This window comes from Lissotriton helveticus, chromosome 11 (assembly GCF_964261635.1).
Source record: "Lissotriton helveticus chromosome 11, aLisHel1.1, whole genome shotgun sequence".
Lineage (NCBI taxonomy): Eukaryota > Metazoa > Chordata > Amphibia > Caudata > Salamandridae > Lissotriton > Lissotriton helveticus.
In genome coordinates this window covers 1,107,222,940-1,107,489,827 of record NC_136072.1, presented here as the reverse complement: position 1 = coordinate 1,107,489,827, position 266,888 = coordinate 1,107,222,940, and the positions used below count along the sequence as shown (strand labels likewise).

The 266,888-nt window shown below is 46.2% G+C and overlaps 1 protein-coding gene across 1 annotated transcript; it reads right to left on the bottom strand.

Moving 5' to 3' along the window:
• Positions 1 to 66,414: 66,414 nt before the first annotated feature.
• LOC144792658 (glutathione S-transferase theta-1-like) lies at positions 66,415 to 222,903 on the bottom strand. The gene is made up of 5 exons (XM_078667804.1): positions 222,507 to 222,903; positions 161,812 to 161,899; positions 158,180 to 158,330; positions 138,191 to 138,367; positions 66,415 to 67,923 (listed from the first exon to the last, which is right to left on the bottom strand). The coding sequence occupies exons 1-5, from the start codon at positions 222,613 to 222,615 to the stop codon at positions 67,726 to 67,728; spliced, it is 723 nt and encodes a 240-aa protein (XP_078523930.1). The 5' UTR covers positions 222,616 to 222,903; the 3' UTR covers positions 66,415 to 67,725.
• Between the last annotated feature and the right edge of the window lie 43,985 nt (positions 222,904 to 266,888).

Genomic DNA, 266,888 nt, shown 5'->3' with positions numbered 1-266,888 from the left:
CTGGTAATCCCCGGTCCAACATAATTGGTGATCAGCGGTGGGATCAGAGCTTGTGCTTGCATCCACTTAATAGTAACGCAGTGTGTACCACAGGCTTACACCTGGAGTTTTCTCCTAGCGGACTCCCTAATTACCGTTTTGCTTTTCCAAATTCTTTCCTGGTGGTGGGTGGAGGAAGCCCTCACGTGATAACCTTTATTGAATCCTTCCAAGTGTCTGTTTGATACCCTGTTGGCAAAATGGAATTTGATTTGGAGGAGTTGGAGACCTATACTGCGGCCCAACTCCGAGACTTTTGCCAAGAAAAGGGGGTGTTTTTCAAGCGAGGTGCTAAAAAGGGGGAACTCCAAACGAGCTTGAGAGCGTGGGTGGCAGCTCACCCAGATGGGAGGGAGGAGGAGGAAGAGGGGGATCAGGACACTGTCATCGGAGTGGATGGACTGTACCAACCTGAAGAGGGGAACCTACTAACAGGTCCTAGGACACTTTCAAGGGAGGGCAGTAGTGTCTCTGTAAGGAGCTTGACCGAAGCCGAATTAGCTGACCGGAGAGAGAAAAGACAGTTGAAGTGGGAGCTAGCTAGGTTGGAAAAGGAGAGGGAGGAAAAGAGGATGGCTCATGAGTTGAGTCTCAGAGAGTTAGACCTCAAGGCCCTGCAAATAGGGAATCCCAGTACTCCTGTTGGTGGCAGCGAATCCAAAGACCTAACCAGGGAACCCAGACCCTATTTGCCCAAGGACATAGTTGCCAGCTACAGCACAGGGGATGACATTGCAAAGTGGCTGGCTGCCTATGAGGTCTCCTTAAAATCCCATGGGATATTGGAAAAACACTGGGGGGGTGGTTTGTATAAATACATGCCTCCTGCAGGAAGGTATACACTTTTGGCCCTAGAGCAGGGAGAGCAGACCCACTACCCCACCATGAAAGTGGCGCTGATAAAAAAGTTTGGGCTGACTCCAGAAAAATACCGACAGAAATTTAGGAAGAGCCTCAAACTGGGCACACAAAATTGGGTGGATTTTCTGGACTATGCAAAGAAGGCCCTGGAGGGGTGGGTGCAAGGCAGCGAGTTGGGGGACTACGAGGGATTGTATGATCTTATCCTCAAGGAGCACCTACTCGAGAAATGTTTTCCCGAGCTGCGACAACACCTGGTGGACTGCAAGCTGACCAGCCCCCGGAAGCTTGCTGAGGAGGCGGACATCTGGGCTAGTACCCGGGTGTCCTCAAAGGGGACTGGAGGGGATTCCCAAAGGACCGGACAGGGCGCTCCCCAGAAGAAAGAGGGGGAAGATAAAAGGAGGGAGTTCTCAAGAGGCCCCCAAAACAGTTTCCAGGGAAAGGGAATAGGATTCATTCCCAAGGCTAACCCGCCAAGAAACCCTCATCCTGACCATAGTCAGCAGCCAAGGGTTGTCCGCTGCTATGAGTGTGATGGGGTTGGGCACTATAAAGGTGATGTCAAGTGCCCAAAGAGACCACCCCCTACCACTGGAGGAAAAGCCCCGGGAGTAGCTAGTGTAGTGCTCGGGGAGGAGTTGCCCTTAGATAAGGGGGGGAGTGGGCGGGTGTCACCTTAGTGTCCCTGGGAGATCGGGAGATGGTTCCTAAGATTCAGGTGCCCTCAAATACTACTAAGTATGGGCAGTGGGTCACCATCAATGGCCAAAGAGGGTAATCTCTGATAGATACAGGAGCCAGTATGACTATGGTAAGAAGTCATCTGGTGCCTCCAGAGCAGGTGATTCCACATGTACTCCACCCCACCGCGATGGCTGACGGCAGAATGGGTCACTACCCGGTGGCCGAGGTTCCATTTGAGTGGGAAGGGGTTGCAGGTCTACTTCGAGTTGCCGTAAGCCCTGCCGTGCCAGTTGATTGTCTGTTGGGGAATGATATGGAGCACAATGCTTGGAAGGAGGTGGAATACCGGACTCATTCTGAGATGCTGGGTACACCTGACTGGGCCTGTGCCAGCACAAGGTCCGCGACTACCCGGAGGAGGAGTTCGCTTGGGCTGGAGCCAGGAACAACGGCCAGCTGCCGGAAAGGGAAAGATTCGGGGGACAGGAGAAGCCTGTCTCGGCATCCACGCCCAGTGAGACGGATAGGCCACCTGCGGTGGTGGACCAGGAGTCCGCAGAGGGGGATGTTGTCTCCCTGGAGAACCTACCTATCCCTGCCGAGTGGCATGTGGAAGGGGGGCCTACCAGGGAGGAGTTTTGTAAGGGCCAGAAGGAGTGCCCTGCCCTTGAGGGACTGAGGCGACAGGCCGCAGCCCAGGCAACAGGTAACACTACGGGGAACTACCATATTTACTGGGAGGATGGTCTCCTCTACAGTGAACCCAAGGCACCAGTGCACGGTTCGTCACGGGCCTTGGTTGTCCCTCAACGTTACCGAGCCTTTCTTTTGGAACTGGCTCATGAGATACCCTTGGCAGGACACTTGGGTCAGGACAAGACCTTTGCCTGGCTTGTCCCCCACTTTTATTGGCCTCAGATGAAGGTGGCGTCCGACACTTACCGCCGGACATGTGTGTCTTGCCAAGCCAGTGGGAAAACAGGGGTGAAGCTGAAAGCTCCCCTGGAACCACTTCCTGTCGTTAGCACCCCCTTTGAAAGGGTGGGCATCGACATTGTGGGGCCATTGGATCCACCAACTTCAGCTGGTCACAGGTTTATCCTGGTTCTGGCGGATCACGCCACACGGTACACAGAGGCAATTCCTCTGAGGTCCATTACTGCACCTGCAGTGGCAAGGGCCCTGATGGGGATCTTTACCCGTGTGGGTTTCCCCAAGGAAGTTGTGTCCGACAGGGGGACCAACTTCATGTCAGCTTATATGCGGGCTATGTGGAAGGAGTGTGGGGTTACCTACCGGTTCACCACTCCTTACCACCCACAGACCAATGGTCTAGTGGAAAGGTTCAACAAAACCTTGAAAGGCATGATCAGAAGTCTGCCAGAGAGCCTGCGGAGGAAATGGGACGTCCTCCTACCCTGTCTGTTGTTTTCCTACAGGGAAGTGCCACAGAAGGGAGTGGGCTTCAGCCCCTTCGAACTTCTGTATGGACACCCTGTGCATGGACCTCTCAGCCTGGTGAAAGACGGATGGGAAAAGACTCCCAGGAAGCTTCCCCAGGAGGTGGTGAGCTACATGCTGGCCTTCCGGAGCCAGATGGCTAAGTTGTGGAAGCAAGCTTCTGACAACTTGGAAGCCAGCCAAGCAGTGATGAAGGAGTGGTATGACCACAATGCTCACCCTGTGGAGTTGGAGCCTGGCCAGAAGGTGTGGGTGATGGAACCGTGAGAGCTGGACAGGCCCCTTTAAGGTGATCGAGAAGAAGGGTAAGGCCACTTACTTAGTGGATCTTAAGACCCCCCAGCAGCCCCTTCGGGTGCTCCATGCCAATCGCCTCAAGCCCCACCATGAGAGGCCCGAGGTCATCTTGATGATGGTGACTGATGGAGCAGAGGAAGAGGAAAGTGAGCCTCTCCCTGATCTATTTTCGTCTCAGGAAAAGGATGGGTCGGCGGAGGGAGTGATTCACTCCCCATCCCTCACTCCTGAACAGCGTAGGGACTGCCAACAGGTGTTGGAGCAGTACTCCTCACTGTTCTCCCTTGTCCCGGGAAGGACCCACCTGTGTACCCATGATGTGGACACAGGAGACAGCTGACCTGTGAAGTCTAAGATCTACCGGCTGTCAGACAAGGTGAAGGCCAGCATCCCCAGTGAAGTCACTAAGATGCTGGAGCTGGGAGTAATTGAACCTTCGAGTAGCCCCTGGTCCAGTCTTGTGGTTCTGGTACCAAAAGCTGCCCCACCGGGCACCACTACAGAACTACGGTTCTGTGTGGATTACCGGGGACTGAATTCAGTGACCAAAACTGATGCCCATCCGATCCCTAGGGCGGATGAACTCATTGACCGGCTGGGAGCTGCCCAATACTTGAGTACCTTTGACCTCACTTCAGGGTACTGGCAGATCTCCCTTACTGATGGAGCCAAGGAAAGGTCAGCCTTCTCCACGCCTGAGGGCCACTACCAGTTCTGTGTAATGCCCTTTGGGCTCAAGAACGCTCCTGCCACCTTTCAGCGGCTGGTGAACGAGGTCCTCTCCGGGATGGAGGCCTTCTCCGCTGCTTATCTGGATGACATTGCTGTCTTCAGCAGCAGCTGGGAGGACCATTTGTGTCATCTTCAAGCTGTTCTCCAAGCCCTGAAACAGGCTGGCTTGACAATCAAGGCCAGCAAGTGTCAGATCGGGCAGGGGTCGGTGGTGTACTTAGGCCACTTGGTGGGCAGGGGAACGGTGCAGCCCCTCCAGGCGAAGATTGAGGCTATCATGGCCTGGGAGCCCCCTAAGACCCAAACCGAGGTCCGAGCTTTCCTGGACCTCACAGGTTACTACCGTCGCTTTGTGAAAGGGTATGGCACAATTGTGGCACCCTTAACTGAACTCACTTCCAAGAAGCAACCCCGACGGGTAGTCTGGACAGAGGCTTGTCAGCAAGCCTTTGACACCTTAAAACAAGCAATGTGTGCGGCTCCAGTCCTGAGAGCTTCGGATTTTTCTAAGGAATTCATTGTCCAAACAGACGCATCAGAACATGGCATTGGGGCAGTGTTATTGCAACTCAATGAAAAGGGTCTGGATCAACCTGTTGTCTTCCTGTCCAGGAGACTGCTTCCCCGGGAACAGAGGTGGAGTGCAATTGAGCGGGAAGCCTTTGCAGTGGTATGGGCTCTGAAGAAGTTACGGCCATACCTGTTTGGCTCGCACTTCCTGGTTCAGACTGATCACCGACCCCTTCGTTGGCTGATGCAAATGAAGGGAGAAAATCCCAAGTTGTTGAGATGGTCTATCTCCCTACAGGTAAAGGACTTCCGGGTGGAACATCTGCCTGGAGCGGACCACGCCAATGCAGACGGTCTCTCTAGGTATTTCCGCCTTAGTGATGAGAACTCCCAAGGGGTTGGGTAGCTCTCTCCACTTTCAGCTGGGGGCGACGCATGTTAGACCTGACAGCCCTTTGGGTGGTCCCTCCTATTATTTATTTATTTTGTCCCTTTTTGCCTCCTAGTACTTTTCATTTTTTATTTGTTCACTGGACATTTTTGGTGTTGTCCTAGAGGTTAAGTGCTTCCTTGCCCCTATAATTGTTTGAGGCCTAGGTGTCCCTTATTAGGGTGAAACTTTAGTCACACAAAATGGTGGCTGGTAACTGCCACAACTGATTACCTCAGGAACTGGCACCATAGGAGCGTATGGGAAAAGCTCCAGAACCTTCCAGCTGGTTCTGGTAGCCTGAGGCCAGCCTATATAAGGGTCAGAACCAGGGTGGCCATTTTAGAAGTGACCAGAGGCTAGCTGGAGTTCAGGCTGAGGTATCAGGGGAATAGGGCGCTTAGGGTTGTTTTCTCCCAGGGGTGGCTTCCCTTCTGCTTACCCTGCCCCCTACTTCGAGACCTGACCCTGCCACGCTTCCACCTTGACTTTGTCCTGTTGTTTATAAAATATCAAGGAAGGAGAATTTAACCTATCCTCTTCACACTTGCGTGGTGTAACTGTGAGGCCCAAGCCACTTAATTCCATCTGCAACGCTGGCCTGCAGGAGTGTGGACTGACCAGCGGGCCGTCCAAGAATCCAAACCCCCAACATCTTCCTGGGTCCGTCCCAGTGATAGAGTCCCTGGGGAAAGATAACCCGGGAAGCCTGCCCCGTCTTACCGGCGGTGAGGTAAAACGCTGCCTGTTGTCCTGACGCCTGTGCAGAACTGCGGAGAGTCGGCTGGGACATAAGTGAGGGGGGTAACGTGACACGCAGCATCCTGGGAGCCCCACAGGAGGAGATAGTTGATAGAGGGTGAGGAGACTCTGTCCGGTGGAGAAGAGAGGGAACTGGATTGGTAGCGGGTTGGCTGCCGGTGACAGCCGAGGCTTCGCTGAAGTGAGGCGCTGACAGGAAGTGTTCTCTCCGCGGCACAGGCCCAGTGGAGATCGTGAAGGTTTGCTCTGAGGGGGCGGCGCCGAGCCTCAGACGCGCCTCTCCTGCGCAGCCTCATTACCCCGCGGCTGCTCTACGGTGAGGAGCAGGCGCATTGGAGGCTAGAGGAGAACTCTGCAGCGTGGATTGAAGGAAGCGTCTCTCTCCCAGCGCAGGCCCTGTCAGGTGAAACGACCTTGCTGGGGAAGGGAGGTGAGCGCGTCAATTGTAGCTTGCCGGCTGCCCCAGAACATTGAACCCGAGTCAAGTCACAGCAAGTAAGCTGGGATCTGGGGGGCTGGGGAAGGATAATAAAGCGGAGGTATCACCTCGGAAATCAGTGAAGGAACCCCACTGTGAAAACCAGAAGGAAACTTAAAACTAGACCAGGGGAGCCTGGATGGAAAAGACTGTCACCCTGGGGCAAGTGAGCTGTAATTCGCAGTGTAAATGCTGGCGCTTTCTCAAGTAGACCTGTGGTTAGAGGGAGCTTTGCAGGGAATGCGCACCAATGTGTACTGTTGCTGGAGTTTACTGTATATCTGCATCTGCTCAGGGGTGAAGCCAGCCCATAACTGCCAATGAAATCTCTATTCATAATGTATGGGGAGTGTCAAATGTTCCACAGGGCTTAAGATTGTTTGCTTCTGCTCTTCTGAACTGAAGTGGGTGTGTATCCACAGATAAGTGGTAATTTGAGTCAGAAAAGGGCTGATCAGAATTTAAAGCAATTGAAGGAATAACTGAATTCTTGTTAAAGGAGAATAAGGTTCTGAAACAGAATGTGATAATGAAATCTTAATAGTTCTGGAAGTTAAATGTGAATGTGCTAACCATCAATTGCAGAGATATATTATGAACAAAATCTAAACATTGCTAAGAAACCAGGAGAATCCACAAAGAGAATTTTATAAAAACAGCCCATATTTTCCTAAATTGGTATAGTGTCGTTATTTTTAGTGGTAGAGCGCCGGGTTACTGTGAGTGAGTGATGTAAGCACAACACAATACCCTTTGGGAATTAGCTGTTCATACTCTGTGCCCGGCTACCCTATGTGGACTGGTAACCCCAGGTCCAACACCTCATGACCAAGACTTGGAACAGCGTCACAAATCACCTTAGAACATCCCCCTAACTCGTGGACTTCCAAAGGAACCTCAAGACATGGCTTTTCCAGACGAAACAGGCATGATCTCCTCCTCCCCGCTCAGGTATGGCCTACTCAGCACCTGGGTTCCCTCACGGTTGATTAGTTGCACTTTACAAATTCACATAACATAACAACTGGCGTCGGCATGTCCACCAGGTCACAAGTTGGGAAGAAAACTGAGAAAGTCTGAACTATGTACCGGTGACTGTTTAGAAACTTTGGGGATGAGTCTGCAAGAGAGTCTGCTACCTAGAGAAGAGGAATTCATGCAGCATGCCAGGCCTGCTGGGAGAAGTATCCACTCAGGCAGCCTCTTAACTTTTGCCCTATTTTTCAAATTTCTGCAGGAGAAAAAAGTAAAGTCTGCCGGGAAGCCTAAACAAATCTTCCAGTGACAGTGAAAATGTATATCAGTGTTTATTGGTTCAATGTCAAAAATAATGAAGAACATCAAATGGCACTGACTGTATTCAGTTCCAGCATTCATTAGGAAAGGATGTGGCCTTACGGCTAGAGCTGTTGACCTCGAAGCTGGGGAACCGGGTTCGAGTCTCAGCAATGACACTCGACATCCTGTGATTCTGGGCAAATCACTTTATCTCCCCGTGCCTAACGAAAGTAATGTGTCCTTGTGTAAGAAACTGGTGCTCATGTAAAGCGCTCTGATACCTGATATCTTCGGGACTAGTTCGTGCTATATAAAACGCTAAAAAAAGAAAAACATTTTTTTTAAATTTTCATGGTAAGCTAAAAAAGATATAGGGGCATATTATCAACACAGGCGATAAAATTATCGCTTGCTTTATCGGCAGAAAACTGCCGCTAAAGCCGCTTTTGCGGCAGTTTTCTGCCGCAAAAGCGGCTTTAGCGGCAGTTTTCTGCCGATAAAGCAAGCGATAATTTTATCGCCTGTGTTGATAATATGCCCCATAGTGCCTCTGCTACAAACACAGACACACATAAACACACACACAAACCTCCCCTATCTCTCTTTGGTCATCTTGGTGCGTCCTAGTGTCAACGTCTCTGTAACTCTCACACTTTTCTTTTGACTTCCTCCCTATCTCATGGCTACAGGCTCTCCACTTCCACACATGTTTCTTCTTAGCTCTGTATAGTTTTTCCAGTAGACCTCTTATGTGCTAGCCACATACATTCAAGGAGCATAAGAACAGACCTTCACAAGTGACGAAATGAACCAGACATCAGCTCCTGTCAAAGAATGAATATGGTGGTGCCCACGGTTCAGCCCGGCCTGCAATTCAGCTGAGCTGCCATTGAAACTATTAAGTACCTCAGCAAGTGGCTGCAGTCCAACTCTAGCCTATGCGTTTGGCAGCCTCGATGGCCCTGCTTCTTGGATTCTGTGGTAAATAAATAAATAATACCCTATTTTTGAATGAATAAATGAATAACAGATAGCTCAATAAATAAGAGTTAAGATTCGAGGTAGTAGGAGTTTTGCAGGTTTAATACAGCAAATACAGGAATAGGATGGCAAGGCCCAGCAGCGCTGCTGCTGGTGTCAGGATCGGGACAAGGGAAAGGATGCCTTTTTTAATAACAGTGCATGAGCATATATACATAACGCAAACACATAGCATTACATTGCAATAGGCGTAGCAGTGGGTGGAGCAATAGGCGTGACGCGTAGCAGTCGCGAAAGATAAGGGTAAAAAGAGGTGTAACAGGGCGTATACATAGACATGTGATGCAAACGTAACAGAATATGTCATGAATGGGGCGGAAACCATGGAGGGGGCTACCTGAGGAGCCGGGACCTCTAACCTGATGGTGCGCGCAAACTGGCAATGACGTATCACTAGGAGAAGCTGGGGGCTATGAACTCTGTGCTAGGAGCAGAGACTGAAGTCTGGAGAGTCAGGGCGACATGTACCTAAACAGTATCTAGTATCTGATGTTTAGAGAACATGTTGATATAAACTAGAAGTCAGGAGGGGAAAGGCTAACTTGATTCTAAGACTGGACCATGCATTATTCTACATGTAGTGCGTGATGAAGAATATTAAATGACCATTAAATGCAGTATTTCTCTAACGTGGAGACGTGAAGGCTAGACAATGACGGAAACTATTGATGCAGTTCAGTAACTTAGGAATGCAGAGAAGGAGGACTGAACTGATAACTGGAATCATAACATATTCTTGGCAGACTCAGAGGCAGAGCCAGGGTGAGCCGGGCACTGCGAGGCAGGAAGTAAGTGAAGGGTCGAGGATACAGGTGGGGGCTGTATCGCTCCTCAACGAGGCTTCAGGAGACAGGAGCTGAATCTTGTGTCCAGGCCCTTTTGAGGCCTAGAAACTGGGACTTTATAATGGAATAACGTGCACACTGAGAAACGTGGCAACGTAGCTTTACATAGGCCTGATATTCGTAGTATTCACGAGAACTGGAAACCGGCATACTAGAGGTAGACACAACTGTAATTGCGTCATTAATCGAACATAGGGAATGCATATGCATATTTAATCATGCACACATAACATGTGATGGATGACACGTAGGGACACAGAACATGGCAAAATTTACTTTTCCACATTCCCTCCTTGTCACTACGTTTCCATCAGGAAACATCAATATTCATGATACCATCTATCATTTCATACAGTATCATTTGCTCGTCTCGAATTATCCTGGAACGGGATTTAGAACGGGGCTTGGGACTAGGAATACAAGAGGTAGCACAAATGCCGCAAATCGCAGGGCCACATTGTATACAGAGGCAGCAGCTGAATATGATCGCTACTGCAATACCTAGAAAGGACAAGACTTTCCATCCCCAGGCGGAAATTATATTCCAGAACCAACCGGACCATGTCCAGGTGCCTGGATCTTGGTGTAACAGATGGGCAATTTTATGGAGTCTGGTTATAGCTGAATAAACAGACGGCGCGTTATTTGGAATGAAAATGCAGCAACTAGATCCGATGACTCTACAGGCCCCGCCCCTATCGGCCAGTATGACGTCAAGGACGAGACGATTCTGTAAAACGACAAATCTCATAGCAGATTGTTCTTCAGTTAAGTTACCTAGAGCAGAGGCAGTCTCATTTACTACAGCTTCGAGGGTTCTGGTTAACCTACGGATTTAGCTTACTATTCTGGATAGGTCCTATAAAGAAAAAGAAACCTCTGTTGAAATCTGTATACTGTTCTAGAGCAGTTTCAGTATAATCGACAATGGGGGACTCCCTTCTATGTCTAATGTGTACTAGATGTGTGTTTCTATGATAATCAGGTGGGGCTAGGAAAACTGGTGGCAGTAGGAAGGCAATGTAACAGGTTCCCTCCCAATCGAGGGGCAGACGAACATATGCAGTTTGACCACAAATAAAATAAGAATGGCGTGAAGCTTTGAAAATAGATTTCCCACTGTCACTATACTTGACAATAGTAGTACAATCGCTATGTCCTACATGTACAGAACCATTATTTCGGACACATAATTCGCCTTTGACTGGTAGTACTGAAATAGCAGGTAAGTCTGGAGTAGTATCAGACTGAACATTCAGGACCATGAAATTCGAAGAATAGTTACCTAAATTATACACTTCATTTTCTAGATCTAAACCTGTTCTGTGGGGGAGACCTTGCTTGTCTGGGAAACATGTACTGTTAAGAAAAGACATATCTGTTGAGGATGACGTTAACGTGGACCATGCTCCACACGAACCATTATGTGAAAATGGATAAGGAAAAAGTGGCAGAACTCCCTTCGGTATCTGGAAAGGGGGGAGTCGACCACACACCCAACAATTAGTGGCATTGCTGGTCTGGTGTGAGTAATGTAACATGCGGATAAAGGAATTATTTTTCATAGCGAGGCGGTAAGAGAGTTCATGAGGAGGCAGATCACTAAACGTGTGCTCTACTGTAGCATTAGCAGACTTATTTACATGAAGAACCGGGAAATACAAGAAAAATGCATAACTGGTACAGGAAATCATAATGCTGAGAAATAATATGAAACATAGAAAAACGATACATCGAATTGAGTTTTGACTGACTCTCTCACTATGGGGGTCTATTTTATACATGTCAGAAACAGTCTAACCGTTTCACCTAGGGGAGGACTTAGACAATCAAACTGGCTGACTTATTTTACTAGACCGGAGTTTCAACTTATACTCCTGTTGCGGAGTTTTCTCTAACAGGGGAGGGTTTGTAGCAATGTCTTTTGCGGGACAGTCCTTGAGAACAATATTTTGGCAATCCTTCAAATCCTGGGAAATGTTCTTTGAGACCGGTTTCAGTCCATAAAACTTTTTTATATGTGAAAGGTGCACCCAGCCTTTGCGACCCTCCAACTTCACGGCCGTACGGGTGGCGAGGAGGACCTGTCGGGGCTCCTTCCAGCGAGGCTCCAGCGGACTTGATCTGTCAAAATTCCTCACCAACACCATGGATCCTGGAACGATTTCATGCGGTGCCACCTCGGTATTGTCTGGAAATGCGGCGGCAACCTGTGAACGACATGAGTTGAGGGCAGACATCAAGGAAGCTAGGTAATCTGTCAGCATATGACTTGAAACATCGGTAATACTTCGGGGTCTAGGAGTACCCCACATGTTAGGGGGGCGGCCGAAAACGACCTCATACGGGGACAGACCTGATCTGGAATGTGCGACCATGCGCATATAAAATAAAGCGACTGGCAGAGCTACTAGCCAGTCCACACCTTTTTCTTTACATACTTTGGCGATTCGGATTTTCAGAGTCTGGTTATGTCTCTCTACGAGACCTGCTGCTTCAGGATGGCGTACACAATGAAACTTCCACTGGTACCCCAACAAAAGGGAAACATGCTTCATTAACTCAGATGAGAATGGCTGGCCGTTGTCAGAATATACGACTCTAGGGAGTCCATAACGGGGGAAGAACTCACGAACCAACTGCTTGGCAGTGGTCGCGGCTGTGTAATCTGGGACTGGATATGCTTCTGTCCACCTGGACAAAGCGCATACAACTACAAGGACATACTTGAAACCTCGACATCGTTCCATCTGAATATAATCCATCTGGAGGACTTCAAAAGGGTGGTCAGGGGGCTGGAATCCACCTTGTTCCACCGGGACACTTTTACCTGGATTGAACTGACAACATATCATACAGGTACGGACTTTCTGCTTGGCTGCGGCTCGTAAATGCTTGTTGAACCAGATGTTCTGGATACTGTCTAACATAGCTTTTTCTCCTAAATGTGCTGGACTATGTGCGGTATTGATAATGACTTGAACCATAGAATCGGGGAGAAACCATGTGGCTCTACCCTTCGTTAACCATCCTTGATCTGTCTGGACCCCTCCTTGTTCGGACCATTTCTTGATTTCTTCAGGAGTAGCATGTAACTGTATGTCTATGACATCTTGTGTAGGGTCCTTAACTGTCATGCATGTAGTCGGATCTGGAGTGTGTGTCATGTTAACTGGAATGTCTAGAGTCTGTGCTGTAAGCTTGGCTGTGCGATCTGCTAGATCGTTACCATGAGAAATGGTGTCAGTAACTTTCGTATGTGCTTTGCACTTCATGATAGCGATAGATGTCGGTAAATGTATGGCATCTAACAGAGCTTGAATAAGGAGACCATGCTGAATCTTGGTTCCATGAGAAGTCATGAAACCTCTCTCCTGCCAGAGCACTCCGAAGTCGTGTACAACTCCAAATGCGTAACGTGAATCTGTGTAAACATTAACTTTCAAGTTCTTGGCGTGTATGCAGGCTTGTGTCAGAGCAACTAGCTCTGCTGCTTGAGCAGACAGGGTGTCAATACGGTGTGTTTCAATAACTTCAGTGTCAGTAGTCACTGCATACGCGGCGACTAGTTCTCCTGTACTTGTTCTCATACATGAACCATCCACATAAAGTGTCAGGTCGGGGTCTGGTAACGGAATATCTGTCAGATCTTGTCTTGGCTTGGTCATAATGTTAACTACTTCCACACAGTCATGTGCGGCAGAATTCGGAGTAACTGATGGTAACAATGTAGCAGGGTTCAGGATGTTGCAGCGTCTGATTTCTATGTGTGGCTGGAACAGTGTCAATTCATAACCTGTTAAACGTGCAATTGTCAAGTGCTGAGTTTGTGTTCGGTTTAAAAGAACTTCCACGGAATGTGGAACTTGTACTGTCAAGGAGTGTCCTAAGACTATGGAATCACTTTGTCTGATAGCTAGGGCTGTGGCTGCAACTGACTTGAGGCACGCAGGCAGAGCCTGGGCTACAGGATCTAATGTGCTCGAAAAATAAGCACAGGGCTTGTATTGTCCTGCTTGATCTTGTGTGAGAACAGATAATGCTGTACCTTCGCGTTCAGTGACGAAAAGTGTAAAAGGCTTACTGTAGTTCGGTGTCGCTAGAACTGGAGCTTGGCATAGGGCTTTCTTTAACTCATTGAAACTAAGTGTATGTTCAGATGTCCAAGGGAGGACAGTCGATACGGCTGCCTCCTGTGTCGTTAACTGTATCAGTGGCTTGGCTAGAAATGCATACTGAGGAATCCATTGTCTGCAGTAAGAAGTAAGGCCGATAAAAGCACGTACCTCCTTCTGGGTTTTGGGCTGAGGAAGACTCGCTATTAACTGGATACGGTCTGGTGTCAACTGCCTACCCCTCTTGGACAGTAAGTGTCCTAAGTAGACCACTTGCTGGACACAGAATTGAAGCTTAGAAGGGGACACCTTGTGCCCCATCTCGGCTAGGAAATACAAGACTGTAAGGGATGCTCGCTCGCAAGCACGTTCAGAACGGGCTGTGATCAGTAGATCATCGACATACTGGAGCAGGGCAGTGTCAGTTGGCATGTGAATGTTGTCTAGTTGTCTTTTAAGTGCTTGACTGTAAATGCTAGGGCTTTCTGTGAAACCTTGAGGAGCGCGTGTGAACATATAGCTCCTTCCATTTAAACAAAATCCGAAAAGGAACTGGCTGTCTGGATGAATAGGGACACTAAAAAACGCGTTCTTGAGGTCGATTACAGTAAAGAACGTGGCTTCGGAATCAATGGCTGTCAATAGGGAAGAGATATCTGGAACGACTGGGTACTGAGGAATAATACATTTATTAAGCTCTCGTAGGTCAATCACTAATCGATATACTGGGGGTGCATTTGGATCAGTACGTTTCATGACTGGAATGATCGGGGAATTGCATACGTTGGAGTCAGTTTCTACAACCACTCCTTGAGCCATGAGCTCGTCAATAATTTTGGATAAGGCTGCTACAGCCTCAGGTGGCAATCTGTACTGTCTGATTCGTGGTAACACTACACCTGGCTTGAGAGTCACACGATAGGGTGTGATTTGCATATAACCAACATCAGTTGGACCTTGCGCCCATAGATGCTGCGGGACATTAGACAATCTGGGATCAAAATCTCGTAATACATAGTGACCCTTAAAGTCACGTAGGAATAATCGTATTCCCTCTGGGGAACAGCATATAACTGCACCTAACTCTTTCAGTGTTTTAATGCCTAATAGGTTTTCTGGACATGATTTAGTAAGTAACAGATCAGTAGTGCGGGACAATGGACCTACTTCTAGAGTAACTGGCTTTGATATTTCATTTACAATGGGTTTTCCTGAAAATCCAAGGGAGACATTTCTTGAGCCTGAGAGCGGAGCCCCTGGAACTTCGGCGTGACTAATTGTGGTCCTACTTGCCCCTGTATCAATCAAAAACTTTCTGTCTTTCCCTAATACTTGACTGTGAACATAGGGACCTTCTTGATCTACAGGTATCTCAATGAGAGGCAAGCCTACCTCCCTCTCTAGGCTGTTTCATGAATACTGTTGGTACTCTGGATACTCAGACTGTGCATACTGGTACATCTGCTGTGTAACGTGCTGTGTTGCAGCGATAGGCTGCGGTGCTGTAACTGTCTGTGGTGCATTCTGTGGCTGAGGAGTCTGTGAAACTTGTTCTTGTCTAGGCGGACGTGGTCTTTCTTTAGTCTTACCAGTAGCTATGTTGTGTTTCAGAACTGCACATTCGTTTATAAAATGACCTGGCTGTTTACAATAATTGCAGTTCCCTTTAACGGGAGCTGCAGGATGACTGGCTTGATTCGGACCCCTCTTCTGACTATCTTGAGGAACAGATTGTGCAACTAGTACTTTCATTTTCGTGTCTTTCATACGTTTTCTTTCATGTTCTTGCTCTTCCCTGATTCTATTCTGGTGGTATTGGAGCATCTGCAACATCTGGGACGGGGTATTAGCTTGCCAGGTACTTTCGACTTTCAGAACTCGATTTTTAATTTGTGGACTTGAATTCTCGACTAATTTAGTAACAAAAAGGTGAGGGTATGACTCACTACTTGTCTTGAGGCCACTGTTGATGCTAAAACATTTCTCAAATCTGGAATAAAAATCACTAATATCTTCGTCTTGTTTCTGTTTACAGGCTGAGATTGCATCCCAGTCTTCTTTTCTAGTTGTCAATAATCTAGGTAAAACTTGTATTAATAATTCTGGTAATTCTTTACATTTCGCTCCAAGACCGGTACCTGGTACTCGTGCCTTGTCTTCAGCTTCTAGAACTGCCCAATCGATCTTTTTCTCTCCCACCTCCCATTCCTTTTCCTTGAGCTTTTCATACACCCCTGCGGGCAGCAGAACCTTTAACATTTTAATTATATCTGGATACTGGTATTCTCCCATACGGAGCATGTCTTTTAATTCTCGGTGGAACCCTGCTGGATCTTTGTCATGACAGGGAATTAATTTCTTCATCTCTAGGAGTTCCATCTTTGTAATCGGAGTGTAAACAAACACTCGTTCTAGTTCGCCACCCGTTGCTCTAACTGGGTGGACTTCTCGTAACGGATTCTGTCTCTCTATGTAAAATGGTTTACTTTCTGGGGGTGAGACATGAACAAAATGCGGGTTCAGAAACGTTCTATATTTGTGACGCTGTTCTAGAATGACACTAATTAAGTCGGTACCTAAACCTTTCCATCTATACTGGAGTAACTCGTTCAGGATATCATGTAACGGGCCTGGATCAGAGTGCTGACCCTCATACAATGTAATGAGGTGCTGAATCATATACATACCCGCCAGTCGTTGCTCGGCTGGGGGCATTTTCAGAAACATTTGTGCCACTATTTCATCTGGAAAAGTGGTAGAATCAGTAATCCATCGGACTGCTGATCGGGCTAGTTCTTGTTCATGCATGGTACTTAACTCACTGTAACCGATTCGTGATTTCAGAATGTGATCGGTAGCTTGAAACACTTGTTCTAGAGAACCTTGTTCTGGTGCTGGATGATGGAAAATAGACTTGTGTTCTAGGCGTAAATGGCGATCTGGAAATCTAGATTTTCCTACATACGCTATTCTGTCAGGATTCTCGTCGTCTAACTCTTCAGGATCAGAGTTACTTTCTTTCTCGCTTACTTGTGCTGCTTTACGCTGTTCGTGTAACTTTATTATTTCTTTACGGATTTTCTTGTACATACTCTCCATAGCACCGACGGTCTTGTGCTTACCCTCGGCTATATTATCACTCCACTTTGTCAGGGTTCTCATTTCGGCTTGATCTTTGGACGGGTAATCTTGTTCTCTTATTAGACAATTGATCAGAAACTTTAATATCATGAGCTGGGTCTCAGCTTTCCTTTGAGACATGGCCTCGCCAATGCTTTCTGGATCATCCCCTGTACGGATGAAGCGATATATTCTGTCTAGATCTTCTTTCATATTCGGTAAGGTGACTAGATACTCGGCCACCTTTCTTACGCGGAATGAATATAAAACCATATTATCCTCGCCTGGGACTGGATCATAGCCGCATTCGGCAAGGGATTTTCTTATTTCTGCTACAGTCTGATGTCTGGGCGTACGCTGTGATGCTTGTATATGTAATTCGGCTGTCGTTAAACGCTTGTGTGGCGGCGGGGTTTGAGGAGTATCTCCCCCTGCGGCCCCTAAACTAGAGTCGTCTACTGAGGCTCTTCGTCCTGGCAGAGTGGGAAATGGAAATGTAGGCTGGACTTGTATGGCGGGCTGGACCGGGGGTACCGTAACAGGTACTCCGGTGTCTGGAGGAGCGGGAAGTGCCCGATTTACAGGGACTGGCGGAGCGCGAACAGGATTTGCATATTCTGGGACTGTGTCGTCCAAATAGGACGAAATAAAAATATCAGCTGCGGTCTGTTTGTGACGTAGCTTGGTCGGAACTAATGGTGGTGGGAAATTACTGGATGCCTCTGGGGTCGCTTTTGGCAAGCCCTCGGCAAGGAGAGGATACATACCCCTAATAAGGGCATGCCTCTGTCTGTCTGACTGTTCGGCTTTGACTTGTTCACCTATCTCGATTAGTTCTTTTTCTTGTGCTCGTTCTAAGGATTCTCTACTTAATTCTGACTTTCTGATTTCTTTTTCAGTTCTTTTATGAGCTTCTTTGCGCCATAACTCGATGGCATCTTTCTGTGACTGTCTGGCTTTCTTTTTCCATAATGCCTCTTCTACTCGCATGATGCACTCGGCATCCCATGTACCCGATACGGGCCATCTATACTTTTCTTCTAACTGTTTGGTATACTCTACCCATAAGTCTAGATACAATATGGCGCTTATGCCATGCTTCTGATACATAAAATGACCTGGACTGTCCCTAGGCGGAACTGGAACTGCTGCTTCCAGCAGACCCTTTCTAGTTTTTAACTGACGTAACTTAGAAAACAAGGACATGACTGGACTGTAATCTAGACACTATACAATACACAATGAACACGATACTTATTCCCCATTCATACCACGACATTAAAATACATGAAGAACATTCAAAAATAACAGTTCGAACAGAATACTACCTGGAATACGGAACACAGACTACATGAATTTCCTCGAAAACAGAACTGACTAGAACAGGAACTAGATGCACTGCTGAAACAGTACGAAACTTACCGGTCTCATACAGAGACACGTCAGGACCCGCATCCACCGAAGTGGACACTTCGTTTGTGGGTCTGTGTACCACCAACCCACGGACCAGAGTCAATTAAATTGACCCTGTCTAGATACTACCCCAGTAACGGTACTCACCGGGCAGCAAGAACGGAAGGCCTCAGACTGGACGGGACTGCTTGGACGCCGGACGGACGAACTTCGGACTTCTGTTACAGGTGGGCCTCCGGATACCTCGGACCTTGGACTCTCGGCTTGGGCTCTGGTCGGGACTCGCCGCGTTCCTCCACCGTCTCGTCTGGATGCTGGACCGCCTCCTCCGTCTCCTCCGTGGGCCTGAGGGATACTTGAAGCAGAAATATCTGCCGGTGCGCAGAAGAGTTCCGTCACGACTGCAGAGGGTCAGGGGGTCGGCGTGGCTTCACCGACGCGTGGGGAAAGGGCAAGTCCCTATTCGGGCGCCATTATGTGGTAAATAAATAAATAATACCCTATTTTTGAATGAATAAATGAATAACAGATAGCTCAATAAATAAGAGTCAAGATTCGAGGTAGTAGGAGTTTTGCAGGTTTAATACAGCAAATACAGGAATAGGATGGCAAGGCCCAGCAGCGCTGCTGCTGGTGTCAGGATCGGGACAAGGGAAAGGATGCCTTTTTTAATAACAGTGCATGAGCATATATACATAACGCAAACACATAGCATTACATTGCAATAGGCGTAGCAGTGGGTGGAGCAATAGGCGTGACGCGTAGCAGTCGCGAAAGATAAGGGTAAAAAGAGGTGTAACAGGGCGTATACATAGACATGTGATGCAAACGTAACAGAATATGTCATGAATGGGGCGGAAACCATGGAGGGGGCTACCTGAGGAGCCGGGACCTCTAACCTGATGGTGCGCGCAAACTGGCAATGACGTATCACTAGGAGAAGCTGGGGGCTATGAACTCTGTGCTAGGAGCAGAGACTGAAGTCTGGAGAGTCAGGGCGACATGTACCTAAACAGTATCTAGTATCTGATGTTTAGAGAACATGTTGATATAAACTAGAAGTCAGGAGGGGAAAGGCTAACTTGATTCTAAGACTGGACCATGCATTATTCTACATGTAGTGCGTGATGAAGAATATTAAATGACCATTAAATGCAGTATTTCTCTAACGTGGAGACGTGAAGGCTAGACAATGACGGAAACTATTGATGCAGTTCAGTAACTTAGGAATGCAGAGAAGGAGGACTGAACTGATAACTGGAATCATAACATATTCTTGGCAGACTCAGAGGCAGAGCCAGGGTGAGCCGGGCACTGCGAGGCAGGAAGTAAGTGAAGGGTCGAGGATACAGGTGGGGGCTGTATCGCTCCTCAGCGAGGCTTCAGGAGACAGGAGCTGAATCTTGTGTCCAGGCCCTTTTGAGGCCTAGAAACTGGGACTTTATAATGGAATAACGTGCACACTGAGAAACGTGGCAATGTAGCTTTACATAGGCCTGATATTCGTAGTATTCACGAGAACTGGAAACCGGCATACTAGAGGTAGACACAACTGTAATTGCGTCATTAATCGAACATAGGGAATGCATATGCATATTTAATCATGCACACATAACATGTGATGGATGACACGTAGGGACACAGAACATGGCAAAATTTACTTTTCCACAATTCAGTCACTGTCCCATAGATGCCCGTATTCCAGATTCTTTCAAAATACATATCTCTCAAAATACAAAACCCTCTTATACTTTTCAGGTTCCCCCTAAATGGACAGTCGAGTAACTGAACCCTCATTAGTCCCTAAAAAGAAACCTATGGGCCCAATTCCCAAACTGCAATTTGTAGCACTACAGTAGTACTACTTACTTACTACAAGATACAATGCACAAACCTACAAGTGGAAATCTCATATATTTTCTGTGGGGAGATCTATGGACATGTACGTTCTCTATTAAGTAGTACAAGTGGGAGGGACTGGAGGAGTGGTGGGAAAATGGGTAATATCTATTACTAAATGGGAGAGGTTAAGGGTCAGATAAGTAGGGATTTACAGAGAGCTTTGGAATTGTTAGGATGGTACATGACCATGAAAACAGCACCTACTTTGGGTAAAACGAAGCTATTCACAAACTACACTTATGAAGTTACTGCTGCCCTAAAGCGGACAAAACAGAAGTGAATGTACGTTATGTAGCGGTCTAGTTGATCGCTTGAGGGAATGAGACACCCGGAAGCACCAAGCAAAAAGATTACCTCTGATTAGACCTATATTACTTTATCACAGAAATCTATCAAAAATATTGTAGAGAAGGACCACCACACTTTGTATCACTCTCTGGCCAGGCGTGGCCAGAGAGCATAAATAAAGGGGCCGAGGTCGCTCGTGACTTCCAGCCCGGACGACCACCAGCCTGTGTCTGTGGCTCATTGTATGCCTATGTCATTATCTAGGCCTGGCTGCCCCATATTGCAGCCTGTAATACTGGTGCCCCCCAGAACTCCACACTGGCGACCAGGATGGGATGCTTCTAGTCCCGTATATCCCCACCAGAGAAAAGTGGCGCCAACAAGAAAGGATTCGCCAGTGGAGGGCAGCCCCAGCAGTGGCACCGAGGGTGAGAAGCGCACAGTGCCGCCGGCACAGACGAGGCTTCACGTCCAGAAAGCGCTGCCCGCGCGGACCGACAGCGACCCAGCGCTGCCTGAGGCTCCGGTAATCCCTGCTGCTAATGCGCGCATGCGCAGACTTGAGAGCAGCTGCTAGCAACGGCCGCAGAAGCCGGCAAGAGGACACGTGTGGCCCGGCTGAGCTCGGAGGGGCGTCAGAAGCTCAATCACCAGCGGCAAAGTAAAGTTTGTGACCAGCCCCTCTCGTCAGAATAAACAAGCATTGGCAAATACAACGCCTGCTTGTGAAAAAAAAAATCCGCAAACAGATGGTGATTAGGGCAACTCACCAGGCGCTACTAAGTACACGACAGCAAGAAAGTAACCTTCAAAGCACAATACAAACAATCAAACACTGCCAGAGGAAACTCAAAAGCACATTGAGGGGAGAAATACATAAGTCAACACGTGTGCTGCAAGAGAGTGAGAGGGTGCAATGTCTAACCCAGTAGAGCAAGCAGCTCCACAGCAAGTGTTCCCACCTGCGCCACCACATCCAGTGCACACCCAGATCAACGCACTACCACAGTTCAGTGAGCTAATTGACCCTGCTACCGCGTCACCGAGGTGGAAAGTGGGGGTCTGTCGCCATGACAATTACTTCGTGGCGACGAGGGAAACTGTTGGAGCCGTCAAAAGATCACTGCTTCTCCATTTTGCTGGAGACAAAATATGCAAGTTATTTGAACACCTCCCGAATACTGGCGCGCCCACCGACTATGACGCCGCGGTCAGAGCCTTAAACTCCCATTTTGACCCTCCGCGCAATACTCACTACGAACGGTTCAAACTCAGACAGGCCAGGCCGAGAGAGGGAGAGACAATGGATGCTTTTCATGCCCGTCTCAGAGAGTTAGCGAGTACCTGTACTGAGGATGATCAGACCAAAGAGGTAACGGCACAACTCATTCAAGGCTGCCGCAACAAAACACTGCGGACACTCATTCTTCGACAACCTCGAATCTCGTTGGAAGAAATTCTAATCCTCGCCCGCTCACATGAGTTATCAGATGCCCGAGCGACGGCCATGGAAACAGCACTCAATCACCAAGCGGGGCAACCAAGTAGCATCAAAACGGAGAGAGCTGACGCAATCCGCACACCATCTCGCGGTGGGCGTGGGAGATGGCCCACCAAGACAACGCGACAAACACAGTGCGGATACTGCGGAAGGGACGAACACCCTGCAGACAGCTGCCCAGCAAGGGGGAAGACGTGCTCCAAGTGTGGCATCCCTAACCATTTCGCGAGCGTGTGTCGAGGTGGCTCACGTGGCCGAGGAAACCCAGGAAGAACGATGCCGACAGGGGCTGTCAGACACCTGTCGCTGGAAGAGCCGGAACACACAATGTCGCGTTCAGCAAGAACCTCCACACGCCATTACCAGCGCCTAGATGACTCATCCACGGAAGAAGTTGAAGAGTGCTACTTCGTGTCGTTCGCAAGTGACCTCAAGAAGAGACGACCACCACCACCCAAGTGCAACATTGAGATCGATGGGTCCCCGGTAACCGGCCTGATTGACACCGGAGCAACCGTCAATGTCATGGGGTCACAGTATTACAAACAACTGAAACCAAGACCGCCACTTACTCCGTCCAAAATCAAGATTCTAACATACGGGAGCCAAAAGCCACTTCCCCTGAAAGGCAAAATGACAGTACAAGTAAAGTCGGAGACGCAAGAAGTGACAACAACGTTCCATGTTGTTGATAGAGAGGCATACATACTGGTTGGGAGTCATATCGCCGAGGATCTCAATTTAATTGCATTTGCCAATGACGTCAAACTTCTCCAGATTGATGGCATTCTAGATTTGTTCCCATAACTATTCAAAGGATTAGGAAACATAAGGAGACCGCCGGTAAAGCTACATATAGATAAGGCAGTGCAACCTGTCGCGCTAAGACACTGACGAATCCCATTTCACCTCCGGCTACTAGTAGAGTAAGAACTCCTGAAGCTAGAACTGCAAGGGGTGATCGAAAAAGTAACAGGTCCAACTCCGTGGGTGTCACCCATGGTAATCGCTGAAAAGCCGAAGCAACCAGGGAAGATCCAGATTTGCATTGATATGAGGATGCCCAATCAAGCCATAAAAAGAGAGAGACATTTAACACCAATGGTTGACGACATCCTAGCCGACCTCAATGGCTCACAGTGGTTTTCCAAGTTGGACTTCAACGCTGGTTATCACCAGCTCCAGCTAGCGGACGAAAGCAGGTACATCACTACATTTTCGACTCATCTTGGGCTTCGGCGATACAGAAGACTGAATTTTGGGATATCTTCCGCGGACGAGATTTTTCAAAATGCTGTGAGGGAGATCCTATCAGGCCACCAAGGCGTCCTTAACGTAAGTGATGACATCCTGATCCACTCCAAAACTCTTGAAGATCACCACTGACGGCTCCGAGCCGCACTCCAGCAACTAGCAGAATATGGCATGACTCTTCACAAAGAAAAATGTCAGTTCTTCCGCAAGACGATTGATTTCTTTGGCTACGTGTTCAGTTCGGAGGGGGGTTAAAGTGGATCCCCGAAAATCCCAGGCAATTCGCCTTGCTCCTGCTCCAACCAGTGCATCTGAAGTAAGAAGTTTTCTAGGTATGGCAACATACTGTGGGCGATTCATCCCAACCCTAGCAACAATAGCAGAACCCCTGCGAAACCTCACGAAGAAGAATACCCCCTGGAAGTTGACTCAAGAGGAAGACAAAGCTTTCAAACAGGTCAAGTCAGCCTTGTTAGACAGCACCACCATGGCCTACTTTGACACCACTTGCCCCACCGAAGTACTGGTAGATGCCAGCCCGGTAGGCCTAGGAGCTCTACTCACCCAAGAGACTGAACCAGGGACGTGGGTCCCACTCACTTTTGCAAGTAAAGCACTCACGGCTACAGAGTCCCGGCACTCACAAATAGAGCGAGAGGCATTGGCGATCAAATGGGCATGCAACCATTTTCATGTATATGTGAGGGGACACCCCTTTCTAGTAATAACAGACCACCAAGTGTTTGTCAACATGGTCGCCCATGGTCGTGTCCGCGAGCTCTATCCTTGGAAGAAATCGAGTCGCACATGAACGAAGACACAATACTCCAATGAGTAGCTGATGCTCTGAAGAACGAATCATAGGAGGGATTCCTCAAGAACATCCAAGGGTGGAATGAGCCCGACAGGAATCGCCTAGGAACTTTCTGGTAAATTTGAAACAAACTCAGTGCTGCGAACAACGGAGTGATACTGAGAGGGTCACGCATCGTTATACCACGTAGCCTGGAGGAACGAGCAACAGCCCTCGCTCATGAAGGTCATCAGGGCATCAGGCGAATGAAATCAAGGATGAGAGAAAAGGTGTGGTTCCCTGATTTAGAGGACAGGGTAGATACATTTGTGCGGAACTGCATGGCGTGTCAACTCACAAGCAACGCTGAGGTCCCAGCGCCCGTGATCACAGAATATCCAGCTCCATCGCCCTGGTCGTGGGTGAGCCTTGACTTCGGCAGCTTCCCTGACGGGAGAGTCACAGCTGTTCTCATCGACAGTTACACCAAATATCCAATTGTCGAGGTCCTGCCGTCCACGGCATTTGCCAACCTGCAACCAGCATTGGAGAAGTCGTTTGCTCTTTTTGGTTTGCCCCACGTCATCAAAACGGACAAAGGGCCCCCGTACCACGGCAGCGAATTCAAAGACTTCTTAGCAAGGGTGGGGATGAAGCATCATCGGATCACCCCCCAGTGGCCACAAGCCAACGGAGAAGTCGAGCGATTTATGCGTACCATAAGCAAAATACAACGCATAGCAATGGCTGACAATATAGACCCAGAAGTGGCTCTACAACAGTTCCTAAGAGAATACCGCAGCTCGCAACATTGCACCATAAAACGGTCTCCCTGGTAGTTCATGTTGACAGGACCCCGCCAAGACATGCTACCCATGGCTGACAACTGGTGGTCAGAACCCTATGACCCAGCGGTTACCCAAGCAAGAAGACAGAAAACTAACGACAAAGCAAGTCATCGACGAAGGGCAAAGAGTTGTGTAGTGACGCTTGGGTGTTCCGTGTTGATACGGAATCGGTGGAGTGGAGGAAAATTTCGTACCCCTTATGAGCCAGGAGTGTGGACCGTAAAGTCAACCAAACAGAAGTGAATGTACGTTATATAGCAGTCTATTTTTTTTTTTTTTTAATTTTCAAAAACCTTTATTGAATTTTGTGCTCATATACACAGCAGTGTGCCTACAACCATATCAGGCCGGCAGCGATACACATTCAACCATAAGGATGCAGAGTTGTCAAGATAAAGCATATCATAGTTGCGAGGACGTACAGAACATCACAATAGTATAAAGTTAGCATTTCCGCGGCAGGGCCGACATCAGGCCAGTATCCGAGCAAGTGGTGGCTATGGAGAGGATATTGTGGAGCAATATGAAACAGAGATGTAGTCAGTGCAGAGCAGTTCGCCGCATAGCGCAGTCACACCCCCCTACACCTGTGGCGACATGAGTAATATGTGTAGCGGCCATCCAAGATACATAGGAGAATCGTACCTCAGCTCAGTATGCTCTTATGCTGCAGCCCTGTGGACCAGTCTTAGAGACAGAGTCCTACAGTGTTACGGGATACATGCCTGGTGACAGTCTTCCCTGCCATAAAACTCCATAGCACTAAGGACAACCATAATCCCATTCTCTCTATTCTTCCCAGATGCAAAGCACATGTGCCTACTCTGATCTTTCTGTGGAGGGCGCGTTCCCAACCCCGGCAGTCCTAGTATCATCTGTCTCCTGTATTGCAAGTAGGAGAAGATATGCCTGTAGTGGACCCCATATGTCAGCTGGCCTAGATGCTACAGGCTGTAGTTCGGAGAATATCCCATATTGCTCCTGACAGTATATCATGTCTTGTAACCAGTCTTTGAATTTGGGGGCTCGACCCCTACCCCATCTACAGGCCAGTCGTCTTTTCGCCAGTAGCATTGCTACATTAGCGTACTTCCGAACAGACCTCGCTATCTGTGCCGTGTATCCCAGCAGGAATATCAGTGGATCAAGTTCCAGTGTAGCCTCAATCATAAGTGAAACTGCCTCGCAAACTCGTGACCAGTACTCCTTCCCTTGTGGACATTCCCACGCTAAATGGAGGAAGCCTGCCCCCCCTTGACCACATCGCTCGCATCTATCCGATTCAGCCTGTTTGAACCTGACCTTCCTAACAGGCGTGTAGTATAACCTATGTAGGAATTTGTAATGTATGATTTTAAAGCGACAGCTGGACATCACTGTGCCCGATAGGTCACAGCAATACTCCCACTGATCCTCCGTAACCTCCCTGCCGAGGTCCTGCGACCAGTGTGTCTTGGCCGTCCCCACCACAGCTGGCAGTTCCCTCCGGAGGCATTTATATATGTTGGAGACTAGGTGTGCACCATCTGCACTATTCAGTACAGTCGTGAGCGGGGCAACACTGGGGGGTTCTTGTGGGTAGTCAGGCAGCAAGGCCTTCAAGCCTTCTCTCAGCCGCATAAAATAGAACACTTCCAAGGGAGTAGGCGTGTGTTCCCCAAAGAACTGTTCTCGGGAACGAAATATACCATCATGGAATAGATCACCCCATGTGTGGATATACAACCGTCTACACATGTTACGGAAGCCCGATTCCTGAAAAAGCGCCATTTGCCGGTGATACAACAATGGCAGTCGGGCCGTATATAACAGCGAGATTTGCAATCGTTTCCCTATCCTTTGCCACGCATCCATAGTGCACGTCACTGTATTAGCCTGCATTTCCAATACCGATATAGGGGCATGTACCACCCCCTCCAGTGGTAGCAGGTGGGCAATCCAGTCTTCCGCCGCTATCTGTGGCATGAAGGCAATAGGTTTCATCCAATAATACAGGTAGTGCGCCTGTGCGCTAAGATAATAAACCTCAAAATCGGGGATGTCAAACCCCCCCACACAGTAAGGTTGTGTCATGACCGCCCATTTGAGACGCGCCTGTCTGCCACCCCATACCAGTCGTATAAGTTCAGAACGCAATGTTTTGAAGAAGAAAGCACCCGGGTAATATGGGACGTTGAGAAATAAATACAGAAAACGAGGCAAGACCACCATTTTTATGAGAGAAATCCTAGCTGCCATGGATAAAGGTAATTTGATCCATCGAGTCACCGAATCAGCCAGCTTGGTAATGGCTGTGCCATAGTTTAACCGCACCGTGTCACCCCTATCTCCCGAAACTTGTATTCCCAGGTAGCGCAGATCCGAAGAACACCATTCTAAGGGATAGTCCAGCGGAAACTCTGTGACAGCAGACGTCAGCGGGAATAACTGGGACTTACCCCAGTTGATAGAGACCCCTGACAGGCCCCCAAAGGACACAAACTCCCGCAGTAACGCGTTCAGAGTAACCTGGGGCTCTTTGACATAAAGCGTGACATCGTCAGCGTACAGCGAGATAGAAAGTTGTCGCTGAAAGCAGTTAAAGGCGCTGTCTTTATGTAACTGTCGAATGCGACAGGCTAGCGGCTCTATCGCTATGGCGAAGAGCAAGGGGGAGAGTGGACACCCCTGGCGAGTACCCCTCGTTATTGCAAAGGCGTCCGTCAAGAGCCCATTCGCCAATACTCTTGCCTTCGGGGCCATATAGAGTAATTGTACCCAGCTTACAAAAATTGGGGGGAAGCCCATCTTCCGCAGTACCGTAAATAGATACCCCCACTCCACCGAGTCAAACGCTTTGGACGCATCAAGGAATATGGCAGCGAGAGGTACATCAGGGATAACGGTTTGGATTAAGGAGAATACCGTTCGGAGGTTATTTGATGTAGATCGCGTGGGAACAAATCCTGATTGATCAGGCAATATGAGCGCATTCATAAGCAAGGAGAGTCGCGTGGCTAGGACCTTGGCAAGGATCTTGGCATCACAATTCAACAGTGACAAAGGACGATATGAATCACACTGTGTGGCATCCTTACCCGGCTTAAGCAGAGACGTGATGGCAACCTCCCTCATAGATCCCGGCAGCACGCCCACCTCCAAGGCATCCTCAAACACCTCTCTCAGCACCGGTGCCATGATATCCACATAGCATTTGTAAAATTCCGCGGGAAGCCCATCTAGGCCAGGCGCTTTCCCATTACCTAGGGACATTATGGCATCGCGGATCTCATCTAGTTCAAGGGGGGCCCCTAAAAACTGTCTGTGGCAATCGCTTAGCCAGCATAAAGCGATATCTCCCAAAAAAACGTCCAAGTCGAAGCCTTCAGTGGCGTGCGACGTATAAAGCTTCTTATAATGAGTTTGGAGAGTGGTCAGTATGCCATCCGAGTCTTTGCACACCCCACCGTCAGCTGTCAGTAATTCCAAGATAGTATTGGTGCCACGCGCCATGCGAACTGTCATTGCTAGTGCCCTACCCGGCCTTCCACCCTCATTATACGCTCTAGCCTTCCAGTATTTACCTCGGAAGTGAACCTCTCTTTGTGCTTCTGCCTCGTATTCGGAGAGCTTAGACCTAAATTCCTGCTGTGCAGTCCCGACATCACCCTGTACCATGCTCCTTTCCAGCGTCCGTAATTCCTCTTCTAACCTGCTGAGAGTGCGCTGTATGTCCCTCAAAACTCCTGAGCTCTTAGCGATGCACCACCCTCTCACTGTAACCTTAAAGGCTTCCCAAACAGTTTCTACACTATCCACTGTATCTTTGTTACGGGGGAAGAAGTTCTCTATATCCTCCCTAAGTTCCTCCCGAAAAACCGCATCCACAAGTGTGTCAGGTTGTAATCGCCAGGGCGGTCGAGGTTTAGCATACCCAGGCATATCCACAGTTAGCAGGACCGGACAATGATCAGAATGCGTTCTGGGAAGGTGTTGTGCATCTAATATATGTGGTGCCAGATGTCGTGATATAAACAAATAATCAATTCTAGCCCATGTACCAGTGTAGGAAGTGTAGTGTGTACCATCTCGTAGGTCAGGATGAAAATGTCTCCACCCATCAACAAGCCCCTCGTCATCCACTATACCCCTGATGACGTCTCGTGCTCTGGGATGGTACGCTGTATGACCATCCGCTCTGTCCATTCCTGGGACTAAGGCAACATTGAAATCCCCGCCCCAGATGATGTGACGCGATCCAGCATCCAGCACAATACCCCATAACATGGTAAAAAAATCCGGAGTATCCACATTTGGTGCATAACAATTGGCAATGGTAATTGTATCCCTACCCAATCTCCCCCACAACACCACATAACGGCCCTCCTTATCGATTCGCTGACCTTGCAGTGTAAATGGGATGGCGCGATGTATAAGGATAGCTGTACCCCTAGCATATGAGGAGTAGTTCGAAAAAGCACGAACACCTGCCCATCGACTACCGAAAGTGGATGCAGTTTGCGGGGGAACATGAGTTTCCTGTAACATCACCACTTGCACCTTATGTCTATCCCAATATGCCATCAACTGCCTGCATTTACGGGCATCCTTTAGACCTCGTACATTCCATGACAGGAAGGTGCATTTGTTAACATCCCCTGCGCCCCTCGACAACATCCTTAACAGTCTGTAGGATCTTCCCATGCCTGAGCAATGCTTGCAACATGTTACAGCCACACAGCCCTTCGTCTGACAATCTGTTATAGCGCTCAACCCGTATGCAGGCTTCCCTTGAAATGAAATGAAATGAAATGAAATGAAATGAAAAATTACATTTCTATAGCGCATAACTACCCGGAGGCCTCGCAGCGCTTAAGACAACTTCATTTATAAGTATCCGGCACAGCCCCATTCCATACAGTTCGAATGGTTCCTCTACTCGTTTGTGTATATCGCACTCAACCAACTCATTCAACCCCCAGTCGTACTCCTACATCCTCCCATCCTCCCACTGAAGCACCCCCAACTTGCCAGTTCCTCCACCCTCCCCATCCCACCCCAATGCCCTCAACAAACTAGGGTGGAAACACACCCCATCCCAATGTAAACTGTGTGGGTAATTCCCGCCAGGTAGCATTCCAGGTGGCAACACAATAGCCCCTCCACTCCACCAGCACCACTCGATGGAGCGTGAACCGGCTGGTGGGAGAGAGGGGGGTACCCAGCGATCAGAATCTATGTCGGTCTTCCCAGAGCCAAATCCCATCCCATCTCAACATGAATATCAGGTGGGGGGCATCACATACAATAGTAGTTGCAGTCTTATTCATGGGCAGGTACTCACATACAGGACTCAGTTCTGCAATAGAGTCTCAATGTTCAGATGGTCACTGCTCCTCGTCATCCCTTCCCTCTTGTCGCTCATCAGGATGATCGGCTTCATCTCCCCCTGATCGTGCCGCACGTTTATACTGCTTTATGAAATCTTCCACCTGTTGTGGTTTGGTGAAGAATTTCTGGCGTCCTTGATACGTGATCCGCAGGCGAGCCGGATAGAGTAGCGCATAATCCACTTGTAAATTGCGTAGTTTGGCCTTTACATCCAAGAACTTGCGACGTTCCTCCTGCACCATTGGCGTGAAATCCGGATAAATGGTGAAGTTGTTGCCGTCGAATGAGAGTGTCTTGGAGTTCCGGGCAGCCCGCAAGGCTGCATCCCTATCCCTATAGTTTAGGAGGCGAGCAATGATAGGTCTCGGATTCATGCCTGGTTTGGGTATCGGTCCCAGGGATCTGTGCGCCCTCTCCACGATGAATTGGGGCGAGAAGGCTTCCGGGTCAACCGCTGCCAGCAGGAGTTTCTCCACATAGTCCTCCATTTTCCCCACATTTGTGGACTCTGGAACACCAACTATGCGTATGTTGTTACGCCGACTTCTCGCCTCCAACTCCTCGTTCTTGGCCGCTATTATGCGCAGCAAATTGTCCATCCTCGTGAGTTGCGTCGTATGTTGCGTTGAGGTATCTTCCACATCCGAGACCCGTTGTTCCGCTTCCTTCAGCCTCCCCTCATGGACATCCAGTTTGTGGACAACAGCATCCATCCGAGACGACATCCTATCGACCTTGTCAGCGATGGTCGCAAACCCTTGGCGCATTTCTCGGAGAATTTCCTGGAGATCCGGGGAGGTAGACGCCTGACCATTTGAGGTGCCGCCAGCATCCAAATGTTGTTGTCGTTCTAGGCCAGCTCAAGTTGTCTTTTTGGCAGAGTCAAACGTAATTTTTGGCTGTCGTGCATCCGTCTTCCCCATCGTTGCCACCAGTAAGAGCAGGGAGTCGCAGCCTGCAGCACCTTTGGTGACAGCACTCTACCTGCCGTCTCAGCCACGCAAGCTCGTTGAGCCGCAACGTCTCCACTGACAAGGAGCGGACTTCGGGGACAGAAAAACAGTGCGTTCCACGTGTGTGTGACTGTGTCAACTCTTAGTATCGCACCCAGGCTGCATGGAACCCCATGAGTACAGATCTGGCACAGCCCCAGGCCTCAGCACATCAATCGTATGTGTGTCCGATAGTGCACCGGTGTGGCACGTCTGAAGAGGAGAGGAGAGCTCTGTGCCCGACGCAGGCCGATCTGCAGCACCCGCAACGCCTGAGATAAATCCGATCAGTCCCAACAATTCTCACACGGGTACAATCCCGCACGCCAACACCAGGGGTTAAGCCCGCAGCCGGTAGCCCAGCACCACATAACCATGAGTCAAGTACTGCGCATACCTCAGTCAGTATAGCAAGGGACAGCAGTAGACAATGCTGTTCGGTGTGTTCCCAAAACACTCGAGTACACGGCCCAGGCTATAATGCCTCACGTGGCTGGGAGTCCAACTTGTGCACCAGCTAGCACCAGAAGCAGTGCCATGCGGCGGGGAGTCAGTGCAGACTATGCCTCGGCCCGTGTCCTGTTCCACTTCCCAGCGACAAGTATATTGCAATTGGATCACTCAGCAGCGACTCCAGTTCTTTGCACCCAGTAGGCGTTGTGATCAAGCGTCCCCCAAGGAGCTCCCCAGCCAGTTGCACAGCACAACGCAGGCCTCCCGCGTGGTCAGGTCAGGGGGGGGGGGAGTAATGCATGCCAATTTCCGCACCACCATCCGATCCAGCCAAGCCCTGTGGTCGCCTCCCAAGCCTCACCGCAAAAGCCTGCAGTCTCACGTCCGGTCCGGTAACGGCCGTGTCGGCTGGCGGGCCTCTCCCAGGGTGCCGCCGATACCAGGCGCGTTGCTCGATAACTGTCCAAAATCCGCCAGAGCCTCCAGCACAGCAGTCAGTCATGCGCCTGTTATCGCAGGGATGGCACTCTCGGCGCACGCCTCCGTCGGGTGTAAAGGAGAGAAAGCAGTCCCATCAACCGCCACCTCCAGGCCGAGCAGTCTTTCGCGCCACTGGAGGCCAACCGCCGCAGCTAGATCCCCCGTCTCGCGTAGTTTGGCGGGCCGCCCAGCCGCGTCGCTCCTACCGCAGTCAGCGCCGCCGAAAGTATAAGAGCTCCTCAAACCCGCCTGCAGCTATCAACAAGCTTCAAACTTGGACCGGAGCTGTCGGGGGATCCCCCGAGCCGATGAGAGTCGATGCAGCCCCGTTGGAAGCCGATTTAAGGATATTTTAAGGATAAATATCGCTAGGCTGTGGGAGCCTTACATGAAGGCGTCCATTCACTAGTGCGCCACCTAGCGCCTCCACGTTATATAGCAGTCTAGTTGTTCGCTTGAGGGAATGAGACACCTGGAAGCACCACCACACTTTGTATCACTCTCTGGCCAGGCGTGGCCAGAGAGCATAAATAAAGGGGCCGAGGTCTGATGAAGCAAGGTGAAGAACAACATTTTGTTCTAACTTGTGAAGTTAATCTCCCATAATAATAATTGAATTAATAAGCATGTGGTGAAATTACTAATCAACTTAGTTTAAGAATACATTCATCAGTACACGCGGGATAAACTAATGTGCTTTATGTTGCAAACGCAAAGAGAAAAATAATAAACTAACCTTGTCTATTGTCTTTGTCAGTATTAAATGCGGCTTATTACCGAATGGCATGTGCTTATTTTGTGTGCTTATGTTATGTCTTTTCTGTGACAAAAGCTCAAGGAGTTCGTGCGGTTCTTAAAGGAGAAGTAATTATGATGCTGCTTGAATGTGCTTTTGCTAGGTAACATAATTAACAGGATTAATTAGTAAAGGGGGTGGGTAACAGAATGGGTCTCAATTCTTTAATTAATTGATGTCTTGTGTTTGTTTAATAATAGTTTCCAAAGTGAGGCCTAAAGGTGGTTCAGAAAATATGGCTGACAGAGCTGCAGACGCAAAACTTGTCCAGAGTGAAGTCTTCGCACATGCGTAGCTGTGGAGATTTTTACTGCATTGTCATCGTTAATTGAAAAAGCAGTTCTTTGGTTGAATTGAACGTGCTCACGGAGAAAAGGCTCAAGGACAGGAACTTAAAGTGTCTGCCAAGGCTAGGAAGTAAATGTTCAAAACTCTGGGAAAAGTAACTTTCTTGAGGAAGCCGAAAGATGTGGAAGTGAAAAGACAATAGGGCTTTTGTGAAGTCTGGACTTGGTCAAGAATCGGTGATGACCTAATGTTTTATCATGGACTGACACAGGACAGCTAATGAAAAGCTTGGATTCACTCAAAAGAATGTAAAATGTAGAAAGTTTAGCTAGAAAGAAAGGTATAAAACCTGACACTATGAGCAGGGAAAAAACTCTTGCTTTCGGATTCCTGAATGACGTGACATGCTGTTGGACTTTTGGCGCACGTAAGGACAGCAGACTTTAAATGATTTTTCCTTTCTGGGTGAAATGAGAGAAATAGTCAGGGAAATAGATTTAGGGAATGGAAACCGTTATTCTGCTAATATTTCATGTTTCTGAGCTCGCTTAAAAAATGTCAGTTTATTAAATCACTTCCTATTAAAATGCTGCTTTCTTATTGCTTATTAAATAAAGATTCTTAAACATAAATGCCTTTATCCTTATGAAAAATAAAGTTAATAAAATTAGATTTGAAAAGACAAGCTGGTCTTGTTTATTCATAGTCTAGTTTCCATCAGTTGATCCAATCGCCTAAGTGGCCTGATTATAAATGATAAATGTTTAAAACCATGGTGAGAATAGATATACTGCAGTTGTATATAATAATGTAAATAATATGTGAATAGTTTTGATTAGTCAGACCACATGATTCAGTTGCTCAAAAATTGTCTCGTTGGTATTATGTGCCTTTGTATGTGTTTCATGATTAATGGTGAGTATTGAGGTAAAAGGTAGCGTTTTTGAGACAGTTTTTCAAACAGAGCGCTGGATCAATTACTTGGTAGCAGAGTTACGGTTTCTATGGTAACTAGTATGTTACATGGTAATACATAGGATTGATGTCTAAAACATGTTAAGTTTGTTCAGTTGTTTAATGTAGTCAAAAGGTTTTTTCCAGCTGTGTGAAAATTCCTGGTTTGCCGGAATGAGAAATGTGACAGGTGAAGTCACACAGTGCATTTGTTCTGTTTCAAAATAGTGGTATCGCCGTATATCCCAAGTGATGTGGACGTACAGCACAAGTTTAGGGATTTTAGGTGTGTAAGGTAGAATGCATAGTGAGGATTGTCTATGAAATCGTAGCTTTCGAGTATAGGGACTTCTGTCCTGTTCTAAAACTCACTGTGAAAAGAGTAGCAGAATTTATCCAAGCTTGAGTGAAGGGTAAGGAAGCGTCGTCTATCCTACTGGCGAGTGAGGATTTTATTAGTGGGTTAAAGTCCTACTAAAGATTTATATATGCATGGTTAGGGATTTTTCTGTATGAATGTGCGTAAATGAATTTGTAATATTCGATCGAGTTAAACTCTGAATTGTCTCTAAGGAGGTGTAAAATATCTCTGTGTGTGCATTTAGAGAGAAATGAGTTTGATAATACCTGACGAAGGGTAAAGTAGCCTTACTTTATCAACGAATTTAAATATTCTGTGAAAATAGCGTTGTCTATTTCACGTGAAAAGAATACTTGAATGTTTGAGAAAGCTATCACTTTATTTTAGTGAAACAGACAAATGGTTTGTTTTTTTGTGGAGTTATTAACTGAATTCAATTGAAAGATTTGTTAATATGGCGCTGTGAAAAATATTTTGTAAAGGAGGTGTTAGTTTAAGGAGCGGAGTGAGGGACAGAGAAGCTGCAGCGACAGCATACGTCACAAGTGTTGCGCTGTGATTGGCTAACATACGTCACAGTATTCGCGCACCGATTGGTTCATGTGACTAAAGGCAAGCTTACAGTTGATTGGCTCATCCTAAAAAACAGTAATTCTATTGGTTGAGCAAAATAGTGACATAGCTTAACCTGATTGGTTTGTTGGTGGGTTTCGCGCACGGATTGGTTGGTGTTGCGGAATAACAAGGAAGTTGTTACGATCTTTACCGAAGTAAGGGAAATTGTTTAAAAACATGGATTATTATTATAGAAAGGAGAAAAAGAAACTTTCATGGTTTCAGAAATTGAAAAACAAAATTAAACCTGACAAGAAAATTTTAACGCGGGGTTGAAGATTACTTCATAAGTACAAAACACCTGCAGCCTATATGTTGGGTGAATATGGCTATCATACTTGTCTTTGGATGGGGGCGTGGCTAAGGCGTCGATGGCAGAGGTCGCCTGAGCGCTCGGCTCCGCGATCGAGCCACATTAATCCTGCCTAAGAAGCTCCAAGGGCTCCCCGATCCTCCACCGGGTGACAGAGTGGGGGCACTGAGCGGAGAGCCGTGAGAGGAGGGCTGCGGCGACGCGGGAGGGGAGAGAGCGGAGCCTGCTCGAGCGATCGCGGAGTGAGCGGTGCTGAATCCATCATGGCGCCCGCTCCGGCCCGGAGGTGGTAGAGTGCCCGGCGGCCCCTCGAAGGTCGAAGATCCGGAGGAGACCTGATCTCCGCTCCCCGTCCCTGGCGGTGCACAGCAGGAACCGGCTGCCTGGATTGCCGGCGGCCCCGTTCGCTTTCAGGACATCACCGATCGAGGTGGCTGACCGGCGGGACCCCCAGGGCACTGCGGACGGAGGAGCTAGGAGAGAGCTACTATGGCCCTGTCGAACCTGGGACAGCTCCGGCCCCGCTGCCCGAGACCCTGTGCCCGCTAAAGAACTGACAACCGGGCCTAGATTGGAGAACTGTGGAGGAGAGCGTGGAGGGTTCGAGCTGGTCGCCGAGTGGACGTGGGCCGGCGGGGCTGGGGAAGGAGGCCTGCGGCCTAAGATGGCGGCGGAGGTAGCTTGAGGAGGCGGTGGTGCCTGACGGCGCATGGAGACCTGAGAGAGGCCCGTCTCCCCTTCCCGGCTGCGTCTTACCTCGGTGGGGGCGGGGCTCTGCCCCCTGCCTGGCCGGCCGTGGCGGAGCCCGATTAGTGCACGGATACGGAGAGCCCTGCGCCACGTGGCCATAGCGGCGGCTTCATTCTTGGCGCTCCTGCAGAGGCCGGTTGCTGGTAGGTCAGCTATCCTGGACACTGAGACCCGAACAGGACACCCACTGATTCTACGACCTGAGCCAGGGAAAGGCCATACCGCTCCTCACTGTTGCGTTGAGCGCTGGTTGGAGGTTCGCGCCGGTGTCGGTTCTGGGACGGGAGCCGGCGGGGTGCTGGCGGGGTGCTGGGCGGCGCCCCTCATCGAGGTACTTGTCCGTCTCGCAGCTGGTGTCCGGGGCCGCCATGGGTAAACCGAGGGGCGCTAAGGGGAATGCGCAGGCCACCTCCGACACGGAACTATCGGTCAGGGGTGACCAGCTTGACCCGGAGATACCAACAGACCCGCACCTACAGCGACAATTGGACAAGATCTTGGCAGCCATAACGGATACGAGGTCAGCACTCCAACAAGACATTGCCCAGGTGGGGATGGGCCTGGGCTTACTCAGGGCTGACCATGGCAAGCTCTCGGACAGGGTCAAGGAAGTGGAGGTCTCGGTTGGAACCCTAGAACCGGCGCAAAAGACATTGGCTGTCGTCATGAAGGATGCCCTGACTCGGATAGACGCTCTGGAGAGGAGGGCAGAGGACGCAGAAGGGCGCAACAGAAGGAACAACATCCGCGTAGTGGGCCTACTGGAAAAAGTTGAAGATGGCGACATGGTGACTTATCTAGAAAACTGGCTCAAGACGGAAGTGGCGCCCAAGGGGCTCTCCTCCTTCTACACTCTGGAGCGGGCGCACAGAGTCCCGTCCAGACCGCCGCAGCAGGGCCGTCCTCCGCGCCCGGTAGTGGCGAGATTGTTGCACTTCCGTGACAGGGACCTGCTCCTCAATAACGCCAGAAGGAACGGGCCATATCAGGTGGACAACAGCAAGGTGAATATTTTTCCGGACTACACCAATGAGACTCAACGCCAGCGGGCCTCCTTCTTGGCAATTAAACGCGAACTGCGCAACGAGAGTATTCAATATTCATTGCTCTTCCCAGTGAGGCTCTGCATCATCCTTGATGGCAAGACTAAATTCTTTGACACCCCTGATGATGCGTGTAGCTGGCTGGAACTCTATAGGGCTGGCAAAGATGGACCTGACTCTTCTTTCCCGGCTGTCTCGGAGGTTGGACTACAGCGGAGGTCTAAGAGGATCCGCAATCGCCGAGGTGGATTTGGCCGTCCCTCGAATGTGGTGACTACGGCGGAACGGCGTGGTGTGTTGGAAATGCTATCCAGCATATCGGGTTCTCAGGGTGGACCAGTGACCGAAGAATCAGAGCCTGGAGGTGGTGGAAGACATACAGACATGGAGGACTCTGAGGCTGATAGTGTGACCCTCCCTGTGGTCACCCCAAATACGGCGGAAGAACTGCTTGATGGCCGAGGGTGAGCTTGGGTGAGTCATTCCCGGCGGGGATGGGAGCGCTGTGCTGTGTAGAGTAAAGACCCCTGCTGAGACTGTCGGACAATTGGCTGATCCATGGGTTGGGGACAAGCCCGGGGTTTGCACATGTACCTTGTGGCTCGATCGCTCCTAGGCGTCCTGAGTGTGAGAGGGCCCTCCTATCGGCGCTGCGAGGCCTCCGGGTGGTTGGCGCTATATAAATATAATTTTTCATTTCATTTCATTTCTATCGGTGCTTGACCCCTCCTTTGCCCCTAAGGCATACCTGCGGTGGCTACCGTCAGGATAGTTTTCTAGTTTTTGGACACGGTTTGGATGGGAACTGGGGGGAAATCTCTGGGTCCTGTTCTGGGGGGGGGGGGAGTCATGGTTGGGGGTTCAATTGTTCTGGTTAGGGGGAGGGACGCCATCGGTGCAGAGCGATTACTGCTTATTGCTTATTATCCTGTTTGAGCGAGCTGGGGAGGGACATACCGAAACGCAATGGGACAATGGTTAAACTGTCTAATCTGAAATGCATTACTTGGAACGTGCGCGGGCTGCACACTATGTCCAGGCGTCACAAAGTACACGCTTACCTGAAGCGTAGGGGTATTCAGATTGCGCTGTTACAGGAAACGCTCCTCACGAAGGCGGAGGGTTTGGCCCTACAGCGTAGATGGAGGGGACAGATCTATAACACCACATATTCGGCTTATGCTAGGGGCGCTCTAATTTGGGTGCGGGCTGGGGTTCCCCTGCAGGTGACGAAACACACGGTGGACCCTGAGGGAAGGTTTGTTGCTATTGCAGGTAAATTAGGGGGGAGAGAGCTGAACATCTGTAGCATTTATGCACCCAATGTGGACCAACTAGCCTTCTTCGCGGCGCTCTCGGGATCACTGGCCCATTACCTGGCGGGGGCGACTTCAATTCGGTGATGGATGTGGATCTCGATAGATCTCATCCCCCCCTAGTGAATTCACCTACGTGCCGAGTAGCTAAGGGTAGACTGGACTGGCAGACTAAATGGGGGCTGACGGATATATGGCGAGCCCAACACCCATACGCCCGGGACTATTCCCAATTCTCTGGAATGCATGAGCTGCACGTGCGGCTGGATGCACTGTTAGGGTCAGTGGATTTGGCTGTGAGATCCGAGTATTTGGCAAGGACTATCTCCGACCACAACCCTCTACTGGCTGACCTCAGGTGGTTCCCGGGTACCCCCTGCGTCCCAACATGGAGGTTGCGGCCTGAGCTGCTGGAGGACCAGGTGTTTCGGACTGAACTGGAGGACAGGATCACTACCTACTTCGCGGAAAATGACTACGACTGAAGCTAGGGCCACCAATTGGGACGCCTTCAAGGTGGTTATGAGGGGCTACTGCATAGCTAAAAAAGTGGGGATACGTCGAGTCCTCTTAGAGGACCTAGACAAAGCAGACCAGAATCTCTGAGAGTTGGAGCTGCGACGCCCGGGCAGACCGGAGCTCCAGGAGCGGGTAGCAGCCGCGAGGGAGGCGGTAGCAGTGGAGGTTGAAAGGTTGCGCAGTTTTTATTACAAAGCCTATCTCACTAGATCGCTCGTGGAGGGAGACAAATCGGGGGTGCTCTTGGCCTGGCTGTCTAACCCCACGAGACGCACCTCTCCCACGGTGGCCATGCGCGACGCAGTGGGAGTGGAGGTCTATACCCAGCCGGAAATCCTGGGATGCTTCACGACCTACTATGAGGATTTATATCAGAGTAGAGCGGACGGGGATACTGACCCCATTAACACCTTCCTACGGGACCTGCCTATCCCTACCCTAGAGCCCGAGCACGCCAAGGTGTTGGGAAGAGAGGTGGAGCTGGGGGAGATCCGCAGCGCCATCAAGCGCATGGCACGCAACGAAACTCCGGGTCTTGATGGACTCCCGGTAGAGTTTTACGCCACCTATGTGGACCTCTTAGCCCCGCGCCTGTTGCTGATCTACAAAGAGGCGAAGCACCTGGGATACCTCCCGGGCTCGATGCGCGAGGCCCTAGTGGTCCCCCTGCTCAAACCGGATAGGGAGGCTAGTGATCCGGCGTCCTATAGGCCGCTTTCGATGCTCACGGTAGATTATAAGATATTGAGCAGCATTCTAGCGTCGAGATTGTTGGAGCACATGGGCTTCTTGGTACATAGAGACCAAGCGGGGTTTATTCCCAAGCGTAACACCACAATGAACATCCGTCGCCTGCTTCGCCTGCTAGAGGATAGCCATGAGGAGGCTTCCCAACCCATGATTCTATCGATCGACCTGGAGAAGGCTTTTGAAAGCTTAGAATGGGAATACCTCTATAGAGTGCTTGGTTCGTTTGGATTGGGGGAAGGTTTCTTGCGCTGGACCGCGGTGCTTTATGCCTCGGCGGTGGCGAGAGTAAGATCGGGTCCGTTGATCTCCCGGCAATACTCGGTGGAGCGCGGCACGAGACAAGGTTGCTCGCTGTCTCCTCTACTATTTGCGCTGGCAGTGGAACCCCTGGCACTGTCGGTTCGCACCGGGGCCCACTACAGGGGATTGCGTACCTTATTGGGGCAACAGTTCATCTCCCTCTATGCTGATGACCTGCTGTTGTTCCTGGAAGATGCTGGGGAGGCACTGGCCGCCGCCGATGCAGTACTCACGTCTTTTGGTGCGTTATCGGGCCTTAAAGTGAACTGGTCGAAGACATGTTTGTTCCCGGTTCGTAGTGGGGAACCCCAACCTGATACAACTAGGGCGATTCGTTGGGCGCCCAGTTGCTTTCAATATCTGGGAGTCTATATTTACCACTCCCCCGCCGCTGTCCTGGAGGGCAACGTATCTCGTTGCGTCCGGGCATTAAAAGGTAGCATGTCATTCTGGGCTACTTTGCCGCTGTCGGTAGCGGGACGAATAGCGCTGCTCAAGATGGTGGCGCTTCCCCGACTCCTTTATTATTTCAGAATGTTACCGATATGGATTCCACCGGCTGAATTTAGGAACTTGAAATCGCTCATAGTTGCATTCCTCTGGGGATCAGGCCGCCGCAGGGTGGCGCTTCAGACCCTTTTGAGACCAAAGGCGGAGGGGGGGGTTGGCAGTTCCAGATTTCGAGACGTACTATCTGGCTGCCCAACTACAGACTTACACTCAGGAGGTGGCACGGAATTCCGGGGACCGGAGGAGGAGAGGGGCCTGGGTATTCCCCGGCACGTTCTCTCTTACATCGCGTTGCGGCAGAAGATAGCAGTGAGGGACCTCACGCAGGAGGAACGCACTATTAGATCGTGCTGGAATCGTGCTCAGTGCAAGCTGGGAATAGGCCACCCATACGCCCCCGAGATCCCACTCGGAATGCTCACTGCGCTCCCCCATGGTGGAGATTGGTCCCAATTGCATACCTGGGAGGAAGCGGATATACAGGTCATAGGAGACCTGTATGAGGATGGAGTACTCTTACCCTTCCAGACAATATTGGATCGCTTTGACATCTCCCGAGGCGACTTCCTACTGCACGCGGCGGTCACGAGAGCGCTGCAGACGCATTGGCGGACCGGTCTTGAGGAACCGCCGTTGTCCTTGACGTGCCAATATGTGATGATGGCAGCCGGAACGGTCAAAGCCGTAACGTGCTTATACAATAGGATGACCCAGGAGCAGTTAACTCCACTGGAGACACTTAGGATCAAATGGGAGACGGACATAGGGAGGATCATTCCGGGGACCACATGGGCTCAGCTAATGCGCCGGGCCTGGAAGAGCACGCGCAATACTCGGTTCCAATTGGTCCACTTTTATTTTCTGCACCGTGCATATCTCACCCCGGAAAAGATACAGAAGTACTTTGCCTCTGACACCGCGGCTTGCCCGAGGTGCCGGACAATCGGAGCGGACCTGGCCCACATGCTATGGTCTTGCTCTACCCTGTCCTCTTATTGCACGATGGTGGGGGACACCCTTAAAGAGGTAACGGGGCGAACCCTCCAGTTTGACATCGCAGTGGCACTTCTGCACTGGTTCCCGCACACCCCCAAGACACGGGTGACTAGCAAGTTTATCGACATGGGACTACTTTTGGCGAAACTGGAAATAACGCGGCGCTGGAAGGCACGAGTTGGTCCAACGGGCACTAAATGGCACACTGAATTCCTCAAATGGGCGGAGGGGGAGAGCCCTCTGCGCTACCAACTAGCGAGGCGGCAGCAAAATGAAAAAGCACTGGACTCTGCACAAGCGTGGGAAACATTAGTACAAGCCCTGCACGATCACAACTCCCCTAGCGACACGGACAGTGATGCTGCTGAACTACCTGCGTCCCTGTAATGCGATGGGTTTCTTACATACTCCTACACACTATGGATAGTTTCCTCCTACACGCTCACAGATGAACTGCTACTGCACTGATGGCGGGGGGGGGGGGTTGATGGGCGGACAACACATACAGATTACCCCACGAACGTTCGATCCTATGTCTATGTTGTTTAGCCTCCAAATCGTTGGGTGAGTTTTGCTGCACTAGGGGAGGGGGAGGAGGGGGGCTGTTTCTTGGTTTTTCTTTCCTTTTATCAGGTTTTCTTTATTTACAACGAAAGTAAAAGCAGAGCTGAGATGCAGCGTGAAGACTGTCTGTGTCGGGCTTCTTGCTGGGCCAGTGTACATACGTCGTTTACAATTTGCCGCCCGACCTCCGGGTTGTGCGCTGAATGGCCGTGTATCAGTACTGCAATAAAAATACATTTAAAAAAAATATATATATATATATACTTGTCTTTGGATTGAAAATTGGATGAAGTATACCGAAAATGATGGTGTATTAGCATGGCCGGAAGATGGATCATTTAACATGGCAGTTTTGACAAATTTAAGAGAAAAAATGATGAAACTCGTACCAAAGCTTAGACCTACTCAATTTGAAGCCTTAGTTGAATGGGAGGATGAAATGTTTGAATTACAACGAGAAAATAGAGGAATATCAAGAAGAACTGGATTAGGTCTTGTTAGAGAAACACATGAGGATAGAATGCGTCGATGGAGAAGTGCAGATATGTGTGATGGTTTGTACCCAGTGAGACTAATTGATGAGGTAACTGGACAAAAGAGTGCCCAAAAGAAAAAGAAAAATAGTGAAGAAAGTGATTCAGAGGATGCGGTATTAGAAGAAATGTATACTAGAAAACCGCCACCTTATCAACCAGTTTGTACATGGACTTCTCCAAGTGCCCCACCGAGAGAAATTATTGATGAGACATCTCCTAAAACAAATCCGAATAATAGAAAAACACCTGAAAGAGTAGAAACAAGATGTAGTTCACATATATCAGGAGAAAATAGAAATTATATTGAAACCCCAGTTCAAAGAAATGAAGCCCCAAGCAATGGAAAAAGAACAGAAAGGTATGAGGAATTACCAAATAACTCAGAATATTTTCGTTCAAAGGATGAATTAATACAGCAGCTAACTAAAAGCATGGAAGCAGTAACAGTACCTGTAACGATTGGACCTGTTCTTCCAGTATTTGATCAAAAAGAAGTTAGGAATTCAGCTTTAACTGTTCCATTAAATTCAGCAATACAGAAAGTAACTGAAAATTTGTATTCAGACTTGTCTGAAATACATCGAGAGAAAATAATGATGCCCGATTTAACTTTTAATCAAGGATCGTCATGTAAAACTCCATCTGGTGCAGAATCTGACTCTGGAACTCCGGAAAAGAGTCTGAGTAAAATAGATTTAACACAAACCCCAGAATGTAAATTACTTGATGTTGCAAAATTGAAAGCAGATACAGAGGAATTAATAATAGGAACGATCAGAACTGACAGTTTGAAGGCATATCAGGACGATTAATTATTATTTATTTGCAAAAGCATAACATGGAAAACGAAAAACAAATATGATCAATTAGAGGAAATAGCTTTTGAATTAGAAGTAGATTTAAGTAAGCAGAAGAATTTGCAGAAAACGTATAGGGTGGATTTCTCTGAAAAAGATATTGAAAATATGAATACCACAGGAAGAATAATTCATATAAAAGACTTAATTGTGATTTTGAGAAAATGGGGTGAATTAAGCAAATGGAGAATAAAATGGGCAAAGAAAAGAGATGAAGACAGAACAAGTTTAGCTTTTCCTGCTAGAGAAAAAGGAGAAGTAGTAAATGAGTTTCCAATGAGAGAAATATCGGGAGGAGGGTATATGCATGTCCCTTGGACAAGACAGGACATTTTACTGTTTACAAATGATTTTCCTCGATTAAGAGAAAAACCTGTCAAATGGTATCGACAGGTAGACAGATTTGTGAAAGTTTCAAAAGTTTTGTGGGTTGATCTTGATGGATTCTTTGAAATAGTTGTCCCATCAGATCTATGGACAGAATGTAAAATTACTATAAATTGGCCTTCAGAAGAATACCTTCGACATAAAGTAACAGGTGCTCCTTCACCAGAGGTGATGAAAAAGTACGATCAGGTAATTGTGTTTTTGAAAAACAAGATTCCCCCAAAAGAGATAGATTGGGTTAAAATAGATAGAACAACTCAAGAGCCAAAAGAATCAGTACATTAATTTTATGAAAGATTACTGCTGTTATTTAAACAATACAGTGGTTATGAACATTTAAGTGAAAAAGACATGAGCCATTTTATATACAGATTTGTATATGGCTTGAGACCTGAAATTAGTGAAATTATAAGAGCTAGAATAGTTGGTTGGCAATCGCACACAGTAGATGATATCTTGAGAAAATCAAAATACTGTAGTGATGAATTAGATGCGAAACAAAAGAAGTTAAAAGAAAAGGCTATGTGGGCACAGGTAAAAGAGGCTAAACAACAAATAGCAACTTTAGGAAATAAAAATGTTGATCAGAATCAAGGGAAATTTAAAGGTAATTATAATAAGCCAAAATTGATGGGAAATATAGAAGAGTTAAAACAGAAACTCCCATGTTTTAATTGCGGCGAAATTGGACACTGGAAGCGTGAATGCAAGAATCCGCCCAGAAATTATTTAAAAAATGCATCATTAAATCCACAGATGCAGAATGAGATAAATCAGCAGCAACAGCTACAGCAACAGGTAGTGATTCAGCAAAGTCAGATACCACAACCGCCACTTCCAAACTGTGTAAATGTGCATAGATACAGTGCAGAAACAGGATTCAACGGAGGTGAACAGGTAAACAGATCGCCAAGAGTGAATGTGTCGAATGTGTCTCAACAATATTGGTTGAAAGAAGATGGAGGGACTGAATCTGAGGAATACTTCTGACGGTGCCTGAGAGAGGAGGAAGAGTGTGTGCTTGGAGCCACTCTTGAGGTAGATCAATCTGGTCCATTTGTAAATGGTAAAGTGAATGATGTAGAAATTACTTTCCTAATGGATACAGGTGCTACCCGTTCTACTGTTAGATCAGTGGAAATAGAAACCCTTCCTCTCTCTGGAGATAAAATCCAAGTAGTAGGTGTAGCTAATCAGCAAATAAAAACAGATTTAACTGAACCAGTTGAAGTTGAAATTGGTAAATTTAAAGACGTGCATAGATTTGTAGTTTGTGACAGCAGTCCTGTAAATCTATTAGGAAGGGATATCCTCTGTAAGATGAATTGCGTAATATATTGCTCACCGGATGGTATAGAGCTTCAAACTCCAGAAGAAGATGGGCTTTACAAATTAACAATGTCAATGGTTGAGGCAGAAGAAAGTAAATTATTTCCTGTGTTTGATAAGAATAATCTACCTGAAGAATTGAAAGACACAGTGAATGTGAACATTTGGGATTTCACTGGAGATGAAATGGGTTTGATGAAAAATGTAGACCCAGTAAAAATATCAGTAAAACAAGGAGCAGATTATCCAAACATTCCACAGTATAAAATGAAAGCAGAAGTGATTGAAGGTGTTATACCTGTAATAGACAAATTCATAAAACAAGGTGTTCTAAAAGAAATTGAGAGTAGCCCATGTAATTCACCGATTATGGGAATTAAAAAGCCGAATGGAACTTTCAGGATTGTTCAAGACCTGAGAAAGGTTAATAAATTTGTTGTTCCATGTTGCCCAATTGTACCAAACCCAGCGGTAATTTTATATCAGATCCCGCATGATGCAGAATGGTATACGGTTATTGATTTGTGTAATGCATTCTTTACTGTTCCATTGCATCCAGAAAGCCAACAAATGTTTGCGTTCCGGTTCAAAGAGCGTATCCTAGCATGGTGTTGAATCCCTCAAGGGTACACTGAAAGTTCATCTATTTTTAATCAGTTGCTAAAGAAATCATTGTAAAATCTAGATTTACCTGGAAAATCTACGTTGGTGCAGTATATTGATGACCTTCTTGTGGCCGCAAAAACCCGAGCTGCTCTTTTTTGGCTGTGCCCCTGACCCTGGCTGGAAGACATGGTGGCCCCCGGACTTGTTTCCCCCTGAGAAACCATCCTCCCAAGTAAAAAATCTGGGAGTTATGTTTGACGACGATCTCTCTTTTCGTCCACACATCACGGGTTTAGCGGGGAAATGCTTCGGCATTCTCAAGATGGTGAGAAAATTTCTCCCATTGCTTTCCCTACAATACCGCAAGAATATTGTTCAAGCGCTTGTGGGATCGCGTCTAGATTATGCTAACGCACTTTTTGCAGGACTACCTAAATATCTGGTGTCCAGATTACAAACTGTTCAAAATTCAGCGGCCAGAGCAATTTTTGGCCTTCCGCGGAGAGTCAGTGCCTCTCTGTTGCGTGGCAGGTTGCATTGGCTATCAATGCCTTGCAGAATCAGGTTTAAAATCCTCACGCTGGCATTTAAAGCCCTCCACTCTACGGGCCCTGCTTACCTCAGGAAGCGTATTGCTTTTTACGCTCCCCGGAGGAAACTGAGATCTGCTGATTTGGCGAAAGTGGAGGTGCCAGTGATCAAACGAGTGCGGATGGGTGGCCGGTCTTTTCAGTTCATGGCAGCCCGCTGCTGGAATGAGCTCCCTCTTTCACTTCGCAAGGCTAATAACCTTCTGGCCTTCAGGAAGGAGCTGAAGACCGTCCTTTTCTCTGCATAACCTGTGCGCCTAGAGTGTATTCGCCTCTGGGTCTTCTTGGTTCTGTTCAGGCCTCTTTGCTAAAGCGCCGGGACACCCTTTTGGGGTAGCCGTGCGCTCAAGAAGTGCGGTTTTAACATAACATAACAAGAGATAATTGTGTAATAGATACCATTACTCTTTTAAATCATCTGGCAGATGAGGGACATAAAGTATCTCCTGCAAAATTACAGTTTTGCAAACAAGAAGTGAAATATCTTGGTAACAGAATTGCAAAGGGAGTCAGACAGGTGACAACTGAAAGAATAAAAATGATTCAAGCAATGCAACCTCCAAAAACACAGAGACAGGTTAGAATGTTTCTAGGAATGGTAGGTTATTGTTGTCAATGGATTAGTGGATTTTCAGTAATTGCAAAGCCACTGCAGAGACTGACAAAAGCAGACATAAAAGACCCGATTAGCCTAACAGAAACTGAATTAGAAGCTTTTGAACAGTTAAAGAAAAGTTTGTGTGAAGCTCCAGCATTAGGAATGCCTGATTATGAAAAAGAATTTGAGCTGTATTGCAGTGAAAGAGAAGGATGTGCATTATCAGTACTGATTCAAAGACATGGAAGACTGAGAAAGCCAATAGCATATTTCTCAGCTGTTCTGAACCCTGTTGCAAAAGCATTACCAGGTTGCTTAAAAGCAGTAGCTGCAACAAGTGTAAGTTTGGAACAAAGTGAAGGAATAATAATGGGATTTCCTGTAAAAGTATATGCACCACACTCAGTTGAAATTCTCCTTACCAGAAGCAGAACACAGTATTTGACAAATAACAGGCTAACAAAATATGAAAAGGTTATCCTTGGCTCAGACAATATTTCAATTGCGTGATGTGTGAATGTGAATCCTTCCACGTTATTACCTGATGGTACTGAAACAGAAGTCAGGGATGAGATTGATCATGAATGCCTGGATGTATTAGAATATTGCACAAAACCAAGGCAAGATATAAAAGATGTCCCATTAGCTGAATCAGATTATTTTTTATTTGTTGATGGTTCATGCTTAAGAACAGATGAAGGTGTTCTGAGTGCAGCATATTCAGTATGTACAGTTGCAGATGTAATAGAAGCTTCCTTTCTCAAAGGAATTAGTTCAGCTCAAGTAGCAGAATTCATTGCTTTGATTCGTGCATGTGAAAAGGGAAAAGAGTGAAAAATCACCATAGTGACTGATAGTCAATATGGTTATGGTGTAGTCCATGACTATGGCCAGCTCTGGTCTCAAAGAGGTTATTTAACTTCTGCGGGATCACCAATAAGAAATGCTCAGTTGATCAAAAGATTGATTGATGGAATTCGGTTACCAGAAAAAATTGCAGTGGTAAAATGCACAGCACATAAAAAAGGTGAGGATTACATAACAAAAGGAAATTCATATGCTGACTCAATAGCAAAATTCTGTGCAAAACATAATGTGTCCATTAATCGGGAAAAAGAAAATGAACATGTTTTGAACTCACTTATGCTAACATCGGTAGTTGAGACTTGGCAGGGAGTAAAACAATTGCAAGATGAGGCAAACGATGATGAGAAACACACATGGTTAAAAGCAGGATGCAGACAGAGAGAAGAAGATGAGGTTTGGGTTTACAAAGATGACAGACCAGTAATGCCAGATAGTATGATTTCTGACATGGCACGGATGTACCATGGTCCAGGACATATTGGGAGAGATTCAATGATTAGATTATTCAGACAAACATGGTACAATCCAAAATTCAGGATAATTGCAGAATCTTTTTGTCAGAGGTGTCTTATCTGCCAACAGATAAACCCAAACAGAAAAACAGTTGTGAGCATGGGAACCATAGGACGGGAGGGTGGTCCATTTACCAGGATACAGCTTGACTTCATTGACATGCCACCTCAAAACAAACTCAGATATGTCTTGGTGATAATCTGTCTGTTTTCAAGATGGGTAGAAGCATTCCCAACACGTCACAATGATTCAGTTACTGTGGCAAAATTGCTTGTGAGAGAAATCATACCAAGGTATGGATTTCCAGTGACGGTCGAGACAGATCGTGGCACACATTTTGAAAACAGATTGCTAAAATTGATTTGTGAAGCACTGGATATAAAGCAAAAATTACATTGTGCTTACAGACCAGAAGCATCAGGTGCTGTTGAGCAAGTGAATGGTACAATAAAAAACTGAATAGCAAACATGTGTTTAGAAACAGGAATGAAGTGGACAGATGTTCTTCCACTTGTTTTGATGTCTTTGAGAAGCATTCCAGATAGAAAAACAGGATTGAGCCCTCATGAGATTCTTATGGGTAGGGTCATGAGGCAAGCATTTGTTCCAGTCGATAAACTGTTGAGCATTAATGATAGCGTCATTATGGATTACTGCAAAAATCTATCTGATGTGGTGACTTCTGTGTTCCATCAGGTGGGAACTGAAGTAATTACAGAAGAGAAAGAACAAGCTCATGATCTTTTACCAGGAGACTGGGTAAGGACAAAAGTACACCTAAGAAGAAATTGCCTAGTACCAAGGTGGCAGAAGGCAAGACAGGTGATACTAATCACAACAAATGCAGTAAAGTGTAGGGGATTGAAGAGATGGATTCATGCTAGCCCCACCATACGTGTGCCAGCACCTGAAAATCCTGACGAAGGTGAAACAACAGCTTATTCAGATTCAGAAGAAATACCTGAAAGAAATCCAGATCCTGAAGATCGACAAGACAGTCGACATCTGGAAAATTCAAATGCGAATGAAGCATTGAATGAAGAAATTGTGATACAAGATTCTGGAGAAAATGAAAATGATGAAGATCTATCTGCTAGATCAAGTAGCAGAAAAGGAAACTGAACAAGGAGTGATTCAAAATCAAGATCAGGAGAGTATTGAAAAGCAGATTGGAAGCTCTGGAAGAAGGAATGAAAATTCTGAAACTGGTGAATTGGAAGTAATTGAAGAAGAAGAAGAAGAAATTCCAAGTACCAGCTATTAGGATGATGTTCCTAACAGAGTGAAACTGCCGAGTAAAGAAGTACCTGAATCTAAAGAAGAATCTGATGCAATAAAACTGATTAATAATGAATCAGCTTACAACACAGAAAGTAAAACAGATGAAAGTGGAGATGAATCAAAAGTGAAAAGATCAAGGAAAAGAGCTTGGAGAGTGGAGTATAATTTAGCAGAACAGAAAAGAAAAATAACAAGAAAAGGAGATAATTGGCCAAATGAAAATGAAGGCCTAAAATTTAAATTGGTGAATAAAACAAAAGAGCAGGTGAGTGAGATCTCGAGTCAAAAGGAAGAAGACTCAAATAAGATAAAACAATCAGGAAAGAAAATAGAAGTGCTAAACAGCGGAGCAAAAACAGTGATAAAGCCAAATCAGAAGTACAAGTCACCTGAGTGGACCTACATTATAATTCCACCAGTAGTAGAAGTAAACAGTAGTCAAGGAAATTTAGATGATGCAAGTGATAATGATTGATTTTGTTCATTAGGTGACACAAGGTTGAAGAAATTGTGTTAGGTGACACAAGGTTGAAGAAATTGTGTTAGCTGGAAAACAAATTGATGTATAACATAAGGTCGAAGAAAAGCTGTTAGAAAATAAAGGTATCTGTTAAAAAAAAGAGGGGAGAATATTTAGTAATTTTTCAATTTTTTATTTTTAAAGATGCCTTATAGTAATAATAATTCGAGATGCTCAATTTTCAAAAGATGTTGCAAATTGTCTTCGATATGTGTAATATTGATAATTTTAGTTTGGTTAATTTTAGCTGTCATTTTTCCTTTTGGAATAGATTGAGATGTATAAAACTAACATGACTAGTAAAGTTGTGGTTAATCATGATAAAGTTGATAAAACTGATAAAATAATTGTACATAAACCAGAGATTCATCAAGACAGATCTGTGGGAGATTTTTCTAGTAATACCTTTTCAAGACTTTATCTGAATATGTTAAGGTGATGGATGTAAAAGACTGCTACATTTGTGTGAAGTTACCTACTTCTGTGTCTGAAGGTGTTACGTATAATATGCTTCCTCTTACTTATGGCATTACATGTAGTGTAATAGCTAGTTTGTTTTATCAAACTGGACGTTTAGAATATTATTATTCAGATTTTGATGAGATTTTTGCAAATTTAAAAGTTGAAAATAGATTGAATAAAGTGAAATATGCTAAACAGATGAGGGAATTTTTCCTAGTAACGTGAACTTACTTATGAGTACGCTTTTAGAAATAATTTAACATGTAAATTGAGAACAGAAGAGAAAACATTCTTAAATATGGTGGAAGAGAGAAGGGCAATATACAAGCGAAATGAGATGCTGAAACAAACTAAGTCTAAATTTTTGCAGATGGAAGATGAAAAGCTCAATGGTAGAAATGAAAATGTTGCAATTCACATATATAAACCTGTTAGTGGAAAATTTTGTATAAGAAGAGATAATACTTTGTTTGATAATTACTTTGTAGGTGCAAGTCAATGTGAAGATACTTATCGTATTATAGGGGGTTGGGGATTTAAAGGAGGCAAAGATCCAACTTTTCCTGGAATTTATTTTGTTTGTGGGAATAAAGCTTATTACAATCTCCCAGACCACTGGTATGGGACATGTTATGTAGGTTTAGTTTTTCCAATTTTATTTCATGTAGATAGAAATGCAAAAGGTTCATTTGAAATTAGCAATCACTTGAATAGATTTAGAAGGGAAAGTGTTACAGAAATAATGGGAGACATATTTGGTGCATTAATACCTATGTTAGGAATAACCCTGAATGCAGGCAAAATCAGAAAAATGTCTACAATTGTTGATAGATTGTCAACAGATACTGCAAGTGGATTTCAATTAGTGAATACAGAGCTTATTGCTATGAGAACTATGGTGATGCAAAATCATCTTGCTCCAGACATTTTGCTGGCAAAAGAGGGTGGAGTCTGTGGAATTTTGCATGTTCAACATTGTTGTACTTACATACCTGACAAAAGTCAGAATATAGAAATGTATATAAAAAATATAACTGAATTACATAATGAGGTAGAACCTTTAGAAGACAAAGGTTTTTCAGAACGTTTAAGTAAAAGATTTGCAGCAATTAAACACTGGTTTCTAGAGATTGGTAGTTCAATTATAGGTAAAATAGTTTTTCCTTTCATAGTCATAGCTATAGTGATACTTTTGTTAAAAATTAGTTGCATGATACACAGGAGAAGAAAACATGTAATGGAAAAGAAAAGAATTTACAAACTGAGAAAAGAAAAAGAAATAGAATTAGAAGAATTTCGAAGAACTCAATATGAAAAATGCAGAAAAACAGATTAATCTAAAGTCTAGAAATACTAATATTAAGAAAGTCCAAAACATGTTCAAGGGTTGAAAATTTATACATTTTGGGTATTATTTGGGGATTTAGAAATCACCAGATGAGGGAGTTGATGAAGCAAGGTGAAGGACAAAATGTTGTTCTAAATTGTGAAGTTAATCTCCCATAATAATAATTTAATTAATAAGCATGTGGTGAAATTACTAATCAACTTAGTTTAAGAATACATTCTTCAGTACACGCGGGATAAACTAATGTGCTTTATGTTGCAAACGCAAAGAGAAAAATAATAAACTAAACTTGTCTATTGTCTTTGTCAGTATTAAATGCGTCTGCTTAACTAATGGCATGTGCTTATTTTGTGTGCTTATGTTATGTCTTTTCTGTGACAAAAGCTCAAGGAGTTTGTGCGGTTCTTAAAGGAGAAGTAATTATGATGCTGCTTGAATGTGCTTTTGCTAGGTAACATAATTAACTGGATTAATTAGTAAAGGGGGTGGGTAACAGAATGGGTCTCAATTCTTTAATTAATTGATGTCTTGTGTTTGTTTAATAATAGTTTCCAAAGTGAGGCCTAAAGGTGGTTCAGAAAATATGGCTGACAGAGCTGCAGACGCAAAACTTGTCCAGAGTGAAGTCTTCGCACATGCGTAGCTGTGGAGATTTTTACTGCATTGTCATCGTTAATTGAAAAAGCAGTTCTTTGGTTGAATTGAACGTGCTCACGGAGAAAAGGCTCAAGGACAGGAACTTAAAGTGTCTGCCAAGGCTAGGAAGTAAATGTTCAAAACTCGGGGAAAAGTAACTTTCTTGAGGAAGCCGAAAGATGTGGAAGTGAAAAGACAGTAGGGCTTATGTGAAGCCTGGACTTGGTCAAGAATCGGTGATGACCTAATGTTTTATCATGGACTGACACAGGACAGCCAATGAAAAGTTTGGATTCACTCAAAAGAATGTAAAATGTAGAAAGTTTAGCTAGAAGGAAAGGTATAAAACCTGACACTATGAGCAGGGAAAAAACTCTTGCTTTCCGATTCCTGAATAACGTGACATGCTGTTGGACTTTTGGCGCACGTAAGGACAGCAGACTTTAAATGATTTTTCCTTTCTAGGTGAAATGAGAGAAATAGTCAGGGAAATAGATTTAGGGAATGGAAACTGTTATTCTGCTAATATTTCAGGTTTCTGAGCTTGCTTAAAAAATGTCAGTTTATTAAATCACTTCCAATTAAAATGCTGCTTTCTTATTGCTTATTAAATAAAGATTCTTAACTATAAATGCCTTTATCCTTATGAAAAATAAAGTTAATAAAATTAGATTTGAAAAGACAAGCTGGTCTTGTTTATTCATGGTCTAGTTTCCATCAGTTGATCCAATCGCCTTAGTGGCCTGATTATAAATGATAAATGTTTAAAACCAAGGTGAGAATAGATAAACCGCAGTGTATATAATAATGTAAATAATATGTGAATAGTTTTGATTAATCAGACCATATGATTCAGTTGCTCAAAAATTGTCTCGTTGGTATTATGGGCCTTTGTATGTGTTTCATGATTAATGGTGAGTATGGAGGTAAAAGGTAGCGTTTTTGAGACAGTTTTTCAAACAGAGCGCTGGATCAGGTCGCTCGTGACTTCCGGCCCGGACGACCACCAGCCTGTGTCTGTGGCTCATTGTATGCCTGTGTCATTATCTAGGCCTAGCTGCCCCATAGTGCAGCCTGTAATACTGGTGCCCCCCAGAACTCCACACGTTATACCAGTCTTGGAATAACTCAAGCACCACACAAGCTCAGCCACAGGTACAGCAACACATCACCCCTAGAAAATAATTGGAGAGATTTAAAATAACAAGCCACAGGAAATAATTAAAATAGTTAAATTATTTCAACTTTTAAATTGTGTGTAGGTTTAAAGAGTTTGCAAAATTATTCATTATATAATTTAGTAATAATTAATGTATTAAAAATATAAATATATTTTCTAAATGTTAATTAACATGCAATTTACATTAATTAAAATAACTTTAATTTGGTAAGTAATGATTAAAAATAAAATTAGTAGGTAGGGTGTTCTGTTGTGTATTGGCCTATGGAAAACGTTGCTGTGTCACCATTTTCGTGTTGTTCTCAAAAAAGTGAAAGTTGAGTTTCAGTTGATCCATCACCTCCTCTGGCCTGAAGAACAATCAGTAAACAATTTTATTTTGAAAGATCATAGCAGGGAGCATTACACGATCAGGGATGATGCAGTCAGAATACTGGGGAAACGAGGGAGCAGACAGAGATTTTTGTTTTTTGCTGTTACACCTGAAAGATTTCTGTCACTTTGGAACACATTGTGATGCTCATATCTTTGCCAACAGAGCACTGCGGAGGAGTTGTTTTAAGTCTTGTGCGCTGGGTGAAAAGTTCAGTTCCGTTTTGCAGTGTTTTTTTCAGTCGATAAAGGCTCAGAGATGACTCATTGCATGGATTATTCCTTTGTGGCTACAAAAGGGGGGAGAGGCTGCAGAGTAGTAATTGTTAGTTTCAGTTTTTGATGGACAAGTTATGGGTGCAGCACAGACTTCGAAAGACTTGATTGTCCAAAGAAAAAGTGGAAACATAGGAATGATTCCAGAAACATTTGAAGGCCAACAATGGGTTCTAAGAAAGACTCAACCACGTGTGGAACGTGAGTTTTGCACATAGGGTGGTGTTGGCAGGTTGGACATTTTATAGATGGCTACATTTTGCAAAGTCAGGTGCAGTGTTTCTGTACCAGGACGCATTTGAAGGTGGTGGTGACAGACGATCGGAGGGAGTGGGCAGCTTTATTGACAAGCGGCAACACAGGAACAACAGAGGACAAGAATGAGTGGTGTCTGCAGATCATTTCACACACATGGTGCAGGTGGGTTTGGTTTGTACTACAGGCCCATACAAAAGTCCAAACCATTTTTCCACGCAGCTACTGAAGGGAGCCTTGTTGCTTTCCACGCCCTCGCTATGTCACTCTTTGCCAGTGTAAGAGAGGAAGGTCCTTTTTAGGTCGAGCCTGGGCAGGACATGCACTGCGTGGCATGTTGTATTCAGTTATGGACTTGAAGCTCCACCCACTCTCTGCCCATATTTTTAATTGGCTTGTGTCATTGTCCTTTGTAAACTGTGGCTTTTCATTGGTCAATAGGCTTAGTAGTCCCTCCTTAGTACCTCTTTTTCTAGCCTCCTATTACTGGTCCTCTTACGTGTTTTGTTACTCATTAGGCTTTAACTACAGCCTCCGAACATTCTTTCCTTAAATGTTTTTTCACCTGCCTGCGGTAGCAGGCAACACACGCTATCTCCTAACGCTTTTTGTTTTATAGCACGGCACGTCACAGTTTATTTGTGGATCTGATTGCGACCGCATGCTTTTTTTCAATGTATTCCTTTTTTTAGGTCAAACCTAGAGGCAGCATGCAGTTCTAGGAGTTTGTAGGTGACTGTCCTTCCATTGAGCATAGTCTAAACATTCCACTCCTTTGGTGGCTTCTTTGAATTTTTAATAGATTTATATAGCGCAAACTTGAATCGAACGCATTAAGTGCTTTATATGAGCTCACGTTGCATTACACAATGTCAAATGTATTCATTTTTTGGGCGATTGGGATATAAAGTCATTTGCCCAGAATCACGGGCTGTTGAGCGACACGAGACTCAAACTTGCTTTGTTAGTTCTAAAGTCAGCAGTTCTGGTCCTAGCGCCACGACAGGAGAATCCATAAGAGCTATCATTCGGACTGACAATGATATCACTGACTTGTGCATGTAGAAGAAGAACACACACTGAGCCAACACAATTCTCAGAGGCTCATATTTTTTTACAACAGCACGAGCCTAGAAATACACACTGAACTCTTAGACAGCAGTATTAACACTAATGGCACATAGACTGTACCCTCAGACTCAGTTATCAGACATATCACTCCATAATCTCTTCATTCTAAGACAGCAGAGCTATCGATCTTGAAGGGCACCTTGTTACACACCATGGACCCTCTATGGAGAACACGGCACCTGGACACTGAAAGACGAGCCAGCTCTCGTAGGTAGGAGCATAATGTCAGCCACCGATTGTTGGGCTTCTCATGTTTTCCAGCTGTGTGCAGGAACCAGTCCGGGTCAATAGGAAGTGAGCAAAGGCATCCTGAGTGCACGGCCCCAGCTGTAACACACGTGCCTGGCACAGAGTAACACTGCACCTGCTCCCGGTGGGCCGCCGTGTGGAGTCCGCCTCCACTACCCTGCCAACAGTTGCAAATGGATGGGGGTGCTGAATGCAGAGGAGTAGGCCTAAAACAAGATTAGTGGCTACTGGATCAATAGACTGCTTTTTTGTTGCTGTTGCAAAAACTACAAGTCCATAAATACAAACAACAGAAATTTAGGGAAAAAACAGGAAGGCTGAGACGTGCCACATGACAGAGAGACTGGAACTAGCAGTGGCGTAACTTGCTCAGTAAGATGATGAGGGGAGGGGAGAGATTAAGGGTGAGGGAGAGTTTCAGATTTTCCAACAATCAAGCTGGTATATAATGTTAAAATACATTATATGACAAGCAGGGCACATGACAGGGGCTAAAATGGCAGTGGAAAGGGAGAGAGAAAACACAACATTTAGCAAAATAACTAACATAGAGAGACAGATGGGCATATTATCAAGACAGCCTAAGGACTTCAGCTTTGAAGGGTTTTCCCCAGTGTTACGCAATGATGTTCAGGGTCTTCCTTTTGTGTTCAGGTCTGCTGTTTCTCCCCCTTGCTCTTGAGCATAGACAGCTGCTTGCTTTGCAGTGTCTGATCTTCAAATTGTCGATGTTGTCCCCAAGGTTGCAAGGTCTATCGTTTATTTCTGCAGTTAATAATGTTCTACTTTATTAAGTCACGTGGCGCTTTATAATCACGTACAATAAAACAAATAAATGAAATCTCCATTATTGCGCTTAGAGGCTGATCTCATGGACAGGCGCTGCGCTGGACCAGGTCCACGCACGGGTTTGGGCTGCTTCTATTACATTTTTTGAACCTGGAAATGTACACCTTCTGCAATTCAAACACATTTGCTATTTGGGCGCCTTGCATCCTCGCTTCTCAGTGCTCTGTTCAGTGCTTAATTTGAGCAGGTGCTTTCAGGTGCTCAGCACCTGCACTTCTTTCAAAGGGCCGGGGCTACAATTTCTGAACCTGCAGGTGGTGGTCTCAATATTAACTGTTCAAATAAAAAAATAAAAAAGAATAACATACATTGCATGGTGCCTGGCTGGTAAATGTTCATAGGCAGGCCGGCCGGCATACACCTGTCCAGGTAGGCATGATTGTGTATCACCACATTAGTGATGATGTCATCACGCTGATCACAAATCTAAGAAGTCATCGACAAACTATGGCTTGCATTCTATTCCCCTAGTCTGCTGCACCCTGCCACTGCCTAAGTCTCCCATTGGATAATTGTAGCTGGGGGCTGTCTCATGACGGAGTTGAGGCAAGGAAGCTGCAAGAGCACATTTGGAACTTGGAAGTGAGGGATCACGAGGAAGAATAAATTAAAGTAAGTGTGGACTTTCCACTTGTTGCGTAGCCAGAGTAGCATATCCGGCAGCCCTGCATTGCTGCTATCCTCAATGTGCTCTATGCGGCTATGGCCCAACACAACGTTTGTGCGCCATGGGGTCACCTGTAGAATCTGTGCACTGCACCGCAGCATGGTAATTGCTGAGCGTGCGTGAGTCCAGTAGGCACCACAGCCATACTTACCGGCATTGGCAGCATTACTGCTGGGGACAATGCCTGTGCTGTAGCAGGCAGAGTCACAGCAAGCTGAGCAGTGGATGTCGATGCCGTCGCCATCCCTGGACCTACTAATTGCAGGCAGCACTAGCAGTGACATGACCTGCTGTGCTCAAGACGCCTGTTCCGCAATAAACCCAGTCATACTACACTGATTAATATATGCAAAAAAGCATTTTCATTTTGTGTACATTTTGTTTTTGCACTCGGTGTAGGTAAGAAAGTAAAACACGTCATCTTCCGCTTCTTTAGGAATGACAACAGGAAAACGCAGAGTTCAAAATAGCAGGGACATGTACAGGCTGACGACAGGGGACACAGGCAGCAGCAGTGTTATAGATGAGAGAGGGAGCAGGAGTAAAGAGGAGAAAGAAACAACAGGAGAGGAGAGTGGTAAGACGGACCTAAGTAGAAGAAAAGGAGAGCAAATCAGATACAAAGAGAAAGCAGCCATGATGTGAAAAAGAGAGCATTAAGAAGAGAGAAGAGAGAATGAAAGGATGTGGAGGACAGGAGAGAGGAAAAAAAGCAGACAAATGATAAATTGGAGACACAGCTAATCACTGCTAGAGAGTGACAGTAACGAGCCAAGATCGAGGGGCGAGAGAGCAGACCATGGATAAAAGTGAAGCGAAAAAGGGCAGGGCTAAAATGAATAGAGGGCAATTCAGAAATACAGGGTGACAAAGATGATAAAAAACAATTAGAGAGGTGAGAGGATAGACTCTTAGAGCAAAGACTTAGGGGACAGACAACAGATCAAGGTTAGAAGATAGAGACTGAGGCAGTTAGAGTGTTGAAAGTGGTGCTCACCGTGACATGAGCGGTGGCCTCCTTGGCAACATTTTCAGCACCTGCACTTCTTTTTTTACAAATTAAGCACTGCCCGAGATCTTCGCACTATAAATGTTGGCGCTGTCGTGGGCGCCGGGGAGTCATGCACCCCACTCCATCCCATCTGATCCCACCTCCTGTCCGAGTGCCACGGCCGATGCATCCTCGCAGATTCTCGCACACCGGCGCCCGCCTTGAATCCTCCACCCAAATCACCTCTATGAGCTGCACCCCGAGTGGCTAGCAGCCAGAGGCAGCCGGCAAACAGAACGGCACATTTGTGTAGCAGGACACAATGGATAAAATAGTTGAGGCGCTATCTCACATCGCGTCTCCTGAGCAGGGGCGGTGCAGGAGCAGAGACCTCATCCTCCCTGAAAAGAGGCTGTTATTGAAAAGAGGGTGGGTGGTGTGGAGGGGTGGCGCTCCCTCAGGAGAGGTGGCTCATCAAAGATACCAGGTCCTGCTTTCACCTGAAGTGTTCATGCCAATAACACCTGATTTTGCAAGACAAAAAGAAATGCATTTTGCACATGCCAAGATCACACACTAAAGGAAAAGGAATCTGGGGGAGGGCACCAGAAAAGTGAGAAATGGCATTTGCGGTGTGGAAGAAGAGGTGCCAGCAGTGGGCAGCAAGGAAGACGTGCCCAAAGGATGACCGCAAAGACAAGGCACCCGTAGAAGGGCAGCAAAATGGGTACTGGTAGATGGTCAGCAGGGAAGAGGTGCCACAGTAGGGTTTGCAGCGAGGGGTGCCAGCAGAGCGGAAGTTGTACTAGGACAGTGGCAGCAGGGAACAGATGACAAAACGGAGTGCAGGAAGAGGTGCCCCGGCTCGGGGGGCGGGGGGGGTGGAGGGTGGTTGGCTGGGGACCAGGGCAGCGGGCAGATGAGGCGTCATTTGAGAGGCAGTAAACAGGAGGCACCAGCAGAGCAGCAACAGGGCCCCTCTTGCTCTCATTTATATCCCTATGGTGTGCCGCGCTTCGTTGCTTTGTAGCTAGGATACCACTTCATAAGCCCCATGAGTACGTGGGAGGATAGAAGAGGCTTTGAGGAGCGCACCTGGACGCGAAGGACGCTTGATGGGTGATGGGTGGATCTTGTTCTGGGACCCATTGATGTCAGGGGTTTGAATTTCTCTGGAGTTTTTAGGGGTCCTTTGCAAGACTGGGCCTTCTCGCAGAGTTTAATACCTATGTACCAAGCAGGATTTCGACCAAACCATTCAGTTATTGACAATATCTCAATTCTCCAGACTATATTAGACAAATACACCGTACGAAAATTACAACCAGTGTACGCTGCGTTCATTGACTATTCTACAGCTTTCGATCGCGTAGACAGATCTACACTGTGGAAAAAGTTAAGGAGACTGGGAATTTCGGAACATCTGCTGCAGATCATAATTAATCTACACACCAACACTTGGTCCCAGGTGCAAATGGGGAGTGAAAAAGGATTAACTAAATCGATCAGAACTGCTAATGGCCTCAAACAAGGGTGCCTTTTAGCACCAATACTATTTTCACTATATCTTAGTGATTTACCACACCATCTGCATCAATGCTCTAGTCTGCCTCCCAAGATTGCTTCACATAGTGTTCACGCTCTACTATACGCAGATGATATTGTAATGATGGACCTGACACCCTTTGGCTTGCAAAAGCTACTGGATACATTGAATGATTACTCAAAGGATAATTTTCTGATTCCAAATTTAACAAAAACCAAAGTGGTAGCTTTTACTGGTAGGAAACAAAGTGTAAAATACTGTTGGAAGCTAGGCGGGGTAAGAGTCGAAGAAGTTGATGAATATACTTACCTCGGCAGGATTTTCTCAAAGAACTTACAAAATATAAAACAGATAAACAATCTAAAGAGAAAATCAGAACTACATGCCGGGGCACTTTCCAGATTGTACTCTGCCACAGGAAATAGGCACTTTTTTTTATTGCTAAAAGTGTATAGAGCAAAAATTCCTCCGGTTTTATCTTATGCCACTGAGCATATACCAATAAAGCAATGGTCTTATATGGACCTAACCGAAGGTAAAATTCTGAAAAAAATCTTAAAGGTTTCAAAATCAACACCTGTTCAAGCCCTAAGACTGGAATTTTCATTAACAAGCTCTTATGCTACAGCTGTTGCCAATGTCATCAGATGGACTTATAATATCTTGCATGCAAAGGAAGGTTCATTGCGTTCCTTGCTAAAGACTGAGACATTTGAATTAGACGCATCAAAGCTTGCCTTTCACAGGAATATGTCAGCGGCATTTGAAATTGCTAAACTTACTAAAGACATTTTGCTTACTTGGTCAACCTCCCAATTGAAACTATTTCTAAAATGCTTTACACCTAGATTGAGCTTTGATCTTGATTTTGCATACTGTAGTAAGTTAGCTACATATAAACTCTATACTGAGACATTGGAATACAAGCAAGTACAGCCATATATAGGGTTTTCCCTTACGCATGGTGCAAGAAGGGCTATACCAATGTTGCGTCTAGGTATTTTACCTGTGTCAACCTTTACCTTTAGATGGTCACCAGCTGGCTCCCCGATATGTAAATTTTGTCAAGGAGGTGATCAGAACATTGAGCATATTTTATTTGTATGTCCTCATCCTAACATAGTTTCAGCACGGGCAAGATATCTTGACCCGATATATCGCAAATGTAGAATTAATACAGTAAAGAATTTGTTATTAGTGGGCAAACAACCACCCAGCGAATGGGTTTGCTATAATTTTTACAAATTTCTAAAGTCTTGTCTTACATTATACTAATCTTTGTTGATTTATCTTCATGTAAATTGTTTTTAAATTTGTGGTCCTCAGTAGAGTACCAAAACAAATAAAAATCTTTTGACTTTGACTAGGGGTCCTTTGCAAACTCTCTGGATATCGTGATCAGGGCATTCTCTCAAGTTTATAATCTCGGGGCTGGGACGGATAGGGTTGTTTGAGTGACAGGCCGGTCTGACGTGGTGAGAGAGGTACTGAGACAAGTTCTGTTTAAGAGTCGGAAGGTCGTGCATCTCCTTGGGATGAGTCTGTCCTCAGGGGTAGAGAGGCCTTTGTTAGAATGGGCGGTTCAAACCTCATCAGTGAAATCAACTATTTCTTCTGCATTTATGTGTATTAACTGAGACAGTCAGTGAATTCGGAGTTTATTCAATTGTTTGTAATCAAATGATGTGCCGCTTTGAGTGCTGTGCACTAGTTGAACAGCGCTGCCCACAGAGTTCACTCTCTCCAGCTGGCGTGGGGTCCTTGTCATTGTGGCTGCACTCTGAGAGGGAGCATAGGTAGGACACCACTACCCTGGACTGTCCTCGCCCCCTCATTGCTCTGCCAGTTCTCCTTTCTTGGAACTTCCCCGGATTCCATGGCTAGATTTCAGCGTGCCTCCCTCTCTCCAGGTTCAAGTTACAGACCTGTACACCAAGCACAGCTGCTCAGGGCTGTGGCCAGGTGAGGCTGTGTGTGAATACAGAACCCGCCTGTAGCACTGAATCACCAGCCATCTTGGGGTGTCACTCGCCCTGTGCGGGTAGAGCGTCGTAGACAAAACTAAACATTCATTCACACAATAGATCGTCTATACTAATCAAATGGCAAGGCAGCTTAGGGCAGAACACAAAACAGAAGGTCTCATCGTGTCAGTGGAGTATGAAAGCTGCTCGGCGCGTGGAAGGCGCAGTGTTCACGGGAGGGGAAAGCGGGGGGTGTGTGTAAAAAAACAAAGTACGATACGGCTGCTCCTCAGAGCACTCGAGGGAGGGGGAGGAACAGCAGAGAGTGGGGTGGAGGTAGAGTAGCGAGGGGAGGTAGGGAATCCCCTGTCCTCTCCGTGTACCCCTGCGCCTGTGAGCTCCGTGCCTGGCCGGAGTAGTAAACAGAGTAATAAAACACGCCTCCACTGATAAGAAAGTTCTTTACCACAGCCGTAAAGCAGGCATGGTGTCCGTAGGGGCTGCCTGAAAAGGGGACAGGGTGGCACCTGAAAACACTCCTTTCCATTGGGAAGCCAGCATTTAACACAAACACTGATGCTACCCAATGGAAATGAGGGGTGGGGCTTGGAGTCCCCTTTAGAATTTTTTTTAACAATATCTCTCGCAGAGGTGGGGCAGCTTCGCTGCCACACCCACACAAGACCTAAAAAGTACTGGTGAAATCCAACAGACACCTCACCAGTTCGATCTCCAACTCCGAATCAGAGTCCTGAACAGAAAAGGCCTTTTCCTCTTCTACGGCCTCCACCTCCATCTTTTCTTGTTCGGCCTCTTCGCCAAAGATATCGGGAATTTCTTCGATAGACTGTCGCTGCATTTCTCTGCATCGAGCGCGGCGGTCTCCGAGAGTCTTTTTCGAACAGAACGACCTACATGCGTCACAGTCTTCCTCTTTATGCTCCGGTGAGAGACAAAGGTTACAGACTTCATGAAGATTAGTGCGCGGGTATTCAGAACGGCACCTGGGACAATATTGGAATGGCGTCCGTTCCATCAGCGGAAGACTGAATGTAAGATTTTTGAGTGGAAAGCGGAGAAGATCTAGGCCCGAAGGCCGTGGTCAAAGTTTTTTAATGGATAATGATAGTTTTCCGAAGATGTTTGACATACAGAAGATTTTAATGTGATCAAAAACAATACCAACAAAGGTAGAGTAAATTGTGACCCGAAGGTATCCCGACTGATGGTTACGAATCAGAGCGCAGCAATGCAAGTCCGGCCCATGGTGGGGAAAAAATCTATCTAAGAATGGAATTGATGCCCATGCGCACGATCACCGAAAGGAGGAGTCACCTTACCTCGTGACTCGAAAAGACTTCTTTGAAGAAAAGCAACTTGCAAACATCCGGACTCTACACTGGATGGCAGGAGTAAGCAAAGAATGTTTATCTACAGCACACATACCTCGAACAGATATAGATTATTCTAATGCTTGTTACTGTGCTTTAGTGGAGTAATATGGTTGGAAGGCTTTCTCCAGGATGGAAAATCACATGTTTATAAAGATGCACACACCATGTCCAGCTACAATTATGAGAGCATTGTGTAGTGCAATTTTTCTTCTTTTCTGGAAGGAATGGTAACAAGTGTGCCTAGGTCGCGCGAATACATACATTAAAGCATGTACATCATTTTGATCAGCTGGTCTGACACTTACATTAGGTGCCAAAAAACAGCAAACGGCCTGACAAGTGACTGTTTCTATGTATGGGCATGGCTCCATAGGCAAAAAAAAACCATTTCCTGGACCACTGAAAACATTTTGCAGTATTCTTGCTTACCTCAGACTGGCAATGTAACCCATCCCAAACATAACCATACCTGACATGCATTGCCCTGAGAGAGCTTGTATAGTAATCAAGCTTGACCTCACCACAGGGGCGAGGGAAAGTTCTTATCCTAAGAATGTATTTATTAAAATAAAATTAAAATCTGAACAGTGCACTTAGAACATCATTTTAAATATTTAACCTAACATCATTAGAGTTGGAAGACTGTTTTAAGGAGAACTAATGAGATATTCCTACCAGGGTGTATGTTTTGCTATGAAGGTAAATCGTATGTGCCTAAAAATAAATTGTAGGCTCAGTTATGAAGCACATCTGTCGAATGATTGCATCTGCAGCACACACAATGCCTCCCGAATGTAATCTGCTACTACCCCATCACCACCGCCCGTCGCTGCTTGTTTGTCCTTGTTCCCTTTGTGTTCCTGCACTTTTTGCATGGCTCAGCGCGGGCCCCTTTCATAGATGCCACGTTTTTTATGGTGTGGCCATAGTCACATTAGGTTTCCCTCACAGGGTCCGCTTCATAGCCGCTGCATTTCCTCTGACGCCCCATTCTAACAATCACCAATGTTTTCAGCAAACTCATGCGTGACAAACCAAAATGTTCAACATTTATCATTACAATGTTTTCACTCTTCCCATTTCAAATTCACCTAAATTATTTCCTAAGAGACTAGATCCTTTTTGACTTCCTGCATCCACTCATCTATATTAATGCATTCTTTTGTCACAAAACATAGTTTCTCCTAATCATATTCTTCAATTTCTTCACTCACCTCCTCCTCATTGTGAAGGTGTGCAGATCTGCAAAATTGGTTAAAACGGAGCAAGGTGTTTCCAAGTGGAAGAAGGTGTCGTTTTCCAAATACAAGAGAATCGATTGACGATCATAAAGTTGAGATGCTATTTGAGTCGGGGACTAAGGTTGCACTAATTTCAAAGATGTCGGAGGATGCCCTCTAAAGCGGACTGCTAATGACAGTAGCTTGCTTTTGCTTGAATGAGAGGTCATTGCATAAATGAAGTCATTCGCATGGCCACTGGACCGGTACTGAATCAGAAGATATTTGGAGGTGAACAGATTACGAAACTTCCCTCAAGATGTTAGATCAGATGCAGAAGTACAGCCAGATGATTCACTAGAGTATAATTCACACTTCAGACTGTAGATGAGGTATAGAAAGCACTGGGCGCAGGTCCAACAGAATTTGTCCTCCAGTTATTCCCATTGACCGTGTGAAAGTACAAGTGGACCACAGGAAGGAAAGCTGTAGTTAAAAAGGTTTGGATATTCAAGCGCCACAGTCCACCGCTTCAACCATGCAGAATATCTGTCTAATCCCTATTGTCAGATTCCATATTACACATTTCATATGCCACACTCTGCAGAAGAAACTGCAGATCTAAGTCACAAAACCACACATGTTTTATGTGCAGGTAGTGTAAGAGTGTTTGGCTTATTAAGGATTACTTTTTATTGAATCAGCTTGTTGCTAGCCTGTAAGGCATGGCCAGTGTCTTTGGTATTAAAGTATAGATCTGATTAATTAATGCAGCCTTTTCAGTGATATTCCTTTGAATGTCTTGATTACGCCGTTTCGCCCAAAGCTACATGAAAATTAATAAAATGAGAGTTCATCTGTGCTGTGAATGCCCTTGTGAATGAGGTTAGAGAGTTGGTGTCCATGCAATGATCGTCATAGGGCCATCCAACACCCCAGCAATTTTGCCCGTACACACAAACATAGGACAGCTTCAAACGTTAAAATTGTTTTGACTAAACAACAGCACACAGTACACAAAGACACATTATGGTAAGTGTGGCTGAAATATATGAGTAGCCATCTCTCGAGGAGAGTATCCAGTTGCACAGACCGATACTGTAAACCCAGCAGCAACAGAGCCCCCTTTCAACTTAGAAACATGAAAAAAAAGAAAGATTCCAGGGCTGGCATATTTTAAATGGAACAAAGAGGTAAACTGAGAAGTTTTTAGTGAACTTGCAGATGGACATAGTATTCCCATCCTTATTCTGTACTCAGCGATAGAATGATAAGACATCAATTAGCTCTCTAGTACAGGCTTGTGGTATCATATGCTACACGGCCATATCGGTGGTGCGAGATCAATCTCAGAATGAATCTAGGGACATTGTATTGGCACCAAGAAAAGCACAAATCATACCCTTGAAACCAATGTATTATAGATACAAGAATCGAATGAACTTATTTCTAGTGTGCGGACATTTATACCTGTTAACATCCACCAAGAAGTTTGATTTCTTATTTTTTTTTTGTCCTCATCTCCACCATGGTTGAGAAGCACAGACAAATAAACTGCATATTTTGTCAAAGAGGACCCAAGATTAAAACATAATTCTTCAGTTTCCAGTCAAATAACCCAATAGTAGACATTATCATAACATTCTAAACACTCAGAGCAAAAACTACAGACATCTAAGAATACACAAAATAGCTATTCTGGGAAGACCAAAACTTTATGAATCAAAAAAATATCACCTAGGAAAAAACAACCGAGAGCAATAGGTATTTTAACAGTTTTTGGATTTTCATCACTTAATAGTATTCAATAACAACCAAATCAATTGCTACATAGTAGTTCACTCACCACTAAAACTAGTAATTGCAATTGAGTGATAAGGCACAAAAGCATACACATTTTGAATCTTTCTATTTCGTACATCTCTAATATGCACAGAGCGGGTTAAAGCGACTCATAAGTAGGGCTCCTGCTTTTAAGATATTTACTTTTTAACATTTCAGTCAGTATTTATCTATATTAATTGTTTGCTAGTGTACTTACCCTTATTTACTTTGGGTTTTGTGAAAAAATTAAGTTGTATATTTTCATTTATGTAACTGATTAATATGCTTTCATGCTAGAACACCCAATAGGTTTCAATGATGTCAACACCCACAGTTGATAAATCAATGCACGTATATGAAAACATGAACATTTTAGTATCAAAGTTTTACATATCTACTGTTGTTCAAGCCTCTTTACTAAAATTCCTCTCTTTGTTTAACTCCTTATCTGTCAATCCGGAAAGCTTTTGGCCAAGCAGTCACGACATTAGAATCAGACAAGAAGAGAATCCTATTATCCATATTTAAAAATAAATACAGGAAACTGAATGGTTTTCCGACTGTATTTAGCTGTAAAAATCAGTAGAAATGGTAAACTGGGAGCATTACTCATCAGATTGAAGTTGGTCAACCAATGGCACAGTGGAAAAAGCAACAAGTATTTATGGCAGCTACTTATGTTCATGTTTCCCTTCCTGGACCTACCCCATGCCAATTAAACAATCCTTGGTACTGTGATGTGTGCTGAACGCAATTAAACCACTTGAACCATAAGAATAGAATTAAAGAGGCTTGTAAAAAGGAAAGCTCAGGATGGAGTCCAGGAGTTGTGTCTCAAAGCATCAGAGAGGATGCTCACCCACAACCACTAGAATTTGGGTCTGGGACGGGAGGAGTTACCATTCTCTAAAAGATCTTTGTACCTCGTTAGAAGGACCAGCCTGGAGAAGATAAGGTCAATGGGCGTTACCTCTATCTGGACCAGCAAGCTAGTCTGTTCTATGCAGAACTCTACAATCAGCCTCCTTAATGTGTGTTGTTAAGGATGCATTTGAACAAGTGGGGATATATATTTTTTTATTTATAAATGCATAACAAAGAGAGAGTGTTTTGTGCAAGTCTCGTCTCTTTCGTGCTTTTCTGCAATGCTTCAATGAGCTCAAGTGAGGTTTGGGACTCCATCAGCATTGCCAGCCTTCTCTAGCCATGCTGCGCTGAATTAGACGATTCCTCCGTTATAAACAACAGTTCTTTACTTAAAGTGGAGGAGTACGGCCTTCAATGCTTCAGCTATTTGTGGGTTCAGGGGTTCCATCTTCATATTCCTAAAGCCCAGCAGGTTCTTGTGCGCCTCCTGGAAGAGGTCTGTGCCCAGGGTTGCTTCCACCCGCTCACGCCAGGCATCCAGTTTCGGGCGGTCTTTAAAGATGTCCTCACCGGCACCAATAACCTGCAATAACAACAAGTGGACATGAATTCTGCTTCCGACCTGCAGGTTAACTCAATGTTGCCAAATTACAAGAATATGCTGAAGGAGAACAACTTGCAATCAGATGGATTTAACTCTGGTTCTCATTCTTTTAGGTTGATAAAATGAGTACCATTGGGCTAACAATAATACGGATTATTTAACCACCCAAGGACAACAGGTTGCTCTGTGCACTCGGTCATGTTGAGTTGTTATAATTGTTACTAAAATAGCCATTACTGTATTCTATTACCATCACTGCTGATAAGATAGAGCAGTTTGGATCTGGAGATCAGCACCATGCTAGCCGTTAGAACTACCTCCCTCCACCACCTTCATTTCCCTTGGCTTCCAATAGAGTCATTTTTTTTTTATTAATTGAAAATTCTAGTTGACTAACTGTTTCAAGAAACCCTACACACTTTAGGAGGAAACTTTATCAGGATATATCATAAATTGCAAAAATTAATCACTTTTACGCATACAAATCCAGATATTTTTCAGATCTAGCAAAAATAAATAAATTACTTTGGAGCAAATAGGTCCAACCTGCAATAAAACAGCAGCAGATGCCGAAATATTATCCCAATGTCAACACCTCTGCCATACAAGCAACAAACTAGACCAGGGTTTTGAAGCAGTACCAAAGAGACAAAACATATGAAAGTGGTATCTCTTCCTGTGAGCCACAGGATACTGCATCATTGCCAGCCACTTATTGAGTCACAAAGAATTGGCGGCTCTGGAGGCCAGCAGCAATCAGAACGGAATAAGAGCCTTTTTAGAAATGGGGATTTCTAGTTGGGAAATGGTTTGCACCTTTGTCCAAGTAGAGACACTTCTTCCTAGTCAGGATAAGGGGGATACACTACTGAAATAACCCCTGCTCACCCCCTTGGTAGCTGGGCATGAGCCGTCAGGCTCATCTCAAAGCAGTGTGTAAAACATTTGCCCAGAACCAACAGTAACACAGTGAAAACGCTACAAAAGGACACCACACAAGTTTAGAAAAATATTCAATAGTTTATATATTCAAAACAAAAACAATAATAATCTGATATACAGTAATTAAAAATATGCACTTTGTAAGAATAACCATAAAAATGCAATTCTTGAAGGTGATAGCTCCTTCCGGTGCTACCACGGTGCTAAAAACAAAACAGAATCCAACAGTTTCGTCCGACTGAGTCGTTCATGGTGTCAGCAGACTTGTAAACTTTTTGTTGCGCCCAGTAACGTGCGTGTGGGCCGGTTGTGGTAAACGTCATGGTTGCAATGTGAAGCATAACGGTGTGGTGTGCGGTGCCCTCAAGGCACGGCGCAGGCAGCGGCTCGTCACGGTCGCCCAGCGGCGTCAGTGAGACCAGGGCTGCGGTGCGGAGTAAAGGTGGTGCTCGTTGCAGATCACGGTGCAGGCAACAGAGCCGGATGCGGGGAGCTGGCTTATGTCGGTCCGGACAGCAATGATGGACTGGGCGGTGAGTTGCAAAACTTACAAGTGGTACTGCAAAGTCACAGTGCAGTCATGGGTGTCAAAGTCAGCAGGCAGCAGTCGTCGTCGTCGTCTGTGAGTCCAGGGTCACGGTGCAAGATGCAGCTGGGCCCTCTGCGGTGCCTTCAAGACAGTGGCGGAGTAGGTTGCTTTCCTCCCTCTGTGGCAACTGAAACTACGGTTCCACACGTGGTACCCAGAGGTTGGTGAAGTCTTTGCAGTCCTTGAGACTCCAAAACAGGAGGTAAACTCCACTTCAAGCCCTTAGAGATACTCCACAACCACGTGAAAGTTCAGTCCAGTCCTTTCACTGTCCGAGGAAGAAGCAGCAACTGCAGGCCAACCCTGCAAAGGAACAACACAGCAAAGGGGCAGTACTTCTCCTGGCAGTCCTTCCAGCTCTTCTTGGCAGGTTCCTTGATTCAAAAGAGTTCTAACTGATGGGGCTATGGGTGGGGGAATTTAATTCCAATGGCAAGCTGAGAGCTTAAGAGAGAACATGTTTGTCTCAACCAAACCATAGCAGAGATAAAATCATTTTTGATGGGTCATTTATAGACTTGGGGGCTCAGAGACAGAACATCTCGATGAATATCCTATTTTATTGATATGAATTGCATTTTCTCTGTAAAGGCGAGGCACGTATTTTTAGAACGTGGGAAGTTTGCATGAGAGCCATCAGGTCTCCGAGCATCTTAATTAAACTGAATGCAAGGGTAGGTTTTCTCCTTAAATAACAATGGTAAAAAACTAGTTTTATCTTTCTATATAAATAAAAATGTAAATGGTCGTTTGTTCAAAATCTTAAATCTCCAAAAGTTCTTCACCGATTGATTTGAAATGTTGACACAATGTTGGATTCGATTAAGCGTGTGTTTATATATACACACAACATGGGATTTGAATACGCGTGTGTCCAATACGCGTGTGTTTTTAATCGAAAGGCCGAACAGACCCTATTGATTTGGTTGCTACGCAAAAACTACAAGGGACGCATAGAGACAATAGTCTACATATATTAGGATGGACAGTTGGTGTCAGGATGGCAGACCAAGAAGTGGGTGGAGGGAGGGGGGAGGAGTTCTTTCACTTTGCAACATATAGAAAGGACGCATAGACACAATAGTCTACGTAAATTAGGATAAACAGTTGGTGTCAGGATGGCAGACCGGAAAGTGGGTGGAGGGAGGGGTTGGTTCACTTTGCAACATTAGCACGTGTTTATATATACACAACGTTGGATTCGAATACACGGGTGTCCAATACTCACGTATTTTTAATCGAAAGGTCGAACAGACCCTATCGATTTTGTTGCTGCGCAACAACCAGAAGGGACGCATAGAGACAATAGTCTACATATATTAGGATGGACAGTTGGTGTCAGAATGGCAGATCGGGAAGTGGGGGGAGGAGTTGGTTCACTTTGTAACATTAAGAAAGGACGCATAGAGACAATAGTCTACATATATTAGGATGAACAGTTGGTGTCAGGATGGCAGACCGGGAAGTGGGTGGAGGGAAGGGGGAGGAGTTGGTTCACTTTGCAACATTAGCGCGTGTTTATATATATACGTGACAATAGTCACAAAAAACATATTGTGTGCCCACAAGCATTGTGAAATTAAACATATTAGAAACGTGCCCCTCCTCTTTTCTTTCTCTTCCATTTAACCAGACTGAGCCACAGCAACGCGTGGCAGGGTACAGCTAGTGAAAAATAAATGTAGATCAGTATTGATAGAATTAACAGAAATAAATATGGATAAAGACTTAACTGTTTAAAAAATTAAGTACCTTCGAAATGAGAGCTACCTATCGACTTGCTTCTGCAAGTTGGTCTCCATTTCCCATTTGCGTTTTTTCATGTAACAAAAAGGTGCCTCTACTGCGGAGCCCTCGCTCTGTGTTATCACACAGATCTGCCCACGTTCACACCTGTGCCTGGCTAGTAACAGAGATGAGGGTGTGCACTCCACCTGAATAAAGTTGTTCAAACGCTTAAAACATCCATTCTGTTGGATCTGGTGACCTCAGTTAAATTTAATCTTACCTATCCTCTTACCTCTATGAGTAGGTAACCTGCTAGTTTGAATCGACCAACCCCTATATCATGTTCCCACCAGAGAATGAGTGTAGTTTGTTGTTACAAAACAGGTTCCTAAATCCAAACAATGCAAGGATTGCCTCCATCAATAAGTGCTGGTTAAATAAGATTGTACTGCAAATGGAGTGTACCAACTATGGTGTCACACACATTAGCAGGGGCAACTGTTCTTCAAGGGCAAAAGGGGCATTGCCCTGCCATCCTCCGGGGAAGAGGCAAAAACAGGGAAATTAAACACAGAGCAGCTGAATCAGCGGTGTGCTGAATCTCCTGGGTGAACTCTCGTGTTCGTTGCAGATGTCCTACTGCACGAGCCCCAGCCAGGTGAGGTTTTCTTCGACTTCTAGGTGCAAGCTACAACAATGACATCACATGAGAGGGAGTGCTGAATTAGAAAGCCATGGATCCGGTTGCTTTTGGGGTGCATGAGCAGTGGCCCTGGGAGGAGTCACGAAACTCCATGCACTTCAAGGCTGGGGGTGGGGCACGCGATGACGACAAGGAGGGAATGGGTGGGGTTGATTATCACAGGGAGTAGGTGTGATGCAGGGGCTGCTCTCCTGCCAGTAACACGTGTTTAGTACTGCAATTGGTTTCACTTTGAAAAAAAAACATTATGGAGCTGAGCACACAGAACGCTCCTTATCTCAGCCATAGACGGCTGAGGAGAAGGAAGGAACCAACTTTGGAGAAAACTGCAGTAGTGGACTAACAGGTAAGTGTGCAGTTAAGCTCCTGCATCAACCCCACCCCCTATCCTGCTTTAGCAGCTACAGAGGGAGTGGAGTGCTTGATGGGCCTGTTCTGACTGCAGCTAGGCAGACAGATCCATAATGAACTTGGGAGGGTGAGTGGATGGAAGAGTGAAAGGAAGGACGGGTGGATGGATGGATGCATGGATGGATGGATAGGTGAAAGGGTGGATGGATGGAGGAGTGAAAGGATGGATGATGAGAAAGGATGGATGAGTGGAAGTGTAAAAGGATGGATGAGTGGATGAGTGAAAGGATGTATGTAAAGATGAATGAGTAAAAACAAGGATCGATGAGGGAAAGGCAGGGTAGAAGATGGTTGGATGAAAGGATAGATGAGTGAAAAGGTGAACTGATGGATGAATGGATGGATGAGTGAAAGCATGGATGGATGAGTGAAAGGATAAATGGAGGTATGTATGAGTGGATGGATGGATAGAACACAGATGGATAGCTGAGTGAAAGGGTGGCTACATGGATGAGCCAAAGGGAGGATGATGGATGGAGTGAAAGGATTACAGATGGACCGAAAGGGTGGATGGATAAGTGAAAAGATCGAAAGATGATTGAAAGGATGATTGAATGGATGGTTGGATGAAAGGGGTGGATAAGGTAAAGGATGGAGGATTGAGTGGATGGATTAGTTTAATGGATGGATGTCCCTGGACCAGTGGTGGCTCTCCTTTATGAGCTCCACAGCTACACTACATCCTCCTTGTTGTGTGCACAATGAAATTAGTTTTATTTATTTATTTCTTTACATTACTCTGGTCGGCCATGAGACGGAGTTTACTACTCCCCACCATGCCCCTACCCCGCCCCGTGGAACTCCCTCCACGGGCCGCTTCTGATTTTTATTGCATCAAAAGGTAATAATTATTCACTCTTGGTACAGTAAAAATTAAGTGCAGACCTGCTTCAGGTTCAGCAACAAACTGAGGCAGCTAGTGACAGTGTTTGATTGCTGACCAGGAGCCACTGGTGTTCATGGGCAAAAGGGGCGTTGCCCTGCCACCCTCATATAAGAAGCAAGACAGGGAAAATAAACAGAGCAGCTAAAAATAATTTACTGCTAAGAGGAAGTGTGCTGAATCTCCTGGGTGAACTCTAGTGAACTTTGCAGATGTCCTGCTGCACAGGGAGTGGTGAATTAGAATGCCATGGATTCTTTTGGGGCGCATGAACAGTGGCCCTAGGAGGAGTTACGCATCAGTGGATGGGGCAGGCCGATGAAGAGAAGGAGGGACTGAGTTGCAACAATTTGTTGATTATCACAGAGGAGCAGACTGTAGGTAGGGTACAGGGGCCGGATGTATGACGTTACAACGCATACTTTTACAACGCATACCGTTACAACGCATTTTTTACAACGCAAAAACTTTTACAACGCATACCATTACAACGCATGTTTTTACAACGCAAGTACTTTTACAACGCATGCCATTACAACGTAAGTATTGGTAAGTATATAATATTTTATATTAAAATAAATGTAATTAATATAATTTAATTTAATTTAATTTATTTAATATAATTTTTTTTACCTTGTACCCCTGTACCCCAAAAACCCAAATTAATTTAGAAATCTTAAAATACCCCTGTACCCTAAAAACCCAAAACTGTCCCTGAACCCTAAAAATACCCTTGTACCCCATAAACCCAAAACTGTCCCTGAACCCTAAAAATACCCCTGTACCCCATAAACCCCAAACTGTCCCTGAACCCTAAAAATACCCCTGTACCCAAAAACTGAAAACTGTCCCTGAAACCTAAAAATACCCGTGCACCCAAAAACTGAAAACTGACCCTGAACCCTAAAAATACCCCTTTATCCAAAAACTGAAAACTGACCCTGAACCCTAAAAATACCCCTTTACCCAAAAACTGAAAACTGACCCTAAACCCTAAAAATACCCCTTTACCCAAAAACTGAAAACTGACCCTAAACCCTAAAAATACCCCTTTACCCAAAAACTGAAAACTGACCCTGAACCCTAAAAATACCCCTTTACCCAAAAACTGAAAACTGACCCTAAACCCTAAAAATACCCCTTTACCCAAAAACTGAAAACTGACCCTAAACCCTAAAAATACCCCTTTACCCAAAAACTGAAAACTGACCCTGAACCCTAAAAATACCCTTTTACCCAAAAACTGAAAACTGACCCTAAACCCTAAAAATACCCCTTTACCCAAAAACTGAAAACTGACCCTAAACCCTAAAAATACCCCTTTACCCAAAAACTGAAAACTGACCCTAAACCCTAAAAATACCCCTTTACCCAAAAACTGAAAACTGACCCTAAACCCTAAAAATACCCCTTTACCCAAAAACTGAAAACTGACCCTGAACCCTAAAAATACCCCTTTACCCAAAAACTGACCCTAAACCCTAAAAATACCCCTTTACCCAAAAACTGAAAACTGACCCCAAACCCTAAAAATACCCCTTTACCCAAAAACTGAAAACTGACCCTGAACCCTAAAAATACCCTTTTACCCAAAAACTGAAAACTGACCCTAAACCCTAAAAATACCCCTTTACCCAAATACTGAAAACGTTAAAAAAAAAAACCATATAAAATATTAAATATAATTATATACTTACCAATACTTACGTTGTAATGGCATGCGTTGTAAAAGTACTTGCGTTGTAAAAACATGCGTTGTAATGGTATGCGTTGTAAAAGTTTTTGCGTTGTAAAAAATGCGTTGTAGTGGTAGTGCGTTCTAAAAGTTGCGTTGTAAAGGTTGTTTACCACAGGGGCCTGCTCTCCCAACAGTAACACGTGTTTAGTACAGCATTTGGTTTCATTTTGAAAAAAAGCATTATGGAGTTGAGCACACAGAGTACTCCTTCTCGCCAGCTGCTGACAACTGCACTAGTGGACTAAGAGGTAAGTGTGTCTCAAGGGCATCGTCACTCCCCACCCCGCCCATTTCCATCCCACCCTCCTCCCTGCTTTAGCAGCTACAGAGAGAATGGGGTTCTTGATGGGCCTCTTCTGTCTGCAGCTGGGCAGACAAAGGCTCATAATGAACCTGGGAGGGTGAAGGAGTGGAAGGATGGATGAATGGAAGATGGTTAGATGCATGAATGAATGACTGTGAAAGGATGGATGTAAGATTGGAAGGGTGAAAGGGAGAGATGATAGATGGATGGTTCGTGAAAGGGTGAATGGCTGAAGGAGGGAAAGGATGGAAGATGAGAGAAAGGGTGAATCAATGGATGAGGAGAAAAAAGATGGATCAAGGAAAGAATGGGTGAAAGGATGGATGATTGGAAGTGTGAAAGGGTGGATGAGTGGCTGAACAGATGAGTGAAAATATGCATGGATGAGGGAAATGATGTATAAGTGAAAGGATGCATTTAAAGATGGATGAGTAAAACATTAGATGGATGAGGGAAAGGCAAGGTAGATATATGTCTGTATTAAAGGATGGATAAGTGAAAGGTTGAATTGATGGATATATGGATGAGTGAGTAAAAGGAGGGATGGCTGAGTGAAAAAATAAATGGAGGAATGTATAAATGGATAGATGGATGGGACGAAGGGTGGATGGATGGTTGTAAGGATGGATGGCTTAATGAAAGGGTTGATAGATGGATGCGCCAAAGGGAGGGAGGGGGATGGATGGAGTGAAAGTATGATAGAAAGGATAAGGAAACAGATCGATAGATAACTGAAAAGATGGATGAATGGATGGATGCATGAATGGGGGTGGATAATTGAAAGGATGGAGAATTGAGTGGATGGATTGGTGCCCCTGGACCAGTGGTGGCTCTCCTTATGGGCTCCACAGCTACACTACACCCTTCCTGTTTTACAGTCCATTTTTAATGCATCAAGAGTGAATAATTATTCACAATAAATATAAAATGCAGATCCATTTCGGGTCCAGCAACAAACTGAGGCAGCTAGCAATATTGTCTGATTGCTGACAGATGCATGCATGAAGGTGCCCGCACCATTTCAACACTGTCAGCATGTCTGTGTGACTATATGTGTGAGTTAAAGAGTTAGTGAAGGAGTAGGAGTGAGTGAGAATGAGTGTCAGTAAAGATGAGTATGTGTGAGAATGAATATGAGTGAGGGAGGGAGAATGACAGTGAGTGTAACTGTGTGTGGGGCAGAGTAAGACCGAGTAATTCAGAATGAGTGGAACTGCGTGAGACAGAGTGGGTCAGAGTAGAATGAGTGATACTTTGCGAATTAGTGAGACAAAGTGAGACTGAGAGAGTCAAAGTGAGACAGTAAACTTAGTGGGTTATTAACAAGAGCCCTATGCAACCGGAGGATCACTTTTTAGGGCTCTGGCCTGCCGTACACTGCGCATGCAGTGTCGCGCAGTGAGATTCCTTTTCCCGGGGATTTGAAAATGGACCTGGAAATTTCACGCAGTTCGTGCGTGTTATTTCCAAGGTCCATTTTCATTGGCCTTCGCGTGCGTGCTGTTTTGCAACAGAACACGCAATAGGCCATGGGCGGTCGCGTAGCTCCGCCCATGGCCTATTGGTGTCTGTTACGCGCACCAGAGGCCATATGTTTTGAATTATCGTGGCTTGACAGCCGCGAGAATTCAAAACATATGCTCGCAGTGGCGCGCGCGCACACCACTCGCTGGCTTTCTTTTTAAATTTGCATTGTTTTGGAACCTTTGTTCGCCTACCTGCCCTCTCGAGTCAGCGACAGACTAACGGGGTGCCCCCTGTGGTGGGCAGTTCCACCCGACTGAAGCGCCTCGCAGAGGGACAAAAACGCTACAAAAACTTGAAAACGGATTTCCGAATGGAGAAGTGTCGGGGGTCGCTTTCCAACGGGACCTGTCATGGCTCGCTGGAGGAGAAGAAAGGGCAACTTAGACCCGTAGGCGCACACGTCGGCATCGTGCCCACCTCCGTTGGGAATGTCAAGTGGCCCGGGGTGTACCCCCCGCAGGGGCTGCGGGAGCCCACGGCTGAGCGCGCCACCTGGACCCGGCAGATGGACTTCACCATGTCCTGCGTGGGCTTCGCCGTGGGCCTGGGCAACGTCTGGCGCTTCCCGTACCTGTGCTACAAGAACGGCGGAGAACGGGCGTCTTGAGGCCTTTCTGTCATACTTGTGCCATTTGCAGCGCTTTCTGTCATACTTCTGCCATTTGTAGCGCTTTCTTCTCTTTCGTAGGCGCGTAGTGTCACAGCGCTGCAAATAACACCCTGTGTACGTGTTATCAACGCCGCAAAATGAAACGTGACCCTTCTGGAGTCACAGAGATCTCAGCAACAGGTAGTGAACCCACAGAGCTGTCCAACTCTCTTCAGTGACCTTATTAAGTGTTTCCCCTTTACTACACGCCTGTGCCATACGTACTGCGCGTCCTGCCTTCTGATTGGATGCTTGGTTCACCTACGTGCACAGAGCCCTGCTAACAATGGGGGGCCTGCCCCCTCCCCAGCAGCCGGAGACAGAGGGGCAGTGTTTCATGGAGTCGCCTCTCTCTCTCTGGTCACGGCTCCTCGGAGCTGTCTCGCGCCCTCTTCTCTTCTTCACACCCCTGCTTTAAACCCTGCACACCCCGCTGCCACCTGTGCATGGGGCACCCTGTACCCCTCTCTCACCCAGAGTCCAGGCGATGGCGTCACGTCCAGGCCCTGCTCTCAGTATTCTAGGGATGTGGGAGGGTCTCACGCCCTGCTTACACGCACGCCTTGGGTGGTTGAAGCCCTCTGAGCCCCTCCACACGTGCCCCCTTTCTTTTGCATTGTGCCACTGGAGGCAAAAGTTAATCATTATATAGTACTGGTGGACATAGCGCCTCGAACTCTGGGAGCGCAACGAAGCACTATCCTTTTTACCGATTCCTGGGCGTCCTTTTGGAAGTGTTTGCCTAGGACAGAGCTGGGGGCGGTAAGAGCTAGATGGGAAATGGGGTCTTCTGTCCATGCGGTTCGGAGTCCTGCTCCAAAGATTGTGGCGCGTGCTGGCAGCCAGAAAGAGACCTGATTTGGGACCAATCAGATCAGTAAATGAGGGAGGTGTGGCTCTAATGCATGCTGCTAGCTTTATCTACTTCAGAAGGATAAAAGGCAGAGCCCACTTACAGTTCTGTAGCAGACGTTTGTAAACCTGTTTTTCTCACTATAGTTCCCTTACTTCTTGGTTGGTTTACTCTGTAGATTAGTCTGTATCACAGTAGCGATGTGGCACCTGGGGGTTTTAGTGTGCTTTATAAAACAATATCATATCACGTCATTTTTGGGAATGACGTGGAAACCTGCAGGTTTAAAAAATATCCCTACACAGGATTAGTTCCTGGGGCAGCTGTGTGACTAACATTGGGGTCTCCGAGCAGCTGGTTACAGAGATGTTCCAGTGGCCGAAGTGAGGAGCTTTCCAGCTCTGTTTCTGCCCGAGCAGGCCTGGGTTAATTTGTACACAGATAGTTGGGATGTTATAACCTACATTCCTAAAGTGCACATTCGCCACGACGCGTATCTTGGCCTGAATAACACACATCTAGTTTTTTTATTGTCAAAATCTAAAAATGTAGGATTCCTCCTTCTCATTGTTCATTATAACTGTTGTTTCTCCCATAGCCATTCTAAGTGAAACCGAGCAGAGGGACAATAAATCACTTTAGATTGGTTTCCTCTAAATATCCTGCCGGAGCCGTTGGAGTTACCTTGGCGCAGATTTTGGACCAATATTTGAGAGGCGGCGTTAATTTATCCAAGTGTTGGTTGACCGATTTACAGGTTCAGCAGGTGTGCCGCATATTTTCAACAAATTACGAGTTTAATGCCATTGTACTTTCCTTTTCTCGGTGTTTTTCTCATGCCTGATGCACGCTCTTACGGGCAGTATATCACGCTTATTGCTGTTTTGCGTCGTGTTCTACATTATTTGTGCGGAACAGCGTGTAACCGTGTCTCTATGAAAAGTACAGTAATTTACAGCCTTCCTCACAGGTGCAGAGAGCACGGTTTGCAGAAGGGTTCTCACAGAGACTGCAGGAGACCTCCAATCCCGTGAAACAACAAATACACGTGGGCAGAAGACGATAGGTGAAGCCCCCGCAACCACTGCCTCGGTACTCAAATCATACAGCTTCATGAAGTCTGCCCATGCCCCAACAGTTAATGAGGTTTTCACCTATTTAATTTGAATATAATGTACTTGTGTATGGGAAAGTCACACAGTGAACACCTCTTCGGTGTGTTATTAATGCAATGCTGATGTGTTTCTATGCATTAATGGTGCTACTCGGTGTGTTATCAATGCAATGCAGATGTGTTTCTATGCATTAATGGTGCTACTCGGTGTGTTATCAATGCAATGCAGATGTGTTTCTATGCATTAATGGTGCTACTCGGTGTGTTATTAATGCAATGCAGATGTGTTTCTATGCATTAATGGTGCTACTATGGGGAGCTTCTAAAGGCTGTTTGGGCCTGCTAGAGAGAAGGTGCTGCTGCCGGGCGAGCCAGAACTCCTTTTAGAAACAATAGCCTTAACTGATTTTCTTTCCAGACGTATATCCTAATATGCCTCACTTGATTTTTTATTTCAAATTTCTGTATTCTCTGCTTTTGTTTTCCCTCCCCTCTCTTTCTCTCCTTTCTTTTTCCTCTCTTTCTCTCTTTCTTATTCCTCACAAAAAATGTTAAAAAAGCATTTTCTCTTCGTATATAATTTATATTCCCTTTTTGGGATTTCTTTGTTTTTAATATTCACCTTTATATTGCATTTTTCTATTTGCTTATCATTCCTTACTGATTGTGATTATGTACTAATGTTTTACTTGGCATATTTAATTAAATAAAGCTTTCTAAACTCAAGAAACAATAGCCTGACCTGCCGTTGTATGCCGGTTGAAGTCCTCTGCAATGATTCTAAATCTGCGTGTTTACAATTATTGCAGCCCAGCATGGTGAGCTGTATCTTCTATTATGGGGGCGCGCATTTTCTTTTTCTGCAGTTGCCTTCTGCTCTCTCCCTCCTGTTTACTCGTTCCTCATTGCATCTCCTGCCTCTATCACTAACTGTCTTGCTTTGCAACCATCTCCCATTCCACGGGCTCTATCTGCCTGGCTTTCTTCTCGTCGCCAGTCCCTCTGCTCCTGTTTGGCTCAGTTTGTTCATGTCCCCTCCCTCTGCCACGGCTCTGGCTCCTTCCTTTCTACCACTTTTCTGTGCACTTCATAATCACTTTTTCCCAAACCGTATGCCTTTTCCATGTTCATTTCATCCTTTGACCTTTTGTTTTTTAACCCCCTTTCTGGTTTTACCTCTTTCTTTCGCTCCTTTTTCACCATTTTTGTATTTTTATTTTCTCCTTGAGTGACTGCAGAGTGAGAGTGACTGCATGAGTGACTGCAGAGTGAGAGTGACTGCATGAGTGACTGCAGAGTGAGAGTGACTGCATGAGTGACTGCAGAGTGAGAGTGACTGCATGAGTGACTGCAGAGTGAGAGTGACTGCATGAGTGACAGAGTGATAGTGACTGTATGAGTGACTGAGAGTGAGAGTGACTGCATGAGTGACTGCAGAGTGAGAGTGACTGCAGAGTGAGAGTGACTGCAGAGTGAGAGTGACTGCAGAGTGAGAGTGACGGCATGAGTGACTGCAGAGTGAGAGTGACAGCAGAGTGAGAGTGACAGTAGAGTGAGAGTGACAGTAGAGTGAGAGTGACAGTAGAGTGAGTGTTCCAGAGAGAGCAGGGTATGCTTGTGCGCTTACACAGTGCACTGACACACAGGAGCTAAAACAAAGAACAGCTGAACACGTGTCTTGGGAGCTTCATGGAGGCAGCCGGCCCTCTGTGAGAGGAGCAGCAAGGAGGGGACCCCCCAACCAATCAAGCGCAACTGTTCACAACCTACTGTACGATTACAACACAGGCCAAAGGGCAGAGCTAGGACTTTTCGCATTACGTAGGGTGAGCAGTGTGAGAGTGTGTAGGGTAAGCAGTGTGTGAGCATGCAGGGTAAGCAGTGTGTGAGCATGCAGGGTAAGCAGTGTGTGAGCATGCAGGGTAAGCAGTGTGTGAGCATGCAGGGTAAGCAGTGTGTGAGCATGCAGGGAAGCAGTGTGTGAGCATGCAGGGTAAGCAGTGTGTGAGCATGCAGGGGAAGCAGTGTGTGAGTATGCAGGGTGAGCAGTGTGTGAGTGTGTAGGGTGAGAAGTGTGTAAGTGTGCAGGGTGAACATTGTGTGAGTGTGTAGGGTAAACCGTGTGTGAGTGTGTAGGGTGAACAGTGTGTGAGTGTGTAGGGTGAACAGTGTGTGAGTGTGCAGGGTGAACAGTGTGTGAGTGCGCAGGGTGAACAGTGTGTGGGTGCGTAGGGTGAGCAGTGTGTGTGCAGGGTGAGCAGTGTGTGTGTGCAGGGTGAACATTGTGTGAGTGTGCAGGGTGAGCAGTGTGTGAGTGCAGGGTGAGCAGTGTGTGAGTGTGCAGGATGAGCAGAGTGTGTAGGGTGAGCAGTGTGTGTGTGTGTGTGTGTAGGGGCAGTGTGTGAGTGTGCAGGGTACGAAAACCCGAACTAAGTCCACCACACACACACAACACCACAAACCACACACACACACACACACCACACTCTCACCACCACACACACAACCACACACACACACACACAATCACACACACACAACCACACACACACACAACCACACACCACCAGCCGCCAGTGCACGCTTTCACCAGGCACACACCACCAGCCATCAGTGTATACTTTCACCGGGCACAAACACCACCAGCCGTCAGTGCACGCTTTCACCGGGCACAAACACCACCAGCCGTCAGTGCAGGCTTCCACCAGGCACACACCACCAGACGTCAGAGCACGCTTTCACCAAACACACACACACACCACCAGCCATCAGTGCAGGCTTCCACCAGGCACACACAACACCAGCCGTCAGTGCACGCTTTCACCAGGCACACACCACCAGCCATCAGTGCAAGCTTTCACCAGGCACACACACCACCAGCCGTCTGTGCATGCTTTTACCAGGCACACACACCACCAGCCGTCAGTGCACGCTTCCACCAGGCACACACACCTCCAGCCGGCAGTGCACGCTTCCACCAGGCACACACACCACCAGCCATCAGTGCACAATTTCTATAGGCACACACACCACCAGCCATCAGTGCACACATCAATTGTTAACGCATCCACAATTAACTATTGTAGTAATTGCAGTATGGTGCACTTTACTTTTAAACATATTCATCTAAAGCGCAGCATGCCACCATTGCTACAATTCCAATCCAACCCATATAATTCCACTACACACCACTTGCATACACTCCATAACACATGGCTAAAAGACATTGCCATTTACAATGCCATACGCTCTAACTGAAATAAATCCAAGATCTATTGCATTTCCAATGCTTATTTAGATCTGCTGGTGGCGTAGGCCTCTCTATCACATCTATGAGGCAACGCAAAATAATACAGTGTTGGTTTGCATGGCCTCAGATATGGGGTAAGATCAACACAAAGGAACCTTTGAGTGTACAGTGAACAGTCAGTTCTGAGTGACTTTTAGGTGCTCCCGCGATTTGTACTTGAGGAAAATGAAACAGTTCAGGGAAAATGCTTCCCACAGACACATAGTTTGTCCAAGTTGCAAATAAAGTAGGGATATGAGCCAAGGTGTCCAGTTACGCCATCTGCAGCTCAGTCAAGGGGCAGAATGTATTTGTTCAGTGTCAATGGTCGAAGTATATTAAAACAAGCATTTGCAATGCAATCAGAGCCGCCTTTGGGACCTTAAGCAGTGGACTTAAGCTCACAATTAATAACCATCTCAGGGACTGGGATATTGAACTTACCCTACCTGTGTCATAAATGATTTTAGGAAAAAAACCTCTTCCTGTTTCTCTTTGAGATGCGTATTTTATATTATGCTGTTTTCATCCCCTCTTGTTAAACTATGTCAACTGTGAATCATTCGATAAATGCTATGTGTTGTAAAGTGCTCCGATACCCTCGGGTCTAGCCAGCGCTATATAAAACTAAAATAAATGCATGCCTTACTCTGTATTAAGGAGGAGTTCCATGAATTTTGATGCTGCCCCAAATTTACAAAGGCATGTAAACCTGGGGCAACACCAAAACCAACTCTCCAGTGCAGGCGTAACGAGGAGAAATGTTTTAATTTCTCCTAATTTTTTCCTCTTTCCATGTGTGATGCATTATTCAGCACACATAGAACAAGGACAAAGCCTCCATGGATTGTTTTTGTGCAGGAAGGTCTCCCTTCCTGCACAAAAATGAATGCTGCCAACAACGCAGAACAAGGGTGCCTGTGTTGGCGATAGGCACCAAATTGTGCGCCGGCGCTAGGCACCAAATTGTGCGCCGGCGCTGGCTGACAGGACACAAATGCACTCTATCTCGTAGATACGGTGCATTCCTGCCCTTTGGATTTAGCAGAGGGCAGCTCAGTGAAAAGACTTGCAGTGCTACCCAACGCCAAATTTTTCAATATGAGGCCGTTGGTTCAAAATCCAGTGAGCTTCTTCTTGAAGGGTTCTCTCACACTTTCTTGCACTAAGGATTACACCCACCACTTTTAAAGGTCACCAGCCGCCACTGCACATTAAACATCCACTGCCTGAAGGAAGAGCTATTTTCCAACCCAGTGAAGTCTTTGAAGTGCGGAACATGAACATTGCTTCCTCAGAGTATCACCGTCTGTCATTATGTTTAAAATGTTTGCATTTCGCAAATTGTCATCCGAATAAAGACTGCTCTTTGGCTTCTAAGCCCAATCTCATGCCATTCAATGGTCCTTCACTTACTTACAAACAAAGCAGCCAACATGCAGGTGGATCTATCAGACGGGTCAGGAAAAAACTAAAACCACTTCCATGAGCTGTCAAACAGAACTTCACATAAGGTGTAGCTGCCCTATTTCAGACCAATTGGGTAATCATATATGACATTACAAGACATGCAATTACAACGCATGCTTTTATAACGCAGTCTTTACATCGCAACTACCATTACAGTGCATGATTTTACGACGCATGCCATTACAACTAAGCCTGGGCGTCCGAATCGGCTACGCCCACGGAGTAGGTGTAGTGTTGCCTCATACGCATTTTGCGTAGACAGCGTAGCCGGCAACACTACGCCCACTCCGTGTGCGTAGCTGAGTCGGCCGCCACCCGCCTCCCTCCCGCCCTCCCCTACATACATTATTTAAGCAAACTACCCTTAATAAAAGAATTGTAAAGCACTTACCGTGTCCGGGGCTCGTCCGGGGCTCCCTCTTGGAATAGCGTCCCTGCATAGATACCAATGCGCATGCGCGGCCGCCCGCGCATGCGCATTGGCATCCATGACGACGCGATTCCAAGAGGGAGCCCCGGACGAGCCCCGGACACGGTAAGTGCTTTAAAATTGTTTTATTAAGGGTATTTTGCTTAAATAATGTATGTAGAGGAGAGCGGGAGGGAGGTGCGTAGTGGGGCTACGCCGAGTGCGGGAGTGGGCGTAGCTTCTCGCCCACTCCGCATAGCTCCGCGGAGCCCCACTACGCCCACTACGCCCAGGGTTAATTACAACACATTTTTTAATACTACCATTACAACGCATTCCATTACAATGCATAGCATTATAACCCATAATACTTTTAGGACAAACAGTAGGGTAAGTGTTGGATAGTGTAGGGGTAAAAATTACTTTTCCCACTCCAGTGAGTGCAACAGTAGGGTACGTGTTGGAAGTACAGGGGTAAAAATTATTAAGTGATGGATAGTGTAGGGGTAAGGAAAATACTACTTACCCAGTATGCATCTGTTCTTGGCATGTAGAGCTGTAGACTCATATGCTGTGCATAGATCATCATCTAGTGTTGGGTCCGGATCTTTGCACTTTGTTTTTCTTCGAAGAAGTCTTTCCAATCACAAGGTAGGGGAGTCCTCCTTTCGGTGATTCGGTCCATGGGCATCGACTGCATTGTTAGATTGTATTCCCGCAGAGGGTAATAATGGAGTTAGTAAGAGTAGTAAAAGGAGATGTCCATGAATGCATGTATCTAAGTAAGATATTACTGCAACAGGTATAGTTACCCAGGGAGGCGGGTGGGCGCATGTGACTCTACAGCTCTATATGCCAAGAACAAGAACAGAAGCATACTTGGTAAGTAGCATTTTCCGTTCGAGGCATATGAGCTGTAGATCATATGCTGTGCATAGACTACATAGCAGTTATCTCCCACAACGGTGGCTAACCTGTATCTGTTGCAGTGGTTTGAAATAGTGTACGTAAAACTGCCTGGCCCACTCTAGTTTGTTGTCTTGCTAACACATCTACACAATAGTGTTTTGTGAATGTGTGAGGTGTAGACCATGTTGCAGCTTTGCATATGTCATCTATGGGTATATTTCCTAAAAATGCCATAGAAGCACCCAGTTTGCGTGTAGAGTGTGCTCTAGGGGGAACTGTTAATGTTCGTTTTGCTTTTGAGTAGCATATTTGAATCCACTTGGCTAGCCATTGGGCGCAGGGTCAAGACTGATTTGCATATGGCTGGGTCCAAACTGAAATGGCGTGGTGAGCAAAATAACAATGGATTAAACCCAGATCTGTGACTGGGGGTGAATTTTTGACAATGTTCAACATCCCGTCCATCAACTTTTTGTGTTGCATATCCACCTTGCAATACCGATTTTGATATAGGATTGCCTTTATGTGGTGAAGCAAAAGCGACAAAAAGTTGATTTGTGTTACGGAAAGGTTTTGTCCTTTCTATGTAATAAAGCAACGCTCTTTTCACATCTAATGTGTGTAGGGCACGTTCTGCCACTGAATTTGGTTGAGGGAAGAACACGGGTAACTCAACAGATTGATTGATATGAAAAGCAGAAATGACTTTAAGAAGGAATTTAGGATTAGTCCAAAGAACCACTTTATTTTGGTGCATTTGTAAAAAGCGTTTTTCTATAGTTAATACCTGAAGCTCACCTACTCTTCTGAGTGATGTCCACGAGGAAAGCAGTTTTCCATGTGAGGAATTGCAGTTCACATTTGTGCAATGCCTCAAAGGGTGGACCCCTTAGTCTGGTGAGAACAATGTTGAGATTCCATACTGGCGCAGGTAGAGGTCTCAGTGAAATGACTCTTTTAAGTCCCTCCATAAAAGCTTTGATAACAGGCACTCTAAAAAGAGATAGATGTTGTCTATTCTGGATGTATGCAGCTATTGCAACCAGATGTAAGCGTATGGAAGTGTACGCTAAATTGGACCATTGTAGATGTAACAAAGAACATATAATGTTTTGTACAATAGCATCAAGTGGGTTGATGTGGTTATTACAGAATATTACAAACCGCTTCCACTTTGCTGCATAGCAGGCTCTTGTAGTAGCCTCTTTGATAATATTCATGCAGTCTGGCGGTAGATTAAGATTAACGGAAAGAAAAGTGAAAATCAGAATAGGAGAGCACAAAAGTATGATAAGAAACATGAACACCAACTCCAGATTAGCAGCTCATTGGGTAGAAAAGCATCACAACATTTCACAATTAAGATTCTTAGTGATTGAGAAAATTGAAATCAAACCAGGAAGGGATAATCAATAATTACTGTCCCAAAGAGAGGTATTGTTAATCAAAAAATTCCAAACCATGGAACCACTAGGGTTAAATGATAAATTGGATATGGGATGCTTTTTATAATTGACAAATGGTACATGAAATACGGATTCAAATTTATGCTTGATGATGAAAAAAATGTCTAATGATTACAATGTACAGCATCAGCAATATAAACAGCTTTGCAGTAGGAATACATATGTATAGTAATTTTACATGATTGTTTATTGGTGGACATCGGGCATGAACATAGCATTGGTACGCACCTAGTCAGTCTCCACGAGACACGCCAGGCACTTAATACTACCTGTTTAAAATCTCGATGTAAACGAGGCAGTGTAATATTACCACCTCCTATTTAATTAATGTATAGTGAGAAACTGAGCGTCATCTAAATCCTCAGCGGTAATCCGTTCAGCCTATCATAAGCACGTTCAGATCAAACTATCGCTATACTTTGACACCGTTTCAATATGGTGTCCATTACAAAGATCCAGACAGAGCCAGCAGACAAGAAATGCTTTACATGTAAGCACCTGGCTATAATCTTTCGAAAACTTGATTAGGAAATAATTATCAGTGTGATAATGTGTTTCCCTTACATAGCCACCATTTAATCCTGCGTTTTTCGTTCACTACCCCTATGCCTTGACACCACTCCAATATGGCGGTTAACATGCAGACTGATACAAAGTCAAGAGATAGGAAACACTTTAAATGTAAGCAACGTGTCCTAATCTCTCGAGATTTCGACACGCGAGAGTCCCTCAGCGAGCAACTAAGCTTGGATCGTGAGCTTCAAGACGGTAAGCTAACCCGCAATTAGAATTCAAGGTCTGTTAAGGTCTCTCACGTTCTTATATTCTATAGTAGTTCAACCCTGAATATAATTTCATGTTACCCTCGTAGGTAGAAAAGTGAACGGAAGTGGTTGCCACGGAGCACGTACTTTTCACCAAAAAAGACACTTGTAGAACACGCAACTAAAGGCGGTAAGGCATGAATTGCACAGAATCGTACTTTTGTGATTTCCAAGCGACCAGTTATCAACGTAGCTTTATACCAGGTCCATCACTTATTTTTTACAGTTCCCCAGTATATTTCCACATCAAAGTGAAGCATAACTTCAAAGAACCCAACAGTGAACGATAAGGTAATAATTAAAATTACATGAGAATTTGACATCTAGGTCGGTAGCGTCCATTATCGAGTTCAGTTGTGGACAGAGGGAACTCAGTGTTTTTTAAGAACTTTAAATCAGTTTTCTTTAAATTAAATTATCTCTGTAACTAAGTGCAATGATTTGATCTTTAGAATATGAAAGGCTTCCCCCGAGCATAAGGTAAACACCATCAGATGAGTATCCGCAAAACATAAAAACTCCACAGTTAAGAGAGACATACCAGTAGACATACCTACACCAGCAGCTACGGTGGTTGATTTGAAACTTAAAAGTGACCCTTGACTATATAAGTTAATATAAAGATGTAAAGATTCAAACAGACAATGATATAAATGTATTTCATTTACAGGAAGGCCCCCGAAGAAGGGACAGGGTCCCGAAATGCATTGGGCCAATTACGCCTCAATCGTCGATAATAACTGTTATGGGTTGTGTTAATGTGTGACAAGCATCACACCAAAGATGAACTGTATAGTAAATGATTAACATTTCGATGTGGTATTACGAAAATGAATAGATAAAACATGACATAATAATGTTTATATCACAGAAATAATATGGTGAATAAAACCAAGAGAAATAGATGAAAAAATCAAGTAAAAAGTGTGAATCTATTAAGATCAGTAGTTGAACAAATTTCAGCTGTGCATCAGGTCAGGGAGTAACAGTTGTTTACTGCCCGCTTTATCAAGGTTCTATGCACATAGGGGAAAGGCAGCCCCATGACACCCGATAGCACGCCATAGGTTGAATAAAGTTTTTTTTAAAAATAACTATAAAGATAAAACTTAGAAATATCAAGGTGTGCCGAGTGCCTACTTTATCTTAAAGGTAGATTAAGATAGCCAAACTCTAAGACTTCAGGAGCCAGATCGCCAGATTGAGTTGGCTGGGTTCCAGATGTCTCATGTCTCCATCGCTCTGTGTCAGAAGATTGGGTGTAAGAAGTAGTTTTTGGTGAGAAAATACGGAGAGTTCCAATAGAGTTGTGAACTAAGGCTGCTGAGCCCATGTGGGAGCAACTAGGATTAGTGTCAGGGACACTTGTTTGCGTTTCTGAACCACTAACGTAATGAGTGGAAGAGGCAGAAAAGCATAAGCAAATATCCCTGACCAATTCATCTATAGTGCATTGCCTTTGGACAATGGGTGTGGATACCTTGATGCGAAGTTTGGGCATTTCGCGTTTTGGTATGTGGCGAATAGGTCTATGTGAGGGACTCAAGTATGGAAGGAGGACCTGAGGGTGGAGTTCCCATTCGTGTATATGCTGTCTCTGCCTGCTGAGGAGATCTGCAATCTGGCTGTTGGCTCCTAGGAGATGTTCCGCTAGGAGATAAAGTTTGTGCTGAATGGCCCACCTCCAGATGTCTTGGGCCAAGCGGGACAGTTGGAGAGTGTGTGCCCCCCTGTTTATGTATGTAATACATGGCTGTCATGTTGTCTGTACAAGTTAGGACAGCTTTGCCCTCTAGGTGAGTTTGAAACACCTTCAATGCTAGGAATATTGCAAGCAGCTCTAGGTGACTGATGTGGAGCAACTTCTTTTGTTGGCTCCACAAGCTTTGCACTTTGTGTTGTTATAGATGAGCTACCCAGCTAGTGAGGAACACGTCCGCTGCCAGTACTATCTGTGGAACCGGGTCTATGAACGGTCATCCTTTTGATACATTTTGTGTGTTCTACCACTGCAGAGAGCGAGGAGTATGGCTTCTTACCAACACTAGATTGGTTAATAGACCTTGAGACTGGTTCCACTGACTGGCTAAGCATTCTTGAAGTGGACGCATGTGCAGTCTGGCATGTGGAACGATCATGATGACATAATTCCCAGTAGCTGTATGTAAGTTCGAGCTGGAATCAATTGGTTGGGTTGAAAGCGGAGAACTAAAGCCTGAATATTTCGAATTCTGGCTGAGCTGGGATAAGCAAGAGTTTTTTAGTATCTATTGTGGCTCCTAGGCAGTCCTTTGTATTGGTTGGTTGGAGATGTGATTTTGGAACATTGATTGTGAACCCTAGTTGATGCAGTAGCCGAATTGTCTTGACAGTGTGCTGCAGACATTGTTGTTACGTGTTGGCTTAGATGAGCCAATCGTCTAAGTATGGGAAGACATGGTTGCTTTGTCTCCTTAGTTGAGCAGCTACTACCACCAGACACTTTGTGAAGACTCTGGGGCAGTGGTGACAGCGAATGGGAGTACCCTGAACTCATAATGTTGACCCGCTACCACAAACCTGAGGAATTTGCGATGAGCAGGGTGAACTGGTATATGAAAGTCTGCGTCTTTTAGATCGAGTAGATAGAAAGTCACCTTTCTGTAGTATAGGAAATACCTGTTGAAGTGTCACCATGTGGAAATGGTCTGACTGAATCTCTGAGATCTACAATTGGTCTGAGAGAACAGTCTTTTTTGGGAATCAGGAAATAAAAGGAATATACGCCCGACCCGTGATGTTGGGGTGGCACAGGCTCTGTAGCCCCTTTTAGAAGTAGATTCTGAACCTCCTGTTTGAGGAGGTATAGATGGTCTCGTGATAATTTGTGGGGATTTAGTGGAATATTTGTAGGCATGTTGAAAAATTCCAGGCAGGAACAGGAACGGATAATTTGGAGTACCCAATTGTCTGTTATTGATTGCCAGATTGGTAGAAAATCTGACAGTCTTCCCGACTATGTTCGGTATAGGCTCACTGTACAGAATTTACAAAGAAGTATAGCTCTGTTTATCCTTCTCTCTCGTCTGCTTGTGCCTTTAAATTTGATTCAAAGGGAACGCCCAAGCATATCGATACTAGGCATTGGGCCAATGTTTTACAAACTCAGGTTACATTTCAGAGTTACGCGTAAAGGGTGTTATATAGTACAACTGCCTCTATTTGGAAACATGTGATTATCTGTCTTTCTACATGTAGCTAAACTGGACAACAACTTGACTATTAGAACAGAGGACACACAACTTTGTGCATGACTATAAAATGTACTTCTAACCTTGTGAAGATCATTTTTTTTTAAGACATGTAATTTATAAAAAATAGTGAATGCTTTCCTAAGATTTCTGTTAAATAAAATAGCATCAATGATGGTGCTTGCATTTACCAAAAGACTGTATGTAAACTGGCTGATACAATGTGTTTACATTGGAAGATTTGATAGACTGCTGACGATGCGTACATCATCATGTGACAATTAATTATTTGAACGTGATATTTTGCTGTGCTGGTAAAAAGGAAAGACCATACATTAGGTATTATTGACCTTGATAAATCACTGTTTAAAGCCTATAACACAAGTCATTGCATGTTGACATAATTACAATGCATGTCAATGTCTTATATCCAAATTAAAACTGCACTTAGCTTTCTCTGCTATTTCCACATCTTTACTAAGCAATAATAAACAGCGCACTGATGCCTGCCAGCACGTCCTCTTTCCTGTACTGCCTTCTCAAGTACTGCATAAATCTTTTTTTAAGAAACAGTTACTTATGTAGCTGTTTCAAATTGATTTTTTAAGCTATTTCTGGATTTTCATAACTGGATTTTACCCTCGTGTTTTTATATACTATTCTCATGGCACATTAGAAAGCCCGATCTTAATATCGGTTTTAAACTGCACTGGTTTTTGGCATTTGGCTTTCTTATTCTTTTTCACCAATTTCCATTCCTTTATATAATTTTTTTGATTAAAAAAATGTTTTCTTTGTTCGGCAGATTCAACACTTACACTTGTTCCTTTTTCAATTAGCAGTCTTGAGAAAGCCCTGGCCCTACTCGCCAAACAGGGCAAAACACGTGTCGGCTGTTATGTTCTTTTGTTTCTAAAAATTAACTGCACAATGAGTAACTGAAAAATGAGCAAAGATGGATGAAATTCAGTGATAACACAGTACCAGTCGATTTGAGTGAGCAGAGATCTTTTTATTGGTGTTATCTTCAACTATTAAGGAAAATATACCCATTGATGGAAATGAATTCAAACATTGGCAAAGGAGGAATATACGCTCGCAACCCTTGTTTACCTTTGTTCTCTAGAGGCTGGAGAGGTCCAGAGCCTTGAGCAAACTTTCCTCCAAGAGAGAAAACATTTTTTTGGTATTCATATCCAGTCTCAGGATTCCTGGACCGTATTGCTTCTTCCCCACTAACCCTGTGTTGGCAGGGCATGCTCAGACGTGAGTCCCTTGCTCACTTTGCCACTGGATTCAAGCAAGCCGGGCTGAAGAAGGCTGGAATGCCAGAAACCGGTCCTCGGTAGCTTGTTTCCGGTCCAGGAAAGGCATGGCTGGGCAGTTCGGGCTGGACTGTTCCCATGAGGCACAGGGTCAGACTGATTTGCATACGCCATGTCTGAACTGGGGTGGCAGAGTGGGCTAAAGAACGGTGATGGATTAAACCCAGATCAGTTGACTGGGGGTGAGTGCTTGTATTGTCAACGCTCCGTCCATCATTTCCTTTGGTTTTTCTTTAGACTGAAGGGCTCCCAAAGATTTGGCTACCCCAGTATCTTTCTTCATTTTCTCAAGTAAAGAATCTACAGCTGGGCCAAATAGATGTTCCATATCAAATGGAGAATTTTAAATGGAGGTTTGAACTTCAGGTTTAAAACCAGATACACAGAGCCATGTATGCCTTAAGAGGACACTGGTGTTTATTGCTCTAACAGCAGTGTCAGCAGCATCTAGAGAACATCTATTTTGATTGTTGAAAATAAGTTGCCCTTCATGAACCAGATCTTGTGCTTTTGATTTGTGTTCCAGGGGTAAATATTGGATCAGTCGTTTGGCTGCTTGAGAAGCTACCCTTTTCCCTGAAGCGTCATTAAGTTTTGTTTCCTTATCAGGAGGTGGAGCCTCTACCGTTGTCGGAGTTGGCTCTTTTCTTGCATTGGACACAACCAGGGAGTTTAGTGGCAATTGTCCCCTTATACTGGGTCTGATGGTGCTGGCTTGTACTTCTTGTCCATTCTAGGGGTAAGAATACGAGCCCTGACTGGGTCATTAAAAATGTCATCTACATGCCTGACCATCCCTTTAAGCATGGGTAGTATATGTGATGACTTCTGTCTGGTACTGAGGGTTTCAAAGAGGAAATCCTCTTCTAATGACTCCTTATGTAGCTGCACCCCATGATAGTTGGCAGCTCTACCCAGTAACTCAATGTAGCCTACACTATCATCTGGTGGAGAGGGTTTGGAAGGATACAGGTCGGGATCATTGCCGGTGGGCGAATTGGTGTTATAATCGTCCCATGGGTCTTATAATTGTTGATCATCCTCCCTATTTTGATCATTATCCCCATCATCCTGGTTGTCAGGTTATGTGGTGGTGAATGTTCAGGTGAGATTGATTGAAGCTGAGGGGAAGGTGGTGATGAAGGAAGAATAGGTGGAGGAAGAAGAGGAGGGGAAGGGTTAGTTCCAACAGATCTCTTTTTTAAAGGAATGTAATTCTTCTACATCAGCCCTTCTTTTCAGAATCACTTTAGTGGTGATATGGCCAGTCTGTGGATGGATATACAAAAGCTTTTGTTTCTGATCTGGTTTTTCAATTGGGGCATCGAAACTGGGCTTTGTAGTTGTTTTCTGCACTTCTGTGTGTTTTAGCGCCGACCTTTTTGGTGCCTGAGTAGAAACGGTTGATGCCTTCAGATCCGATGATTTTTTCCGGGCGGAATGGTGGGGGTTGGTGCCGGACTTGTGTTTTGACGCTGCAGGTTTGGGCTCCGTACTTGGTTTGGAGGGAATCTTTTTGGAGCCGGAATCTTTTTGGTAGACGTCGGTGCCTAGCCAGAGGGTGGGCAACAGGAGTGTGATCTCGGTGCCCACCGGGGCTCAAGGGCGTGGGTTGGAGCGGAGCCTTTTTTTTTATTGAAATTGTGTCTTGGGATGAGGGGGGAGCTTTACTAACGGTACGTTGACCATGTGGGATGTCCTCCGCTTGATCAGATTCGAAATCTGAGATGTCGACCGGATCCTGGTCCTACTCTGTTTCCGTGGCCTCCCTGGCCTCCTCATCCGACTGTTTACTGAAGATGTCCGGAATGGAGCTTGTGTGCTGGCTCTGCATGTTGAGACGCCGGGCCCGACAGTCGCAAAGTGTTTTCTTGGAGTGGAAAGCATGGCACGTGTCGCAGTTTTGTTCTGTGTTCGGAGGACAAACACAGGTTCCACACTTTGTGAGAGTCGGTGCGCAGGTATTTTGCGTGACACCAAGGGCAGAATTTAAAGGGAGTTCGTTCCATCGACTGCAGGTCGACCCGACGCGGCCTTCCACAAACTTTCCGTTCGAAAGATTACTTTAAGTAATTATGATACGCGATAGAAAGGGAGACGCAATCGAAAACAATACCGTCGAGGCCAAGTATCTTGTGCGCCGAGGAAAACCCAAAGGAACGGTGTCGAACCGGAGTGCAATGATATACATCCGAAGCCGAAGGCGGAAAAAAACAATCTAACAATGGAGTCGCTGCCCATGCGCACTATCACCACCTACCTCGTGACTGGAAAGACTTCTTCAAAGAAAAACAAAGTGCAAACATCCCAACCCAACACCAGATGGGGATCTTTGCACAGCATATGATCTAGAGCTCATATGCCTCGAACAAATTACTATTCCCATGAACCCCAAAACCCATACCTACCCTAATACTGAAAAATCTTTATTACTTACCTTATAATGCGTTGTAATGGCGGGCGTTGTAATGGCGGGCGTTGTAATGGCGGGCGTTGTAATGGCAGTTGCGTTGTAACAGTTGTGTTGTAAAGGTAGCTGGTTATAATGACTGCATTGTAATGGATGTAATGGACGTTGGTAAGCACTCTGGGTGGTGTGGCATGTCAGTTCCTTCATGAGTACCCCCAACTCTTAAGACAAAGCAAATGAGAAGCCAGGAAAAGTTCCTATGTTCCAGACAGTCCCTGGCCATAGTTCAGATATAGGCAACCCTCCCTAGCAGACATTGGTAAAGGGCTACTTAGCACACAAGGAATTAAATAAACCAGACAACACATGGTTTGGTGGAAAAACAGTTCGCTGCAGCTTTTTTTTAGAAATGAAATATGCCAACATGGTGGGTTAACTTATGGGCAATCCAATGGCAGGCAGCGATAAGCAACCTAAGCTGCCCTGCCCGCATGATGTGCCAAATGGCACTGTGGGCCAACCCCATTCAGTGCCACGATTCCATCTGGGGAGTTTTCCTCGCTTAAAGACTGTGTACCACAAGTCCAGGAGTAGAACTCACACCTTGTGAGGGCAGAGTGTCACCAGACAAGCCCTCGGTTGCCCAGGCTTGCACCCACCCAAGGTACTAATGGGGTGCTGTTGTCGGCTCCCAGAGTCCTTTAGTAAAGACTCCTGGGGTTTAGCATAGAACAGCCCTCTGTTGTGCTCCCGGAGATGGTACCCTTATGTACCAAACGGCCTCCAGATCATCCGGTACCTCCACCAGTGCCTCGTATGTGGCAGACATCACATCCAGGGATTCCCCACCATGACAGGCTCCATAGTCACTTGCAATCTGCAGTTTCCTGTGCTTCTTACAGGCTCAAGAGGGACAAGTCCACACCAACCTCAGACAGGTGTATTCTGTCCTTACTGAAGTACCCTGCATTGCTTTCTTTAATTGGGCCATGCCTTAAGGAAAAAAAAGCTCCTCTGCTCTGTGAACATGCACATGGCGCTATTTACCCTTACTTGAGAATGTTCAATGGCATCGCCAGAGTGGTCTCCATGCCATACCCTGCACAGGATTATCGCAGACCACCATAACTCACAGTGACCCATGAAGTTGCTGATTGCACCCATGGTAGACTTCATTGTCTTAATTAGCGTGCAGCGCCCCAGGGAGTTGAGTCGCTGTCACCGAGATGAATTACTATAATGTAGGATGGGGACCCACCCCTAGCTAATCTTTCCTGCAGCTGTGCCAATGCTTGCCGGGGAAACCCAGCCATAATATCAAAATTTCCGCCTCTAAGGAAAAGGCGAATGAGAAAAGCGAATGAGAAGCCAGGAAAAGTTCCTCCCTCCCAAACTGATCCTACCCCGATACTGGGAGGCTGAGCAAGAATTGGCCTCACCAGAGGCAAGTCCACCATGTCTGCAGGAAAACAATTAATATCAAGCTGTTTCTGAAGAATGGAACCACAGCTCACAAACTATCCAGGGCTATGAGGAACCAGACATGAAAATGAAATTACTCGCACACCGCAGCCATGCCAGCATGCGACTAATAATACCGAAATGTTATATGCACTGTGCAGGTAGGGAAAGACACACTGCTAGTAGAACAGTCAAAGTAGGTGCTGCTAGTCCCATATCTTCACGACCAAACAGCTACACCATGAACAGTGTAAGCATCCACTGAGCGCAGTAACGCTGCACGCAGGTGCTACAGTTGGAGTGCAAATGCACACTGCTACAACTACAGTAGGCATACGTTAAGCTGATTTATAAAGTGAGAAGCTACCTGAAGGCTTCCCAGTGCTGAGTGAGTCATAGCATACACTAGTGGGTTCTGAGGTGGTAAGTATCAAGGGCTAGTGGGGATAGATCCATTTTTTAAGCATTTTTCTGAAAAGTGTCTCTTGCAATTTGGTTCGGAGCTCAGAGAACATTGCTTTCCATAGCTTAGGGGTCAAATGCGAAAAGGATCTACCTCCTCATCTGCTCATTTGGTATACCTTTAGTAGTTGTACATTGGAGGAACTTTAGTTCCTGCTAGGGCTGTAACGTACCAGAGGGGCCCTTATCAAATAGGATCCTTTATGGTTGATTCCCCTAGGAGCCAGATAAAGTGCCTTCAACTTTATCCTCTGATCCACCGGACGCCAGTGCACTTTTTGCTGAGCTGTGTTTGGGTAGCTTGAGGATAGTCCTTGCTGCCGCGTTTTGCTCGAACTGGGGTCTATTAATGATGTATATGGGGAACCCCATAACCAGACACTTCCCATTGTCCAGGCAGGAAAGAATCAGTGCTTGGACCACTATTCTCCTAGACTGTGTGGGTGGGAAGTCTAAGATTATGATTGCTGCAGACTAGAGACCCGATTCTGACCTCCTGCTACTGAGCCAAACTCAAGCAGGGGAAGGCAGGACAATAGGTTTCAAGTCACAGGGATGTTTGATCACCTCCCAGACAGGACTTAAGTGTATTTGGCCAGGGTGGGGGAGCTTATCAGCAAAACTAGGCACTTTGAAGGGCACATTTGTTGCCCTCTTTGCATACTCCAGTTGGAAAAAGCTCAGGGAGCCGTTGGCTCCTTCTCGGATGCGAAACTGGACAAAGGACATAGGAGTATCCTCCCCCCTGGCCAAACCCTCCTCTGGGAGGGACCCCTGAATAGTTCCAACCCTTTCCTTGGGGTACTTGTTATGTTATGAGATTTTAGCACACATTTCTCCCGAAGGTCTGAAAGCGCGAGCCTATACCAAGAAACAGTGGAGGAGAAAGAGAAAAGAGAGCAGACAGGAGGAAGAGAACTCAGACCAGCCAGGTTTTAAGAGCCTTATGAAATTTTCTATGGTCGGTCTCCATACATAGATGCAGAGGGAGTAAGTTCCATAGGGTGGGGGCAAGATGCAAGAAAGATCTCCCGCCATTTCTGGAAGGTGTGAATCTTGAATGGGATAACATGATGTTTATTGGCTGCTCTGAGAGTTCTGGAGGGGTTGTACCGGATCAGTTTATTCGCAAGATAATGTGGACCATGTCCACAGATGGTTTTGTGGACCAGACAGTTAATCTTGAATGTTATGCTTTTTCTGATGGGAAGCCAGTGGAGGGCTCTCAGACTTGGTATTGAGGGAGATCAGGACGGTAGATTTAATACCAGTCTGGCAGCCGTGTTTTTGGAGGATCTGTAATTTGGTAAGGAGCTCTTCATTGATGCAGGCCATTAGGGTGTTTCCATAATCTAGTGGGCTGATAATTAATCCTTGAATCAGCGGCATTCGTGATGACAGTGGAACCCGTTGGGAGATCTTATGAAGGCTGCACATTAATCCGTAACAGATGCTGGCCACATGATTGACATGATCAGTCATGGAGAGGTGATTGTCAATCAGTATCCCAAAGTTACGAACTACCGACTTGGGTGATGGACATGTGCCGAGATTGGGAGACCACCAGTCACTTGACCACAAGGTTTGTGCTTTGCCAAAGAGGATGAGCTCAGTCTTGCTGGCATTAAGTTGCAAATGATTGGTTTGCATCCAGATGTGTATATTAGACATACACTTCCTGAATCAAAGTTTGGTTTCAGTCGGGTCTGGGCCTAGCGTGATTGGCAGCTGTGTATCATCAGCGTACGAAAGTGTATCGAAGCAGTATGATTTGATCACACTGGCTAGGGGCGCCACGTATAGGTTGAAGAGTGTGGCGCACAAGAGAGCCCTGGGGAACACCTTTGTCTATGGATTGGCTACTGGAGACAAAAGTACCCACATGCTCTTTCGAAGTTCGATCTGTCAGGTAACTCCTGAGCCAGTTCAAATCAGTGCCCCTGACACCCATCTCCCACAGATGATTCACAAGAGTGCTCTGGGAGATCGTATAAAAGGCGGTCGACAGATAGAGTAGAACCCGGATGGCTGATTGTCTAGCATCAAGGGAGAGGCTTATGTTGTCAACTACCTCCAACAAAGCGCTTTCTGTGCTGTGTGAGGCCCGAAACCCGGATTGAGAAGGGTCCAGTAGATTGTTACTCCACAGGAAGGTGGTAAGTTGTTTATTAATTAGCGACTCCAGGACCTTGCCAAAAAAAGGGAGATGGGCCGGTAGGTGTTTGGCTCCTTAGGGTCCACGGTAGGCATCTTTAATATGGGATTGACCATGGCCGCTTTCCACCTTTTTGGAACAGTTGAGTGTTGTATGGATAGGTTAAAAAGCTTGGTGAGGCTTTAAAGAAGGGCTGGCCCAATTATGGACAGGATATGAGGGGAGACTGGGTCAGCGGGGAGCCTAATTTAAACTTGCGGAGGGCAGTGCGGACTTCCTTTTAAGGGCTTACCTGTGGGGGGCTCTTGAGATTCGTTGTGGGACAAGATTCAGATCTGGAACCACTTCATCTTCAACTATCTGGGAACGTTGGACGTCGTTTTGGGAACCGAGACTGCAACTGGGAAGGCTGCTGCTGCTCCTAGTCTCGCCATCCTGCTAGTCTTCAGCGTCATCTTTGCCTGTGCTCCATACATGTTCTTTTACAGGCCTGTGGATATTCAAGAAGGAGTCACTCCCCTGCATCTGCATGCAACACAACAAATCAGCAACACAGGTGGGGGTTTTGCAACTCCCTTGTAACCCAAACTGTCTTCAAACCAAGTTTGAAGCCAGTATCCCTCATATGAACCGCTGGAGCAGTACCCCTGTGCACCGCATTGACTTGCTGCTGCCAAGGCTTGGTGACTCTTTCCTCTAGAGATCTTTGGAATCCATGAAGCTCCTGCATCCAGCATCACTTGCAACCAAGATCTCCATCCTCACTACATCCTCTGCACCTTGGGCCTGCATCATTGGTGAGCTGCTCAAGGTCCTCATGCGACTCCTTTGCCTCCGGGCTGTGGGTCCTCTTGAGGGTCTTCTTTGGCTCCTGTGGGCTCCCCTGTTTGCTCAGGGCCTACTCTGACTTACCTGCTTGTGGTGAGTCCTTTAGACCTTGTTGGCCCCGACACTGCACCTTTTTCGTCTTCCACATGTGTTGCCACTGCCAGCTTTTTGTTGCTCCCATCAGACACCGACCCCCTGGTTCTTGACATCAGAAGTGGGACAGCCCTTGAGCAGCTCCTGGTCTTCCACAGTGTTGCCTGGTCCGCATATCTACATTGCCAAGGTCACCGTCAACTCTCCTGCATCTTCCGACATTGGTGAGAGATCGACTTCTGTGCCTCCTGTTCACTCCTGAGTGGGATAGACTCTGTCCCCTCTGCTTGAAGGTACTTCTCTTACTGAATCCACCGTTGGGTTCCCCCGAACTCTTTCACCTTCTTCGCCTTTGGCATCTTCACTGAAGTCCTCCATTGTGGTATACATCAGATTCAGACGTCACTTAGCACCTATGCACCCGGCTTCCCAGGTGTAGGTATCCTGGTTCCTGGGGTATCCATAGATGGGGTGACTCTCCAACCTTCCATCTTCCACAAGGTTTCTTCAGGGTCCTCTGGGAAGGGTCCTTCCTAAAAACTGCAACCGCGACTTACCCATTGACTTCTATTGAGCATGTGGTTGTGTTCTCTGCACACAGTATCCGTGGGATTCCTGGGTACTAACCTTGGGTGGTCCTTGAGTCCCCAGCTCTTCTGTGTCTTCTGGGTCCAGTCTCGACTTACGTTGTGATTCGCATTCCACTTAATTATTATATGGTGTGGTCTCCCCCTGGAGACCATTGTGTATTTGTGCTACCTATGTGTTCTAATACTAAAGTATTGTGTGTATTGTGATTATATCTCCGGGGAGGTGATATTGCAATGTGTTAGTGAGTGTTTATAATAAATAAATATTTTATGACTACACTCTGTGGTTCTTCTTCACTTAACCACACTATATGACTAGTACTGGTAAAACAAGCTGCTTTACAGTCCTTCTGGACTAAGCCTGAAGGCTGCTCTCCAAAAGCTACCACTTAGAGAGCTTTCTAAGTTTGTCTACGACCACTAACATCACAATAAGGATTAGGGCAAGGTGCTTCATTTAAATAAGTGTGCACCAAATACTTAGCCAGCCTCCTACAGCAATGCTCGTATTTTAGGTTGTCTCTCCAAACATGGCACATTTGACTTTATTGTACAAAGTTCATTTCATGTGTGTACCTTTTTTACGAAGAAGTAAAAATGTTTTTGTTTTTTTAATCGCACTATGTTTGTTGCAATGTAGCTTAAGTAAAAACGTTCCTTTCTAGAAGTTGGTGCTGAATAGGAGTGCAAAAGCTCTGAAAATGGGATATAGAGAGCAAACTGCTTTTGTGAATGTTACCAGGGCTTTTTGTCGTTTTCCACTTGTTTTCACAACCCACTGAAAGCAGGTGTGAAAATAAAATGCAAATTCAGTGTGAGCAGAATCGCCGCTCCAGTTTTATTTCGGCGCTTCTTTTTAACACGAAGGAAACCTTTGAATTGGCAACACCTTCTACCTTCGCATCAAAGTGAATTGAATTTACAAGGAATGTTTGTTGTCTAAGTAGGAGCGGGCAGTGTAATGCACTAAAATATTTATAGTCATGACATTTCCGATTACTATTGTTGGGGTAAGATTAATATTATCGGAATACGTACGGAAGAAATAGTGGCATCTATTAGGGTATCTAAATGAATGTTTTGTACTTTGTCTTATGATGCTGTTTTCCGTAAAATATTCACTTTCCATCTTCCCTGTTTACATTTTCACCCTATGATGATGAAAAGTTTAGTCTTTTTGTCTCGGGAAGATCTTGTTTTATTGATTTTCGTAGCAAAACTTTGGAAATTGCGTTTCTTGAATGACATATACGAGGTACTGTTAGAGAGGAAAAAATCTATTTTTTTTGTGTCTTCCAGGATTCATTCTAAACAGATTCTAGGTTTCCGTTTAATCTGTGTTGGCCAGTCTGCGTATTTAGATAGTCACCAGTTCATCTGACCTCCTTAGAGTGTGCTGTCTTTTCTTTAATGCTGATTTTGCCTGACATCCTTGTATTATCAATATCTTTTGAAGTACAATGAAGACGGGGGAATATAATTATATTTGTTGTTGCATTTTATTCTCGCTGCAATTAATTTAAGATATTACTTTGGCAGACCACGATTACCACTTTACTATGATACTGCAAGTAGTAGGACATATATTTCCATAAAACATGTTTATTTGTTACAAACGATACCTCATTGTCATAAAATAGAATGGAGAGTGGGGGTAGTGGTGCATGCTCCATTTTTTTGTAACATTTATCAAGGAAACAGCTTCAAGATGGCTGCACACACAATGTTATAGTGCTAATGACTTGCATCAAGGAACTTGTCTTTGTCTGTGCAATAAAAAGCCTTGGATTTTTGCCACTGAATCCTGCCATTTTTTGACTAAGTAAATATATGTCCCAATTCTTGAGAGAGTGGGCAAGTGCTTACGAGACAGTGTATTGCTTGCAAACACCCTGGTCGAAACGAGTCATGTTCTCTGCAGATACAAAATAAAAGCAGGGAAGAGTACCCAACTCTGGAATGGACCGCACTTTTTTTTTTCCTTGTCTTGAATCCAATTAGGGGAATTCTTCAGAAAACTGTAGGCAGGGCACCTGGATACCCGCAGAGCACTACCCTGACCATTGAGCTGGGCGTCTGTTCACTCTCTGACCTATCGATGAAAGCTCAAGTTTTTACCAGCCCTTTCCTCAGACCAAAGACAGAAGTTATCTTTTTGAAAGACACCTTCTCTGTTGCCTTGTTTCATGCATCACTGCAAGTTTCCGTAAAGGAGTAAATTAACATTAGGCTTTCCTGTTTCTATTTTTGGTAAATTCTGGTGGGGTTTTTTCAGTGTTTTCAAAATCTTAAAAAACAGTTGTTATCAGTGGTTACACATTTTCACGCCACTAAAAACAACAGGAAAAGGGTTTTTCCGGTGTTTATGGAATGTTTTGCTTTCATTATTGCTTGCTTTCTGCACTGAAAGAACATGGTATATAGACAGTGTACTCATAGTGTATATGAGGTCCAAATAGATTTTTGCAAATTAATCTTATTGTAGTACACCATACAATACTTCTTCAGTGAGTCTTTGGGTCATGTGCGCTCGCTCTTTCCTTCTCATGTAAACTTCTGTGAAAAGGCCCTCTCAGCATTCTCAGCCCATTGGGCTGAGAACCATCAGCTAAGGGACACAGTTGGGATGACTCTTTCTTTGATGCCACATAAAGGACAAAATGATAAATATGAGCGTTTTAGTTCCTGTGCATTAGAAACCAGTGCACCAATATGGACTAAAAAGTCAATAGCATCCCTCATTAACTCTTAAGATTGTAAAGATGCTTTCAGCATACCATCTAACAAGTGGCAAGGATCTACTACAGGGAATCACTTCAGCTCGGGTATCAATATTGACAGGTCATCACACAACTTTTTTATATACGTAGCTGAATCACTGCAAATACAAACAATATCACTCCAATCTTTGTTGAACTTGGAAAGAACCTTTTTTGCAGAGCATTACAAGTGACACTGCGTTCCATGTTTTCCAAAAGTCTGGTGTCATGTTTTCACCACTATCCCAGATGCTTGGTGCCTGAGGTGTTGGCAATTCACCTACTATCAATACTGACCCACTAGAAACGATGGTCTGATGTATTAAGGGTTTTTACCCATTCTCTGTGGGTAAATGTGATAACACATATTAGGAAATATTTGTATGAAACCAGCCACTTTACCTATCGGTGAAAGAATCAAATGCAACCAAAATGTCAAATATGAGTTTGATATTTCCTGATTCTCTATAGTTTATAAAATAATTAAACTAGACCTAAAACATGAAACTAAACCCTGCATCTTTAGACCAAAGGCCACAAAACTGAAAAAGTAAAAGGAAGAAGAAACAATATTTTAGTGGCATCCCTAAAGAACAAAACTCAAGCAGAATAATGTTAGCCAGTCTTTCTTACTGCTACTTGTATAACAAAGTTACATTGTATTGACCCCTTCAGGAAGAAAAAAAATCACACTTTCGATCTCTTTTTCCTTTCTTTGAATGGCATTTAGTTTGTGGTTGTCCAGGTGTTTTTTCAGTGTTTATATGTTTTCACCGGTTTCAGTGGGGTTTTATCAGTTATTATAGGTTTAAACCTAAAACCCCACAGCCTAATTAACATTCACTGTATAACCAGCCTGCTCGTGGGACTCCTTATTACCATGTGCATCTCTCCACCAACTGAAGCTTGTCCAGTCCTGTATTTTTTCCGTTTGTTTTCTGGTACTTGTAGTCTTTAACCCTTTGGGCGCGGCTGGAAATTCCACGCGTGCTCAGATCAGACGGGTCCCCACCGCCCGACGCACACGCCCACCGTGACATCGATGGCCGGGGGGCATCCGACGCATGCAAGGAGTTAACATTTATAATACTGGACTGCGAGTACCAGAATGCAAAGAAAACGAGTCTGAATGTTGGCTAGTCTTAATGTTTTGAAATTGAACGAGACAACTGGTAAAAAAGTTTTTTTGTTTTTGTGTGGCCTTCTTTAATACATTTGTAGGTTAGGCCTGTGCAATCCTTTGTCTGGGTAATCTCATTGAGGGTGGAACACCTTTGTCCTGGTTCTAAGTCCATCTTCGCCCTGGTTTTCTGGTCTCGGCTAGCATAGGCTGCGCTTGCGCAGTCTCGCTGGCGAGATCTTATTTCTCAGAGTAGCGAGGCTTAAACCCGAACCTCTTCTTCATTGGCTGGCTCCCTAAACGGCAGCCAGCCATTGGAGAAGAGGTTTCTGTGATGTCATTTTTTGAAGCTAAGCCCCGTCCTTTACGGATTGAGGGGCGTGTTTTTTTCGTTTCTTTCTCTCAGTGACATTGTCAGTGAAAAACACGCCCCCAATCCAAAAAGGACGGGGCTTAGTGACTGACAAATGCGGAACGAAACGTTCTGGAGGGGAGAGAGGCGGGTGCCCACCCCACTGTTCTCCTCGTGGAACAGGAGCCTACCCCGTATACTGCCGCTTTTATTGCCTAAATTCTAGAGCGGGTACCCACCCCGCTTATTTGTGTACTTTAGCGGGTACCCACCCCGCATGTCCGTTTAGTGCTTATTTCACCCCGAGCGAAGAGCCGCGGCGAGGCTGCAGCGCTGGGTCACACGGTGATTGGTTTGGGACTCCCTCCCCATCATCCCAGGGCCGCGCTGGGATTGGTTCCAGCCGTCCGGGAGTCCCGTCGCGTCATCACCGTGCCCGCCAGCCATTGGTTCGGACCTAAGGGCTTCCCCCGAGGCCGGAGAAATGCACCGGAGGCCGGGGAGCGGAAGGCAGAAGCCGGCAGCCGAAGAAAGGAGCCTCTGTGCTGCCTATGGTGACCGGGTGAAGGAGGGCGGCGACACTGGCTCCCCCAGCGAAACGCTCCCAGGAGTGAGAGAGCCTCGCCGCCACCCTTGAGAAGGAGCAGGGAAGCCCAATGGAGACGCCGCCTCCCAGCAGCCGGTGAGTGCGGCCATCTCGGTGGGTCCCAATTCAGTGAGGAGCGGCCCCGGATGGCAGCGGTTTGCTCCCCTGCGAAGTGCGGCATTTCTGGGTACATCTTTCCAATCTGCGTCCTTTTCTATTGTTTTGTGGTATACTTTCTGCATGTGCGCCTTGGTCATATGCTGACCCGTGACCCGCCTGCAGTTGACTGCGCCTTGATTCAGTGGGCCCCGGGGTCGCGTTCCTGGCTCCTTGACCCTGGGCCTACTTTATTGCTTGGAGAGCCCCTAGTGGGTCTCGTTAACTTCGCCTCTGTCTCCCCCAAATCCCCTTTGGGATAGCGTCCTTGGTTTCGATGCCATTTTGTTGCCAATCGTTACCCAGTAAGCATCGGGGTCGCCGGTCTACCACTGACCCCTCTCCAGATTCCCTGGTGGTTCACCAAAAGCTGCCTGCCCCAAATTCACGTCTCACTTCTCCCAGGAGAGCGCCACTTGCACTACCCGCTCTTTCCCGTGCGCAGCCCCTCTCACCTGTGCAATGGTTGGGCCCAGTTCTTAACACCACTGCAGCCTCTGTTCGGAAGATCGCGCTCGCCTTACAGCCGCAGCAGGCCGGCCAGCACATCAAGGAAGTCCCGGGACAGGCATAGGAGTCTGCCTCAGCATCCCTCAATGCAACGCCTGGTAGGTGTGTGTGTGTGTGTGTGTGTGTGTCTCTGTCTCTGTGTGTGTGGTTCTGTCTGTGTTTGTGTGTGTGTGTGGTTCTGTCTGTGTGTGTGTGTGTGTGTGTGTGTGTGTGGCTCTGTCTGTGTGTGTGTGTGTGTGTGTGTGTCGCTCTGTCTGTGTGTGTGTGTCGCTCTGTCTGTGTGTGTCGCTCTGTCTGTGTGTGTGTGGCTCTGTCTCTGTGTGTGTGTGTGTGGCTCTGTGTGTGTGTGTGTGTGTGGCTCTGTCTGTGTGTGTGTGTGTGTGGCTCTGTCTGTGTGGCTCTGTCTGTGTGTGTATATGGCTCTGTCTCTGTGTGTGTGTGGCTCTGTCTGTGTGTGTGTGTGTGTCTCTGTCTGTGTGTGTGGCTCTGTGTGTTTGTGTGTGTGTGTGTGTGTGTGTGTGTGTGTGTGTGGCTGTGTGTGTGTGTGTGTGTGTGGCTGGGTGTGTGTGTGTGGCTGTGTGGCTGTGTGTGTGTGTGTGTGGCTCTGTGCGTGTGTGGCTCTGTGTGTGTGGCTCTGTGGGTGTGTGGCTCTGTGTCTGTGTGTATGTGGGTGCAAATGCAATAGGTCTCGCATTTGCGAGACATTAAGCTATTGGCATTGTAAATGACAATGCCATTTATTTGTATGTTTTAAAAACAAAATAATGTCATGAGCAATGCCAATAGCTCTTACTTTAACAAAGACGAGACCATTGCATTGTAAATGCTTGTTGGTTCTAAGAGTCTGATCACCCTAATCTTGGTTCACTTGAGCACCAGTTCACTCCAGAAAAGCATGTATATGTGTTCTTTCATTTACTGGGTACGAGGTGCTTCTGTGGCTGGCCCGCGTCATCCATGAAAAACACCAGGAAGTGGCCTTACATAGCACATCTCATAGCATAAAAGTGGACCCCAAGTAATTTACGTACCAATCTACAGGAGGGTCCACCTTCCAGCACTATGCATTTTATCTTTGCTGTCAAGTTGTCTAATTGCTTCATTAGCTTGCATTATAGTTTTCATTCGTTTCCTGTAACAAACTGTATGTACTTTTGCATTTCACGAGTTTTAGTATCACTGTTATTAAAGAACTACCCTGTATACAATGTGGTATCCACCCCTTTACCCACCTACTCTCTCCCCTCACTGTAAAATTGTTTAAACTAGTTATTCGGTGCTACTTTGTAATACATATAATAAATACTTGAAACATGTATATTAAATATTATACATAGGCATGTATATACATTTAAAAAAATGTTGCTTAAAATTCCTGAAGCAAAAAAAAAAGAAATCAGTCTTTGCTCATTAAAACGAAAACAACCACAATGCTTACGCTTGTGCCATCATTCTGTAACAAAATCATGTAAAGGACAACAAGGTGAGGTGGTGTACCAGTCTGGACCAGCCATCTGAGGCACAGGGAAAGCCCCTCGATGGGTGCAAGACAAATATGCTTTCAGAGCTGGACAGACTGAGCGCCACTAGTGCTTAATTTGTGTAAAAAACGAAAAAAAAAGGATAATGTTACTTACCCAGTAAGCATCTGTTCTTAGCATGTAGAGCTGTAGATTCACATGCTGTGCATACTCCTGCCATCTAGTGTTGGGTCCAGATGTTTGCAAGTTGCTTTTCTTGGAAGAAGTCTTTCCGGTAATGAGGTAAGGTGACGCCTCCTTTCACTTCCAGTGCAGCACCAATGCAGCACCATTGCAGCATCACTCAGCACCCCCAAAGCATAACTCAACACCACCTGGGCACCAGCACAGCACATTACTTCATCAGTGCACCATAAGCGCAGCACCACCTGAGCACCAGCTCATCAGTGCAGCACCATCTGAACAACCTCTCAGCACCAACGTAGCAACACCTCCGCACTAGTGCTGCAGCACCACTGCAGCATCACCTCACTTACCAGCGCAGCACCACCTCAGCACAAGTGAAGTAACACCACCTCCTTATCTTAGCACCACCACAGCACCACCTGAGCAGCAGCACAGCACCGCCAGTGCACCACCACCACAGCATCACTCAGCACCACCACAGCACCAGCAACTTGTAACTGTAAGAACAGTTTTGCACCCTGCAATTACTGTTCCCTTCAGTAGCTGGAACTCACTGGCTTGGCAGTTAGAGATATATTATTTGCTTTGTTTTATATATCGCAAACTCACCACAAAGGCAGTGCAGCATTTTATATGGGCACCACTTACTCTATTCAAGGTTGAATATGTGTTTTTTTTTTTAACACACTGTGTGATTCAGTGTTTTCAATGATGTTTTTTAATAGCCTCAAGAAGTTAAAAATATATAACCTCTAATACAGGGTGTGCTAGGTTGTAAGGCTTCATAATGTACATTCCTCTTTATTATTTGAAACTACATGTAGGTAGCTATTGGTAGAACTTGTAGGGTAAGCATTAGAGAGGTGTTTGGGCTATTTCTTTTTTTAGGTGTCGGCTAGACAGCATTTGCCCTTGTTCTTCGAAACAGGCTGTATCTACTTTATGGGCTTCAGCCCGCGCACAGGCTTCCCATTTACAGGCTCCATCATCGCTCTCATATTCTTCTCCCCATTTGTCCATGGCATGCATTTGTCATGCCTCTTCCTGGCCTTAGCCTTCCTGAGAGCAGGGACCAAGTACTAGTACCCATCCACACCTCCCATCAAGTGACCATTTCAGGAACTCCTTTTGTGTTTCTGAAAGAGCCGTCCTCAGAAGCCTTCTGTTTTCACTGGCTCATAGTAAGTAAACGGCTGTAAATTATGTTCTTATTTCATCACATTTGCTACATATTCAAAGACTGAGATCAGCTTGTTTCAGAGGCCACACCTTTTTACAGATAAATTCAGACAGAAAACAATGTGTTTTATGTCTGTATTTATTTTTTAAAGTGGATAAATATAGAAAAATGTGCTTCTTCTAAGTGATTCTCTGTGCTGTCTTTCACGAATTGTAGCCCAGCAGCTGAGCATATGGACAGCATGAGAAATTAAAAAACAGGATGAAATTTCTATAAATAATGGCAAATGTCAAGATACATTTTGTGGTATAATGTTAATATTTAGTGAATGTATTGTTGCGCAATATTTGGCAGCTTAAATAGCTAAATCACGACAGAAAGTGTGAGTGTTTGTCTATCATTAAATAAATATGGAAATGTACAGTTTTGCAACTTCATTTATACACAAACCATAAAATAAATATGATAAATACAGGTAAAATGGCCCAAAATTAAATTTGGATAGATACAGAAAGAAATGTAAAACAAGCATTGGCATAGCCAATAGGTCTCGCCTTTGGGGCCTTATAAGTGTTTAGCCAGAGCTATTTGGCTCGGCCAGTGCTTTTAAGCTATGTTGTAGAGCATTGTGGCTGCTGTGCCGCAAGTTGAAAAGTTATGATAAAAAAGTGTTATAAGCATTTCTGTTACCATATATTTATATAACTAAGAAGCCATTATGTACAACCGAATGACCAGATTAAAAAAGAATTAACATAAAAAATATCTTCTAGTTTTTTGTTCTTGCAGTGTTGGCAAATTCTTCCTGCCTGTTCTAATGCTTGTTTATTTATTGTTGATTTATTTATTATGGTTTTGTTTGTTTTGTTATGCGAGGGGGACATAAACAACGGGACGGTGGAGGTTGGGAAATAGTACCTGAATTACAACACAAGCAGCGGACAGAATTTAGAAGAGAATCAACAGATGCCAGATTCCAAGGGTAGACTGAGGTGGTTCTGAGTGGTACTGAGTTCTGGTTTGCTGATGTGGAGGTGATGCTGAATGATACTCAGGTGGTGCTGAATTATGGTGAGGTCGGTGGTGCTGGTGCAGAGATGATGCTCAGGTGATGCTGAGTGATACTGAGGTGATGCTGAGTGATACTGAGCTGATGCTGAGTGATACTGAGGTGGTGCTGAGTGATACTGGGGTGGTGCTGAGTTATGTGGAGGTAGTGGTGCTGCACTGGTGCTAAGGTGGTGCTGAGTAAAACTGAATAAATGCTGTGTTGATGCTGAAGTAGTGATGCGTTAGTGCTGAATTGATGCTGAGGTGCTGTTGCGCTTGTGGTGGTGCTGTGCTAATGCAGAGGTGGTGCTGTGCTGGTGCTGCGCTGATGTTGAGGTGGTGTGGAGGTGGTACTGGGCTGGTAGTGAGGTGGTTCTGCACTGGTGCCGTACTGATGCTGAGTTGGTGCTGAGTTGCAGGTGAGAGTTTTGTATATTTCGTGTCTTTGGGGGCAAAGAGTTGGGAAAGAGTGCTTGGGTTCTGAATGTGTACTGATCGACTTATATGAGATTATCCATGCAGGAGTATGCCTCGGCTGCTGGACATCTGTGTTTTTAAGGCAATCACGATATATCCGAGGAGAGATTCTATATTTGGTTCAGCAGCTTAAGTGTGTAATGCTTAGGGAGGAAGAAAAACAGTTAAATAAGCAGCAACAGACGGGAGGTGGTCTGCGGTGGGTAGGGCACAGGAGATAAAGTGAAATACAGGCCTGCTCGATATTTATTACTGCAGCTGAAAACAGCATTTGAAGTGTGCAAAGCTAAATTAAAGCTGGTAACGTAATCTTTCATTTGATTCTGATGCCCTCACTATAGTCTCCTGCTTTGACACTTGACTTGCTACTGCCCATGTAATATTTGTCAATAGAGGAAGGCGTGTGCACACTACAATGGGCCACCATATGTGATACCACTAATTTCGAAATGTATGCTTCGAGGATTTTTAAAACTTACTTCCTACAACTATGGTGGCCACTCTTGTTAGTTTAATTAGGTCCACTGGCACTAAGTCTACATTACCCAGAATGCATTACGTTGTGTTGAAATATGGACAGTGAGAAGAGACTGTGGGCCAGATGTAGGTAGCCCTTTACCGGTCGGTAACGGCCGAAAATCTGTATTTTTGGCCGTTACCGACCGGTATTGAGCATTCGGGATGTAGGAGACCGAAAATCATCCGATTCGGTAAATTTACCGAATCGGTAAAGTTACCGAATCGGTAAAATACCGAATCGGATAATTTAGCGAATCGGTAAAGTTACCGAATCGGTAAAATACCGAATCGGTAAATAAGAAGTGGTAAAATTGAAGATTGAGATGTAGGTAAGCTCTGAAATACCGAATTTGCTTGAAATTCGGTATTTAAGAGTCGGTATTTACCATGGATTAAAATCAGGTGGTAACCAGGTGCAGCCTATAAAAAAAGGACCCAAAATGCAATTCTGTTTGCACAATGGCGGCATTTTATGTCATTGCAAGACGGCTACGGCTACAGGAGGAAGGAGAGAGGGAATGGCAGAGAGAGGAGCAGGTCTATAGACAGAGGGTCACCTTGTTCATGCTCACAGAGGCAGAGATACTCCAGAGGTACAGGTTGGCCCCAGACACCATCTTGGACCTCATCAGGGACCTCCAACCACTGTTGGAGCACACCACCCCAAGGGCACACGTGCAGGTGCTGTGCAGCCTACACCTGCTTGCGTCTGGGAGCTACCAGAGCGTGGTTGCTGGGGTAGGTGGGGTGACCCAGAGCAGCCTGTCAAGGTTTTTCCACAAATTCCTTGATGCCATGTTACAGAGGATGGAGCATTACATATCTTTTCCTGCAACCCATGCTGAACTGGTCCAAACAAAATCTGACTTTTACCAAATGGCACGATTCCCCAATATAATTGGCTGCATAGATGGCACGCACATTCCATTTGTCCCCCTGCTGCCACTGAATATATATACAGGAATAGGAAGTCCACCCACACCATCAATGTACAGGTGATTTGCAATACAAAGTGCGCCATCACTGACCTTGTGGCAAAATTTCCTGGGAGTACCCACGACTCCTATATATTTCAAAACAGCGGCATCTATGCACGGCTGACTGCAGGGGAATTTGGTGACGGATACCTCCTAGGTAAGACACAGTGTGCGACCCCCATAACACCTATTGAAGTAAGAAGTACATGTATGCATATGAGTAATGTATTCCCATTTCCTTTTAGGAGACAGTGCATATGCCCTCCGCTCCTTCATACTCACCCCCTACCTCAACCCCTCAACACCCAGCCAAAGGAGATATAACCGGGCCCACAAGAGCACAAGGAATGTCGTTGAACGAACATTTGGTATCTGGAAAAGCAGGTTCAGATGCTTGCACAAAAGCGGAGGTGCAAGGCAGTATACCCCCATCACCTGCTGTAAGATCATTGCTGCCCGTGCTATGTTGCACAACCTTGCTGTGAAGAAGGGTACTGAGGTGGAGTTGTCAGACTATGAGGATCATGACGATGACATTGCTGTGCCAGAAACACAACCCGCTGGAGTGTCAACACCAAGTGATAGCAGATACAGACGTGAGGAGATCACACACAACTATTTCTGAGTAAGTAATGAGACACAGACAGGTTGTGTATGAGAACAACGTAATTTAATGTTGCCACAACGTTCAAGCACTGAAGTGCAACAAAATAAACATTATAAACGTGGGGACTGTATGTCCCGGGTTACTTAACCCATGACCGGCAATGTCACTTGCGCCCGCACTTCCCTGAGCCACTGGGATGTTGGTCGCTGCTTTCAGCATGCCCTGCAGCCTCAGCTGGGCGCCTGCTACTCCTACGTGGCTCCACTACAGCGCTTGCCATGCTGCTGCGGCTACTACTGTCCTCTGCCTCTGCCACATCCAGGGCAGGATTCTGTGCAGTGTGTGAAATCATCATAGCCTCTAGTGCACTAGTGATTCTGGCCATGCCCCTGGTTACCTCGGCCGTGTTCTGTGTCAGGCTCTCCTGCATATTAATGCCTCTACGGCATAGCTGGGATGTGGCAGTGGCCAGACGATTAATGGCCGTATTGTGGACCCGGGCCTCCCTGCGCCTTGTGTGTTCCAGGCTGTCTAGTTTGGAGCAGAGCTTGTCAATGGAGTTGCTCATCTGCTGCATTCCTGCTGCAATGTCCGCATTTGTCTTTGCAACCTCCTTATTAGACTCAACGATGTCTCTGATGCCCTTTCCCATGTCTCCTATTTGGTCATTCAGGACTCGGAATTGGTGATGGCAGGCTTGAATGTATTTTCCCTGCATCCGTTGTATGCGCACCATGCTCCCCTCCAGCCCACGGAACACAGTGCCATCTCCACGTCCACCTGCACTGCTGGGTCTGCGTTGCCTTCTGCGCAAGGTGACTGGCTCATTGGTGGACTGCAGTGCAGCAGGACTCATATCTACAGTGTCTGGAGCCTCACCCTCTGCTGCCTCCATTACTGCTAGTGGGGCCACGAGACGCCTCCTGGCTGGTGGGGTTGCGGGAGCGGACAGGAACAGTGATGGGGAGGTTTCTGGTGAGAACACCAATGGAGGGGATTGTGAAAGGTGTGGGGAGTGCGGCAACTCTGGGGTCTGTAGTGTGTCTTCTTCATGGGCGCTGCCAGTGGTGTCACCCTCCTCCTGCGAGGCTTGTACTTGGCTTGGCCCTGCTTCATCACTCGCCTCCCTCGCGGGTGCAGTCCCTTCTGTCTCTGTGGGTTGACTGCCTGATTTTGCCCCTAGGTATAAATAAGCGTCTATCAACTGGGTGATACTGTATCACAGTCACTACAATAAATGCTTTACACATTTCACTTTCATTTATCTGCATTACTTTCAGAGACTTGCTGATGTCTGCGCAGTTACACATGGTCTTACATTGGCTGACTACATTTCCCATAATGCATTGCTCCTGTATAGTGCTGGCAGTACTGGACTGGGGTTGGCTTGTGCACAAAGGGTAAAGGGAAGCAGGTTGGTATGGGGTGTCATGCTGCGCTTGCGTCTTACCTTTTTTTGTTGCTCTGGCTGAGCTGTCGACATCTCCAACTCCCAGGACGCTGTCTGCCTCGATGGTTGAGGCCACCAACTCCTCCAGGTCTGTCAGGGGGGGCGCAGGGTTCTTTCCTCCACCGGTGACACCAGCCTGCTTGTGTATTTCAGACATCTTCTTTTTGGTGAGGCTCCTGATGTCATAAAAGCGTTTTTTTCAGATCCTCAATATTCCTGCTTGTGACTCCCACTGCATTGACTTTTTCTGCAATCGCCAGCCACATTTTACGTTTTGCAGACTCAGGAACAGTGAGGGAGTGCCTCCCAAATAGTTGCCTGTGCACTCTCACAACCTCCTCCACCAGTACCTGCAGCTCCATGCTGCTGAACTTAATTTTTCTCTTTCGCTCTGCCTTCTGACTCTCACTGCTGCTTGCCATTTTTCTTGTGGTAAACTTTCAAAAATACTCTCCCTGCTGCTCTGTGTCTCTGCTCAGCTCTGACTGCCTCTCCAGAACCTTCTAATTAGTTGCAGCTGCCTGGTTAGCCACTTCCTGGTAGGGATGGGGAGGGTGGTAGCACCTGATTGGCTGTTTTCATAAGTTTCACTTTTGCTTGCTTTCCGATTCGGAATTTACCGATTCGGTATTTACCGATTCGGTATTTGCCGAATCGGTATTTCCAATGCATTCCTATGGGCCTTTTGGCCCATAGGAATGAATGGGAAATACCGATTCGGTAAATACCGATTCGGTAAATTCCGAAAGTCCGATACCGAATTTTACCGATTCGGTAAAAAATACCAATTTTTTCCCCACATCTCATTTACCGATTTTTGAATACCGAATCGGTAAAATTCGGTATTTAAGAATCAGTAAATGACATTTACCTACATCTGGCCCTGTGTGTCCAATGATGGTTTCCTAGTTTGCTATTCGGAGGTTCAGTCTCTTTTGCTGTTGGTACCTCTAGTCTAACATTACGCCTGCTGCTCTGAGTGAAGAGTGGTGGATACTTGCAAATAAGTAAAGTAGAACTTCTACCCTTAACTAGGAGTAACAGAGAAAGGGTAGCAGGTGAATGTGAAGTGGAAGTTGTGTGAATCTCTCATGGCAGTAAATGGGTTTCATTGAGAAAATAAAAACCATGACGACGCACACAAGGGAGAAGCAATTCAAGGGCGGAGGAATGAAGCATGAGAGAGAAAGCAACACGGAGCACAGGGGAGAAGCAGAAGACACAGAGCTTGCAGCACATGGAGAAGGCAGCAACAAAGAGCCTGGGTATATGGGTAGGAGTGGAAAGAAGCACAAAACGAATATAGTTGTCATAACATGCACTCACATGGACTGCCAAGCAGGAAGAAACAAGCAGCAGTGCGAAAGTGAAAGTAATGGCCAGCGGAAGAGATAAGAAAGGCAGATGGCGGGCAGATGGCGGCTGCATGCGTGCACGCTTGAGGCCAGGAAAAGCTTGTGGGTAGCACTTTCAAAACACCCTTACTAAAAGTCGAGCAAGCAGCGCATGCACTGCTCTAGGTTTGACCTAAAAAATGAAACACCATAAAACCAGGAGCCCAAATTACAACTTGATGGTTACTGTAACATACACCACCAGAATTCACCAGCACAAATTTCAAAACCACTCAGCATAATTACACTACACATAATACCACTCACCACAACATAATTGAAATCTACATAAAAACACTCGGCATAATCCGACCCGATATCCTGCCCACATGCAAAAGAATGGACACTAGAAAGGTGCAGGGTACCTGGGATACCTTCTACCTCCTATTGATGCCTTTTCAACGTGATCAAGACCTCCTCAGCTGTGGCGCCGCTCGCGGTTCTGGCAACGTGTAGATCACAGTGTAAACTGCTGGAAAGGAATTCAGCATCCGCAGCTAATTGACCCCCCCCCCCCCCCCGGCGCACATGAGGTAACTAGGCCACTCGGAAGAATCACTGATAAGGAGACGCACACCGCCCCACAAGTAAGGCTGGTGAATGACCTCCCACTGCACACACAATCAAACGCTTCAGGATATCACGGGAACGGCTTACTGGGGTAGTGAGGCCGGTCGGGAGACAAGTGGGACACACCTACGCGGGACCGCGACCTCAGCCATCTTACGCAGTGCCCTGACTCCCGAAAGAAGCGGATGGCTTGGCTTCTGATGGAGGGAAGCTGAGGAGCATTTGTTCCCTCTTTATATATCTGTATACGCAGAAGACAGACGCTGGTGGCGATATTCAGTAAGATAGGGTCTCAGTACAATCCGAGGGCTCCGTATGTTATTGCGGTGCAAACGCCTGAAAATGAAAGAATAAGTTGTGCAATACCCCCGAGTTCACCACAGTTAATATGCTCCAAATAGCAATAGGCATGAGGGCTGTTGTTCCTGCAACGTAAAGGGCCATCCTGTGCATCATTTAGTGCCAATCCATAGCACCTCATTCCTATTGAGGGAACTACCCTGCTGCAGCCCAGTGGAGACAACTGCTGTGTGGGGCTTGAAACAGTAAAGTAAAGAGCCCATAGGCATAAAGGACGACTTCTGGCTTGGCAAATGCTGCATGTATGTTCTCTACATACTGGAGGATTGTGCACACAGTTGCTCCCAGAATAAATGCCTGGATTAAGTGGATATGATGCACGCAAATACACTGGCTGGAGTGAACATAGTGGCGTGGCACCAGTGCACTAAATCCTTTCTGTTCTGAGCGCAATATCTAACCCCAAGACCGTGATAACCACAGATTTTTGGCCCCGCCAGTTCCGGTGAGACACGTTTGCGACAGCAGGTAAACACATCATACCTCACTGGCAGAGTCAACACTAGGGACAGGACACTGCTTTTTACTCTAAGGCAGGAAAAGTCTTGGTTTCATACACAACAAGAAACTAACAAACGACTCAACACACACACCTTTTGATCGGTCTGGACACAGCAGCACTACGCTGGGCCTATCATGGGAAAAACAGACGAAAAACTGTCAAAATTGCCCTTCGAAGCCAGAAAAACCACCATGCGTTCAAGTGCCGATGAACCAGACTACGCAGGTACAGAGCGTGCACAAGAACTAGCAACTTCCCAGGAGATGATGTTAAAAGTCCCCTGCTCGCAATGCAGCACCCCTCACCTCCATAGAGACCAAAATGGACTAAATGACAACTCGAAGGGATTACATCCTTCATAAACTAGACAAGCATGAATAGCAGATCGTGGAGGCAGAGAGGTGCATATCAGGCAATGAAAATACAACAACCCAAATGCAGAAACAAGTTGCCCAAATGAATAAGATCCTTAAAGTAATAGCTACAAAAATGAGGATTTAGAAGAACGCAGTAGGCATAACAATACACGCATCATTGGAATTCTAGAAAGTACAAATACTGGTCTAAAGTAAGAATTCATTGAACGCCTACTGCGCGAAACGTTTGGTGCTGAAGCCTGTTTGCTGCAAATGACAAATGAAAGAGACAATCCTTCACTGGGCCCTAGACCTAGCTCCGGGAAACAATCCCCAACAGATTATTGCACGCTTACTTAATTTTCGAGACTTTGATACGGCTTTAAAACTTGCCTGGGAAAAAAAAATCTGAACTTTGAGGAAAATTAATTTACAATATACCCTGACTTCACAGCTGCAGTGCAGGAAGCGAGACGCAAATTCTTTCAGTCAAGCAAAAACTGCATCAGGCACAAATTGACTATGCTTTTATGTATCCAGCACGCTTCGGAGTTACGCATCAGGGCAAACAATACTTCTTTATCAAGACACAACAAGTGGAAGACTTCCTTAAACATGTTAAGCGACAAACCTCTCCTCGCGCAACGCAGGAAACCCCATCCAGATCAAGGTCTCCGACATCATACTAAGCTTTAAGGTAAAAGCCCGAACCTTCGGCACCCTCATCGGGCTGCAGAGGCGGTGGAATACTCTTGCCACACCTATGAACAATTGGGACTGCCACTTCGCCTAAAGATTGCCTGCCAGACTGAGTGTTCCTGCATATACTATGCTGGGAAGACAATTGCTACGGGGCTGTACTCAGATAAGTGTATTGGGTGGTAGGGAGGTGGAGGGAGAAAAGGTAATGAAGGAAATGGGACAATAACACAAAATATACCGGGAAACCCTCTTCCCCCTCCCAGATTAGGGTTGGACACTCCATGAATAGGTGGGGAAGAGAGAACCTCGTGTGCCCCTTGTTGTACCCCCAAGGGCGTTCCGTCATATCATTTGGGTCTGGAGGGGCTAATACAACTAAAGCCTGCCAATAGAGAGAAAGAAAACAAATGACAAATGTCAAAGACAATGGTAAGTAATGGAAGGGAAACAACCTTAACAACGCAATTTTTCAACGCACTACCATTACAACGAAACCTTTACAACGCAACATCCATTACATCGCATGCCTTTACAACGCAACCATTACAACACATGACACTACAACGCATACCACTACAACGCATGTCATTACAACGCATACCATTACAACGCATAGCATTACAACGCATAGTACCCTTATACTTTCCAAAACTTACCCTACTGTTGCACCCCCTGGAGTTAGAATAGTAATTTTTACACCTACACTATCCAACACTTACCCTACTGTTGCAACCCCCTGGAGTTAGAATAGTAATGTTTATCCCTACACTATCCAATACTTACCATACATGCAATGTAATGTTATGCGTTGTAATGGTATGCATTGTAAAGGTAGTATGCGTTGTAATGGAATGCGTTGTAAAGGTAGTTTTTAAAAATTCGTTGTAATAGCATGCGTTGTAATGGAATGCGTTGTAATAGATGTTGCGTTGTAAAAAATGCGTTGTAAAGGTATGCATTGTAAAAGTATGCATTGTAACATCATACATCCGTAATGGAAGGAATACATTCCAAGTTCATCTTGCAGCATGTCCCCAAGAAGTCCTTCACAACCAGGCAGCTGTGCTATCCGGTAGAGACGTTGACCCAAAATGGACTAGCACTGGAGGGGAATGACTGTAGAATTTAAATGAGTTGTACAAAGATTTCGCCAAATGGTATTTCAAGGCCACGCAGCTGAATTAAATCAGTCTGACCAATTTCAAAATGACCCCACAAGTATGCCAGTGCATTTTGAGGCATGCATCCATATCCAAACACAAACTAGCCAATAGATCTGCATCTTACAAAAGCTGTCAAGGCAACTCTGAGTTCCTATTTATTGACAGGAACTCTGAGCATGGCCTTCACTTAGGCTTCATTAGGGTTTTGGAGTGGGAATGTTTTATTCCCTTCTTTTACAAGTTGGTTATACAATAATATCTTGAGGAATAAAAAATAGTTATTACCAAATTGGCACAAGACATTGTTTATTTACCATGGAAACCTATGTGTATAGTAGTGTCATAGATTCACATGCTGGGCTTGGACATGTGCAAGGTGTCCTTGTTCGAATAAGTCTTTCGAGTCCCAAGTTGTAGTACTTCTCTCTTAGTTAGCAGTGCTGGTAGAGATACACATGCTCTGCACAGACTGTAAAGCAGGCCCATCCTATAAGCGGTGGTTGGCGTGTGGATGAAGCAGATGTCTGGAATAAGATCCTTATGACTGTCTGGCCAACCATTGCCTGTTGACAGACAAAAAAAATCCACAAAACAGTGCTATAGATATGGGTGCGGAGTTGACCATATATAGCCACTTTGTGTATGTCGGCTAAGTAGGAGGCTCCCTAAGGCGGCCATGGTTGCAGATTTTGTTTGATGAGAGTGAGCCCTAGGGGTAACAGGGAGGGCCATCTAAGCTCTGTGATTGCAGGTCTGCATACACTTAAATATCCATCTTACAATCTCTGCATAAGATATGGGTTGTGAGGCTTTGGAAAGGCCACAAAAGTTTGTCTGCCTTGCAAAATTGTTTAATTCGGTTAATTTAGTACATGAGAGCAAGCTTTAAGTCTAGAGTGCTCTTTCGACTAAGGAGCCTGATTGGGGAGCCTGTTATGTACAAAATTAAGTTCCACACTGGCAGTGGCAGAACACCCGTAGTAAAGACTCTTGAGGACTTTCATGAACACCTTGATTACAGGGATGTGGAAGGAGGAGGAATGCTTCCTGATTTGCATGTATGCGGCCAGAGCCGCTGACTGAAGTCGTACTGAAGTGTAGGTTAGGCCCGACTTCTGGACAAGGAGCAGGGAGCTATTGATGTCTTGGACACCAGATCTTAGAGGGTCTATCTTTTGGCGATGCAGTAGTGAACAATCATTTCAACTTCAAAGCATAACATGCCCATGAGGTCGGTCTAACAGACACACACAGGATATACATGCATTCATGTTTGGAGGCCCAAAGTAACCAAATGTTAGGACCTCAGGTGCCAGATTGCTAGATTGAGGTGCTTGGGCTATGGTGCCTGACCTGTCCTTGGTTCCTGGAGACAAGTTCATGCCTGTTTGGTAGCTTTTCTCTGGGGCTAATCAACATCTCTAGTAGGGCTTAATGTCATGGCTGCCTGGCCCGGGTGGAATAGGGTGTGCAGCATCTTCCACACCACAAGTGGAAGAAGCGGGAGAGGCTGAAAAGCATATAGAAATATCCTCGATCGGTTGATTCATAAATAATGCTTTACCCATGAACGTCCATACCGGACCAGAAGGTAAGGTAGCCCTTACAAGCAGTGTCATCAGGGGAGAGGAAGACATTGAAGGCCTGTGGGTGGTCAGTACACTGACATTTGGAGAGGCATTGGAGGCAATACTGGAAGTGTGCCCTTTGCATCACTGTTCACACATTCTTGGTGACCTCGAGACAAGGGGTACAAAGCCACGAAGAAGGCCCGATGGTAAGCCGTCGAAGAAGGCCGATGTCTGCTGATGGTCGCTTTGAAAAAAACTAAACAATCACCAAGTAGGTTTCTTCCGGTGGTCTCGGAGTTAAAAGTTGAACGAATGAGCCCGAAGGAAAGAGATACAAGTGTCGAACACAGAGCCCTGTTCGAAACTGATGCTGGGAAAAAAATAACCAATCTAATATGGAGTTGATGCCCATGTGCATTGCGGAGATGTCACTACACCTTGTGACTCGAAAATCTTTTTCAAATACAAAAGACTTACAAATGTCCTTTCTAAGCATGAGCGTAAAATCCGTTCCGCTCACGGAATTTGCGGATTTTCGGTAAATTCGCAATCCGCGAACTTTCGCGAATTTGCCAAAAATCCGCAAATTCGCACGCGGCGGATTTTCTTGCTTGGTGATACAATATTGCGGCGCGCAGCGTTCACTTACCGTCATTCAGCGTTTGCCGAGTTGTTTTTCTCGATATTTTGCGAGTGCTGCGCCATTTTGGATCTTGTTGCGGGATCCCGCGGGAGTTTGGGACCGCGATTACATAATCGCGGCTTGCCACCTTGCACAGCACGCATCGCGAGAGTTCGCAATTGCGAACACGTAGGTGCGGCGGGCAGCAACAATCTCACACTCTGCACAGGAAATCCACCAGCAAACAGCATAAACCTTCAGAAAATGATGATTTTTATCAGAATCAATCCTCAGGTTGACATTTGCCTGCACTTTTTTTTTGCAAGGAGTCCATTTTGGGGGGGGGGGGAGGAAGGAAGTGCCCCACAGTCTCCAACTTCCTGTTCCTGTCCAGCAGGCTCCTCCCAGTGCTTTCTTCATGTGCTGGTCACTTTCATTCGGATCTTGACCTGGAAGGATTACTTTTTGTGGATGCTGCTGGATATTCGGATTTGAGGCCTTTTTGACTTTCTTTGGATCACTTTTGGATCAGAAATTTCACAAGTAAATTTGTTTGGGGCATTACAGTTGCTGCAACTACAATTTTGGAATTTTTGATTTTTGGGCTGTTGTTGGGGCCTTTTGACCAGGGGTAGTGAGTGGTGCATGGGCCTAGTCTTTCTGTGGGGTGTCTTGAATTTAAACATCATGGATGGCATGGGATTGAGCTGTTTTTTCTGTGTTTTTCGATTTTTGTGCTGTTGTTGGGGCCTTTTGACCAGGGGTAGTGAGTGGTGCATGGACTGAGTCTGTCTGTGGGGTCTCTTTAATGTAAACATCATGGATGGCATTGGATTGTGGCGATTTTTGTGTGTTTTTCGTTTTTTTGGGGTGTACTGTTGATGGGGACTGGCCATGTGGGTGGTGGCCATTTTGAGTGCTGGTACAGGCAGTCCCTGGCCATGTGTTTGGGGTGCAAGGGGCCATTTTGAAGACAGGCAGTGCTCTGAGGTCTGCACCCATTTTGCCTAGCTTTCATCCATTATGCCCAGGGGTAGTGAGTGGTGCATGGGCCTAGTCTTTCTGTGGGGTGTCTTCTTGAATTTAAACATCATTGAGGGCATGGATGGCCTGGGATTGTGCTGAATTTTGTGGGTTTTTTCGATTTTTTTTGGGCTGCTGTTGGGGCCTTTTGCCCAGGGGTAGTGAGTGGTGCATGGACTGAGTCTGTCTGTGGGGTCTCTTTAATGTAAACATCATGGATGGCATTGGATTGTGGTGATTTTTGTGTGTTTTTCATTTTTTTGGGGGGGTACTGTTGATGGGGACTGGCCATGTGGGTGGTGGCCATTTTGAGTGCCGGTACAGGCAGTCCCTGGCCATGTGTTTGGGGTGCAAGGGACCATTTTGAAGACAGGCAGTGTTCTGAGGCCTGCACCCATTTTGCCTAGCTTTCATCCATTATGCCCAGGGGTAGTGAGTGGTGCATGGGCCTAGTCTTTCTGTGGGGTGTCTTCTTGAATTTAAACATCATTGAGGGCATGGATGGCCTGGGATTGTGCTGAATTTTGTGGTTTGTTTCATTTTTTTTGGGCTGCTGTTGGGGCCTTTTGCCCAGGGGTAGTGAGTGGTGCATGGACTGAGTCCTTCTGTGGGGTCTCTTTAATGTAAACATCATTGATGGCATTAGATTGTGGTGATTTTTGTGTGTTTTTCGTTTTTTTGGGGGGTGTACTGTTAATGGGGACTGGCCATGTGGGTGGTGGCCATTTTGAGTGCTGGTACAGGCAGTCCCTGGCCATGTGTTTGGGGTGCAAGGGGCCATTTTGAAGACAGGCAGTGTTCTGAGGCCTGCACCCATTTTGCCTAGCTTCCATCCATTATGCCCAGGGGTAGTGAGTGGTGCATGGGCCTAGTCTTTCTGTGGGGTGTCTTCTTGAATTTAAACATCATTGAGGGCATGGATGGCCTGGGATTGTGCTGAATTTTGTGGGGTTTTTCGATTTTGTTGGGCTGCTGTTGGGACCTATTGCCCAGGGGTAGTGAGTGGTGCATGGACTGAGTCTGTCTGTGGGGTCTCTTTAATGTAAACATCATGGATGGCATTGGATTGTGGTGATTTTTGTGTGTTTTTCGCAGTGTTTTCAGGCCTGCACCCATTTTGCCTAGCTTTCATCCAGTATGCCCAGGGGTAGTGAGTGGTGCATGGGCCTAGTCTTTCTGTGGGGTGTCTTGAATTTAAACATCATGGAGGGCATGGATGGCATGGGATTGTGCTGATTTTTATGTGGTTTTCAAGTTTTTGGGGTGTATAACTGAACTGATGTTCCTCTGTCTTCCATTGCTTTTAGGTGCACAAGACTCAAGAGAACCACCAGTGCCAGGAAGAAGTCCTGCAGCGGTGTGTGTGTGCAGCATAACGTCACGCGACGTCACGTCTGGCCACAGACAACTGTGCAACTCGTGCAACTACGGCCTGCTGTTCTGACCTCTGAAGAAGATGGCCCCCAAAAAAGTTCCCCGTAGCTCCTCTAGCAAGAAAGTTGCCAGTAAGGAGCAGAAGAAGCATGTTACCAAGGAGACTGGTGTGCCGCCCGCCACATTTTTTGGGAATAAAAAAAAAAGTACACCTGCAGCAGCAGCGGGATCTGCTGGGGACCAAGCTGGGAGCAGCACCCCCGCTCCATTGGGCTCAGTGCCACCACCACCACGCCAACTTAAGTCCAAGCCCTTGAGTGCTGCAGAGGCAGCCAGTCTACTTGTTCAATCACCATCGACCAGTGATGTTGGCTCATCGCAAGAAAGTAGCAGCAATGTCCCTCAATCAACACAGGTTGTTGTAACTCATCTGACGAGTGTTGAACAACCACAGCCGCAACAACAACCACATGTGCAAGTACAAGCCCAAGTACATGTGAAAGGAGAGGCAGCGCAAGGAGATGCGCAAGCAGAGGTGCATGGAGGGGCACAACAAGTGCCCACAATAGTTGTTCCTCCCGAAGTAGGGGCACATCAGGAAATCGACAATCAAGCCGAGGTATCATTTGAGGAAGCCACTCCTCCTGATGATCATTCATTGTCTTCCACATCCCTAGCAAGGAAAAGATCAAGGGTGGTGTCTACATCTTCTTCAAGCCCACCTCCTTCTGATGATATGGATCTTACTTGGGAACCAGCACCACTGCCGTCTGAGAGTGAGGCTGAGGCACACCATGATCTGACAAAGGTAGCTAAGCGTAAAAGGAAGGTCGTCGAAACTCTCATAGTTATGGAGTGTGATGACGCTCAACAAGAAGTGGCGTATACTCCTGCTGCTGAAGACTCTCACCACGACGACGCAGTCATCATAGGCTTCACTCCAACCTCAGCGGGCATGCAGCAAACAGACATTTTGACCCTAGCCCGAAAAGCTGCTGAGCGTGATGATGTTGTCGACGAGGAGGCAATGGGAACACCACAATCATTGGAGTCAACTAGTACACCACCACCTACCGCTTCCATATTTCTTCCTCGCCAGAAGGGACCTCCATCCACCTCGACCACAATTAGTGGTGGTGAAAGTGCACAACGTAGTAAAGTTCAGCAATACACATCCTCCACTTCAACTGGCATTAGCAGCATGACCACCACCAGTATCGCCTCCTCCGGCCCCCACAGACATTTCAAGTCCGCAGTTTGGGACTTCTTTAGTGTTTGCCCAAAAAAGGAAAACATAGCCATTTGTAGCATTTGTAAGCTTGCAGTTAGTCATGGTAAGCTTGGTACCAACTATGGGACCGGAGGCCAGAGAGGTCATCTTGAGAGACAGCACGCTGTCCAATGGTTTGCGCACCTAAAGGAGATCAAGGAAGCCCGAATTGCAAGTCAAGAAAACGTTGATGTTTCATCTGATGATGACGAGGAGGAAGAAGCGTCACACACTTCACTTACACCCAGTACCCCTGTCAGCACACCCCCTGTGAGCCACACTAAGAGTGTGGGAGAGAGTGAGACACCAATGCGAAAAAGTTCATCAGCGAGCGTAACTGGGTCGAAGAAGTCATCATCATCATCCCGTAAAATGGTCCAGGCCAACATTAGAACCATGTTGTTTTCAGACGCGCCATATGAACGCAACCACCCACCGACGCGTCTGTATAACACTAAGCTGGCTAAAATGCTAGCTCTGGACCTTCTCCCTTTTTCTTTTGTAGAAGGGGTTGGTTTTCTAGAATTAGTGGCAGCGCTCTGCCCTAAATGGAAGGTTCCTAGCCGGTTCTATTTTGCCAGAGTTGCGGTTCCAGCACTACATGAAGATGTGCTGGAGGTGATTGGGGCAGCTTTGCAGAAGAGTGCTGTTCACACTATACATCTGACAACAGACATGTGGACCAGTGGCGCAGGCACTGATTACATGTGCATCACTGCACACTGGGTCTCTTTTTCAGGGGTTAAAGCAAAGCTAAACGCAGGTGTTGACCCGGACCAAGTTTTTAAAGCTGCTCGGAAACATGCGACACTAGCCATGTTTGGCTTGGATAAACGTCATACAGCAGAAAACATTTGGAATGAGTTTAACACAAAGGTCTTTCACTGGCTGTCTCCAAAAAAACACAAGATTGGTTATGTTTCCACGGATAATGACGCCAATGTAGTTAAGGCCATGGATCTAGGTCACTATTTCAGAGTGCCGTGTTTGGCGCACTGTATAAACCTGGTTGTTAAAAAATTCTTGAGTGAAGACAGTCCAGCGTGCGAGTTAGTGGCCACCTGCCGAAGAATGTGCAACCATTTCAGCCATTCTTTTAAGGCCCGGAAGCATCTGAGGAGCCTGCTACATGAACGTCGAATGCCAGTGAAAGCACTCATCCAGGAGGTGCCAACACGTTGGAACTCAACCTTCTACATGCTTGAGCGTCTGTATGAGCAGTTTACGGTACTCGATCAGTATTTCTTAACACTGGGTACAGCTCAGAAGGACCTGAGGCTAGATGCGGCGGAATGGAAGCTAGTTAAAAGCCTGACAGACATGCTTCGTCCTTTTGAGGTCTTCACGCGTGCAGTCAGCAGGGAGGACTGTAATTTGGGAAAAGCTATCCCATTGTTGCGCATGCTGGAGCACAAACTGAAGGCGGTGTCTTCTAAGTTTCAAAAAGATGAAGAAAAGCAAGAAGCTTTTGTTTTGGCGGAGAAATTATTAGAGCGCCTACTTGGCGATGAACGTCTTCAACTATCCACTCAGAACAGCATTACATTTGTGCTACTATTCTGGAACCATGCTACAAAAAGGCGCTGGCAGGCAGAGCATTATTTCCTTTTGGTGATGAAGATGTTACAAAGTACAAACGTTGGCTAGCCTTGTCAGCCATGAGGTTTGAAAGAGAACGGCAGAAAATTGAAGGAAAAGGCAGTACATCAGCATCAGCAGGCCATCCCCAGTCAAAAGAATCCACATCTGCACCTGTGGCTGTGGCAGAAGTGACCTCTCAGCCATTAAAGACACCGGCACCAGACACAACAGAAACATTGGGTGAAGAAGAGGATTGGCTAACTGAGCTTGGGTTTGGTTCTCAAAAGGTCCCAGCAAAAAGTAAGCAAAGTGGAGGAACCGCGGAGAACCTTCAGTCGATGGTGCAGGACTATCTGAATGACTCAACAGAGGTCTATGTTAATGCTGACCCATTGGAGTATTGGCATGGGAAAAAAGAATTGTGGCCAGAGATCACCAACCTGGCTATAAATTACTTGTCGTGCCCACTCGCAAGCGTGTCTTTTGAACGTGTTTTCAGTGCTGCTGGTGGCATTGTAACTTGCAAACGGACCCGCCTCTCGCCCAAAAATGTGGAGAGGTTAACAATGATCAAGATGAATCAGCACCTCATACCACCAGATTACAAAGTACGAGAATACACGCCGGAAGAAGACGAGGAGGACAGCAACTTAGATGAGGGAATTTCTTCTGTGTTAGGTGACACTGACCTACTCCTGCCTGAATTCGCAGAGTATGAGGACGAACTCTTATTCCCTGACACCGAGCCCTGAAAATGAGCCAATGAATCAATAACTTTCTTTTTCGTCCTTATTCACTTTTATTCCTGTGTGTCTGTCTTTCTTTGTTTAGCACAGTTAATTTAATTAAAACTTTAATCACCTAATCACAAAAACAAGCCCATCAGCAGAACTGTCTTCACTTATTTGCTTATTGATTTGAAGGTGCCGCAGTCTGCATTCCTCAGGTTCACAAGTTCACAAGAACATGCTCCTCTATCCTCCTCCTCCAGACTCCTATTTCCCTCAAAGCAGAGGGCTGGATTACGCCCAATGAAGAAAGACTCTGCACTTGTGGGGGTGTTCTACTTCTTTGCGGGTGAGTTGGCGGGTCTTGGGGCATTGCTGGGAAGGTCTAATACCGGATAAAACTGGTTTTGACCAAATCAGACTTGAAAACGTTTTTGACTTTTTGCTCACTGTCATGTTTTCAGGGGCCTGTTTGGGGGGCTTCCTGGTGTTTGTGGGTGGGTTTTGGGGTCTGGGAGCACTGCTGGCACAGTCTAGTTTTGATTGCATTTGCTTTTCAGGAAATCCATGGTGGAAAACGGGAGTTATGACCTAGCTGCACAGCGCGTTTGGACAGAAGGCCGAAAAATATTGTAAGTAATATGAGATTTTCCATTTTGGCTTTTTGGCTGTTTGGGGGTGTTGTTCTTTTTTCCGGGTGGGTTGGCGAGTCTTGGGGCATTGCTGGAAAGGTCTAATACCGGATAAAACTGGTTTGGACAAAATCCATGAGGAAAAGTTTTTTGCATTTTCTGACATTTCGCTCAATGTAGCGTTTTCGGGGGCCTGTTTGGGAGGCTTCCTGGTGTTTGTGGGTGGGTTTTGGGGTCTGGGAGAACTGCTGGCACAGTCTAATTTTGATTGCATTTGCTTTTCAGGAAATCCATGGTGGAAAACGGGAGTTATGACCTAGCTGCACAGCGCGTTTGGACAGAAGGCCGAAAAATATTGTAAGTAATATGAGATTTTCCATTTTGGCTTTTTGGCTGTTTGGGGGTGTTGTGCTTTTTTGCGGGTGGGTTGGCGGGTCTTGGGGCATTGCTGGGAAGGTCTAATACCGTATAAAACTGGTTTGGACAAAATCCATGAGGAAAAAGTTTTTGCATTTTCTGACATTTCGCTCAATGTAGCGTTTTCGGGTGCCTGTTTGGGGGGCTTCCTGGTGTTTGTGGGTGGGTTTCGGGGTCTGGGAGCACTGCTGGGTATGGATAGTTTTGATAGCAAGAGGTTTGAAGGAAATCCATGGAGGCAGAGGGGAGTTAGGGCCTAGCTGCAGAGCGCGCGCTGAGTGATTTTGGAAATTTCCCCAAAAGTGACAAAGTCCCCATTTTTGTACTTTTGCTTTTTGGCTGTTTGGGGGTCTTCTACTTGTTTTCGCCTGGGTTGACGGCTCTGGGTCCATTGCTGGGAAGCTCTAATACCGGATAAAAGTGGTTTGGACTAAATCGGAGGCGAAATATATTTTTATGTTTTTGCTGACTTGCTTGTTTTTGAGGTGCTCTTTGGGGGGGTTCCGGGTATTTGTGGGTGGGTTTTGGGGTCTGGGAGCACTGCTGGCACAGTCTAGTTTTGATTGTAATATGAGATTTTCCATTTTGGCTTTTTGGCTGTTTGGGGGTGTTGTGCCTTTTTGCGGGTGGGTTGGCGGGTCTTGGGGCATTGCTGGGAAGGTCTAATACCGGATAAAACTGGTTTGGACAAAATCCATGCGGAAAAGCCTTTAGGCACTTTTTGTAACTTAGGGTTGGTTAGGGTTAGCCCTAGCATCAGGATTGCATGTGTTTCGGGGTGTTCTAGATTTTTGCAACTGAGTTCTGGGGTCTTAGAGCACTCGTGGGAATGTGTAATTTTGGTTGCACGTGATTTGAAGAAAATCCATGGTGGGAAAGGGGGGATTTGGCTTAGTTAAAGAAAGCGTTTGCCACTATTCTTAACTTAGGGCTCGTTAGGGTTAGCAGTATTTGTATTGCATGTGTTTGGGTGGGGGGCTGTTTGTGGGGGGGTTTGCGAGTCTTGGAGCGATGCTGGGTATGGATACTTTTGCTTGCTTGCAAGTGCTTTGAATACAATCCACGGTGGGTAAGGGGGGATTTGGGCCTACTTTTACTTTCAAAGTACGTTTTGTCACCAGTTTTCTACTAGGCCTGGTTTTTGGAGATCTGATTGGGGGTCTTCTACATTTTTGCGACTGGCTTTAGTAAGGGTCTGGGTGGGAGCACTGCTGGGAAGGTCTAATTTTGTTCTAAAACACAGTTTACAGTACACCTAGCTTGAGGGGAAAGATCTGCTAAATTAATTTGCCCATACTTATTTATCCTTCAAAATGAGACTCAGACAGAGTACGCACTTTCAAAAATATTGTACTGTCTATTAGGAAACTCAAAGTGTGACTTTTTGCACTACACAGCTTACATACCTTATATTTATTTGTCAGTGGTGTTCTAATATCACTTCCTGTTTTTCCATCAATAATTACAGTCTGTGCAATGGGAAAAAAAGGATGAAGTCAGGCTTCACATTAGCGAGCCGCAATTCAGCATCCGCCAGGCAGGCAGTGGACAGGGTGTCTTCTGGTTACCAACATTGATGGACGGAGCGTCAGCTGGAATGGAGGAGTCCCGCTAATAAGAGGAATGGTTTGATGCATGCAACTTACCAAATTCAACAGGACAACTACAACAACATACAGATACAGTATCCGTTCTTTTCTAATTATCTTTAAAGTAATGTTATTGCTGTGAACTTCTATGAGTGTGACTCTGCATTTCTTGGATCTCCATTCTCTGCTTCTAAATTCATCCCTACAGCCATTCTATAGGTTTTACTTCTGCTATTTTTTAAACCTAATTTAATGTAAGAAGTGTTTCTCTGAGTGCAGAGATAGGCAAATGAAAACGCTGCAGCCCTGTACTGTCGAATTCTGTCATTCACGGTTGTCGAAAATAGTACTTACTTTTCAGTAACCATGCATGCAGTCGTGCATGCACTTCCTTTATGTCACTTAAAAGATTTATGGTTAGCTTTGTACCCAAAGATTTCTTTATCTTCAATTATTGTTTGTCCATGCTGTGCTTTTTTTTTCTTCTTTCAACAAAACTTACCCAAAAAAAAAAAAACATTCCCATCCATTTTCCAAACCCTAACCCTCTTCCCCCGGGCTGTGTGGTTTTGATTGATGTGTGACGAAATGACAGCAATAATTCCACACACTTGCTGGGGAGGATAAGGTCTTAGCAACAGGCTGGTGAAGGAATCCGAGGATATATATTCTATTCTTACTCAGCTTGACACTCAGTCACTATTGGCAAATGAAAGCAGATTTTCATGTGCGCCATCAACTTGATAGGTCATCAAGATTAGAACATCCTCCTCCTAGATGTGGCAAATGATTACGCTGCTGTGTCCTTCACCTTCGGTACTATTTCTTGTAGTAGTAGCCAATGTCAAATAAATTCAACGCACGTACTAGTTATACTTTCAATACTTTACCATTTGTTAGGCTACATTGTGGCACTGTTCTAGTGTACTGTCACCTGCTATATTCTCTATCGTACCGTTCTAATGCTACGGTAAGTACAAACAAGGTTTCATTTTCTTTTTTTTCCAGATACTGCAACTGCCACTGTGTAACACCACTAGTACCAACGCAATGATGACATTTCATCCGCCCAGGATTGCCAACCTTAATCGCCATTTGCCGTGCAGCCAGCACTGTGCCTAGCCCTATTTCAAAACACAAATTACAGGTAAGATAAGCGTTTGGGGGGAGGAAGTATAATGGAGTATTAGGAGAGACGAGAGACTGACGCTAGTACTAGTAAAGTCCTAGGACTATTGAATTCACTTACTCTGTGATAGGCACTTCGTTTTAAAAACATTTGGGCAATTAATTACACAACTTGAATCAAGATGCCACTTCAGTTTCACGAAAACAAAGTTACTGTTAAACCCCCACCCACCAGCCTCAAAAGCAGTAAAAAAAAACACGTATGCTAAGATAAAGTTTAAAGTATATTTATATCCCTGACAAAAATAATCTCCCACAAGACCCAACCCACCCCCACTCCCTAACCCCAACGAATGTCCTTGAAAAGTCCAAAAAAGTGAAAAAACCCAACTCCCAATTCCCACCCCCCAGAAGTCTTTAAAAAAGGGGCAAGGGACAGTCTCTCCTCCTACTGCTGGCTACTGCTGTTGACTTTCCGGGCCAGGTCGGAATGCTCCTTGCAGAGGGTCTCGAGCAGGGTTTTCGTGTTGAGCAGCTCCTGCTCGAGGTAGGAAACCCTCAGGGAAAGGCAGTGCATCCGTTTTTTGCAACTGCTGTGGGGGGCAGCTGATTTCTTTGCTGCTCGGCGGTGGCGGGTGGCTGCGGCAGCGGTACCCCGGCTCCGTACCGCTGGAGACCTGCGCTGACTGGGTGACCCAGGGAGCGCGGAGGAGGATGCAGCTGTGCCGGTAGATGTTGTTGTAGACTGCGTGTCCCCCTCTTCCTGGGCCACCAGCCGCTGATATTCAGCGACAGTGGCCTCCAGCCTCCGTTGCCGGGCCCGTGAAGCCAGCTCCTTCCGGGTCGGTTTGGAAGGAGCATCTATATGAAGAAAGAAAGACATAGTCTGTAACCAATGCTCTTTAAGATTAACACAAAATGATTCAGCAGAAAGTTGTGTCACAGTAGAACTAGCAACTTGCAAGTGCAGTACATAACTATTGTGGCCAGTATCTATCTAACCTCCCACTTCTTCACCCTTGCTCGAACATTAGTGGGAGTTTAAGGAATCAATTCTACGAGCACTATGGACTCACTCCATTAGAGTCGACTATGACAGTACACCAGTCTTATTCTTCTTTTTCTCTCTTGTTTAGCAAAATTGGTACGTTAACTTCTGCAAGCCGGCATAATGCCAGCGCAGTCAACTTCCACCCGAGAAAAACAGACGCCCGCCATGATGAGTGAGACAGATTTGCATTACTGTACCAGTCCCGTACATGCAGGTGGTGATGCTCTTACTTTTCTATTATGGGTGGCACTGAGAATACTCTGTTACAAGGGCTACTGCTTAATTAATTTAACTTTTACCCTACAGTGCCAATGAATACTAGAAAAGGAAAATGAAGAAGATAAATAATCTGATTAACTATCACTGCACATGGTATGTATTCGCTTACAAATGGGATGACTTTAGGTGCTTTTCTTTTTATTGAGTGAACCGTGATACACCCACACATGAATGACGGAGTTCTACTAAACTTATTCACAGAGGTAGTGACTAGTGAGTGGCCATCGTAATAGCCGGATATATGCTGTGCTTGCAATACAAACTACTGCTACTATTCATGGTAGTATTCGGACAAAATTACAACTTCTTTTCCTTGCCTTTCCTACACTGGGACGGACGTGCGGGTGCGGTGTTACATGCTCTTCAAAGTAACACTTAGTTCATCCAGTGACCGTCTACTCTCTCTAGATACACATATGCTATCTAAGAGTCAGATAGTACCATGATCCAGGCATCCATCCATTCAAACTATGGGGCAGATTAGGATTGCGGATTTCCCGCATCCTCCGGGCCGGCGGAATCCACCGCCGGCCCGGAGGATGTGGGAAATCCGCAGCGGACTGAAAAAGACCCCCTGCCAGATTAGGATGGCTGGGGGATCGTTTTTCAGTCCGCAGCTTTTCCGCTGCGGTCGCCTCCCGTCCGCGGCGGAAAAGCACTAACATGGCTGGCGGTGTCTATCAGACACCGCCAGCCATATTAGGATGTCTGGAGGAACATGCCTTTACACGGCGGCATTTCCGCCGTGCAAAGGCATACGGATTTTTGTTTGGGGGCCCGTATATAAGAGCTTACCACTGCCCGCCACTACCGCGGCAACCCGCACAGCAGTTTGGTCCGGCTGCGGCACTTCCACCGCCTCCTCCCCAGAGCTTTCCTCCTCCACCTCCACGCTGGGCCCAGCACCAGATGTTCCACCTACAAAGTACATTTAAGAATGTTACATGTCATAGACCTACACCACTCACTAGTATTTTGTCTAGGAATGAAGAAATGTGAATACAGAAACCAATATAATAATTTGTGACTGTCTACTCTAAAGTAAAAATGTCCCTTTTTCCAGGGAAGGGTGTTGTCTTGCTGCATTTTTTGCCACAACTGATTAATGCTTGCTTTTTAACACGCACCATTTTCCTCATAACAGACAGAAGCTTCACTTCTAAGAACAAATCATTAGGACGAAGGGACCAATGATTCAGCACCAAAAAGAAAAATGAAAATTCAAACCAGGTGAGGGCTCGGCTCGCCCACAATAAATGTGTGAAATAAAAAATGACTAAGCACTTTTCCATTTTTAATGAACCGTTTATGTTTTATGACAAGCTTGATTTTAATAAATATTTTTACTTTTAATAAAGCTTTAAAACTTAAATAGACTCTGTGGTTTTTGGTCATGAGTGAATGAGCAAAAGGTTTTGCAATTTGCAAGCATGAGTCCGTGCCTCGGACACGTCTGGACTTTGACTCCGTACTCTTGTCCTGCGTTGGATAATCATCATTGGGGATCAATCATCGATGAATTCGGGAGCTAAATGACTCTGCCACACTATCTAGTCAGTAAGGAGATTGGGGGTTCTTCAAAGTCTGATATCACTGAGATATGTGGAAAGAAAGTCTACCTGCGCCTATTATAATTGGTAAACAATGCACTATTTAGTGTTCATAGTTTGGTTTGTGCAGATTTGTCCCTGCAACAGTAGTAGAATGGATTGTCCTCCTATCCAAACCAAAAGTAAAGTAGTATCTTATTCTTTCTTGGTGGTCATTCACCTTTTTATTGTTGGTAATTGTCAAAGCATAAACATTTAGAAGACTTGAAAAGACATTATGGACAATCCCAGAGGACTGCACTCAGTGCATAGAGCTATTGCTGACTAGAATGGGAGTTTCGTTTTACACCTTTTGCCAAATGTGCAATCTTAGTTAGCTACACAGACAGACTAATAAGAATAATCCTGTAATACCACAGGGAGTCATAGTCGAGGCAGGATAAGAATTTAGATACAGTCTACAAGAAGATCAAAGACGATTTAGAAAAATTCGAATGAGGAACGGTAGGAAAAAATAGGTACTCTATATTAAAATTAAAACTTACCGGGGCCAGCAAAGGAGCCCTCGCCTGACCGATCCTGGCCTTGTTCAGCACCAGCAGCAGCCTCCTCCAATGCCCTCTTGCCCCTGGGGGGAGCTGATGTACAACATGAAAGAAAGAAAGACCAGAAAACATGGATGATATTTGTCAACCAAATCAAACATTTGAAAAGAACAATAACAAAATATTTTGGCAAAATAGCAAATGGACAAGTATTCCACAGGAAATATTGACCTATCTCATGTGGTCTACTACGATATTAGTATTGCTTGATTTGCGGACCGTCGACTTGGAAAGTTATTTAACTCACTAAACAAACTACTAAAAAGGTTCGCCTAGGACTGGCAGGCAGCAGTCCGCAGCACGCGAAGTGACAAAGTCCATCGTGATTGCAGATCAGTGACAACACTAAAAAGTTTCCTACTACATTAACCAGTCATTAAAATACTCAAACTATCAATCCACCACCACTATTTCTTCTTATTGCCAGGTGTACAAAGGAAGGACTGGACTTGAGTCTGTAGGGGCTGATTTAGAAGCCCCTTGCGGCTCTTTTGCTCCATTGTTGCGTGACTTTTGTGACGCAGCGGCAGAACAAAAGAGGCGCCATGGTGCGGCGTATATTAACAACGTGACGCATATGGGAGATGCATCACGTTGTAAAGCCCTGCGCCATCAGGGGGCGTTCTGGCGCAAGGGAACGCACCCTAAAAGTGGCTGAGGGAAATCTACAAGATTTCAATCAGTCACTTTGAGGACAATGATGCGTGACTCAAACCCCGCGCCTGCTTGAAGCAGACGTACGGCTTGACGCAGCATTGGGGAGATAGGGCACCCCAGAGCATTGCTGGAGCTGCGCCATCGTTGCGACGCAACTCCAGCAATGCGCCGCCTTTACGGCACAGATGCGTAACGCTTCGGTGACGTTTTGGGCCCATGGTGCGCCACATTGTAAATACGGCGCACCATGGGTGGTGGTGGCGTGGCGCACAATTACTGGCGCATCCCTGCGACTTTGCAGGGATGTGCCGGTAATGAAAAATCTGACCCTTAGTGTCTAGCATTACGCAGTTCTTTAAACTACACTCATACATAATTTCACAGGCCAATGGAAATGAACACAAAATCGAAAACAAATAAGCATAGTAGCAACGCTACAGAGAAGGAGAGCAGTGCACCTGAAATGCACAGAAGATTTTGAAATATAATTTACCTACAATGTAAGCAGCAGCATTATTGCTCTTGGTAAAAAACAAAAATTTGCAATATAATAACACACAGAGCAGGAGAAAACAGAGTAGTAAAGAAATAGCTACTACTACTCACCAAGCCCGGGGATCTCAAGGCCGAGCAGGTCCAGCAAATCGCGTTCCCGGTCCAGGAGATCCGTCCAACGGTGGGTGGCCTGGTTGTAGGTGCGCCGGACCCGAGAGTGTTGGTACATGGCCCGGCACACCTTCTCCCACCGCTTCCGGCGCTCCCGGATCCCGTACCCGCTAGCGATCTTGCCGCCTGCCATGATGGTCCTGGGGAGGCGGCGCTGAACATAAAAAACTAGTGCGGCCACCTCCTCCGCGCTGAAGATCTCCCGGGCTGTGACATTCTCCCCCCTCAAACGCCCGCACGGGAGACGGGCACGGGGTGCGGGACCCTTCCCCTTCTCAGGATGCTTCCCGGCTCCCTTTACCATGGTCTGGGCAGAAAGGAAGCTAAATAATAAAGAAGAAATAGAATAGGGAAGAAGAAAAGAAAAGAGTTTAAAAAAGTAGTTTAAAATTAACCAAAAGTAGCAGAAAACACAAAAATATAGCGCTAGAAAAATAGAGGGATAGATAATAAGTAAAATAGATTAAAAAAAACTTCAAACAAGCAAAGGATGGCAGAGATTCAGAGAGGATACAGAAAGCATGCCCAGAACCATAGCAATGAATGAGAAACAAGATGGCCGCGCCCGTTCACGACCGCGTGGGTACGTTCACGCGAGATTTTCCTCGCGATCACACGCGAAATTGTACTAGCGAGCCGCACACTTTGCGAGATTACACATAGCGCCCGGAAACGGAATTACGTCACGCAAACAAGATGGCCGCGCCCATGTACGACCGCTAGGGTAACTTCGCAAACGTTGCGCTACAAGTGGCTTGCGAACACGCAAAAAATCACGCGAACAAACACGCCGCAAAAAAACCAAATCGTGTATTCGCACGAATTCGCGGCTTCCGAAATCGATCTCGCACGAATTCACGCCCCGCGAATGGCGCGAAATTGCAGAAAAACGATTTTTGCAAAACTGAAAGCACTCAGCAGGTGCAAAAGTTCAATCTTAACATTAGTAACTATTCCCTCTAGTGCTTCCTGAGGGGCCCCTCCAGAGTTCAGTTGCCTATTTGCAACTATTCTATGACCCTGCTCTGACCCTCACAGCAGGCTCATAGAATAGCTACAAGTAGGCCACAAAGGTCCTGTGAAAAAAAATTGCACTGCAACAGAAAGCAAATTACAGATAAGGAAGCAGGTGCCAGACTGGAAGTTTAAATTCAGTGACACATTAATCAACCCCAAATTAATTCATGTCAGTTGAAGCAGGGCAGGTGTGCATGCTTTTTTTCACCCCCATAATCTACAGTGATAAACCAACCAGAGGGTGGCAGTGATGTACCAGAGGGTGGCATGGGTGTACCAGAGGGTGGCAGTGGTGAAACAGAGGGTGCTGTGAACCTGTGATGATGAACCAGACGTAGAAACAACATAGTCGCGGCCATTGCGAGCCCACAAGTAAGTTAGCAATTGCGAACTGGTACAAAACCCTCGCGAAAAGGCAGAAACCCTTGCGAACACAAAAAAAATCCGCAAATTCGCGAGAGTTCGCGGATTTTGCGGATTGCGAATACGCAAATACACACATTTGCGAACGCCAGATTCGCAAAATTCGCCCATGCTTAGTCCTTTCCCAACACTAGATGGCAGGAATATGCAGAATAGGTGCATCTACAGCAACACATTGAGGGCCGGCTCTAGGGTGGTACGACCAGTGTCACTGCACCGGGTGCTGACTGTTCAAGGGGGCGCAGTGCTTAGAAGTATTTTATGGTTTTAAAACCACCTGCTGCTGGATTGCTGGCCTCTGCAATTTTCATACAAAAATAAAGATGTCAAGCTAACTCCGGGATAAATGATCTTCCTGGAGAGAGAAGGAGTTTTGTTAAGAAGAAATTTTACCTCGTTTTATGGTAGCACAGACGATTAATGTGCCTGCTGCAAAGAATCTGTACCATGCAGATCACAAAGTGCATATAGTTTTAATAGGTCAGTGTTTTTGTCAGAGAGATCCTTTTTTACAAGCAGTGTAAATGTTAAAATCCTAACATGGAACAGCGAGCTAATAACGGTCATCAAAGAGCTGCATGCAGATGGCAAGGTATAGATCAGAGCATTATGATGTCCTCCGTCAATCATTATTCTAATATTTCAAAAAGGGTTTATTAGAGTAAAAAAAAAAAGTTTTCAATTCAGAGTTTGTGCTTCTCCAGACCAAGCACTCTTAAACTACACTGCCTACCAGTATGGATGACGTGCAACTCCTACACCTTCAAAACCTCTGCCTGATGTAACATTTCCTATCCACTGATTTGCACACCTGTGATTGTCTGTGTGTAGTGTTTGTGATGTAAAGTGCTCTGACGCCCTACACTGGTATAGGTGGCGCTATTAAATACATCTCAGAAAGAGTACTTATGGAGACTTGGTGGGGCACTGTTAAAGGGTAGTAGTGAGGGAGTCTGTGGGGAGCACACATGGGGGACGCCAACAAACCTTGCTGCACAGGGCGCCACCAGCACTAAAGCCGGCCCTGAACACATCCTATGAACATATAATTTTGAACGACAGGTGTTCTTTTTGCTGCAATCCCTTCTTTCTTAGAAGCTTATCATTCACAGAGATCAAACAATGTTGTTTTTCCATAAGGCCAGAATGCCAGTTATCTGGTGGGCCAGGTTTTCCTTTCAAAGTTCAACTTCATACCTCCACATCCCTCTCTTCCCTTCTTTATCCACTTGTCAGACTCTCACCTGCATGATCTCCACGATGGCCACGAGGTCAGCTAAGGAGATCTCGTTCCCAACAATGAAGGGCTTGTCCTGCAGGAACTTCTCCTCAAACTGATCCAGGATGTTGTGCAGTTCCTTCAAGGCAGCTTCCATCTTCTCAGGTTCCATTTCTTTACCCAGAATTAACGGTGCCAGGCACTGCAGAAAGAACAGAACTGTATTACCTAAATGATTTAACGAGCTGGAGAAGGGACCCCATTTTGTAGACTGGTGAAAATATTGAGTTACTGATTCCACCTCATATAACAGATAAGCAAATACAAAGAATGAGCAGGATGAGACCCATTTGTACAGAAGGAGAGGCATACCCCTGCAGAGGAATAGTGTGGGCTAGAATCTATCGCTGCTGAGTAAGAGATAGAGACAATGGCACATCGCTTGTAGGGAGGATGGTGCTGCTACCTACAACTGTTGGGCAGCAGAGTACAGCCCTCAGCTGCAGAGAACTGGGAGGAGTACCTGGTGAGGGGGGGTGGGGAGAGGGCTAATGAGAGTTCCATCTCTGTTCAAAGGCTTGAGGTGTGGTCGAAGAGGAGTGCTCCATTACTGTACAGGAAGTGAGGACATGGCCCACGGTTACTAAGGAAGGTGGGGCTGCATGTGAGCACAGAATGGAAGAGGAAGGCCATGGCCCTCTGCTACAGCTACCCATTGCCAAGTGAGGGCAACTATGAGCTTTTGTGCCTTATATTTTTTTACTCTGGTGTTCTAGTATTTTGCCTTTTGTTTTGATTCAGTTGTCCTATTTTTGGTGCCTCTCTGTTCTCTTTTCTCACTGCCCGTGCTCATGCCCGTTTTTTCTGCCACTGCGTCCCCTGCGGCCCCACCCCCCTGCCTGCCCATTTGTTCCCCTCTCCTGCCTCCCAGCTGCTCCTCCCTCCCACCTCCTCTCATATGGCAGCTGCTGTGCAGCGGACGCGCACAGCGGGTGCACCTAAGGCAAGCCCATCTGCACCCGTCCGCGCCTGGACCATGACCAGCGCCAGACCCCCTTGTCCCCGCGAACACCACACCGACCGCCGCCACTACACCGCCAGCACCCTCCACGCACTCAACAACAGACGACCGCACACCTGCTTCCTGGCCACCCCGAAGCACACCAAAGGACCCTTCTCCTGTCGGAGCTGCAGCTTCACAAGCCTCTGAGCCGCCAAACTGCCCACTGCAACAGAACGCAACCACCTCAGATGCATACTATTGAACACCTGCTCCACACTCAAACACGCCATCGAACTCTGGGACCTGCTCGACACATCCTCCCCGGACGTTACCTTCCTGACAGAGCCATGGATGAACGCCTCCTCGGCACCCGACATCGCCATAGCCATCCCGCATGGCTACAAAATCACTCGCAGGGACCGTACCAACGGAGTAGGAGGTGGAATCGCCATCGTCCACAAGAACACCCTCAGGCTCTCAACCAGCACAGACGACACCCTCAACACCGCCGAACACCTGCACTTCCAGATCCACACTGACCCCAACACCACCCTCAGAGGAACTCTCGTCTACAGACCCCCCGGACCCCAGCCTCAGTTCAGCGACTCCATCGCCGACTTCGTCAGCACGCACGCCCTTGTCTCCACAGACTACATCCTCCTCGGAGACCTGAACTTCCACCTCGAGAACAACGACACCAACTCCATCACCCTGATTGACAATCTCGCCAACCTCGGACTCAAGACAGCTCGTCACAACGCCCACCCACTCCGCTGGCCACACTCTTGACCCCATCTTCTCAGCTAGCTCCCACGTCACCTTCAACCACATCACGAAACTCCACTGGACCGACCCTCGCTGCATCCACTTCACCTTCCGGAAACCCACCACGCACCACCGCACTCAACAGATCCCCGCCGCAGCTGGAGCAAAGTCACCGAAGACCAGCTAAACACCACCCTCACCCGAAGCCCACCTGCCGACCCCACTGACTCCGACACCGCTGCCCGCAACCTCAGGCGATGGATCGACGACTGTGCCAACACTCTCGCCCCGATCAAGAAACCCTCCAAAAGATGCAGTAACATGAAAGCCAGCTGGTTCACCGCGGACCTCCAGGCCTCCAAGCAAACCTGACGAAAACTAGAGAAGAAATGGCACCGCAAACAGTCACCGGACAGTCACGCAGACCCCAAGGACGCCATCCGCAGACACCATCATCTCATCAGGTCCGCCAAAAGGGCCTCCTTCAAGAACCGCCTCGACAACAACGCGCACAACAACAACAAGCTCTTCAACATCGTGAAGGAACTCTCCAACTCCAGCTCTAACACCAACGACATCTCACCATCACAAGACCTGTGTGACTCCCTTGCTACCTTTTTACATCGCAAGATCGCAGACATCCACGACAGCTTCAACAACCGAGCCGCCCCGAGAGCCACTGACGCCTCAGACCCCACGGCCACCACCCGCATCGATCCCCTGCTCACCAGGACCAACATAAACGACGACGACACCTTCAAAATCATGAACACCATCCACTCCAGCTCTCCGTCAGACCCATGCCCACACCGCATCTTCAACAAAGCTAAAGCCACCATCGCACCCCATCTCCGCAAGGCCATCAACATCTCCCTCGAGACCGCGACCTTCCCGGAAAGCTGGAAGCATGTCGAGATCATGCCTTACTCAAGAAACCCAAGGCGGATCCGAAGAACCTCAAGAACTTCTGGCCCATCTCCCTGCTCCCGTTCCCGGCGAAGGTCATCGAAAAGACCGTCAACAGACAACTGACCCGCTACCTCGAGGAGTACAACATATTGCACCGATCCCAGTCCGGGTTCCGCAGCAACCGCAGTACTGAAACTGCCCTTGTCGCCGCCACCGATGACATCAGGGCCCATGCTGGACAACGGCGAAACCGCGGCCCTCATCCTCCTGGATCTATCAGCCGCCTTCTACACTGTCTGCCACCGCACCCTACGCACATGCCTCCACAACGCGGGGATCTGAGACAAGGCTCTGGAATGGACCACCTCCTTCCACTCCGGCAGAACCCAGAGCGTCCACCTCCCCCCTTTCCAGTCCCCAGCCTCCGAGATCATCTGCAGCGTACCCAGAGGATCATCCCTCAGCCAGACATTGTTCAACATCCTCATGGCACAGCTCACCCACTTCGCCCGAATGCACGACCCCAACATCATCTCTTACGCCGACGACACCCAGCTGATTCTCTCCCTCACCAAGGACCCCCTCACCGCCAAAACCAACTTTCACGAAGGAATGAAGGCCGTCCCCGAGTGGATGAAGAACAGCCGTCTGAAGCTGAATTTGGCCAAGACGGAGGTCCTCATCCTCTGCTCCACCTCTCAGCCAGGGACGACTCCTGGTAGCCAACCGCACTGGGAGCAGCATCGACACCCACCGACCACACACGCAACCTAGGATTCATCCTCAGCTCATCACTCTCCATGACCAAGCAAGTCAACGCCGTCTCATCCTCTTGCTTCAACACCCTCTGCATGATCTACAGGTGGATTCCCACCGGAACAAGAAGAACGATCACCCAGGCCCTCATCAGTAGCAGGCTGGACTACAGAAACGCCCTCCATGCAGGAGCCTCGGCCAAACTTCTGAAATGCCTTCAACGCAAACAGAATGCCTCTGCAAGCCTGATCCTCGACATCCCTCACCACAGCCACATCACACCCCACCTGAGAGACCTGCACTGGCTTCCCGTCAACAAGAGAATCACCTTCAAGCTCCTCACCCACGCTCACAAGGCACTCCACAACACCGGACACGCATACCTCAAAAGACGACTCACCTTCTACACCCCGAACCGCCAGCTCCGCTCCACCGAGATCGTTCTCCCACCTCGCCGCCAAGACCTGGAACACCCTCCCCACCCTCCTACAGCAGACCCACGACCTAATAACCTTCAGGAGGCTACTCAAGACCTGGCTATTCGAGCAGTAGCAGCACCCCCCCCCCGCCCCTGTTGAGGAAGAGATGGGATATTCCACTTCTGATAGAGGATAGAAGATTACAAACTGTATCTGCAATAGATGAGCGGCTACTGCCAATTAATGCTGGGTATGAGAGGCTAAAACCTAACCCAGCTAATGAAGCAAACACCCCTTCACCTTCAAATATCTCCAAAGGCTTTTAGGGAGAACATTTATCAAAACTGAAAGCAAGCTTTGGCCTGGTTAACGATGGCAGTCGAGGCAATGAGTAGCCAGAAAACTGAAAGAGAATAATAATATCCTGGTCGTAATCTTCCTCCTCCCTCCAGCCCTGAATACATTCCAGCTTTTCTCTAGTACAAGGGAGAGTAGGAAAAAGCTCTTTTGAGCCAAGTACCCACCCTCTCAGCTGCAACAAATGGACGTTCTTGCCTCAAAATGAAGCAAAAGAAAATTCTACATGCAAATATTTTTTATAAGTGAACTATTGGCACCCCCACCTCGCTACTGAACATGACCTCTAAGGTTTTGCCGAAGAGATTGAGCCAGGAATTCGGTGGCCACCGGCTGCTTTCACCTTCTCCCAGAGGCACTGTGGCTTAGGGATTCAGGAGTTCAGAGATCACCCTCTTCGCTGTTGGATTCAAAGGAAGTAAACCACTGAACTAATGCGGTTACCTGTGGCCCTTAGCATAAATTATTGGGAGGCACCCAAGGCCTTAAAAAGGATGCCAAATACAGGTTTAGCATTTCCTGTTACTTGCCCTATAGGCAGGTATGCTCATGTGTTTGCTGGTTTGAATTCTTGGCGATACCATTCATTAGCACCCTTATGATCCAAAGGCACACTGGGATTAAGTCCTATATGTAGCCACTTGCGCCCCTAGAGCATCTATCTCTGTACCATTAAAACAACTACCAGTTCTTCTCTAGAGGTTCCTCAACACAACCTAGTCCAGGTCTGGGAAGGGATTAAGCTCCAAAAGTCCATATGCACCCAAAAAAGTATGCTTTAACGAGCGTAATGAGACCAGATTCACAGCATTGCATTCAGCATAGGATTCAAAAGGCTGTAGCCTGCTCTCTAACTCTCCCACCGAGATGTCCATCCTGGGCATTAATTGGCCATGTGGATAACAAGAGGGCGTTTCTGCTTCCCAGCATGCACACCTTGTCATACCTCTGCATACAAATTGCGAGGCGCAATGCTCACTCTATTTATTGCATCTGCTTAATTGCTGCTTCCATATATGCCATGCTAGTCTTTTTATTATTAAAAGCAAAACATCAGATTCTAGAAGGCAGTGTTGGCTAAATACACAGAAGAAGTAGAATGCGCAGCCTGGCAGCTCTGTGTTTCTGCATGCTTTCTATGTGTCAGTGGGCCCCAGGCAGTGATAGGATGGCATGAAAGTGCTGTTTGAACACCCACATGTATAAGGAATGGCTACACTCCATTGAATAGGTGCCCCTGGCCAAGCACCCATCCATTTGCACATTCTATGAAGTACAGGGGACCCTGCAGCAGTTCTGTAAGAGTGAGATACCCACTCCACGCACAAGGGGAATATAGACATGGACGCAGAGAGATTCCTAGATACCCATGCCTCCATTCCATTGTTGACACCTTGCTTCATGTCAGTATTATTATTAATTAACATTTGATATAGCGCATGGCTACCCTTAGGCATTCCAAGGCTAATGAAAGCAAGCAGTCTAGCACAGTTTACTCTCAGGTCTAGAACAGCCACGTTTTTAGATGTTTCAGAAACGTTAGGTGATGGGTCATTGACCGGAGATCAATGGGCAGCATATTCCAAAGCTTTGCAGCATTGTAGGCAAACATTCGGCCTCCTGCACGTGCTCTCTTGATTTATGGCACCGTCGCCAGGAACATATTCGCCAAGCGCAGACTTCTCAAGGGGCGATGGAAAGCAATAAGTGCAAGATTGATTTTTGGGCCCCTGGCAAAGAGAGTTTTATGTGCTATACTGTAAGGGGGTGGGTCCGGGAGTGTGGTTCAGAGCACAGTACTTACCAAAGGACAAGAGAGCCAGTCCATAGCGCTGTTCCGATCCGGTATTACAACAATCCTACGTCACCCCAGCAGGCCACACCTACCCCTCATATCTTCCCACAGCAAGGCGTGAGGACGGACGGAGGTGGAGTTGACCCCGGAAACTGTACCCTACCACAAATGAAAAGAGCGCTAGCCCAGGAAGGGGTGTCTTGGACCGGAGGTGGAGTCGGGAGTCAAACGAAGGATCAAGCGGGAAGAAGAGACGAGGAGAAGAGCAACGTCGAGTTGGAGATAGCCCAGAACAAAGACGGGATTGAAACGGAGGACACTGAAGACTGCTATAGCGAGGAGTGGTGGTGTTCCCCGGAGGAGGCTGTAGAGTGGCTGCAACTCAGGAGAGGTATGGCGAGGCCGGTGAGTGTCGGAGCTCAGGGGAAAGCAAAGGCGGGAGCGTGGGAGGAGGGAGGAGACCAGAGGGAGACTGGAGGGAGAAAGGTTACGGGTTTATAATCACGGGCACCTATGATTTGTGAACAACGTTTCTACCGCACGTTTCCTCACTTACGGGTCCTTTTCCTTGCACCACTGTATATAAACGTTCCCACCCTTCGCCTAGGTTTCCTACCCGATTCTTCCCTTTTCTTCACTTCTTTGATTTAACGCACAGTATAGAAGACTCACGGAGTCGGTTTACCTTGAAATTGTGGCAGTGCTTGCGGTTAGACCAACCTTTCTTTGTTGTAAGAAAGCCTGAGCTAGTGTTACACTGGTGTGGTGACGGTTAGAATAACCCCTACGTTAAGCAAGGGACATGATTACTGATGGACCACCGTTTTTTCTCCCTTTTTGTGAGCCTTCGGGAGGAACCAACCACGACGAAAGGCACCAGGCAGACCCCCTTGAGTACCAGTTCAGAAGAGGAGGGAGAAGACTCCTCACGTACCAGCACCACAACCCAGGCAGAAGATCCCTCCACAGGGAAATGAGAGACTAACCCTATTGTGAGACCTAAGAGTGCCTATCCTGATAATAAATCTACCACCCGTGGAAAATATATTCCGCCTCCGCGTCTGTATATCCGACCCGCCCTCCCACATATACATAATGACAAACATTTTGCGTTCCTTGATTGGTAGCCAGTGAAGCTCTTTTAAGGCCTGCTTGGGGATGTTGCGCAGCAGCCTGGCTGCGCAGTTCTGTACCACTAGTAATTTCCTTTTTGTGGTCTTTGGAGTCCCCAAGTAAAGTGAATTTCCATAATCCGCATGGGATAACACTAGTGCCTGGACTATGATCCTGCGTGCTGATTCAGGAAGGAATGGAAAGATTTTTTGCATTTGCCCAACGGTGCCGTAACTAGACGCTGCTAATTGTACTGCTTGGTGGTCAAAGTTAAGCGACCTATCCAGCCAAACCCCCAAACTCTTGATCTTTTCTTTGGGCTTTGGCACCGGACCAAAACAGATTGGCCAACTCAGGCTTGCCAAAGCGCTCTGGCCGTTGCCCAGGACCATTAGCTCCGTTTTGTCTCCATTAAGCTTGAGACATGACTGGTCCATCACGTGGCCACTGTTCCTAAGCAGAATTCTAGATCAGCTGGCATCTTCTTTGGGTGGCTTAATGCCACCACTAATTGCATGTCATCTGCATAAGTTATAATATGGATTCCATATGGCAGGACTAGCTCTGCAAGGGGCCTCACATATACACAGTGCTTAATTTGTAAAATATTAAATCCAGGTGCTCAAATTGTTTGGGGAGGCCACACCCATTTCTCCCAAGCCCCACCCACGTGCTGCACTGGCTCCACCCACTTACTATATTGGCCCCACCCACATCCTCAAGTGGCACTGCTGAAAGCCAGGTGTAATACCACATCTGAATTCCAGCAAGGGACACTTCCTCAAGTAAGTTTTTGATAGGCGGTTCCGGCCACCACCCAAAAAAATTTGAAAAAAAGGAAAGCAAAAGGGGATTTAAAGCACAATTTTGGAATAAATTAGATAAAATAACTAATGCAACTTCTGCCACATAACAGTGGTTAGTGTTGACTTAACCAATAACAACTTAATTCTACCCAAACAAACCCTTTTTTAGTACAATTGGGATAGTCTAAGACTGGGAAAAAGCCTAACTTTCTAACCTGTACCACGCTGTTTGCATCTAGCACTTTGATGGCAGTTCACAGCTCACTGTACTAGATCATGATTGTAACGTATGAATTGCAGCACAGTAACCAAAGAATCTCTATGGCAAAAGCCACATCCCACTGAGCAGGTCACATAAAATACTGTTTTGTAATCTGCATAGTAAAGGTTCTTTGCAGCAGGTATATTAACCCTCTGCGCTACCTTAGATGAGTCAAGACTGTCACTCGACAAAACTCCATTCTCTCTCCGTCAGGTACATTATTCACCAGAGTTATCCTGGCTCTTTTATTGTTGCCTGAAAACTGTTGGGTATACAAAGAACTCTGCAGTGCTTTTACAACTTCTGTGAAGCTACAAAAGTGGCCCCCACTATTCCAGCTTTCCGGTATGGCTTGACCGGCCTTGATCAAGATCATGTATTAAGGACAGAGGGAAGTCTCTGCCAAAGGGCGGTGGCACAGTCTTTACATTAAGGACAAGTAGCTAACAATTTGTAGCAAAGAGTAATCTGCCACCATTTGGTGTTATGTAAAAGAAGCACAATGTGTGCATTAAGGACAGCTGACACCGTCTCTGCATTTGAGGAAGGTGGGTGGCCTCTGTGTTAAGGGCTAGAACATGCCTTTTTCCTAGGCCTCCTCTTATAACCCTCACTGTCCCAAGGTGTCTCACACGCCATCGTCCTCTTTAACCACAAGATTCTCGGACTCCTCACTTATCCACAGGCCCAGACTATTCTAATAACCTACACATCCATTCACTGACAATGCAGCCCCAAAGACCCCGTTATTCCGATATTGTTTACTTACAATTTTTTAACACCTTAGGAGCTTCGTAAATAAACCTCCCCAGTGCTGCGCTGTCCATTATCCAGTGCTGAACTGGACGTCCAGCGGTCGCACGCAGCACTGGGGAGGTAGTGCCCGTGACGACCGTTGGCCGACGGCAGCACTTAAAGGGTTAAACAGTAAGTGCCAGGTCTCTAAGTTTTACTTAGAATAGAATGGCCAGTGCTACTGAATGTCGGCGTGCAGAATGCCAACGCTACAAGGGTAGGACTGGCCTACAGGGCAGTTAGATAGTGACTGATGAGTGGGTTGGACAGGTCAGTGTGTGTGCCTTTTATTTTTGGCTGTTTCTGGGAGTGTTTATGGTCTACTGGGCTGGGGGTTTCCTGTTAATGTCCTTTGTATTGAAACAGACATTATCTGCAGCACACTCAAATCCATGCCAAATTACATAGCTTGAAAAGTACTTATAAAACTTTTTTTGTAAATTCAAAGGCTGAAGTTGAAGGCTACATACTCTTGAATCCACCTCATGCATGTTTAATTCACCCCCAAAACTCTCTCTGCCACTTTATTTCACTCTTGCACGTTCCTTCTCAGCCCTGCTTTTTTCCCTTTGTCACAGTTTTTCTGTCTTATTCGTTTTGATCTATCACTAAATATTTACATGCAGGCTAGTCCACCTCAGGGATCACACATTCAAGACGATAACATTTTAAAGAACACTATTAAATAACAAGCATTTACAATGCAATGGTCTCGGCATTATTAAAGTTAGAGCTATTGGCATTGCTCATGAAATTATTTTTCTTTTTTTTTTTCAAACATAAATAAATGGTATTGTCATTTACAATGGCAATAGGTGAGTATTAGAGAGTAGTAGAGAGTATTCGCGGACAGAGAGCCACACACACACACACACTGACAGAGTCGCGCACACACACAGAGCCACGCACACACACACACAGACAGAGCCACGCACACACACACACACAGACAGAGCCACGCACACACACACACACACAGACAGAGCCACGCACACACACACACACACAGACAGAGCCACGCACACACACACACAGACAGAGTCACGCACACACACTCTGCTGCAAGTGCATTAGCTGTTGGTGAAGTGTGAATAGTTTTACTACATTACGTGAACAATTAATTCTGGAGATCTTGCTGTACAGTTAGGTGTCCCAGCATAGCTTTAAAAGAAGCAACGCTTGAAGATGACATGTATACTGGCCCCCGTTTCACTATGGGAGCCTAAAAACTATAAAGAACAAACATGCTGCAAATGGCACACAGGGTGGTTATGTTAGTGAGGGGAGGATAAGGCAGCCTCCTTACTGCTGCACCAGAAGAGTGCCACTGAGCCCCTGTCAGCAGCAAATCTATCGCTTTAGCTGTGGAGAGCGATGGGGGAGTGGATTTTACCAGAGGCACAAATATTAACAAACCCCATCCTAGTGCTGCTAGGAGACAATGCATTCACATTCACCACCGCTGAACTTCGCAGTATCTATCTCCGCACACAACCTTCGGCTAGTTGGAGAGGGCGCCACGACTGCTCTTTCAAAGGTTGCATTTGCGCTCGCTCATGTTGACAAAGCACCCTCCCCCGACACTGCAGCTAGTGATGCTCTCCCCTCAGATGGAAACAGGGAAGGGAGAATGGTTGTTAGAGGAGACACACCAAAGAGCTGTGAGCATAGTACTGCTGGTCAAGATGGAGGTGCGATGGCAAAGTTGTGTGTGGGGGGAGGAGTGCACAAGGAGTGCATCGACCCTATTACTGGAATATCGGGTTTGTCGGGCAGTGCTTAAAGTCACGTGTGACTTTCTTGGACAGTGTTGCACCTAATTCACAGTGTTGGGGCAGCACATACTGCTGAGTATGGGGCGTTATGAGAGGATACAGATCTGCTGACAAAGTGATTTCCACATTAGAACCCCCGCGATTGGGAAAGCTCAAAATGACGAACATCGAGAGCACACACTAGTTTTGCTGATCTAGTGAAAAAAAACCTTAAGACAATAGTGAATGTCTGCAACTCGAAGCGGTATCAAGCACTCTACACGTTTATCAAAAAGGTTTTTTTAAACGGTCGTAAAGTACTTTAAAGTATATCATAATGTCCATAAAAAGCTAGGCACCTCCTGTTGCCTTGTGTTTTTCACGCACTCGATGTGTCTCTGACAGTGAGATGGGAACCTCAGGGGGTTGAACGGTGTGCCTCACACTACAGGGCATCGGGTAGAGGACACAAACCCAGGGTTACACAGTGGAGCTCGCACCCTGGGGAGTCCGACAGAATCTCGCACCCCAGGGTGCCGGATAGTGAAGCTCACCCCCAGGGGACAGTGGGTGTCACGTGCCGGGGCCCATGCCCTCCATCCACCCACCCAGACGCGTCAAGTACGGGGTACACTGCTGCTGGGGCAGGCTGCGAGCGGGCTCACCTGTGCCCCTCACACACACAGCTCGTGCATGCAATGTGTGTGGGGGTTCGTGTCCGCCTGTGGGGTGAGGCAGGCGAGTGGTCGTCTTGGAAAAGCGGCTCCTTTGAGTCTGGCCGGGTCGGTAGGAGCAGTCTTGGCTGAGGTGCGAGCTTGATTTATCGGTGATTTTAGGATTGGATTTTTGACTGCGAACTCCAGATACCGAGCTCAGAGCACCGACCTTCAGGAGTGGAGTGCGTGTTTGGGGGCGCTCATTTGTGCCCAGACATAAATAATCAGATGACGCTCACATTAAAGCACCTACTTCCACCACATTCCCCTGAGCGGGCCCCAGCACTCTAGCTCGCCACCTTGTCCCAGGCACCCTCCCCGGCTCCGATGTCCTCGGATTCCCAGATCACCCAGTGATGGCATCGCTGGCAGCAAAGATAGGAAGGGACGACAGAATGCAGTTTCACGAGTAGTCGTACTTTGCGTCCTTCTTCCATGTTTAGAGAGAGGGGCAGACATTGCTCTAGAGACGGGGACAGCAGCAGAGAGGGACCAACACGGGCTGTCAATCCCCATCCCTGCGCACAATACCCGAGCCTGCCCAGGACTCTGCCCGAGAGGCGAGGGTCCCTCGCGCGGCACTCACCGGAGATGGCCCGGATGGCCCAGTTCTGGTCCAGGTAATCCACAAACGCGTAGCCGAACTTGAGCAAGACATACCCGACCAGAGGCAGCTTCCTCTCCCCGAAGAACTGCTGGATCTCGTCGGCTGTCACCGAGGGGCTCATGTTCCCGGGGAAAACACGCACAAAGTCCTTCAGGAAGAAAAATAACACTAACAAGGCTACATACAAGCGGGGGTCTCCAGAGGGGACCAGGAGCGGCAACACTACGTCCATCCCGGCAACAGAGACGCGAGCAATGGCGAAAAACATTCATGTAAAAAAAAAAAAGTAAACGCCCACAATGGCCCACCTCTGAATGACGAAACAAAGGGGGCGGGCTTAAAAAAAAGACAGAAGCGCCCACGAATCTGCTCCAAGACTGATTGACATCATTCTCTTCCAATGGCTAGCCTCCATTTATGGAGCTAGCCAATGGAAGAGAGAGGCGGGTTCAACCCCAGTACTGAAAAACATAAGATCTCGGCCTGCGCGACACTGCTGCGCAGTGTACGCTAGGTCGAGCCCTAAAAATTAAAGTGGTGAAAGTTTACAGATTAACTGTTCCCAGGACAGAAGATATTCTTGAGCCTCAATTACTAAGACATCGGTGCGCCCAAGGTCAGCAGAGGTGTCAGGGGCATGGCTTTCAGGCATAAAACGGCCTTTCAATCACAGAGCAAGGAGTTCACCATTACTAGGAGTTCACCATCACGCTGTTGCTTCTGGTGCACGCTCTACATCTGCACACGTGTAAATGGCAATGAGTGTGCATTACTAGGAGTTCACCATTACTCCGTGGCTCACAGTGCGCACGCTACATCTGCTCATATAATGTAATGTAAGTAACTTCTACATTCTAGAATTCAGGCTCCGGGTGTTTTCATTCCTCGAGTAGAGGCAGCGGCGTGCAGACAGAAAGGAGGGAGTTCTGAGCACATCAGCAACAAAATGAGCACACGTCTCTTCAACCTGAAGAGAGAGGGTGAGCAGCTAGTGTCCGATCGCCGCAAGAGAAACATTTCAATTATGTCATGCCATCCTTCAAGGGCAAAAGTGATGTGCGAGGAGCAATTTAAAACAGAGGGAGTGCCAATTAAATAATACAGACAATGGGCAAAAGAATTTGGGGCCCTCTCCTGGGAAATTCCAATTGAATGTATGGTGAGTCCCAACCTACTGCACAATGATGCAACCTGCAAAGTAACGAACATTTGACATTCCTTCCATACTTGCGTCATAATTCACACACTACTAGCATCATATTACAAAATCACTCCTTACTCCGACTGCTGCCTTTCAGTTTTATTTCGTCTGAGGCCTGCTGAGCACCACGCTGCTTGCTTCTTGTGTCGTCAACTGAAAAGCGCTGCAGCTGCGCAGCATGCTAGGGCGGGCCTTAGTGAAAACATGATCCCATTGGTCTGACTCACTCAGGACACACACCTGACGATTCCCACGTTGGGACAGAGCAGGTTTATAATATATTTTGTAAGCGGTGCTTGATTGATTGGAGCGACCGAGCGAGTGACCTGTAACTTATGATGAGACAGGGACCCAAGCAGTTTCTGGCACTGTATGTGTGCTTCATAACGCAGGTGCAGAGTCTAGTTTGAAATGTTTTACATACACAATCACGTGTGAAATCGGCTGTTCACTGGGGAGACCCGTGTGAACTTAGTGAGCAGCCAATATCGCTTATAGACCCGGGCTTGAAAATTAAGTGCCGGTGCTTAGCACCGGAAAGCACTGGCACAAAGTATGCACTGCATATACATTGAATAGGGTGGACCTCAGTGAGGAGCCCTGTGACACTCCGCACGCAAGTGGAGCTCTTTTTGAGGTATGATTGCCCTCAAGTACCTGATATGACCTGTCTTTCAAAAAGGATTTGATCCAGGTGAGGACTTTTCCTGATACTTTGATCTTTCTTAGTCTCTCGACGAGGATGCTGTAGTTGACAGTGTCGAAAGCGGAGCTCAGGTCAAGCAGCAGGACTGCCACCGTACATCCCTGATCAAACATTTTTTGTGATTTCTCGACTACTGCCAAAAGGGCCGTTTGTGTTCCATGCTCTGGTCGGAAACCACATCTGGGTTGGGTGCAAACATCGAGTGATTTTCTAAATACTCCGATAGGGTCCTATTTACATGTTTCTCTAGGATTTTGCTAGCCATGGGAAGAAATGAGACCGGCCAATTGTTGCCCCATTCAACAGGGTTCCAGCTGTTTTTTTCTGTGTGTTTTTTTAAAAAGTGCTCGTATCACGGCATGCTTCCATAACCTGGGCACTTGGCCCGTTGGTAGAGAAGGACACAATGGGCTAGATGTACAAAGATATAAAAGTGGTTGCAATGTGCACACACCAACTTTTTGTCAGTCTTATGGTATTTTGCACACTGACCTACGTACTATGTAATAGAAAGATTCACAAAATACTGAATAACAATGGGTTACAATTCGATCTACGGCATGAATAATAATGAGGTAGGTCACAAACTGCGGCCCACAACAGTTTGCTGCCATCACAGGGATGGTGGCCAGCTGGGGTCAGCATACAACATTGGCTGTGATTCCTTTAAAATAAAGCAATTTCTTTTTAAATGCAGTCTGTTTTCCTTAAAAGAAAATGAGATGCTTTCAAACAAGAAAAAAAAGGAAAGGTTTAAAAAAAAAATTTTTGGGAAGCATAAGCATGGATCCTATCTACCACTGCCTATTTAAAAAAATGCTTGATCATTTATAAATTGTAGCGTTGGCGACCAGAAAATGCGTTTGGATATCTGGCCACAAGTTTCCGTTCCTTGGGCTTTTTTTCCAAATCAGTGTCATCACAGGCGTGCAGGCTACTTTTGTCAATGGAGGGCACTCGCGAATAGAACTTCCATCAACACCTAAGGCAGTGTTCTTCAATCTGTGGGGCGCGCCCCCCTGGGGGGGCGCGACACCATCCCAGGGGGGGCGCGCACTCCAGCAATCTGACCTTTGTTCCCTGCAAGTCTTCTTGGAGGACTCCGGTGTGTGGAAGGGGGAGGGAGGGGAGATCGATGAGGCACGAGGTGCCCGTACTTTTGTCTTGTTAACTGTCCCAGGAAGGGGTTAATTACAGAGCTGGTGGCTTCAGCTACAGTGGGAGGCTAGGAGTCTCCCTGTGACCCTTTAGCTGATTTGGGTTTTTAACAAAGTACAAGAGCAATACAGCAGATTTTAATTCTTTATCTGAGTCTGTACAAAGAAGTCATTTTCTGTTTTTTTATTTCTTCAGAAACTCGTTTCCTGGTGCACCGTCCTTTAAACTGCTCCGTAAAAAACAAAGTATGCAAGTGTATTGCCGTATATGAGTTCCTGGCACAGCCAAATGACGTATATTTCTGCTTTGTTTTTCATTACACCAATTTCAATTGAGTGCAGTGAATTGTATTTTTCATTTTAAGTTTTGTTTGCGGCATGCTACACAGACTATCAAAGAGTAGCCACAAAACGCACGCTTTTGCACCCGATTCTAGTAGTATCAATCATACTCTGGGATGCATGCTGGGACAGACACAGATACGTTTCGGGAATGATGGTCACTTGCTGTTATGAGAGATCTGGAAGGCTTTCTAAAATAAAACAGTTACCATTTCTTGCTGTCTAAACGTTTATGGTCTTTTTTGAAAGACAACTTTATGTCGAAGGCCTTAAACTTGGAGGGAAGGAGGGGATCCCTGAGGTAGCTGGGAAAAGGGTAGGGCAGCATCTCTCAAGCTGGGGGGCAGCGGACACTAGTTTGTAGCTTCAACAGTGTTTCACTTAAGTATTACAATCACAAGTCTAAAACATGTTCAAGCCATTTCAGTTTGTCGTCGTCTAAGTGCTTCAATACTTAAAATTTAGAAGTAAATTACTTAACAGAGCATGCAATTCTGTAGCTAGTCGAGTTGCTAGGTACGACCTCCCTGGCTTCCATATGTTGTCAGCAATCGGACAGCTCATTAAGAGCCTCGGACTACATTGCCCGCACCCTTAGCTGAGTGTGCTTGGTGCAGATCAGGATAGTGAGCTTTATTATAGTGAATGCACTATTTAGCCTGAAAGCTAGGGTGGTCGACCTCAAATCTGGGGATTCAGGTTCGAGCCTCGACAAGGACACCAACATCCTGTGATTCTGAGCAAATCACTTAATCTCCCTGTGCCTAATCAAAAAAAAATGAATGTGTCCTCATGTAATGCAACTGGTGCTCATGTAAAGCGCTCTGATACCCGATAACTTCGAGTCAAGTTTGCGCTATATAAACCCGTTGATGGTGGATGAAATGGGATGGAATGAAATTTGCTGCTCCCTTTTTATGCCTAAAGTCTGCATTATGGAATAATATGCATTTTTATGATGGTTTTTAACCATCGAAATAAATAAAGAACTGAACTGAACTGAACTATATAAACCCATGTAAAAAAAATAAAAATGCAAACTTGTGCCTGCACTGTGAACAAAATCTAATGATAAATCATTGGACAAAAGCATCAGGACTAACTGTCCCAGACTTCTCTCTCTCTGAAGAGGCGGTTTCCACAATCACCAGCACCTGTACCGCATTCCTGCTGCGCTATATAGAGCTTCCATGGATCCCACTGTGCGGGATGAAATTATCAGGCAAAAGCATTGTGACTAACTGTCGTTACAGAATTCTCTTGGGACTAAGGTGGCAGGCCATGCAATCACCAGCACCTGTACTGCATTCCTGCTGCGCTATATAGCACATATATGGAGCCCACTTCAAGGGATGAAATCTTTGGGCAAAAGCATCAGGCCTACCTGTCCCAGAATTTTCTCGGGGCCAAGGAGCAGTGGTGGCCGCCACAAAAAAAAAGTGGTTGGTGTGGTAGGGTGTGCAAGGGGGGAGAGAGTTTAATAATAATAATTAAAAAAAATGGGAAAGGTACCTGCAGCTGCTGTCCGCCTACTGCGCGGTGCCTGCCGCTTTGTAAATGCAAATGAAGGGGGGTACCACAGGTACCCCCCGTGTGCACCCCCCACCTCTCCTTCACTCTGGGGGCCCACAGGGGGCCCCCAGAGTGAAGACCGCATGCCTTTCCATGGCGGCATCACCGCCGCGGAAAGGCACCTACATACAACCATCATAATATGGCTGGCGGTGTCTGATAGACACCGCCACCATATTATTCCTTTTCCGCCCCGGCCGCAAGGCGACTGGGGCGGAAAAGCGGCGGACGGTCTTTCCGTCCGCCGAGGTCCCCACCGCCATACTAATATGGCGGGGGGGAACTAGTGTGGATGTCGGGCGGATTGCCTCCGCCAGGCCGGCGGTGGCTACCGCTAGCCTGGCGGAGGCAATCCGCCCGACATCGTAATGGGCCCCTAAGTCAGGGGCTGTTTTTTATTTTTTTGTGGTTGTTTGTTTTTTGAAGCTTGTACCGTCAGCCTTTGCTGACTTATACTGGACCCTTTAGTTCCTCCCTCGTAATTGATGATGCTTCGCAGAGAGCATCACTCAGTCCAGGGCTTCTCTCCAAGGTGGGACCTAGCCGAAACAGGATGTGCAAGGCCCTGCTAACAACACTCTGGTGGCTACTGTTGTTGGATAGGCCAGCAGAGAAACAAAAAAGATTTCTAGCCTTTGTGGCACGCCGTCTCCCACCCTACCGCATACCCGGCATGGGACAGGCAGGCAAACTGTAGAGGACGTTGTAATGTTTTCTTTGTCGTTGCAGGCGGAATTACAGGGCGATCTGGAAGCAGCTTGGGTACAGCAGGATACCTCTGCTACAGCACAACAAGGGTGCCAGAGCCAAATCCCAGGAGTCTCACGGGAGGGTCCTGGAACAATGACGTTGGCACCCTGTTAGTCCTTCGGGCGGTTGTGGGCCTGAACAACCGGGGGCTTGCCTTGCTACGCTCTGCCCTGAAAGGGGCGTGAGTAATAAGGGACCAATGTGTCACGTGATCCAGTAAGGGGATCACCCCTATAAGGGTAGCGCTGATTGGGTTTACCAGAGTATTTTGCTCATCAGGCGGGCAGGGCAGCATAGGTTGGTACAGCTGCCTGCCCTTGGATCGCCTGTAAGATAACCCACCGCATTTGTATACTTTTGTATGGAATACACCTGCAGCAATATTTTCTCCAAACAAAAGTTGTGTTGTGTGTTTATTTCATGCATGCCTATTCTGCTGTGGTGTGGGTGGGGCCTTGTGCTTATAATAGAACTATGTGCATTTCACCAGACTATTGGTTTTATATTTATAGGTCCACTGATGGGATTGCTGTTGTTCCTCTGTAGTTGCATGAAATCTGTGTCTCCCATACATTTTTATAAGCTGCCTTGGGCTGAACATTATATTTTAACTTACTCTTTAAACCAATATGTTCTTTTTTGGGTGCAGCCAATCAGGAGGGTCACAATTATAAATGTATTCATGAAAATGATGGAATGCACACCCACATGTTGTTAGCCAATCCTTTAGAATAATGCTGAATAGCCACATTTTGCGTGCGGACGTTTATGTTCTGCCCCAAATTACTTTGATGATAATTTCGGAACATGGAGCATAAATGCGTTTTCTTCGCTGTGCGACATGTAAATGGAGCGCATTTGCGCTCCGTGTTATTTCGAAATTATCATCAAAGTGCTTTGGGGCAGAGCACAAACATGTCAGCAGGCAAAATGTGGCTATTGAGCATTGTACTGAAGGATTGACTAACAACATGTGGGTGTACATTCCATCATATTCATGGACCTAGAGAGTGGCAAAATCAGACAATCTAAATCCCTGATGCATGCCCTCTTTCTCACACCTCTCCCTCCCATTGCATGCCTAGGTGCGGCAACCGAATACCTGACAGGAGCACCCCATTGGTTATTTTCCCACAAAATCAAAACAGTCCCCACCTAGCCCACACTGGAAACCCAACATTCATACACCCAAGCACATCCCCATACTGTAGGGTGCCAACTGTTCACTATTGTGCTTCTGTGCCTCACTAGATATATGAAGAGCTAATAGCGCTATATATACACACACACCATGAATATACAGTGGGACACTGTTCTCTCCAGCACAGCAACAAAATACAAACTCAAGTCACTTTTGAAATAAATAAAAAAGCACGAGTGCGTTGCTGGGAGGCAACTGACTGCAAGAAACTGAGCTGAAGCGCCCTTAGGTCAGACAAAAGCTGCTTGAAAGACTTCTGTATCGAGTTACTGAAATACAACGTCTATTGGAAACGATCCCAGGAAATGTACCCTCCTTCCCCCTGACCCATCTCCTCGCTACAGGACATCCTCCCTTCACTGGGCCCGAGTATACAAACAGCTCAGTGTTCCCCGGAGAGAGCATATCTACCAGAGCCTTGTTTGCTCTGATGTTTGCAAGTGGGGGCCCAACCGGCAATTATTTTTCCTCATCAGACTTTGGCCCAGAGTAAGAGACAGAAAAACACAAAAGGGGGAATAGGAAGAGAAAGACAGAAAAACAGTGTCAAAGAATGAAAGTAGGGACGAAAAAGAACCTGTAAATGTGAGCTTAAGGGGCAGGGAGTGTCCGGTGATGGATGAAAGAGGCAGGAGGTGAAATCACGATTCTGGAGCCTTGGTATTTGCACCCCCACATTCAACAGTGCCGGCCGCAGGCTTCTGAACAAAAGTTTGGGGCCCGGCTTTTATTCGTTTGTAATTGAAGCATTGGTGTCTCCTGAACCTTTACTCCATTATTCGCCTTGCTCTGGATCATTACAGACACAGATACATAGCCTGGACCTTTGTGAAATCACCTTATGCATTCTGGATGTGGTAGTCTGATTGTGTTTCCACTGAACAAGTTAACTAACACACCAGAAAGTAACGATTTGTAGGAGAAACGTTCAGGACCAAGACAGCATTAGCAATGACCAGGAGTCAGGTGGCCCCCGAGGCATCTCCCAAGCCCCTGAAATAGGGCACCATGACACCATTGCTACTTACCTTGTACATGAAGATCTTGGAGCCATGCGGCCGTACAGAGGTGTGCTGCCAGGACAGATACTCGTCCACACAAGCCCGTTTCTCCAGGTCAGCGGGGTACCAGTGGTCTGGGGTGTGGAACTTGCGAACCAGATAGAGGAGAATTGCAATGCTGCAGGGAGACGACACAAGAGGGTTAAGGCCACAATGAACAAGCTCTTGTGACTGTATATAATAGTGCAACGCAATGTGAAGACAGTGTGTGCACACTAATACCTACGTTAGGATAGGTAAATATTAATTTGTACTATTTAACTGGCCACACCAACAGCATTCAACTACAACTCCAGTCTGATGGCTTAGTGGACTAATGCATCCACTATAGAGGCCTGTGTTGACCTCATGGTCACAGGTTCAAATCCCAGTGGGTCCACTCAGGCTTTCATTCATCTGAGGTCGATAAAATTAGTACCATTGTGTTGCGTAACAACAAACATCTGTAATCCAGCGCCAAGATACCCTTGGGTGAATGTGTGCTCTACAAATATACACCATAAGTGGTCACATTCCTGTAACACAGGAATATACCAGTGTCCACAACTTGCAGCGCATCTTCACAAGCGAAACCATACTCCAGTCTGTGAATAAAAATCCAAAACCATTTTAAAAGATGCTCTAGGGCTGCCAAAAGTCCTACAAGGCGATACCAATGGGAAGACTTTGTACTGTGCAAATGACCATAACAGAAGACTAAACTGATGCGAACTGCAGACTTAGGTCTTGTACTAATGTAATTTTGTTAGTTGAGGTTAGGCTTAGAGGCTAATGTGTTTAGGGGTTTAGACTTCAGGAAGTTGTGTTAGCCTTAGGTTTCTGGGTGATCTTATTCAAGTTTGTGAGTAAGTGCTGAGCTTGATGGTTGTAGGGCACAGTTAACATTTTAATTATAGACTTGGAGGATTAGATTTACCCCTTGTTGGAATAACAATGTTTTAGCTGTGCTGTTCATGTATTGTAAGTCTTAAGTTAGCATTCGCAGCACCATTTTATGTTTAGCCGCCATTTTGAGCCATGATCTAAACTAATTTTTCTCTCTACCTCTGCTGAGAGCAGCTGTGGTAGTTTTCGTTTCTCCAATGTTGGGCCTTGCTGTATTGAATACACTTCTTATTAGTGCATGCCTTCCCCACTAGATAGAGGCCTGCTCCCACCTTTTGAGCGGTGGGCACAAGAACGACCTTGGCATTAAGATAGCGTGTGCCTGGTCTCAGAATCAAAACTTATCCTTCTGTACCTTCTTTGTCTAGCTGCCTCCAACTGGAAATTTCCAGTCAGAGGGTATCTTCATTGGTTCCGAATCTATATATATAAAAACGAATGTATGTCTGTCTGTCTGTTTGTCCTTTATGCATTACTACACCGTTCATCCGATCGCCATGAAACTTTGGGAAGTTGTTGAGTACACTCCCACGAAGGTTTCTTGTAATTTTTTTTTTTTAAATATCGGCCCCCAGGGCCCTCATAATCTTTCGAATACTGATGTACGCACCAGATGGAAAAACAACAAATCATGTATCCACAAGCACTCGAATAAATAAATAGAATTAAAACACCATTCATCCGATCGCCATGAAACTTTGGGAAGTTGTTGAGTACACTCCCGCAAAGGTTTCTGGCATAACATTTTTTTTAAATATGGCCCCCCCCAGGGCCCTCATAATCTTTTGAATACTGATGTACGCACAAGACGGAAAAACAAAAAATCGTGTATCCACAAGCACTTGAATAAATAAATAGAATTAAAACAGCATTCATCCAATCACCAAGAAACTTTGGGAAGTTGTTGAGTACACTCCCGCGAAGATTTCTGGCATAATTCTTTTGTAAATATCGGCCCACAGGGCCCTCATAATCTTTCGAATACTGATGTACGCACCAGACGGAAAAACAACAAATCGTGTATCCACAAGCACTCGAATAAATAAATAGAATTAAAACACCATTCATCCAATCGCCAGGAAACTTTGGAAAGTTGTTGAGTACACTCCCGCAAAGGTTTCTGACATAAATTATTTTTAAATATCGGCCCCCCAGGCCCTCATAATATTTCGAATACTGATGTACGCACAAGACGGAAAAACTAAAAATCGTGTATCCACAAGCACTCGAATAAATAAATAGAATTAAAACAGCATTCATCCGATCGTCAGGAAACTTTGGGAAGTTGTTGAGTAAACTCCCGCGAAGGTTTCTGGCATAACATTTTTTTTAATATCGGCCCCCCAAGGCCCTCATAATCTTTAGAATACTGATCTACGCATCAGACGGGAAAAAAAACAAGCACTCGAATAAATAAATAGAATTAAAACAACACTTTGAAATGTTTTCCATATTAAAATGAATAAGTTTCAATAAAAATGACACAATGTAAATTGAATTTTATCATAACGAGTTTCCTTGAATTTCCTTTCTTCGGAGATCGCAGAAACGCGCGACGGCTAAGCTAGTTGTACATAATGTATCACCATGTTTGCTGAAGTCAGTCCCGCTGCAGCAATCCCAGGAGGCTAGTCAGACTGGACTCCGCTTGAATGTACCTGAATAAATATACTTTGGCTTGTATTCTCTACTGTCTGACTGGCTCTTCATTTGTATGGAAGGGTGAGAGGTGGTCACGAGTGACTCGGGTGGCCCTAATCGGGTCACTTCCTTCAGCCTGAAATATTAGGCTTTGGACCTGGGCGTGGGCGTTGGTAAGTTTGGGAAGTGTAGATATACTTTGGCTACAGATTGGCCAAGAGCCTGTCGTTAGCCAAAGGATTGTTTGTGAATTTAGGGGTTGAAGTTAGAAATTGTATTTTTATTAGGTTTGGAATTACAATTTGCTGTAAAGTCGAGAGGCTTAGTTAAGCTTGGAGTTTGGTTTAACACTGATGTTTAAGGGTTGGGTTAATCCTAGCTGTTGGTTTGCCTTTTATGTTTATGCTTGGGTGTGGTGGAAGGGGTGGATCAGCAATTAGTCTTGGCAGCTTGGTTCCATGGTTGGGTTAGGTTTAGGCTCAAATATAAGGATACTGTTTAGTGGTTGAGCTGCTCTTAACCCCTTCCATGCTGATGACGAACCCCAGCCGTCACGCTCCACGGTGCTCGTGTGCTGATGACGGCTGGGGTTCGTCACGGCCCCGCCCTGTTCTTTTGTTTACCGCACGGCGGCGGAATCGGCCCAGCATGGAAGGGGTTAAACCAACTTCATTTGCAGCAAGGAATCAAGCTCAAATTAAACACAACCACATTTATACATACACATAACGTGGGCCAATTGAACGAAATCCAAGTCAGCGCCTCTTGTAGTGACCCCCTTGGCGCATAGGTAAACTAGAAAACTGTGCACAAAATGGAATTCAAATGGATTGACCTCCAGGTACCAGGACAATAGGTGAACGCACATAACAAGATGTGTGCACAGATACATCAGTAATGTTATTACTCTCAGTGGTAGGTGTAATTTATACCAAGTACTTTCTGATATATACATACATGTATACATATTTGTAAAAACCTATTTCACAATGCCTGGATCTATTTTCATAGACCTAGGGAGGCTGAAAGGCAGTGGAAACCTGTAATGTAGATGCAACACCTAAAACACTCACCTCTCTCCCATGGTGAAGTCTCCATCCTTCAGGGCTGGGACTTTGTGCAGCAGATTTACTCTCTTGAACTCTGGGCTGTGGTTGTCCCCTGGAAGATAAACCATTTATATATGACACAAGAGCTGTGCATTCAGGAGAAAGAAAATTGAGCTCATACTTCCACTGGGGACCCTGCAGCACTACCATACACACCCAGTATATATGAAGGTGCTGGGATTTCCTTCCACCCTAGCCACCTATTAAACTATGCTATTTCCCGGTGGTGCACTGTTTGTGTCTGCTTAATAAAGTGTTGTATTGTTCAAATAGGTCAGGGTCTGCTCAGGAGTTTGCATTTTTAGTTTAACATAAATGTGCTAGTGTCGTTTGAGAACAGGGTGGAGGTGCAAACCGTAGCCCGGTGACGACTAAAACAACCACCCCCCTTTTTACAGTGGAATAGCAAGCCTGTAATACAAGCATGAGATACCTACTCCTCGAGCAAGTCACATCACTCCTGTCTCTCGTCATAGTGGCTCTGATATGAGTTGCATCAATGAAAAGCCCTGTGTGGCTTGGAACACACTGAGCCGAAGTACTCCAACATGCCTCAAATAAGCTCATCATATCTGGGGGCGTCCTAATTGTGAGAACAAAGGGAATTAACCATTTAAGATACAACGCCTCAAGAAAGACGACTACTCTTCTCTGGCACTCTCTTGTCACATGCTTAAGTAATGGAACTCTTCACCTACATCCACTGACACCACCCTACTCCTGCAACCATTTAAGTGCTTCCTGAAATGTTACTGTTATGAAGTGAAGTCCATGACACAACACTTGAACAGGGGCTTATTAGAACAGGACATGCACCATCACCCTTCCTGTCAGCTGAGCAGCTGTCACAGTCTGCAGTGGAATCTTGGGGATGAAAGTTAGGAACAGGGAACATTCCAAGAGAGGGGAAAGAGGGGGGAGAGGAAGGGAAATACCATCAGGTGATTACGACAGTTACCTTCTCAAAGAACATCTCATGCGCCATTCTAATAACTTGATCCTCCACAGTTACTTGAGAATCGCAACTGAATCTGGTTCTAAAAAAATATTTGATTTGGCAGACCACTTATCCTGTTAGATTCTCTGTTCATTTTGGAAAAACTCCAGATCTGTTAATTCAATTTACTGAAGTGGTGCAAGGACTAACTTTAAAATTCCAATTTAAAGCTTTATTCGACATTTGTCATAAAAGCATACATCCTAGCCCTATACAAATAAATACTAGAGTTAAAAATAATTTTTAAAGTACATATTAAACATCTGACAGTCGAATATTTCAAGGCAATAAAATTCATAATTAATATATTTCCCTAAAAAGAGAAAATGTTAAAAAAAATTCATATAGAAAAAGGTATAAAACCTAACAATCAGCCTACGTTAAATGGCATTTGACAATAGAGCACGGGTGCGAATTAACCAGGCCCACGCAAGAAATTTTGCCACAGCAATCACGAATTTTGGGGAGCAGTCAGTTTCTAATATTCTCAATGCTGTCGATTGACTACGGGTTCCAATATTTAAACAAACTGGTTTTAACCATTTACGCCTTGGATTTGCATATAAGGGGCAACAAAATAGTAAATGGGAGATGTGCTCTGTTTGCTCTTTGCAGTGATAACAATGTTCATCCCAAGATGGGGACCAGTGTCTCTTGAAGGCATTTACTGGAAGTGTGCCAACTCGGAATTGGAAATATAGTTTCCGGTCATAAGGACGTTCGATTATATCCCAATAGAGTTCACACACTGGAAACATTTTCATATTCAAAAAACGAGATGACAAATTCGATGCACCGCTTGTACAATACATTGATGAATAGACCATCTCCCAATACAATACTTTTAATTTTGTTTTCGATGGAAAACTATTTACGTCTGTGTTACCCCATAAATGGTCCAGTTTTAATTTTGCAAGGAGGCCCCGCAGTTCTTTTAGCCATCCAATACAATGAAAACAGTCATACTCAACAACATCTAACAAAGCATTGGCATAATGATTTAGCTCTGGGGTCACCATCAGACGCCTCCAATACAGCAATGGTCGTAGCCGAGCTATATCCTCGATATTTTTCATACCGAGGTCCAATTTTAGTGGAATTGTAGGTGTACTTTGAGGGACCATTGCAAGTCCACGTAGAAATTTATTTTCCGCCCGCCCCATCTCTCCCAAATTTGAGAAGCCCAACAGTTCGGAACCATATAGACAAGCGCTCAATACTTTCAGTTTATATATTTCAAGGGCACATTTTATAGGTTTTGTCAACGACGTTCTATGTTTGAGGGCGACTACGCCTGCGAGCTGACTAAACTTTAATATTGCCGTGTTGATATGCGATTTCCATTTCATGTCACCCTGAAAAATAATTCCTAAATATGAAAAGGCATCGACTTTCTCAAGTGCTGTACCCTTATACATTATTGTACCTTTAAACGTGGACCGGTGGTTGAGGCACATAAATTTGGTCTTGGAGGTATTTAGTTCAAGTCCCCGACTATCACAAAATTCTCCAAAGGCGTCAACCACTTTTTGTAGTCCACTCGGTGTACGTGAAAGTAGAAGAGTGTCGTCCGAAAACATTAGGACGGGGGCACGTGAGCCTGCTATGGTTGGGGCGTCACTTGGGACTTTATTCAAATAATCAACTATACCATTTATGTAGATTGAAAATAAAGTTGGCGCCAGGACACACCCTTGCCTCACCCCTCGCTCCACCGGGAAGGACTCAGTCACTTCTCCATGCTTTCCCCATCTGATTTTAGCAAAATTGTTTTCATGAAGCCGCACGAGGAGGGTGAGGAGTTCTTGACTTAAGCCCAAATCAGCCAAGGTCTGCCATAGTTTTTCTCTCGGGACCAGGTCGAAAGCGGCTTTTAGATCCACAAATACCGCATACAATGTACCTTTTTTTAATGTGACATTTCTCCAGTAAATGGCTAGAAAGTAAAAAACCTGGTCAACACTACTAGTCAGGGGACGAAACCCTGCTTGATATGGAGATAATATATTTTATCGTTGATCCATTGTTGCAGTTTATTCTGGACCAGACGCCCCATGAGTTTTTGTGCGGTATCAATCAGACTAATAGGTCTGTAGTTTTTTGCCTGGGTTTTGTCACCTTTTTTAAATATAGGGATGATTTCCGCTCCCTTCCATGAAGCGGGCACTTCCCCTCCCATAGCCACAGCATTGGCCAGCCACATAAAATAGGTACACCAAGACTTCCGGTCAGAAAGAAACACATCTGCCGGAATTCCATCCATCCCCGGAGCTTTTCCCCCTGCTATACAATCCAGGGCCATACTGACATCTTTTTCATTAAATATTTTGTGATTAAAAAAGGACGTTGGGGGTGGGGGGACAAGGCTATACAATGGATTGCGGGCATACTGTGGTTGAAAAAAATCGATCCATAAATTTTTTGCAACATGATTTTTTGGTTGAGCCGCTAGACCTCCCCTGTCCCATTTCACTGTGGCCCAGAATAACTTAGAATCTTTGGCAGCGCAGGCCTGTTTGAGCTCTTGCCAACAATTCTCATCCCATCGTTTCCTTGCCTGTTTTTGGGTCAATCTATAGCTGTCCCTCGCCTTCCTAACAGCTACGGCATTCCCTTTTCTTAATTCAATACTTAACTTGTAACGTGCCTGTCTGCAACTCTTGTCATACCATCCCTGTCTTGGCTGTTCTTTTTTCACACTATTAACATTTACAATTTTGGTGAAGAAGGTTTGGAGTTTGCAAAAAAGGTTTTTGTGTGCCTCCATCATGTGGTTCTGAAAATTTGGATTCCCACAGTGGTGCTTGATGTTATTTATTTCCTCTATGACTACCTTTTTAATATCCTCTATTTTTGCTACATCATCTATCAACGTTTTCCATTTCAGGTAGCGCTGATTATTTGAGGACACTACATCCTGTGTCACCCGCTCACTTTTATTATGATGTTCCACTGGCTCAATGTAAGAGTAAAAGGTCAGACACGGGGGATTATGGTCGCTTTCTAATCTTATTTTTACAACCATATCTATCACTTTGCTCCAGGCCCTTACATCTACTAAAAAAATAATAAATTCTGCTAGATGCTCGGCCATTGTCAAATGTGTTGCTACCTTTTAAGTCCGAGGCCGTACGACGGTTTGCTGCTCTCAGGCCGCATGCTAGGCAGAAACTTTTTAACTGGATTGCCGCAGCACTCCATCTTTTAATTATGGGGACCTCTAACTGGAGTATTCCCCACTTCATATCCTCATCTTCTGACAAAATCTTGTCCTCCTGACCCATGGGTTCAAAGGTGCAATTAAAATCCCCACCCACAATAATGTGTTTTTGGGGAGTTAACAGTTGGACATCCTGTTCTAAGAGTGAAACTTCTTCCGACATTTTGCCAGCGGTGACCCCCCTAGCATAAACATTGTACAGAACAAGATCTTGGCCACTGTTCCAACTAATGTTAAGTGCCAGGGTATCATTTGATGCTAAAGATCTTCGAGTTATGATACAGTTCAGTGATTGTCGAATCCAAATTATTAAACCTCCGGAGGGTCGACCTATGCAATTTCTAATTGCTGGAATAAAAAAATTTAAATATCCCTGGCGGAAGACTGGGTTTATCGACCAAGTTTCTTGCAACATAATTATATCATATTGGTCAATAAAATCAAGCCATTCTGTTGTGTCTATCTTATTCGCTATGCCTGCTATGTTCCACGAGATGAGGGTCAGTGGGGGCTCTCCAAGGTGTACCCCTAAATTCTCCCGCTCCTCATCCTTTCTAGCTGGGTCAGTGTTTATTATTTCTGTGCCGACCCCTACTTCTTTGTTCTCTATCATTCCTAGGTTTTTATGGTAGAGGTCTTTGTCTACCTCTTCAGAAAGTGCAACGTGGGAATCCCTGATTCCTGTTGTCTGGGTGAATGACTTTACGCATACTAAGTTTTCTGGCCTTCCATTGATATGAGATGTCTGTGAGATAGATAGCAGATGTTTTTGCCTTACAAGTCAGTCGCATTCGTTTAAATTAGAAAGGGTGGAGAATCTATTTTCCAAGTTCAACCCCCAATTACAAGTTTGAACATCCCCCGCCCTTTTGCCACCCGCAACTGACCACTTGGTCCTTAGTACACTTGGCTTTGCCACTAGACCTCTTCTACTATAGAAGTAGTCCAGCGTAAGTGGTATTAGTTCTGCTGATCTCCTTTGGGGGGGGAATAGATTTAACAGAATCTCAGATAAAACTTCTGGCCCCTTGAGGTTCACTACCACACAATCCCCTGTGAATTTCTTGGGTTTATTCCCTATCCACTTTACTCGTCTAGCTGATACCAGGTCCTCTGCCAACTTTTCTTTGCCCCAAGGGGAAATATGCATATTGTTACCCAGCCATTGTAGTGCTTTGTTTAACAGTGTAGCTGGTAGCTCAATCTGGCCTACGTTCAGGGGTGGGACGTTAGCAAGAACTAGGATCAGAGGTGATGCTTCGACGATTAGTTCCACATGTCCTATTTCTTTATTGTGTTCTTGAACTGTGGTATTCCCTGTGTTATCTGGGGACCCAACAACTGCAGGGGTATCTAGTTGTATGTCAAGATTTGATCTGGTTGACTGTATGGGAGCAGGCCTATCTACTATTCCTCCAGGAACATTTACCATGAGCTGTTTTTCTTCGATTTTGTCTGATACCAGACTCGGTAATTCCCCCACATTCTCATTTGTTATTTTTAGTAGGGATTCTAATTTACCAACTTTGTCTGTAAGTTGGTCGATTTTAGACAACAATGGTTTTATTATCCGGCTTAATTTAGTATCCAGCATACCCATAAGCTTTTTTATAGTGGCCTCATCCCATGCTGTACTATCATTAGATTCTCCCCTTTTAGCTGCTGTAACACTTTTGGGCGGGGGTGTTGCCGGTCTTTTTCTATTTGACCGTAGTCCTTCTCGTTTAGGAGGAATCTTAACGTTCCCTCTCGCCACTCTTGGGGCGGGTACGGGTGCCAGCGGAGATAGACAATCCTCAATTAACTCTAAATCATTCTGAAAAACCTCTATGTCATCTCCAAGTGTTGAGTCAACAATAATGTCTGAATTTTGGACTATAGAGTCATTTTGCATCAAGTTAACAATGTTTTGCTGTGAAGGTGGTTCAATTTCACTTGTGACTTCTAAGTCCATCATATTAGTAGCTAAGTTCTCCCTTTGGGAAGATGTTGAAGAGGTACTAAGTCCCAAAGAAGACCTCCGCTCGTTGTTTATTTTTGCAACCACTTGCACTAAATAATTGTCCATGGTATTTGCAGGAACAATGGTATTTTTTTGTTTAGACATATGTTTAACAAAACACACAACAGAATAGGTATATAGTCCTAATACACTTTACCCTGGACTGTCAGTTTAGGCACCGTTGATAACCAAGTTAATATTAATGTAAGATTTACCAGGGGTTCTGGTCCAGTCCAGTCGTGGCCAGTCTTGGACTGTCTTAGACTGTCCCGCCCTTGTCCCGGGCTTCTCCCGGCGCCGACCGCGCGCGTACCGCGATACGCGGTGCAGGTGTTTCCTTTATCCCGCCTGTACTGGGCGTGACGGGGAGGCGGCTTCAAGCCCAGGTGGATTTTGGGTGTTGTTGTTCCGAGCCTCCTCACACACCACGCCACACCAGCTGCGAGCGTTTCCCGCGTAGCGGGAAACGCGAGAGGTGACTGTACAAGCAGGCGCAATGTCACAGAAAAGCAGAAGGTCAGATTATCCTCGTGGTTCTCCCCAAATCGAGATGCCAGAGATCCGGAGTACTGAAAGAACAGGCAGGTCTCCCGTGATACGTGGTGCAGGTGTTTCCTTTATCCCGCCTGTACTGGGCGTGACGGGGAGGCGGCTTCAAGCCCAGGTGGATTTTGGGTGTTGTTGTTCCGAGCCTCCTCACGCACCACGCCACACCAGCTGCGAGCGTTTCCCGCGTAGCGGGAAACGCGAGAGGTGACTGTACAAGCAGGCGCAATGTCACAGAAAAGCAGAAGGTCAGATTATCCTCGTGGTTCTCCCCAAATCGAGATGCCAGAGATCCGGAGTACTGAAAGAACAGGCAGGTCTCCCGCGATACGCGGTGCAGGTGTTTCCTTTATCCCGCCTGTACTGGGCGTGATGGGGAGGCGGCTTCAAGCCCAGGTGGATTTTGGGTGTTGTTGTTCCGAGCCTCATCACGCACCACGCCACACCAGCTGTGAGCGTTTCCCGCGTAGCGGGAAACGCGAGAGGTGACTGTACAAGCAGGCGCAATGTCACAGAAAAGCAGAAGGTCAGATTATCCTCGTGGTTCTCCCCAAATCGAGATGCCAGAGATCCGGAGTACTGAAAGAACAGGCAGGTCTCCCTTTAAAATATACTACTGGCTTGAACTAATGTTTAAACCCCCCCTCCGTAGAACTACTATAAAAACCGGTCCTAATAATTCTATATAGTTTTTAAACACAGTGTCTACATCAGGAATGCCTGTAAATTTTGTGAGGCGATCTTGACGTATTGTGGTGATTGTTTGCGCCAATACAATGCTTTTAAAAAGAGAAGCTCATACTTGTAAACATTTGTGAGGATTTTCCAGTGTTTTCCACTGTTTTTTGTGTTGTGTCTCCATAAGTGGGAACCTGCAGTCCCCGCGAAAGACTTGTGGTCAAATTTGCTCAACCCGCTCCGAACACCTGTAGCCCAACTCACCCTGCCAACTCCTCCAAGATGGTTGGTCTATGCTTCCGCCTCCAGGTGACTAGAGGTGCTGAGCTGGGGAGCGCGTTCTTAACATTTTTACTGCTTTACTGCACTAGAACCTTTCACAGCCACTCTGCAATGGAACCACATTTGAACACTTTCATATTAAAAAGTTGTTCTGAAATGTGCCAGACTAATGGCCTTGGTCTGAGATAAGTTCACAGGTACCTACTGTTCTCAAACAAGACATCCTTTGTCGGTCAAAGCCCGCACTCCTGACTACTCGCCACAGTGCGAGGGCCTGGAAGCCTCCTATGCAGCCGCGTGTAGATGCCTACATATGCCTCGGCCAAGAGGCTGGTAAAGGTTTGTCTTTTATCACAAAATTCAATGATAGGGCTGGTGTTCCTTGGCGTAGCTAGAGAATAAGAGAGGCACAATTTCTCAGAGTGTGGAGAGTGCCTGTGCTGGGGTAATGAGAGTGGACAATCAATGGGACTGTTTGTTGCCCTCACACATTCCCTAAAGGATGTCATGCTTCATCATTGGGCAGTTCTCCTCCTTGGGCGGTGCTGCAATGCCCAATAGGTCCCCCGAAGGGTCGCTTTAGCGAGATCTTCCTTGAGGCTGCCGTTTGCACTCATCGATACAGAAGAAAGGGATAGAAGCTAGGTGCACACAAACAAACTATAATGATATCAGGGTATAAGGACAGACTAGCAGGGGGATTTAAAACATTTGAGGAGATGGGTGCCTACTGTTAGACACTGGGAGGAGCCAGGTGCGAACTGTCAGAAAACCCTGCTGCCCACCTTTCCCGTTCCGAACTATACAGGTATCTACCATTAAGTCACATCACGTCTAGGGGTCACCTATCAATCATACCTCTTTTTACAGTCCTTTATACTTTATCTTTCTACTTCCCGTGGGTGTGTCAGTAAATAGCATTGCAGTGGTGCCCATACATCCCTGGGCCTGGAGGCTATCGGTAACAGTTCCGCATAGGTCTATAATCTTTCCTGGCACATTACTAGATCAGCGATCCAGTCCTTGAACTTGGGAGCACGCCCCCTGCCCCACTGGCACGCCACCCTTCTCTTGGCCATGAGGAGTGCCAGCGCTGCGAAATGACGGTGCTCGGGTCGGAGTGGTTTAACATGTCCCAGCAATGCCATCAGTGGTGTAGCCACTACAAGCGTTTCAATCATTTCGATCAATGCCTGAAATACCTGATCCCAGTATTAGTTAACCTCTGGGCATCCCCACGCCAAATGCAAAAAATCCGCCCCTGTTGCCCGGCACCTGTCACATCCATCATCCCCTCGTAACTTGAACCTGTACATCTTGGCCGGAGTATAGTGCAGTCTGTGTAAAAATGTATAATGAATTAGACAAAGTCTGCAGCTGGCTGAAACACGCTCGGTTTGTAAATAACCCCATTCCCACTGCTCGTCAATTAGAACCAGTCCCAGCTCCTCATCCCACCTCCTACACGAGGCCAACTGTGTCCCCTCCACCTGTGTATGGATCATGTGATATAACAACGATACCAGCCTTTTGGGCGTGTCTCTCTCCAGTATGAGCTGGGAACTCAGGGGTAATCTTCCTTATCCCATTCTTCAGTCTAAGATAGAAAAATACATTCAACGGTGTCCTCTGTGTCTCCTGGAACATGTGGTCAATACTACGAAATTGGCCTGTGTGATATAGGTCTCCCCAAGTATGAACCTGAGTCCTCTGTTGGAATTTTTTGGAAACCCCCTCCTCTAACAAAGGCATATCGGGTTGGTAAGCTAGGGGCAATAGGGGAGAGTATACCATGTGCATATCTGGCATACGCTGTGTGTCCATGCTGCTATAGTGCCCGTATGAGCACTGGCTGCCCTGTCTCCATTTGTAACTACTACATATAGTGCCCCTTCTACTGTTGTGGGATGTGCCAACCAATGTTCAGCTGCCACTTGTGGCATGTATGTCGGTTGCTTCACCCAGTACCATGCATAATGGGCCTGCATGCATGTAAAATATAGCTCAAAATTTGAAATACCAAACACTCCCTTCTCATAAGGTCTCGTCATCAACTCCCATTGCAACCTAGGTTTTCCCCTCCTCCTTCCCCCCCCCAACAGACTAGTCCTATCATCTCCGATTTAAGTGACTTAAAAAAAAAACACACCTGGATAAAAGGGGATATTCAAGAAAAGATATAACAACCTGGGCAGCACCACCATCTTAATCAACGACGCTCATCCTGCCATGGAGAGGGGCAGCACCACCCACCGTGTGACACAATCTGTTATTTTATTTATTTAATTGAATTTATAATGCGCAACAGCTACCCACAGTGGGTTTCCCGGCGCAAGGGAAAGACTAAAGAAGAAAAGGACAACACAACAGTACCATAGAACAAAAGCAGCAACTTATATATTTACTGATAAAGCATAGTTTTCAATATTTTCCGAAAACAGAATAGGTTGGTTTCGGATTTCAGGGCAATTGGAAGCGCATTCCAATATTTGGGACCAAGATGGGAATAGGCTCGACCCCCCATCCTTGTAAGTTTGAATCTTGGAACAACAAAGTCGCAATTTGCGGAAGATCTTAATGTGCGTCTAGGCTGGTAAGGTTGAACAAGACTCTGCAAGTATTTTGGGGCCGTGCCCTGTTTGATTTTAAAAAGGTAGCACAGGGCTTTAAATTTTATACGGCTAGAGACCCTAAGCCAGTGTAAATCTCGGAGAGCCTGGGAGGCCGATGATTTCCTCGGGATGTTAAGAAGAAGTCGGGCCGACGAATTTTGCACAACCTGAAGCTTATTAATGGTTGCTACGTCTGCACCGAGATAGAGGACATTTCCATAGTCCAGGCGAGAGGTTACTAACGCCTGGACTACGGTTCTCCTGGTGGCATGGGGCAGCATCCATAGAATTTTCTGGAGCCAATGCAAGGTGGCAAAGCAGATGGCGGCCACCTTAGTGGCCTGCTGCCTCATGGAGAGTTTATCATCTATGAGAAATCCGAGGTTTCGAACCACAGATGTTGGCTGGGGAACGGGTCCCATATCACTGGGCCAGTGTTGTGGGCCCCAAAGATCTTTATGCTTCCCCAGGATGACGACCTCGGTTTTGTCACCGTTTAGCTTAAGCAGATGCCTCTGCATCCACTCAGCCATACGAGACAATCCAGACTTCAGGGTCGACACACTGTTACTCTCACTGCTGGAAAGGGAGAAGGCCACTTGGGTGTCATCGGCGTATGAAAAAATAGTCAGCCCAGCATCCTCCGCGATGGTAGCCAGGGGTCTGACATAGATGTTGAACAATAGGGGGCTGAGTATGGACCCCTGCGGAACACCATACGCCGATAGACAAATGTCAGATGTGGCTTTAGTAGAAAAGACCTGGAAGGTGCGCTCACTTAAAAAGGAGGCAATCCAGGCTAGCGCAGGACCATCCACTCCCAGGGACTGGAGAGAGTTCAAAAGAATGGAATGGGACACGGTGTCGAATGCCGCGCTCAAATCCAAGAGGATGAGTGCTGATGTTTCCCCACGGTCGACACCGTGCCGCAAACTCTCCGTCACCCCCAGTAGGGCCGTCTCGGTGGAATAGTGCGCACGAAAGCCAGACTGGGAAGAGTGTAAAAATCCAGAACTTTCCACAAGATGGTTTAGCTGAGTATTAACATGTCTTTCCAACACTTTTGAGAGAACAGGCAGCAAGGATATGGGTCGAAAATTTGCAAGGTTGGACGTATCGGCTCCAGCCTTTTTTTGAAGAGGAACGACCATTGCGTGCTTCCAATCCTGAGGCATAAGGGACTCTGTTAGGGATGCATTTAAAAGTCTCCTAAGAACCCGTCGGGGTTCAGGATCCAAAAGCTTTAAAATTTTAGCAGGTACAAGATCACGAGGAGAACCCGATCTTATACTTATACTGTGTATTTTAGCCATGGCTGTGCCGTAATTCAACCTCATAAGTTCTTCCTTATTTCTGGGGATTCTTATCCCCAAGTACTTCAGTTCCTCTTCACACCACTCCAGGGGAAAATATAGGGGAAGGGCGTCGTAGCTGAGGTCAGTGGAAAAATACATGATTTCCCCCAGTTTATTTGTACGCCCGAGAGTTGCCCAAATACCATAAATTCTCGCAGTAATGGGTTACGGTTCTGCTGAGGGTCACGAACATACAGCGTGATGTCATCGCCATACAGCGATATCAACACCTGACGCAGATTACATCTGAGGGCCTTCTCATTATGGTGCTGCCTTAATTTAGCTGCAAGTGGTTCCGTCCCTATTGCAAAGAGCAATGGGACATGGGGCATCCCTGTCGCGTCCCCCTAGTAATATTGAAAGTCTGTGTTGTGTGTCCATTGATGAGGACCTTCGCCACCAGCATGCAATATAACAATTTAATCCATGACAGGAACAGAGGGGGGAAGCCCATTCGCTCCATGACTCCAAAGATATAGTCCCATTCGATGGAGTCGAATGCTTTGGCGGCATCTAAAAAAATAGCTGCCATCGGCAAGTCAGGCTAGACTTTATTCAGGACGGCAACCAGCGTCCTAAGGTTGTGGGAGGTAGCCCTGCCAGGCACAAAGCCCCATTGGTCAGGCAATATCAGGTTTTCCATTAAAAGACTCAGGCATGTGGCAATTAATTTGGCCAAGATTTTCGCATCGCAGTTTAGGAGTGATAACGGTCTATAGGAATCACACTGTATTGGATCCTTTCCTGGCTTCAGCAGGGACAATATGAGCGCCTTCCTCATGGAAGCCGGCAGGTAACCCACCTCCAATGCATCTTCGTAGACTTTCCTAAGAATAGTGGCCATCATGTCTATATATATCTTATAAAATTCTGCCGGAATGCCATCTGTGCCCGTGGCCTTCCCAGACTGTAAACTCATGATAGCATCTCGCACCTCATCAAGCTCAAACGGTGCACACAGGAAAGCCCTCTGCCCATCACTGAGCCAGCCCAATGTCACATCCCCCAAAAATGCATCCAAATCCAGTGCCTTTATTCTTGTAGTGGTGTAGAGCGTTTTATAATGCTTCACAAAGGCATTGAGTATATTAGGTGTCTCTTGGCATCTTCTGCGCTAAAATCTTACCAGGCCTATCTCCTTCACCATATTGTGGGGCAATCCAATGCTTCCCTCGGAATTGTACCTCCCTCCGAGCTTCTTCCATATAATCTGTGAGCTTCTCTCTGAATGCCGCTTGCGTGGCACTCCTAGGGCCCTCCGCGAGTTCCATCTCCAATGCTTTCAGTTCTGTCTCTAGTGACCACAGGGTATGTAGAATATCTCTAAGAACTCCGGCCCCCTTAGCTCTGCAAAATCCCCTGTGCGTTACCTTAAATGCCTCCCATACTGTTTCAACCCTGTCGACCGAGTCCTTATTGCGTTAAAAAAAAATCACTGATTTTCGTCCGTAGCTCCTCCTGGAAAACAGAGTCCAGGAGAATGGGGGCATGCAGCCTCCAGGGATTATGAGGCGTGCTAAAGTCGGGAGTGGATAGTCCTAATACTGCTGGTGCATGATCTGAGTAGGTCCTGGCCAGGTGGCCCACTGCGGCTATCGCAGGAGTTGTCCCTCTGGACACTAAAAAATAGTCTTGCCGGGCCCATGAATGCACCTGCACAGTAAAATGTGTGCCTTCTTTCCCGCTAGGAACCTTATGTCTCCAGGCATCTGTCAGCTGATAGGCATTAATATTCTCTTGTAACACTCCCTGCGCTTTAATGTAATGGTGGGGGGCGGGGTGCGATCTATCTAATCTAGGATTATAAATCACATTAAAATCTCCTCCCCATATGACGTGGGTGGAATCTATCTCAAAGATCTTTGCCCACAGAGTGTCGAAGTACCCAGGGTCATCTGTATTTGGACCATAGCAACATGCAAGTGTGATTGACGTTGTACCAAGCCGACCCCACGCAAGGCAATACATACCCTCCGGATCCTCCGCCGTGCCTTCCATCTGGAAGGGAACCTGTTTCTTTATCAACATCGCCGTTCCCAGCGCATATGTAGAGTAACAGGAGAAGATTCTATGTTCCGCCCACCGAGTGGAAAAGGTATGTTGTTTCTGACGTGCGAAATGAGTTTTTTGTAGCATAGCTATATGTACAATATGTCTGTCCAAGTATGACAGTATCTGTCTTCTCTTCCTAGGGTCGCCCAGCCCTCGAACATTCCATGTAATAATGTTTAATGCACCTATGGTCAGAGTAGCCATAACATCTGGCTTCTTTCTATTAAATAGGTGTAATCCACGCAACACTTTCCCAATCCTGCATTAGCATACAACTTTTTTTAAAGTGCTTTTTCCTGATGCCGCACTATACCTCTCCTGACTAACCATTCTCCCCTTTGGGAATCGATCCTCCACGTACCTCCCCTTACAACCTTAACAACCCAACCTCCCCCCCCCACCATCTCCCTCCCACTGAAGAAACCCAATTTTGCCAGAATCCAGGTCTCACCCCCTCCCCCATCCTGCAACCGCAACAAACACATTACGCCCCTCCCCAACAGTGTGTCATTGCTGTCTGTGGGGGAACACCCATGGGGGGACATGACTAGACAGATACGCAGTCTCTCCGCTCCACTTGAGCCCCCCGGCGTCTTACCTTACACCGCAGAGTGGGGTAGGAAGTGGAGCCTGGAACCTTAATAACAAATTAGCAAACAAGTCAATAGGAGAAATATCACCGCCCTTCATTTCTCTGCTCGCCAGCGCATCTCAAGCACATGTCAGCAGTTCAGGGGAATAGTCATTCTATGTCAGCATCGTCTTCCTTTTGGTCAGGACGCTGGGAGGCCCCCAACCCCGATTTGCACGCTTCACAGTCCGGAGAAAATCTTCTACTTGTGGATTCATGAAAAACTTTTGTTTCCCCTGATGTGTCACTCTACACTCTAAGTTTCGCCGGGTACAGTAGCGCGTAGTTAATTTGCGCTGCTCTCAGTTTCTTCTTGACTTTTACGAACTTGCGCCTCTCTTCCTGCACCATGGGAGTGAAATCCGGGTATATCGAGAAAGTGACGCCATCATGTGTCAATGTCTGCTTCTGTCGTGCCACGCGGAGAGCCACATCATGATCCCTGTAGTTTAATAACCAGGCTATGATTGGGGCGCGGGGGGTTACCTGGCGTCGGCTGTGGAACAATTGATCTGTGAGCCCGTTCTACTATAAACTGCGAGGAGAACGCCTCTTTCCCAATAGTTGTCAACAGTAAGTTTTCTATATAGTCCTCCATCCTACCAGTATTGGTCGATTCCGGCATGCCTATGACGCGTATGTTGTTACGCCTGCTGCGGGCTTCTAAATCCTCATTTTTTGCCGCTACGGTACGCAGGATCTTTTCCATTCTCGTCTGTTGGCTAGTATGGCTTGCAGCGACAGCATCTGCGTCAGAAATCCTACGCTCCGCCTCCTTGATGCGTTCTTCGTGCCTGTCAAGCTTTTGGGCTATAGCATCCATTCTGGAGGACATCCGGTCTACTTTGTCCACCACTGTTGCAAAGCCCTGCCTTATCTCTTGCAGGATATTATTCATATCCGATGCTTGTGACGTGGCTCCTCCATTGGTATTCGACCCAGACTCCAAGCCCTGATTGTCTTGCGCGGGCCTGTTCCCCTTCTTCATCGCATCAAAGTTCAGTTTTGGTTGTCTGGTATTAGTCTTCCCCATATCTGCCTCAGTGTGCTAACCCAGGCAGTCTCTTCAATTATTCTTCTGCAGTCGCACGATCTTCCTATACCAGCAGTAGGGCCAGTCTCCGGTGTGTGGGAGTGCTGTGATATCCTATCACCCCACCACGTGTAAGATCCACACGTGCACCTGCGTCCGCACTGCCTTCCTCACCTCTGGCGCAATGTAATAGTGGCTGTGCAATGGCCCCCGGCACTGCTGTACAGGTGGTCCCACTCCTCACAGTCAGTACTTCACTCAGTAGCTTTAAATTGGTAGAAGCCAGTGCAGATCAATCACCTCAGCACTTTCAGAGCACTCTCCCCTGCTGGCGTCACCACCCACACCAGGGTCCTCAGGTCACCTCCAGAGCCATTTCCCTTGCGGGGGCCTTTGCAGACCAGAAAGATGCAGGTACACGGTATAAGGAGCGGGGGTGGGGGACAGCCGACTTCCCCTCAGTTGCTCATGCACTCTTTCCAGGCCCTCACAGCACGGGGGCGACTGCCTCCCGCTGCCCCTGCACCACCCAGCGTCGTGCTAGCGCCACCAGTAGGCCCCAGGGGTCCTCCTCCCAGTCCTGCACACTCCTTACTTGTTGCCCAGGCACTGTGTAGGCAAGGCCTGTTCTCCGATAGCCATTTAGTCTATTCTTTCCAGCGTAGCGCTCTGCCACTGCCACCTGTATGTCCCAGTAGCACCGCACAAGCCGCTCCACACACCACGTCCGGCAGTGCAGCTCTCAACTATGTCTCCCCATTTGCCTGCATCCACGTCTGTCCCCGATAACAGCACCCTCTGCACAGCTCGTCTTCACTGCCCTGCACGGGGGGGGGGACCCACAACACCACACTCGTGCCTCGTCTGGATCTCACCTGTTCCCTGCCGGCACCCACCGTCCTCTTGCAGGTGTGCCGGCGGACTCTCCCGCAGCCAGTGTTCCTGTGGGAGCTCAGTGTGGCCTTGCCACTCCTCTCCCCAACGCGTCGCTCCGCCAGGCTCAGGCAGCAAACAGAGCCTCAGACGCGCCCCAGCGCCGCCGCTGTCCACCACTCTTCACCGGCGATCGCGGCACCCAGCAGTATCCGCCAGCCTCCATCTGATCACTGGTGCTCCGGTGCAGCTCCTCCCTGCCCTCCGCCAGGCACGCGGCCCAGCAGCCACATGTAAAGCCTCGTCCTGTCCTGAGCAAGGCAGCCGCTCCTCAGATTTGCGTTCTTCTGGCGCGCAACTCGGCCCAGTCTCCCAGCGTCCGATGCCCGGCTCCCAGTCAGCGATCTCCTTGGCTCTTCTACCGAGCGGTGAGGGGGGTTAGGTCTTTACTTTCCACCCATTTTTGGCAAGTTATACAGCCGTTTGCTTAGGATAAATGTAGGATAATTAGTCCAGGACGCAGGAGCCTCACATCAGTGCGGCCATTCTGCTTGCGCGCTCTCTAGCGCCCCCGATATTTGTTCCAGAGACTTGCACATTGTGCCTGTGAGGTTCTGCCACCTATTCTTGTTTTCCTAAAGGAGGGGTTAGAGAGGAGGGCAGCCTGGGAGGATTTTAAAGTTCTAGACTCGATTTATATAGTTTAGTAATTTGTTGAAGGGTCCTGTGCCATTTACTGCCCTATGGGTGATGCATAGTGCTTTAAACTTGCACATTTCCTTTACTGGTAGCCAGTGTAGTTTGTGTAGTGTTTCTGCAGCAGAGTGTTTTCTCCCTTTATTTAGTACTAGTTTAGCTGCCAACACATGGATCCTCTGGAGTCATTTGAGGAGGTATTCAGGACTACCTAGTATCAAGGAGTTGCAGCAGTCTAGTCAACTTAGAATTGATGCCTGTATCGCCAGTTTTCTATAAGGTTGGGGGACTAAAGGGGCTATTTTCTTTAAGGTTCTAAGGAGTCAATGACAGGTTGCTCCGGTTATACTGATGTGGGCTTCCATAGAGAGTCTATCAACAATTTATTTTCCTAGGTTGCATATCGGTTTTGATGTATTTAGGCCTGCGTTAGTTGCCCAAGGACAGGAGTGTGTAGGGAATTGCTGGTGCACATTTGATGGTGCGCAGCATAGAAATTCAGTCTTATCTCCATTGAGTCTTAGTGGGTTATCATTCATCCATTGGGCCATCTTTTGTAAACAAAGGAGGAGGTTGTTTAGTTGGTTAGGGTCAGATTTGTTCAAGGGTATTATTAGTTGGGTATTGTCCTCATAGTTTACGTATGTTTTCCCAAAAGATTTTATCAAAGTTACCAAAGGTCTTAGGTATATGTTAAACAGTATAAGACTCAAGGCAGAGCCCTCGGGGACTCCATGTTGAATATCTCTATTAAACAGCTGCTCCATATTTCTCTTGAATGCTCTACCCTTGGGAGAAGTGTATGTTTGCAGCTCCCTGGGGGCAGAACATTCTTCCTGAAAAGGCGCACTTTCCATGTTTGCACCCGGTGCTTTAAGATGCAGTGTGGTGCAAACATGGAACGTGTGTCCTACCTCTGATACATGCCTAGGAGTTCACTTCTTGGATTTGGCCAACTGTGTTTTTGTTTCTCAGTGAGCAGGGGTTGTCTTCAATCCTTCACCATACTTCGTTAGATCATCAAAGAAAAACTTCTCTCTTGAAAAATGCCGTTAAGTCACGCTGGGTACTGAAGCATGTACTTAATCTGCATCAATTGGAGTTTAAGTTTCACTACAACAAATGTTTTATCTCTGGTGTTGGAACCACAGGATATAGTCAGGGAAGATCATCACTTTGTTTGTGTCCACTGGCACCACCTGCTGGCCACCAAGAGGATGGTGTTCCCATCTGTGCAGTTGAGGAGTCTTAAGATGATTGGTCTAGGAGGGGTACCTGGTGGACGTGAAGCGAGAGACCCATGTGCCAAGTCAACAACGAAGTAGGAAGGGAGTACATCGTCTACGATCGGAACCACCTGGTGAAGAATTGTTCAAGGTGAGTGCCTGCCAGTCCCTCTGACATTCCTACCAGTCGCAAGCTGTTCTGCCGAAATCTACCCTTTATGTTCTCTACTTGTTCCTTCTGCTGGAACGAAGCATCTCAGAGTTATACAAAGTTAGCTTTCAGGGCTCTACGTACGTCTTCGGCTGAAACTCGGGTCTCAAGCTCTGTCATCCATCACCTTCTGGAGGTAATGACAAAGGAAAGAGACGTCCGTCTCCATCTCATCTACTTGCCCTTTCAGGGCTTCCCTGGACTCATGTATGGCCTGCAATATGGCTGATGAGGACTGCTGATCTCCACATTGTCGGAACTGTTCTCTTGTCAAATTCCCGGCCAAGGATGCACCCTCCGATGAGACATGCTTAGCAATCTGTCGATAGCACCCTGTGAGGACGTTGGTGCCCCCCACTTCACCATCTTGTGTCTTGCAGGAGGCTATTGTGGTCAGCCTTGCCCTGCCTGGCAGACAGAGTGTGCAGATGTCAGTGCTGAGGTGGAAGTCAACGGGGGTGCGTTGTTACCTCCATCATGAGACCCTCCCCAGGTCTCCTGTGGGGGCAAAAGTGTAAGGGTTAGTCGGCCTGCATCTTTGATCTCTGAGGCAAGCCTCTCCTTGTGTCAGGGAGGGCTCTGGCGGAGACCAGGCATTTTACAGGGCTCCCGGGTCTTGGCAGATTCTCTCCCCCACTGAACCCAATCACTGTTCAAGGCACGGCCTCGGTTTACCAAGGCATGCAGGCTGGCCACAAATGTACTTTGCTGTGGCCAAGCCCTCTCACCTCTTGTTCACCAGAGGGGAAGGGCCACAGTAGCGGACCAGTGCCTTCAGGGACCAGCTCACTCCATTCCTGCCCCCGTGCAAGTAGCTTCCTTGCGCCTGCCTCCCTGGCCTGGGGCGTCGCGGCCACCTCCTCTGGGCGGGGAATGGGGCCCAGTGGTCTAGCTCATTTCACCCCTCACATGCACTGCCAGGAATGCCTCACCTCCTGCTGCTCCGAGGGGCACAGGTGGGTGTGAGAAATCTCCTGGGTCTGGTAAAGTTTCATGTCAGCTGTGACCGCAGCCAGGCACTACTTCTCTCCAGCTCTTGACTTATCTGGCACTTTTCACCCCAATGCGGGTCTCCACCCACCATCCAGGTCTCCCCCAGCATGAGTCATCTCTCGGGTGAGGAGTCTCATCAGTTCTGTGAGGTCTGGAGAGGTGTCTCACTCCAGTTAGCAAAGAATAAGCGAGATCACAGCAGAAGCTCAAAGGAGACTCAACCACCATCTACGGCTGCTTGCCACGCCTTCCCTCTTTTCTACCGTTGAGTGGGACTCAAAGTTTCTCGTTGTGTTGTTCAACCATGTGAGCAAATTACATGAATATCATTGCTAAAATTTAGCACGTCATGGACACCTGACAATACCTCTTTCGCACAGTTCTGAAATACTTCAGCAGCGAGGGAATACCAAAACTGAGATGCTTAGATCTCCAGAGACCAACATGAATGGAGAATGTCTTTATGTAGTGGGATGTTTTGTGTAAGCAAAGCTGGCAGCAGTCTGACTTGAAATCGATCTTTGAAAAACACTTTAACCCATTCACTTCTGAAATGATATCATCGAATGGTTGATTATTGTGGCACTCCCGCTTAATGACCTTGTTGGGCATCCACATGCGGATGCATATTCAGACCTCTCTGGATTATTTGGGTTTGCATGCTACTAATCTCGGGGACACCTAAATGACTCCTGCTTTCCCCAGATTTTCCATTTCCTTTCTATTCTGTCTCTGACGTGGAAAGTTATTTATCTCTGCCACAGCATGACTGGTTGGACTAAAGTGTCAATGTACAACTTTATACTTTTCCCTTTGAGACATCCTGTTGCTTTGAATACATCTGGATACTCACTCAGCTTACCCTTGATAAGCTGCTGTAGACCTCAAATGCAAAGAGTTTGAGTTTCAGTTTATGATTGTTCAAGACAAGAGGAATTGTATGATGACAGACTAGCACTAGTGGGTGACTTTTGTGATGAATGGGCCTCCCATTTCAAGTGAGGGTTGTCACAGACATGTATCCTTTGCAAAAGTATTTGCTTGACCACATGCAGAGGTGGTCTTCCATCAGGCAGGGCATCCAGAGTCAAGGTGTGGAATGTTGTTAAGCTTCTTTACATACAAATTGTGTATTTCTCAAGTTTCTCTGCTCACCTGTTCTACTGGTTCCGTTTTGATGAGACGTGCGACTAGTGACACTTTCGTGTGCACAGCCTAAGCATTTTTCGTAGCTTCATCTTGTTTGTGCGAAATTTCCTTCTGCAGTTGAAACGAGTGACTCTTGTTTGACGTGACCCCAGATCTCATCACGTGGGTTAACAAACTCACAGTTGCTGGCTAGGATGCAGACATGAGCATAGAACCGGTCAATGGGTTTGGTGGGGCCTTTTCACCTAAAGGGTGAACCGTTCCTAGTCTGGGTTTGCTTGGGTGCTCATTGTCAGGGACAATCTACGGCAGGGTAAGAAACATATTGTGTATCTCTTAACCAATCAGATATACTAGTATTGATCACTTGGTTTTGTATCAGGCAAATAATGTATGAAGTGGATGACCCATTTTCCACGTGGATGTAACCAATGAAAGTGCAGTGAGCACATCAAATGGTATGAGCTGTGCTGTGCAATGTGGCATTCTAGCACCTCGTGTGTCTCATCTTTCTAAGTCGATAGACCGTCCTCACACATTATTAGGAAGTTCCTAAGTTTGACTGAACTTAGGCGGGGCAGAATCTCCAGTAAAAATTCCCCTTCTAGGGGGCCAGTTGAGCATTGCAGCACTAGCCCAATAAGGAGCTCTGCTTGATGATGCGAGAGATGAAATGTTCCAGCTGAAGTGTAAAGGCAGGGAGTCTCCTGTGATGGGAAACAGAGGGATGGTCAAACAACTAAACAAGATTTCTTGCCAGGGTGTCTGCTTGTTTGAAAGAAATGTAATTGTACACAACTTGTTAATTTGCAATTGTAAAGGGTGCTTGGAAGCTGGTATTGGCTTTAAGTGATGGAATCACTAGAATTTTCCCGAAAGCACAGATGTATTCTTTTTTAATCATACTGCACGGAGTTACCAACTGAGCTGTGAACTGTGTGCTTTTAAGGAACCCTTATAAAAATAGTTGTGGAGGTGGTGGTGTTCCACAAGCCAGGTCGGCCCCCGGAGCAGCACGCCTCGTATCGCCCAATCTCCCTGTTGAACGTAGAGGCCAAGATTTTAGCTAAGGCATTGGCCAATAGGTTACTGCCGTATATTACGGACCTCATACACCCCGACCAAGCTGGCTTTATGCCCCAGCGAGCGACAAGACATAATATTCGGCGGGCTCTTGTGGCAGTGGCGGCAGTTCGGTCTACAGGGGTGCAGGCTGCACTTTTCCTGGCTGATATGGACAGGGCATTTGACACGTTGAGTTGGGTGTACCTGTTCGCGCTCCTACCCAGGCTCAACTTTGGACCCCACTTCATGTCATATCTACGTTTCTTATATACCGATTTGACGGCGTCGGTTAGGGTGGCGGGGCTGTGTCCTCGAGCTTTGCCATTGGGCGGGGTACCAGACAGGGCTGCCCCCTCTCGCCGTACCTGTTCGCACTGGATGCGTATAGATGCGCAGATGCGGGGGTTTGAATGGGAGCAGGGACTGTCGGATAGAATAGCGCTGTACGCGGATGATGTCCTGTTCTTTTTAACGGACCTTAATAGGTCGGGCCGCCGCCTCCTGCGCATACTACAGATCTTCGGCGAGAACTCGGGGCTTTACATGAACCCACGTAAATATATGCTGTGGGTGCTGGGGCATGGCCTGGGGGGTGGGGACTGGGCCTCAGCGCTACAGGTGGCGGTTGGGGGCGTTAAATATCTGGGGGTGCTCCTGTCGGAGATCCCCACGGTATCATGGGAGCGTAATATAGCACCAGTCTGGGAGCGGGTCCGGGCGGATATCAAGACGTGGTCCCGCATGCCACTGACCATCTATGGTAGGTCGGCCATTTTTAAAATGGTGGCCTTACCCAGGCTGCTTTATCAACTACAAAATCACCCCTATCATGTTTCACCCCATTGGTTCCGACAAGTAGATTCTGTCTAAGGACAATTTCTCTGGGCGGGAGGCCCAGTCCGGGTGGCGCTGCGCACCTGCTTCCTGTCAACGTATTGCAGCGGTTTGGCGACCTCAGATGTCCTCAGATGTCCTCTCTTACTATCAAGCTTCACATCTTCTAGTGTTAAATGAATGGTGGTATGGGGACAGGGGTGACCGAGCCTATGCCCTGGAGCATCTCCTGATGGGGCCCCACACGCTGCATACTATCCTATATGCAGCGCAGGTGCGAAAGGTGCTGCCGCCAGTTACACAGGTAGTGTTTGAAATTTGGAAAGAAGCTCTACGTCGCATGGGGTGGTGGAAAACCCTGACGGGGGAAACTCCCCTTTGACATAATGGTCGTCTGCCTGGTCTGGCGGCGCTGCAGGGCTTTAAGGGATGGGACGATATAGGGATATTCAAATTGGGGGATGTCTTGTCAGGGGTGACCCTCAAGTCCTTTCAGGAGCTGAGCAATGAATATGGTATGCCTCGCTCTCAGTTTTTCAATGACCTGCAGCTCCGTCATGCTCTTGTCCCGTGCCTGGAGGGGCTGACCTTCCTCCCCGAGTTTAGCCCTTTAGAAGCCAGAGTGTTCATGGGAGACTTAGAGACAAAAAAAATATCACGCATATATCAGTCCCTGATCATACACTATTCATCCTCATTGCAGAAATTAAGAGACACTTGGGAAAAGGACATTGGCACACTGGAGGAAGAAGATTGGAGGGAGGCAGTGGCAAGCCCTAGGGGTGCTGCCATTTCTATCCGCCTAAGGCTCATCCAATTTAAATACCTACATAGGGTATATTTTACTAGGCAGCGGCTGTGGCGGGCGGGCCTTATTGCATCACCGGAATGCCTCAGATGTGGCCAGGACGCAGGGACATTCCTACACACAGTGTGGAGCTGTGGCTCCCCAGCTAGATTCTGGAAAGGGGTGTGGGATGGACTTGCTGAGGCCCTGGGGTGGGAGCTCCCTCGTACACCTCAGTTAGGTCTATTGCATGTGATGGATGGGGTGGGGGGGCCACATCTATAAGAGGCACCTGCTGTTATTAGGACTTACATTAGCCAAGAGAGATGTAGCAAGGGCGTGGAAGGCTACACGGGCCCCATCGGTAGTGACGTGGAAGAGTGGACTTGATTTTTGCATGGGGATGGAGAGGCCCATATTTATTGCACGGGGATGCCACGTAAACACTATAAATTTGGAAGAGGTGGGCCGACTTCAGGGGATTATGGCTTGAGCCCCCGGCAGATCAGGCCCCTTCCTTGGATCTATGAGAGCGCCATGATAACAGGTGTTTGCGTTCTGACAGCTGTAAGGATTGTGACTAAGAGAAGTGTGATGGTAATCGTGCGGTGGGGGGAGGGGTCCGGGCGGGGGGAGGCGCGTTGGGGGGGAGGGATTGTGGGTGGGAGGGATATTCATTGACTTGATTATGAACCATTGTTCACTGTAAAAAAAAAAAGACAAAGTATATTGCAATGTCATTACTGTGCATATTTATCTAGCACATACCTCTGGGGTACAGAGCTCTGCGATATGTTTGCGATCTGTCAATAAAATCTGTTTAAAAAAAATGTTGCACTAAGCAAAATCTATATTTTGGAAGCTCTTTTTGATCTTAAACCCTTTTGCACAATTTATAGATTCTATCTTCTTCTCCTATGTGTAATGCACGTTTAAAATATGTCAGACTGGGACCGTGTAACACTAAACAAACGCTAGTCACCATTCTCCACTGCACCAACCAGGGTACAATTCTGTTCGGCCAGCGAGCATTTGAACTTGTGGCGGTTTTCTCAGTCTATTCAAACAACTCAGCCCCTGCTACTTTAATTTGCACAAGCCCAATGACTATACATGCCTATGCTCAGATTTGTGCACATTTGTAGCACATGTTGAAAGTCTGTCTTTTCACCCAGGCATTTGGTTACTTATTTAAAGACTTAGCCTTAGCTCCAGACAGACATATGAGCTTCCATTTGGCTCATGCCTTCACTTTTCACTGCTTATTCTCTAGCAAGCATGTGAATCTGTGGGGGTTTCCTCAGCTTCTCTTGGCTTGTCACGGAAAATAAGCCCCGACTGCTTTTACTTAGAGAAGCCCAGAAATAGTACATGCTCATGCTTGACATTATGCGTATTTTAAGCCCCCTCTGAAAGATCATCTTTCCTTTAGTTTCTTTTGAATTTAGCATGCGTTGCTGTTTTCTAATAAATTGTAAATATTGCAAGCAGTTAGAACCACCTCAACATGTCTTGATTGCCTATACAGAATGAACAGAAAGGAAACTTAAAGTAAAGACCCATTTGATGTTTGGCATCTGCCTACCGATATAAAGAGCAACACGATTTATCTTCACTGTGTGGGGACAGATGTCCCACTCGGTATAATGGCGGCTCTTACATCCTTTTGTGGTATTATTAAGGTAGGACGTTCCTTTGATATACCAATCATTCTGCACACTAGTACTTTTTAAGGCTCTAAACGCTCATACATGCTCTTTGTTTCCAGCCTCCTAGTTGATTTACTTTGGGGCTTGAAACTGTTTCCTCCCTACATCTCCATGTCAGAGATTCCATTGTTGATGGGCATTAGTTTAAACTGTAGATTCTGGTTGGTAACTTGTGTTGTAGCGTAAACGTGTCGGGCCTCATAATTGGTTTTTAAATTGATCCAGTTTATCTTATCTCAGAAGAACCTCAGCGACCACACCAAACCTATTAGGTCCTTCGATGGATCTTGTTCTGTGCTTAAAGAGACCAAAATACTTAGTGATGGCCAATTATCTTAGGAGGGCCTGGAATAAGATAATTGTTAGTATTTAATAAGTCAAAGTAAGCTCCCGATAATTTCTACCACCCAATTAGTTGATCATGGATCAGCTTAATTTAGCCCCAGCTAATAATGAAGGAGAATCAGCAGAATATTTTATCTCAAATTGTTATTTTATCTAATTTCATATGATTAGCATAGAATCTAATCTTAAATTGAATGGGTGTAATAAGCATTTAACAAGCTTGTTTGTGTGGTCCAAATATGAAAGGAGCCATCTTCCTCAGCAGAGGGAGGTTTTATCCTAAGAAAGTAAATCCGTAAATTTCCGAATGACCAGTTCCAGTTCATGGACAGGATTATCTGCCCAGGATTGTCTTCCCCTGTCGGTACTGAAGTGTCAATGCCACATTGGTTTTTCTATGAAACCTTCCAGCCAAAAAGATTCCACTGCGCAAGCATACCAACCGAAAGCAAATGCAGTATTTAGTCACAGTTCATGTTGAATCTGGAAGTCCAAATCGCCAGGTTCTCTACCGGATGATGGGTAGAGGAATGATGGACAAGATAGGAACGACCCCTGTCCAGAGTTTAGGCAATTTTACTCTATCGATTTCTGGTTTATACCCCTTGACATCACCAAATTTGTCAGACCACTCTGTCCCATTGGTCAGTTGCAGTAAGATGAGATGATGTAGTAGGTAAAAGTATATGAAGCAGGCAGAAGTAATCCATTATTTTGCATTTTCCTTAGGACCGCTGCACTTTAGTCATATGATTGGTTGAGACATTTAGGTAATAGGCAAGTTCATGTTCTCATCCTTTGTCAGTCCTTTCCCAAGCATGTGCTCTAGAAGTAACAACTTTGTTGCAAGTCTAGTCATGTAAGCTACAAAATGTGAAAAGAATCGAGTGTTATCGCACAAGTAGAAACTTTACAAAAGGTTCCCAATAGGCTTCAGACTATTCAGTTCATAAGTTTAAACGAGGAAAGAACAGCATGTTTTGAGGCCGCCATGAAACACAGCATGTGCATGGTGAATTTGTGCTAAAATATAAATCTTGCATTATTCAAACAGTGCATTCATTCTTCAATTAGGAAGATTAATGATTTGTAATGACATTATGTAAGTATGAGGTACCCTTAAAAAAAGGTAATACTTCAATATTATTTCACATATAATTTGCACATCTCTTTGCACGATATAGGTAAATACATCACTCATGATTTGATAAACAAATTTACAATAGACCATAACATAGCACAAATTATAACATCTCTTGTATAGCATTGATTTATCTCATCAATGTCAGTGCTCACATTAAAGTCGTATGTTATTAACTGTTGTTCTAACACATTTTTATTCTTATATAGAAATTTCTACGTTATCGTTTGTTTACTACGTTCATCTATGTATAAAGAAAATGTAGGCCAATATATTTGTAAAACTTTACATTAGCTTATTGACGGTTAAGTGTCATTAGAAACCTATGTCTAACATTCTGCATGCTTTTACAATGCAATATCATAGTCAGGCTTCATTTGTGTGTTTTCTTTAAACTTGATAGCCCATCACACATTTGCCATTATCGTAAAATAATGTCACAAATCATTTTTCAGTGAGAAATTGTAGAGATAGATGAAAGATAACTGCTATGCTCTAACCCTTGTTTCCCTAGTCAAGATCCAGGACTATAAGAAACTGGGAAAGGCATGCTTTTTGTGGCAATTCTTACGTATGCCTTTTTGTTTCCTGGAGCACACTCTTATTTTATATCCTTACTTTACTCTAAAGTCTAAACTGGCTCTGTTAGAAATGTGAGTAGTTGGTAATGGTTTGCGCCTTTGTCCAAATAGATACCCTTCCTTCTAGTCAGGATAAGGTGGATACACTTCTGAAATAACCCCTGCTCACCCCCTTGGTACCTTGACACGAGCAGTCAGGCTTATCTCAGAGGCAGTGTGTAAAGAATTTGCACATAACCAACAGTAATACAGTGAAAATGCTACAAAAAGACAAACACCAGTTTTAGAAAAATAACCAATATTTTATCTGTGCAAATAAGACCAAACCCCAAAATAATCCACCATACAGTTCTCAGAAATATCAATACTCAAAACCAGAATTGAAATACAGTTCTTTGAAGTTGATAGCTCCATCAGGGTCGAGCATGACATCACAAACAACAAATCCAAACAGTTCTGGCTGACCATGGCCTCGCGGACCAGTTACAGCATCGGGAAGACCCGCAAAACAGTAACTTTAGAAAAGCAGGGTGTCAGCGACCTCTCATTAAACTCTGAATAGTTGGTGTCCGCAGGAGTCGGTTCGGAGGTCAGTGCAGGAGTCGTTGGGCCCTTGAAGTCACACACATTGCAGATCGAACTCATCACGGTTGAAGTCGGGGGCACCGGCAGGCATCGGGCTGCGGTGCAGAGTGCAGCAGGGCAGGGCCCTCAGGTCGTGGTGCAGGCAGCGGCCGGGTGACAGTCGTCCAGCAGCTACGGTGCGAATTGATATGGTCCTGGCAGGTCACAATGCAAGCAATTTCGTCATCGTTGCGGAAGTGCCGTCGTTGGCTGGCAAACCAGAGTCGATGGCACTGGTGTCATTAGGCCACGGCTGCAGTGCAGGATGAGGACAGTGCATTGTGGAACTTATGGCTGGGGCGTGGAACCACAGTGCAAGCAGTGGCGTTGATGTTGGCGGGGACTGTCGGTGATACCAAGGTGGTGGCGTGAAACGAGGCAATGCTGAGTCCACAGGTCGTGGTGCAAGCAGCAGCTCGGTGGCAGCGTCTTTGAGACCATGGTTGCTGTGCTAGGTGCAGCTGTGCCTTCAGGACACAAAGCTGGCAGTTGTGTTGGTGACAGCGTCTGGTTGCTTTTTCTTCTGCTGCACTACGAAACACATAGTTCCCAGTGCTAGTAGCAGATGAACTTGAAGTCTTTGCTGTTCCTGAGACTTCTTGAACATGGGGCAAGCTCTACCTCAAGCACTTGGAGAAACTCACACAAAGAAGTTGCAGAAAGTTCAGTCCTTTCACTGCCCAAGACAGAAGCAGCCACTGCTGGCCAACACAGCAAGTACAAAAGGGGGTGGTGATGGACGGAGCATCCGAACCAATCAAACACTCACACCCAGTCAAAAGATCTGGGTTTGATCCATCACCGTTCTTTAGCCCACTCTGCCACCCCAGTTCAGACATGGCTATATGCAAATCAGTCTGACCCTGTGCCTCATGGGAACAGTCCAGCCCGAACTGCCAAGCCATGCCTTCCCTGGACCGGAAACAAGCTTCCGAGGACCGGTTTCTGGCATTCCAGCCGTCTTCAGCCCGGCTTGCTTGAATCCAGTGGCAAAGTGAGCAAGGGACTCACTCACGTCTGACAATACCCTGCCACACTTATGGCGGCCAAAGTAGTACAAAAGGGGGTGGTGATGGACGGAGCATCCGAACCAATCGAACACTCACACCCAGTCAAAAGCTCTGGGTTTGATCCATCACCGTTCTTTAGCCCACTCTGCCACCCCAGTTCAGACATGGCTATATGCAAATCAGTCTGACCCTGTGCCTCATGGGAACAGTCCAGCCCGAACTGCCAAGCCATGCCTTCCCTGGACCGGAAACAAGCTTCCGAGGACCGGTTTCTGGCATTCCAGCCGTCTTCAGCCCGGCTTGCTTGAATCCAGTGGCAAAGTGAGCAAGGGACTCACGTCTGAGCATACCCTGCCACACTTATGGCGGCCAAAGCAGTACAAAAGGGGGTGGTGATGGACGGAGCATCCGAACCAATCAAACACTCACACCCAGTCAAAAGATCTGGGTTTGATCCATCACAGTTCTTTAGCCCACTCTGCCACCCCAGTTCAGACATGGCTATATGCAATTCAGTCTGACCCTGTGCCTCATGGGAACAGTCCAGCCCGAACTGCCAAGCCATGCCTTTCCTGGACCGGAAACAAGCTTCCGAGGACCGGTTTCTGGCATTCCAGCCGTCTTCAGCCCGGCTTGCTTGAATCCAGTGAAAAGTGAGCAAGGGACTCACGTCTGAGCATACCCTGCCACACTTATGGCGGCCAAAGCAGTACAAAAGGGGGTGGTGATGGACAGAGCATCTGAACCAATCAAACACTCACACCCAGTCAAAAGATCTGGGTTTGATCCATCACCGTTCTTTAGCCCACTCTGCCACCCCAGTTCAGACATGGCTATATGCAAATCAGTCTGACCCTGTGCCTCATGGGAACAGTCCAGCCCGAACTGCCAAGCCATGCCTTCCCTGGACCGGAAACAAGCACCACAAGACCCTTCTGATATAAAGGACTAATATGTCGCTTAATTCTCACCTCTCATTATATCAAGAAATTCTTCTATAGCGAGAACACTCACATTTAGACACCCACTGTCTTCACCCTCACTTCACCACGGTCCTGAAGAAAGCCCACATGACCTGACAAGGCAACAAAGGGCTGAAACATGTTGACCTTTTTAAACCACGAAATGCTGAGTGCGTAAGAATCATAATCATTCACCACACGCACAACTTATAGTCCTGATGATAATTTACCCGAATCCAGACCCAATAAAAAAATAATCTGTCTGGCCGGGTATTTTAAAAAAAAACCTCACTCATCACTGATCACTACTGCTTTTAACCAAGGGTACAAACCTCCGGGTGGAGGTTGCATATCAACTAACCCAATGATTATGCACTCACGTGATTGAACAGCGGAGAACCAAGATATACCGCTCATCCGACCCACTCTACATGTGCATGAGGGTTTTTTATTTGGCACACATAAGTACGAGACCTGTATACCCTGGTTATGCAGGACAAGTGATCCTTCCCCATTTGATTTATGAGATTTAATACATAGGAAGCTGAATGGATCACATATTCCTTCTCCCTCCTGATTTGATCCCCCAATGTTAATACTGCATATATCTTTGTTCTCTGGAGCAGAGTCTGTCTATGCCCAGCCCAAACCAGTTGGTACTCTCTGGCCCAGCTTTCCGGCAGGAGGAGGAGACAGCATTGTCCAAGGCAGACCAGGCCCATTCAGGTGCAGGGAGATCTCCTCCCACTACTCTAAAAATGCAGCCCAGGTCTATTCAGCCCAGTCCTGACTCATCCAGGCAAGGCAGGAAACACCTGGACCACCACCCACCCCAGTGGCTGTCTGAAGAGAATGTGCATCCCCAGCCCCCGTCACTGCAAAGCCTGACAGTCAATCCACAACCCAGCAGAGGGACACAGGTTGGCTAAGCAAGAAATCCTAATTTCTTAAATTGGCATTTTCAAAACACAGAACATGAAAAATATCCTTACTAAAAGATGCATTTCTATATTTTGAGCACAGGCATACTAAACTCCATTTCTCCATCTTGTCCCAACGGGAAGATATACGCGTAAAATGTTACATGGTATACTCCATTATATCCTATGGGACGGGTAGCCTTTCAACCATGAAAAACGAATTAAACTGTAGTTCACTATCAGGACATGTCTCACACACAGGGACATGTCCTACCATTCACATTCACAGCACCCTGCCCATAGTGGTACCTTGGGCCAACCTTGGAGTGGACTCACTTTTGTAATACAAAGGGAAGGTAAGGGCTTGGCAAGTGGGTGCACTTGCCAAGTCACCATGTCAGCTAAAAACTGCACACAGCCACTGCAATGGCAGGTCTTAGAACCCCTTGAAAGGGCTGCTTGTGTGGGTGGCACAATCAGTGCTGCAGGCCCACTAGCTTTTTGTTTTATACCATAGGGGCCACGTCCATTGTGGAGGCCCAGTAGGACATACCAAGTGACTATAAAATAGAAATTACCTGGACACCAGCTCAATATCCTGCTTATTTTTTCAGCAGATTTGTAATACAATACATTTAGTCATTGTATCTTACTGTTATGATATCGTCCTCGGGATCGGTTTGTTGAATAGTATGCTCACCTCTAGATCGAATCAACGCCTGAATTGCCGTATTGGCACAGAGCATTGAGAAGATCAAGCGAGGGGAAAAAATGAACTGATCAGGGAAGGAAAGGAAGGGGACAGCAGGGAGGGAGATCTGTAAGACTTACACAGAGCACACGCATAAGACTAGGTTTGCACTAATCAGAACTAACAGTACATATGAAACTACCATATAGGAGTTGTACCTGTAAAGGAAAATATAACCCTTGTAGACATGTAGAGGTATCTAGCAGCGTAGGAGTTGTTGCGGTGTAACTATAGCAATACAAAAAGCATGTAACAGCAATATGATAATTGTCAACACCATTCAGAGTCTCTATAGAACATGTATCACATAGATAAGGACCTACCTAAGTATACCTCTATAGTGGATCACAGGGGAAGAGTGTAAACCATGCACCTCCAGAATACCCCTGTTAAGTGAAAGAGGTAAATACCATAGTTAACACCTATACACAATGCAATGCACACTGCCACCTTATGATGTTATATCCAGTGCAACGAAAAACAAAACATATGAAGGCCTCTAGAACTCTAGTTCGTCCAATAACCCAAATAATGCCTCTTAGTTGGGTAAAGGGTATAATCCAAAGTATTTGTAAAGAACAACCACAAAAGTTAATGTGCGCCCTGAACACCAATAGAACCTAGCAGTGTATACTCCGTTGGCCGAAAATGCCAACCGAGCAAAATCCAACAGTCCAAAGGTCACTAAACCTGCACCACGGTAACAGCTGTTACCGAGTAGCCCAAAAACACCAAGACTCAAAGAAATCAGCGATCCCGCTGAAAAGCACTGTGGTGCAAGGCACCCTTACCGCACCAAGCACTCCGAATACTCAAAACACCGTAGTCCAATTCTCTAGAGGAATTCCCGACACCGATATCCCGCCGCCGACTTCCTTAAATGTATTCTCGTGATATCGCGGTCCCTCGCGAAGGATCACGGGAACTGTAGTTCCGGCCCAGGGCGTTCCTGGGAATTGTAGTTCATTCAAGTAGCGATCTTGACAGTACATCCCCCCTTCAATAGAAGAGATCACGGACCAGGCTTAGAGGGGCATCTCCGATGGAAGGCAGACACCAAAACCGGGGCATGAATCCCCAGAGCAGGCTCCTACGGGTTTTCCTCGGGCCCATACCCCTTCCATGACACCAGATACCACAACCTACTCCTCCGATACTTGGAATCCAATATTCGTCTGACCTCATACTCCAGTTCTCCCTGTACCATCAAGGGAGGCGGACGATGCTTGCCCTTCGATAATGAAGGTTTCAAAAATGAGACGTGAAACACCGGATGGATGCGTAGATGGGAAGGGAGCTTCAGCTTCATCGCAACCGGGTTTCAACACAGTATATGACCCGATGTACCTAGGGTTGAAAACACTGTTTCCTGAAACGCAGGTTCCTCGTTGATAACCACACCTCATCACCCCTGCAGTACAACGGTCCTTGTCTCCGGTGCTTATCAGCAGCAGCCTTGTACTTGAGTTTCACAGCCTGCAGCTGGTCCTGTGCTTTGGACAACGTCTCTTTGATATGCGCCACTCTTTGAGCCACCGCCGGAAGGAGCGAGTCTGCTTTCGGGTGCACAAAGGGAAGAAACCGGGGGTGTCTGCCATACAAACAATAGAAAGGTGTGTTCTTGGTGGAACTGTGCGTGGCGTTATTATAAGCCACTTTAGCCAACCACAAATAGTCCACCCAGTTCTCTTTACTATTATCCACATAGCACCTCAAATACTGCTTAAGAGTCTGATTTAACCGCTCAGTCTGGCCATCTGTTTGCGGGTGGAAACTCGTGGAAAGGGCCGTGTCAATATGTAGCGAGGAACACCATTTCTTCCAGAACTGGGCAGTAAACTGTGAGCCTCGGTCGGAGACTATAACACTCGGCAATCCATGTAACCGAACCACGTTGGCCATGAGTAGGACAGCCAACTGACCCGCCGAAGGCACCTGTTTGCAGGCCACAAAATGCCCCATCTTAGACAGGTAATCGACCACCACCATTATTGCCGTACATCCCCGGTCAGCAGGGAGACCCACAATAAAATCCACCGATATCCGATCTCAAGGGATCGAGGGAGTAGGGAGAGGCTGAAGCAAGCCCTGCGGACGAGAGTGGTCGGATTTCATTCTTGCACATTGAGCACAGGCGGACACCCATCGCCCAACATCAGGTCTCACAGAAGGCCACCAGAACTGCCGCAGTACACGCTCCAGGGATTTGGCATATCCAAGGTGACCCGCACAAGGCGACTCATGGCACCATACGTAGACCCGCTTCCTCAATGCCAACGTAGGCACCAACAGCCTGTTACAAAACATCGGCAGGCCCCATGCAACCTCCATTCCGGGTGTCTACCAAGCCAGGTCTTCCAAAGGAAGGAGTCCACCCCCTTCTTGACATCCCTCAGGAAAGTATCAAGCTGCGTAGCGCACACCACTCTGTCCGGATCCACAATACTAGCCTCGGCCCTCTCCCCACACGGAGCAACCGTCGACTGGCGACTGAGTGCATCCGCCTTCCGATTGTCCGTACCTGGGCGGAACGTGATGACAAAATTAAAGCCAGAGAAAAACATCATCCACCTGAGCTGCCTAGGCGTGAGATGACGAGCGGCAGACATAAACTGTAAGTTTCTATGGTCGGAGTAGACCGTTACCACATGACGGGCTCCCATGAGGAGATGCCGCCATTGCTGAAAAGAGTCCTGAATGGCCAGAAGCTCCTTCTCTGCAATGTGGTAATTTCTCTCGGCCGGATTCAGTTTACGTGACATATATGCCACCGGGTGTAGTTGATCCGCATGGCGCTGAGACAGGATAGCCCCGATCGCCACATCCGAAGCATCTGCCTCCACAACATATGGTCTGTCTGGATCCGGGTGGGCCAACACCGGGGCTGACACGAAAGCGTCTTTGAGAGCCGTGAAAGCAGCTTGAGCGTCCTCAGACCATATAAACACGCTCGCTTTCCTCAGCAGCTGAGTGATAGGTGCCACCAACCGGGAGAACTGATTGATAAAACGCCTATAAAAATTGGCAAATCCGATGAAACATTGTACATCACGGACGTTACATGGAACAGGCCAATTTCTGACAGCCGCTACCTTCCGTTCCGCCATCTCTTGGCCTTTAGGACTCAGCATTACCCCCAGAAATTCTACAGTACGAACATGAAAGTCACATTTACTGAGTTTGCAGTAAAGGTTGTTTGCCTGCAAAATGGTAAGCACGTTTGCCACATGCTGACTGTGCAGATCCTCCGAGTCCGAGTAAACCAGGATATCGTCTATGTAGACGATCACATACCGGTCCAAGATATCACGAAAAACGTCATTCAGAAAGAATTGAAAGGCCGCTGGGGCGTTACAGAGTCCGAAGGGCATCACTCTGTACTCGAATAGCCCATATCGAGTCTTGAATGCGGTCTTCCATTCATCCCCGCTACGCATGCGGACCAAATGGTATGCCCCTTTCAGATCTAGTTTTGTGAACACAGTAGCCTTTTTCACCTGCTGCAACAAAACACTGATCAAGGGTAGAGGATACCTGTTCTTTATAGTAATGGCATTTAGTGCCCTAAAGTCCACACATGCACGTAGCTCGCCATTCGCTTTTGGGATGAAGAAAAGCGGCGAGGCGGCTGGAGATTTAGATGGACGTATAAAACCCAGCCACAACAGTTTGTCCAAGTACTCACTAAGGTGTAAGTTCTCAGGCTCCGTTAGAGCATAAATCCGCCCACATTGTATCGCAGCACCCGGGACCAGATCGATCTGGCAGTCATACTGCCTATGAGGAGGGAGCTCCTCAGCCTGTACCTCATTGAACACCTTACCAAAGGACTGATACACGGAAGGAAGTTGAATACATTTTTCTGTGGCCGTGGCAATACATGACCCACCAGACAAGGCTTGAGCAGGTTTCATAACCCCCTTATGACATTGTTTCCTCCAAAACTCTGAACCCATTTGAACGGTTCTGGTGTCCCAATTTATACTAGGGTTGTGTTTCTCCAACCAAGGCAAAACAAACATTATACCATATTGAGGAGCCTTGATAACGCTGAATGTAAGAAACTCGGAGTGTGTGTCGCCTAGTAACACCTCAATTTCTTCTGTGTCGTAGCCTATAGGACCCATACTGAGCTTCCTCCCATCCACAGCATACACTTCTTCAGGCCTTTCTTTCTGCACTAGAGTAATTCCCATACGTTGGGCTTCCTGTAGATCAATAAACATACCCGTTGCCCCTGAATCAACCATAGCTGACGTGACCACAGATTCTCCGGCAAGCATTAACACAATGGATACAAACAGATGATTTGTTACCCTATTCAATCCACCACATAAAGAAGGGACATACATAGGACTCCAAGAAACCCCTTCCTGTTTCCCAGAGTCAATCAGTTTTCCGACACCTTTTCTGTATCTGCGGAAGCCACTCGGTTACCTCGGAAACGGTTTGTTTTTGGCTTTACTGGGCATTCTCTAACATAGTGGCCCTTTTCCCCACAATATAAACAAAGGCCTTGTTTATGCTGTGATTCTCTCTCTGCAGGTGTCAAAGCTGTTCTCACAGCCCCTATCTCCATAGGCTCAGAAGAGGAGGCCTGATTCCCTTCTTTGGTAACATGTGTCTCAACCACTGGTTTCCTACGGTTCTCACCTTTCCTTTCACCCAGTCGATGATCTAACCGCAGGGCCAAATTAATCAAACCTTCACATGTAGTGGGTTGAGGATCGATTTGAGCTATGACATCCTCAAGTTCATCATTCAACCCTTGATGAAACAAAGAAGCCTGTTTGTTTTCAGGCCAGGTGGTTTCTGCCACTAAACGCCTGAAGGCATTCAAATATACAACCAGGTCTTTCTTACCCTGCCGTAATTCCAGCAATTCTCTATCGGCTGTATAGGAATCAGCCCTTCTATCAAATACTCGAAGGAATTCCGATTTAAAGGCTTCCCAATCATGTAATAGAGGATCATTGCGATTAACCAATGGGACCGCCCATTGTGCAGCATTGCCAGCTAAGTATGAAATCAGAAAAGCCACCTTGGCCTGATTTGTAGGGAATGATTTAGGCTTACAGGAATAATGTAAAGCTACCTGAGTGAGGAACACCTGAACCTTGTCTGAATCCCCATGAAAACGCTCAGGTGACGCTAATGGAATAGACACAGGCATCTCCACTACCACCGGCTGCGGCGGAGGAGCGGCCCCCGCATCAAAAGGATTGCGCTGCACGCCATCCAACCGGGCCCTCAGGTCAGCAGTCTCTAATCTGGACGCGCTACCTCCAACTGTAGGTTACCCAGAACCTCTGGTATCAAAGGGAGGAGTGAAGGGCTATTATTACTTAGTCATAAGTAGAAGGTCCAGCTACAGCGTGCCCTAAAGAGGTACATATAAGCAAGATTGCCGTGCTGTTCCTAAGAGAGAGAGGAGATTGATACAGTATGAGATGCGAATGGTAAAGGAGGGGTGACTGAAGGTTAACCCTGGGGATCCATTTTGTTGGATTTAATGCCCTCACACACCCTTTCAGGTGTCATGCTTCATCATTTGGGCCTGCTCCTCGTTGGGTCGGCGGTGCAATACCCAACGGGCAACACCTCATAGAGGGGCTCTTTAGCGGAGATCTTTTTCCAACAGCCGTATAGATGAAGTGCGGGTGTGGGGCCAGAATAGAAGGTAGACGTTGAGGAGTGCGTTAAAATAAAGCTAGGGGTACCGGAACAATTTATTCAGAGGGTCCGCTGCTTTAATTAAAATCGGTGTTTCTAGAGGAGAGTGCTGGAATATTATGTTTCCAGAGATCCTCCAGATTTTGTTATTGCCTGGTCGACATGTTTCTCGCTGGCGTTAATTCAACAGGCGATTCTTCAGGACCTATGTGATGATTAGCAAGTGTCTAAAAGTGAAAAAACTGTCTAGTCTAATTCCCTAATGTGAGGTGTGTGTATGCTATTGTGGATACAACAACAATTAGGGATGAAGGGAGAACATTCCTATATTACCCTTCTTCTATGAAACCTGTGTTAAGCTGTCCATACCTGTTAGGGAAAGAGGGAGAGCATATCACAATCGGCTTATTAACATACGCATCGGTGACTGTATTCCTTGTGTGGGTTGCATGCCAGTATTATATTCAACAGGCGTGTCATTGCACCATAACACAAGTGTACATGCACTCTCAAAAGTGGGAACTCGGTGAGAGTGGTGTAGACGGAACATTTAAAACTTATTTTCAAAGGAACAATTAAAAATACCAGATTGGTATGGTTAGCAGCAAACTATCCAAACTCACCTAAATTATGTAACAGTCAGATAACAACAGTATCCAGCGGGTAAAGCTTCAGTTAGATCTTCCACCACATGGCTATGTAAAGGGAAAGATCTTAGTACCTATAAAACAGTATGCAGTGGCTGTTCTTATTACATCATGTGTCATATGTGTGGCTTACAGCATGTTTCAAAAATCAGTATGGTCTACAACCTGCGCTTCATATTAGGAATAGGATCACAATTGTATATCTCATGTGGGGTTACAATGAATGCCAAGTGGTGTGAGCAGGACATAGATGTATTGTGTACCTACACAAAATGTGAACGTAGTTTTAAAACCAAACTGGCTGAAATCAATAAAGAAATAAGTGAACATAAGGAGTACCTGATGAAGCAAAAAGTCAATAAATTACAAAAGGACATCGAACGTTTCGACAAGGAAAAAGTATACCCATACCTGAAAGCAGACTATACTCCATCGGGCACAGGTTATCTTTCTGATTCCAGCAATAACTCCTCAAGAAGGGGGTCCAATAGCGACAGCAATTCTAGTGGGGAAGAATGGCAACCCCGCCAACGTAGAGGCGGGAGAGGAGGCAGACGTGGACAATACCCACTGCCTCACCAACCAATGCCTTTTCATGGACACCCATTTTGGCAATATCCCCAGTTCCCTCAAGCCATGCCACAATTTGACCCGCAATACCCTCCCCAGTTTGTGCCCCAGGGTAACCGACCTTTTTTAGACAGAGGTTGGGGCAGAGGGCGAGGGCGAAAGAGAGGAAACGCAACGGACAAACGGGTCCAGTGGGAAGACACGACACCCCAGGGAATGGACACTCGGAGCAAAACGAACAAGAAATGAGCCACTGCATACTGTTATATAGGTACTAAGATCTTTCCCTTTACATAGCCATGTGGTGGAAGATCTAACTGAAGCTTTACCTGCTGGATACTGTTGTTATCTGACTGTTACATAATTTAGGTGAGTTTGGATAGTTTGCTGCTAACCATACCAATCTGGTATTTTTAATTGTTCCTTTGAAAATAAGTTTTAAATGTTCCGTCTACACCACTCTCACCGAGTTCCCACTTTTGAGAGTGCATGTACACTTGTGTTATGGTGCAATGACACGCCTGTTGAATATAATACTGGCATGCAACCCATACAAGGAATACAGTCACCGATGCGTATGTTAATAAGCCGATTGTGATATGCTCTCCCTCTTTCCCTAACAGGTATGGACAGCTTAACACAGGTTTCATAGAAGAAGGGTAATATAGGAATGTTCTCCCTTCATCCCTAATTGTTGTTGTATCCACAATAGCATACACACACCTCACATTAGAGAATTAGAGTAGACCGTTTTTTCACTTTTAGACACTTGCTAATCATCCCATAGGTCCTGAAGAATCGCCTGTTGAATTAACGCCAGCGAGAAACATGTCGACCAGGCAATAACAAAATCTGGAGGATCTCTGCAAACATAATATTCCAGCACTCTCCTCTAGAAACCCGATTTTAATTAAAGCAGCGGACCCTCTGAATAAATTGTTCCGGTCCCCCTAGCTTTATTTTAACGCACTCCTCAACGTCTACCTTCTATTCTGGCCCCACACCCGCACTTCATCTATACGGCTGTTGGAAAAAGATCTCCGCTAAAGAGCCCCTGTATGAGGTGTTGCCCGTTGGGTATTGCACCGCCGACCCAACGAGGAGCAGGCCCAAATGATGAAGCATGACACCTGAAAGGGTGTGTGAGGGCATTAAATCCAACAAAATGGATCCCCAGGGTTAACCTCCAGTCACCCCTCCTTTACCATTCGCATCTCATACTGTATCAATCTCCTCTCTCTCTTAGGAACAGCACGGCAATCTTGCTTATATGTACCCAGAACCTCTATCACATCTTCCAATGTGGCCATACTAGCACAACCCGACCAGGAGGACTATAATATGTAGGTCGGGAATTCTGTTATGATATCGTCCTCGGGATCGGTTTGTTGAATAGTATGCCCACCTCTAGATTGAATCAACGCCTGAATTGCCGTATTGGCACAGAGCATTGAGAAGATCAAGCGAGGGGAAAAAATGAACTGATCAGGGAAGGAAAGGAAGGGGACAGCAGGGAGGGAGATCTGTAAGACATAAACAGAGCACACGCATAAGACTAGGTTTGCACTAATCAGAACTAACAGTACATATGAAACTACCGTATAGGAGTTGTACCTGTAAAGGAAAATATAACCCTTGTAGACATGTAGAGGTATCTAGCAGCGTAGGAGTTGTTGCGGTGTAACTATAGCAATACAAAAAGCATGTAACAGCAATATGATAATTGTCAACACCATTCAGAGTCTCTATAGAACATGTATCACATAGATAAGGACCTACCTAAGTATACCTCTATAATGCATCACAGGGGAAGAGTGTAAACCATACACCTCCAGAATACCCCTGTTAAGTGAAAGAGGTAAATACCATAGTTAACACCTATACACAATGCAATGCACACTGCCACCTTATGATGTTATATCCAGTGTAACGAAAAACAAAACATATGAAGGCCTCTAGAACTCTAGTTCGTCCAATAACCCAAATAATGCCTCTTAGTTGGGTAAAGGGTATAATCCAAAGTATTTGTAAAGAACAACCACAAAAGTTAATGTGCGCCCTGAACACCACTAGAACCTAGCAGTGTATACTCCGTTGGCCGAAGATGCCAACCGAGCAAAATCCAACAGTCCAAAGGTCACTAAACCTGCACCACGTTATCAGCCGTTACCGAGTAGCCCAAAAACACCAAGACTCAAAGAAATCAGCGATCCCGCTGAAAAGCGCTGTGGTGCAAGGCACCCTTACCGCACCAAGCACTCCGAATACTCAAAACACCGTAGTCTAATTCTCTAGAGGAATTCCCGACACCGATATCCCGCCGCCGACTTCCTTAAATGTATTCTCGTGATATCGCGGTCCCTCGCGAAGGATCACGGGAACTGTAGTTCCGGCCCAGGGCGTGCCGGGATTTGTTGTTCATTCAAGTAGCGATCTTGACACTTACTTTAACAATTGTACCTTATTGCAATAACCTTTAAACAACAGTTATTCATACTTAATGCATTTGAGGTTACACATTTCATTCTTTAGAACATACTTTTCTTATCCAATAACAAAAGTATGAGCAAAAATAAATACCAAAAACATTAAAACCATATCACTGCAACAGTTTTTTTGTAAATTTTGTCTTTACACCAGTCAATACTATAGACAAACAGCCTGCCAGTGTTAAGACTATTTTCACTTCTTTGCTTTATAACGCACAAAGAGAGACTCGCTACGGGGAAATAAGATTTTTTTTGGTTCTCTCTGGGGGTATACTTTATGTTATTACACCCTCACAGAAGTCCCACTCAATGTAAGTCCCTCGCAAACGGAAAAGGTAAAAGCCGACACGTTTCCAAACCCCCTCAACGTTGGGGGATTATCCTCAGGGCTGGACCACGGTGTAATCTTGTATTCTTCAAATTAGCTTGCACTAGAACTATATTTCAACCCTTTTCCTCTAAATGTAGTTGATTCTTAAACAACCATTAGTGTACCTTGTATTCTTCAAATTAGCTTGCTCTTGTTTGGTACTTTTCTTCTATTATTCACGTGTACCTAAACATATTTAAATAGGTTGTGTAAGTAAATGAGTCTGGGATTTTTTGCAATCATTGTCTTGACAGATCTATTAGACACTTACTCAGTTTTCTCAATCGTGTTTATTCCTTGTTTCCGATGCTCGTTTCTTTTTCAAACGAATGATGAATGTTTAGATTTCGCTCTACAAGATATATATTAGGTTCCATTACCTAATTTGTTTGTCACAACTTGTTTAAATATAGTCAGAACAGTATAAGCCACTTCTCTTACTTGGGAACGGCTTCCTCTTTCTTCCAATATATTACTCTCCATTCTTGCGTCCTTCTTTTTTCATTTGGGCCAACAGTGTATTGTGCAGGTCCTTTTGATAGCCTGACAAAACAATAGAAATTTTTGTTTTAACCGTTCACTATGACATCAGTGCCATTCTTTTATTCACAGTCGCCATTCTTTATACACGATTGTGCTATCTACCGCACTTCAAGAGATTTGTTTATTATGCTTGCGATATATTTGCTGCATTATTGCCTGTATTTTAGAATTCACCCGCTTGTGTGCGGTCCCCGGTAAACATTTGAAGCATGCTCTCATTTCACGGCATTCTTCGTCAACGCTCTTTATCTTACTCCGCAAGATTTTCAATCCACTGCTCTTAACGCCCGTTTACATCATTGTCAGTGCGATATGTGTACGGTATAATCACTACATTGTGGCTACATCCTTGCCTTTCATCTCTGCTGCACAGAATGCCAGTTTACGTCATTTTCAAATTGACTGTCAAACGAGCTTCTAGTTATTAACATTCCTCAACTATATGGCACCTTTCTTCACTAAGCTGTTTATTTTTGGTATGTTATACAAGCGGTTCGTTTAGCAAATCGATTCACGTGGTACCGGCTTGTAAATTTAAATCCACTTATGTTAGGCAAACTTCGTTTCATCCATCACTCGTCAGCCATGTGACCAAACAAACACGCATTCCTGTGTGCTTGTGCTGACACCTCTTTTGTCAAGTTGGCCTTCCTTCCACTGACTCGGCGGCATTCTGGGGCTAGTACTAAAAGAGGGGTAGAAAGTTGTTACTTCATTTTACTTCAAGATTACGTTTTTCCATTTGTTTCACAATGCAATTACCAAAGTTATTAGGCCTCTCTTGTTTCCGGGTGGTTTCCAACCAGGCTAAGCAGCCGTGCTGCTGAGTGCTTGGGCTCTTCTCTTAGACCGGTAACACTTCTTTTTCAGGAATTTCAAGGCATTATGGGACTGGTGATCCTGCTCCATCACGTTAATACTTGATTTAATTCTGATGATTCTTAAAACCTTTGGTGGTGCAGTGAAATTTCAAAATTAGATCAGCCTCTCTCTTAGACAAAAGGCTTTCCATGTTGCCTCCACGTGGTGGCGGTTTCAAACCGGATAAAACAGTCCATTCGAACTATCGTTCAGAGTGGTTATATTCCACAAAGTGTTGCAACATTGGTTCCGTCAAAATTAGATTTTTGATGTGGGAACGATGTTGTACAATTCGCTGATTAATTTGCTGCCTGCTTTTTTCTATATATATTTTGAAACGGGGACATTCGATTGCATAAACAATGTTTTTTGTTTTCCAATCAGTAAATTCTGTAGGAGTCCATTTGATGGAATCGTGTCATACTCATGGCCCTCAATAGTCATACTGCATACTGAACAATTGCCGCACTTGTGGTGGCCTTGAATGGGTGGTAGATTCCATTGTGATCTTAGATCTGTTGCTTTTGTTGCTGTTGGGACCATGTCTGCCCGAATTATCTTCTGTCCAATGCTTTTGTTCTTACGCATGGCAAATAATGGTCTTTCCATGGGGCATTCCAAGTCAGTTAGGAGATGCCAATTTGATAGAATTATTTTCTTGTACTTGTTGGTATGAGGGCCCAAATGTGGACACACATACTACTTTGTTCAATTGTACTTTTTCTTTTATAGTCAATAGTGTTTCGCGTGGCGTGTACCATGCTCTTTTGACTGCGTGTTTCAGCAATTTCCGGGGGTAATCTCGGTCACTTAGTTGGTCGTAAAAAATGGTGGCATTTATCATAATGTCTTTTTTTGGCACGCAGTTCTGCCTGATTCTTAGCAGTTGTCCATAGGGCAAATTGTTTTTTAGACTGCTGGTATGAAAGCTGTGGTAGTGTAGTATGGTATTCCTGTCCGTTGGTTTACGGTGTAGAGTTGTTGTGAGTTTATGATCTTCTACAAATACGTCTACATCCAGGAATGTAAGCACCAACCTGCTCTTTGTCATTGTGAACTTGATGTCTGGATGCCTTGTATTTAACCATTCATAAAACTGTTCAAGTTGACTTTCCATTCCACCCCATATGCACCAGATGTCGTCAATGAATCTGTACCATTGAATAATCAGTTCGCTGAAGGGATTGTCATTGCTAATGTGTCTTTTCTCAAACAACTATAAACCAACGTTTGAGGAGGAGTCCTAGGGCTAGATTAACAACCCAGACAAACACGTGCCCTAATACTACGTATTTATAACAAAGAAATGTCTGTGGGTCAGTGAGAGGATAAGGGTTTCGCTGAGTGTATTGGAGTGGGACTACAAAAGTGATTAGTGCAAAATTGTGCAATAAACAGCACTCAATTCCTGAGTTGGAAAAAAGTGCCCATCAGTTCCCATACGGTACCGCTCTATTCATCATCTGGGCTCTCCATACCCAGGAGAAGGTGTAGTCTGTCACTAGATATTGTTATGACAGACAAAACAACTCAAGATGGATGAAAGAGTTGTGTCGGGGTGACCGTAAAAGTTAGTGCATCTGGGTAACTGAATTGCAGTGCTTAAATGTGTGGTGAAAAAGAAATGATATTATAAAATTGGGTAGAAATGGAGTAGAGGTGAACAATTTTAATGATTTCTCTCAATTCTCCCAACATTAAAAATGTATAATAAACTGGCAGATTTAACAAAATATCCGCCTGCAAATAGGGTCAACATGTTTCAGCATTTGTGACTAAAGATACGCCACTGCTTTCTTCAGGACCTAGATATAACAGCTACTGCAAATAAATAAGAAAAATATCACCTGTGTAATTTCAGGTTTTACTCGGTCTCCTCCAACAGGCTACTGATGAAGTTACGCCCAAAACAGGAAACACGGGGAACCACAAAGAAATAAGACAGTTAGACCATTAGCATTTTGATCAACCATGGAGTGTCGTTAACACAGCAAATCTAAAGAATATGGTAATAAATTCCCATTATTCCAATGGAAGCTCGCTTACCTATTTGGTAGGAGAAAATTGCGTCACCCCACCTGACACCAGCTCAGGTGTGTGGAGCACCGCTCTGCTGAAAAAGCAAGACAAAACAAACAAGACTCACATTTACAAATCACAGGTAAGTAGATCATTATATGGAAGGACGATCTTGAATGATCTCACAGCCTTAGGGCGCCTATCTTATCATGCAGTCCACTGAAGGACACTAATAAGAATCGATCAGCCACATTCAATTACAGTTTAAAAGTTTGATCGTCTAACTTTTAAACAGTAATTAAATGTGGCTGATCGATTCTTATTAGTGTCCTTCAGCGGACTGCACGATAAGATAGGCGCCCAAAGGCTGTGAGATCATTCAAGATCGTCCTTCCATATAATGACCTACTTACCTGTGATTTGTAAATGTGAGTCTTGTTTGTTTTGTCTTGCTTTTTCAGCAGAGCGGTGCTCCACACACCTGAGCTGGTGTCAGGTGGGGTGACGCAATTTTCTCCTACCAAATAGGTAAGCGAGCTTCGATTGGAATAATGGAATTTATTACCATATTCTTTAGATTTGCTGTGTTAACGACACTCCATGGTTGATCAAAATGCTAATGGTCTAACTGTTTTATTTCTTTGTGGTTCCCCGCGTTTCCTGTTTTGGGCGTAACTTCATCAGTAGCCCGTTGGAGGAGACTGAGTAAAACCTGAAATTGCACAGGTGATTTCTTATTTATTTGCATTAGCTGTTATATCTAGGTCCTGAAGAAAGCAGTGGCGTATCTTTAGTCACAAATGCTGAAACATATTAACCCTATATGCAGGCGGATATTTTGTTAAATCTACCAGTTTATTATGCATTTTTAATGTTGGGAGAATTGAGAGAAATCATTAAAATTGTTCACCTCTACTCCATTTCTACCCAATTTTATAACTTTTTCACCACACATTTAAGTACTGCAATTCAGTTACCCAGATGCACTAACTTTTTCGGTCACCCCCGACACAACTCTTTCATCCATCTTGAGTTGTTTTGTCTGTCATAACAATATCTAGTGACAGACTACACCTTCTCCTGGGTATGGAGAGCCCAGATGATGAATAGGGCGGTACCGTATGGGAACTGATGGGCACTTTTTTCCAACTCAAGAATTGAGTGCTGTTTATTGCACAATTTTGCACTAATCACTTTTGTAGTCCCACTCCACTACACACAGCGGAACCCTTATCCTCTCACTGACCCACAGACATTTCTTTGTTATAAATTTTCTCAAACAACGCCATGAACAAAATAGCCATTTCAGGAGCAAAAGGACACCCCGTAGCGGAGGCTTCCACCTGCATGTAAAATGTATTTTCAAATCTGAAATAATTCCGTTTGAGTGCAATGCGAGCTAGGTCCAATACAATCTTCGTTGGCACTCTTTGTGGTCTTATTTGCATCTCTAAATCAAATTCCATTGCTTCCAACACTTCGTCTTGCGGAATTTGGGTGTATAAAGATGTTACGTCTAAGGAAACCAGCCATTGTGTATTTACATCGAATGTCTGTTCTTCTATTTTATTTTTAAAAAAAAGAAATTGGTAGTATCGCGCAAGTAAGATGGTACTTGGTTGACAAACGGTTTTAAAAAGATGTCCACATATTTAGCGATCGGCTCCAACACAAATTCACACCCGGAGACAATTGGTCTCCCGGGTGGCTCTACCATGTTCTTGTGAATTTTCGGGAGAAAATAAATCACTTGGATGCTGGGAATTGACTTGTTCAACAAGTCATATTCTTTTGTTCCAAGGATTCCTTCTTCAAGCCCCCACTTGAGCTTGTCTTTTATTTCCCCTTCAATTTGGCGTTTAGGATCTTCACTCAATTGACGGTACCATTCTTTGTTCAGAATTTGTTTCTTGGCCTCAGATACATACAGGTTTTTTGCCCACACTACCCGGGCTCCGCCCTTATCGGCTGGTTTTATGATGACTGAATCTTCTTTTTATAGACTCTTTATTGCTTCATACAGTTGTTTTGTGATGTTCATCTTGGAAAAAAAAAATTGTTTATCTAGATGACAAATTGAGGACAGAACAGCTTGTTCAGAAGCAATAACCTGTTTTGGCATCATGTGTGATGGTGGAGTAAAGGTGGATTTTTTGGCTAAACCAGATGGCTCAATATTTCCTTGATATTCTTTCCCAGAGAAGAAAACTTGCAGTCGAATCTTGCGAAAAAACTCCAAGGTCTCTATTATTAAGTTGGCAAAATCCCACTAAGGCCCACTAGCAGCATTTGATTTACAGGCTCTGCCATTCTCAGTGCACCTTACTAGGAACTTAACAGTAGATCAAATATCCCAATCATGGAAATACCAATCCATAATAATACAATTTACAATAGGAGCACTTGCACTTTAACAATGACCAGCAGTGAAAGGGTGTGCAGAGACACAGAGCCAGCAAAAGCAGAGTCACAACCAGGAGGTCAGAAAGCAAAAAGACAGGGGAAACGGGCCAAAAGATTTCAGGTCTAACAGGCACTAACTCGTATGGCTGGCTGGCTGGCTGGCCTGTCGCTTGGATTTTCGCTGAATTCTGGGATTATAATGGACACACTACTCGTTTCTGTTTTGGTGATGGCACTTCACTCTCGTGGTGGACTTTGTGGCTGCAGAAACTGTTTTTATTTAGTTGCACTCTTAGTGCCCTGGAGGAAGGCTTTGTTCGGTATCTTTACATTATATGTTCACAGGCTTGAAGTTCTATATGCAGCTTGTGGTACTCCTGAAGGCAAAACACTGAAACGCGTGTTGAGGATGAGTGTTGAAGCCAATGTTTAAAATAATAATAATAATAATAATAATAATAATAATAATAGGGGGTTTTGTAAAGTGCTTGGTGACGCCCAGCGGCGTGTCCCCGCGCTGTGGAGCGAGTGCTTGCAGGGAAACTACAGGGGGGCAGAACCTGTTACCGGGTAAATAATATTGTTTTTAACTTGGCTCTAAAGATTGATTCGGATGGCTCAAGACGCAACGCCGCAGGAAGTTTATTCCAGCTTAACGCAGCCAGATGCCTGAAAGATCTTCCGCCCATCCTTGCTTTAGACACCTTGGGCATGGACAGACGCCCCGAGCCGGAAGATCTAAGAGAACGGGAAGGCTCATATTGTGTCAGCAGTCCCTGCAATGGAAGGGGTGCCCTACCATTGACGATTCGATGGCAAGTGCAGAGTGCTTTAAATTCCACCCTGCTTCTTACCGGGAGCCAGTGCAGGGTCTGAAGAGCCGCTTTAGAGGCAGCCCTTCTGGGTAGTCTGAGCACCAATCGGGCAGCAGCGTTCTGCAAGACCTGCAGGCGGCTCAGATTCTTCTCTAAGGTCCCTAAATAGAGAAGGTTGGATGGGACTAATGCATGCACTAGCGTTTGGCGTGCTTTGATGGGTAGAAATTTCAGCACCTTCCTAAGGCTCTTGAGAGTCCCGAAGCAGGATCCAATCACCCGATTGATCTGGGGCCAAAGGTCAGGTTGGAATCAAACCAGATGCCCAAATTCCTCGCCTCCTGGCAGGGGGTAGGTGTTGGTCCCAGGCATGGCGGCCACCATGCCGACGTCCACGCCGCCTGGCCACCCCCTACGACCAGCACCTCAGTCTTGCCTCCGTTGAGCTTGAGGCAGTTGGCGGACATCCAGACTGCAAGATCTTGCATGCACGATCTGAAGATGTCTGCCGCGAGACTGGGCGCACGCGATAGGGAGATGACCAGCTGTGTGTCGTCGGCGTAAGACACCATACGCAGGCCGTGACTCTCCACTATAGTGGCTACCGGAGCAACGTAGAGATTGAAGAGAGTTGGACTCAGGGATGAGCCTTGCGGCACCCCCTGGTCCAAAGCTACATGCTCCGAATAGAAGTCACCCTGCCTGACTTGAAAGCCACGGCCAGATAGGAATGATTGGATCCATTTCAGCGCTGCGCCTCTCACCCCTCCTTTGCTCAGACACTGTAGCAAGATGGAGTGTGCCACAGTGTCGAACGCAGCGCTGAGATCCAGAAGTATCAAGGCCATAGTTTGACCCTCGTCTGCACCCTGCCTGATGGTTTCGGTTGCCATAAGGAGAGCTGACTCCGTGGAGTGACGTGGCCGAAACCCAAATTGGGTGGGATGAAGAAGATTAGTCTTCTCCACAAAGTGCATTAACTGCATATTGGCCAACTTTTCCGCCACTTTGGAGAAATACGGTAGCAAGGAAATGGGACGCAGATTGTCCAGCTTCTCAGGACTTATGTTGGGCTTCTTGCGGAGTGGGAGCACCACAGCCTGTTTCCAGTCCTCTGGCACAGAGCTGGACCGGAAGGAGACATCCAGCAGATGCCTGATGTAGGGTTCGAGTGTCATCAGGCTGTCCCACAACCGCTTAGGAGAGGCTGGGTCCCGAGGGGAACCTGACTTCACTGATCTGCATATTTTAATTAGATCTTCTGATGAGGGGGTAATAAAATTGAGAAACAGGTTTTGTCTAGCTTCCTCTCCTGCTGGTACTGCTAATACTTCCGCGACTGAGGGTGGGACAGGAAAAGCAGAGTAGATCTTGGACACTTTGTCCCCAAAATAGTTAGCAATACGATTGCAGGTGGCTACCGAGTACTCTTCCCCTCCTGTCGAGGTTTTAGGGATGGACAAGGATTTGTATACGCTGAACAGTTCCTTAGCTGAGTTGTCTGCACCCAGGATTTTGTCAGCATAATATGCGGCTTTCTCTATCCGGATCTTATTGTGATAAACCCGTCTATTGACGAGATATCTCTCTTTCAACTGGTTATCGTAGGCCAGTCTCCACTGTCTTTCTGCACGTTTACAGTCCCTGTTGGCACAGCGCAACGCCTCGTTGAACCAAGGTGCAGTTCTTTGTCTCCGGGCCCCCTCCTTAGACCGGCCCAATGGGGCTGTGCAATTCAGGGCAGCCGTGATACGGTCATTGAGCAGTTTGTTTGCCGTATCCGCATTGTCACCTCCCGGGGGCCCCTCTGCGGTGAGAGCCTTATTAAACTCTGGCAGGGAAAACCTAGCCCATTTGCGCCTGGGGTAGTTGAGGGGGGTGGGGTTCGTGGCTTTATGTTTAGGAAGGAAGATTGAAAATGGTACAAGGAAATGATCGTCCAGGGCAGGGGCACCGGGGAAGCAACCAAGACTTCCTCCCAGTTGGCGAATATTGGATCTAACAAGTGTCCATGTTGGTGTGTAGGAAGCTGCCCCTTTAGCTCTAACTGTAGAGTCTGAAGTTCTAGACGGAACTCCATAGCTCCTTTGTCGGACAAATCTTCTAGGTGCGTGTTTAAGTCTCCGAGTAACAGAAACTTGTCTCTCCTTATCGCTGTTTCTGTGACGCACTCTAAAAGGTTGCCTTTAAACCTAGCCATAGGTCCCGGTGGGCGATAGATTAAGAAGCCCTTCACAGTTGTTCTCCCATCAATTTTTATGGTGAAAACACCAGCCTCACTTCCCGCCAGATGGACTGGTTCCAATTGACAGGAAAGTTGCTGTTTGAACCCAATCGCATTTCCTCCCCCTCTGCATTCAGGTCTATCCAGTCTCACCATCTGGTAATCATCTGGTAGTGCCTGAATGATGTCGGGGTCAGAATTGGCATCCAACCACGTTTCTGTGATAAACAGCAGATCAGGTTGTTTATCCGCAAAACAGTATAAATCTAATGAAGAATCATTTAAGGAACATGAAGTGAATCCTAAACACTATATAATACTGCTAATTGTCTAATCAATTGTATTAATAGAGAATTACATCTATAAAATAGCAGACTGATGATGTTAATATATAATAGTTACACCTGAACCAAACCTGTATTGGTAGGATTTCATTGTACTTTTTTTTGCCTCTATTTTCGTCAGAATGGTGATCATTGGATGAGTGTATGGATTGTTTTTGAGAGTGGGAGATGAATGGTATGTAAACACTTGATTTTGACTTTTAACAATTTTGACATTTTTAATAGGGGCATGTCCAGCCCTACGTACTAAATGAATATATGGTCAATTATAATTTAATGTTAAATAAGATGTGAAAAAAAATATGTTAATACTGATTTAAGTAGACACTGAACCTCTTACACCAGAATCATTAATTGACGAGGCACGATGGTTAAGGAAGAAGTTCAGACAGGTGTTCCTATGTTTCATTACACTACACATGTTCCCGGCCTGTAGGCCTTAATGTTCTCAGGCGGTCTTATTGCATTTACTTTAGTATATACTTATATATTTATTTGAGAGTTTTATATAGCGCTGGCTAGACCAGAGAGAATCAGAGCGCTTCACAATGCATAGCATTGATAGAAGGATTCACAGTTGACATAGTATAACAAGAGGAGATAAAAACAGCATAATATAAAATATGTATCTCAAAGAGTAACAGATTAATTCATTATTTAATTTGGACATTACGAAACAGGAAGTCTTTTTCTAAAATCCTTTACAATATAGGTACGGTAATTTCAATATTGCAGTACCCAGTCCCCGAGATGGTTATTAATTGTGGGTTTGCGTTCATGGCTCTCATGGATAAATTACCTGTAAGGTCCCAAAGGTAAGACCGATTGCATTGCAAATGCTTGTTTTAATGTACTTCGACCATTGGCACTGAACAAATAAATTCTGTCCCTTAACTGAGCTGCAGATGGCGTAACTGGGCACCTTGGCTCATATCCCTACTTTGTAACTTGGACAATCTGTGAGACTGTGTCTGTGAGAACCATTTTCCCTTCACTGTGTTTAATTTTCCTCAAGTGTGAATCGCGGGAGCACCTAAAGCAGGGGTCTTCAAAGTGTGGAGCACGACCCCCAGGGGGGCCATTGAGTGATGGAAAGGGGGTCGCGCATTCCCGGTCATACTTCTGCCCAGGGCCATAGGACTACAAGGGATACAGCCCACCTCTTCCCCCGTAGTGTGTCTCAGCTTCAGCTGCTGTGGGCTCCGCTGGGCTGTGCCTGCAGTCTTCTCTCCAGCACAGCCCGGCACCCCTGAGTTTTTTCACAGGTCGTTAAAGACCATTTGCATATTTACATACCTTTTGTAAACTGGTTACTGAGGCTTCATTTGTTTTCTAGTTCCAGTACCCCCTGGGACCCCACTTTGCCTATTCCTTACATTTGTACTTTACATTTACTGCAGTAGTGGGAGAATGCATTTCATGAAAAGAAATATAAAGTAGGGTTGCCAGAAGAAAAATACCAGCCATTTGATGTTTAAAGAGCCTGCAAAGGCCTCCTCTTGGCACCAAATAGGATTGTAAATAAAATCATATGCATTCATTCGTAATGTGACTTTTCTGTCCTTGTTCCCTTTAATTATCAGTCATGGATCATTGAGACAGCCCTAGAACACTTTTAAAAGTGCTTTCTATTTATATTTGCTGTTCCAAGTACGCACAGATGAGTGCTGAAATATACAGCTTTAGGTGAATGCTTATTTTTGTACCGTCTGGGACATGAAATAAATGAGCAGGCAAACCTAACCATAGGACTGGAAGTGTGTTGCAGGATTAGCATATTATTTATTTCCTCCACCCTCGGTCCCTGATTAAAGCCATAATAGCAATAGTTTAACTTATATCGTAACCCTATGCCGCCATCAATAATATGCTGAGTTAGTCAAGTGTCTGGAAATGCACCCTGCATTCAGAGAACTCACTTCTCATTCTCACACTTCAATTTCACGCTCACCCTGCTCTCACATGTTCACAATGCAGTCACATCATTCACCCTCTCACCCTGCACTCACAGTGATCACTCTGCACTCACAATGCACTTGCGTTTTGCACCCTGTACCTCACCCTGCAGTCACACTACTCATCTACGTTCATCCTGCACTCATGTGACACCTCATTCACCTGCCCCCTCACTTCTCAATTTGCAACTCACTCAAACAAGCCCATCATTAACCATGCGTTCATTCGTCCCACTCTGCACTTACATCCGCACCCAAATTCATAAGGTCACCTCACTCACCCTGCAGTCACTCCGCTTTCCCTACTCTCACACTGTTGCATTGCTCACCGTGCACTCAAAAGGGCACTCTTGTCATCCACAGAGTGCAGAGGGTTAATGTGCCTGCTACAAAGAACATGTACTATGCAGATCACAGAACTGAGTGTGAGTAAACTATGAGTAGCGCTCTAAAACAAATTAAATGTTTGTCAGAAAGGTGCTACAGAGAGATGAGGTGCATTGTTGGTGAGTGGTAGTGAGGGACTTTATGGAGAAGGAGGAAACTGGGGATGGGGCACCAAAAAAGACTGTTGCGTCATGTGTGACCAGTGCTAGGGCCAGCCCTGCCTGGGAGTGTAGGCCCCAGGCAAAGTTTGGGTCTAGTGGCTCCCCTGCTTCTACCTATTACTATTAATATTTACATTTGTAGTGTGCTACTGTTACCAAGAGGTGTCCTGGGGCTAATCGCCATCTGCTGCCTGAAGGCAAATGAGAAATACACAGAAGGTGAAGAAGAACCAGCCAAATGGGGATACCTACAGAGCATAGAGCCAGGTTTTTTATATCTTCCTAAAGGATAATAGATTCTTGGTGGAGCGAAGCAAAGGAGGGTGCATGTTCCATAACTGTATGGCCTGCACCAAAACAGCAAGAGAGACAATTTATGCCTTCCTGAATTAGGGAACAATAAGCAGAGTGGCACAGGCCAAGAGGAGCATACAGGTCCAACCCGTGTACTCGGTGAGGAGAGATGAGAGGAAGAGAAAGGACAGCAAGGGAGTGAGAGAATTCGATCGAAGAGGTCAGGGATGAAGAGAAATGTGAAGTGCCGAAGGGAAGTGCGTCCCGCAAGAAGTGAGTGTGAGGAAAAGTTGAGGGCAAAGAGGAGGGCAACTGTCAAACTGTGAGAGAAGAGCGCTGAGAGATTTATTTCTAAGGTTTTATATAGCGTGAACGTGACCCACGAGGGTATCAGAGCGCTTTACAATATACAGTTATAAAACATAAAGATATGAGGTAGTATAGGTATTTGGAATTTATCATTACGTACTAAACAGATATATAACAAGCATTAGCATAGCCAATAGGTCTCGCTTTTGGGACCTTATAAGTATTTAGTTATGCAGCACAATATCCTTGGTGCACCAACATTAAGTGTTGCATGGTTAAACACTTATAAAGTCCCAAAGGCGAGACCTATTGCCTATTAAGTGGATGAAGTAAAGACTTAAAGCATAATCTGAGCTTCCGGTCCTTAATAGAATAGAAACTTAGTTATGATAGCTAGGAAATATTTCATTACATCTTTCTTTAAAAGATCCAGATAGAATTGGCTACTTTTTCTAGTGATTTGCTCCTAATATTGAACAATATTAAATCAGCTTTCTACTGGTATTTTTTGCCACACTAGAAACTTTCATTTGCCCACCTGCAGTGGTTAAAATAGAGGAAAGAATAAAGTAGTTATTGATTTCCTCCTGCTGGCGATATCAAAACTGCTTAAGTGGAATGCACATACCACTACCACTTTCAGGTCTGCTTCATTGGTATGCATATTTCTGTTGTGTCTGACAATGTTCCCACTGAGCGGTTTGAGCCTTATGGTGGTCAATTTGTTAGTCCTGATATTTTCTTATGGTGTTTTTGATAGTCTTTTGTTTTACCACAACAATGCACTTTGGAGTGTTAGTTTCCGTTTTTATCCAGAGCATGCCTTCATCTACATGGCTACTGACAAAAGATGTTCCTTAAAGCAGAATATTAAGGGTTTCAATTGCAGGGCAACAGGCATCGGGCCTTAAAGGTTAAATCATGGCAGTATACATGAGCTGCTATATCCAAAGTATCGCAAATGGAACTAACAATTAGGTAGATAAAACATGACTTCATAGATCATCTCAATTACCTCTGGGAAGCCATCCGCAAACTTCAGTGAGGATTTCCAGAGTTAAATACACAGCCTTGGAGGCTTTGCAGTAGACACTTTAATAGAAGTTACAACTAAACAGCCAATTTCTGTACAGCGACCAGCTTCTTACATTTGTTATCAAGTATAACAGTGGGTAATGGAGCAGATGCATGCCTTTCTGGAAGTTGCTGCAATAATAGAATATGGATATGAATTAGATCAAGAAAATGAGGGTCTTGGTAAGGAGGACTAAACTTGAGAAACAGTAGGGTACACACATTTGAAGATGTGTGCGTCTGGCCTCGCTTTTTTTTACAAGGTGTTACTTTACCACATAGGGAGTTTTTTAATGACATTTCTAACTGCTCAGTCACAGGTACAAATGTAAACGGTGATAAAACGATTTTAATGGTTCAGGAACACAGAGGTAAAGGGACTTTTAGGAAGAATGTCACTGAGTATGTTGTTTGGACTGTCTCCTTCCCCACCATCATGATCACTGCATCTTTCACTAAGTAAAGACGCAGTGGAACAAATGTCCAAAAATTGTGTAGGCTGCTCTGGGGTGAGCCTTTTATGGTGACAAGTTGCAAAAGTGGCGACTTGAAAGGAATCTACATCTCAGACGATGCCATAGTTAGTTATTGCCATTATCTGTGAAGTGGATGATGAAGTAGTTGACGGCAATGGGAAGAGATTTAGTGTCTACAATGATCGCGAACGTCACTGAAAGTACAGATGGAAGCTGTGGCATCATCAACTGTTGTACCAGTCAAAGAGATGGCAGCTGTTGCTAGTGTCATAGTGAACTGGATTGAAATAATATTGGTAGGTCTGTGTTATCACTATTGGTGTTATTGTAATGGCCAAATTGCACTGACAACACCAGGGTGAAAGCGGCCCCATTAGTAAATTAGATACCTAAAACAAGGCAGATTTGTAGATCACAGGAAGCAAGGGAGGCATACAGAGGTACACACATATTTATATGTGGTACAGCAGTATTTTCCTGCACTGGATCTAAAGCCAATGGATGCCTTCTAGGATGCCTGACAACCCTGGCATGATCAGAGCACCTAAACAACCTTACCTGCCTCTGCACCTCCCCTTCCTCCTGCAGCATTCATAGAGCGGGATGGTGGCGGTGTACCGTGCTCCCCCGGACCCTCAAGCCCTACAAAACACTTAGTCCTACGCCTCTGTTGCCAGTGCAAGGCCTGGCTCCTGGGACACGTGATCCGGTCACAGGACCAATCTAGTGTGTGCTGCTGTAACCGGAGCCCACTACAAAGGTGCATGCTCAGATATTTGTTTGAAGATTTGCCTGACAGCGGTTCACCCTTCGCACATCGGATAATATAGTGTCTGTTTTTTACATGAGCAGCATCGGCATCTGAGACAATGGATATTTACTTGCAAAGTCAGTGCAAATAAAGAAAATTGACAAAAAAAGTCACAGTGCAAAAACATTTGAAAACAATCAGTATCCAGGGATCTTTGCTCAGGGACCAGAAAGAATGATAGAGTATGAAACAATGCAACGATTGTCCCTTCAGTAGCAACCTATGAACTAGTCCCATCTGCCCACCACCCGCCTGAAAGTGCCATACCTCGGATGTAGGCGCACTTGCTCTCGTCCAGCTGGCTGCATGATGACCCGCCCATGGTGCCTCCGGGACGGGGTGCTCGCGGGTGCCCGGGTCAGAGCGGTCCGTGGCCGGCGTTGGCTGTTCAGGGAAGAACTCCACACTGATGCTGCTCCCAGCTCCTCTGTGTGAGCTCCCGTGCCCGTGTTTAGTAAAAATGAAAACTTCCTGCCAGAGGCCGTGATGTCGGGATGTGCAGTCATGAGCGTGCACATCCCGAAACCGGAAGTTCGGGTGTGTCATGCCTGTCGTGGGGCGGGACTTCCGTCTTCTATGGGAAGCCAGCGCCCACGGAGTGACTGGCCCAGAGAAGCAGTACTGACGCGGGGCTCCCATGCCTGAGGGAGATCCCCGCGGTGGCTGCAGAAGTCAGGAGTTATTGCTGAGGCCGCCGATGCGGTGAGTGGGGTGGGGCGGGCGGGGGGGGGGCAATGCGCTTGTGCGTGTGTGTGTATGTGTGCGCACGTGCGTGTGTGTGTATGTGTGCGTGTGTGCGCGTGCGTGTCTGTGTGTGCTTGATTGTGTGTGTGTTCAAGGAAGGGGGAGGGCTGGCTGTGTGTGTGTGTGTGTTCGCGCCGTTCGTGCATGCTAGCCAAGCGAAAGCAGGGGCTGTGTGTGTATATGGAAGCACGTCTGGCCAAGCGCGACTCTTTAGAAGCGCGTCCACAGACATCAATCGGCGTGTGCCAAAGTCTGTACCACTTGGCAGGCAAGACGACCACAATAGATCTCGCTGGCGACAGCGCTTTCGCGCTGCATCACCAGCGAGACCTATTAAATGGGTAACATAGGTGACCCAGAGGGCAGCAGAAAATTCCACTATATACAGTTAGGTGGTTGTGGTAATAAGAATACATAGAATATTCTCCTTGCAACCACAAGAGGTAGGCAGCGATAAGAGGTTTGTATAGGTGACTCGATTTCTGCATAGAATCAAGTCTTAGGACATGAATGTGTTCATTAGGAATATTTTTACTTCTTTTTTGAAGGCGGTAAATTACGAGATTCCACGTACCCCTGGAGGTAAGGAGTTCCAGATCGTTGGAGCAATCCCTGAGAACGCTCTGCAACCAGTTCTCTTTTTATGAAAGGATTGTGGTTTCAGAAGTAAAGAACTTGCGCTTCGTAAATGTCTGCATCCTCCAGATCGTTCTAGCTTTGCAGCTAAGTAACTGTGTGTATTGTAATGGAGTGCTTTACGGGTCATGCAGGCAACTTTTAGGTGTATTCTTGCCTCGTAAGGCAACCAGTTCAAAGCTTTCAGGGTCGGAGAAATGTGGCTATTTCTTTTGACTCCTGATACCAGTCTTGCCACAGCATTCAGTGTTGCCCTCAGCGGAGCTAGCTGGTATTTGGGGAGACCGCAGAGGGTGGTGCTTCCATAGTCTAATCTTGGTAGCACTAGGGCTTGCACTGCCATCTTTAGGTCAGCCTGAGGGAGGAATGGTTTGAGTTTCCTTAGGATGCTCATTTGGTGATTAGCTCCCTTGGTGGCATTAGTGATGTGCGTCTTCATATTCAGATGTTTGTCTGGGATTTTGCGGAGTCAATGATGAGGGGAGCACAGTCAAAGGAGCTTAGGTGTTTCAGCCATAGGTCTATCTTAGGTGTGTGATTGGGTGGGGAGATGAGAATTAATTCTGTTTTTCTGGTGTTCAGCATGAGGTGGTTGTTAGTGAGCCAGTTTTGCGTGTTCTGTAGAATAGTGTTGAGGGAAATGAAGTCTTCTAGAGTGGAGATTTTCAGATACATATGGGTGTCGTCCGCATACAGGTGATAAAGAACATTTGTTGATTTCAATGTGTTAGCAGGGGTTCCATTAGTAGGTTGAAAAGGATGGGTGATAGGGAGGAGCACTGTGGAACACCTAGGGTGACCACGGTGGGTTGAGAAAGTGAGTTCTTCAGCTTTGTGTTCTGTTATTTAGGAAGGATGAAAACTATTGTAATACCATACCTGAGAGGCCCATCCTTCCTTCCAATAGGGAGAAAAGGTTGTCGTGCTTCACCGTATCGAATGCATAGGACATGTCAAGTAGTATCATTAGGCAAGATTTGTTCTGGTCGAGCATTTTTAGTATGTCATCCTGTTGGATTTGGGGGTCTCTAGTTGGCACAGGTAGGTACTTGTGACAAATAGGGACCCTCTCCTCTAGTCAGGGCAAAGGGATTACACACCTAAAATAACCCCTGCTCACACTCTAGGTTGCGTGGCGCAAGCAGTCAAGGCTTATTTCAGAGGCGTTATAAGTTATGCATTTATGATGACATACAGTAACCCAGTGACAACACTACAAATGGACACCACAAATGGCTGTAATTCACTCTTAGGACATGCCACACACACCTGGGCTTGTCCTACCTTATACTTACAATGCACCCTGCCCTTGGGCCTACCATAGGGGTGACTGATATGAAGAAAAGGGAAGGCTTAGGGACTAGGAAGTGGCTGCACTTGCCCAGTCAGCAAGACAGTACCAGACTGCACGCAGGCTCTGCAATGGCAGACCTTAGACACACTTTACAAGGCTGCTTCTGTGGGTGGCACAACCAGTGCTGCAGGCCCACCACCAGCATTTGGATTTACACACCCTGGGCACACTCAGTGCACTAGACTACGGTCTGACAAATAAACCAAATAGCCAAACATGAAACCACTGATTAGTACATCAATTTACAATAGGGAGCACTTGCACTGTGGCACTGAATAGCAGTGGCACAGTGCCCAAAGAATCTAATACCAGCAAAAACACATGAGGCAACAGCAAAAATGCCAATGGTGCCAGGTCTAACGCAGCCATTATGCGGGTGAGTGCAGATTCTGTGCTGTGCCCTTGACGGAAGCCAGAATGGGGATTGTCTAGGAGGTTGAAATTCTCAATATGAATGCATAATTGTATTTGTACACATTTCTCCTGCAGTTTCGCAAAGATGATCTGTGACCTAAAAAGTAATTTGTTGCGACATGGGTGAGGGACAGCAGTGATAGGGGAAAAGAGGGAGTACTGGGATGGGTGATGAGCAGTGATTAATTTGTAATAAAACATGTGCCAGTGACCTCACCAGTAGGCCACTGCAACTTTAACCACCCACCCATTGCCTTGCCTGTGCGGCCAATGACAATACCTATGCAACTACCAACCTTGTAAAAGTGTGACTATTTCAAGACTCCAAAGCTATAAGAATGACATGGATGTCAGGAATTTATCGTTCTTAATGTATATTGAATTAATAAACAGCTGTTCTGCTCAACTCTAAATTACACAGACAGAGCCACCATGTGGCAGACAGTCATAGTGCCAGTGTGCACTATTAGGTGCCAGTGCGGAGCACCTGACACCACCTGCTCAAATTAAGCACTGGTGCTGAGGTAACAGGGGAGAGGGACATTGGTCCAAGAAGGTGTGGAACAACAAAGGAGAGATGTGAAAGATGAATGGGAGGACTGGAGAAGAGTAAGATACAAATAGACAACAATTTGAATGGACAGACTTGAGGTCAATGAGAAGTGCAGATGGGCACGGGAGATGACGGGGCCAGAGAGGCCATGAGATAAATGCGAGAGACTGTTAGAGATGAGGCCAGTAAAAAGACACAATGGCAAGAGGTGATCACGGGTGAAGTGAGAAGTTGAATGGGGAGAGTTCAGAAGTTGTAAAAAGGGGTGAAATGAAATGGCCTGCAAAGTGAGAGAGGATCTGGGATTGGGAGAGGAGAGAGGGATGAAAGGGAGAGGTGTAAGGATAGCGGCATGGGTAAATTGCTTAACTCTGCACAAGACCGCCAGGGTTTTAAGGGACATCTGTAGCTCCCGGCCAGAGCCAGGTGAGCTTCTAATGTGGCAGCACGTATTCCTGCGGAGTGGAAGGCCCATCACAAAGGTTGAGTGGACATCTTTCTGATGTTAATTGCTGTATTTTCAGGGCTCGAGTCGGGGTACCACGCGGGTGGACGGCGTCCCCCCACTTATTTTACCGGGAGATCTTCCTCAGTGTTACTGTGTGCAAAAAATGTCAAAATAATGAAGCAATTCTATCCCAAAATAACACGGCATCACATAACAATATTTACATTTTCTTCGCACACAACATAGTCAAGCCTGTCGTGAAATTTGGTCCTCACCAGCCTCAAAATTCTAGTAGCTCTGCATTCAGGTTTAGATATGTTTGTCAGGAGGGGGTCCTTATGACTGAAAATGTTGACAGGGGGGTCTCGGCATCCAAAAGTGTTAAGACCTCTGACATAAAGTCACCCAGTACAGACTTCACTGTGCACACAGTTAATTTGTGGTTCAATAGCCTATACAGTTTACACTATGTAGGACATTAGGGACAAAAATAAATCCCTATTTTTTGGGTTCATGCATGGAAAAGTCTCGGCATTCTTCCTGGTATACAAAGCTGATTTAGGTTTGGAGATTATGCATTTTATTGAACGACTTTCAGCGCAGTGTAATCGAATGTACTAAAAGAATTGAGATTCAAATGGAAATAAAAAAATGTATTTATGAGCTTTCAATACTCTGGTCATATTATTGTGTGTGGCATCTGGAGCTCTTTGGCTGGCACGGCTGTACCCCGGATATGTATCCCTCTCAGGTCTGCGGCTCTGCCACCCTGACTCTCCGCACCGCCCGGCCTCACTCACCTTTAGACATCTCCACCAGCTTGAACTCGAAGTCGATGTTGTTCTTCTTGGCGAAGATGAAGACGGCGCGGCAGGGCTGCGACATGAGGTCCAGGTAAAGCTGCAGCATCCTGGCGAGTAGTGCGGAGGAAGCGACTGACGGACCCTGCGGAGGTGGAAGGAACAGCGACCGATTCACACTTTCACAGCTGAGACAACTTCAGAGTGAGGCCGGTGACGCAATGGGCAGTCAGGCCGCGCCCCTCCGCGCTAACCACGCCCCATCCCACCTTCCTGGCAGCAGACAATCCGCGGAGGCCAATACACTTTTCTAAGTCAAAAGTAATTATATATATTTTTTGCCGTGTTATGCATCCCTAACTCGACCCCAGGGTTTTGGATCGGTTTCATGAGCACCAACTACATTGCATAAGAGGACGCATTTAGTTTTGTGGGCACGGTGGAGGAAATGAAAGTGATTTACACAGAATCACAGGCCGAGACTTGGACCTGGTTCCCCAGTTCCCAACTGGGCAGCTTTGCCTTAATGTTCGCGCTTCACCCTGCAGAGCAACGTAATATAACGATAATGTGTACTGATTGCCTGAGCTGCTGACTTTGGAACTGGAAAAACAGGCACGAGTTTAAGGGCGTTGAGCTGACGCCGCCTTTGAACTGTTTCGGGAAAAAAAGTTCTTTATTCCACCCTCCTCCGTCCAGCACCCTTCCCAGTCCTGCTGACTGGTTAAAGTTTCACTACTTTTATTGTTACACATTATTACAGTGTTGGTGGATTGGCCTTTTTCCAAATGCCTGCTTCAGTCTTTTAAGTATTATGAAAAGAAGAAAGGTGGGTTCTCTAAAAGAGGCATTTATTTAAAAAGAAAATGCAAATATTGCCTGGACTCTTTGTGCACAGATTATTTCACATTGGTAAATCATATCTGAATAGCAGTGAGGCCACTTCTGCTCGGGCCCCTCTGCCCAATTTTATCCATTAATGGGCCGGCCCAGCGTAGGGTGACCAACTGGCATGGGTGCAAATTCAGGACAGTGAATGTAAAAATTCAGGACAAAGGGTCAACATTCAGGACAAAAATTCAGGACAGGAGGTAAAAATTCAGGACAAAAGGTAAGTTTTACAGACACATCAGAGGAGGTTGCGCAATACTACATAAGTAAGTTAAAATACAACCACTTAAGTACAAGTGAAAATAAGTTTATATTAGGTTGAGACAATTGCGCACTTCATGGTTTGTCAGTATACGTGCAGCTTTAAGCACATGTTCAGGTCTTTTTGTGGTAACAAAACCGCCCCACCCCACCTTTCCAACTCCCAGAGAAAACGCCTGATTCCCGGTCCAGCCAGTCTACCACCCTCCAATGGTGCCCCTCATCTTCACATAGAGCCTCTCTCATGTGTATTTAATTTCTTTCATAGTGCTACTCATCCCAAGTATTTAGGGCGGAGTGTCGGAGTGTATTACAACACACACATTATATAGAGACAAAGACTCATACAAACGTGAAAGTCAATGTAGAGGAAATGTTGCTTAAGATAATGGGGCTTACAATGTGTAATCATACTTTCATCCATCATTCAGTCTTTCACCATTCATTCTGTCCTTCCATCTGTGTGCCCATCCATGTCCATATTCAACCATTTACAAACCTATCCATCATGTATCCTTCCACCCATGATTTCACTCATCCATCCCTCCATCCCCCCTTTTACTCATCCATCCATTATCCATCCAACCTTTCACCCTATCCATCCGTACACTCGTCCATCCATCCATTTATCTGTCCGGCCATCCTTTCACTTACTCATTCATTCACCCAGTCACTCATCCTTCCACCCATTCACCCGTTCAGTCATCCATTCACCCATCCTTCCTTTCTCTCTCTATCCCCCTTTCACTTAGCCATCCATCCTTCTATCCACCCGCCCATCCACTCATGAATCCATCCAGTGAACCTATCACTCATCCATCCTTTCACTCATCCATCCATCCTTTCTCTCATTTATCCACCCTTTCACTCATCTATCCATCCTTTTGTCCATCTACCCGCCCTTTCACTCACCCAGCCTTACATCCACCCTTTTACCCATCCGTCCATACATTCACCCTTTCACTTAATAATTCATCAATCCATCCATCATTTCACTCATCCATCCACCCATTCACTCACCCATCATCCAACCTTTCACTCATCCATCCATCCATCCATCATTTCACTCATCCAGCCATCCATCCATCCACCCATCCCATCCCTTCACTTAGTTACTTACTCACTCACCTTTTCACATTAATTATGAGCTGAACCTTTGTCTGCAGAGTTGCAGACAGAAGAGAACCATCGAGAACTCCACCCTCGCTGTAGTTCCTAAAGCAAGGGGTGGAGTGGGGGAGGGTTCACTATGCCCCTGCACATAGGCAATCCGAAAAAGTAGAAGGCATGAGTCATGCATGATACACAGTGCCTGGACGTGAGGCGAGTGTGACATGGTGTTGTTTCCAGAGCTTTAAGTGCTATTAAAAAACTAGGGGGGTCTCTCCAAAGGGGGTGTTCAATGTAATTAAGGGCGTGGCTTAAAACCCTGAAGCAAAAAATCTGTGCTTGGCATAATGTGCCGCCCGACTGGTATCTTTGTTGCTTCTGTCATTGCACCCAGTTATATAATACAAGTAATGTTACACCTAGAACAAGTAACGTTACACCTGCAACAAGCCAGAACTATTGGCTTTGTCAATGGTTGTTAGTTGCATGAAATAAAAAAGCAGCAATCATGGCTTCTTTGAATATAATATTGAAAATGCGAGAGTTCTAAAATTAAGAGAGCCTGAAAGAACTATAATCCTTTAGTTTGAACTTCTTTCACCCCTTCCTTTGATGAACTGGATTCTCAGGTAGCAGCAGCATGGGCGTTTTTACACTTTCCATGCAACAGAATGCCCTGCCCTGGACCGAGGCTAGAGAAGGCCACCAACATGGTGTGCCAGCCCAGACTGTCTCATTGTCATTCTGTATGTGGCAATCAGCCGCATACAGAATGACAATGGGCAGGTGGGGCTGCTCTTGTGCTCCAGGAGGGGTGCGAGGCGGCCCCATCAAAGTAAGGGAGCTGTGGCCTTTTCACAGGGGAACAGCTCTGATTCCTGAAAGGCCTAAAATTACGGACAAAAGGCGTCCGTAAAAGGGATCCTCACGGATAACGGATGGTCCGTGAAATTTACGGACGGTTGGTCACCCTAGCCTAGCGAGAGACTCCGCCCTGTTGGTAAAACTTGAGGTAATAGAGGCCCGCCAGCCTCTAGCTTGTGCTTCTTGTGTTTGCCCCTCCCCTAGAACATAACCTCTTTACCAGCCTTTTGATTGTCTGGCTTCTATCCTTCCACCACTCACTTTTAGTGAGCAACTTTTTTCTTTTTGTGTAAGCACTCCATGAGAGGGTGTGAGTTTTCCAGCTCTCTCCCTTATGTGCTTCATGTCCTCCCAAACACCCAACCCCTGCACTCCTTGTTGCTGTCTCCCTCGAGTTACAAACACTTTCTCTTGTGCTTCTCCCCTACAAGTCTCTCACTCCCCTTGCTCCTTGATAGTCTTGTCATGTGCTCCTCCCCAACCCCTGTGTTGCTCTACCTTGTATGATACTTTTCCCCTCCCTAATCACTGCTTCTCCCCCCTCATCCTCTTCTCTATTGCCCCCACACCTGTCCTTTTGAAAAATATTATTATTTTTTGCTGGGAGCAAGAGCAAATTGCTGCCAGACGCTCCTCCTTAAAAAACGCTTTCATGCGACTTCTTTTCCTTTGTTTTTATTTACTATTCCATCTTGCATCAATAAATTAAAAATGATTGCTCCCATATGATTTATTAGGCGCGCATGTGTAATGACATGGCCCCCAGGGCCACATCATTGTGCCTTCTTTTGCACTAATAACCATGCTGCAAATCTTGCCAATGCTGTGCTTTGTGGATGAGAGGCAACATAAAATAAAACAGTCACAAGTATAAATTCAAGTTGACAAAATTCTTCTTGTGTCAATATCTTTCTTTTATTTCGATGTATCTGAAATATACACAGCAACAAAAACCAGCCAACACGTTTCGCCCAGACAACGGGCTTCTTCAGGGCAAAATGCAGTTCAATAAAACGGTAGTATCATAGAATAGTTTCTGCGAAGTGCGTCAATGATCAATCTGGTCCGAAGTAGAGAAAGTCCCAGGTCAGGGAAAACTCAAAGAGGAAAGCACAAGGACCTGCGAGTCGCGCTGTTTTTCCACGTAATCATGAGCCGTGTCCGGTGTACTTCAAGCTGCCAGAGTACCTCACCCCAGTTATTCTGGCAGCTTGAAGTACACTGGACACGGCTCCTGATTACGGGCATGGTGTTCTCCAATTTTTATAAAGAAAGGTGTTTTCCATTCATTCCTTACCTCATTCATTCTTATTGTAAATTACTCTTACATTTTTTTTGAGTCTAACTCCCTTCTCTGTGCCCTTTCATTGACTTTTCTCTTTCAAGTAATTTTTCATTATTACACTTATATCCGTACATGTCTAATTTCCCAATATTCAAAGATCTCTTTCCAGCAGTCCAGCCTGAACCCTGTTAAGGATGTGCATCAACGGAGATGTGTTTACACCCCACATTGATATATATATATATATATATATATATTCTCTCCTCCAGTGCCGGTTAGCGCACCTTGGGCTGTCGCGGAGCGGTCCTGGATAGGCCACCGACAGGCCTTCCAAATATGCCACAAATACCTCCTATTACCGAAGTAAACCAGGACACCCGGAATCCATATGTAGAATTTATTTCAGCAAGTGAAAAAAGTGCGACGCGTTTCGCCGATAAGGCTTGATCACTAGCAATATATACATACTCTCTCACAGAATTCTTTCGTTAAGGTCCTTTTAACTCATCGTATGTTAGGATTGGCATGTTTACAGGGCACACCCAAAGGCAATACCATTTCAGGAGCTACATCATCCATACCATTGTGGACATTGGAATATGTCCCATTAGACAAGAAGAAAAACCCTGGGTGTGCATAAATCGGCCCCTCATAATCAACTGCTGCATACCTGGAGTTCATCACGAAAGTACTTATATCCTTTTTATTCACTAAGGGGATCGTATTTTTGTACACCACGATTCCTCAGCAATTTATATACAGTGAAGTGTCAGTGCTATTCACAATGAGGCAACAAGCAGGGTAATAACTGGCCTCTCGGGGACTATCAATTCCTTGTAATGCCAACCCACCAATGAAACATTCGGTTTTTCCATATAAAAATTGCCGCAATATGCAGTTTTATCACAACCTGGATAACCCACCCCCAATGGCCTCCTATGGTATAGACATGGTCCTGGATAACCAAAACCAAACACTCCTTTCACTTCTGTAAATTGAGGTTTCTGGGTAGAAGTATAATGTACAAGTGGCAATGGATATGCAGTCCACAGACTATTGACAGATTGGGTGCGGTAACAGGCAGTCCCCTCACCAAAGAACTTCTTATGTGTTTCCAAGAATACATTACTCAGGGCAGTTCTCTTTTTTTTGTCTCGGGAAAATGACCTTACCCTTACTGGGTAAAGGCACGCTTTGAGCATCTTCACAAAACACCATAATACCACCCATAATATTATCACCAAAATCAAAAGAACACCACATATTATTTTACTTTTCCTTAACCACATCATATTACGTTGTACAGTAACCATTGTTTGCTCCTCCTCAGCAACCTTTTTACCAAAGGGATGCATAATGAATTAAAAGAAGGAAAATGCAAGAAAATATATAAGTCCCCAATGTCTGTTAGAGCCTAACTGGCATGGGCTCCTATTGTCCATCAATAATTTGGCACTCTTGAGCACTGGCGGTGAAGCTTGCTCGGTCCTAAGCTCTTCTACTAATCTATCCCACGTCGATGAAAGTGGTATATTTTCACGGTATACTTTTCCCCTAACTAATGTTCAAACAACAAAGGCATAGTAAGTACAGAATTTTCACTTATTTCAGTTGTTCGTGGTACTGTCATTCAGCACTACCTATCTTGTGCAGTCTGCCCCTAATCTTCTTTCTCCTTAGATTCAATAGCCCTCAGCCGAGAACGCAAATTGTACGTGGCAACCCCAGGCACTGTGTGATCAATGAACAAAGGCTCCTGGATAGCTTAGATTTCTAGTGGGACAGCCCCATTCAAAACATTGTCGTTCTCCTTGTCTGTTTGTGTCCAGGTCAGTCGAGCATCAGTGAAGGGAAGAAACCTGGGTAATAATACCCTCCTTGACCCGCAGGTCGTATGGCAACGGCAAAGGAATCCTCCGACAGCCTTCCGTGTCACCAACAGAACCTGCTCAGGATCTTTCTAGCGGGGCTCCAAACTTTTCTTCCTTCGGAAGGTCTAGACCAGGACATAATCAACAGGCTGGATGTCGTTGCCGGGCCCCTCTGGTATAGGAGGTAGGGACTCCAGCACCTGTTGGTGAATAGAACATAAACTTTCTGCTAACTAGCCAAGATAATCAAGCAACACAGGATATTCAATATCAGAATAGTTACGAGGACGTGGGACAACCCATACATTGGTCGAGCGTCCAAACACGACCTCGTAAGGTGACGATCCTGTTCTAGAATGGGCGGTAGTTATTGTTGACAGAAGTGCTAATGGTAGAGCATCTGGCCATTTTAACCCTGTCGTCTCCTGGATTTTTGCCAATTTGGTACCATTGTACTTCTCAACTAAACCCACTGACTGGGGATGTTTGATAGCATGAAATCTCTGTTTAATATGTAAACCTTCACAAATCAATGTAATCACTTTCCCATTAAATTGACTTCTGTTGTCGATCCAGATAATTCGGGGCAAGCCAAATCGAGGAAAGTACTCTTTAAGGAGTACTTTCGCAGTTGTAATGGCTTTATTATCTTTAGTGTGGTAAGCCTCAACCCATTTTCTAAACGCACATATGACCACTAAAACATACTTAAGATTATTGCATCTCTCCAATTCAATGTAATCCATTTCGAGGCCTCAAAACGGAAAAGTAGGTTGTGCAAAATTACCAGGTGGTGTAGGGGTACTCATCCCTAGATTATGTATCATACAAACCAAAGCAGTGTTTCATCAAATGTGCAGCTGTCTTGAGAGAGGTTATCGTTATGACATACAGGGCTACAAATTTACAAATGTCTTTCGCACTGACATGGGCTGGACCATAGGCCATAGTAACCACAGGAAGTAAATATGCATCGGGCAACATCCATTTCTGTTCTCCAGATTTATCAATCCAACATCCTTCCTCATTTAACTGTTTTGTACTGTACTGCCATTTCGCTAATTGCTCCATCATTGCTTCACTTTGTATCTCCTTTACACTCTCAAGGGTATTTTCAAACATAGCAACCTCAGGAACCCACCTAGTGTCAAGCTACTACTCAGTCTCCTACCTTATCTTGCTTGTGCTGGCGTAGTAAGGTTTCGCAGAGACGCAAGGGACCAACTTCCCAAATTACTAATAATAACTTGTGATTTAACTCACAACCAAGTTATAAGTTAGAAATATCGGGAGGAGGGTCGGATACTGGACGTGGTGGAATTCTTGTTATCGACCTGCGAAGCAACAAGTGAATGATTAACCTACAGCTTTATGGTAGTGCTTTAGAACTTGTTACATTTACTCTTTGGCTTTTTTAGAGAGTGTGTATTTAAGAAAATAAGCCTACCTGCAAGCAGAGATTGCCTGGCTCACGTCTTAGTAGTTTTGTTCTGTGGTTTTGATGATTTGAAACTTGAGGAACAGGCAGGTTTGACTGGTTCAGTATTTTTCGTCTGGAAAGAAAACAACAGTGTAAATACCTCGAAACCTTTCCTTATTCTTGAGCACCTCTTCTCTCCTAAAATTACCAAAAAATTGTACTTACTTAAAAAGTACAGAGAACTTCTTGTGTGCTGTTCCTATTACATAAAGAAGGAATTAAACAAAAGATTACATCCTACATATTTGTTTCTTGTTTCTTAATGTCTTTGATTCCTTTAACAGTATTGTCTTTCAATTTCTTTAAGCAGAATGAGAAATGATCAAATAAGTCTTTCAAAAACAAATAAGTCTGAGTTCTTCTTAAAAGAAGTTCTAAAAATTAGCCTTTCTTGCGTAGGGCGCCAAAGTGTTAAAACTACTTATCTTCTTCCTTTCCTTTCTTTGCAGATCATGCCATTGCTGTGAGTAAAGAAGAAACCCAAAGCCAGGATTACAGAATTGTGATGCGAGGCAAATCCAGTAAGTAGAAGAGCTTCACAAGGTGGTTCCTGTCCGGAAAGCGAGCGGAAGCAAAACGCCTTATGGAAGGTTGGGTGTGGCTTTTATATGCCTGCCACACCCAGTTAGACATCCTCTGAACACCTATCAAGCATTGTCACGTTCCAGCGTGACCGTACATGAAGAGGCACTTCCTCGAATTACCGCTGGGACCCGTAGCGGTAGAATCCTCCATAATACTGCTTTGAACACTGCTGCTTTAGAGATCAATAGAACACTTGTACAATACCTAAGAGAGCCTTTCTACAAAGTACAATTGAATGTCACAAAATCCAATTTAGCGCTTGTGTAATACAGCGCTTGTGCAATACCAAAGAGAGAGAGTTGTCATACATTGTACAAGTGCACTTAAAATAACACAAATCACAAAATATAATGTAAATCACACATTAATATACATGGAGTACTGGTGCATGGGAAAGGGGAGGGTTTTTTCCTACAACATTAAATGTTAAATCCTATGCCTGTACTACACATACCAAATCATAATGTGTATGCGAGATTGCTATTCATGACAGTACTCCCCTCTCAAAATCCCCCCTAAAACTTGTGGAATAGGTTTAGGCTTTGTTGAGTATCACTTATCGTGGTGCATTCTTTAAATGAGCTAAAGACTCCCAAGATCGTTCTTCTGGGCCTTAGACTTTCCAATCTACTAAGTAAAACAGTTTTCCACAAATTCTTTTGCCATCTAAAATGGTTTTCACTTCAAATTCAGGAACTCTGTCAATTTCAATAGGAGGGGGTCTTTTCATTAGCGGAGATTTTGGATTGTATAGTTTCAATAAAGATACATGGAATAGTGGGTGGAATCGATAGCGTTGTGGGAGTGTGTAACGACCGGATTTTTAGAACAGGCAGCTCACCAAACGTGGCTAACCCAGTCGTCACGCAAACACACTCTTCTCAGGGCGCTATTCACAAGGTATTTGGAGGACTCACCTGAGAAGGTGATTCTCATAGCTATTTACAAGGCTATACAATTAAAACTACTCTCATGTCTTATCCTATATTTACCTCATCTCATTGGATTCGAGTCTCCCGACTATTCCTCGTTTAACGTCCGGCGACTTATTGGATTCGAGCCTCCCGACTATTCCTCGTTTAACGTCCGGCGACTACTCCTCGTTTAACGTCCGGCGACTTATTGGATTCGAGCCTCCCGACTATTCCTCGTTTAACGTCCGGCGACTTAGTCCCTAACTCTTAGGATCAATATCATCTATGCTTCCCGCTGGTGAACCGGTTGTCTCCCAGTAGGGTGTTCTATAGGAGTCCGCGGTACACCTAAGGTGCACCGACGATGTGTACTATTCCTAATTTAGAAGAGTTATTTAATTATCTTATTTGGGAGTTCTCTCCTAGCAAAACCCCCCCAGTCCTCCAGTTCTCAGTTACCTGCTAGAAGGGAACTCCTCATCCTTCTATACGACAGCATCTGGCTGAAAAGAAAGGTTAGTCCTATCATGAAAACAACGCTCAAATATATGTTTTGGACATTATATCTTTATTCTACATTTAAACATAATAGCATTAGCAACCTAGACATGGTTGAAATTAGTCTCCATCTACAACCTAAAAAGGGAAGAGAATGAATGATTATATGTGTTCTACACTAACTCAGAACGCCTCACCTTGTACGTGCGTCTTTCCATCTCAGCAGCGGAGCTGATCCCTTTCTCTCTCAGGTCTTCACTCGCTCGGGACTCTGCTCTCCCACTATGGCTCACGAATACACGTCTGCACCGCTACGCCTCGTCTACGCTGCCTTGGCTTCGACTCGAACCCTCTTCTGGACTCAGTCTCTGTCGCTACCACTCCTGCGCTTTAGCCTTACAGGATTCTTGATCTCTTCCTCTCTTCATTGATGTTAACAATCGGTCACTAGCTCTTGGACCAACTTCATCTGTCTGCTCCACACGTTGCTCTCTCTCTTTCCGCTACTTGCTCTCTGATAATATATCTCTCCCTTTCTCTATGGAAATTTCCAGCCTTAGGCCGACTCCCACCGAATTCCTGTACCAGTCTCCGGCCGCTTACGTCGTCCGCAGTGGCCACCTGCGTGTTGCGTCTACCACCGAAGAGCAAAATACATTCCTTCGATAAGGGCCGGTCTTGACAGGTTTTCCACTAGCGAATAATAAGTTAGATTCTAAACATTACCTTTGCTCTGCAAGCGCCTCGGACAGACGAGGCAGCTATCTAAAATGGACGAGGCAGCTATCCAAGATGGCTGCCCTATGGTTTTCGGGCCTACAGGCCTGACTAATGGGAAAAAGGCACTAAGCCCTGTCAAGGCGCATAGTTAAGCCCTATAAATGAATGAAAATGTTACTAAGACTGAAATGGTAGTAGATTATAGTCACTATTAGTCTAAGAATAGGCTAGAAATTACCCTGGCGTTACAGAGTGTTAGTTTTACGCTGACAGGATTTATTATCTTTTTTACAGAAAATGGTCCAATAAAGCGAGGGTTGAATTTCTTATTTCCTTTAAGGCGTAAATTTCTAGTAGCTAATCAAACCTTGTCCCCTATAGAATAAGAGGGTTGAATGGAATGGTGTTTATCTGCTATCTTTTTTTGAATTTCTTTTGCTTCGGCCAAATTAAAGTGAGCATCATGATGAATAGAAGTTAACTTAGAAACATAATCGTGTACAGATGGAACTAAGTTGGTTGAAACCAAGTGATCAGGAATATTTTGGGATGATATCCATAATTACAAATGAACGTAGACATTTGGGTAGAAGAATGTTCTACATTGTTATATGCAAATTTCAAAGCCCACAAAATATCTGACCATTCTTCTTCAATATTCTGTAACATACATTGTAAATATTGTTCTATGGTTTGGTTGGTACGTTCTGTTAAACCATCTGATTGTGGGTGGTAACTTGATGACAATCGCACTTCCATATTCAATGATTTACTTAAATTTTGCCAGACATGAGAAATAAACTGGGAACCCCTATCAGAAATTACAATAGACGGGATTCCATGTAAACGAATAATGTTTGTCATTAGGATTTGTGCTAATTCCATAGCGGTTGGAAGTTGTTTTAATGGAATAAAATGAGCCATGCGTGCGAACTGATCTATTATAGTTAAAATAGTAGTGTAACCTTTTTTTGTTGATGGAAGTTCGACAATGAAGTCTAGAGAGATCGTATGCCATGGTTGGGGTGGAATGAGCAAGGGTTGCAACAGACCACTTGGGGCTTGGTGTGGTGACTTATTTTGAAAACATATACTACAAGTCTCGACAAAATTCTTAATATCATTAAACATGGAAAGCCACCAAAATGTTCTCTTAATTACTTTATACGTTTTTACAATTCCTGGATGAGCTGACTATCGTGATGTAATTGCATGATTGACTTTTCAATTTCTGGCGAAGGTACTATAATTTGATCATTTAAAAATAAAAGATTTTCTCTCTCTTGTAACAGTGGATATTTCTTTTTCCAGTCACTGATATCTTTTGTTTCAATTTCTTTTTCAATGTCCGTTATTACATCACAGATCGTGAGACTAGCTTGAAAACAAGTAGTAGGTAACACTGGTTGTACATTTGCATTGTCTTCATTTTCTTTTTCACCAATGCGTGATAAAGCATCTGCTTTCTGGGTCTCTTTTCCAGGTCGGAAAGTGATCACGAAATTATAGTCGTTAAAAAATAGTGACCATTGAAGTTTTCTTACGGATAATGCTTTGACTGATCGTAGAGATTGTACATTTCTATGGTCAGTATAAATGGTAACTGGATGACATGCCCCTAACAAGTAGTGGCGCCATTCCCCAAAAACTGCTTTAATAGCTAGTAATTCTTTATTTGCTATAGCATAATTTTGTTCAGCTGCAGATAAATTCCTTGAGTAGTAGGTGATGGGATGCATTTGTCCTGTGTCTCTATCTCTCTGTGACAATTCCCCCAAAGCAAACTGAGAAGCATCAGCTTCAACAATGAAAGGTTGTGTAGCATCGGGATGACTCAAAATAGATGCTGTGGTAAATTTTCATTTTAGATCGTGAAAAGCTATTTCAGCCATTTCCGTCCATGCAAATTTTACTCCCTTTCTAAGGAGTTTAGTGATGGTAATTATAGTTTGGGAGAATTTCTGATTCGCAAAGCCTAAAACGCTTTGTACTTGTTTTACTGATGTGGGACTGGGCCATGTACTCACTGCTTCAATTTTCTTTGGATCCATCTCTATCCCAGACGGGCTAATGACATATCCTAAAAAGTCTACTTTAGACACATAATACATACTTTTCTCCAATTTGACATACAGAGAGTTTTGAAGCAGTTTTTGAAGGATGGCACGTACTTGTTTTACATGTTCTTGTTCTGAAGAAGAATATATCAGAATATCATCTATATAGACAACACAACAAACATCAATGAACTCATGCAAAACCTCATTTATAAAAAAAATTGGAAAGCAGCAGGAGCATTACAGAGTCTGAAGGGCATTACTTAGTATTCAAAGAGGCCGATTTTAGTGCGAAAAGCTGTTTTCCATTCGTCGCCCTCCTGAACTCTTACAAGATGGTATGCTCCCCGCAAATCCAATTTGGTATAAATGGTTGCCTTTTTAATTTGGTCCAATAATGTAGGAATGAGTGGTAAAGGGTACCTATTTTTTATTGTCTTGTTGTTTAAGGCTCTGTAATCTATGCATGGGCGTAGCTCTCCCCCTTTATTTGCAATAAAAAATAAAGGGGATGAGACTGGAGACTTTGAGTGTCGAATAAACCCATTTGCAAGATATTCATCCAAATAAGTCTGTAAATGTTCATTTTCTTTTTCTGTAAGTGCATATATTCTACTGCATGGTAAGGTTGAACCGGGAACAAGATCTATCCTACAGTCAAAGTCCCTATGAGGAGGAAGAGTATTAGCCTTTTTTTTTCGAAAACATCAGTTAAGTCAGAATATTCAATATGGACTCCTTCAAGAAGTAAAATACTCTGTAGTTCTTTTGGAAAGTCAAATCCTTGAACTATGTTTTCATAGATCTGTTCCTGAAAACATTGGGTACGACAGTGAGAGTAATTGAATGTTATAGTTTTTGTTTTCCCATCAATACTAGGATTGTGATGTTGTAAGCATGGAAATCCTAAAATAGGTCTAAATTGAGGTGCATCAATGATGTCAAATGTAATATGTTCCTTATGAATGGTAGAACATTCCATGTCTAATAGTTCGGTTTGCTTTTTTATGGGTCCAGACGTAAGTTCTTTCCCATCAACAGCGCGCACAATTTCTGGATGACTTTTTGTCTCAGTTTTTAAACCTAATTTACTTAGAAATAAGGTGTCAATAAAATTGCTGGTGGCTCATGAATCTATTAATGCATCAACAATCCAAGAACGCATGGGGTTAGATACTACTGTGAGTTTTTCTTGAATACATAGGTGTCGACACACTAAGGTTGGAACTGTAGAGGCCAAACTAAAACTGGCACTTGACAAACTGACCTCATCTTTTATTGAGTGTTCTAGTTTTCCGATTGTACCTGTAACATGGCTACTTCAGAAGTTTTGGTTTTGTTAGTATTAGGACGTGTTAAGCATTCTTTAACAAAGTGTCCTGTTTTGCCACAATAAAAACACTGGTTTAGTTTTCGTCTTTTCTCCTTTTCCTCTTTAGAAACAGGTCCTTGAATGGTACCAATTTGCATTGGTTCTACAGGATCTAGTTTAGTTGTTACTTCTTTGTGGCTTGAATTTTTATCTTTAAAAAGTAAAAGTTTGTGATCAGATTTACCTTGCTATGACAACCTATGATTTAACTTTAGAACATACTGGCACATGCATCAAGCAAAAATTGCGAATCGGTAAAATAGCCGGTAAGCGCCCGCAAAACAACACTTTCCAATGCATCAACCAAAATAGCGAAATTTCAAGATAATCGCAAAAAATGCCCCCGCAAATTTAGCGAGTAGCAAAATAGCGATTATATAATAGCGAAAACTAAAACTGCTCCTGCTACTAGCAAATAGCTAATAATGAATCGCATACCAATGCATCAACACTCACAAATAGCGATTTTCTGCTAAATCGCTATTTAGCAAGAGCAGAATAAGGGGAATCTCAACCAGGAGGTAAAGTTGAGAAAACGAAAAAAAATCAAAAAAATCACAGGTGCGACCAATCTGAAACCCTCTCAAAATGCATCAGGAGACCCCATAAGACATTCAAAATGGCAGCCCTCTATGTGCTTGCAAGGAGGATGAGGATAAATGCAGCAGCCCAGCGAAGGAGGAGGATACATGAAAGGGTATTCCGAGTGTGCATAACATTGCTGGGCCAAAATGAGGAAGAAATATAAGTATTGTCTGAATCGTGCAATGATACTGCGCCTAATTGCAGATTTGGAACCCCTCCTGCAGCACCAGACCTGTAGAACCAATGCCATACCTGCACACTTCCAGGTCCTATGTAGCCTGCACCTACTGGCATCAGGCAGTTTCCAGGGGGTCGTAGCGGTAGCCGGAGGTGTATCCCAAAGTGCACTCTCACGCTTCTTCTGTAAATTCAATGACACCATGATGACATATATCCATACCCACATCACCTTCCCCACAACCCCACAGGAGTTGAATCAGACCAAACTGGAGCACTACCAGGTGGCTCAATTCCCACACGTCATTGAATGCATTGACTGCACGCATGCCCCCATCTGTCCCCCCTCAGCCAACGAGTACATCTTCTGAAACAGGAAGTCTTACCACTCCATCATGTCCAGGTAGTGTGCAATGCCAAGCATATAATAACGGACACCGTAGCACAATTTCCTGGAAGCACACATGACTCGTATATATTCCGACACAGTGGCATCCACAGGCGTCTTCTCGCCGGTGAATTTGGAGAGGGACACCTACTTGGTACATACATATACCTATTTGTCACATCATTATACCAAATGTGATTGCATTACTGCGGCTAACCCTTTGCTTCCCACCCTGTAGGTGACAGTGCTTATGCCTTGTGCGAATACATCATGACCCCTTACCTCAACCCAGCAACACCCCAGGAACAGCGCTACAACGCGGCACACATTAGCACATGGAATGTGGTTGAAAGGACATTCGGAATACTAAAAGGTTGCTTCAGGATCCTTCATAAGACTAGTGATGCCTTACAGTACAACCCCGAAACCTGTTGCAGGATTGTGGCAGTATGTGCCATGAAGCACAACATTGTCACAAGAAGAGGCATACCAATCGATGTGGATGAGAATGACAATGATGTTGACGACCAACCACATGTACAACACTGACAATCAGATGTGGCAAACACAGCCGAAGGCCAGAGGAGACGTGCACACATCACACAACATCATTTCTGAGGTAGCTAAGAATGAGCCATCACAAGATATTGTGGACTGAGAATGTTTTATTGACATGAGCACATGTCAAACAAAAGTTTAAGGTATTGAAAATTGTGACGGTATTTGCATAGGTTGATAAAGTCAAAATAAACTTGTTGACAGCATTGGAGGGCAATCACTATGTAGAAGTGGACCATGGTTACGCCACCATGGCCTAAGAAGGGTATATACATGGCTAGCGCCTCTTGCCACGTACCCCCAGCCTCCTGTCGCATGACTTTTCAACATCAGCCTGATGTGTGCTTGTTGATGTTGAGCTGCGCGAACTGCGCCTCCTGTTAGTGCTCACTGGCACAGACACACTACTCAGGCTCGATGCCTCCTCACTGCCCTCCTCCCCTTCCAAGTTGCTGGCAATCACTGTCCCAGACTGGAGGTGTTCCACAGCGATGGTAACTTGACCTAAGGCCCTTGCAACGTCCCCACAGAAATGGCCCAGATCAATCTGTAAAGACACTGAGCGCCGTGCCAAGACTGCAATGGTGTTGCTCAGCTTTGTTATGGCCCTTGTATTTGCTGACATCCGTAGCAAACTCTGCAGATGCCTCCAAAGCTTGGAGCGTTGTCCTGCAAGGACGGCATGGGTGAGCTCCTGTAGGCTATGGTTTGTCTGTCGGTTTCCTTCCGCAACAACTATTGTGAGCTCACGCATTTAGTCAGTCGTAGTGCTCATGTATTTGGCCAGCTTGGAGATCTGCATGTTTATGGTGCCCATATGTCTCCCCTGCAGGCGCTGCACACGAAGCATCTGCGACTCAACGCCGTCATGTACATTTGGAGCCTGTTCTACATTAGCCACAATGCGGGTCCTGGGCCTGCACCGTTGTCCTAGTCGTAGCTGTGCTGGTATTGGAGCTGGTGAAGGGACATGTGAATGGCTGGGGACTGTTGTGGGTGCTGGAGTCAGCTCTGATTACATTCCTGGGAGTGCGGGTACATGTGCCCTGCATTTTGGTGGGGGTGGTGGTGTAGATTCAGGCTCCACAGGGGTCTCTACATCCGTCTCTGCCGGTGTCTCAGAGATGATGAGCCGGTCACTGTCCTCAGAGTCCACATGAGCTGCATCTGTGTGTGAAACAGTGCAATGTTAGCATTGTTTGTCCTAAATATGTTTTGCACATGACCTTCTTCGTACATATTGAATCACTGATTAGAACTATCTGTCTGACATGTAGTGTTGTTACGTCCCGCCCCATTACCCTTCCCACGCCAAGCCCAGCTTCACCCACCCGCCCCCCTCCTCCCCAGCACTCAAACTGACGCAACGCCTGGACCTCCTAGAAGCCCAGATCGCTACTCTGATTTTTGGCCTGAAGGAAACCCTATCCTCCCTAGAGAAACTCCAGCTTCCCTCCCCTCACGTTCCTCTTCCCCACCTCCAGCTGCCTCCCACTAGGATTGACTCACTTCCTCACATTGGGTACATGACCCCCCAGGCTCCCTGCCTCTTCTCACCAAACCCAGGACTGAGTCACGAGTTGACAGTCCTAGAAGAATTGTTCCCTCCCTTTCGCCCCAGGAAGTGAGCTCCCTCATCGCCTCCTATGAAATCCCTCCTAATCAGCCAGCCCAAGCACATCCCCTTCACCATTCACCCTTCTCCTCAATTCAAGTCATCACTGGAGTGGGGAGGGACCCGCCCCTCCGAAAAGCTGCCAGACCACCATCCTATCTCTCCTCCTTACCCAGAGCTACTTTTGACAACCCTATCTCGAATGCTGACCCCCCAATTAACTGTATGCTCATCAATTGCCGATCCGCCGTCAAACATGCAACAGAAATAGCCAAAACCATTCTCTCCCACGACCTGGATGTAGCCTTCATCACTGAAACATGGCTAAACACTCTATCCATCCCCATCATGGACACGCTGGTGCCGCCCGGTTTCTCAATTATACACAAAGACAGGCCCGTACACAAAGGTGGCGGAATAGCTATTATCCACAAAAGTGACCTCTCCATCACTGAATCTCCCTCCGTCATATACAACTCCTTTGAATGCCTTTCGGTCAACCTCAATTCGTCTCACCACCCTCCACTTCAATGCCTTCTCCTCTACCACCCTCCGGGCAACTCCTCCGAATTTGGCGCTCAGCTGACGGATCTGATCACTCAAACCGCTCTCAACAGCGACTTCAGAATAATTCTGGGCGACCTCAACCTGAGATGGAATGTAACAAAAAACCCGCTCATCCAATCTCTCACCGCCCTTCTACAAGACCATGACATGACCCAGCACTGCAGAGAGGAAACCCACCACAGAGGAGCAATCCTTGATGCAATCATCGCGAATATAAAGACAATTTCAATTGACCACATCATCCCAGTGGACTGGTCAGACCATCACGCCATTCTCTTTCATATCAATCGTCCGGTTCTTTCCCTCTCACCCACTCAAACCTCCCCCAAGTGGGTCAGAAACTTATCGAGAGTCCCCCCTGACAAGCTAGAAAAGGGACTTAGCTCACTCCTTCCGAACTCGACGGTACTCCTCTCAACCACGGAACTCACCTCGCTTTACCACTCCAATCTGGAGCTCGTCCTAGATCAGCTGGCAACGCGGAAACTAAAAAAAACAAGAAGCATCCCCTCCAGATCTTGGTTCTCCTCTGACATTAACGAAGAAAGAAGACACCTAAGATCCCTGGAAAGAACCTGGAGGTCCAACCCCACCTTCCCCAACCGGGACCAACTCAAGGCAGCCCTCAAAATCTACTATAACCATATCAAGAACAAAAAGTCGTCCTTCTTCTGTTCGGCTCTAGACAATGCTAAAGACCACCCCAAAGAACTCTTTAACATCATCAGGAACCAAACCTCCATTCCTGTGACAGACAGCATGGTGGCGTCCAAATCCCAATGTGACGACTTTGCCAGCTTCTTCAACGAAAACATTGCCAAAATTGATCGATCATTCTGCGCTATGCCCTCCTCCCACCCCTCTGCAACTTCCCACTTCAGGCCAGCAACCACTCGCTGGTCCTCCTTCCGGCCTATCCAGGTTGAACTGATAAGCAATCTCATAGCCACCGCCAAACCCTCATCCCACTCCCTTGATCAGCTTCCTCCGAGATTGACCAAAGACCTGAAGCTCACTCTAGCCCCTACCTGGGCCAAGATCATCAACAGCTCTCTGAGCGAGGGCTCCATCCCTGACTGCCTTAAAGTTGGTCAAGTCACGCCACTACTAAAAAAAACGTGCCTTGACCTCCAGGATATGAACAACTTCAGACCAGTTTCGAACCTTCCACTCTTATCTAAAATTCTGGAAAGATGTGTGCTGTCTCAGCTAACCCAGCACCTAGAGAACACGAATCTTCTCGACCCATACCAATCAGGGTTCAGAAAAGGCTGCAGTACAGAAACCGCAATCCTTAATGTCCTGGACGATCTACACATGTCGCTCGACTCCAACCAATGCAGCCTTCTCATCCTCTTAGACCTATCGGCTGCATTTGACACAGTCGATCATGCCCTGCTACTCAATGTCCTCCAAGAGAAAGCGGGTCTGGAAAATGGTTCTCCTCCTTTCTCAACAACCGCACACAAAGAATCAAAATTAAAAGCTGTGAATCGGACATCCTTCCCATCAGTAGAGGAGTCCCACAAGGGTCAGTACTCTCTCCACAACTCTTCAACATCTACATGGAGCCCCTCCCTTCAATTCTAAGGAAGTCCAACCTCCCCTTCCACCTCTATGCGGATGACACACAACTCTATCTGGAAACCACGTCGATCACAGACATCCACAGACTGAACTGCACACTTACTGAAGTTCAACTCTGGCTCTCATCCAACCACCTCAAACTCAATTAACTCAATGAAGAAAAAACAGAAGTGCTCCTCATCTCAAACAAAGATGAAAATCCCCAAATTCTAGAATGGCTCAAAGCCTTAAACGCCCTGAATGTTCCTCTTGTTCCATCGAACTGCATAAAATCCCTAGGGATCACCCTTGACCCCAAATTGGACATGAAAGAACACATCTCAAAAACTTCCAAAAGTGCTTTCCTGAACCTGAAACTTCTCTACAAATTGAAACCCTTCCTCCCCACGAAAGACCTGAAACAGGCCACGCAGGCTCTGGTACTCTCCAGAATTGACTACGGCATTGCTACACTGAATGGAACAGCCAAATCGCACCTGGGACCTTTGACCTCTACCCTAAACGCTGCAGCAAGAATGGTCACGGGAACTAAGAAATATGAGCACATCTCCCCTGCTCTTAAGGATCTGAAGTGGCTCCCTATTGACGAACGAGCCAGCTTCCGTACAGCCTGCCTCACACACAAAGCCCTGCATACAGGCAAACCAGAATACCTGGCCAACAAGCTCAAAAGGGCCGGTCAGTCTAGAAACCTCAGAAGCTCCAACACGCTCCTACTCATACCTCTGAAATCCCAGAAACACAAAACATATAGCAAATCCTTTGCGGATAATGCTCCCAAGATTTGGCACTCCATCCCCCCACACATCAGAATGACCGCGTCCTTCCCGAAATTCAAGATGTTACTCAAAGTCCTCTTCCTTGAGCGTTCTGGATCGTTTTAGAACTTCACTTTTGACTTTGTAGGTCCATTATCTCTGTGATCCCAGAGCCGGTTGACTTGCTTTTGACTCTCCGCCCTGTTTTGCGCTCTTGCTGCTATTGTACAGACTTTACTCGCCCATGTGCCCCTTGCCATGTTTTCCGTCCTCACTGTCGCTCTGATGCCTCCGTACTTGTTGTGAAGCGTTCTGATACCCTCGGGTCCAGCTAGCGCTATACAAAACTTTAATAAATAAATAAATAAATTATTTAATTAATGATTATCCATAGCCACTTGGCTCACATGACTACAACTCCCATGATGCTTCATGTGTATGAGGGAAAATGTGGAATGGACTTCTCCATGCACACTGTGATTTGCATGGGGGTATGTGCATGGATATACAGTACACATACTATTAGCGTGTGCATGCATCTTACCTTGTTGTGTACTAGCTGCGCCGGAAGTGTCAATTGGGTGACTCCCACGACTGCCTCCGGCTCTGAGGTTCCGAGATTCTGAACCCGTTCAATGAAGGTTGTCATGTCGTGACGATTTTGACATCAGAGGACCGAAAATAGCGAGTATATTATGTACGAGTGTTTTCGTCATGTTCGAGTGATGGATTCACTACGAAATATGGGACTCCGTTCTGAACCCTCGGGTTCCATTTTGTGTACAGCAGCCATTTTGTGGTTGCCCTCACATAGGCCGATGACAGTGGCCGAACGAGTCATCAGCACACGTACACTTTAGCTGACTTCTGAATGACCTGAGCGAGCGACCCTCTTGCCTGAAGCCAAACTTGTTAGGCCAGTTCCTTTCCCAGTAGCTGATCAAGATTACGGATCAAGGCACAGGACACCATAAACCTTTTTATTGCGCACAACTATGTCTTATCTTGCTCACACCTGTCTCTGCTCCTTTCTTTATGTTCTGTTTATGATGGGGATGTGCCCGTTTTTATTATGGGTTCGATCGACCTGTCTGATGAAGAATGTTGGGTTTGACCAATAATTGGTGATAGGCTGGGCAACTGAAAAATGGGTTTTACCGTCATGCGATACCTCTGATTTGGATGTATGTGATTGGACAGTTTGTAAAAGTTAGGTATTTGTCTGGAATGTGATTTTTGGCATAAAAAGGGATGGCTTGCTTTGTAAAATTGAGCAGTCTCCTGAGAACATACACCGTGTTGTACTTCTAGGATCTCTGTTACTGGCTGCAGCTAATAAATTTGATCTTTGAAGTCACCAAGAAGTACCCCGTGTCTCTGTATTCTAAGACAGGTGGACCCGGAGACTTGGGCATTCCCCTTGGCGCCGCTGGGTTCTAAAAACCCGGTTCTTCATTTGGCGCCGAACGTGGGGCGAGTTCAGCGGTACCGGTCCAAGCCTGAGGATCGTGAGGAGCTTTGTGTGAAAATTCTGGAGGAAGGCCGGCCACTTCATCGACCCCTGTATGTCGTCGTGGTACGAAAGTCTTTGCTGCGAGGTTCCCCGCTTTCCGACGGCTACAAAGGACTGCTGCCCTGACTGTCGCCCTGTCTTGGAGCCTTTGATGATTTGTAGAGCGAGACGGTAGACGGGTCTTCTGGCGACGTCATCGATACTTCAGTTAAATATGAGTGGAGCGTCTCCCAGTCCTTAGTTTTTTGGTATCCCCTTGGGATCTTTGATTTGGGACTTGCAAGTACCAAAGCCGAGGGACTTGTGTATTCACGAGACTATCGTATTCGATATTCCCTTGAAGTTTGAAGCTAGACTAGTGAGCGAAGATGCCTGGTCTTAGCAGACTTGGAAAGTTATTCTGTTGTGGTTGTAATAGGGATTCCCGATTGGAGGATTCGAGTCCGGTTCTTCCGATTGGAACTCCAACCTATGAGCTCTATGTGAAACATGGCGTGGGCCCCATCACGTATAATGAAGTGTGGATTTGTTACACAAGAAAGGACGGTGTCCTCAAATGGCCCCAATATGGTAGTTTTGACACGGAAGTTTTAAATAATTTAGAGGTTAGACTTTTTAAGAAGAAAGCCCAGCCGGCGATGTTTGACTCTTTCCGCCTATGGCGAAAGGAAGCCAAACAGAAAGAAATTAAATTAGCGAAGAGGAATAAAAGAGAAAAGGGTATCTCGATAATGCAAGCTGCTATGCAGTATAAAGATAATGAAGAAGAACAAGCGAGTGAGCAGTTGCACAGGCAACGTAAATGGCGATTGATAAATGCTATCCAGTTTTGCCACCTCTTCAGCAAGATGCAGCAAAGGAACTTGAGAAAGATCCTTTGATGTCACATTTGTTGTTGAGTTCGCCACCCCCTTATGCGCAGAGTGCTACAGCACCTCCGCAACCTTTAGTTGCGCAACCTCTGGTTGCTTTGTCTCTTGCTATTGCACAGCCGCCAGCTCCTCTCCAGTTGGCTCCTACTCCTCTGGTGCAGCCTTCTCAAGGGCCGCCGACTTTGCTACCTGTTCCGTCTTTAATTCCTACGACTCTTCCGCCTGTTCTTGCTGCCTCTTCTGCTACTGCTCCTACATTAGCTCTTACTCAGTCCGCTCTGTCTCCTGTCCTGTCAACTTCTCCTTCTGTCCGACGGAGAATGGCGGATATTGTTCCTAGTCTTTTGTCTCCTTTCTTTGGGTCATTGAGCACGACCCCCGTTTCAGAGCGTAAACAGTTGCGTAGCCAACTGCCTGATTCCAGAGAGAAGGAAGTATTGGATAATTTGGCGCATAAATGGGTCACTGATCCTACAAGATATGAGTTAGAGTCTGTTATGGATGTCTTCCGCCAATGGGAAGCACCGAAGCAGAGATATGTTTTTGACAAAATGTGTGTTTTTCTTTGTGAAGAATGGGAAGTTGGTGATCTGGGACAGACTCCGCCTGAGTTGTGCCGTGTACGGTTCGAGTTTGCGAAAGGCACGATTGTAGGTCTCGACGTTGAAAGAGCGGTAGCGACACTGCTTTCGTTCAGGAGCGAGTCTCCTTCTCGGTCGTTGTTTGAGCCTGACCCTTCTGCTAGGAGGAAGGTGAGACAATATCCCATGAGAGAAGTTCCCCCAGTTTGGAGAGAAGGGGACCCAAACGCTAATCCAGCTGTTCTGCCTCATTTTCAATGTGTTTGGGTACATGTTTCGTGGAAGCGAGCTGAAGTTTTGGCTCTTAAGCAGACTTTGCCTGACCCTCGTAAGAATCCTGCAGGGTATTATAAGGAATTATCACAGACCGCAGACTCATGTGTTATGAATCTAGCTGATATAGACATGCTGTTTGGAAATGTGGTCCCACAACCTTTATGGGGTTTGATTCGTCACACGGATCATGCGCAGGAGTTAGGTGATACCTGGGTTAATATTGGTGCTGCAGATGGCCGACAAGTTGGTGGTGCTAAACCTGAGCCTGTAGTTGCAGAACTTCCTGGTAGGATCATTACTTACATGAAGACTTTAATGCCTGCTATGCAAGTAAACTGGGACAAATTGTCTGCGTGTAAGCAGAAGAAAGATGAAACTGTGTCCGATTTCTTCACTAAGTTTGAAGAAACATTTATTGACCACAGTGGTCAGGACATGAGTACCGAAGGTGGTCAACGGTTGTTTGTTGATAAGTTTGTGCATAATTTGCTTTCTGAGGGGGGGCGTGGCTAGGCGCGCAATGGTGGAGGTTGTACCCGGGTAGAGCTCCGAGCTGAGCTCCCCTTCCCGGGGCCCATTCTCCGACATTTCTCCACGGAAACACCCGAAATTGCAGGCGACCCAACAGAGAACTGTTCTCGGCATCCTGGCCGATTTTCAAACTTAGAGAACCGACACAGCGACACCGGGCTCTCTTGGGACCTCCAGGCGGGGATTGACGTCGCCCAGTCGGCGAGAGCGGCTACGAGAGACCGCGGCTCGGGCCTACCATCTGGGCCCCATCACACGGCCCGCGGCCCGGCCTCCGTGACTCCTACACACGCATTGGAGCGAGGCCTGAGGGCCGTCTGGACGATCTGACCCCTGCCTCCCCCCCCCGATCCGGGGAGATCGAGAGTGAAGCCCGACTCGGGGACTGCAGGGGCATGGCCGACGGGCCGCCACCACTGCGCTGTCGGCGACCCGGGCCTGGGACGTGGCTGCCAGGCTACCTAGTGCGCCTGAGGACGACGCAATCCCGGTGGGTCTGCAGCCATCTGGTCGGCGGAGACGATTGCGGGGGACCGCGGCTCGGGCCTGGCACCTGGGCCCAGTCGCGAGGCCCGAGGCCTGACCTCCGCGACTTCTACACGCATCGGGACCAGGACCGGAGGGCCATCTGGACACACTGGCCCCTGCATCTTCTCCCCCCCCGCTCCACGGAGTTCACGGAGGGCCCGACCCGAGGATTGCGGAGACGTAGCCGGAGTGACGCAACCACGAGGCCTGAGACGTGGCTGCCGGACCGCCAGCTCGTGCGCCTGAGAGTGGTGCGACCCAGGACACACTGCCGGCGGCACACTGGCGAGACCGGAGAACAAGGTGAGAGGGCCCCACACACCCGACGCAGATGCGGCCCCCCCCCTCCCCACCGAGACACCATCTCCAGGCAAATGTGGCAGAATTGAGGGGGGCAGTCGCATGTAGAGGCCCACATTCAACGCCCTAATCCACGCATTGAAAGTGCTGAGACCCCATTGACGTCCATCACCCATCGCGGGACGTATATCGCAGGGAGAGGTAATATCTAGACCCGGGCGCTGAGGCTTCCCCCCCCCCCCTGGGCCCTCTCGGGACAGAAAAACCTGCAGAACATGGTGGCGGCTGCCGGCTGATGTCCCCATAGAGGCCACGGGTAGTGCGGTGCAGAGGTTACTGACCCAGAGTGGGGGACAGAGACACTGCGACACAGGCGCAAACAATTGCAGAATCCTACCTCCTCAACGACGCTTGGAGATCTACAGTGGCTGCGACCCTACGCTCTCGGGCGACCGCACGGCGACAGCTGGCCCACGCCGCCTGCCCTGGGAAGGACTGAGCCCCTCACGCCTGCGAAACACTCCACAGCTGAGAGGTCGGTTAGTTGTGGTGAACACAAGCCCCCGAAACTGGTGTCATCTGCTTGCCACGGCGCCCTACTACGCAGATCTGCCACCAACACGGAGAACATACGAGGGGCCGACTAATCCACCACACGACGCCGGGCACAGGTGATAGCCCACTGCGGACTGCGGACACTGCCGGAGCTGAGTAACAACACTCGCCGCATCCCCCGGCCCCATTGGAATACACTGCTGGCCAAGTCGTCTTGCACATGTCCGGAGGGGTGAGAACTCGCACTGGAACTGGAGGGGCCCCGCCGAAGGGAAAATCCGACAAGTCACTGCACAAGATGGCTGCTGATCAGGTGACCGCGAGGTTGGACAACGTGCTAGCCGCAATGGAACGCATGGAACAGTCGCTCCAACTGACCAGGACATCTCTGGAATCCAAAATAGACAGTGTTGCCATAGACCTCACCCACCTACGAGAGGACCACAAGAAGCTAGCTGATCGGACCAGGACACTGGAGGGAACAGTGGAGGAAATTGGCCCCAAAGTCACACAAACTGATAAACAAGTCCAGGATCTCCTGAACAGGGTGGAGTTCCTAGAAGATCGCGCTGAGGATGCGGAAGGGAGAGCGAGACGTAACAACATCAGACTCGTCGGGGTCCCGGAGAAATGGGAAGGCAACCGTCCAGCTCAACGAGTGGAGGACTGGCTGAGAGATCTATTACCAGAAGCCACGCTTTCGCCCCATTTTGTGGTGGAACGGGCGCATCGTGTACCCACGAGACCTCACACCACCGGCTCCAACCCGAGGCCACTACTGTTTAGGGTCCTGAACTATCGAGACAGGGACACTATACTGAGGGAAACCAGACGACTCGGGGAAATCCGCATAGACAATGCTACAGTGATGTTCTTCCCAGACTACACCATTCAGGTGCAACGTCAAAGGCACGATTTCTTGGAAGTGAAACGACGTCTACGCGAGGCAGGCCTCAAGTACTCCCTACTCTTCCCTGCAAAACTGAGAGTAGTGGCGCGGGACAAGACCTACTTCTTTAGTGCCCCTGTGGAAGTCAGTGATTGGCTGGACAGTGGCACGGACACAGCACCCAGGCAAGCACAGAACTCCGAGACAAGGCCCCGGAACCGAGGGCCACGACGCCGACGCCGAAACAGGGACCGCAGGACCGGCCGTCCGGAGGAAGCGACACGCCATTCCCCGCCAGCGAGCCAAATGATCCAGGAGCAACGAGATGCGTTCCGAAGAGTCTCCCAGCTGAGCGCTTCACCAACCTCAGACAACATTCAAGCCGCTAGCCCACGGATGGTTCCGAGTGATGATGAGGCTATTTACGGGATACCAGACTCCCAACTGTCTGTGGAACTACCAGACATTACGCCGCAAACGGCTGACTTACTCCATTGAAGTAACACTTGCAAACCGTCGGATACTACTGGGGCGGCGGGGACGGGACCAAAGGCCAGGCACTAGCTGAGATGCTACGGCTGGGAGCCGTCACCGGAGATGTCCCTCGCCGCCCTGGAGACAGGGAGAGAGGCCTTGACACAGTGAGTACTCACCCAGATATATAAACGCTGTGAAGGTGGTAAAGTGGTGGGACCCAGCTGCAGGGCTTCCCCTTCTCACTGACCCATGTCATCCGCCCATATTGCCTGGAAACATTCCCACCCCGGAAACTTGGGGAGTGGATCTTGCCTCTCTCCCTTGTACACGCATGGTCACCCACACGATCACACTGCAGGAGAAGACGCTTCCTACCTGAGCACTGCTTTTGAGTACATGGTGTATGTGACATATGGTCCGGGGAAGGGCCACTGATCGCCTTCTCTTGGTTAGAATTGGAGAACTACCAAAACTGTACCTAGCTCACATTACCCCCTAGACTTGAATACTGTTCTATTGCCCTCTTGGCACGTTTGGACGGCGACATGTTACGTTGCCGACCTTTTGGTATCTATTATTGTTTAGCACTGTTAACACGCCCTGTTCCATTTCCCACCTTCAACCTCAGAGAATTGCCTATACCCTTCAATGCTTTGCTGATGTCTGTGTCTGGAGTGGGTGGGCGGGGGAGGCCGGGGGCCTTGTTGAGGCGCTCGCCAGGGGGGCGAGTGGAGGATGAGATGGGTGATTCTTACCATGACAGTGAATATGGCTGAGATTCGGATATGCACGTGGAATGTGAGGGGCATGCACACACCGTCGAGACGTTACCAAATCTATTCTTATATACGGCGTCATAAATTTCATGTAGTGCTGTTACAGGAAACACTCCTAAATAAGACTGAGGTACATGCACTACACCGACGGTGGCGCGGACATCTCTATGCCACGGAGTATTCCTCCTATGCTCGTGGGACACTCATATGGATACGGCCGGGCACTCCCTGGGCAGTCATGGACACGCAGATAGATTCGGAGGGTCGGTATGCGATGGCACGGGGCAGACTCGATGGGCACCCTGTCGTACTTACCTCCTTATACTCCCCAAACACTGAACAGGGCGGCTTCCTTGAGTGCCTCTCCACGACACTGGCGCCCTGGCATGGGCTCCCGTGGATCCTTGGAGGCGACTACAATTGTGTCCTAGATGTGAATTTGGACAGATCTACCGCGCCCCCGGTCAATGCACAGACACACGTCACCACGAAAGCCCTCCTCAACTGGGCCCAGCAATGGGACCTACATGACGCATGGAGATCACGCAACCCCACAACACGCACATATTCCTACTGGTCGGGTGCACATGCACCCCACGTACGCTTAGACAGATACATGGTCTCCTCCGATCTCCTTCCATTGGTCCATGACACGCAGTATATGGGCCGCACCCACTCAGATCATAATCCACACACGCTGGTCATCGCTTGGGATGACCCGCATCCTCCCATTCCCACATGGCGCCTCCAACCAGACCTCTTACTTGACGCGACCTTCCGTGACTCCCTACTTACACAGACGGCTCAATATTTTGATCTCAATGCTGGCACAGCGTCCTCTCCCCAAACCGAATGGGATGCTTTCAATGTTGTGACCCAGGGACTCTGCTTGGGAACACAGGGGCACATGCGACGCCGACTTGAGCAGGACCTGACACAACTGGAAACTGAATTGCTGGACCTTGAGGGCGCTGTGGGGGGGGGATGCGACCGCCCGACTGACGGCAGCCAAGGCGAAACACGACCGCCTGCTAGACCGTCTGCGAAGCGTCAACTTCACAGCGCACTCCGGCCGGGTCCACAGACAGGGCGACAGACCTGGCAAACTGTTGGGCTGGCTGATGGCGCGGGAGGATCGCTCGGCCCCCGTATCGACCATACAGGCAAGTGACGGTGGATTACTCTACTCCCAATGCCAAATACACGAGGCATTCACGGGTCACTACTCGGGACTGTACCACTCCCGATTACGCGTCCCACTGGCTGCCATCACTGAGTATCTATCTGACATACAACTACCTACCCTGACGGCGGCACAGCAAAATGACCTCGGAGCACCACTGGACTCCGAGGAACTTCGTGATACCATCTTTAACCTATCGAATGGCAAGTCTCCGGGACCGGATGGCTTGCCGGCCGAGTTCTATAAGGCCGCCTCAGACATCCTTATCCCACACCTGGTGAGGATGTACTCCGCGGCTATAGATGACTTCACCTTGCCCCCAACACTTAATGAGGCTACACTCGTATCGCTACTCAAACCTGGCAGAGATGGCACGCAGATGGGCTCCTACCGCCCTCTGGCACTCCTCAACACGGACTACAAAATCCTCGCCTCCGCACTTGCACGCAGGTTAGCCCCTATGGTTCCCGCGCTGGTACACCATGACCAGAATGGGTTCGTACCGACAAGACACACGTCCCACAACATCCGCCGCCTGTTCCGCTTGCAAGAATACGCCACGAGACAATGGCCACGAGCCGGGTGCCTAGTACTAGACCTGGAGAAGGCGTTCGACTCGGTGGAATGGCCCTACCTATGGGCGGTCATGGACAAATTTGAGCTAGGGGACGACTATCAGACTATGGTTGGACTCTTATATCGCAGACCCACGGTCCGAGTCCGTACTGGACCGTTGCTCTCCGATCCTGTTTATGTGCGGAGAGGCACCAGGCAAGGTTGCCCCCTATCGCCCCTGTTGTTCTCCTTAGCAGTGGAACCCCTAGCTGCGAAGCTTCGGTCACAGGGAATGGACTGGGGTATACCGATGGCCGATGGACTTCATGTAGTGTCATTGTATGCTGATGACCTTCTTTTGTACGTCAATGACCTGAGCAATGTCCCGGCGTCCCTAACTGCCATCTTCAGCACCTTCGAGGAAATGTCGGGGTTGCGGGTAAACTGGGCCAAATCGGGGGCCTACTCCTTCAACCCGAACGTTCCTGAGAGCGACATACACATCGGGGGTGAGAGATTACAGTGGTACCCCACCACGTTCAGGTACCTCGGGATACACATTTATCGTGATCCTGCCGATATCTTGGAAGGAAACCTAATGAGAGCGATCGCATCAACCCGGGCGCAGGTTGGGTTCTGGAAGACGCTGCCACTGAATGTTCCTAGCCGCATAGCCCTTGCAAAGATGATCGTCCTACCGAGGCTACTGTACTACTTTGCGAACATACCTACGTATGTCCCTGCCCGGGTGTTCCGAGACCTCGAGGTCCTGATGCGCGACCTGATTTGGAATAAGGGCTGGCCACGGGTTGCATTGACAAAACTCTACATGCCCACTGCAGAGGGCGGCCTAGCTGTTCCCAACATGGAGTAATATTATCTAGCGGCACAAATGCAGTGGGTGTCAGGCTGGCTAGGTGGTAAGCACCTGGGGGACACGGCCACGGACACCGCTATTTGGTCTCTGTTGCAGGTCCACGCGTTGTTTCATCCACTGACACGGACTCCCCGACTGCCACAACTACTGCTCGCGGTGGCGCGCAGATGCTTTCTCCGTTGCTTGCGCCTGACCCGGGCGACAGTACCATATGCACCGATACTGCCACTGCTGGGCACCCCGACAGCAGTGGGGACCCTAACGGCTGTACAGTTGGATAGCTGGACCACCGCGGGAGTGGAAACACTGGGTGACCTATACTCTGATGGCGCCCTCCTACCCTTCGCGGATCTCGTAAGAGACGCGTCCCTCCCGGCTGGGCAGTTCCTATTACACGCGTCCCTCATTCACACGCTGACTGCCGCTTGGGGAGACATGTCTGGTGAACCACCAACACATCACTTCATACAATACCTACATGTCATGGGCAATGGCACACACATCATTCATTGGATAGCACAAGCACTCCTCCTCCACACACATCCCACAACTGCGCAGCTGAGGGAAAAGTGGGCGACAGACAGGGGGAGGGACTGGACGGATAAAGAGTGGGCTATGATCCTGGCAGGCCCAGTGAACATCCCCCGCAACCCTCGCTTCAAAATCATACAGCTTTACATATTGCATCGCGCATATCTCACCCCGGACAAGATAAACAAGTATTTTTCAGTCACAGACACTGCCTGCGGACGCTGCTCCCTGCTGGGTGCGGACCTCCTCCACATGCTCTGGCTCTATCCTGCCCTCCAACAGTATTGGGATGGGGTGACCATGCTGCTCCAACATTGCACCAAGGAACGAGTGCCGAAAACATGGGAAGCCTGTGTACTGGGATTGTACAAGCGTACGCGACTAAACAAAGTCCAGGCCAGATACTGGGATCTCGGACTCATCACAGCCAAGAGACTGCTTATCAAGCGGTGGAAGGCTGATACACCCCCACACATCCGTCACTGGAGCCTGTCGCTGACGAATTGGGCACGGGCAGAGAGCTCTGTCCTGAGAAGAGAGGAAACGGCGGGGCTCAGAAAATTTCCTATCGCACAGCAGTGGGATGACATCCTGCACTCCTTTCAGCAGAAATGTGAGGAACAGGGAATCACGTAAAGACCTGTATGCTGCCTCCCCCCCTCCCCCCCCTGCGTCGGTCCCAGCGAGTCCCAAGCGGTGCACCGACCGCCACCTACGCGGCCACGGTACTCTGCCCACCGTGTGCCGCGTGCTTAGCTGTTCCACGCTGGCGATTGTCTAGCCCATCCCGAACATACATCACCACACGCAGCGCTGCGACATAGGCCCGGACATCGAGAGGTTACGTCGCGATGCTGCGCCCAACGGACCCTCATGGTGGGCCCCCCCCTGTGGCCCAGACGCGCGGGGCACCGATCCCCCCCGTCCGCCCCCCGCCGGTCTCCCACCTGCCCACCCCATTGGACACGACTGGCACACTGACTCCGCACCCCCCCTCCCGACAGTATGGCATTCTCTACCCCTATCCACCCCTACTTGCTTCTTACATACCCTATGTTAATGTTGTATAGTTCATTACTATTCTGGTTTTGCCTCCTTTTGGACCATGCCCATACAGATACAACTCTGCACTTCATACTTTCCGAAGCCTTCGGGTGTGACAGCTAGGGCCTGGGCGTACCACCTGAGTGCTGAGCTACATAGCAGTCACTCTCGTCAGGGTGGGCAAGCAGAGCGACCACACGCTCCCAGCACACTTGGACACTGAGCAACCTCGTCACTCATTACTATAGCACCATACTCGCTAGAAGGACGACCCACACTGATACCCTTCCCAACGATACAAAAAAGACAGGGTGGGCTCGACCGAAACTGAAGATGTTGATGGGAGCCAGCCCAATGTAGCAACCCTGACCTTACAGGCTATATAAGGAAAAATCCATAGACCACACACTTTCGCGGCGCCGAATGATTGTATGATTGCAAAGAATCGTGACATGTTGAAATGCGCTGCCGAACCCCAGGGTTGTCGGCCTTGAAGCTGTGTTCACTTATTCTAACTAATGCAATATTCATTAATCGCAGCTGGCCCGGCTAGGTTGTAAGCTAAATGCTGTGTACAGTGTATGTTGGACAATAAAGGTCTTAAAAAAAAAAAAAAAAAAAAATTGCTTCCTGAGTTATGTACCAAGTTGAAGGATTCCAAGAGCTCTTGGGCTGTTTCCTCATCACCACAGATATTGGCTACTGCACAATACTACGAAAATAGGGATAAGGATGAGAAGGATAAAGCAGAGAAGAAAACTAAAGAGTTAAAGACGAAGGTTCTTTTACAGCAAGCGTATCCGCCTCGTAGTAACCAGCGTGATTATCAGCAGCCTCAGCAGTTTCAGCGAAACTCGCAAAGGTTCGAGCATTCTCAACCACGTTTTCCTGTAGGCCCTAATCAATGTGCATATTGCAAAGAGGAAGTCCATTTTAAGAGTAGTTGCCCTGTTTTGTTACAGCGTATGAATGGTGTTTCTAGCGCAAGAGGTCGGGGTGTTCCACAAGCTTCTAGAGGTAGGGGACGTGGAGGGTTCCCCCAAAACGCGTGTTCCTTTCCTCCACAGAATACAATGAATTGTTTTGATCAGCAAAATGGTGCATCTGGTAGGACGACTCAGTACTATGCTGATGACTACTATGTCGAAGGTGATAATATGGAAGGTAATGATTGCTAGGACAGCCATAGACAAAGAGAGGGAGTTGTCTCAGTTCCAGTAGATCAGAGTGGACCTTATGTTGAAGTGATTACATCAGGTGTGTCAGAACATTTTCTGTTGGATACTGGTGCTGCGAAGAGTTCTATTATGCACTCTAAACTCCCTGGCGCACCTTTGTCTGGCTTAACGAATGTTTCGGTAGGTTTTTCTGGCGCCCCAGTTAGAAACCCATTTCTAGTCCTATGTCTCTTTCTGTTGGTCCTTGTGAATTCGAAGCACCCCTTATTCTTACATTGGGTAAGAAAGTGGTCTCCCCGATTTATTTGTCGAAGGATAAACTCCCGACAGAAATGTCGTCTCTTCCTGATATTCTTTGGGCTACTGGTCCTAATAATGTGGGTCTTTTGGAGATACCGCCATATGTTGCGACGTTGAAAGCGAATGTTAAAATGCCACGTATTCCCCAATATAGGATCTCTAGTGATGGTGAAAGGGCGTTGCTAGCGATCATTCATGACCTGATAGAGAAAGATGTAATTGAAGAAACGAGAGGTAATGTGTGCAATAGTCCGGTTTTGCCTGTTCTAAAAAGGACTGATTCTTCACAACCGCCTGTATATAGGTTCGTGATCGATCTTCGCGAGGTGAATAAGATTGTAGTTCCGCAATTTCCAGTCGTTCCAGATATCACTGCCTTACTGACCATGATTCCAGCTTCGACCACGTGGTTTTCGGTGATTGATTTGAAGAATGCTTTCTTCAGCATCCCGATTGCCGAGGAGAGTAGGGATATTTTCGACTTCTCTTTAGGAGGTCGAAGCTTCCGGTTCAAGCGCGCTCCTCAAGGCTATTGTGAGAGTCCATCAATATATAGTCAGGCTTTGAAAACACAGCTTGATACGATTGTTTTACCTGATGGTGCTGCTCTTATTCAGTACGTCGACGATTTGTTAGTCGCTGCCGATACTGAGGAGATTTGTAAAGAAGCCACCTTGTCGTTGTTGCGTCATTTGTCTGATTTGCATCATAAAGTGTCTCTTTCGAAATTACAGTATTGTCGACAAGAAGTGACCTACTTAGGTCATCTCTTATCGAAGGAGGGAAGAAGATTGACCCCAGAACGAATTGAAGCGATTGCAAAATTGAGTGTGCCAATTACACAGAGAGAAGTGCGTGCCTTCTTGGGTATCACGTCATATTGCAGACAATGGATACCGAATTTTTCTCTGCTGGCCAAACCGTTGTTGGCATTGACTTGTAAAGATACACCGAATCCCCTCCCGTGGTCTGATGATTGCCAGAAGAGTTTTTCGGAATTGCGCGATGCATTGTGTTCGGCTCCTGTGTTGGGTACCCCCGACTACAGTAAGCCCTTTACACTGTATGTCCACGAGAGAGAAGGATGTGCGTTGTCAGTGTTGACACAATCTTTTGGGGACAAGCAGCGTCCATGCGCGTATTTCTCGTCGACTTTGGATCCGGTAGCTAGAGCGTTGCCGAGTTGTTTGAGAGCCACGGCGGCAGCAGCTGTTTCTATTCGACAGTCTGCTGGTTTGGTGATGAATAATACGTTGGTTGTGATGGTTCCACATGCAGTGGATACTTTGCTAAACAGGACCAAGACACAGCACTTAACTAGTGCTCGATTGTCAGGTTATGAGTTGACACTTTTAGCGAGTCATGTGCACATAAAGAGATGCAATACGTTGAATCCAGCCACGTTGTTGCCGATTTCAGTAGAGACAGATGTTTCTGAACAGCATGATTGTTTTCTCAGGACAGAAGAGGAAACGAAAGGGAGAGTAGATCTTAGGGACACTTCTCTTGTGAAGTGTGATGGTACCTTATGAGTGGATGGTTCATGCTTCAAGCTTCCAAATGGTGATACGACTGCGGCATATGCTGTTACGACTTTGCATACGATTGTTGAAGCTGCACGTATCCAACATAATTCAGCTCAAGCAGCAGAGTTGATTGCACTTACGAGAGCGTGTGTGTTATTAAAAGGGAAGAAAGTGACCATATATACCGACAGCCAGTATGCGTTTGGTGTGGCTCATAGTTTTGGACGTTTTTGGAAGGAACAAAGATTCAGCATGGTCAGTTGGTGAATGAGCTTCTTGAGTCACTTACTTTGCCGCTGCAAGTTGCGATTGTGAAATGCAGCGCACATATGAAGGTTACCGATGATGTTGGTCGTGGTAATGCATTTGCGGATGAAGTCGCGAGGGAATCGGCAAGAGATGTGACGAGTCGAATGTATGTTGCGGGTCCGGCGAGATGGGTTCCGGATAGAGGAATGTGTGAAGATACAATAGAGAGTGTGAAGTCTATTCAAGCTGAAGCTACAGAGAAAGAGTTGAGTGTGTGGAGAGAGAGTACGGGTAAATTAGACGCGAATGGTTGTTGGGTTGAGTTGTCAGAGCATCAGCGATGGTTGTTACCCAATGAGTACGTGCTGGCAGTGGTTACAATGGCGCATGGAATGGCTCATATTAGCACGAAAGGGATTTGTAAGTTGTTGGCTCCAGTATGGCAAAATACTGGAATTCCTAAGTGTGCAGAGAATGTGGTCAAGAATTGTATGGTTTTTCTGAAGTACAATCCTGGCAAGGGAACTTCAACTCCAGCTGGTCATTTCGCGCCTCCGACGTATCCGTTCGAGGTTTTGCAGACAGATTTCATCCACATCGAGAGGTGCAACAATTTGAAATATGTACTCGTGGTAGTTTGTGCCTTTTCAAGATGGGTAGAAGCATATCCCCTTAAAGATAATACTGCCTTGTCCACAGCTAAAGCCCTTGTTAAGGAGTTTTTCCCCAGATATGGTTTGCCGAGAATGGTCTGGAGTGATAATGGGAGTGAATTTGTGGGTCAAGTGATGAAGAGAGTGTGCGAAGGCTTAGGAATCCGACAAAAGTTCCACGCTGCAAATCACCCCCAATCAGCTGGTCTAGTGGAGTGCTATAATGGCACCCTCAAATTGAAGTTGGCAAAGATACAGGCGAGCTCTGGTCTTAAATGGCCTGATGCTTTGCCATTAGCACTTTTGTCGACAAGGATGACTGTACATTCACGAGTGGGACTTAGTCCGTATGAGATAATTTTTGGTCGCCCAGCAAACATATGGGGAGTGCCGAGGCCGACAAAATTCAGCGAGATTGAACACCCTGTGCTGCTTGATTACCTGTACGAATTGACGGCTAGATTGCGTGTTTTACACCAACAGGTTTATGACACCTTGCCTCAGGCTTCTGATGATCCAGGACATGTCATGTTATGTTATGTTATGTTACGTCTATTTATTGTGCGCGCAGCGACTCCAGCCAAGGAGCGTCCCGGCGCAGAGACAAGGTAGCTCGTAACACAACGGGATGTAAAAAGAGGCAAATAAACAGCTAAAACAGGAGCAGGGACAAAAACAGCTAAAACAGGAAGGTTTTTATCGCCTTCCGGAAAGTCAGAAGGTCCTCAAGCAAGCGGATTTCAACAGGCAAGGAGTTCCATGCTGACGCAGCCATCGATCTCGGCACCTGGATATTGATAAAGAATTTTCAGCGGACAAAGAACGATCAGCCCCGCTGGACCGGTCCATACTTGGTGCTGTTATCGACGCGATCCGCAGTACGAGTGCAAGGGAAGAAAAACTGGATCCACGGCGTACATTGTAAGAGGGTTCCTTTGCCTCTGCCGTACGACCAGTGGGTCCAGGAGGGCATTCCTGATTCTGAAACTGAAACTGTGCCTCGTTTTCTGCCTTTTAGCGATGCACGTTTAATTAGGACAAGTTCTGAGCGTGAAAGTGACGATCTTTTGCAAGAAGCCGTGCCACCATCAGTTCGACTGGACACTACCGAGCCTGAACTCTTGTTCTGCGACCATACATTGCCTGAGAAAGGCCATTATAATTTACGACCAAAAATCATGGGACAAATAAAATGAAATTCTTTTTCTTTGCTATTTTTGAAAGTTCAGTTCTCCCATCTGAGAAACTGTTTTGACTGATTTTTGTTTTTCGAACCGCCATCCGGGTTCAGCTGTAGGGTCGCGGTGTCAAGTCTTTGGAGTGCAAGCCGAAGACACAAGGTCGACGGTTCTGGTTGGTCCTAGGGCGTTCCCTGGATTGACAGGCACATTCCCTAGCACGGAACACCTTACCGCCGCGAGCAGCAAGGTTAGAGGATGTCGTTTTTCGAGATGGAGAGACCTGTTGAAGAAGAGAGTTTCAGAAGCAGAATGTGTAAAATAATGAGCAGAAAATGTTTTTTAATATTGTGTCTTTTTATGTTGCTTAGCCTAATGATGTTTTTAATGGGATATATTATATTCTCTTTTCAAGTGACGTTTGCACCCACTACACAACCCATACCTTCCTCTACTGTTTCTTCGCATTCTTTTCATCCTCTGGCTGAACATGAGTCCATTAGGAGATTGGAATTCGTTAATAACTCTTTTGTTCAGCTTCTGCACCAACACCAGCTAGTAGTGAACATGACTAATTGTTGGGTGTGTGGTCTTATGCCTCATACTACTGATCAAGGTATTCCTTACCTGGTCCTGCCATTCAGTTATAATGGTTCTGTGTGGGCATACAGAACGATGTTCATCTATGCTCGTGAAGTCTACCCCCTACGTTCTGTGAAGGACAATCCAAAGAATAGTGCTCTAGTTAAGGGAATAGTCAATATGATTAAGGGAGCTAGTTCCTCTGAGACTATCCCGAAAGATGAGACACTAGCGTATATTGGATGGAACGTGACTGGATATGGAGCGAGTCTGAGCGAGAACCAGCGAGCGAAAAGATCCTCTCCCATTTGGATTGTACCCCATCAGGGTCATCTATGTCTGCAAGGTAATGGCAAGAATCCGAGAGCTCAGTTAGGGAAGAGTACTTGTACGGAGACGTACGTTTTTGCGTCTAAGACTTCCCCATCGTTCCTAGCGGCTAAGGGTACCTATTGTGTCTGTTACAATAGAGCATACACATGGTTGCCCCCTGATTTCTCGGGCACATATTTTGTCTCGTTCCTGTTGCCCCTCACTTACACAGCTGCGGCAGATTACCACAAGACAAGAGTTGTTAGAGGTGTCTTCAGTAAGGAAGACACTGCAGGACAAGAATTAGGAGATTTCTTGAAGGGTTTTCTGCCGTTTTGGGGACCTATGGTTAACAGCAGGAACATACAGCAATTGACGAGAGTGGTTGAGTCCACCGTAGTTGAAACTGCCGGTGCCCTTGGTAACTTGACTGCTGAGCTCCAGTCGGATCGACTTATGACTCTGCAGAACAGAGTTGCATTAGACGTCATACTTGCAGATAGAGGAGGGGTATGTAAACTGATCCAATCAAGTTGCTGCGTTTTCATTCCAGACAATGCTCCGACAGTGTACCAAGCCATTTCCAAGCTACATAAGATCTCCGAGTCTATACATGTGGACGAAGGAGATTGGTCATTAATGGGATGGTTTTGGGGATTGTTATCCACCTGGGGATGGAAGATTCTGATGATCATTGGGATGGTCTTAGCCATTCTTTTCCTGTTCTGTCTGTGCGTACAGTGTGCCCCTGCTATATGTGGCCTTTGTGCTACCTCGTGTGCGGGGAGACCTGTATCAAGAGAAATGTTAAGTAATAGGATGATGCTACAGCAACATCTTGATGATCTGATGAGTATAGACCTGGATTCAGACTGACGTGAGTTTAGGTGATTGCCTATGTAAGGGCAAAAGGAGGGTCTGAGGTTCCGAGATTCTGAACCCGTTCAATGAAGGTTGTCATGTCGTGACGATTTTGACATCAGTGGACCGAAAATAGCGAGTATATTATGTACGAGTGTTTTCGTCATGTTCGAGTGATGGATTCACTACGAAATATGGGACTCCGTTCTGAACCCTCGGGTTCCATTTTGTGTACGGCAGCCTTTTGTGGTTGCCCTCACATAGGCCGATGACAGTGGCCGAACGAGTCATCAGCACACGTACACTTTAGCTGACTTCTGAATGACCTGAGCGAGCGACCCTCTTGCCTGAAGCCAAACTTGTTAGGCCAGTTCCTTTCCCAGTAGCTGATCAAGATTACGGATCAAGGCATAGGACACCATAAACCTTTTTATTGCGCACAACTATGTCTTATCTTGCTCACACCTGTCTCTGCTCCTTTCTTTATGGTCTGTTTATGATGGGGATGTGCCCGTTTTTATTATGGGTTCGATCGACCGGTCTGATGAAGAATGTTGGGTTTGACCAATAATTGGTGATGGGCTGGGCAACTGAAAAATGGGTTTTACCGTCATGGGATACCTCTGATTTGGATGTATGTGATTGGACAGTTTGTAAAAGTTAGGTATTTGTCTGGAATGTGATTTTTGGCATAAAAAGGGATGGCTTGCTTTGTAAAATTGAGCAGTCTCCTGAGAACATACACCGTGTTGTACTTCTAGGATCTCTGTTACTGGCTGCAGCTAATAAATGTGATCTTTGAAGTCACCAAGATGTACCCCGTGTCTCTGTATTCTAAGACAGGTGGACCCGGAGACTTGGGCGTTCCCCCTGGCGCCGCTGGGTTCTAAAACCCGGTTCTTCAGCTCAATCGTTCCCTCAACAAGGTCATCCAGGGCTGGGTTGGTGGGTGCTGTCGATGGTCCCCCTCCTGTGCCAGCTGCATCCTTCACCCTTTCGGCTATGCGCTCCTTGGCATGCCTCCTGAGGTCGTACCACCTTTTCTTCAGGTCTTCTATGCTGCGTTGGGTGACTCCCAAAGCATTAACTATCTCCTTGATGCGCAGTCATATTTTGCTTTTCTCCGCCTCTGGCACCTTCAGGGACAACTTGCCAAACAGTTTGTCATGGCTGCTGCTCAGGTGTTCAAGTTCCCTGTCCGAGAACTTCATCTTTCTCTTCCTCTGTGTGGCACTGTTCCCTGCAGCATTTTTGGCCATTCAGGCTATGTGGAATGTGGCTGGATTTTGCAGGTGATGTGTCTCTGCTCAGCTTCAGTGCTCTGCCTCCTCTGAGCTCCTCAGGGTACTGAATGAAGCATGGACTGTATGACTTCCTGATGTGATGTCATCAGCCTGCTCCTAACGCAACTGGCATTTTACAAAATCGCAATTACTGAAATCGCAATTACCGAAATCGCTATTTGCTAGTTTGTGGGTTAGCAACTCGCAATCATGTATTCGGTATTTTTCTAGTGATTTTTAAGGGATCGCTAAAAATTACCAAATAGGTACATGCATCTCATTTTGCAATTTTTTAATAGCGATTCCTTAATTTTTCGCTATTAAGGACTCCCTTTAGCGATTTTTGATGTATGAGCACCTAAGTCTTTAAACTCTCTAATATCCTCGGGGGTTCTAATATTTGCATTACCATGTCCTTGAGTTCTTCTCTCAACCCTCTATAAAAGAGTGAGACTCTTTTTTCGTACAGCCAGTTGGCTTCTAAAACTAAATGGTTAAAGGCTGATATGTAATGAAGTAAATCTGAGGACCCTTGTTTTAGATTCAGTAGTTCGTTGTCTGCTGATTTTACAAAAACATGCTTGGCAAATAATTTTTTCATTGACTGTTCAAACTGCCTAACATTATACAATATTGGATCGTCTTTTTCCACTAAGGGGACTGACCAAAGTGTTGCGTCACCTCCTAAATACGTTAAAATAAATGCCACCTTAGACGAGTCATCTGGGAAGGCTGTAGGTTTTAAAAAAACAAAAACATTTTATTAAGTAAGAACAGTACTTAAAACATACACTGTAGCAATCATGACAATTAGAGGACAACACTGGTCTGGTCAATCAGGCATCGCATCTCACATGCAATTGAGCAGAGTTTCAAATATCTCCAAGTTTGGCTAAAAACATAGAATGTAGCATTCATGACAATTAGGGTATAACACTTGGGCATCACATAACCTATGTACTCGAGTAGAGTCTCAAATATCTCTAGGTGTGGTTTTGAACTCTGAACCTAGCCACCCTATCCCCCCCCCCCCGGTTCACTCCTCGACATCTTCTTCATCCGAGTCTGCCGGTTCGTCCTCTGGCAGTGGTTCACAAATCTCCCCCCTGAACTCATTCCACTGGGTCCAAATCTTGTTCCACCTGCGTGGGCTTGCCCTTGCTGTATATACCGCCCTTTCTGTAAACATCACCATATCCATATTCTTTCACCATTGTGTTAACGTGGGAAGGTCTGCTGAGCCCCATTTCTGAGCTATGTCTCTTTTCGCCACTAGTATGCTTACTGTAGACCAGGTTTGACCGTATCTAGTGAGATCGTTCGGCTCCCATATGTTCAACAAGCATTTGCATGGCTCAGGCACAAGGTACACCTCCAGCGTCTGGGAGATAGTGCGCATTACTTGTCTCCAATACTCGGCTATACGAGGACATTCCCACATAGTATGTATAAATGTTCCCTCTTCCCCACATCCGCGAAGACAGTAAGGATGTTGGGCCCGTTGTATTTTGTGTGGAGTGGTTCTCGTGTAGTACACCCGGTGCAGGATTTTGAACTGCACTAGACAGAACTTAGCCGAGATGCCCACTTCTTTTGGTGATGCCAGTGCCTCGTTCCATTCTAAGTCATCCATATCTCCCAACTCAGCTCCCCATTTCTCTCTCAATTTTAATGTAGGATCTGGTAAGGTATTAATCAATTTTCGATATGTGAGGGATGTGGCACGCTGTTGCATATAGTCCGTGAGAAGGCGGTCCTCAAGAGGGGAGGCCTCCAGGACTTCCGTGTCTACTGGTATGGCCGTTAGCAGAGCATGCCTAATCTGCACATATCTATATGATTCTGTCGCTCCTAACTCATATTGTTGTGGTAGTTGGGTTAAGTGAACCACCGTTCCCTTGTCCCATAGATCTCCTACCGTTAATATTCCGATGTTGTCCCATTCTGTGAAGCCCTTACTGTGTCTTAGTTGCCCTAAGGCTTTGGTGTCTCACAGTGGGGTGAGTTTGGTTATCCTACCTTTCCACTGTGGTAAATAAATAAATAATACCCTATTTTTGACTAGACTTATAGCATAACAGATAGCTCAATAAATAAGAGTCAAGATTCGAGGTAGTAGGAGTTTCTGCAGGTTTATTACAGCATAAGGACAGGATCAGGACAACCTGCATGGGAATAGGACAATAAGGCCCAGCAGGACAACTGGGGCCCAGCAGCTGCCGGGGCTGGGTCTGGGATGAGCGCGCTAATATTAAATAACAAAACATTGACTTATATACATAGCGCAAACACATAGCATTACATTGCAGTGGGCGTAACAGTAGGTGGAGTAGGAGGCGTGACGCGTAGCAGTCGCGAGAGATAAGAGAAATAAGAGGTGTAACTAGGAGTTTACTTAGACATGTGATGCAAAACGTAACAGAATATGTCATGAATGGGCGGAAACATTGGAGGGGGCTACCTAAGGAGCCGGGACCTCTAACCTAATGGTGCGCGAAAACTGGCAATGACGTGTTACTAGGAGAAGCTGGGGGCTACGAACTCTGTGCTAGGAGCAGAGACTAGAGTCTGGAGGGTCGGAGCGACATGTACCTAAACCCTATCTGGTATCTGATGTTTAGGGAACATGTTGATATAAACTAGAAGTCATGAGGGGAAAAGCTAACTTGATTCTAAGACTGGACCATGCATTATTCTACATGTAGTGCGTGAAGAATATTAAATGACCATTAAATACAGTATTTCTCCAACGTGGAGACGAGAAGGCTAGACAAATGACGGAAACTATTGATGCAGTTCAGTAGCTTAGGAATGCAGAGGAGGAGGACTGAACTGATAGCTGGAACTATAACATACTTTTGGCAGACTCAGAGGCAGAGCCGGGGTGCACCGGGCACTGCGAGGCAGGAAGTAAGTGAAGGGTCGAGGATACAGGTGGGGGCTGTATCGCTCCTTAGCGAGGCTTTCAGGAGACAGGAGCTGAATCTGTGGTCCGGGCCCTTTTTGAGGCCTGGAAACGGGGACTTTATAATTGAATAACGTGCACACTGAGAAACGTGGCAACATTTCTTACATAGGCCTGATATTCGTAGTATTCACGAGGACTGGAAACTAACATACTAGAGGTGGACACAACTGTAATTGCGTCTTTAATCAGAAATGGGGAATAACATATGCATATTGATCATGCACACATAACATATGATGGATGAGGCGTAGGGACACAGAACATGGCAAAATTTACTTTTCCACATTCCCTCCTTGTCACTACGTTTCCATCAGGAAACATCAATATTCATGATACCGTCTATCATTTCATACAGTACCATTTGCTCGTCTCGAATTGTCTTGGAACGAGATTTAGAACGGGGCTTGGGACTGGGAATACAAGAGGTAGCACACATGCTGCAAATCGCAGGGCCACATTGTATACAGAGGCAGCAGCTAAATATGATCGCTACTGCAATACCTAAAAAGGACAGGACTTTCCAACCCCACGCGGAAATTATATTCCAGAACCAACCGGACCATGTCCAGGTGCCTGGATCTTGGTGTAACAGATGGGCAATTTTATGGAGTCTGGTTATAGCTGAATAAACAGACGGCGTGTTATTTGGAATGAAAATACAACAACTGGATCCGAGAACTCTACAGGCCCCGCCCCTATCGGCCAGTATGACGTCAAGGACGAGACGATTCTGTAAAACGACAATTCTCATAAAGGATTGCTCTTCAGTTAAGTTACCTAGAGCGGAGGCAGTCTCATCTACTACTGCTTCAAGGGTTCTTGTTAACCTACGAATAAGCTTACTATTTACAACTGTACCTAAATAAGGGAAAACACCTTTATCTATATCAATGAATTGCTCTGCGGCAGTTTCAGTATAATCGACAATCGGGAGATTTCTCTTGTGTCTAGTGTGTACTAAGAAAGAATTCCTATGATAGTCAGGTGGGGCTAGAAAAACAGGTGGCAGTAGGAAAGCAATGTAACAGGTTCCCTCCCAATCGAGGGGCAGACGGACATATGCAGTTTGACCACAAATAAAATAAGAATGACGTGAAGCTTTGAAAATAGATTTCCCACTGTCACTATACTGGATAACAGTAGTACATTCACTATGACCTATATGTACAGAACCATAACCACGGACACATAATTCGCCTTTGACTGGTAGTACTGAAATAGCGGGTGAGTCTGGAGTAGTATCAGACTGAACATTCAGAACCATGAAATTCGACGAATAATTTCCTAAATTATATACTTCATTTTTTAAATCTAAACCTGTTCTGTGGGGGAGACCTTGCTTGTCTGGAAAACATGTACTGTTAAGAAAAGACATATCTGTTGAGGATGACGTTAACGTGGACCATGCTCCACACGAACCATTGTGTGAGAATGGATAAGGAAAGAGTGGCAGAACTCCCTTCGGTGTCTGGAAAGGGGGGAGTCGACCACACACCCAACAATTAGTGGCATTGCTGGTCTGGTGTGAATAATGTAACATACGGATAAATGTGTTATTACGCATAGCGAGGCGGTATGCATATTCGTGAGGAGGCAGATCACTAAACGTGTGCTCTACTGTAGCATGAGCAGACGTATTTACATGAGGAACTGAAAAACAC

Coding starts and splice junctions, on each gene's coding strand:
- LOC144792658 (XM_078667804.1), bottom strand. CDS start 222,615: ATGCTGCAGCTTTACCTGGACCTCATGTCGCAGCCCTGCCGCGCCGTC. Junction 158,331..161,811: donor GACTTCACCATGGGAGAGAG/GTGAGTGTTTTA, acceptor GTCTCCCTGCAG/CATTGCAATTCTCCTCTATC. Junction 138,368..158,179: donor CCAAGATCTTCATGTACAAG/GTAAGTAGCAAT, acceptor TTCTTTCTGCAG/TGCCTGGCACCGTTAATTCT.